Raw genomic sequence first — 288,358 nt, 5'->3', positions numbered from 1 at the left:
TCAAGAAAAACATGATTTTCATGCAGGACAATGCTCCATCACACGCGTCCAAGTACTCCACAGTGTGGCTGGCAAGAAAGGGTATAAAAGAAGAAAATCTAATGACATGGCCTCCTTGTTCACCTGATTTGAACCCCATTGAGAACCTGTGGTCCATCATCAAATGTGAGATTTACAAGGAGGGAAAACAGTACACCTCTCTGAACAGTGTCTGGGAGGCTGTGGTTGCTCCTGCACGCAATGTTGATGGTGAACAGATCAAAACACTGACAGAATCCATGGATGGCAGGCTTTTGAGTGTCCTTGCAAAGAAAGGTGGCTATATTGGTCACTGATTTGTTTTTGTTTTGTTTTTGAATGTCAGAAATTTATATTTGTGAATGTTGAGATGTTATATTGGTTTCACTGGTAAAAATAAATAATTGAAATGGGTATATATTTGTTTTTTGTTAAGTTGCCTAATAATTATGCACAGTAATAGTCACCTGCACACACAGATATCCCCCTAAAATAGCTATAACTAAAAACAAACTAAAAACTACTTCCAAAACTATTCAGCTTTGATATTAATTAGTTTTTTGGGTTCATTGAGAACATGGTTGTTGTTCAATAATAAAACTAATCCTCAAAAATACAACTTGCCTAATAATTCTGCACTCCCTGTAGAGACAGCTGAACACAGCTGAGAGCAAATACATTGCCAACGTGTGGTGAGTTCAGTGATGTGTCGGTCTGCGGCAGGGACACCAGTGGACTGAGCTGAAAGAGGGAAGACACAAGGTTGATACCCTGCTGCTGCTTGAAATGGAGAACATCGAAGAGAAGAGTGCCAATGAGTGTTTCTTGCCAGCTCAGATAGTGGTAGCAATTCAGACCAGTTGGTATGGTCAGTGTTGACAAAGGCTCTAAGATAGGCTTCAAGATCCTGGATTGCTCTCTCAGTTAGTCCATTGGTCTGAGGATGGTAGCCAGATGACAAGGAAGCAGTGGTTCCAATCAACTTACAAAAGACTCTCCAGTAGGCAGAGATGAACTGTGGACCTCTGTCGGAAAAAAATTCACAGGAATGCCATGAAGTCACACCACATGCAAGAGAAAAAGGGACAACAATTCCTGAGCAGAAGGCAGTTTGGTTAAGGGTACGAAGTGAGCCAGTCTGGAAAAGCAGTCCACCAGAACCCAGATAACTGTATGGTGTTTGGAAGAAGGAAGGTCCACAATGAAGTCCATTGTTATGTGTGTCCAGGGTCATTTGGGAATGGACAATGGTTGGAGCAAGCCAGGAGGCAAGGATCAGGGAGTCTTGTTGGACGCACAAATTGTGCAGGCTTTCACATAATCCTGAGCGTCAGAATTTATAGTAGGCCACCATACATGTTGGGAAAGATGCTTGAAAGTCTAAGTCGAACCAGGATGAGCTCAGGCTAGCACAGGGATGCGTAGGTTCAGAGGTACAAAGAGGATATCAGAGGCCATGGGGGCTCCAGGAGGTTTACTAGACTGAGCACGTTGCAATCTTTGCAGAAGGGTGGTGTTGAGTTGAGCAACCACACAGGAATGGGGTATGATGTGTTCAATAGGAGTTTCTGAGGAATAATTTGAGTGAGGGAACTGACTGGAAAGGGCGTCTGCCTTCTTGTTCTTGGTCCCAGGAAGATACGAGACCACAAAGTTAAAACAGGAAAAGAATAAGGCCCACCTGGCCTGTTGAGGATTGAGTCGATGAGCAGTCTCTAGGTAAGTCAGATTCTTGTGGTCGGTGAGAATATAAATAGGATTGGCGGTGCCCTCTAACCAGTGACGCCATTCAGTCAAGGCCATCTTAATGGCTAAGAGATCATGATTACCCACATCATAGTTCCTCTCAGCAGGATTAAAGCATTTAGAGAAAAAGGCTACAGGGTGTGACTTGGAAGTCAAAGGGTCCCTCTGGGTTAGAACTGCTCCAGCCCCTATCTCAGAGGCATTAACCTCTAGAGAGGTCAGGATCAGGATGGCAAAGCACAGAAGCTGAACAAAAAGCCTTTTTCAGACAAGAGAAGGCATTTATGGCCTCAGGAGGCCAATGTTTACAGTCTTTGTTCCATTTTGTCAATTCAGTGAGAGGAGCTACTGTTTGAGAAATGTTCTTTATAAACTTGCGGTAATAATTGGAGAATCCCAAGAACCTCTGCAATTCCTTTAAAGAGGTAGGTTGAGCACATTCTAGTACTGCGGTGAGTTTAGCAGGATCCATGGCAAAACCCTCCTTCAAGATGACATAACCAAGGAATTTGATTTGCTCTTGATCAAACTCACACTTTTCTAGCTTGGCTACCAAGGAATTCTCTCTGAGGTGAAGAAGCACCTGTCTCACGTGCCTATGATGCTCCTCTAAAGTGGAAGAGAAAACAAGGATATCATCCAGATAAAAGATGACTGTGCAATGGGGAGGTCACGGAAGACATCATTGACAAATGCCTGGAAGACTGCAGGGGAGGTACTCAGACCAAAGGGCATTACAAGGTATTCATAATGCCCAGATCTTGTGTTAAAGGTGGTCTTCCATTCGTGGCCTGGAAAGATGCGAATCAGATTGCATTCCCCACGTAAGTCCAATTTGGTGAAAAAGCGAGCATCCTGGAGTGAGTCATACAGTTCGGTGATCAATGGTATGGGATAGCGATTCTTGATGGTTATGTTGTTCAAGGCCCTGTAGTTAATGTAGGGTCTGAGCCCACCATCCTTCATACTGAAAAAAAAGAAGCCAGCCCCAGCAGGAGAGGAGAAAGGGCGAATTAACCCTTTAGCTAGGTTCTCTTGGATGTACTCCTCCATGGATTTGGTTTCAGCCTTGGAGAGTGGATAAATCCTCCCTTTAGGAAGTGGGGCTCCGGGAGAGAGGTCGATCTTGCAGTCAAAAGGACGGTGGGGTGGCAGCACGTCGGCTGCTTTTATTCTCGAACACATCCGCAAAATCTGTGTATACTGAAGGAAGGTTTGAAGGAGTCTGTATACTGGCTATGGGAATACGGGGTAGAGGAATGACTTTAGCAAGGCTGGAGTGGAAACAGGAGGTACCCCAGGAGGCCAGTTGTCTCTCAGCCCAGTCGAACTGTGGATTGTGTACCCGAACCCAAGGAAGACCAAGGTTGACAGGTTGTGCTGGGGAATGAATGACCTCAAACTGCAGATGTTCAGAGTGGAAGACTTCCACAGTCCGGGTCAGGGGTGCTGACTCAAAATCGATCACGCCCGAACCAATGGGGGTGCCATCCAGGGTGGTTATTTTGAGACAATGTCTTTTCTGCAGAAGAGGCAAACCAGCTTGAATCATAAAATGGTGATGCAGGAAGTTTTCAGCTGCCCCTGAATCAATGAAGGCTTTAGTGTGGAAAGTATTCTGAAGGAAGGTAAGGGTAACAGGTACCAGGATCTGAGAGGAATGAGGGGATTTAGTTGAGACCATGCTCAGAGGTACCCCAGTGTTATCTCCTAAGCATTGGCTTTTCCCGGCCGAATGTCACAGTCCTTTAGTTGGTGGGTGTTATTTCCACAATAAAAACATAGTCTCAGGAGGACAGGAGGGAAGGACCCTCCTAGTTCTATCTCTCTCGGTTTGCCTTTCCTGAAAGCGAGAGTCCAGATTGATACAAAGCGCTATAAAGTCTTCCAAAGAAGAAGGAATATCATGATAAGTGAGTTCATCTTTGATACGTTCTTGGAGACCCCTCCTAAAGGCTGCCTTGAGAGCACTGCCATCCAAAGTGGTTTCCAGTGCCAAGGTGCGGAACTCGATGGCAAATTATGCCACAGTTTTATTGCCCTGGCGGAGATCCAGGAGAGAATATTTTGCAGCAGAGGTACGTCCAGAAGTCCCAAACACAGAAGACAAAGCAGAAATGAACTCATCAGCATCATGCAGGAGTGTAGCATTATGTTCCAAAAGGGGAGAGACCCAGGCTAGATCTTTGTCCTTTATCAAGGAAATGATAAAGGTGACCTTTGAGTGATGAGACTGGAAGGTGTGAGGATCATTGCGGAAGTACAGCCTGCATTGGTTTAGAAAGCCCCTGCAGTCAGTAGTACCTTCATACTTGTCAGGCAAAGGTATCCGGGGTATACTTCCAGAAGCAGAGGAAGAAGTCACTGCACTAGGAGTAGCGGCTGGTGGTGTAGCAACAGGAGCGGCATCCCTCGCTGCAACTAGTAAGGAGAGTTGAGCGGTAATAGACTCTAGCTTGGAATCCATATTCTGCAACTGTTTGGTATGGGTTCCCAACATCTGTCCCTGAAGATAAACAGCTTGTGCCACCTCATCTGGCTTCATGGCCCAAGTATAATGTAACGCTCGTGGGATGCTCCTCTATCAGACCAAACTCCAGTAGTCTTGTTATCCCGGCGTTGAGTCGGAATAATAGGGAATAACCCAGAGCAGAGAAAGTTAATGAGATGAGGAAGGCGGCACTCACCACAGGCAGGACAGTCCCCAGCGGCAACAGCAGAGCAGTCCATGGATGAACCACTAGAATGGTCAGGCAGGCAGGGTCTGGCAACAGCAAAGCAGTCCTAGGATAAACCACTAGAATGGTCAGGCAGGCAGGGTTTGGCAACAGTAAAGCAGTTCAAGGATAAACCACTAGAATAGTCAGGCAGGCAGGGTTTGGCAACAGTAAAGCAATTCAAGGGCACACCACTAGAATAGTCAGACAGGCAGGGTTTGGCAACAGTAAAGCAATCCAAGGGCATACCACTAGAATGGTCAGGCAGGCAGGGTTAGCAACAGCAATTAATCCAGCAGTTTAAGGGTTAAGGCAGGTAGAGTATTAAGGCAGGCAGGTTCAGCAACAGCAATTAATCCAGCAGTTTAAGGGTTAGGGCAGGTAGAGTAGTCAGACAGGCAGGTTCAGTAACGATATGAGGCACAAGAAAGAACGATCTGTCACACCAAGGAGCACACAAAGTAACATCTATACTTGGGCAGTGACAGATCATTCTTCACGGATTTAAATAGGTGCAGATTCGCTCCACTGAGGTCCGCCCAGCATCCGGAGCATGCAGCGATGACGTCAGCACTGCACGCATCCGGAGCCGACACTGCCCCTGACAACGAGCAGGGAAATAGACGCTGCGACCCTAGCAACGGCTAGAGAGGTGCGGCGTGACAGTAATTTAGTTTATTTAATTTGTAGTTATTTTAATTTTAGTATATTAGTTGTTAGGTTAATTGATAGTTTAAACTTATGTTGTTTTAATTTCACATGTAAGTTTTTATTTATTTTTAGATAGCGATATTGTAATTTAAAGTTAGGGAGTTGTTAGGTTTAGGGGTTAATATTTTAATTTAGTTTTTTGCGATGTGGGGGGCTGGTGCTTTAGGAGTTAATGGGTTTGTTTAGTGGCGGTGATGTGGGAAGCCAGAGGTTTAGGGGTTAATAACTTAATTAGTGGCGGCGATGTCGGGAGCGGCAGATTAGGGGTTAATACGTTTAATTTAGTGTTTGCGATGCGGGAGGGCCTCGGTTTAGGGGTTAATAGGTAGTTTATGGGTGTTAGTATACTTTGTAACACTTTAGTTATCAGTTTTGTGTAACAGTTTTGTTGCGCAAAACTCATAACTACTGGTCTGAGATAGTGGAACGGATCGTGACACAAGCATTTTAGCCTCACCGCACAACTTGTAATACCAGCGCTATGGAAATCCCACGCAAAAACAACATTTTTTTTGAGTGCAGGATTGACGTTGCATTACAGCGATAAAACCGGAATGCAAAACTCGTAACCTAGGTGAAAATGAAGAGTTAATATGATTGCGCTTACATTTCTACAAAACAAAATGTAATGTCATAAAAATAACGTTTTTATTTATAGCATAAGGAAGAATTCATACTTTCCTATTAGCATAAAACAGTTAGTAGTGAAACTGATATTTTAATTATGACAAATGTCAATACTTATTATTTTGCACATTATCTGGATTTTCAGCTTTTTTGACATTAGTAATAGGACAGTGACTTTTTTTCCCTGGAAACGTGCACAAAACTATTTTTTAGTAATCCAATCACAAAGTAGCATGTCATCACAACGTGATATATTTTTAGCACTATGTATGATTAGCTTTGTAATTGGATCAGGTGGGACCACAGTATTCAGCAGCATTTTATGGACTGACACCTTGGGAGACCATATTCTGTCTAGTATTGTTTTTTAAGAGAAATTACTGTCATGTGAGGTCAGCTGCATATCAGCAGGCACACAGGTGAAAGTTCAGTCTACACTTACCAAGGTTGTGTTTAGACTGGAGTGGAAAGGGGGATGGGGGCCTCAATTCTTTCTTGGGCCTGAACCCTTACTTCAATGCTTCAACTGTATAGGTGGCTTATACATTGATATATTAATGTTTACACAACATGTGCTAAGCAACCGGTTGCATGTGAAGTATGGCAACACATAATCCCCTGGGAGTCCCCATTTTCTCATTTTATAGTAGAACAATAAGGCAGGATTAGTGATCCCCCTCATTGCATTTGCTATCAGTGACTGGCAATTTGTAATTATGTCAGAAAATTATATTAAAATGAATAAAAACAATTGACAATGTATATGTTATGTAATGATTTATGCTTTTCCTATGGTATTGAGTAGATAAGTGCATTCAAAAATTTGCCAATTTGCCCATTCGTACACATAATGACTAGACGAATGGACAGGCCCGGGATCGAGATGGGCAAGTAACAACATTTTTCATCTTTGTTACTTACATTTGTTTCCTTTTTCGTTTGGAACTTTTAGTGCCAAAAATGGAGACGGAGAACACAGGAAAGGGGGAAGGAGCTGAGATAATTTGAAAAATAAGCTAATTCGTTTGCAGGGATGTACGGGGGTCTGACCTTTCTTGTGTACAACTTCCCCTGTCCTAACGGAGCAGAGCTTTATTAAATGATTGATGTGAGAGACAGCAAGTCAGGCATTAAATTCCATACAGGCTTGTCCAATCTACTTTTAACCTAGCATAGGGAGGTGGCAGTCTAAGCAAACATCCACCATCTTTGATCACTTTCACATTAGATTTTAGACAGTGCAGTTGTGTTTGCACCTGTTAGATATTTCTTATTGTGTCTGCTTTTTTTTTTAAAAAAATCTCTTTGTGTGCAGAATAAGATCAACTGTACAATATGGCATTTGTTTTCTTTCTATAATTGTTAAGTGTTAAAGAGTTGTAGCATATTGCAGTGGGGGCATTGCTGGGACTGGTAGCACTCCTGCCTTTGCGCTAAATTACGAGTGGTGCACTAACTGTTGCAAGTGAGCAATATCGGGTTTATTGCGGCTGCTTACCCTCATCGGTATCCCTCGTAAGTATCAAGCATATTCCAAGTTGAAAGTAAACATGTTTGTTCGAGTGCAATTGAATTTAACATTTAAAAGTATAGTTGCACTAATAATAGCAGTATCCAATAAAAATTACTAAAAAAATGCATTAAAGGGCTCAAACATATGAGGTATCAATTTAGAAGAATAAAGGACTGCAAAGAACGTAGAAATACATACATAAACATGTCTGCAAATGTACTGTATGTGTATTTTTTTCTTGCAATTAATGCATCATAGTTCAACTGCACCTTACTGCATTTATTTTTTTTTTACTCTGGGGAGCAGGGAATGTTTTCTATAATTGTTTATTGTTAAATAGTTGTAACATTTTATATTGCAGTGGGGGCATTGCTGGGGCTGTTAGGGTGCCATCCTTTGTCAAGGGCAAAACAAAAGGTTAATTTAAACTCTTTTGTGTGCAGAATCAGTTTTTTTCTTGGAGTGAGTGCATCACAGTTCACTTGCACATTACTGCATTTTTATTTATTTTTACTCTAGGGCGCAGGGATTTATAATTTTTCTATAATTGTTTAGTGTTAAAGAGTTGTAGCATTTTATAATGCAGTGGGATAATTGCTGTGATTGATATGGCTCCTGCCTTTTGTGCCAGATTACAAGTGGTGTGCTAATGGTATTTTGGTTTGCACACTAACTGCGCTCAAAGTTAGATTTTAGCACAGCCGGTTCTGTGTGCATATTACAATTTGAAAGTAAAAAGTTAGCGCTAGAGCAAAAAACTCAGTACTAGATCACAACTGTGCTAACTTCTCTTTCCTATAGACTTTAAAAGGGCAGATTTTAAGAAAAAAACTAACCCTTTCGCTCACGCGCTAACCTGATATTGCACTAGACCAATAGCTCTAAAGCCAAAGTGAGTAAAAAATATTTGACATTCCTAGGTTCTTCTCATAGAAGAAAATTTTCTTTTTCTTTTTAAATATTTATTTATATATGTATCTGATTATTTATTTATTTTAATTTATACCTATATATCAAACTTTTCCTTTCAACTTGTAATATGTGCGCAAGTTAAGGTGGTTGTGATATTGCCACTTATGGGCTAGATTATGAGTGGAGCGCAAATTAGCACTACCACTTGAGCGTTAACTCAGCTAGAAGGAGACTTTTGCGCATGTCGGTTTGTGCTCTTATTACAAGTTGAAAGTAAAAAGTTTGCAAGGTTTGTGCACAAATCTAAACCCAGAACGTGCACAAAAATTACTACAACCACGTTAACTTTCTCTCCCATAGCAGTCAATGGAGAGTGAAACCTTTAAAAAAAACTTAACAACCATAGTCACGCTCTAACTCGACCATGTATATTCAAGAGCGCTAAACCGGACATGAAATATTAATATTTCACATTCCAATGTTCTTTACCTAGCAGAATTTGTTCTATTTATTCTTAAATACATGTTTCTATATATATCTGTATAAACCTATACCTATATATCTATTCTTATTGTTATATAGGTATATATATGTATTTTACATGAACTGCATCATATATATACAGTATATATAGAAATATATATATAATAATAAAACGTCTGCAGCAACAAAACAAGGAAAGAGGTGCCACATGTGTGAATCAGTTACACCAACTGATAATAGACGGATTGGAGACACAGGGTACTCACATGGGTGCTCTGACAAAATGCAGAAGGACATTTGGCAGAAGGACATTTGGCAGACGGACATTTGGCCGACGGACATTTGGCTGACAGACAGAAAGCTAAAGAATGTTTCAATTTCGGCCAAGGGCAGATATGTTCCAGAGTGCTCTGTTCTAATCAGAGCCTCGGGCACCGCAACTGCCTCTGGGAACCTTACCATGGGTCCCAGGCCGCATGTCTTGTAATTCTCTGTCTGGGAAATTATCTATCTATCAAATCTATCTATTTATCTATCAAATCTATCTATCTATCTATCGTATCTATCAAATGTATCTATTGCATCTATTGATCTATCTATCTAATCTATGTATCTATCTATCTATCTATCTATCTATCAAATCTATCTATCTCGTGGCCAGACTGTTATCTGACAGCCACTTGTGTTTTGGCCAAATGTCCATCGGCCAAATGTCCGTCGGCCAAATGTCATGTCCGTCGGCCAAATGTCCGTCTGCCAAATGTCCGTCGGCTAAAAGTCCGGCCACGACTCACATGATGTAAAGGCACTCTCTTGTGCCAGTAGGAGCCTGCTGTATTTATACAGTAAACCAGCTAGCTGAACTCAGGCAAATTAGGCAAATCTTGGGATCCCCAGATGGAGGACAACCAAACGAATATATAGAGTTATAACTTAAAAAAGGGTTTATTAAAAAGTATATAAAATGAATCAAAGTTAAAAACAACTCCTACTTATTAGTGTAATCTATAGCATGAGATTGAATACAATAATGCAACGTGTTTCTCGGGATAACCCGTTTTATCAGGCATTATCCCGATAAACGTGTTGCATTATTGTATTCAATCTCATGCGAGAGTCATTTGGTGAAGTTAGAGTGCTGCCCGGCTTACCCTTTCAAGTGGAAGACTTTGAGTTCCTGGATTAAGGACTTGACCTCCTCATCTTATACTCTGTTGGGAGTTATAAGTATCTTACATTTTGTTATATAACCTTTTGTTGTGTATTACATTGTCCATCACATTGTGGGTTGATTTGTTTACATAGCTATATAGCATTTACAGATCTAATTGCTTTTACTGCCTTTAGCACCTCCTATAGAAGATAGATACAGTATATATTTGAGTATCAACACACTTGTGTGTAGATATATATATATATATATATATATATATATATATATATATATATACTCCTAGATTTTGGCTTTTAATAATAAAATGTACATTATTTCAATGTGAAGAACATAGAAATGTAAAACAAATGCATCGGGTTTCGTTATTTAGATTTTAGCAGGGTTGGGCTAGGACTCAGGAAAACAGTATTCTTAAGGTGCATTACTTAAATATTACATGTAAAATATTTTAAAAAATGATATACAAGTCACAACCCCAATTCCGAAAAAGTTTGGACGGTATGGAAAATGCAAAAAAACTAAAACAAAAAAGAGACATTTGAAAATTCAATTCACCCTGTATTTAAAACACCTTATTAACAAATTATTTGATGTTTTACTTTATTAATGTATTTTTGAAAATATACACTCATTTAAAATCTGATGACTGCAACACATTCCAAAAATTTTAGGAAAGGGGCAATTTAGGACTAATAGCAATGTGACAAGTTGAAATAAGAAGGTGATGTGAAACAGGTGAGGTAATTGTGTAATCATAGTTTATAAGGAGACTCAAAAAAGGCCTTGTCCTTCAAGAACAAGAATGGGTCGAGGCTCGCCAATCTGACAACAGATGCATCCGCGAATAATCGACAACTTTAATAACATTCCCCAAAAGACAAATCGGTAGGATTTTGGGCATTTCACCTTCTACAGTGCACAATATAATTAAAGATTTCAAGGAATCTGGTCAAATCTCTGTGCGTAAAGGGCAAGGCCAAAAACCACTTCTGAATGTGTGTGATTGCCTATCCCTCAGACGTCACTGTCTCAAAAACCGTCATAAGTCTGTAATGTATATTCTGACATGGGCTTGGGTATAGTTTGGTAAACCATTGTCAGTCAACACCATTCGCCACTGCATCCACAGATGCATGTTAAGACTTTACTATGCAAAGCAGAAGCCATATATCAACACTGTCCAGAAGTGCCCCCAACTTCTCTGGGCTCGGTCTCATCTGAGATGGACAGAAGCACAGTGGTATCATGTTTTTTGAAAAAAATAGCTCTCATGTTCTCCAAGCCAAAGAGGAAAAGGACCATCAAAGCTGTTATCAGTGTTAGGTCCAAAAGCCAGCGTTACTCTGCTGCCACTTATTTAACTTTGCTGCCTGCTGCCACCGCCTCTCCTACATTTCTTGCTCTGTGCTGGTCATCACCTGTCAATGCCAAAACCTTAGGGAACTGCTGGCCACTGTGTCCAAGGGACTCTAGGCATGTGTGTTTCCTTCTCCTCCCTTGGAGGTGTGTTTGTGAGGTTTATGTACTGTGAGTCCTACCTAGTTCAGAAAATCTGCTGCTGCCACACTTGCTTCTGTCCCTCCTGCTCTGTGGTGCTCATCATCTGCCAATGCCTTATCTTTAGGGAACTGCTGGCTGCTTTGTCCAAGGGACTCTAGGCATGTGTTTGTCCTCCTTCTCCCTTGGAGGTGTATTTTTGAGGTTTATTGTGAGGCCTACCTAATTCAGTCAGTCTGCTGCCTGCTGCTGCCTCTCCTTCTCCTGCCCTTCCTGCTCTGTGGTGGTCATCATCAGTGCTAAACATCTTAGGGAACTGCTGGCCGCTGTGTCCAAAGGACTCTAAGCATGTGTTTGTCCTCCTCCCTAGGAGGTATATTTTTGTGGTTTAAGTACTGGAGGCCTATCGAGTTTAGTAGATCAGCTGCCACCACGCACCTCTCCTGCCCTTCCTGCTCTGTGGTGGTCATCATCAGTTCTAAACATCTTAGTGAACTTCTGGCCACTGTGTCCAAAGGACTCTAAGCATGTGTTTGTCCTCCTCCCTTTGAGGTGTATTTTTGTGGTTTAGGTACTGGAGGCCTATCGAGCTTAGTAGATCAGCTGCCACCACGCATCTCTCCTGCTCCTGCCCTTCCTGCTCTGTGGTGGTCATCATCAATTCTAAAAATCTTAGTGAACCATTGGCCATTGTGTCCAAGGGACTCTAAGAATATGTTTGTCCTTTTCCCTTGAAAGTGTATTTTTGTTTTTTTTTGCACCAGAGCTCTACCTAGTTCAGTAAGTCTGCAGCCTGCTGCTGCCGACTCTCCTGCTCTTGCCCTTCTCTGTATTGAGTTTTCAAGGATAACTATTAAAGGAATACTAAGGTCAAAATAAACTTTTAAGATTCAGATGGAACTTCCTTTATCAAATTATGCAGTTTTTTTATATGCACTCTTTCTGAAACACCAGATCCTACTGAGCATGTGCACAAGCTGATTGGCTGATGTCTATCACATGATACAGGTCGTAAAAATGAGAGAAAAAATAAATTTGCCAGAAAAAAATCTACTGCTTATTTGAAATTCAGATTAAGTTTTATTACATTGTCTTTTTATTATGTACTTGTTAATTATGCAATTTTACTGTAGTTAGGGGTCCTAACTTCTATGAGGCTGATGTGTGAGAAAGTGAGGAATGTGGGTACTTTAGCATGACGGAGCTTAGAAAAAATGAGAGAGATAAAAAAAATAGGATGCTACGGAAAGGTTTTACATGTGCAAAGTGAAAGTTTAGAAGGGGAAAGACAATAGGGTAGAAAAGGATAGGGAATAATCTGTTACTTACTGTAATTAGCACATGATTTTAAATTTGATTTATTGTTTAATTGAAATCCTGTATGTTCACAGAAAGCACTGACTCTTTAAATTTTTGGCATTTCATTAAACTGTAATTTTGTTGTTAAAAATGTATGTTTTGTGGGCTTACCATTGATATTAATGCAATTGAATGGATTTTGTTTTGAACAAAATTCTTATCCTATTATTCGGATCAACCAAATTGACTGAAAAATCTGAATAGAATCTTTTGGATGAACTGAATTTTTGTTGTTTCATTATGACGCTCACAATCCAATCATAATGGAAGTTCACTCACAAAGCCATTATGCTGTGTGATAAATTGATGTGACAACATTGATACTGATGATAATTGGGGTATTTTAAGAATGGTCCAGACAGCAAAACTAAGATCTGAAAATACCAAGGGTATAATCAGTGATGGTTATGTCCATTATATAGGGTAGGTTGCGAAAAATTAACAAGAGATTGCGAGAGCAAAGTGTTAAATATGGAAATCCTAAAATTAGCATATGGTAATACATAGATAGTTAATATAGAAACAACAACAACAAAAATGTTAAGCTTTCATCCTCAGTTAACTAAGTGGCATCTTAGAACTAGTGATGTCGCGAACTGTTCGACGGAGAACAGTTCCCAGCGATCTTAGCTTGTTCGCGTTCGCCGCGGCGAGCGAACATATGCGATGTTCGATCCGCCCACTATTCGTCTGTGCCACCACTTATATCTGGTTAACATTAGTGTAAATTTAAAATAAAAAAAACTTTTACATCATTTTGCTAGTGTAATCTAATTTCATTTTCCATCAGGCCTCTGTGTCAGACCCACAGCATATATTGTGATTAATTGCTCTGTGCCACCACTTATATCTGGTTAACATTAGTGTAAATTAAAAAAAACAAAACTTTTACATAATTTTGCTAGTGTAATTTAATTTCATTTTACATCAGGCCTGTGTGTCAGGCCCACAGCATATACTGTGATTAATTGCTCTGTGCCACCACTTATATCTGGTTAACATTAGTGTAAATTAAAAAAAAAAAAAAATTACATCATTTTGCTAGTGTAATCTAATTTCATTTTACATCAGGCCTGTGTGTCAGGCCCACAGCATATACTGTGATTAATTGCTCTGTGCCACCACTTATATCTGGTTAACATTAGTGTAAATATTTAAAAAAAAAAAAAAAACTTTGTCTGTTAGTGTAATCTAATTGAAGTTGCCTGCCTGCCAGGGTTTGTGCCAGGCCCACTTGCCAAGTTAGTGGCACCACTCATATTTGTTGTAACAGTAGTGTAAATATTTCAAATAAAAACTTTTTTGACTGTGAAACATCAGTCTGCTAGTGCAATTGAATTGCAGTTGCCTGCCTGCCAGCGTGTGTGCCAGGCCCACTTGCCAACTAGTGCCACCAATCATATTTGTTATAACAGTATTGTAAATATTTTTTTAAAAAACTTTTTTGACTGTGAAACATCAGTCAGCTAGTGTAATCTAATTGCAGTTGCCTGTCTGCCAACTTGTGTGCCAGGCCCACTTGTCAACTAGTGCCACCAATCATATTTGTTATAACAGTATTGTAAATATTTAAAAAAAAAAAAAAATTTTGACTGTGAAACATCAGTCAGCTAGTGTAATCTATTTGCAGTTGCCTGCCTGCCAGCGTGTGTACCAGGCTCACTTGCCAACTAGTGCCACCATTCATATTTGTTATAACAGTAGTGTAAATATTTTAAATATGTAATTCATATCTATCAAATGTATATTGCATTTTTTGATCTATGTAATTGGTATCTATCAAATGTATATTGCATCTATTGATCTATGTAATCTATGTATCTATCTATCAAATCTATCGATCTCGTGGTTGTGCAAATGGACTGTTTGCGGTTGTTTGCGGTGCGTTAAACGGGGAGTTTGGTCTGTCACTGTGAAGCGGGCGTAACCCTTACACTACCTGATCGATACAACATCAAACCTGATGTTTTAAAGCACGTTATTCCAAACAATTTAGGAATGTTAGGTGATTTATGCCCTTTATGGCTTAAAACCAGACTCTGCATCAACTATGTATTTTTCCATGGGAGTTTTGCCATGGATCCCCCTCCGGCATGCCACAGTACAGGTGTTAGTCCCCTTGAAACAACTTTTCCATCACTATTCTGGCCAGAAAGAGTCCCTGTGGGTTTTAAAATTCGCCTGCCCATTGTATATTACTTTACACTTCAGATTACATTTTATTGTAAACTATGCACTTTCTATTTTGTATTTGATGTTAGAAACATCAGTGTATTTAGATTGTGGTTATACAAATTCTGATTATGCTTTCACAGTTTATGTATAACTTTAACAAATTAGCATCATACTTTGTATATTCATGTGTATATTTTACAAATCACTTTGCATTTCTTCTAGTTAAAAATAAACTGAAAAACTGACTGCTTTAGATTTCCAGAGAGATCCATTACTTTCTATGGGCCAGATAGTCAAATTTTCTAGTTTGGAGAAAAATTATAGTGAAGACTTCACAAGGGCTGAACTAACTGAATTTTCTAAGAAAAGGGGCAGAACCTTGCATTCCCAGAGAGATGAGAGATTCCTTCCATAAAAAACAATGAATCTCTCTGGGATACAACATTTTACATGGAAGAGAGAAGTTAACTGTGGAACACCTTAGGCTAATATAAAGGCTCAGTTTGCATCAATTGTAAATTAAACTGAAATGTTAACACTATAATGTAACTATTTTTTTCCCTATAATTTAGTATATATTACTTTTCTGTCATTTAAAATGTGTATTTTGACCAAACTTGGCCTGCATACAACTGCTAAAATAATTCAGTGAAACCAGCTTGTTTAAAATGCTTACAGTATTTCACAAGACTTGTGAGAGAGCTAAACCTGTTCAGCCAAGGGAACTTCCTTGTCCCTCAAACTTTCTGAAACTGTCAGTTTTAGTTTACAATGGATCAAATACAAAGGACAATGTAATTTGTAAAATATACACAGAAATATACAAAATATAATCTTAATTTGTTAAATTAACACTTAGGGGTCAATTTATTATAGTGCGAGCGGACATGATACGATGTAGCATATCGTGTCCGCAGCACATCGAAAAATGTGAACTGCTGGTGCAATACCGCCCCCTGCAGATTTGCAGCCAATCGGCTGCTAGCAGGGGGTGTCAATTAACCCGATCATATTCAATCGGGTTGATTTCTGTCCGCCGCCTCACAGCAGGCAGACAGGTTATGGAGCCCTTCCTGCTGGCCGCTGCTTCATAACTCCTGTTTTCGGCGAGCCTGAAGGCTCGCCGTAAACACAGAGCATCAAGCTCCGTATGGAGCTCAATAAATTGACCCCAGGAACTTTAAAAACATAATCAGAATTTGTAAAATCACTGCTGGATCTAAATTTATTAAATTATAAAAGAGAAAGTGCAAAATATTAAATGCAATAATACTAAAAGTACCCAATCTGTGAAGTCTGCACTACAATTTTTCTTCAAGCTGGAGAATCCATTGATCATCAGGTCCTAAGTCTTGCAGGACAATAAGCATTTTTTCTCATGCATAAAAACCTGGTTATAGTAGTCATGAAATGACCCATCACCTTTGAAAATGTTGACTGAGCCATTCCAAAGTCTAAATTTTTCACCTAGTTTCTCCTCACATAGGCCCATCCTCTCTCATGGTTTGATCTTCTCTTACTCTCCCTTGTCTGACAATCATTCTTCTTCTAATTCTCTGACCACCATTCTCACCATCTAGCAAGCACATTTCCATTTAACTTCTTTGGTGTTCTTAGGTAAAGTGTACTTTTTTATAATGCTACATTTTGGAGATTCAGGTGCTGTTCTGTGTGCAAGCAGTTTTCAATCTTAAGGGAAGAAGTAGCTAACCTTAAATCTAACGCCTAGATTTAGAGTTTTGCAGTAGCCATCAAAACCAGCGTTAGAGGCTCCTAACGCTGGTTTTTACCGCCCGCTGGTATTTGGAGTTAGTCATTAAAGGGTCTAACGCTCACTTTGCAGCCGTGACTTTTCCATACCGCAGATCCCCCTACGCCATTTGCGTATCCTATATTTTCAATGGGATCTTTCTAACGCCGATATTTAGAGTCTTGGCTGCAGTGAGCGTTAGAAATCTAACGACAAGACTCCAGCCGCAGAAAAAAACAGGAGTTAAGAGCTTTCTGGGCTAATGCTGGTTCATAAAGCTCTTAACTTCTGTGCTCTACAGTACACAAACACCCATAAACTACATATGTACCCCTAAACCGAGGCCCCCCCACATCGCCGCCACTCGATTAAATTTTTTTAACTCCTAATCTGCCGACCGCACACCGCCGAAACCTACGTTATACTTATGTACCCCTAATCTGCTGCCCCTAACACCGCCGACCCCTATATTATATTTATTAACCCCTAATCTGCCCCCCACAAAGTCTCATGACATTGTCATACCTGAATACAATTTATTTGAAAAGAACAGGGTAAGAAAGAAAGGTGGAGAAGTTGCTCTGTATGTAAAAGAAAATATAAACGTTGCTGAAATTGATAATATAGAAATTATTTGGGTGACTGTGTAGATGTTGTATATTTGGTTGACTTAGTAGGGGTTGTATATAGGCCTCCATTATAGGATGAAAGACTGTATAATCTGTTAATAGAAGAAATAACTAAAGTGAATCATGAAGGGTTAGTTTATAGTAGTGGGGGACTGGAAAATTCCCTTTGTTATGTCAGCTACAAGCAGGTATTTTCTTTAATCCTAGCAATGGAAATCACTTGAACAATTAGTTAAGGAACCAACTTGAAAGAAAGTTATATTAGATTCAATACTTACAAGCAGATGTCATTAGCAGCCACTGTCCACTCAAACTAAAGAAATGTTTTGGACTTTAGTAAGGCTGATTTTTCATACATAGGAGAATCCCTGAATAACTCTTTAAAAGGACAAATTCTTATTATGGGGGCACAAGAACAGTTTCATTTTTGAGGGGTGCCATTTTAGATGCAACCGTACACTGTATTTAGACATGTCTGTAAAAGTACCAGGCAGAGAGGAAGTAGCACATGCTGTAAAGACAAAAAAGATTGCTTTAAAAAATACAGTCAAACATGGTCATATGATGATATGCAACCATGGAAACTCCAACAAAAAAGACTAAACAGTTAATAAGGAAACCTAAAGTTCATGTGGAAGAGAAGATAGCACAGTACATGGGGACAAAATAGTATTTAGATATATCAGCATAAGAAGAAAAACTTAGGTTAGAATAGTAAAATTGAAAACAGTTGATGGTAGAATGGTAAAAGGAAATAAGGAAATGACAGACTGTCTCAATGAGCACTTATATTTTGTCATCACAAACATTTGTGAAGATAGAATGATTACATCAAGGGATGCTACTAAAAGTGTAAATGGGCTTAGCACTAATCTTTTTACAGAGGCATTTACTGTATATTGGCAATAAATGTAAAAGGGTCCTGATAATATTGATCCAAGGGTTTTAAAGAAACTTTTATCTGAGCTGACCTGTTTTATCAGTCACTATTGATGGGAGTTGTTCCATGTTTAGAGAATAGTGAACATAGTGATTCTTCATAAAAAGTGCGGTAGGGAAGACTCTGGTAACTAGGGAAATTAATGGAAAGTCACTTAAAAAAATATGACTTAAATAAAAAAAAACAATTTAGAGGACCAATATCATATCAGACTAATCTAATCGACTTATTTTATTATATAACTAAACTGTTAGACCAGGGTTGATCAGTTGACATAGCATATCTAGATTTTAGCAAAGCATTTTACACCTTCCACACAAGATTTAATTTATAAACTGTATCTCCTTGGTCTAGGCAAACAAATTGTTAACTGGGTAGAATGCTGGCTTAAGGACAGATGAAAGAGGGCTAGATTACAAGTGGAGCAGTATTTAGAGCTCATGCTCACTGAAAGTAAACATGTAACACATGTGGGATATCACACACATTTTAAAAGGAAAGTTAAAAGTTAGCACGCAAGTGAAAGCCAAAGAGTGCTAACGGTAGAACTTCAGATATCGTGACCACATTAACTTCTTCACACCATAGACTTCAATGGGGAGTGCAACTTAAAAAAACACTTATCACTCGCACAATAACCTGACACCACGTAAGACCTACAGTGCTAACCCGAAGTGAGTAATAAATATTTTCCATTCCTTTGTTCTTCACATAAGATAAAATGTTCTTTTTATTTATAATTATATAAAGAACATTTTTCTTCTTAGTGAATAACATTGGAATGTCAATTATTTTCAGTAAAACACAGTGAAAACCATAATTCATATTAATATTCAATCAAAATTATTTTTCTTGTTTTGAGGTAAATAGAGGGGGAGAGAGAGAGAGCAAAAGAGAGGGGGAGGGAGAGAGCACAAGGGGGGGGGTGCTGTACTGCAAAAAATGGCCCGTTTGAACAGGCTTTAGGACTAATATATATATATATATATATATATATATATATATATATATATATATATATATATATATATATATATATATTAGTCCCAAAGCCCGTTCACACGGGCCATTTTTTGCAGTACAGCACCCCTCCTTGTGCTCTCTCCCTCCCCCTCTCTTTTGCTCTCTCTCTCTCCCCCTCTATTTTGAGCTCTCTCCCCCCTCTCTTTTGTGCTCTCTCCCCCTCTCTTTTGCGCTCTCTCTCTCCCCCCTCTCTTTTGTGCTCTCTCTCCCCCTCTCTTTTGCGCTCTCTCTCTCCCCCTCTCTTTTGTGCTCTCTCTCCCCCTCTCTTTTGTGCTCTCTCTCTCCCCCTCTCTTTTGCGCTCTCTCCCCTCTCTTTTGCGCTCTCTCTCTCCCCCTCTCTTTTGCACTCTCTCTCCCCTCTCTTTTGCACTCTCTCTCTCTCCCCCCTCTCTTTTGTGCTCTCTTTCCCCCCTCTCTTTTGCGCTCTCTCTCCCCCTCTCTTTTGCGCTCTCTCTCCCTCCTCTCTTTTGCGCTCTCTCCCCCCTCTCTTTTGCTCTCTCTCTCCCCCTGTTTTGCGCTCTCTCTCCCCTCTCTTTTGCCCTCTCTCTCCCCCCCTTTCTTTTGCACTCTCTCTCCCACCCTTTCTTTTGTGCTCTCTCCCACCCTCTCCTTTGCCCTCTCTCTCCCCCTTTCCTTTGCGCTCTCTCTCCCCCCCTTTCTTTTGCGCTCTCTCTCCCCCCATTTATGTTACGCTCTCTCCCCCCCCCTCTCTTTTGCACTCTCTCTCCCCCCTCTATTTTTTGCTCTCTCTCTCCCCTCTCCTCTCTCTCTTCCCCCTATCTCTCTCTCCCCCTCTCTTTCTATCGACCCACCCCCCCTCCCCCCTCCATTTCCCCCCTCTCCCCCCTCTTCCCCCTCTCTCTTCCCCCTCTCTCTCTCTCTCTCCCACCTCTCTCTCCCCCCTCTCCCCCTCTCTCCCCCCCTTTCTCTCCCCTCTCTCTCCCCCCCCCCTCTCTCTCTCCCTCTCTCTCTCCCTCTCTCCCCCTCTTTCTCTCTCCCCCCATCTCTCTATCCCCCTCTCCCCCCTCTCTCTCTCCCCTCTCTCTCTCCCCCACTCTCTCTCTCTCTCCCCCCTCTCTCTCTCTCCCCCTCTCTCTCCCCCTTCTCTCTCGCCCCTCTCTCTCCCGTCTCTCTCTCTCCCCCCCCCCCCTCTCTCCCCTCCCCCTCTCTTTCCCCTCTTCCCCCTCTCTCTCTCTCTCCCCTCTCTCCCCCTCTCTCTCCCCCTCTCTCTCTCTCTCTCCCCCCTCTCCCCCCTTTATCTCCACCTCAATCTCCCCCTCTCTCTCTCCCCCCTCTTTCTTTCCCCTCTCTCTCTCCCCCTCTCTCTGCCCCTCTCTCTCCCTCTCTCTCTCACCCTTCTCTCTCTCCCCCTCTCTATCTCCCCCTCTCTCTCCCGCTCTCTATCTCCCCCCACTCTCTCTCTCTCCCCTCTCTCTTTCTCCCCCCTCTCTCTCCCCTCTCTCTTTCTCCCCCCCCTCTCTCCCCCCCTCTCTCTTCCCCCCTCTCTCTCTCCCCCCTATCTCTCCCCTCTCTCTCTCTCTCTCTCTCTCCCCTCTCTCTCTCTCCCCCCCTATCTCTCTTTCCCCCTCTCTCTCCCCTCTCTTTCTATCTCCCCTCTCTCTCCCCCTTCTCTCTCTCTCCCTCTCTCTCTACCCCTCTCTCTCTCCCCCTCTCTATCTCCCCCTCTCTCTCCCCCCTCTCTCTCTCCCCCTCTCTCTCCCCCTCTCTCTATCCCCCTCTCTATCTCCCCTCTCTCTCACCCCCTCTCTCTCCCCCTCTCTCTCTCTCCCCCCTCTCTCCCCACCTCTCTCTCCCCCCCTCTTTCCCCCCTCCTCTCTCCCCCCTCTCTCTCTCCCCCCCTCTCTCTCTCCCCCCTCTCTCTCTCCCCCCCCCTCTCTCTCTCTCCCCCCTCTCTCTCTCCCCCCTCTCTCTCTCACCCCCCCTCTCTCTCTCCCCCCTCTCTCTTTCTCTCTCTCCCCCCCTCTCTCTCTCTCTCCCCCCCTCTCTCTCTCACCCCTCTCTCTCTCTCTCTCTCTCTCTCTCTCCCCCTCTCTCTCTCCCCCCTCTCTCTCCCCCCCCTCTCTCCCCCCTCTCTCTCTCCCCCTCTCTCTCTCCCCCTCTCATTCTCCCCCTTTCTATCTCCCCCTCTCTATCTCCCCCTCTCTCTCCCCCTCTATCTACCCCTCTGTCTACCCCTCTCTCTTCATCTCCCCCCTCTCTCTATCTTCCCCCTCTCTGTATCTCCCCCCACTCTCTATCTTCCCCCTCTCTATCTATCTCCCCCCTCTCTATCTATCTTCCCCTTCTCTATCTATCTCCCCCCTCTCTCTTTCTATCTCCCCCTCTCTTTATCTATCTCCCCCCTCTCTCTATCTCCCCCCTCTCTCTCTCCTCCCCCTCTCTTTCTCCTCCCCATCTCTCTCCCACTTTTCTTTTGCTTTCTCCCTTCCCCTCTCTTTTGCTCTCTCTCTTCCCCCTCTTATTTTCTCTCTACCCCTCTATTTTGCTCTCTCTCCCCCCTCTCTTGCTCTTTCCCCTCTCTTATCCTATCTTTAGCTCTTTCCCCCTCTTTCTATCTCTCTCCCCTATCTATCTCTCTCCCCTCTATCTCGTGTGCACGACCGTGCCCGGCCATACCCCCTGCTCACACCGACCACGCCCCCGCTCACGCCCAGCCACACCCACTTCTGCCTGCACCGCAGATCAGGTAGGGACTCTAAGGCCAGGTGTGTTTGTCCTCGTGCTGTCTCTACTGCGCATGACAGCTTCGGACAAACACACTTTTATAGGATATATATATATATATATATATATATATATATATATATATATATATATATTTGTGTTTAGCTCCCAGTAGTGCATTGCTGCTCTAAGAGAATGAAGCAAAATTTATAAAATAATTGAATTAGAAAGTTGTTCCAAATTGTATGCTCTGTCTGAGGCCCTGATGTTCAAAACTTCTCTGCTCATGTGAGAAATTCTGAAATGATCCTCCAGCACTGTGAGAACCCAGTGAAATATTCAAAAGGCAGATTTTGCTTTGCTTCTTCAAGGGGCATTCCCTGCATTTCTATATGTAAAGGAGAGAAAAGCCCAGTGCAATATAGCACTGCATAACATGACAATTCTGCTGCATTTACACTGTGTGCTTTCTATTTTATATAAATTAAAAATTCAGATTACATTGTACTGCATTTAAACTTTGCAATTGAAATTTATTTTTTATTTTGTATACAGCAGTGTATTTTGTGATTTTACCATTTCTGATTATGCCTTCACAGTTTCTGTGTAACTCTGGCAAATTAGGCTTATATACTTTGTATATATAGATGTATCTTTTATTATTATTATTATTATTATTATTATCATTTATTTGTAGAGCGAGAGTATTTGTAGATCTTTTAGAAATTAGATTGGACTTTGCAAATATTTTATTTAAATTAAAACTGAAAAATTACCAGCTTCAGCTTCCCAGAGAGCATCTTTTACAAATTACATTGCACATTGCATTCTATGGGTAAGATAATCCAACATTTTCTAATTTGGAGAGAAAATATAGTGCTGATTTCACAGGGGCAGAAATCACTGAATTTTCTAAGAAAAGGGGAGGAACATGGAAATCCCAGAAAGATTAGAGATGCCTTCCATATAAAGTAATGAAGCCCTCTGGGATATAACATTTCACATGGGAGGTAACTGGAGAACCCCTGAGACTGATATAAAGGTACTGTTTGCTTCAATTCCAAGTTAAACTAAAATGTTTTCACAACAATTTAACTTGCTTTTGTCTGTAGTTTAGAGTAAATTACTTTTCTGGTAGTTAAAATAAGTGTATTGTGAATTGTGAGCAAACGTCACCTGCATACAGCTGGCAAGACAAATTATTGAGACCAGCTTGTTTAAAATCTTACGGGTAGATTACGAGTCTTGTGTTATGAGCTCACTTACCTACAGCGCTGGTATTACGGGTTTTTACAAACCTGGCGTAAAAAGGCAAGAAGTGAGCGTAGACCAAAATTGTGCTCCATACCGCACTTTAATACCAGCGCTGTTTAAGTCAGCGGTGAGCTGCTTGTACGTGCTCGTGCACGATTTCCCCATAGACATCAATGGGGAGAGCCGACTGAGAAAAAGTCTAACACCTGCAAAAAAGCAGCGTAAAACTCAGTAACGCAGCCCCATTGAATCTTATGGGGAAACGAAATGTATGTTTACACCATAACATGAACCCCAAGTCAAAAACACCCCTAATCTTACACTTATTAACCCCTAATTGGCCGCCCCGACATCGCTGACACCTACATTGTACTTAATAACCGCTAATCTGCCGCTCCAGAAATTGCCGCCACCTACATTATATTTATTAACCCCTAATCTGCCGCCCCCAATGTCGCCGCAACCTATCTACATTTATTAACCCCTAATCTGCCGCCCCCAACGTCGTCGCCACTATTCTAAATTTATTAACCCCTAAACCTAAGTCTAACCCTAACCCTAACACCCCCTAACTTAAATATAATTTAAATAAATATAAATGCAATTCCTATCATTAATTAAATAATTTGTATTTAAAACTAAATACTTATCTGTAAAATAAACCCTAAACAAGCTACAATATAACTAATAGTTACATTGTAGCTAGCTTAGGGTTTATTTTTATTTTACAGGCAAGTTTGTATTTATTTTAACTAGGTAGAATAGTTACTAAATAGTTATTAACTATTTAATTACTACCTAGCTAAAATAAATTCAAATTTACCTGTAAAATAAAACCTAACCTAAGTTACACTAACACCTAACACTACACTACAATTAAATAAATTCCCTAAATTAAATACAATTAAATAAATTAAATACAATTAGTTAAATTACATAAAAAACACAAAATTACAGAAAATAAAAAAACAAATTGCAAGATATTTAAACTAATTACACCTAATCTAAGAGCGCTATAAAAATAAAAAAGCCCACCCAAAAAAAAAAAAAAAAACCCTAGCATAAACTAAACTATCAATAGCCCTTAAAAGGGCCTTTTACGGGGTATTGCCCCAAAGATATCAGCTCTTTTACCTGTCAAAAAAAATACAAACAACCCCCCCAACAGTAAAACCCACCACCCACACAACCAACCCCCCAAATAAAAGCCTAACTAAAAAATCCTAATCTCCCCATTGCCCTGAAAAGGGCATTTGGATGGGCATTGCCCTTAAAACTAAGTTTAGGGGTTAATAAGTATAATGTAGGTGGTGGCGTTGTTAGGGGTGGCAGATTAAGGGATAATAATATTTAACTAGTGTTTGCGATGCAGGAGTGCGGTGGTTTAGGGGTTAATATGTTTATTATAGTGACGGCGATGTCCAGAGCGGCAGATTAGGGGTTAAAATTTGTATTTTAGTATTTGCGATGCAGGAGGGCCTCAGTTTAGGGGTTAATAGGTAGTTTATGGGTGATAGTTTACTTTTTAGCACTTTAGTTATGAGTTGTATGCTATGGCGTTGTAGTGTAAAACTCATAACTACTGACTTTAAAATGCTTTAGGAATCTTGTCGGTAGAGACTGTACCGCTCACTTTTTGGCCTCCCAGGACAAACTCGTAATACCAGCGCTATGGAAGTCCCATAGAAAAAGACTTTACGAAATTTACGTAAGTCGGTTTGCGGTAAGGCCAAAAAAGTGTGCGGTACACCTACACCTGCAAGACTCGTAATAGCAGCGGGCGTAAAAAAGCAGCATTAGGACCTGTTAACGCTGCTTTTTCACCTTACCGCAAAACTCGTAATCTAGGCGTTAGAAAGTTTCACAAGACTTGTGAGAGAGCTTCAGACACGCTGGGAATGGAGAAAATACAAAGTGCAATGTAATTTGTAAATGATACAAATATACAAAGTATGATCCTATGTTATTAAAGTAACAGAGATTTTTTCAAAGAATTATAATAATGTGTAAAATCACTGCAAGATCAAAATTTAAATGTTTTGAATACAAATGAGAAAGGGCAAAGCTTAAAGGATTACTAACTTTTGCTTTTTCTGTTCAAAATGGACCACATATTTTAAATAACATCAATCCACACAATCCAACCTACCTTATTTTTCATGAAACGTTGCTCCATATCTTTATAGAATATAGTTTTATTTTACCCGCATGACATCACTTCATCCAGCCCTCAAATATGAGACATACACTGTATACCTCAATTTCCAATCGAATTGCCAGTATTTGCATATAATTATAATGCGATTTTGGCAAGCTACGCATGCACAATTGGATTTATCTTTTCATGCATGCACAGATTGTGGCACAGATGCCGACATTACCCCCAATATATTGACAATAACGCATGCGCATTTACAATAAAAATCGCTTAGATCGGCTTGGTGATGCATTCTATGACGTTTACCTATCTTGCGCATGCGCATCTCGTACAAAAGTCGCCATCTTCCAACTGAAATTGTCCACCCGCATTTGAAAGCGCTATCCAATAGAAAAGCAGTGGGTTTGGAAAACTTGGAAAATTCAGTGATAATTTGCTTACAAACGGTAAATATTTGGAACATGATGTGCATTGAAAATGTATTTATTTAGATGCATATTTTTTTATCTAGGATAATTTACTTTATGACTACAGTGTCTCTTTCAATGCAATAATACTGAAAGGACCCAATCTGAAATGTATAGAAATTTAAAATAAATGCAAAAAGTGTATTGCACTGGGCTTGTCTCTGCTTCACATACATAAATGAGAGATTTCGTTGTGCTGGAGAGTTCTGCCTTTTTCTTTTGAAAATTCACACCTAGATTACGAGTTTTGCGTTAATAGGGGTGCGGTGCTAACGAGCAGCTTTCCCTCACTGCTCACCTACAGACAACTCTGGCATTACAGGTTTTTAGAAACCCGGCGTTAGCCGCAGAAAAGTGAGCAGAGAGCAAAATTTAGCTCCACATCTCACCTTAATACCAGCGCTGCTTACGGTAGCGGTGAGCTGGCAAAACGAGCTTGTGCACGATTTCCCGATAGGAATCAATGGGGGAGAGCCGGCTGAAAAAAAAAACCTAACACCTGCAAAAAAGCAGTGTTCAGCTCTTAACGCAGCCCCATTGACTCCTATGGGGAAACACATTTTATGTCTACACCTAACACCCTAACATGAACCCCGAGTCTAAACACCCCAAATCTTATACTTATTAACCCCTAATCCGCTGCACCGACGTCACCGACAATTGCATAATATTATTAACACCTAATCTGCCTCTCTGGACACCGCCGCCACCTACATGATACTTATTAACCTCTAATCAGCTGCCCCCAACATCGCCAACACCTACATTATATTTATTAACCCCTAATCTGCCACCCCCAATGTCGCCACCACCTACCTACACTTATTAACCCCTAATCTGCCGCCCCCAACGTCGCCACCACTATAATAAAGTTCTTAACCCCTAAACCTAAGTCTAACCCTAACCCTAACACCCCGTAACTTAAATATAATTTAAATAAATCTAAATAAAATAACTACAATTAACTAAATTATTCCTATTAAAACTAAATACTTACCTATAAATAAACCCTATGATAGCTACAATATAACTAATAGTTACATTGTAGCTAGCTTAGGGCTTATTTTTATTTTACAGGCAACTTTGTATTTATTTTAACTAGGTAGAATAGTTATTAAATAGTTATTAACGATTTAATAGCTACCTAGTTAAAATAAAGACAAATTTACCTGTAAAATAAATCCTAACCTAGGTTACAATTACACCTAACACTAAACTATAATTAAATTAATTCCCTAAACTAAATACAATTAAATACAATTTAAAAAAAACTAAATTACAGAAAATAATAAAATAATTACAAGTTTTTTAAACTAATTACACCTAAACTAATCCCCCTAATGAAATTAAAAAGCCCCCCAAAAATAATAAAAAGCCCTACCCTATACTAAATTACAAATAGCCCTTAAAAAGGCCTTTTGTGGGGCATTGCCCCAAAGTAATCAGCTCTTTTACCTGTAAAAAAAGTACAATGCCCCCCCAACATTAAAACCTACCACCCACACACCCAACCCTACTCTAAAACCCATCCAATACCCCCTTAATAAAACCTAACACTAACCCCTTGAAGATCACCCTACCTTGAGAATTCTTCACTAGTGATGTCCCGAATAGTTCGCCGGCGAATAGTTCCCGGCGAACATAGCTTGTTCGCAATCACAACGGCGGGCGGACATATGCGATGTTCAATCCGCCCCCTATTCGTCATCATTGAGTAAACTTTGACCCTGTATCTCACAGTCTGCAGACACATTCCAGCCAATCAGCAGCAGACCCTCCCTCCCAGACCCTCCCAGCTCTTGGACAGCAACCATTTTAGATTCATTCGGAAGCTGCTTTCTTAGTGAGAGGAGGGACAGTGTAGCTGCTGCTGATTTAATAGGGAAATTGATAGCTAGGCTAGTGTATTCAGTGTCCACTACAGTCCTGAAGGACTCATCTGATCTCTGCTGTAGGGACAGCACCACAAAAAGCCCTTTTTAGGGCTGCTTTTTTTTCCCCCTGTGTAATCTAATTGCAGTTGCCTGCCTGCCAGGTGTGTGCCAGGCTCAAAGCGTATACTGTGCCCACTTGCCCGTTGCCACCACTCATATCTGGTGTAACATTAGTGTAAATTTAAAAAAAAAAAAAACTTTTTTGACTGTGAAACATCAGTCTGCTTGTGTAATCTAATTGCAGTTGCCTGCCTGCCAGCGTGTGTGCCAGGCCCACTTGTAATCTAATTGCAGTTGCCTGCCTGCCAGCGTGTGCGCCAGGCCCACTTGCCCACAGTGCCACCACTCATATCTGTTGTAACAGTAGTGTAAATTTAAAAATAAAAACTTTTTTGACTGTTAAACATCAGTCTGCTAGCGTAATCTAATTGCAGTTGCCTGCCTGCCTGCCAGCGTGTGTGCCAGGCCCACTTGCCCACAGTGCCACCACTCATATCTATTGTAGCAGTAGTGTAAATTTAAAAAAAAAAACTTTTTTGACTGTTAAACATCAGTCTGATAGTGTAATCTAATTGCAGTTGCCTGCCTGCCAGCGTGTGTGCCAAGCTCACTTGCCCACAGTGCCACCACTCATATCTGTTGTAAAAGTAGTGTGAATTTTTTAAAAAAAAACGTTTTTGACTGTTAAACATCAGTCTGCTAGTGTAATCTAATTGCAGTTGCCTGCCTGCCAGCGTGTGTGCCAGGCCCACTTGCCCATAGTGCCACCACTCATATCTGTTGTAACAGTAGTGTAAATTTAAAAAAAAAAATAACTTTTTTGACTGTTAAACATCAGTCTGCTAGTGTAATCTAATTGCAGTTGCCTGCCGGCCAGCGTGTGTGCCAGGCCCACTTGCCCACAGTGCCACCACTCATATCTGTTGTAACAGTAATGTAAATTTAAAAAAAAAAAATGTTGACTGTTAAACATCAGTCTGCTAGTGTAATCTAACTGCAGTTGCCTGTCTGCCAGCGTGTGTGCCAAGCCCACTTGCCCACAGTGCCACCACTCATATCTGTTTTAACAGTAGTGTAAATTTAAAAAAAAAAAACTTTTTTGACTGTGAAACATCAGTCTGCTAGTGTAATCTAATTGCAGTTGCCTGTCTGCCAGCGTGTGTGCCAGGCTCACAGCGTATACTGTGCCCACTTGCCCAGTGCCACCACTCATATCTTGTTTAATAGTAGTGTAAGTGTAAATTAAAAAAAAAAAAACTTTTTGGACTGTGAAACATCAGTCTGCTTTTTTGTGTAAGGCTCACAGCATATACTGTGCCCACTTGCCCAGTGGCACCACTCATATCTTGTTTAATAGTATTGTAAGTGTACATTTGAAAAAAAATGACAGGCAGAGGCAGGCCACCCTGCAGGTGCCGTCGTGGTCGCGGTGCTGTGATTCCCTTAGGCCCTAGAATAATGGCCAGTGTTCAGATGCCACGTACCATGAACTCAAAAAGTTCTGAGGAGGACATAGTTGACTTTTTAACACAGGACACCCAATCGTCTATAGCTTCCGCTCTGAACCTTGACGCACCATCCTCCTCCAGCTTATCTACGGGCACCTCTCAAGTTACCACTCGCCCGCCTGCCGCCACCACCAACACTAGCACCACAGCCGCTTTACTTGATATGGCAGAGGAGTTATTTACACATCATTTGGAAGAAATGAGTGATGCGCAACCATCATTTACAGAGGATGTAGATAACAGTGATATGTCTCAGTCAGGCTGCATTACAGACATGGACGTACGGTGTGATGATGATGATGTTGTACCCGCTGCTGCTTCCTTTGTTGATTTGTGAGATACAAGTGAAGCGGTTGATGATGACGATGCATTCGTAGATGTCAGGTGGGTGCCCGCTAGAAGAGAAGAAGAACAGGGGGAAAGTTCAGATGGGGAGACAGAGAGGAGGAGGAGGAGGAGGAGACGAGTTGGAAGCAGGAATCAGCTGCCCCCAACATCGCCAACACCTACATTATATTTATTAACCCCTAATCTGCCACCCCCAATGTCGCCACCACCTACCTACACTTATTAACCCCTAATCTGCCGCCCCCAACGTCGCCACCACTATAATAAAGTTCTTAACCCCTAAACCTAAGTCTAACCCTAACCCTAACACCCCGTAACTTAAATATAATTTAAATAAATCTAAATAAAATAACTACAATTAACTAAATTATTCCTATTAAAACTAAATACTTACCTATAAATAAACCCTATGATAGCTACAATATAACTAATAGTTACATTGTAGCTAGCTTAGGGCTTATTTTTATTTTACAGGCAACTTTGTATTTATTTTAACTAGGTAGAATAGTTATTAAATAGTTATTAACGATTTAATAGCTACCTAGTTAAAATAAAGACAAATTTACCTGTAAAATAAATCCTAACCTAAGTTACAATTACACCTAACACTAAACTATAATTAAATTAATTCCCTAAACTAAATACAATTAAATACAATTTAAAAAAAACTAAATTACAGAAAATAATAAAATAATTACAAGTTTTTTAAACTAATTACACCTAAACTAATCCCCCTAATTAAATTAAAAAGCCCCCCAAAAATAATAAAAAGCCCTACCCTATACTAAATTACAAATAGCCCTTAAAAAGGCCTTTTGTGGGGCATTGCCCCAAAGTAATCAGCTCTTTTACCTGTAAAAAAAGTACAATGCCCCCCCCAACATTAAAACCTACCACCCACACACCCAACCCTACTCTAAAACCCATCCAATACCCCCTTAATAAAACCTAACACTAACCCCTTGAAGATCACCCTACCTTGAGAATTCTTCACTAGTGATGTCCCGAATAGTTCGCCGGCGAATAGTTCCCGGCGAACATAGCTTGTTCGCAATCACAACGGCGGGCGGACATATGCGATGTTCAATCCGCCCCCTATTCGTCATCATTGAGTAAACTTTGACCCTGTATCTCACAGTCTGCAGACACATTCCAGCCAATCAGCAGCAGACCCTCCCTCCCAGACCCTCCCAGCTCTTGGACAGCAACCATTTTAGATTCATTCGGAAGCTGCTTTCTTAGTGAGAGGAGGGACAGTGTAGCTGCTGCTGATTTAATAGGGAAATTGATAGCTAGGCTAGTGTATTCAGTGTCCACTACAGTCCTGAAGGACTCATCTGATCTCTGCTGTAGGGACAGCACCACAAAAAGCCCTTTTTAGGGCTGCTTTTTTTTCCCCCTGTGTAATCTAATTGCAGTTGCCTGCCTGCCAGGTGTGTGCCAGGCTCAAAGCGTATACTGTGCCCACTTGCCCGTTGCCACCACTCATATCTGGTGTAACATTAGTGTAAATTTAAAAAAAAAAAAAACTTTTTTGACTGTGAAACATCAGTCTGCTTGTGTAATCTAATTGCAGTTGCCTGCCTGCCAGCGTGTGTGCCAGGCCCACTTGTAATCTAATTGCAGTTGCCTGCCTGCCAGCGTGTGCGCCAGGCCCACTTGCCCACAGTGCCACCACTCATATCTGTTGTAACAGTAGTGTAAATTTAAAAATAAAAACTTTTTTGACTGTTAAACATCAGTCTGCTAGCGTAATCTAATTGCAGTTGCCTGCCTGCCTGCCAGCGTGTGTGCCAGGCCCACTTGCCCACAGTGCCACCACTCATATCTATTGTAGCAGTAGTGTAAATTTAAAAAAAAAAACTTTTTTGACTGTTAAACATCAGTCTGATAGTGTAATCTAATTGCAGTTGCCTGCCTGCCAGCGTGTGTGCCAAGCTCACTTGCCCACAGTGCCACCACTCATATCTGTTGTAAAAGTAGTGTGAATTTTTAAAAAAAAAACGTTTTTGACTGTTAAACATCAGTCTGCTAGTGTAATCTAATTGCAGTTGCCTGCCTGCCAGCGTGTGTGCCAGGCCCACTTGCCCATAGTGCCACCACTCATATCTGTTGTAACAGTAGTGTAAATTTAAAAAAAAAAATAACTTTTTTGACTGTTAAACATCAGTCTGCTAGTGTAATCTAATTGCAGTTGCCTGCCGGCCAGCGTGTGTGCCAGGCCCACTTGCCCACAGTGCCACCACTCATATCTGTTGTAACAGTAATGTAAATTTAAAAAAAAAAAATGTTGACTGTTAAACATCAGTCTGCTAGTGTAATCTAACTGCAGTTGCCTGTCTGCCAGCGTGTGTGCCAAGCCCACTTGCCCACAGTGCCACCACTCATATCTGTTTTAACAGTAGTGTAAATTTAAAAAAAAAAACTTTTTTGACTGTGAAACATCAGTCTGCTAGTGTAATCTAATTGCAGTTGCCTGTCTGCCAGCGTGTGTGCCAGGCTCACAGCGTATACTGTGCCCACTTGCCCAGTGCCACCACTCATATCTTGTTTAATAGTAGTGTAAGTGTAAATTAAAAAAAAAAAAACTTTTTGGACTGTGAAACATCAGTCTGCTTTTTTGTGTAAGGCTCACAGCATATACTGTGCCCACTTGCCCAGTGGCACCACTCATATCTTGTTTAATAGTATTGTAAGTGTACATTTGAAAAAAAATGACAGGCAGAGGCAGGCCACCCTGCAGGTGCCGTCGTGGTCGCGGTGCTGTGATTCCCTTAGGCCCTAGAATAATGGCCAGTGTTCAGATGCCACGTACCATGAACTCAAAAAGTTCTGAGGAGGACATAGTTGACTTTTTAACACAGGACACCCAATCGTCTATAGCTTCCGCTCTGAACCTTGACGCACCATCCTCCTCCAGCTTATCTACGGGCACCTCTCAAGTTACCACTCGCCCGCCTGCCGCCACCACCAACACTAGCACCACAGCCGCTTTACTTGATATGGCAGAGGAGTTATTTACACATCATTTGGAAGAAATGAGTGATGCGCAACCATCATTTACAGAGGATGTAGATAACAGTGATATGTCTCAGTCAGGCTGCATTACAGACATGGACGTACGGTGTGATGATGATGATGTTGTACCCGCTGCTGCTTCCTTTGTTGATTTGTGAGATACAAGTGAAGCGGTTGATGATGACGATGCATTCGTAGATGTCAGGTGGGTGCCCGCTAGAAGAGAAGAAGAACAGGGGGAAAGTTCAGATGGGGAGACAGAGAGGAGGAGGAGGAGGAGACGAGTTGGAAGCAGGGGGAGTTCATTGCAAGGAGCTAGTGGCACAGTCAGACAGCATGCATCCGCACCCGGGGTCAGCCAGACAGCACGCCAATCAATGCATGCTGTTGCCACCACCAGAATGCCGCCATCGCAGAGCTCAGCAGTGTGGCATTTTTTTTTGTGTGTCTGCCTCTGACAACAGTGTTGCCATTTGCAACCTGTGCCAAAAGAAACTGAGTCGTGGGAAGTCCAACACCCACCTAGGTACAGCTGCTTTGCGAAGGCACATGATCGCACATCACAAACGCCTATGGGATCAACACATGAGTAGAAGCAGCACACAAACTCAAAGCCGCCATCCTCCTCCTGGTCCAGCATCTTCAGCCACGTCAACCACTGCTGTCCTCCTTGCCCCCTCTCAACCATCAGCCACTCCGTCTCTCTTCCGGAGCATTTCCTGCTCATCTGCCCACAGTGAGGTGTCTGTCAAGGACATGTTTGAGCGTAAGAAGCCAATGTCACAAAGTCACCCCCTTGCCCGGCATCTGACAGCTGGCTTGTCTGAACTCTTAGCCCACCAGCTTTTACCATACAAGCTGGGGGAGTCTGAGGCGTTCAAAAAATGTGTAGCTATTGGTACACCGCAGTGGAAGGTTCCCGGACGAAATCTCTTTTCACAAAAGGCAATCCCCAACCTGTACTCGATTGTGCGAAAGGAAGTAATGGCATGTCTGGCACATAGTGTTGGGGCAAGTGTCCATCTAACCACTGATAGCTGGTCTGCAAAGCATGGTCAGGGCAGTTATATCACCTACACTGTGCATTGGGTAAACCTGCTGACGGCTGACAACCATGGAATGCGTGGCTCTGCATAGTTGGTAGAAAAGTCAGTGTTATCCAGCAATCACGCCAATGGTGTAAGCTTCAGGGAGTAACTGTGACACCACCATGACTTGCAGGCAGGCCTGCTGCCACCTCCTCTACTCCACCTACTCCATCCTCTTCCATAACCTCCTCGGCTGAGTCCTCTTCTTCTGCTGCTGCATCTTGCTCCACATCAACGGCACCCCCCCAGCTCCCCAGGTACTATTCCACATCTCGGATACGGCAGTGTCACGCCGTCTTGGGGTTGACTTGCCTGAAAGCAAAGAATCAAACCGGACCAGCACTCCTGTCCGCCTTGAACGCACAGGTGGATCAGTGGCTGACTCCGCACCAACTGGAGATCGGCAAAGTGGTTTCTGACAACGGAAGTAATTTGATGGCGGCATTGAAATTGGACAAGTTGACACATGTGCCGTGCATGGCACATGTGTGTAATCTGATCGTACAACGCTTTGTGCATAAGTACCCAGGCTTACAAGACTTCCTGAAGCAGGCCAGGAAGGTGTGTGGCCATTTCAGGCGTTCCTAGACGGCCATGGCGCACTTTTCTGATATCCAGCGGCGAAACAACATGCCAGTGAGGCGCTTGATTTGCAACAGCCCGACACGTTGGAATTCAACACTCCTAATGTTCGACCGCCTGCTCCAACAAGAAAAAGCTGTTAATGAGTATTTGTATGACCGGGGTGCTAGGACAGCCTCTGGGGAGCTGCGATTTTTTTTTGCCACATTACTGGGCGCTCATGCACAATGCCTGTAGGCTCATGCGTCCTTTTGAGGAGGTGACAAACCTAGTCAGTCACACCGAAGGCACCATCAGCGACATCATACCATTTGTTTTCTTCCTGGAGCGTGCCCTGCGAAGAGTGCTGGATCAGGCCGTAGATGAGCGTGAAGAGGAAGAGGAAGAGTTGTGGTCACCATCACCACCAGAAACAGCATTATCAGCATCGCTTGCTGGACCTGCGGCAATGCTGGAAGAGGATTGTGAGGAAGAGGAGTCAGAGGAGGAATATGGCTTTGAGGAGGAGGAGGAAGACCAACCACAACAGGCATCCCAGGGTGCTCGTTGTCACCTATCTGGTACCCGTTTTGTTGTACGTGGCTGGGGGGAAGAAGATATCTTCAGTGAGATCACTGAGCATGAGGAACGGGACATGAGTAGCTTGGCATCCAACCTTGTGCAAATGGAGTCTTTCATGCTGTCGTGCCTGTTGAGGGACCCTCGTATAAAAAAGCTGAAGGCGAACGACCTGTACTGGGTGTCCATGCTACTAGACCCCCGTTATAAGCATAAAGTGCCTGAAATGTTACCGAATTACCGCAAGTCGGAAAGGATGCAGCAGTTCCAAAATAAATTAAAAAGTATGCTTTACACAGCGTATAAGGGTGATGTCACAGCACAACGGGAATCTAACAGGGGAAGAGATGAAAGTAATCCTCCGACTCCCACGACCACGCCGGCAAGGACAGGACGCTTTACAGACGTGTTGTTGATGGAGGACATGCAGAGCTTTTTAAGTCCTATGCATCGCCACAGCCCTTTGGGGTCCACTCTCAGAGAACGACTCGACCGACAGGTAGCAGACTACCTCGCCTTAACTGCAGATCTTGACACTCTGAGGAGCGATGAACCACTTGACTACTGGGTGTGCAGGCTTGACCTGTGGCCTTAGCTATCCCAATTTGCGATAGAACTTCTGGCCTGCCCCGCTTCAAGTGTCCGGTCAGAAAGGACCTTCAGTGCAGCAGGAGGTATTGTCACTGAGAAGAGAAGTCGCCTAGGTCAAAAAAGTCTAGATTACCTCACCTTTATTAAGATGAATGAGGGATGGATCCCGAAGGGACTGACATTGGGCGATACATTCGACTAAAAAAGGCCTGATGAGATGAGCTGCCTTGGGCTAAAAATGGTCCACACGCTGCTGTATTTTATCTTCGAATGCCGGATGACTTGCGTGACTTATCCGCCACCAACTACAGTTCAAGCCGCAATGTTTTAGGGCACTTTCTGCCTGGGAAACAAACATCAATTTTTCTGGCCGCTGCTACAATACCTAATTTTTACATGCCAAATTTTTCTGGCCTCTGGTGCTGCACTCTGGCTTCAAAAACCACACCACTCATATCTGGTGGCACAGTAGATTGCACGTGCAGTGCCCCAAATTTGAAGTAGGAGGACCGACCAAGCATCTTTTTCCATCTCCCGGTTCCTAAAATCCATGCCATATACACGTCCCCTGATAGGGGGCGTAACAGGTATTAAACTGATCAGAATAGTACTACTGAACACACCACTCATATCTGGTGGCACAGTAGATTGCACGCGCAGTGCCCCAAATTTGAAGTAGGAGGACCGACCAAGAATCTTTTTCCATCTCCCGGTTCCTAAAATCCATGCCATATACACGTCCCCTGGCGCCGCAACTGCCTCTGGGAACCTTACCATGGGTCCCAGACCGCACGTCTTGTAATTCTCTGTCTGGGAAATTATCTATCTATCAAATCTATCTATTTATCTATCAAATCTATCTATCTATCTATCGTATCTATCAAATGTATATTGCATCTATTGATCTATCTATCTAATCTATGTATCTGTCTATCTATCAAATCTATCTCATGGCCGGACTGTTTTGTGACAGCCACTTGTGTTTCGGCCAAATGTCCGTTGGCTAAAAGTCCGGCCACGATTGCACACGCAGTGCCCACAATTTGAAGTAGGAGGACCGACCAAGCATCTTTTTCCATCTCCCGGTTCCTAAAATCCATGCCATATACACGTCCCCTGATAGGGGGAGTAACAGGTATTAAACTGATCAGAATAGTAATACTTAACACACCACTCATATCTGGTGGCACAGTAGATTGCATACGCAGTGCCCCAAATTTGAAGTAGGAGAACCGACCAAGCATCTTTTTCCATCTCCCGGTTCCTAAAATCCATGCCATATACACGTCCCCTGGCGCCGCAACTGCCTCTGGGAACCTTAAAATGGGTCCCAGACCGCATGTCTTGTAATTCTCTGTCTGGGAAATTATCTATCTATCAAATCTATCTATTTATCTATCAAATCTATCTATCTATCTATCTATCTATCTATCTATCTATCTATCTATCGTATCTATCAAATGTATATTGCATCTATTGATCTATCTATCTAATCTATGTATTTATCTATCTATCTATCTATCAAATCTACAGTTGCAAGAAAAAGTATGTGAACCCTTTGGAATGATATGGATTTCTGCACAAATTGGTCATAAAATGTGATCTGATCATCATCTAAGTCACAACAATAGACAATCACAGTCTGCTTAAACTAATAACACACAAAGAATGAAATGTTGCCATGTTTTTATTGAACACACCATGTAAACATTCACAGTGCAGGTGGAAAAAGTATGTGAACCGATATACTAATGACATCTCCAAGAGCTAATTGGAGTGAGATGTCAGCCAACTGGAGTCCAATCAATGAGATAAGATTGGAGGTGTTGGTTACAGCTGCCCTGCCCTATAAAAAAACACACACCAGTTCTGGGTTTGCTTTTCACAAGAAGCATTGCCTGATGTGAATGATGCCTCGCACAAAAGAGCTCTCAGAAGACCTACGATTAAGAATTGTTGACTTGCATAAAGCTGGAAAGGGTTATAAAAGTATCTTCAAAAGCCTTGCTGTTCATCAGTCCATCTTAAGACAAATTGTCTATAAATGGAGAAAGTTCAGCACTGCTGCTACTCTCCCTAGAAGTGGCCGTCCTGTAAAGATGACTGCAAGAGCACAGTGCAGACTGCTCAATGAGGTGAAGAAGAATCCTAGAGTGTCAACTAAAGACTTACAAAAGTCACTGGCAAATGCTAACATCCCTGTTAGCAAATCTACAATACGTAAAACACTAAACAAGAATGGATTTCATGGGAGGATACCACAGAGGAAGCCACTGCTGTCCAAACAAAACATTGCTGCACGTTTACAGTTTGCACAAGAGCACCTGGATATTCCACAGCAGTACTGGCAAAATATTCCGTGGACAGATGAAACCAAAGTTGAGTTGTTTGGAAGAAACACACAACACTATGTGTGGCGAAAAAGAGGCACAGCACACCAACATCAAAACCTCATCCCAACTGTGAAGTATGGTGCTGAGGGCATCATGGTTTGGGGCTGCTTTGCTGCGTCAGGGCCTGGACGGATTGCTATCATCAAAGGAAAAATGAATTCCCAAGTTTATCAAGACATTTTGCAGGAGAACTTAAGGCCATCTGTCTACCAGCTGAAGCTCAACAGAAGATGGGTGTTGCAACAGGACAATGACCCAAAGCATAGAAGTAAATCAACAACAGAATGGCTTAAACAGAAGAAAATATGCCTTCTGAAGTGGCCCAGTCAGAGTCCTGACCTCAACCCGATTGAGATGCTGTGGCATGACCTCAAGAAAGCGATTCACACCAGACATCCCAAGAATATTGCTGAACTGAAACAGTTCTGTAAAGTGGAATGGTCAAGAATTACTCCTGACCATTGTGTAAGTCTGATCTACAACTACAGGAAACATTTGGTTGAAGTTATTGCTGCCAAAGGAGGTTCAACCAGTTATTAAATCCAAGGGTTCACATACTTTTTCCACCTGCACTGTGAATGTTTACATGGTGTGTTCAATAAAAACATGGCAACATTTCATTCTTTGTGTGTTATTAGTTTAAGCAGACTGTGATTGTCTATTGTTGTGACTTAGATGATGATCAGATCACATTTTATGACCAATTTGTGCAGAAATCCATATCATTCCAAAGGGTTCACATACTTTTTCTTGCAACTGTATCTATCTCGTGGCCGGACTGTTTTGCTACAGCCACTTGTGTTTCGGCCAAATGTCCATCGGCCAAATGTCCGTCGGCTAAAAGTCTGGCCACGTTTGCACGCGCATTGCCCCAAATTTGAAGTAAGAGGACCGACCAAGCATCTTTTTCCATCTCCCGGTTCCTAAAATCCATGCCATATACACGTCCCCCGATAGGGGGAGTAACAGGTATTAAACTGATCAGAATAGTACTACTTAACACACCACTCATATCTGGTGGCACAGTAGATTGCACGCGCAGTGCCCCAAATTTGAAGTAGGAGGACCGACCAAGCATCTTTTTCCATCGCCCGGTTCCTAAAATCCATCCCATATACACGTCCCCTGGCGCCGCAACTGCCTCTGGGAACCTTACCATGGGTCACAGACCGCACGTCTTGTAAATCTCTGTCTGGGAAATTATTTATCTATCAAATCTATCTATTTATCTATCAAATCTATCTATCTATCTATCTATCTATCTATCTATCTATCTATCGTATCTATCAAATGTATATTGCATCTATTGATCTATCTATCTAATCTATGTATCTATCTATCTATCTATCTATCTATCAAATCTATCTATCGCGTGGCCGGACTGTTTTGTGGCAGACACTTGTGTTTCGGCCAAATGTCCATCGGCCAAATGTCCGTCGGCTAAAAGTCTGGCCACGATTGCACGCACAGTGTCCCAAATTTGAAGTAGGAGGACCGACCAAGCATCTTTTTCCATCTCCCGGTTCCTAAAATCCATGCCATATACACGTCCCCTGATAGGGGGAGTAACAGGTATTAAACTGAACAGAATAGTACTACATAACACACCACTCATATCTGGTGGCAAAGTAGATTGCATGCGCAGTGCCCCAAATTTGAAGTAGGAGGACTGACCAAGCATCTTTTTCCATCTCCCGGTTCCTAAAATCCATGCCATATACACGTCCCCTGATGCCGCAACTGCCTCTGGGAACCTTACTATGGGTCCCAGACTGCACGTCTTGTAATTCTCTGTCTGGGAAATTATCTATCTATCAAATCTATCTATTTATCTATCAAATCTATCTATCTATCTATCGTATCTATCAAATGAATATTGCATCTATTGATCTATCTATCTAATCTATGTATCTATCTATCAAATCTATCTATCTTGTGGCTGGACTGTTTTGTGACAGCCACTTGTGTTTCGACCAAATGTCCATCGGCCAAATGTCCGTCAGCTAAAAGTCCGGCCACGATTGCACGTGCAGTGCCCCAAATTTGAAGTAGGAGGACCGACCAAGCATCTTTTTCCATCTCCCGGTTCCTAAAATCCATGCCATATACACGTCCCCTGGCGCCGCAACTGCCTCTGGGAACCTTACCATGGGTCTCAGACCGCATGTCTTGTAATTCTCTGTCTGGGAAATTATCTATCTATCAAATCTATCTATTTATCTATCAAATCTATCTATCTATCGTATCTATCAAATGTATATTGCATCTATTGATCTATCTATATATCTAATCTATGTATCTATCTATCTATCTATCTATCAAATCTATCTATCTCGTGGCCGGACTGTTTTGCTACAGCCACTTGTGTTTCGGCCAAATGTCCATCGGCCAAATGTCCATCGGCTAAAAGTCTGGCCACGTTTGCACGCGCATTGCCCCAAATTTGAAGTAGGAGGACCGACCAATCATCTTTTTCCATCTCCCGGTTCCTAAAATCCATGCCATATACACGTCCCCTGGTGCCGCAACTGCCTCTGGGAACCTTTCCATGGGTCCAAGACCGCATGTCTTGTAATTCTCTGTCTGGGAAATTATCTATCTATCAAATCTATCTATTTATCTATCAAATCTATCTATCGTATCTATCAAATGTATATTGCATCTATTGATCTATCTATCTAATCTATGTATCTATCTATCTATCTATCAAATCTATCAATCTCATGGCCGGACTGTTTTGCTACAGCCACTTGTGTTTCGGCCAAATGTCCATTGGCCAAATGTCCGCCGGCTAAAAGTCTGGCCACGTTTGCATGCGCATTGCCCCAAATTTGAAGTAAGAGGACCGACCAAGCATCTTTTTCCATCTCCCGGTTCCTAAAATCCATGCCATATACACGTCCCCCGATAGGGGGAGTAACAGGTATTAAACTGATCAGAATAGTACTACTTAACACACCACTCATATCTGGTGGCACAGTAGATTGCACGCGCAGTGCCCCAAATTTGAAGTAGGAGGACTGACCAAGCATCTTTTTCCATCTCCCGGTTCCTAAAATCCATGCCATATACACGTCCCCTGGCGCCGCAACTGCCTCTGGGAAACCTTACCATGGGTCCCAGACCGCACGTCTTGTAATTCTCTGTCTGGGAAATTATCTATCTATCAAATCTATCTATTTATCTATCAAATCTATCTATCTATCTATCTATCTATCTATCTATCGTATCTATCAAATGAATATTGCATCTATTGATCTATCTATCTAATCTATGTATCTATCTATCAAATCTATCTATCTTGTGGCCGGACTGTTTTGTGACAGCCACTTGTGTTTCGGCCAAATGTCCATCGGCCAAATGTCCGTCAGCTAAAAGTCCGGCCACGATTGCACGTGCAGTGCCCCAAATTTGAAGTAGGAGGACCGACCAAGCATCTTTTTCCATCTCCCGGTTCCTAAAATCCATGCCATATACACGTCCCCCGATAGGGGGAGTAACAGGTATTAAACTGATCAGAATAGTTCTACTTAACACACCACTCATATCTGGTGGCACAGTAGATTGCACGCGCAGTGCCCCAAATTTGAAGTAGGAGGACCGACCGAGCATCTTTTTCCATCTCCCAGTTCCTAAAATCCATGCCATATACACGTCCCCTGGCGCCGCAACTGCCTCTGGGAACCTTACCATGGGTCCCAGACCGCACGTCTTTTAATTCTCTGTCTGTGAAATTATATATCTATCAAATCTATCTATTTATCTATCAAATCTATCTATCGTATCTATCAAATGTATATTGCATCTATTGATCTATCTATCTAATCTATGTATCTATGTATCTATCAAATCTATCTATCTCGTGGTTGTGCAAATGGACTGTTTGCGGTTGTTTGCAGTGCCTTAAACGGGGAGTTTGGTCTGTCACTGTGAAACGGGCGTAACCCTTACACTACCTGATCGATACAACATCATACCTGATGTTTTAAAGCATGTTATTCCAAACAATTTAGGAATGTTAGGTGATTTATGCCCTTTATGGATTAAAACCAGACTCTGGATCAACTATGTAATTTTCCGTGGGAGTTTTGCCATGGATCCCCCTCCGGCATGCCACAGTCCAGGTGTTAGTACCCTTGAAACAACTTTTCCATCACTATTGTGGCCAGAAAGAGTCCCTGTGGGTTTTAAAATTCGCCTGTCTATTGAAGTCAATGGCGGTTTGCCCGGTTCGCGAACAGTTGCGGACGATCGCGTTCGCCGTTCACGAACGGAAAATTTTCAGTTTGCGACATGGCCAAAGTCCTCAACGAAGCCGGGCGAAGTGGTCCTCCAGATGGGCAGAAGTCTTCATCCAAGCCAGGAAGAAGAGGTCCTCCAGACCGACAGAAGCCTTCATCCAGGCGGCATCTTCTAGCTTCATTCATCCGGCGCGGAGCAGCTCCATCTTCAAGACATCCGACGCGGAGCATCCTCTTCAAGCGAAGTCCAACTGAAGAATGAAGGTTCCTTTAAATGACGTCATCCAAGATGGCGTCCCTTGAATTCCGATTGGCTGATAGAATTCTATCAGCCAATTGGAATTAAGGTAGAAAAAAATCCTATTGGCTGATGCAATCAGCCAATAGGATTGAGCTTGCATTCTATTGGCTGTTCCAATCAGCCAATAGAATGTCAGCTCAATCCTATTGGCTGATTAGATCAGCCAATAGGATTGAACTTAAATATGATTCTTTCTACCTTAATTCCGATAGGCTGATAGAATTCTATCAACCAATCGGAATTCAAGGGACGCCATCTTGGATGATGTCATTTAACGGAACCTTCATTCTTCAGTTGGACTTCGTTTGAAGAGGATGCTCCGCGTTGGATGTCTTGAAGATGGAGCTGCTCTGCGCCGAATGGATGAAGATAGAAGATGCCGCCTGGATGAAGACTTCTGCCCATCTGGAGGACCTATTCTTCCCGGCTTGGATGAAGAATTCTGCCCGTCTGGAGGACCACTTCGCCTGGCTTCGTTGAGGACTTCCGCCCGCTTGGGTGAAGACTTCTCAAGGTAGGGTGATCTTTAAGGGGTTAGTGTTAGGTTTTATTAAAGGGGTATTGGGTGGGTTTTAGAGTAGGGTTGGGTGTGTGGGTGGTGGGTTTTAATGTTGGGGGTATTGTCCTTTTTTTTACAGGTAAAAGAGCTGATTACTTTGGGGCAATGCCCCGCAAAAGGCCCTTTTAAGGGCTTTTTGTCATTTAGTATGGGGTAGGGCTTTTCGTTGTTTTGGGGGGCTTTTTATTTTATTAGGAGGATTAGATTAGGTGTAATTAGTTTAAAAAACTTTCAATTATTTTATTATTTTCTGTAATTTAGTGGGGGGGGTTTTCGTACTTTAGATATTTTTTTTAAATTGTAATTAATTGTATTTAATTTAGGTAATTAATTTAATTATAGTGTAGTGTTAGGTGTAATTGTAACTTAGGTTAGGATTTATTTTATAGGTAAATTTGTCTTTATTTTAACTAGGAAGTTATTAAATAGTTAATAACTATTTAATAACTATTGTACCTAGTTAAAATAAATACAAAGTTGCCTGTAAAATAAAAATAAACCCTAAGCTAGCTACAATGTAACTATTAGTTATATTGTAGCTAGTTTATGGTTTATTTTATAGGTAAGTATTTAGATTTAAATAGGAATAATTTAGTGAATTGTAGTAATTTTATTTAGATTTATTTAAATTATATTTAAGTTAGGGGGTGTTAGGGTTAGGGTTAGACTTAGATTTAGGGGTTAATATGTTTAATATAGTTGCGGCGACATTGGGGGCAGCAGATTAGGGGTTAATAAAATTTAACTAGTGTTTGCAATGCGGGAGGGTGGCGGTTTAGGAGTTAATATATTTTTTATAGTGGCGGCGATGTTCGGTTCGGCAGATTTTTTTTTAGTGTTTGCGATGTGGGGGGGCCTCGGTTTAGGGGTTAATAGGTAGTTTATGGGTGTTAGTGTACTTTTTAGCACTTTAGTTAAGAGTTTTATACTACGGCGGTAGTCCATAAAACTCTTAACTACTGACTTTTAAATGCGGTATCAGTCTTGACAGGAGAGGCTGTACCGCTCACTTTTGGTTAGACTCGTAATACTGGCATTATGCAAGTCCCATTGAAAATATAGGATACGCAATTGACGTAAGTGGTTTTGCGCTATTTTAGAGTCTGGCCAAAAAAGTGAGTGGTGAGCCTGTCATTTCAAGACTCGTAATACCAACGGAGGTTAAAAAGCAGTGTTGGGACCTCTCAATGCTGCTTTTTAACCCTAACGCACAACTCATAATCTAGCCATCAGTGAGTTCAGCCTTTGTGAAGTCTAAACTACAATTTATCTCCAACCTGGAGAATCTTTGAAAATCAAGGCCTGAATAATGAAAGAAAATTTCGGGATCTCTTTAAACTGGGCCTTATTTGAAGAATAAAGGGAGTGCCAGGCTGCATTACCAATAGAATAGGAACTGGTTTAAGACCTGAATCTGAAACTGCACTGGACTTGGGGACTGAAACCGTTGAAGTTCTATAAAGTTTGCATACATTTAAAATGAAACTAATACAGAACTATTAGTTAAATATTACAAAAATGTTCATTTGTTGATACATCCTTTCAATGCTCATTGGTTAAAATATTCTTCCTACTAATCGGCTAGATTACGAGTTATGGGTTTTTAGAAACCAGACAAGAAGTGAGCGTTGAGCAAAATTTTGCTCATTACCGCACTCCAATACCAGCGCTGCTTACGTTAGCGGTGAGCTGGTGTAACGTGTTCGTGCACGATTTCCCCATAGGAATCAACGGGGAGAGCTGGCTGAAAAAAAGTCTAACGCCTGCAAAAAAGCAGCAAAAAACTCCTTAAAGCAGCCTCATTGATTCCTATGGGGAAATACATTTTATGTCTACACGTAACACCCTAACATGAACCCCGAGCCTAAACACCCCTAACATTTATTAACCCCTAATCTGCTGCCCCCAACATCGCCAACATCTACACTATATTTATTAACCTCTAATCTGCTGCCCTCAATGTCGCCGCAACCTACCTACACTTTTTAACCCCTAATCTGCTGCCCCAACGTCGCCGCCACTATAATAAACATATTAACCCCTAAACCGCCGCACTCCCGCCTCACAAACATTAGTTAAATATTATTAACCCCTAATCTGCCACCCCAACGTCACCACCACTATATTAAAGTTATTAACCCCTAAACCTAAGTCTAACCCTAAACCTAACACCCCCTAAATTAAATATAATTAAAAGAATTAAAAGAAATCGAAATAAAAATTCCTATCATTAACTAAATTATTCCTATTTAAAACTAAATACTTACCTATAAAATAAACCCTAAGCTTGCTACAATATAACTAATAGTTACATTGTAGCTACCTTAGGGTTTATTTTTATTTTACAGGCAAGTTTGTATTTATTTTAACTAGACACAATAGTTATTAAATAGTTATTAACTATTTAATAACTACCTAGATAAATAAATACAAAAGTACCTGTAAAATAAACCTAACCTAAGTTATAATTACACCTAACACTACACTATAATTAAAGTATTTCCATAAAATACAATTAAATACAATTAAATTAAATTATCTAAAGTACAAAACAAACAAACACTAAATTACAGAAAATAATAAACAAAATTACAAGATTTTTAAACTAATTACACCTAATCTAATCCCCCTAACAAAATAAAAAAAGTCCCCCAAAAAAATAAAAAAAGCCCTACCCTACACTAAATTACAAATAGTCCTTAAATGGGCCTTTTGCTGGGCATTTCCCCAAAGTAATCAGCTTATTTACCTGTAAAAAAAAAAATACAAATCCCCCCCAACATTAAAACCCACCACCAACATAACCAACCCTACTCTAAAACCCACCCAATACCCCCTTAAAAAACCTAACACTAACCCCTTGAAGATCACCTTACCGGGAGAAGTCTTCATCCAACCGGGCCGAAGTCCTCAACGAAGCCAGGAGATGTCTTCATCCAAGCCGGGCAAAGTGGTCCTCCAGACGGGCAGAAGTCTTCATCCAGGCGGCATCTTCTATCTTCATCCATCCGGCGCGGAGCGAATCCATCTTCAAGACATCCGACGCAGAGCATCCTCTTCATCCGACGGCTCTTCAGCCATTAGGAATTAAGGTAGAAAAAATCCTATTGGCTGATGCAATCAGCCAATAGGATTGAGCTTGCATTCTATTGGCTGATTGGAACAGCCAATAGAATGCCAGCTCAATCCTATCGGCTGATTTCATCAGCCAATAGGAGTTTTTCTACCTTAATTCCGATTGGCTGATAGAATTCTATCAGCCAATCGGAATTGAAGTGACGCCATCTTGGATGACGTCATTTAAAGGAACCTTCATTCCAGAAGAGCCATCGGATGAAGAGGATGCTCCGCGTCGGATGTCTTGAAGATGGACCAGCTCCGCGCCGGATGGATGAAGATAGAAGATGCCGTCTGGGTGAAGACTTCTGCCCGTCTGGAGGACCACTTCACCCGGCTTGGATTAAGACTTCTCCCGGCTTCGTTGAGGACTTCGGCCCAGTTGGATGAAGACTTCTCATGGTAAGGTGATCTTCAAGGGGTTAGTGTTAGGTTTTTTAAGGGGGTATTGGGTGGGTTTTAGAGTAGGGTTGGTTGTGTGGGTGGTGGGTTTTAATGTTGGGGGGGGATTTGTAATTTTTTTTTACAGGTAAAAGAGCTGATTACTTTGGGGCAATGCCCCGCAAAAGGCCCTTTTAAGGGCTATTTGTAATTTAGTGTAGGGTAGGGCTTTTTTTTTTTTTTAATTTTGTTAGGGGTATTAGATTAGGTGTAATAAATTTAAAGATATTGTAATTTGTTTATTATTTTCTGTAATTTAGTGTTTTTTTTACTTTAGCTAATTGTATTTAATTGTATTTAATTTAGGTAAGTCATTAATTATAGTGTAGTGTTAGGTGTTATTGTAACTTAGGTTAGGTTTTATTTTACAGGTACTTTTGTATTTATTTTAGCTAGGTATTTATTAAACAGTTAATAACTATTTAATAATTATTCTACCTAGTTAAAATAAATACAAACTTGCCTGTAAAATAAAAATAAACCCTAAGATAGCTACAATGTAACTATTAGTTATATTGTAGCTATCTTAATGTTTATTTTATAGGTAAGTATTTAGTTTTAAATAGGAATAATTTAGTTAATTATAGTAATTTTTATTTTGATTTCTTTTAATTATATTTGTTAGGGGGGTTAGGGTTAGACTTAGATTTAGGGGTTAATAACTTTAGTATAGTGGCAGCGTTGTTGAGGGCGGCAGATTAGGGGTTAATAAATGTAGGTAGGTGTCGACGATGTTAGGGCCGGAAGATTAGGGGTTAATAATATTTAACTAATGTTTGCGAGGCGGGATTCTGGCGGTTTAGGGGTTAATATATTTATTATAGTGGCGGCGATGTCCGGTTTGGCAGATTAGGGGTTAAAATAATTTTTTTTAGTGTTTGCGATGCGGGGGGGGGGGGGGCTCGGTTTAGGGGTTAATAGGTAGTTTATGGGTGTTAGTGTAATTTTTAGCACTTTAGTTAAGAGTTTTATGCTATGGCGTTGTAGTGTAAAACTCTTAACTACTCACTTTAAAATGCGGTACCAGTCTTGACAGGAGAGGGTCTACCGCTCACTTTTTGGCAGACTCATAATACTGGCGCTATGCAAGTCCCATTGAAAAAAGAGGATACGCAATTTACGTAAGTGCATTTGCGGTATTTCCAAGTCTGCCCAAAAAAAGTGAGTGGTGAGCCTGTACATTCAAGACTCGTAATACCAGCAGGCGTTAAAAAGCAGCGTTAGGACCGGCTAACGCTGCTTTTTAAGCCTAACGCACAACTCGTAATCTAGCCGAATGTTTGGTAGTTTATAAGTGCTTCTGTTCTGTCTGACTTTCAGCACTACTTGTGCGCCAAAACCAAGGTTATGGTTTAGCACTAAAAAAGAGAACCAACAAAAAAAGGATAATAATAATAGGGTTTATTGTGCACATATTACAATCATAGTAATCAGCTTATCAAGCGAGGCCGTTATTAACCTTTTGGCTGCTAAGCCATTTCCCACCTGGGTGCTACGCTGGATTTCAGATTTTTTTTAAAACTTTTTTTAAATATATTTTTTTTTTTTCCAGATCCCCAAGACTTATACAGTTGAAAAGGATATGCGATTACCTTTCCAATGATGGGTCTTGGGGGGTCTGTAGCTGCTTAGATGCCTGAGATACAGGTTTCTAAGTAGCATGCCCCCATTTCCCTATATTGTCCATTGTTAATTAAAAATAAAGTTGCACGGTGACGTCATCACGTCGTTGCGCGTGACGTCACCATGCAAATCGTGAAGCCCGGCAATGCCTCTCAATATTCAGGCCAGATCGCCGGGGTGGGAGTAGGTGGGAGCTCCCAGATTGCACTCAAGTTGGGTGAGTGCTAGTGACGGCTCTGAGCCGTCGTCAGCACCTGACTGGGACAATTTGCAATGGCTAAGAGCCGTCATTAGCACTCAAAGGGTTAAACTATATTGCGTTACTTAGCTTCGGAACATTGCAGATGTAAAAGGTATATTTCTCCCTCAGATGTTGTCCTTCCCTCGATCACACCTTGCTTCAATCCCAATCTAGTCCCTTCTGCACTCAGTCTTGTCTTTCAGTCTCGTCTGAAACAATCTACAAGCTAGTCTTCCCCCTGCAATTCTACTAAATAAAATGTTTGTAGCAGGTGCATGCCAATCATTTTGTGTTTAAATGCTTTACTAAACTTAACAAGCTTTCCCAAAATATATGAATTCTCTCACAGAGAGTTCTCACAGAAAGCACCTGCGTTGGAATGTACTCATCCCCCACACTTTCTAGATAAGACACTCTCTGGGAAAGTGTATTGTCTGTGGACCAGATTACAAGTGGAGTGCAAAATATCGCTTTAGCTAAAGCGATATTTGCGCTCCACTTTATAATACCAGCGCACTCTAATGTGTACTGGTATTCCAAATTTACAGCAGTGCGAACGCAAGCTCACGTTCCCATTGCTGGGATGCATTGCGCTCACAAGAGCACGCTTCCATTGGCTCCTATGGGAGCCTCATTATAAGGCCATCACAGACGGCATCAGAACCTCGTATAACAAAGAGCTAATTAGCGCAGCGATGGGCAGTAGTTAGTAAACATTTATGTATTTGACTATATACATATATTTTTTTATGTGTTATGTATATATACACATATTAACACATGCATATATATGTATATAATCATATACATATATTTACATTTCGATCTATGGAAACACCCAGTTCCCATAGACGGCACTTTTCAGTGCCGTTTTTTTTTTCTAACACCTCACTCCCACCAACTTTAAAGCTCCAAAACTTCCTAGTGCAGTTTTATTTTTATAAAAAAAATATAATACTCTCTATTTTAAGGGCATTTGGGGCTCTTTAAGAAAATTAAACACATTTAGTTCAGAATTTAGCAAGTTGAAGTGCATTATCATTTTCATTTCAAAGGTTTTTTTTTTTTCAATGGTGTTTTTGAAGTTGCCTCTGAAGGATGGAGTGGTCAGGTTGGGTGAAATGGAGACCAACAGGGGTGCAGTATTTTGTTTCACAGTGGTTTTTGATTGAGTGTCTGAGTAAGTTAATCCGAGGGAGCAGTTTTCAGCTTGTTTCTCCAATATAATATCCCACTTCACATGCAGGGCAATGTATCATGTATACCACATTTGCAGATATACAGGAATATGCCCTTCATGTATATATGCAAATGTGCTATACATGATACCATGTAAAACCATTTTACTTGTGCTGTGATATCATGAAAATCTAGACTGTTAGTGGTAATTGAGAACAGGAGTTGAGAAATGGTTTCCTTTCAAAATTAAAATAAACACGTTTGCATTTTTTTAAATGTATAATATACACTTACGGCTAGATTTAGAGTTTTGTCGGTAAGGACCCGCGTAGCTAACGCTGGCTTTTTTCTGGCCGCACCTTTAAAATAACTCTGGTATTGAGAGTCCATATAATGTCAGCTTTAGGCTCCAAAAAAGGAGCGTAGAGCATATTTAACGCAACTGCAACTCTCGATACCAGAGTTGCTTACGGACGCGGCCAGCCTCAAAAACGTGCTCGTGCACGATTCCCCCATAGGAAACAATGGGGCTGTTTGAGCTGAAAAAAACCTAACACCTGCAAAAAAGCCGCGTTCAGCTCCTAACGCAGCCCAATTGTTTGCTATGGGGAAACACTTCCTACGTCTGCACCTAACAATCTAACATGTACCCCGAGTCTAAACACCCCTAACCTTACACTTATTAACCCCTATTCTGCCGCCCCAGCTATCGCTGACCCCTGTATATTATTTTTAACCCCTAATCTGCCGCTCCGTAAACCGCCGCTACTTACATTATCCCTATGTACCCCTAATCTGCTGCCCCTAACACCGCCGACCCCTGTATGATATTTATTAACCCCTAACCTGCCCCCCACAACGTCGCCGCCAGCTACCTACAATAATTAACCCCTAATCTGCCGACCGCAAAGAGCCGCCACCTACATTATAGCTATGTACCCCTAATCTGCTGCCCCTAACACCGCCGACCCCTAGATTATATTTATTAACCCCTAATCTGCCCCCCTCAACGTCGCCTCCACCTGCCTACACTTATTAACCCCTAATCTGCCGAGCGGACCTGAGCGCTACTAAAATAAAGTTATTAACCCCTAATCCGCCTCACTAACCCTATAATAAATAGTATTAACCCCTAATCTGCCCTCCCTAACATCGCCGACACCTAACTTCAATTATTAACCCCTAATCTGCTGACTGGAGCTCACCGCTATTCTAATAAATGTATTAACCCCTAAAGCTAAGTCTAACCCTAACACTAACACCCCCCTAAGTTAAATATAATTTAAATCTAACGAAATTAATTAACTCTTCTTAAATAAATTATTCCTATTTAAAGCTAAATACTTACCTGTAAAATAAATCTTAATATAGCTACAATATAAATTAAAATTATATTATAGCTATTTTAGGATTAATATTTATTTTACAGGTAACTTTGTATTTATTTTAACCAGGTACAATAGCTATTAAATAGTTAAGAACTATTTAATAGCTAAAATAGTTAAAATAATTACAAATTTACCTGTAAAATAAATACTAACCTAAGTTACAATTAAATCTAACACTACACTATCAATAAATAAATTAAATACAATTCCTACAAATAACTACAATGAAATAAACTAACTAAAGTACAAAAAATAAAAAAGAACTAAGTTACAAAAAATAAAAATTATTTACAAACATAAGAAAAATATTACAACAATTTTAAACTAATTACACCTACTCTAAGCACCCTAATAAAATAACAAAGCCCCCCAAAATAAAAAAATGCCCTACCCTATTCTAAATTACTAAAGTTCAAAGCTCTTTTACCTTACCAGCCCTGAACAGGGCCCTTTGCGGGGCATGCCCCAAGAAGTTCAGCTCTTTTGCCTGTAAAAAAAACATACAATACCCCCCCCCTCAACATTACAACCCACCACCCACATACCCCTAATCTAACCCAAACCCCCCTTAAATAAACCTAACACTAAGCCCCTGAAGATCTTCCTACCTTATCTTCACCATACCAGGTTCACCGATCCGTCCTGAAGAGCTCCTCCGATGTCCTGATCCAAGCCCAAGCGGGGGGCTGAAGAGGTCCATGATCCGGCTGAAGTCTTTATCCAAGCGGGAGCTGAAGAGGTCCATGATCCGGATGAAGTCTTCATCCAAGCGGGAGCTGAAGAGGTCCATGATCCGGATTAAGTCTTCTATCAACGGCATCTTCAATCTTCTTTCTTCGGGAGCCATCATCTTCCATCCGACACGGAACATCCTCTTCTCCCGACGCCTACTAGCCGAATGACGGTTCCTTTAAATGACGTCATCCAAGATGGCGTCCCTCGAATTCCGATTGGCTGATAGGATTCTATCAGCCAATCGGAATTAATGTAGGAATATTCTGATTGGCTGATGGAATCAGCCAATCAGAATCAAGTTCAATCCGATTGGCTGATCCGATCAGCCAATCAGATTGAGCTCGCATTCTATTGGCTGATCGGAACAGCCAAAAGAATGCAAGCTCAATCTGATTGGCTGATCGAATCAGCCAATCGGATTGAACTTGATTCTGATTGGCTGATTCCATCAGCCAATCAGAATATTCCTACCTTAATTCCGATTGGCTGATAGAATCCTATCAGCCAATCGGAATTCGAGGGACGCCATCTTGGATGACGTCATTTAAAGGAACCGTCATTCGGCTAGTAGGCGTCGGGAGAAGAGGATGTTCCACGTCGGATGGAAGATGATGGCTCCCGAAGAAAGAAGATTGAAGATGCTGTTGATAGAAGACTTCATCCGGATCATGGACCTCTTCAGCTCCCGCTTGGATGAAGACTTCATCCGGATCATGGACCTCTTCAGCTCCCGCTTGGATAAAGACTTCAGCCGGATCATGGACCTCTTCAGCCCCCTGCTTGGGCTTGGATCAGGACATCGGAGGAGCTCTTCAGGACGAATCCGTGAACCTGGTATGGTGAAGATAAGGTAGGAAGATCTTCAGGGGCTTAGTGTTAGGTTTATTTAAGGGGGGTTTGGGTTAGATTAGGGGTATGTGGGTGGTGGGTTGTAATGTTGGGGGGGGGTATTGTATGTTTTTTTTTACAGGCAAAAGAGCTGAACTTCTTGGGGCATGCCCTGCAAAGGGCCCTGTTCAGGGCTGGTAAGGTAAAAGAGCTTTGAACTTTAGTAATTTAGAATAGGGTAGGGCATTTTTTTATTTTGGGGGGCTTTGTTATTTTATTAGGGGGCTTAGAGTAGGTGTAATTAGTTTAAAATTGTTGTAATATTTTTCTTATGTTTTCTAAATATTTTTTTATTTTTTGTAACTTAGTTCTTTTTTATTTTTTGTACTTTAGTTAGTTTATTTCATTGTAGTTATTTGTAGGAATTGTATTTAATTTATTTAATAATAGTGTAGTGTTAGGTTTAATTGTAACTTAGGTTAGGATTTATTTTACAGGTAAATTTGTAATTATTTTAACTATTTTAGCTATTAAATAGTTCTTAACTATTTAATAGCTATTGTACCTGGTTAAAATAAATACAAAGTTACCTGTAAAATAAATATTAATCCTAAAATAGCTATAATATAATTTTAATTTATATTGTAGCTATATTAGGATTTATTTTACAGGTAAGTATTTAGCTTTAAATAGGAAAAATTTATTTAAGAAGAGTTAATTAATTTCGTTAGATTTAAATTATATTTAACTTAGGGGGGTGTTAGTGTTAGGGTTAGACTTAGCTTTAGGGGTTAATACATTTATTAGAATAGCGGTGAGCTCCGGTCGGCAGATTAGGGGTTAATAATTGAAGTTAGGTGTCGGCGATGTTAGGGAGGGCAGATTAGGGGTTAATACTATTTATTATAGGGTTAGTGAGGCGGATTAGGGGTTAATATCTTTATAATAATAGCGGTGCGGTCCGCTCGGCAGATTAGGGGTTAATAAGTGTACATTATAGCTATGTACCCCTAATCTGCTGCCCCTAACACCGCCGACCCCTATATTATATTTATTAACCCCTAACCTGCCGCCCTCAACGTCGCCTCCACCTGCCTAGGTGGAGGCGCTTTGCGGTCGGCAGATTAGGGGTTAATTATTGTAGGTAGCTGGCGGCGACGTTGTGGGGGGCAGGTTAGGGGTTAATAAATATAATACAGGGGTCGGCGGTGTTAGGGGCAGCAGATTAGGGGTACATAAGTATAACGTAGGTGGCGGTCGGCAGATTAGGGGTTAAAAATATTTAATCGAGTGGCCGCGATGTGGGGGGACCTCGGTTTAGGGGTACATAGGTAGTTTATGGGTGTTAGTGTACTTTAGAGTACAGTAGTTAAGAGCTTTATGAACCGGCGTTAGCCCAGAAAGCTCTTAACTACTGACTTTTTTCTGCGGCTGGAGTTTGGTCGTTAGATTTCTAACGCTCACTTCAGACACGACTCTAAATACCGGAGTTAGAAAAATCCCATTGAAAAGATAGGATACACAATTGACGTAAGGGGATCTGCGGTATGGAAAAGTCGCGGCTGAAAAGTGAGCGTTAGACCCTTTTTTGACTGACTCCAAATACCGGAGGTAGCCTAAAACCAGCGTTAGGAGCCTCTAACGCTGGTTTTCACGGCTACCGCCAAACTCCAAATCTAGGCCTTAGAGTTTAATGACATTTTAATTCTACATTTTAAATGGCAAGAACAAAAGTATTTTTGTTAAAAATGTATTTTCTGTTTGCAACAGATGTATTCAATTTAATGGATCTATTCAACTGTGGAAAGAAAATATTTGAGAGAAAAAAAAAGCTTTATTTTTTATTCTAGAAAAAAACTGCATACTTCCAATACTTTTCTTTTTAATTTCATGTAGAAGCTTCAGTCTGTGCAGTCATTAAGATGCAGAACATTCCATAACTTGGTCACTGTGACCTATTATTCACTGAGCTCTGATCTGCATTTTAGACATACTTTAAATAGCTGCAATTATATATATATAGGCAAGTACGAAAAAGGTGCAGTAAGCGGTCTTCCATAAAAATAAAGTCTTTATTAAACAAATGTTGTAAAAACTATGTAATCCATGGGGCCCATCAAGCAGCATCTCAAAAACACTGTATCAGCTAACATGTTTCGGCCCGTGGGCCGTAATCATAGCTATCATACAAAACACCTGTGCACCTTAAAAAGCAACAGGGTCAACCCTGATTGGTTTAAAAACAAGGGAGTGTTAGTGATGCAAATTTCTTACTGCAGAATTTAAAGTGCTGGATATTTCTTATGCCTCAAGTCCTGCAGAAATGGAACAGCACAACAATACAACAAATTGAATAGTAAGCTAAATAATACATAAAGGGATTTCAGTACATATAGATGTCTAAGCCTTATCTTTGAATTAATGTATACCTAAAGCATCATAAAAGGCATATCAATGTAAAGTATAAAAGGGGCATACTAATATAGGGTACAAAAATAATATATATCATTCAACATTCTAAATGCATTTCAACACTATATGGATATCAACATGCCTATATTTACATTAAAACATTATTACAAATAATATAAATCTATGTATGAATTTATAAAGTGTTCACAGCTTTATGTAAATGGGTAAAATTTAAATGGGCAATAATAGAATATAGTTTATAAGTTACTTATGAGAGTACAAGTGTTTAGCTCAAGTCTGAACCCTAAATATCAAATATCAAATCTAGAATTTAAAAACTTTAGGCCATAATTGTAAATGTAAAAGTAAAACAGAAAGATCCATTACATACAATACCCAGAACAAAGCATAAATGTATGAGTGAATCTATGTGTATTCAAAAGTTCTGGGAGTGTTGCTGAGAAGGAGGGAGATGCATTCTACTGCCAATAATTAATGAGATCATACTCAGAATTGAGACCGGTAGGAACCTGAGTCTTAAGTTTAAATATCCAATACATCCCCCTCTTTCTCAGCAACCTGTCCCTGTCTCCTCCTCTTGGTGGACACATAACACGTTGAATAGCTTGCCATCTCAGAGTGTGTATATTTTTTTATGGCATTTTGCAAAATGTTGTACAAGTGCTGTGGTAGCCTGGCCTGCCTGTATGGTAGATAAATGATTTCATATTCTAACTTTTATCTCATTGGTCGTCAGGCCGACATACTGCAAATGACATACGGTACAAGTCAACATGTAAATGACATATGTTGAAGTACATTTGAGGCAAAATTCAATTGGAAATGTTTCATCAGTGCTTTCTGATCTAAAAATGATGGACGGTAAAACATATTCACAAGCCCTACATTTATTTAGGCACTTGAAAATGCCCCTATGTGTTAGCCAAGAACTTTTAGTTCCATCTCGCTTGGGGAGTACTGAGGGGGACAACATATTGCCCAATGTAGCAGTTCTTCTATATGAGCAACGAAGGCCCCTAGAGATACATTCTTCTAGCTTATCGTCTGCAGCCAGAAACCTAAAATGTTGTTTCTCCAACATTGGTGTGTCCGGTCCACGGCGTAATCCATTACTTGTGGGATATTCTCCTCCCCTACAGGGAAAGGCAAGGAGAGCACACAGCAAGAGCTGTCCATATAGCTCCCCCTCTGGCTCCGCCCCCCAGTCATTCTCCTTGCCGCTCTGAACAAGTAGCATCTCCAATAGGGATGGTGAGGAGTTTGTGGTGTTAGTTGTAGTTTTTTATTTCTTCTATCAAGAGTTTGTTATTTTAAAATAGTGCTGGTATGTACTATTTACTCTGAAACTGAAAGAGATGAAGAGTTCTGTTTAAAAGAGGAGTATTATTTTAGCAGCAGTAACTAAAATCGATTGCTGTTCCCACACAGGACTGTTGAGATGAGAGAACTTCAGTTGGGGGGAACAGTTTGCAGACTTTTCTGCTCAAGGTATGACTAGCCATTTTCTAACAAGACTGTGTAATGCTGGAAGGCTGTCATTTTTCCCTCATGGGGATCGGTAAGCCATTTTCTTAGACTTAGAAAGAATAAAGGGCTTATTATGGGCTATTAACTGGTGGACACTCTTAAGGGCTAAATCGATTGTTTATTTAAAGTTTGAAGTGGATTTCACACTTTTATTATTTGGGGAACGTTTTTTATCACCAGGCACTAGTTACGACACCTTCCCAGTCAGGAAGGGCCTTTCACTGTATTAGGCAGAGCTTCATTTTCGCGCCATTATTTCACAGTTTCTTTTAAGTACAGTGCATGCAGATGCATGTGAGAGGGTCTGGTGTCCACTGATAAAGTTCCTAGAAGGCTTGAAATACCCCCCTGGGATAGTTGAAGTCACAACAAAGGCTGTGGCTGGGACTGTAGTGGGGTTAAAATTGCAAACGGCTCCGGTTTCCACATTTTAAGGGTTATCATAGTTTTTCACATATTCAGTAATAAAGTGTGCCCTGTTTAAGATTTAAAGAGACAGTAATGGTTTTGTTTTAAAACGTTTTTTGTACTTTATTAACCAGTTTAAGCCTGTTTAACATGTCTGTACCTTCTGATAGATCATGTTCTGTATGTATGGAAGCCAATGTGGTTCCCCCTTCAAATATATGTGATAATTGTGCCATAGCGTCCAAACACAGTAAGGACAGTATTGTCACAAATAGTAAGGTTGCCCAGGATGATTCCTCAGATGAAGGAAGTAGAGATAGTTCTACATCTTCTCCTTCTGTGTCTATACCAGTTATGCCCGCGCAGGCAACCCCTAGTACTTCTAGCGCGCCAATGCTTGTTACTATGCAAAAATTGACGGCAGTAATGGATAACTCCATAGCTAATATTTTATCCAAAATGCCAGCATTTCAGAGAAAGCGCGATTGCTCTGTTTTAAACACTGTAGAGCAGGAGGGCACTGATGATAATTTTTCTGTCATACCCTCACAAGTGGCAATGAGGGAGGGTTTCTCAGATGGAAAAATTTCTGATACAGGAAGAATTTCTCAGCAGGCAGAACCTGATGTTGTGACATTTAAATTTAAATCAGAGCATCTCCGCGCATTACTTAAGGAGGTGCTATCTACTCTGGATGATTGTGACAATCTGGTCATCCCAGAAAACTTGTTCAAGATGGACAAGTTCCTAGAGGTCCCGGTGCACCCTGATGCCTTTCCGATACCTAAACGGGTGGCGGACATAGTGAATAAGGAGTGGGAGAAGCTAGGCATACCTTTTGTACCTCCTCCTATATTTAAGAAATTGTTCCCTATGGTCGACCCCAGGAAGGACATATGGCAAACAGTCCCTAAGGTCGAGGGGGCAGTTTCTACACTAGCCAAACGCATGACCATTCCCATTGAGGACAATTGTGGATAAAAAATTGGAGGGTTTGCTTAAAAAGATTTTTGTACAGCAAGGTTACCTCCTTCAACCTATTTCGTGCATTATTCCTGTCACTACAGCGGCGTGGTTCTAGTTCGAGGAACTGGAAAAGTCGCTCAGTAGGGAGACTCCTTATGAGGAAGTCATGGACAGAATTCACGCACTTAAGTTAGCTAATTCCTTTATTTTAGACGCCGCTTTGCAGTTAGCGAGTTTAGCTGCGAAAAATTCAGGGTTTGCAATTGTGGCGCGCAGAGCGCTCTGGCTAAAGTCTTGGTCGGCGGATGTATCTTCCAAGACAAAATTGCTTAATATCCCTTTCAAAGGTAAGACCCTTTTTGGGCCAGAATTGAAAGAAATTATTTCAGACATCACTGGGGGAAAGGGCCATGCCCTCCCACAGGATAGGCCTTTCAAGGCTAAGAATAAGTCCAATTTTCGTTCCTTTCGCAATTTCAGGAACGGACCGGCTTCTAACTCGGCAGCCTCTAGACAAGAGGGTAACGCTTCCCAGACTAAACCAGCTTGGAAACCAATGCAAGGCTGGAATAAGGGTAAACAGGCCAAGAAGCCTGCTGCTTGTTCAGGATTCCTGGACACTAGAAATAGTCTCTCAGGGTTATCTTCTAGAATTCAAGGAACTACCCCCAAGGGGAAGGTTCCACATTTCTCACTTATCTTCAAACCAAATAAGTAGACAGGCATTCTTACATTGTGTAGAAGACCTGTTAAAGATGGGAGTGATACACCCAGATACACCCAGTTCCAACTGTGGAACAAGGTCAGGGGTTTTTACTCAAATCTGTTTGTAGTTCCCAAAGAAGAGGGAACTTTCAGACCAATTCTGGATTTAAAAATTCTATGGAAACCATTCGAACAATTTTACCTACAATCCAGGAGGGTCAATATATGACTACCGTGGATTTAAAGGATGCGTATCTACATATTCCTATCCACAAAGATCATCATCAGTTCCTAAGGTTCGCCTTTCTGGACAAACATTATCAGTTCGTGGCTCTCCCATTCGGACTAGCCACTGCTCCCAGAATTTTCACAAAGGTGCTCAGGTCCCTTCTAGCGGTTCTAAGACCAAGGGGCATTGCAGTGGCACTTTATCTGGACGACATTCTAATTCAAGCGTCGTCTCTTTCCAAGGCAAAGGCTCATACAGACATTGTTCTAGCCTTTCTCAGATCTCACGGGTGGAAGGTGAACGTAGAAAAGAGTTCCCTGTCTCCGTCGACAAGAGTTCCCTTTTTGGGAACAATAATAGATTCCTTTGAAATGAAGATCTTCCTGACAGAAGTCAGAAAGTCAAAGCTTCTAAACGCTTGTCAAGTTCTTCTCTCTATTCTGCAGCCTTCCATAGCTCAGTGCATGGAAATAGTAGGGTTGATGGTTGCAGCAATGGACGTAGTTCCTTTTGCTCAAATTCATCTAAGACCATTACAACTGTGCATGCTCCAGTAGACAGGATCACCTGTCTCAGGGAATGAGTTTCTGCAGACCAAAGTGGGTCATTGTCACGACCGACGCCAGTCTATCAGGCTGGGGCGCGGTCTGGGATTCCCTGAAAACTCAGGGTTTATGGTCTCGGGAAGAGTCTCTTCTCCCGATCAACATCCTGGAACTGAGAGCAATATTCAATGCTCTCCGGGCTTGGCCTCATCTAGCGAAGGCCGGATACATAAGATTCCAGTCAGATAACATGACGACTGTAGCTTACATCAACCATCAGGGAGGAACAAGGAGTTCCTTGGTGATGAGAGAGGTATCCAAGATCATCAAATGGGCGGAGGATCACTCCTGCCACCTATCTGCAATCCACATCCCAGGAGTAGACAATTGGGAGGCGGATTATCTGAGTCGTCAGATTTTCTATCCGGGGGAGTGGGAACTCCACCCAGAGGTGTTTGCCCAGTTGACTCAATTATGGGGCATTCCAGACATGGATCTGATGGCGTCTCGTCAGAACTTCAAGGTTCCTTGCTACGGGTCCAGATCCAGGGATCCCAAGGCCACTCTAGTGGATGCATTAGTGGCGCCTTGGTCGTTAAACCTAGCTTATGCGTTTCCACCGTTCCCTCTCCTTCCCAGGCTTGTAGCGAGGATCAAACAGGAGAAGGCCTCGGTGATTCTGATAGCTCCTGCGTGGCCGCGCAGGACTTGGTATGCAGACCTGGTGAATATGTCATCGGCTCCACCATGGAAGCTACCTTTGAGACAGGATCTTCTAGTACAAGGTCCATTCAAACATCCAAATCTAATTTCTCTGCAGCTGACTGCTTGGAAATTGAACGTTTGATTTTATCCAAGCGTGGGTTTTCAGATTCAGTGATAGATCCAGAAAACCTGTGTCTAGAAAGATTTACCATAAAATATGGAAAAGATATATCTGTTGGTGGGAATCCAAGGGATTCTCCTGGAGTAAGATTAAAATTCCTAAGATCCTCTCCTTTCTCCAAGAAGGTTTGGATAAGGGATTGTCAGCGAGTTCTCTAAAAGGACAGATTTCTGCTTTATCTGTCTTGTTATACAAACGACTGGCAGCTGTGCCAGAGGTACAAGCTTTTGTACAGGCTTTGGTCAGAATCAAACCTGTTTACAGACCCTTGACTCCTCCTTGGAGTCTAAATTTAGTTCTTTCAGTTCTTCAGGGGGTTCCGTTTAAACCCTTACATTCCATAGATATCAAGTTGCTATCTTGGAAAGTTCTGTTTTTGGTTGCTATTTCTTCTGCTAGAAGAGTTTCTGAATTATCTGCTTTGCAGTGTGATCCACCCTATCTGGTGCTCCATTCAGATAAGGTTATTTTGCGTACCAAGCCTGGTTTTCTTCCAAAAGTCGTTTCCAACAAGAATATTAACCAGGAAATAGTTGTTCCTTCTCTGTGCCCGAATCCAGTTTCAAAGAAGGAACGTTTGTTACACAATTTAGATGTAGTCCGTGCTTTAAAGTTCTATTTAGAAGCAACAAAGAATTTTAGACAAACCTCATCCTTGTTTGTCGTTTACTCTGGTAAGAGGAGAGGACAAAAAGCTATTGCTACCTCTCTTTCTTTCTGGCTGAAAAGCATTATCCGATTGGCTTATGAGACTGCCGGACGGCAGCCTCCTGAACGAATCACAGCTCACTCCACTAGGGCTGTGGCTTCCACATGGGCCTTCAAGAACGAGGCTTCTGTTAATCAGATATGTAAGGCAGCGACTTGGTCTTCTCTGCACACTTTTGCCAAATTTTACAAATTTAATAATACCCCTCAGAAGTGTGGGTGGATGGCAGCTAGTAGCACTCAATATATGGAATTTCTGTCTGTTGGCTTGTGGTAAAGTGTGCTATTTAAGATCACTCACAATGAAAAAGACATACAGTTCCTAGATCTAAATATCTATATACAGGGACATACTCTGGGTAGCACACTTTACCACAAGCCAATAGACAGAAATTCCATATTGAGTCCTACTAGCTGCCATCCACCCACACTTCTGAGGGGTATTATTAAATCCCAGATGATTCGAGTAATAAGGAATAATTCAAATCACTTTGCAGGGGTCTCCCAGCTACAAGAAATGAAAGACAAATTCCTCCAGAGGGGATATAAGAAACAGATTGTGGATGATATTCTGAATGAAGTCCTACTACTAACACAGGACACTCTCATCCACACAGCATCAAAAGCTAAAGCACAGAATAAATTAATCATGGCTACCACCTTTGCCCCAAACACAACTCAAGCAGGCAAAATATTGAGGACGCACTGGCCCCTGATACAATCGGACACTAGGTTGAAGTTTGCACATAACTTGACACCGATGATAGCGTATCGAAGAGGAACAAATCTGCGTGATATTCTGGTTCACATGGACCCTAAGAAAAGTTACATAGGAACTACCCATGTGAAAATTAAAGGCTCGTATAGATGCTTAGGATGTACTACATGCAACGGCTTGATAGCCACCAAAACATTTCATCATCCCCAAACCAATAAATTGTACACCATTAAACACTCTATTTCTTGTAACACGACACACGTGGTATACCTGCTCTTCTGTCCGTGCTCTCAATTCTATGTCGGAAAGACAAGTGGCACACTCCGAGACAGGATGGCTAATCACAGGCGAGCTATACGACTAGCACTCAGTGAAGGAGACTCGGAACAACCAGTTGCGAGACATTGCGCACTAATGTCTCATCAAGTATCAACCATCAGATACATACTCATCGATCACATCCCCCCACTGGATAGAGGAGGAGATCGGAACAAGACCTTACTGAGGCGAGAAGCTGAGTGGATGTACAGACTGGGCACCATAGCCCCAGGGGGACTTAATTCTCCACCGGGTTATAAAGTGCTCCTATAGATCGGAGACACATTATGAGGCACAGCCAGTGGTATAAACTTGTGTGTTCTGGTGTTGCAGAAGGCTTGTCCCGAGAGGGGGTGAACCGTCTGGCATATACCAAAAGTCTGGGTAGGAGGGAGACACGGAGGTGCCACCCACCACACACGGAAAAAGTGGTCCACTTAGGCGAGTTGTCCTTTGTTTAAAAGAAACACTTCTCCTATATCTAAAATAGTGAGCCAGATAATCGCGGTGACAGTCCCTACAAAAGGATGAAGGTAGAAAAATAACCCTCTCTATGAAGGGATATAGAATGGTGTACACACGGGATATAACAGATCAGAAATATCATAAGAGAGCAATATATATCTAACCTATAAATACCAACAGCACCCTAAACAAAGGGAAACAGCGAGGAATGACCAAAAGGGTTCTACAAGGAAGACTACAGAGGGACAATATACTAATACAGGAACTGTATATATGTATACCCTAATACCTCTCTGGGAAACATACAATTTCATATAAGCTTTGATAGCCAAATCTTACCATTTTTAAAACCTATGGCAAATTCTTATAATAATTGGCACCTTGAAGTAGAGAATAGTAGATTATGCAGCAATGCATAGTAATTAGTAAATATACTAGCATTTATTACAATGTCAGTATGTAACATGTATTGATGTAATGGCCGTATGATTGGTGTAATAATGTTATTAAGTGTGGGTCAATTTAATACCATAGTATGATTGCATACTGTGTAGTGCAAATACATTACACCAGCAGAGGGGCTACAGTGTTTTTTAGAAAACATGTAGGCATATGTTACGGAATGCCATTCATACATATGAGACTAGTAGCAGATCCCCACGCCAAATAGTTCCGGCTGGTTACGGTCACTATGACAACCGGAATAACAAATACAGAAACCGGAACGGATCCTGTAACATATAACTTATACCCAGCACATGGGTAATATAATGAGGATCACAGTAAGTAGGTTAGATTGCTGATGAGGGTTAACATTAAATGTTATGATCGGGCAATTACATACACAAAAAAGGAGGTTTGACAAGCATAAGCACAGGGGATATGAACACCGATAGTGCACTTATAGTAAATAAGAATGGATGGCTTAAACACAAGAGGTATTGTTAACACTTGTACACATGTCATAAAAATTAGCACATTTACTTTAGATAAACACAGATACAAATATATTATTTGACTTTATTCACCGGAAGTGTCATTGATAGATACTTCCAGTCTAGCACAGATGGAACGCAAGCTATGCGTTCCACATAGCAGTTTGCCGCAAATTTTCACTGAGTGAACACAGGTATGAGTTGTTTGTTGATTGCACATATGTATATAAATTTCAATGTTTTTGCCTCACTTTGTTATGCTGATGAAGGGGAAGAAATCCCTGAAAACTTTACATTAAAGAAAGCTTTGTTTTTCACAGAAAGACCTGTGAGTGCATTTGTTTGCAAGGAGTATATATATATATATATATATATATATATATATATATATATATATATATATATATATATATTACAATTATATTAGAGAGATTGTTTGATCAGTCTGACTCCTGATCAAAATGCCAGGGATTTCAGCACTCAAATAGTTTGCAAAAAATGCATTTTGCTATTCCAGTAAGTACCCAGAGAAAAATAAAGCACACATCAAGAAAAATCACTAGAGCCACAAAATATGCAGTGAAAAACAGCAATCAATTTATTGTTACATAAGAAAGATGTAAATAGTTGCCAACAGGAGTATAGCTCAACATATAGCTACACATTAACAAGCGATCCCTTTAAATAGTATAATCTGTTAGGGTAACAAAGAGCACATTATTCTAAATACATTCTAGTATATACAGAATTCAAAAGACTAAATAAATCATGGTTAGAACAGCTCTATATATCATCCCTGCAGGCATGAAGGGGTATTGAAACACAAATACAATCCGAGGTAAGAGTGTCTTCATTTTTATGTGTTAAAGCTTCAAACCTTGTAACACAGTCTTATGTGCAGGCTTTACTAAACAAAATTCAAACCTGCACACCACATCTGATATTAAATGGGTAAGTGTATCAAACATAGAATTGCTGAAGTGTAGGAAAGTCTTTCCTGAATATAAGCAACTTCAGCCTTGAACTAAATTGCTGTATAGGAGATGACCACCACTTATTCTTACCACTGCTAGCTCTTGTTATGTATCCAGAGCCTCATGGCTAATGGTAGCTTCCAAAGTAGTGGAATGATGCCATGAATCGGGATCCTGGCATTCAAACGTAGGCTGTGCAATCCACAGACTTTTCACTTTTCAACTGTCGCCATTTCCCGGTTGCAGACTTCCGTCCACCTTGGCTCACAAGCTGTTTAAAAAAAAAACCTCCATCTGGGATGTAGATTTGTGAAATGCTACGGGTGCTCTGTGAATCATGTTCAAACACAGGAAAAAATGCCTAATGTCCACAGCATTGCACACAGTACACAGCGGTTGTAGTCAGGTCAGAGATTCAAAACAGCAGCCTGCAGTTGACGCGTGTTTTACCCCGTCATGCACTGCGAAACTCAGGGCCTCATCAGGACTGATCATTGGCTCCCAGGCTGTTCAATTTATTTAATTTTTAAAGTCTTTTACACATTTAGCCAAATATTTGAATTCAACATTTCTTTATGGGTTAGGTATGTGGACGAAATTCTGATCCTTTGAAATGGGTCCACAGAAACTCTGCATGACTTTGTCAACGACTTGAACAAAAATGATAAGAACATTGCTTTAACTTTAGTCTATAGTGACAAAGAATTAGCAGTCTTGGATATTCTAGTAAAAAAGGAGGGTACAGTTCTAGCAACAGAAAACTATAGAAAAGCGACAGCAACTAACAGCTTGTTAGAAGCCAGTAGTAGTCGTTCTGAATCACTGAAGAGAGGGATTTCCTATGGACAGTTTCTACGCCTGAAGAGGAACTGTTCATCTCAAAGTAAATTTGAATTCCATGCAAAACTAATTAGTGGGAGATTTCTAAAAAGAGAATACTGTAAGATCTTAATCAAATATACTTTAAACAAAGTAAGGAAGCAGGATAGAGATGCCGTATTATATTCTCCAAAACAACTGAAGGAAGAACAGCAAAGAATTAGTTTTATAACCACCTATAACTGTCAGTGGAATATCATTAGAGTGCTTCTGACAAAAAAACTGGCACTTAATGACACTTGATGTATGGATTAAAGGTAAAGTAGGGGCCCCCCTCTTTGACCGCCAGAAAGTCTAATAGCTTAAAGGATAAGCTAGTCCAGAGTAGGTTTGTTAGGTCACAGTCAGCTAGCAACTGGCTAGCTAGGTGTACACCAACTAGTCAAAGGCAGTTATCCCTGTGGTCATTGTGTCTATTGCCAATATATGAATAAAAGTAAGAAGTGTAGTAAGGATCAAAGTAAGGAATTCTGGATCTGCATTTTTATAAACTGCAATACTATAGGAGTGGTTTACCTTCTTCAATGTTCTTGTCCCTGCTTTTATATAGGGAAAACCAAATAACTTCTGAAAGACCGCATACAAGAACATTGTGACGATTTTTTATATGAGAGGGACACAAGTGTTGCTAGACATTTCCAGCAATGCCACAACAGTAACCCTATGTCTTTAAAATTCACAGGTATAGATAGAGGGCTGGAACATGGTAGAGGAGACAATGATAAATGTTTATTGAGAAAAGAGTCAAAATGGATTTATACACTAAAAACAATGTTTTCACATGGCCTTAATGAAAAAATTGAATATGCTCCATTTTTGGACTAAACACTGTCTTTTTGGAATGAATATAAATCCATTTTCAATCAGTTGGAAGTTAAACATATGGGGGTAAATTTACTATTGTGTGAGCAGACATGATACGATGTAGTGTATCATGTCCGCTGCACATCGATAAATATTGACAGCATACGCGATCGTATCCAATCAGGTTGATTTCTGTCCGCCGCCTCAGAGCAGGCGGACAGGTTATGGAGCAGCGGAAACACAGGGTATCAAGCTCCATATGAAGCTTGATAAATTGACCCCTTAGTATCTATAAATAAAGGTGACACTGTACCTATCCATCATTTTCATTTTGCGAGTCTAAGATAGGATTTTACTAGAAATGGTAAATCCCAATTTGGAAATATAGATGTATCTATGCAAAGATTTCTAATTGATATTGCAGGTATTTTTTGATAAAATTGAGGCATTGTAATGTAATATGTCTATATGAGAATAATTTGATTGCAGGAGAAACCCGGTCGTTTCCAGCCCAATTTGTAGCATTAAATGTATTTTGTTTAAATCAATATGGTAATATATGGTTTAGGCATACAAATGTATAGATGTGTTAATTGATGTGAGAAAATAATGGGTATCAGCCAATAAATTGAACAACCTGGGAGCCAATGATCAGTCCTGATGAGGCTGTGAGTTTTGCTGTGCATGACGGTGCGAAACATGCATCGACTGCAGGCTGCTGTTTTGAATCTCTGACCTGACTACAACCGCTGTTTACTGTGTGCAATGCTGTGGACATTTGTCGTTTTTTCCTGTGTTTGAAGCCTTCAAGCTTGACCGAAAGGGGATACGCCTGTTCCATACTACAGAGCATAATTCACAGAGTGCCCGTAGCACTTCACGAATCTACATCCCAGACGGAGGTGTTTTTTTTTTTTTTAAACAGCTGGTGAGCCAAGGAGGATGGAAGTCTGTAACTGGAAATGGCGACAATTGAGAAGTGAAAAGTCTGTGGATCGCACAGCCTACGTTTGAATGCCAGGATCTAAATTCATGGCATCATTCCACTACTTTGGAAGCTACCATTAGCAATGAGGCTCTGGATACATAATGAGAGCTAGCGGTGGTAAGCATAAGTGGTGGTCATCTCCAATACAGCAATTCAGTTCAAGGCTGAAGTTGCTTAATTCTGTGTTTGATACACTTACCCATTTAATATCGGATGTGGTGTGCAGGTTTGAATTTTGTTTAGTAAAGCCTACACATAAGACTGTGTTACAAGGTTTGAAACTTTAACACATAAAATAGAGGACACTCTCACCTCGGATCGTATGTGTTTCAATACCCCTTCATGCCTGCAAGGTTAATATATAGAGCTGTTCTAACCATGATTTATTTAGTCTTTTGAATTCTGTATATACTAGAATGTGTTTAGAATAATGTGCTCTTTGTTATCCTAACAGATTATACTATTTTAAGGGATCCCTTTGTTAATGTGTAGTGCTATGTTGAGTTATACTCCTGTTGGCAACTATTTACATCTTATGTAACAATACATTGATTGATGTTTTTCACTGCATATTTTGTGGCTCTGGCGATTTTTCTTGATGTGTGCTTTCTTTTTCTCTGTGTACTTACTGTAATAGCAAAATGTATTTTTTACAAAGCTATTTGAGTGCTAAAATCCCTGGCATTTTGATCAGCAGTCAGACTGATCAGAATATCTCTCTAATATAATTGTAATATTTATTTTTTGAGGGTCTGCACCAAAACCCTATTGAATGTTTTTGGCATAACCGCCTAACCTTAAGGGTTTCTAGAGTAAACATAATAAATGAATGCTGGCAGCCCAAGTTTGTTTTAGGGCTTGTTTCTTCTGGCATTTTTTCTCTCCCGCTTTTTTTCATATTTTGTTATATATATATATATATATATATATATATATATATATATATATATATATATATATATATATATATATATATATATATGAACAAAAAAGGGGGATAATCTGCGCTTAGGAATATTGTAGCTGGACTTTCAACAATGTACCAGGACAAAAGATATATACCCAAATAATAAGTGTAGGTACAGCTGTATGTAATTTCAAATACAGAATATCAGTGTATAATTGTCTGTGTGTGCACTGCACAATATATATAATAGTTAATGAACAATTAAACACAGTCCTGAATTACTCACATAGATGGTGTATATATATATGTATACAATAGTATCACTAAGCTACATGCATAGTCCAGCTAGCCGATAGTAATTAGAATTGGCTGTAGATAATATAGTCAGTTATGGACTTATATGTAAACAGTTCCCTTGTGCCATTAAATCTTTGCTGCTTCGTCTGGTGGTGAGGAGTATCCTCTTTGGGCAAGGGGATTCTCCCCGTGGATTTCTGAAAAAGAAGAGGTGAAGAAGCGCACAAGAAGGCACCCCTAGTGAAGCCTGTAGGAACAGATGCTTAGAAAAATAAGATGCAAATAAACCACTCACGTGATTCAACCTCAATTGGTATGAGGTATCAATAGGGCCTGTGTTATAGCTGTTGTCTCCTTGAAAGATCCTTTTCTAGTTGTTGTCTCCTTGGAAATTCCTTCTAGAAAACGAAGAGGATGCAGAGCAGGAAGAATTATACAATCTTGTAGTGTTGCTTACAGTGTCTTCCCAGTCACCGTCAGATAAGGAATCCTAGTTCTATCCCCTATAGTGGGTCAGCATATGTCCAGTAGAGGGTTGATGATGGTAAATATATGCCTTATTACCTCTGGATTGCTGTAGCCTTAGTGCAAAAATGCAGCTGCAGATCCTCTGCACTCACTTCCCCAGGCTCACAGCTCTACTGGACATATGCTGACCCACTATAGGGGATAGAACTAGGATTCCTTATCTGACGGTGACTGGGAAGACACTGTAAGCAACACTACAAGATTGTATAATTCTTCCTGCTCTGCATCCTCTTCGTTTTCTAGAAGGAATTTCCAAGGAGACAACAACTAGAAAAGGATCTTTCAAGGAGACAACAGCTATAACACAGGCCCTATTGATACCTCATACCAATTGAGGTTGAATCACATGAGTGGTTTATTTGCATCTTATTTTTCCAAGCATCTGTTCCTACAGGCTTCACTAGGGGTGCCTTCTTGTGCGCTTCTTCACGTCTTCTTTTTCATATATATATATATATATTTTTTTTTTTTTATATATATATATTTATTCCAAAATATAAGATATACCTTAAATGAGTTGCACAATTGCCTTGTTAAATAAATTATACAACCTGACACTAGTGATCTCGCGAATAGTTCGCCGGCGAATAGTTCCCGGCGAACATAGCATGTTCGCGTTCGCCGCGGCGGGCAAACATATGCGATGTTCGATCTGCCCCCTATTCGTCATCATTGAGTAATACTTTGACCCTGTACCTCACAGTCAGCAGGCACATTCCAGCCAATCAGCAGCAGACCCTCCCTCCCAGACCCTCCTACCTCCTGGACAGCATCCATTTTAGATTAATTCGGAAGCTGCATTCTTAGGGAGAGGAGGGACAGTGTAGCTGCTGCTGATTAATAGGGAAATCGATAGCTATGCTAGTGTATTCAGTGTCCACTACAGTCCTGAAGGACTCATCTGATCTCTGCTGTAATGACAGCACCCCAAAAAGCCCTTTTTAGGGCTGCTTTTTTTTTTTATTCCTGTGTAATCTAATTGCAGTTGCCTGCCTGCCAGCGTGTATGTCAGGCTCACAGCGTATACTGTGCCCACTTACCCAGTGCCACCACTCATATCTGGTGTAAAAGTAGTGTAGATTTAAAAAAAACAACACTTTTTTGACTGTGTTAAATAATAGCAGTCAGTTTCCTTCACACGTGTGCGTTTCAGTGCCTGCCTGCCAGGGCACAGTGTCACCCCAGTGCAACTCATATCTGGTGTAACAGTAGTGTAGATTTAAAAAAAAACAACACTTTTTTGACTGTGTTAAATAATAGCTGTCAGTTTCCTTCACACGTGTGCGTTTCAGTGCCTGCCTGCCAGGGCACAGTGTCACCCCAGTGCAACTCATATCTGGTGTAACAGTAGTGTAGATTTAAAAAAAACAACACTTTTTTGACTGTGTTAAATAATAGCAGTCAGTTTCCTTCACACGTGTGCGATTAAGTGCCTGACTGTCAGGGCACAGTGTCACCCCAGTGCAACTCATATCTGGTGTAACAGTAGTGTACATTTAAAAAAAACAACACTTTTTTGACTGTGTTAAATAATAGCAGTCAGTTTCCTTTACTCGTGTGCGTTTCAGTGCCTGCCTGCCAGGGCACAGTGTCACCCCAGTGCAACTCATATCTGGTGTAACAGTAGTGTAGATTTAAAAAAAACAACACTTTTTTGACTGTGTTAAATAATAGCAGTCAGTTTCCTTCACACATGTGTGTTTCAGTGCCTGCCTGCCAGGGCACAGTGTCACCCCAGTGCAACTCATAGAATAGAATAATGCCCAGTGTTCAGAGGCCACGTACCCAGAACTCGACCATTTCTGAGGACATAGTTGACTGGCTAACACAGGACACCCAATCTTCTACAGCTTCCGCTCGGAACCTTGACACACCATCCTCCTCCAGCTTAGCTTTCGGGCACCTCTCAAGTTACCACTCGCCCGCCTGCCGCCACCACCAACACTAGCACCACAGCCGCTTCACTTGATCTGTCAGAGGAGTTATTTACACATCAGTTGGAAGAAATGAGTGATAGTGATGCGCAACCATTATTGCCAGAGGATGTAGATAACTCCTATCTGGTGGCACATTAGATTGCACGCGCAGTGCCCCAAATTTGAAGTAGGAGGACCGACCAAGCATCTTTTTCCATCTCCCAGTTCCTAAAATCGATGCCATATACACTGTCACGATCTGTCACGATCAAAGACACGATATCTAAAAAGATATGAGGATGTGTCAAATCAGTGATATGGACCACAACTGCTGGGTTAGAATAGGCTTAGATATATATATGTGTTGCAACTCTGTGAAGTCTGGATAAGAGGTGTTTGTTAGGAATGGCAGCTTTACTTAACCAATATATCAGAGAGATGCAGTTGATCTGATGGAGTAGTTACAGTGTGAACCTATTGCTGCCACATGCATTACAAAATGCCAAATCATTGCAGCAGGGACACACAGCAACAAACCAAAATTGAGTGGAAAGAGACAACGTTACAACAGGGAATGAAACCGGATTATAAGAGTGACAGGCTGAGCAGGCAAGGCGTTACTCAATATAACATATCGTGTTTTTCATAGAATTAAGGCATTAAGTTGTAACTTCAGTGTTGGAAATAAAAAAATGTAATAGCCTTGTTCATCCAGCAGTAACATAATTAGAATATGAGCATTGATAGAAACTTTCAATTTAAGTAAGCGCTTTTTCTGAACAAGGACAAAATGTTATGAGAGGCTGTGAACTCTTACCGCCCGGTAGTTTCTGTGGGTGCTGTGGCGTGGGACTGCGAGTGCTCTGAGCAGCGGAGAATGGCGTCTGAGTCAGGTTGCGCAGCTGGCGTGTGACGTCACCGCAATCCTTCCAGTGAGGCTGGAGTGGGTGGTATTATCCAGAACGGCCGGAGCTGTAAGAGAGCTTAATGCAGCAGTATCGGAGGTACTTTAGTTTAGCTGGAAATAGAAGAAATCCTTGGTAACAAGTTTTAGATGATATATATTTACAGTTCAGGAGCGAGTAAGATAAGAAGTTGAATATTTGCTTTGGAGGTCCTATAGATATTAAGGCAGTAGATAACGGCTTGGCAAGTTCTGTGAAGGTGTAGAACTACAATACTAAGCAAGGATAGGCAGGCAAGGTGGAGCTTATAAAGGGTGGAGAACAGGTGTGAATGATGTTAAAGGCACAGTATGTGGCAATAAAACCTGTATGGATTGGTAACCTGACAGGACCCCCCTCTCAAGGAGCAACTCCGGGTGCTCAAGGTCCAGGACGATCAGGATTCTGTTGATGGAAGCGAGTTATCAGACGAGCTGCTGAGATATTACAAGCAGGTTCCCAAGAGTCCTCATCGGAGGAGTACCCTTTCCAGGCAATTAAATATTCCAGGCGTCCACGACGACGACGGGAGTCCAGAATGGAACGAACTTCATACTCCACGTTTGGATCCACAGTAACCTGAGGAATAGGAGGAAGATCAGAAGAGCCTCTGACGTCTCTATAAGGCTTGAGGAGGGAGACGTGGAAGGTTGGATGGATCTTTAGAGATGATGGTAATGTGAGTCGGACAGCATTGGCATTGATGACCCTTTCAATAGGGTAGGGTCCAACAAAGAGAGGTGAAAGTTTTCTGCAAGGCAGTTTCAGGGAGAGATGTCTTGTAGAGAGCCAGACTAAGTCACCAAGTCTATAAACAGGTGGGGGTAAACGATGACGGTCGTAATACCTTTTGTATATTTCTTTTGCTCTGAGGATAGCAGCCTCAATGCTTTTGAAGTTGGAAGTTATGTTCTCAGAGAATTCAGAGATGCTGGGCGAGAGTGTATCGGAAGTAGGGAGCAACTGAAAACGGGGATGAAAGCCATAATTAGCGAAGAAAGGTGTCTGCTTGATAGTGGAATGATGAGTATTGTTATACGAAAATTCAGCATACGGTAAAAATTCGGACCAGAGATGCTGTTGACGAGAACAGAAAGACCTTAGAAACTGCTCAAGCCACTGATTACACCTTTCTGTTTGTCCATTTCCTTGGGGGTGATAAGCGGTGGTGAGTTTCCTGTCAACAGAGAAAGTTTTACAAAATTGATGCCAAAGTTTACTTGAGAATTGGGTTCCCCGGTCGCTAATTATGGAGTCAGGGAGTCCATGATGTTTAATAACATGTTTCATGAGGAGTTGTATGGTTTCCAAGGCGGTAGGCAATTTCGTATAAGGAATGAAATGGCACATTTTTGTAAAGTGATCCACTACAACCATTATAGTATTGTACTTTGCCGATAACGGAAGGTCAACAATAAAATCAAGGGCAATCTGCGACCAAGGGGTTTTTGGAGTGGGTAGTGGAAGTAGGAGGCCATAGGGAGCATGTTTGCTTCTTTTTGAGGTAGTACATACTGAACAGGATAAGATGTAATCACTAATATCCTTAGTCATGCGGGGCCACCAATGGTTTCTGCAGACTAATTCCTGCGTTTTATGAATTCCTGGATGTCCCGCCAAAGAAGAATCATGTACCATATGGAGTAGTGTCTGTCTTAAGGATGGTGGAATGTACAGTCGTGAGTTGTGATAATAGCAGCCATTTGGTTTTAAATGTAATTGGTGAAGAGGTTTGGACAAATCTCTTAATTGTTCATTTAGAACCATGGGTTCTGACTGTAGTGTAAATAATAGGAAGTTTTCTGTTGGGATAATAGATGTTTCTGTTAGTGGGGTAACAGTGTTGGAAGTAATCCTAGAAAGAGCATCTGCTTTGAGGTTTTTTCCAGAGGGACGGTAAGTAATGAGAAAATTAAAACGTGAGAAGAAGATATTCCATCTGACCTGTCTTGCTGAAAGGGTACGGGTGGATTTCAGATATTGCAAGTTTCGGTGGTCAGTATAGATTAATGTGGGGATAGTAACCCCTTCTAGTAAATGACGCCAGTGTTCAAGGGAATATTTTTTTGCCAGTAATTCCTTGTCACCGATTGGGTAGTTTTGTTCTGCGGAATTTAAAGTCTTAGAAAAGAAGGCAACTGGATGTAATGGCTTTAAAAGTTCTTCCCTCTGTGAGAGCACCGCTCCAATGGCGAAGTTAGAGGCATCTACCTCAAGCACATACTGGAGTTTAGGATCGGGAAAACGTAGAATGGGAGCTGAAGTGAATTTGTGTTTGAACAAATCAAAAGCTTCTTGAGCCTGCGCATTCCACTTGAAAGGTTTGTTAACTTTGGTGAGAGTGGTTAGAGGTAAGGCTAATTTAGAAAAGTTCTTAATAAACTTGCGATAGAAATTCGCAAAGCCCATGAAGGATTGTACTTGGCGTCTTGTTTTTGGTACAGGCCAGTTAAGGATAGCATCTACCTTTTTTGTTTCCATGCTAATGCCTGAAGAAGTTATTTCGTACCCCAAAAAGGTAATGGATGGTGAATTAAAGAGACATTTTTCAGCTTTAGCGTACAGATGGTTACCTCTAAGCCTGGACAGCACCTGTCGAACGTGTTGGACATGCTCTTCGTATGTTTTTGAGTAAATCAATATGTCATCAAGATAAATGACAGTGAAGACATCCAAAATATCTCTAAAAATGTCATATATCAAGTGCTGAAAAGTTGCTGGGGCGTTGCACAACCTGAAAGGCATCACAACGTATTCGAACAACCCGTAGCGGGTTCTAAACGCAGTTAGCCACTCGTCGCCAGATCTTATGCGGACGAGGTTGTAAGCACCCCTTAGATCTAACTTGGTAAAGTATTTAGCCCCTTCGAGTCTTTCAATGATTTCCGGAATGAGCGGCAGAGGATAACGATTTTTTATCGTTATTTTATTAAGCTGTCTGTAGTCAACTATAGGTCTAAGGGACCCATCTTTGTTTTTAACAAAGAAGATCCCAGCACTCGCAGGAGAAGTGGAAGGCCGTATAAAACCTTTCTTAAGGTTTTCATCTAAATACGATTTTAAATGTATGAGTTCTGGCTTGGAGAGGGGGAAGATATGCCCAGAGGGGATATCTGAGCCAGGTAATATGTCAATGGGACAATCATACTTTCTATGAGGGGGTAGGTGTTCTGCTTCAGATTTGCTGAAAACATCAGAGAAATCTTGGTATACCTCTGGTATTTCAACTTCTAAGATTTTTTCAGAGGTGTGTAAGATAGGTGATGGGAAACAAGTGTTAAGGCAGAAATTGGAGTTGAAAGTAAGAGATAAATTGGACCAGTTAATAGCAGGATTATGTGTTTTGAGCCAATTTATACCCAATACAAGGGGTGATATGGGAGAGGAGATAACGTCGAATGTTATGTATTCTCTGTGGTGATCAGTAGTGACTAGAAGAATAGGAATAGTTTGGTATTCTACAGGCCCTGTAGCAATGTTTTTCCCATCAATACCTCTTAAGAAAACAGGAGACTTTTTTTTTTACCAGTGGGATTTTATTTAGGGTAGTGAATGCATTATCAATATAAGAAGCCGTGGCTCCTGAGTCAAGTATCGCGGTAGCGTTGACCCGCTGTTGGTCCCACTGTAAAATAAGAGACAAGTGTAAGTATGATGTAGGAGACACCTGAGTAGAACAGCAATAGGCATGATTATCAGTCTTACCCTTAGTTTGCTTCTGCAGGGTTGGACAGTCTCTAACTGTATGATTTTCTGATGCGCAGTATAGGCACAGATTGTTTGTGCGTCTCCTGACCTTTTCCTCGGGGCTAAGGGGTCCGCGTACAAATCCGATGTCCATTGGTTCAGGAGAGGACTTTGAGCTATGAGCTATTTGAGGTTTCTTTGGAATGGGCTCATGGTAGGATCTCTCCTGCTGTCTCTCTCTGAGACGTCTGTCTATTGTTATACAGAGAGTCATAAGTTCCTCCAGTGTAGGAGGTAATTCTGATCTTGAGAGTTCATCTTTAATGCCATCTGATAGGCCTAATCTAAATTGATTTCTCAAAGCAATGTTGTTCCACATTGTATCCTTTGCCCACATTTTAAAGTCGGCAATGTAGTCCTCAACTACTCTCTTTTTTTGCCTTAATGATCTCATAGCATTCTCAGCCGTGATTTGTTTATATGGGTCTTCGTACAGTTGACCCATTGCTGAGAAAAAAATTTCAAGGGAATTTAGTATGTCGTCATTGCTTTCAAAATAAGTGTTGGCCCAGGTACGGGGCTCACCCCTGAGGTATGAAATTACAGTGAGCACTCTTGCTCTATCATTAGGGTATGTATGGGGTCTCAGAGAAAACATTAAGAGGCAGGCATTTTTAAAATCCCTGTACTGGGATCTGTCACCCAGGAATTTTTCTGGGGGACTAACCTGAGGCTCAGAAATAGGAACTCTTTTATCTATCACATCCATAATGTATGTTTTCATGTTGTCATTTTCAACCTTAAGGGTATTAAGGGCCTCAGTTAACATGCCTACCCTGTGAGTAAGGGTCTGCATGTGTGCATTAACTCCAGCTGGGTCCATTTTTTTCAGTAGTGTAGGGCTTAGTATTCTGTCACGATCTGTCACGATCAAAGACACGATATCTAAAAAGATATGAGGATGTGTCAAATCAGTGATATGGACCACAACTGCTGGGTTAGAATAGGCTTAGATATATATATGTGTTGCAACTCTGTGAAGTCTGGATAAGAGGTGTTTGTTAGGAATGGCAGCTTTACTTAACCAATATATCAGAGAGATGCAGTTGATCTGATGGAGTAGTTACAGTGTGAACCTATTGCTGCCACATGCATTGCAAAATGCCAAATCATTGCAGCAGGGACACACAGCAACAAACCAAAATTGAGTGGAAAGAGACAACGTTACAACAGGGAATGAAACCGGATTATAAGAGTGACAGGCTGAGCAGGCAAGGCGTTACTCAATATAACATATCGTGTTTTTCATAGAATTAAGGCATTAAGTTGTAACTTCAGTGTTGGAAATAAAAAAATGTAATAGCCTTGTTTATCCAGCAGTATCATAATTAGAATATGAGCATTGATAGAAACTTTCAATTTAAGTAAGCGCTTTTTCTGAACAAGGACAAAATGTTATGAGAGGCTGTGAACTCTTACCGCCCGGTAGTTTCTGTGGGTGCTGTGGCGTGGGACTGCGAGTGCTCTGAGCAGCGGAGAATGGCGTCTGAGTCAGGTTGCGCAGCTGGCGTGTGACGTCACCGCAATCCTTCCAGTGAGGCTGGAGTGGGTGGTATTATCCAGAACGGCCGGAGCTGTAAGAGAGCTTAATGCAGCAGTATCGGAGGTACTTTAGTTTAGCTGGAAATAGAAGAAATCCTTGGTAACAAGTTTTAGATGATATATATTTACAGTTCAGGAGCGAGTAAGATAAGAAGTTGAATATTTGCTTTGGAGGTCCTGTAGATATTAAGGCAGTAGATAACGGCTTGGCAAGTTCTGTGAAGGTGTAGAACTACAATACTAAGCAAGGATAGGCAGGCAAGGTGGAGCTTATAAAGGGTGGAGAACAGGTGTGAATGATGTTAAAGGCACAGTATGTGGCAATAAAACCTGTATGGATTGGTAACCTGACATACACGTCCCCTGATAGGGGACGTAACAGGGATTAAACTGATAAGAATAGTACTACTTAACACACCACTTCTATCTGGTGGCACATTAGATTGCACGCGCAGTGCCCCAAATTTGAAGTAGGAGGACCGACCAAGAATCTTTTTCCATCTCCCAGTTCCTAAAATCGATGCCATATACACGTCCCCTGATAGGGGACGTAACAGGGATTAAACTGATAGGAATAGTACTACTTAACACACCTTATAATAATGCAGAGAGAGGCAACGCAGAGAGAGGAGTCTGAAGAAGAGGAGTCAGAGGAGGAAGGTGGCTTTGAGGAGGTGGAAGACCAAACACAGCAGGCGTCCCAGGGGGCTTGTTGTCACCTTTCGGGGACCCTTGGTGTTGTGCGTGGCTGGGTGGAGGAAGAGACCTTCAATGACATCAGTGAGGACAAGGAACGGGACATGGCTAGCTTGGTATCCAACCTTGGGCAAATGGGGAGTTTGCGGTTGTGCAAATGGACTGTTTGCGGTTGTTTGCGGTGCGTTAAAGGGACAGTCTAGGCCAAAATAAACTTTCATGATTCAGATAGAGCATGTCATTTTAAACAATTTTCCAATTTACTTTTATCACCAATTTTGCTTTGTTCTCTTGGTATTCTTAGTTGAAAGCTTAACCTAGGAGGTTCATATGCTAATTTCTTAGATCTTGAAGCCCACCTCCTTCAGATTGCATTTTAACAGTTTTTCACCACTAGAGGGTGTTAGTTCACGTATTTCATATAGATAACACTGTGCTTGTGCACGAGAAGTTATCTGGTAGCAGGCACTGATTGGCTAGACTGCAAGTCTGTCAAAAGAACTGAAAAAAGGGGCAGTTTGCAGAGGCTTAGATACAAGATAATCACAGAGGTTAAAAGTATATTATTATAAATGTGTTAGTTATGCAAAACTGGGAAATGGGTAATAAAGGGATTATCTATCTTTTAAAACAATAAAAATTCTGGTGTAGACTGTCCCTTTAAACGGGGAGTTTGGTCTGTCACTGTGAAGCGGGCATAACCCTTACACTACCTGATCGATACAACATCATACCTGATGTTTTAAAGCACGTTATTCCAAACAATTTAGGAATGTTAGGTTATGTATGCCCTTTATGGCTTAAAACCAGACTCTGCATCAACTATGTAATTTTCCATGGGAGTTTTGCCATGGATCCCCCTCCGGCATGCCACAGTCCAGATGTTAGTCCCCTTGAAACAACTTTTCCATCACTATTGTGGCCAGAAAGAGTCCCTGTGGGTTTTAAAGTTTGCCTGCCTATTGAAGTCTATGGCGGTTTTTAGGTTCGCGACATCACTACCTGACACCCATATTTACCTAACACATTATATACATACATGTGTTGCATTTTATTGTAACATTAAATGCTTATTTTACTCACTAACATACCTATTAGAATCATAATCCAGATTAAACCAGGAGGCAATTATCGTCTTAAATGTATTTATTTTATTTTAAAGTACTTTTTATTGAAAATTTTTGCAATATACATACAAAGAAAGAAGTACTTTTATCATTACATTCTCATCCCTTCTGAAATACAGGTATTCGGGACATATCAACAATCCATCTGCCCACATGCATACCTTCCCATAACAGAATACATATTACAGAATGGAGCTATCGCTCCTTAGCATGTTTTCCCTTTAATCTTAACCTATCTTGTACATCCACAAAAATAGACTACATAATTGTGGGATGAGTAATAAACATATCAAACATAATAGAATCAATTAGCAGAGTAAGAACTATAAATAAACCAGCTTCTCCTCCCATTCTCATATAAAACAGTGACTCTCTTTGAGAATAGTACAATACCTGGAGAGTAGAGACACTTCTTCCCACGGCACACCCCCGCCAACCCCTTATCGGCTCATGTGAATTTCAGACTTTAGATGTTTGTTCTTGTCTGCCTATCCAGTAAAGCCATACCTTTTGTACTGTCTCTCTGTTATTTAGGATTCCTGCTGCTTCCTCATACATGGTGTAGGTAAATTGTATTTTATTATATATCTCCGTCCATGTTGGTGCTCCTATCTTCCAGTATCTCGCGATACATATTCTTGTGACTGTACATAGAATTCTAATGAAGGTGTTCAAGTGCCTGTGATAGATTTCTATGGGTTCATGTAGTAGTGCCTGTTGTATGGTAAGAGTCACCTCATCATCTATCAACTGGCCTATAAATGAAGATAACTTTCTCCATATTTCCTGCACAGCCACGCAATCCCACCACATATGTTTGTATGTGCCTCTCTGTCCACACCCCCTATAGCACAAGTTACTCCCCTGGGGCTTAATGTGTGCAGATCTAACTGGGGTTAGATACCACTTAAAGGCTGTTTTCAGTGTGTTCTCCTTTAAATCAACGCTTAGTACGCCCTTATCTCCCGATTGAAATATTAATTCCCACTCCTGTTTATTTTTTACTATTTCCAATTCCATCTCCCATGCTAGCATTACTTGCGTTTTTGGCTCAGATGGAGGGGATTGGATGGTTACATATAGTTTGGATATTGAGTGTTTGGGTCTATGTGGGCTAACACTGGAGGTTTCTAACGTCATGGTCACCCTACTAGGCGCATTTTTGAGGAATTCTCGGAGAGAAGATTGCAGCTGTAAATATATGAACCAGTGTAACTTGAGGGGAGCGATCCTCTCTTGTAGGTGAGAGAAAGGTAGTAGTGCGCCGTTCTCTACTATGTCTGCTACCCTATAAAGACCTTTATTTTCCCATTTCTTTAGATGTTTATGTGTATCCCCCTGTAAGAGGTATCTAATTGGCATCAGCAATGAATTTTTAGGGAAGATGTCTTCTCTCTTCCTAGTCGTTGACCATAACTTAACAGTAAGATCTCTTGTGTGTGTTTCTGAGTGAAAGTTGTCAACCTTGTTCTGCTGTGTGGCCCACAAAATGGAGTCTGGGTAAGTCCTCCCCTCTAATTCCGCCTTTAAGGTAATCCAAACAGCTTCTCCCTCTCTCTTCAGTATCATTGCATCTTGTGCTGTTCTGGCTGCTCTATAATAGTCTATTAAATTAGGTCCCCCGACCCCTCCTAGTGATCTATGTCTATGTACTAAGTGTCTAGAAATCCTCGCCATTTTAGTACCTCTTATGAAAGCTGAGAGATCTGTCTGGGCTTAAATGTATTTAACCCCTTAACGACCAAGGACGTACGCCACACGTCCTCAAAAAAAATACAGTTAATGACCGAGGACGTGTGGCGTACGTCCTTGGTCTGGAAAGCAGCTGGAAGGATCCTGCTCGCTTCCAGCTGCTTTCTGGTTATTTCAGTGATGCCTCGATATCGAGGCATCCCGCAATAACCCCCCTTGGCCATCCGATGCAGAGAAGAGAGAGCCACTCTGTGGCCCTCTCTGCACCGGACATCGGTGGCCGGTATCGTTGGTGGGTGGGAGCAAGTCTGGGAGGTGGGTGGGCGGCCATCGATTTCCCGAATGAAGTGGAGGGGGGCGGGACAGACGGGAGCGCGCACTGGAGCGCACGTGCACGGGGCGGGAGCGGGAGGGAACCGCTACACTGCAGAAAAATAAATGTGAATAAAAGTAAAAAAACAAACATTTTAAAAAACAAATAAATAATCTAAGGGATCTGGAAGGGGTGGGGGGTTGATCTTGGGGGGGGGGAAGCTACACTACAGAAAAGGGCAATTAAATAAAAAAAACAACACTTTTTTTACTAAACTGGGTACTGGCAGACAGCTGCCAGTACCCAAGATGGTGCCCATTAAGGCAGAGGGGGAGGGTTAGAGATCTGTTTGGTGGGGGATCAGTGAGGTTGGGGGCTAAGGGGGATCCTACACAGTAGCATATGTAAATATGCTAAGAAAACCCCCCCAAAAAAAACAAATATAGCTTTTATTTTAGTACTGGCAGAGTTTCTGCCAGTACTTAAGATGGCGGGGACAATTGTGGGGTGGGGGAGGGAAGAGAGCTGTTTGGGAGGGATCAGGGGGTCTGCTGTTTCAGGTGGGAGGCTGAGCTCTACACTAAAGCTAAAATTAACCCTGCAAGCTCCCTACAAGCTACATAATTAACCCCATCACTGCTAGCCATAATACACGTGTGATGCACAGCGGCATTTGGCGGCCTTCTAATTACCAAAAAGCAACGCCAAAGTCATATATGTCTGCTAATTCTGAACAAAGGGGATCCCAGAGAAGCATTTACAACCATTTGTGCCATAATTGCACACGCTGTTTGTAAATGATTTCAGTGAAAATCCTAAAATTGTGAAAAATTTAAAGTTTTTTTTAATTTGATCGCATTTGGCGGTGAAATGGTGGCATGAAATATACCAAAATTGGCCTAGATCAATACTTGGGGTTGTGTACTACACTATTAAAAAAGTGTTTAAGCAGAGCGCTGGTTAATAAACGGGATACCACACAACTTACAAGGAAGAAAAGATCCTTCTATCTTTTCAAAAATGATAATATATCTAAAAAATTCCCTTTCAGCCTAAATCATATATCAAAAATATTTATTTATACACAATCACAATCAAATTGGAACTTAAATTTGATTGTGATTGTGTATAAATAAATATTTTTGATATATGATTTAGGCTGAAAGGGAATTTTTTAGATATATTTAGTTTTTTCACTAAAGTTTTTTCACTAAAGTTTAACGTATTGTTTCTTTTCAACATACACTAACAATTTGCCTGATACTTTTTAGTATTACACCAATATAATTGTCACATATTTTGACTTTATTTTTATTATTTGTACACTATTGATAGAACGCTTAACTATCATCTTCCTTAAGTAAGATATCTAAATACCACTATTATTTCACGGACACTGTTAATTTCCCCCCCACACCCCCTCTCTTTTTTGTCAATAGGACTGCGGAATCATAATACACGCATTACACTTTGCACATTGTTATATATATATTTTTAACGCCTTTATATATTACTGGATACAATTGGATACCTTTAGCTTCCTTGTGTACTACACTACACTAAAGCTAAAATTACCTCTAAAAGCTCCCTACATGCTCCCTAATTAACCCCTTCACTACTGGGCATAATACACGTGTAGTGCGCAGTGGCATTAAGCAGCCTTCTAATTGCTAAAAAGCAATGCCAAAGCCATATATGTCTGCTATTTCTGAACAAAGGGGATCCCAGAGAAGAATTTACAACCATTTAAGCCATAATTGCACAAGCTGTTTGTAAATAATTTCAGTGAGAAACCAAAAGTTTGTGAAAAAAATTAATGAAAAAGTGAACGATTTTTTGTATTTAATCGCATTTGGCGGCGAAATAATGGCATGAAATATACCAAAATGGGCCTAGATCAATACTTTGGGATGTCTACTAAAAAAAAATATATACATGTCAATGGATATTCAGAGATTCCTGAAAGATATTAGTGTTCTAATGTAACTAGCGCTAATTTTGAAAAATAATGGTTTGGAAATAGCAAAGTGCTACTTGTATTTATGGCCCTATAACTTACAAAAAAAGCAAAGAAGATGTAAACATTGGATATTTCTAAACTCAGGACAAAATTTAGAAACTATTTAGCATGGGTGTTTTTTGGTGGTTGTAGATGGGTAACAGATTTTGGGGGTCAAAGTTAGAAAAAGTGTGTTTTTTTCCATTTTTTCCTCATATTTTATAAAAAAAATTTATAGTAAATTATAAGATATGATGAAAATAATTGTATCTTTAGAAAGTTCATTTAATGGCGAGAAAAACGGTATATAATATATGTGGGTACAGTAAATGAGTAAGAGGAAAATTACAGCTAAACACAAACACAGCAGAAATGTAAAAATAGCCTTGGTCCCAAACGGACAGAAAATGGATAAGTGCTGTGGTCATTAAGGGGTTAAAGGGACACTGAACCCAATTTTTTTTCTTTCGTGATTCAGATAGAGCATGCAATTTTTTTTTAAATTTCTTTATTTACAATCAACAATGTATACAATGTTCCAACATAATTTAGAGCCACACAAAGGGCATGATAATGAAATACATAACACATGTGATAAACTAATTCTATTAACACAAAAATTAGATTTCTGTTCAGTTTTAGGTGTACATTGTTGAGCTTTTATATTTAACAATCAAAGAAAAAAGAAGGAAAGAAGAAGACAAAAAACAAAACAAAAACAAACAAACAAAAAAAAAAAGGGATAAAGGGAAAAGGGAGTTAAATTACCATATCCCCAACAACACCAGGTCGGAATCCCGAAAAGGGTATATTAGATATTCAATTTCATTTGGCGGGAGTGCTTTTATAAACATTGACCATTTAAGAAAAAACCTGGTAACTTCATAGTTATTAGCTGTATTAGTATCAATTTGCTCAAGAAGACATTGCTTCTTTAGGCAATTTTTAATTTCTGGTATGCTAGGGACTGTTCGCAATTTCCATTTTTTAAAAATGAGATATCTAGCGGCCAGTATAGTCAAATTAGTAATTTTATTGTTACTTTGCTTACTCTCTGAAAAAAGGAAAACCATATCTACTGCAGATATTGTCAGAGTGGGGTTATTCAGTATTTTGCGAAGCCAAAATTGGACTTTCAGCCAGATGTTTCTAACTTTTGGACAGGTCCATGTCATGTGCAGAAGGTTTGCGGAAGGAAAAGAGCATTTAGGACAACTAGAAAAATTAACATTTCCACATTTAAACCCTTTTTCTGGAGTGAAATATGACATGTGAATTACTTTCAAATGGGACTCCCTCCAGGTTGAGGAAAGAGTTGTTTGCATAACAACTTGAATTGAAGAATATAATAATTTGGGATCTAGTTCTTGCATTAATAGTGCAGCCCAATTAATACACAGCTTATCCAGGTTCAATGTTCCCCGGTCTGAGACTAGAGCATTATACCCTGGAGTAATTGACATGCAATTTTAAGCAACTTTCTAATTTACTCCAATTATCAATTTTTCTTCGTTCTTTTGCTATCTTTATTTGAAAATGAAGCTATTTTGTTTGTTCAGTACCATGGACAGCACTTGTCTATTGGTGGGTGAATTTATCCACCAATCAGCAAGAACAACCCAGGTTGCTCACCAAAAATGGTCCGGCTTCTAAACTTACATTCTTGCATTTCAAATAAATATACCAAGAGAATGAAAAAAGTTTGATAATAGGAGTAAATTAAAAAGTTACTTAAAATTGCATGCTCTATCTGAATCACAAAATAAAAAAGATGATTTTTACTTTACTGTTATTAAAGGGACATTAAACACTTTGAGATGGTAATATAAAATGATCAATTGTATATGTATATATATATATATATATATATATATAGATCTCAGTGACTTGCGGTGAGGTCAGAGGCTGGTGAGGCAGTGTCTATGATATGCTCGAGAAACATACAGACATACATATTATTATATATATGTAGCGTACATAAATATTAATGCACATATTACTGCTCATATTACTGCACAAAACTGTACATATTACTGCACATATTACTGTTCATATTATTAATGCACACATTTATTGTGCATGTATAAAACATTTATGTGCACAGCAACTGCTCATCTTTTGCTCTGCAGCTAATGGGTTAACTTGGGTACATTAATTATGTTTACTAACTTTACTGAGCTTATAATGAAATTATCTGTTACACAGACAAGAAAAAAACGCAACTAAGACGCAGTGTGTTAGGTCTAGGGGCACAATGACATCCTTGGAGAGAGGGAATATCTGTCACCAGAACCTGGGAGGATTAGTGAGGTCATATGGAGCTTATTATTGTTGCACATCCTGCTCTAAAAGTTTTCATTATCTGATCATTAATACAACAGATTGAACAGAAGTATCAAGTGGTAGAGAAGTCTATTCATGGGAAAAGGTGGTGTAAAGGAGAACAGTAGATTATTGATGTTTTTTCCAGCATCATAAGGCTGCCTTGTTGCCACTTTAAAGAAGGATGCTTATGAGAAATACATATGTCAGGGACTCAGGGTTCTTGAAATTGAATATTGTTTCCAACTTTTTCCTTAGGCAGCCCCTGACATGTATTTTTTATAAGTATTCTTCTTTAATATGGCAATAGGGCAATCTTATGATGCTGTTCAATGCTGTTAAAACATTAGTAATCATCTGTTCTCCCTTAACACCACTTTACTTATCCCATTAATAAAATTATTTACCACTTAATATTCTCGGAGACTGAATCAGGATGTGCACATGTAGACTGTTTACACAGAGAAAACCAGTCCCTGGTCTGCCAGACCGGTGTATCAGAATGATGTGCAACTGCATAGGGGGGTAAAATTTAAATAAGTCCTACTCAGCTCACCGTTGGGCTTTCCTGACTTCAGAGTAGTAGACTTAGCTCTGCCTCCCTCTAGCCACCCTCAGCCACACTGCTGCAAACTCCTAGATGCACAGTGACCAGTCTCACTCTCAGTCACTGAGTACAGGATTCAGGAGCCAATGTGAGCACCAATAGGAAGATATTCTTCTGGCTGAGCTGCGCCAATGGCTAGAGACTGAGACATTATCACTGACTGCAGGCAGGTCGGGCAGGTGGGAAAATAAATAAAAAAATTGTGCTAAAAAAAAAACCTCCCCGGTAGTTCCGCCCTTCAATGCCCTAACTGGTATGATGGTATCATAATGCCATCACAATCTTTCTTTAATCTTTTAACACTTTGGCTGCCAGTGATGGATCTGCACTGCAGAATGCAGATCCATCACTGGCAGACAAAGTGTTAAAAGATTAAAGAAAGACCATGATGGCAGATTCTGCAGCCCCCCACACATACACTGCAGTCCACACAAATCACAAACACTTTGCAAATCATGGAAATCAGTCTCCATCAAACCATGATGCCTAGCCCTAGTAGTGATTATATTTGGCAACCTTGGCAGTGGCTGTACCTGCCAGGGTGCCGGGGTGGGGGGAAGCACTGAGCAGAATGCAACAGAGGAACTTACAAAAACCTACTCATCTGTTCCTTTATTCAGTTGCCAACTGATAGATTGCGCATTAAGTATTTTAATAAAACACTTAATGCACAATCTATAAGTTGGCAATTGGAATTAGGAGCTGAAGCAGATGACTAGGTTTTGGAGCTGACACTATGTGAATGAATTTCTCCTATCACTCATATTGCCTCATATTGGTCCGTATTTTGCTGCAGGTAGTTTTAAGGTTGTTTTACAACCAGTGGGTGGCGCTGCTGCTATCGATGAAATGTATACATTGTGACAGAAAGCAAGGCCTGGTTATAAATGGAAGATATTTAAGACCAAGCATTGTACATGCTATTTCTCCTTTCAGTTAAAACCCCAGGGAGAAAGAGTGTGTATTTGATTATGCAGTTGATAAACTGTGTTCTGGGTCCCTGGGGTTTGGGATAATTGGAGAGAGGGTGGGCCATTATCCCAGACAGCTGTGAAGCTGTCCAGCAGCTAATCACAGGTGTGGCTAATTAGAAGTTGTGAGGGTTTAAATAGCAGCCTCACTTAGGCCTTGAGAGAGAGATATACAGCTACAGAAGCTGGTGTGTGTGTTTGTTACACTGTGTAAAAGACTTTTGTTCCTGTGAACTATAAAAGGACATTATTTTTACAAAGCACTTGTGGAATGCTGTGAAGTGCTGGGACACATTTAAAAGCACTTAACTTTGCTGCAGAGGAAGGATTTCCCTCTTTTGGAAATGAACTGCCTGTTTGTTATTGCTGTGAAAAATAAAGCTTTTTAAACTACAGTGGATTGTCCTGTGCTGCATTTGTGCCCTAGAAGACCGTGGTTAAAAGTGTTCCTGTCACACTTGGTGGAGAATCCGGGCAACCACGTTGTATGTCTGTGGGCATAATAATCTGCAAGCAACATGGAGGAAGTCATTAAAGCTTTGATCCATTCTAATGCTATACAGCAGGAGACTAACAGAAAAGCTGCTGAAAATAGTGCAGCACTGCAACAGTTGGTCTTGGCTCAGTCAGAGAGTGCTATGCTGCTGGCTAAATCACAGAAGGAGAACACTGAATTGTTGATTCAACAGATGGCTGCTGTGCAAGCTGAGACATTCAGGAAGACCCGGGAGGAGCAGCAAAGTGCTACACAGACTCTGCAACGAGAGGTTCAAGCCATATCAGAAAGACTGAACTCTGAATATGTTGGTGGCAGCCAAGGTTCCAGAGTAATAAGGGCTAGTCATTATCTTCAAAAAATGACAGCAGCTGATGATGTTGAGGCGTATCTTTTGGCATTTGAACGCACAGCAGAAAGAGAAAAATGGCCGACAGTTGAGTGGGCGAATATACTTGCGCCATTTCTTAGTGGTGAACCTCAGAAGGCCTACTTTGATTTAGAGCCAGCACAAGCCGGTGACTATGAGAAATTGAAAGCAGAAATCCTTGCACGCCTGGGGTGACTTCGGCAGTCCGTGCACAAAGATTCCATTCCTGGATGTTTTCATCTCATAATGCTGCAAGATCCCAGATGTTCGACCTTATACACCTTGCCAGGAAGTGGCTGCAACCAGAGGTTAATTCGGCTACCAAAATAGTGGAACTACTGGTGATGGACCGGTTTCAGCGTGGATTACCTACTTCCCTGCGGCGGTGGGTTAATCAAGGTGATCCTCAAACAGCGGATCAGTTGATTGTATTGGTCGAAAGATTTATAGCTTCAGGAGAAGTTTTGCAACAATCTTCAATGGATCAGCCCCACAATCCCAAGTCCCAGAGCTCTACAAGAACTGGTAAGGCTGTTCAGGGGATAAAGGGGATAAGAGAGCAGCAGGTGTATAGGCAAAACACCAGAGACATTTCCCCAGGAGTTAAGGAAACATTTAAATATAACCAACCTGTAAGATGTTTTAAATGTAATGAGGTTGGGCATATTGCTAGAGACTGTGATAAAGATGAATTTATGGACTGTAATGTTGCACATTCACTATTGTCTAATAGCAACAGCTCTGTTAATAATGATTCCCATTGGTGTACTGTGATGGTTAATGGCAAAGTGTCTAGGGCTTTGCTTGATTCAGGAAGTATGGTCACACTAGTGGCTAAATCGTTAGTACCAGATGCAATATTAGATTATGGGGGAAAAATGGGAATTATCTGTGTTCATGGAGATAAACGGGAATATCCTACAGCTGAGGTGGAGATTGAGACTCAGTGTGGTAAATTAAAATATTGTGTTGGTGTAGTACCAAATTTAGCCCATAAGGTGGTGATAGGGAGAGATTTTCCAAAATTTCTGGAGTTATGGGAATCTCCAGAAATATGTCAAACTTCTGATATTTATGTATTTCCTTTCTCTGAAACTGATTTTGAAGGGGGTTCCATTGAAAAGGAGAAAAATAAGATTTATTGCCCTATGCCTGTATTAGTAGGTGATCAACCTTCTCAGAGTAATGAAGTACCAAGTACTAGCTCGGAAAATATGGATGATTTCATAGATCTGGTTGGTGGCCCTGGTAATTTTAAAAAAGCCCAATGGGAGGATCCAACATTGGTAGAGGCAAGAAATAATATCAGGGTTATAAATGATGTTGTGACACAGCCAGGAAATGTATTACCCTATCCTTATTTTGAAGCAGTTAATGATTTGGTATATCGTGTAGAGAAGAAAGGAACAGACATTGTTAAACAACTTTTGGTGCCCCAGACTTTTAGGAACACTGTTTTAAATCTTGCACATAACCACATTCTAGGGGGGCATTTGGGAGTTGAGAAAACCAAAGAGAGAGTTCTTAGAAGGTTTTATTGGCCAGGGATATTTGTAGCCATCAAGGATTATTGTGCTTCATGCCCTAAGTGTCAACTTACAGCTCCTGCTAAAGATTTTCGTAACCCTTTAGTGCCCTTGCCTATAATTGATGTGCCTTTTGAAAGAATTGCTATGGACTTGGTGGGTCCGTTGGTTAAATCTGCTAGAGGACATCAGTATATACTGGTAATCCTTGATTATGCTACACGCTATCCTGAGGCAGTTCCCCTTCGTAACAGCTCTGCAAAGTCCATAGCAAAAGAACTCATGCTAATGTTTAGCAGGGTCGGGATACCTAAGGAAATTTTGACAGACCAAGGAACTCCATTTATGTCCAGGGTTACAAAAGAATTGTGTAAGTTGTTTGGCATAAAACAACTAAGGACCTCAGTATATCACCCTCAGACTGATGGTTTAGTAGAAAGGTTTAACAAAACTCTCAAAAGTATGCTAAGAAAGGTAATTGACACAGATGGGAGAAATTGGGACCTTCTGTTACCCTATTTAATGTTCTCTATCAGGGAGGTTCCCCAGGCTTCTACAGGTTTTTCCCCATTTGAACTGTTATATGGGCGGCATCCCAGGGGATTACTAGATATAGTTAAAGAGACTTGGGAGCAAGAGACAACACCTTATCGAAGTATTATTGAACATATTTCCCAAATGCAGGATCGTATGGAAGCTGTCATGCCCATTGTAAGGGAACATATGGGAAAAGCACAGGAAGCACAAAAGTACAGCTACAACCGTAATGCTAGAGCCAGGGTGTTTCAACCTAGGGATAGGGTGTTAGTTCTGGTCCCTACAGTTGAAAATAAATTCTTGGCTACTTGGCAGGGCCCATATGAGATAATTGAGAAAGTGGGTGATGTTAATTACAAAGTAAGTCAGCCAGGGAGAAGGAAACCTGAGCAAATATATCATATAAATCTGTTAAAACCTTGGAAAGATAGGGAAGTTTTAGTTGCCTTAAAACCTACAGAACTCCCTGTCACTGAACCAGAGGTAAATATATCAGAAACCCTATCTGTACATCAGAAGCGAGAGGTCAAGGATTTTATTAGAAGAAACAAAGAGGTATTTTCTGTGGTACCGGGAAAAACTAATGTTATTAAGCATGACATAATAACAGAACCAGGGAAGAAGGTCTGCCTTAAACCCTATAGGGTCCCTGAGGCTCGTAGAAAGGCTATTAAACTGGAGGTAGAAAAAATGTTAAAGCTTGGGGTAATTGAGGAATCACAAAGTGAGTGGAACAGTCCAATCGTGCTTGTTCCAAAGCCGGATGGTTCATTAAGGTTCTGTAATGACTTTCGTAAGCTTAATTGTGTTTCCAAATTTGACACCTACCCAATGCCTAGAGTAGATGAGTTAATAGAAAGGCTAGGAAAAGCACGTTATCTCACTACAATTGATTTAACGAAAGGGTATTGGCAGGTGCCTCTCACTAGTCAAGCAAAGGAAAAGACAGCTTTTTCAACCCCAGAGGGCTTATTTCAGTATACGGTGTTGCCATTTGGTTTACATGGGGCCCCGGCAACATTCCAGAGGATGATGGATAGAATTCTGAAACCCCATGTTCGTTATGCGGCAGCATATTTGGATGATGTTATAATTTATAGTACAGATTGGGAATCCCATCTTCCAAAAGTTCAAGCAGTACTTGATGCAATACGGTCTGCTGGGTTAACTGCCAATCCTGCAAAATGTACTGTTGGTTTACAGGAAGCTAAGTACTTGGGTTATACTATTGGTAGAGGATTAGTTAAACCTCAGACAACAAAAATAGAGGCCATACAGAACTGGCCACAGCCTCTAACTAAAAAACAAGTAAGAGCATTTATTGGGATAACTAGTTATTATAGAAGGTTTATCCCGAATTTCGCTACAATTGCGGCACCCTTGACGGATCTCACAAAAGCAAGGGCCCCAATTATGATAAAATGGTCCCCAGAAGCAGAACAAGCTTTTAAGCAGTTGAAAGATGCCCTTTGTGCCCATCCAGTTTTGGTAACCCCCAATTTCGCTAAAGATTTTATTGTACAGACAGATGCCTCTGATGTTGGTTTAGGAGCAGTTCTCTCGCAGGAGTGTCAGGGAGAAGAGCATCCTGTCCTTTTCCTAAGCAGAAAACTTATTTCACAGGAAAAGAACTATTCTATAGTGGATAAAGAATGCCTTGCCATTAAGTGGGCTTTAGAGACCCTTAGGTACTATCTGTTGGGAAGAAAATTTAAATTAATAACAGATCATGCTCCTCTCACATGGATGAGTCAGAATAAGGAAACAAATTCAAGGGTTACTAGGTGGTTTCTTAGCTTGCAACCCTTCAATTTTACTGTTGAGCACAGGGCCGGTCTTTTGCAGGGCAATGCTGATGGTTTGTCTCGGGTACATTCATTGATGTCCATGGTCGCTCAACCCACTGGGTGTGAGCTGGGGGGGAGGATATGTGACAGAAAGCAAGGCCTGGTTATAAATGGAAGATATTTAAGACCAAGCATTGTACATGCTATTTCTCCTTTCAGTTAAAACCCCAGGGAGAAAGAGTGTGTATTTGATTATGCAGTTGATAAACTGTGTTCTGGGTCCCTGGGGTTTGGGATAATTGGAGAGAGGGTGGGCCATTATCCCAGACAGCTGTGAAGCTGTCCAGCAGCTAATCACAGGTGTGGCTAATTAGAAGTTGTGAGGGTTTAAATAGCAGCCTCACTTAGGCCTTGAGAGAGAGATATACAGCTACAGAAGCTGGTGTGTGTGTTTGTTACACTGTGTAAAAGACTTTTGTTCCTGTGAACTATAAAAGGACATTATTTTTACAAAGCACTTGTGGAATGCTGTGAAGTGCTGGGACACATTTAAAAGCACTTAACTTTGCTGCAGAGGAAGGATTTCCCTCTTTTGGAAATGAACTGCCTGTTTGTTATTGCTGTGAAAAATAAAGCTTTTTAAACTACAGTGGATTGTCCTGTGCTGCATTTGTGCCCTAGAAGACCGTGGTTAAAAGTGTTCCTGTCACAACATGTTTCGCTATGGAGAGATGCAGTCCTGTATGATGCCTCTCCATAGCGTTACATGTGTGAAAGAAAAATGGTGATTTTTTTTAACATTTTCTTTTATTAAAATTAATTTAAATAAACTTTGACCACATATGTGACTGTATGTCCATGTGTATATATATATATATATATATATATATATATATATATATATATATATCAATTCTGCAATATACTTTCATTATATATTTTGTCCCCTTTTCCTGTAATTCCATTCTGAAATTGTGTTCTTTTGAGTTCCTTATAAAAATTGAATTGCAGAACTCTGTTATATTCCATACAGTCATTGGCTGCACACTCTAGTTTCCTATTTATAACTGTCCCTAATTGGCCACAGCAGAGAAAGTAACCTAAGTTACAACATGGCAGCTCCCACTATTTTTTTTAATAAGACATGTTATTCTCAGACTAATCTTTTCTTTGAATGCTTCATTCTATCTAGCATTTATTTACACCTAGATTACAAGTTGTGCGTTTGTGTTTTAATGCTAAAAAAATATGGTAATTTCAGCGTTAAAAAGCACCGCAGCCGCAAGCCTTTTAGCCTGTAATGCAGCGTCAGTCCCGCACACGCAAAAATGACGTTTTTTCATGGGACTTCCATAGCGCAGCCATTACAAGTTTTGTGGTAAGGCTAAAAGCTTGCGTTACACCCTATACCGACAAGATCCGTACCGCCATCTGAAAGCAGTAGTTATGAGTTTTATGCAACAAAACTGTTACATAAAACTCATAACTAAACTGTCACAAAGTACACTAACACCCATCAACTACCTATTAAACCGAGGCCACATCGCAAATACTATATTAAAGTTATTAACCCCTAATCTGCCGCTCCCAACATCACTGCCACTAATAAAATTTATTAACCCCTATTCCACCGCTCCCCAACATCGTCACCACTACACTAAAGTTATTAACCCCTAAACCGTCACCCTCCCGCATCGAAAACACTATTTAAATATTATTAACCCCTAATCTGCCGTCCGCCCACATCGCCCCCACTATACTAAAGTTATTAAGTCCTACACAGCCGCCACTATAATAAACCTATTAACCCCTAAACCACAAGCCCCCACAACTAAATAAACTAAATTAAACTATTAACCCCTAAACCGAAAGCCCCCCAAATTGCAATAAACTAATTTAAACTAGTAACCCCTAAACCTAACGCCTCCTTAACTTTATATTAAAATTACAATTTCCGGGGGGCGTGTCTAGCCGGCTGCCATGATAAGTCACACTTCTTGGTAGCTCTGGGAGTGATACAAATCTTTTACCGAACATCATCCTAATCCTGCAGGATCCAACAACCACAGACCTTTCATCGGCCTTCTAACTACTTGCTGAGCAGGTGGATATAAATATTTGTATGATTGTGATCTCCCAGACTAGATTTAAGCATAATTAATACCAGACGATGGCCTACCACGACACACAACACTCCCCCCCCCCAAGAATGGGGGTAAAATAGTTCAGTATGGCTACCTATAATAGGGAGGAATTCTACACAGAGCTGCACACCCTCCTCGGCAAGTTAGAGCAATAAACGAGCCGTAACTTCGAACATCTGATATCACTTGTGCAGCGGGGAAAGATGGATCGCTCGACATTTAAAATTACAGACCCAGAGCCCTCTACACCAGCTGACAACCAATTAAAGGAGACAACGGGTGCGCAGGTCACCCTACCTACAGAATTCTGTCTGAAGGGACACAGAAGCTTAATTGTAGGGAAAGTGATCCCTGAAATACCTGGGTCCATGTCTGTCACACCCTCTTCAGTATGCGATCTCGACAATTTATGTATGGCTACCTCGTTGCTAGAGCTCCAAGAAGACTGGAGTTCTGCTGCACCTAGCTCATGTTTAAACCAACTAATTAAACCTTGTCCAGTTCTCCACTTCTGGACTGGGGATGGAAATTTGGCCTTGGCGTCGCTTTGGGAAGATGCGGCCAACCCCCTGGAGTGTTACCCAGGCCTCTCCTGTCTCCTAGTGGTGATCTTTGACAAATCATGGCACAAAGATGGCGAAACCCAGAAAAGTACTTCGACACTGGTAACATTTTGTCTACCTACCAGTCCAAATATTGAGAGGAAATACATAGCAGCAGAACGGTTACAGTGTCTTTGTTTGCCTCGTCATGGGAACACATTGAATGCTCTACGTCCTGTAAACGGGACTGATTTGATTCAGACATACATGATCACTGCAAACACATCTACTTCAACTGGAGTGGAGTGAAACATTCATTTACGGACAAATAGCGATGAGGGAAATATACACCTGACAAAATAACTAACCTAACTGTTATGTTTGTCCTTTTTCACAGTTAACATGAGTGTTAATTTGATATATCTGTTCATTCTCTCTGACTCAGAGGTCCCCCTTATCATACATTTGTTAATGTATTGTTCATTGTTCTGAAGTTAAAGTAGAAAGTCTTGAAAGTTTGAGTGCTGAGTAATTCCCCAAGCGATTTCTTATTGTTCACTTATTATTTGTTTTTCTATATCTTTCCTTGTACCCACAGTGTGCCTGCTCTATAAATGGTATCTGCTCTAGTAAATGTCTAATGTACACTGCAAATCTGCTTGATTAACCCCCTCTCTCCCAAATCAGGTTTACAGATCATTATGCCAATTTCTATGTTCTACAACAACATGTAACTTTTCTTTGATTTGCTTTAACTAGAGAGATATACCTGTATACACTAAAGAGAGCAATTAATCTTGTGTTAACATATAGTGTGATAGATAGAGAGAGATAAAGCTTTAGAACATCAGAATGAGAAACCGAGATATCTGTAATGATTCGCTATAGCAGGCTTAAATTTTAACTTATATTGTTCTATTACCATTCTCTGAATTATGTATGGGTAATACTGTAGATATTTTCTTTTACCCGTTTGACCTTCATACATGGCACTAACACTTAGGATTGCTCAGATATTAGTCATGTTTCTCAACCCTAGCAGATATGCTTTGAACAGCCAATAGAATTTCAGAACCACTCATCCTATTGGCTGTTTTGAACAGCCAATAGGATTTCAGTAGCTCTCATCCGATTGGCTGATTTGAATTTGCAAAATCAAATCATCCAATAAGAATGCAAGGGATATTTACAACGAAAAATAAAGTTTCCAGCGCCTAGGATAAATATAATATACCTGCTACACTCTGAAGAAGATCCGCTAATAGATCTAGTTAAAAGATACAGTTGGAAATATATAGGAGCGCCAAGGGGAGGCTAAGGTATATCACAGGACTAATACTATTAGTGTAATCAATTTGTATCAGATACATCAACTGAAGGATAAACTTTACAGTCAGTGACTATATAAAATCAATTTATTAAAATTCAGACATACCAACCAGTTACGGTTGTGAAAAATACTAAATAAAATCACAGAATACAATTAGATGACAATGCAATATAAAAACCTTTACACTCGATTCTATATTTTACAAAGGATATGATGGGTGGTACGTTCTAGTCCAAACATTGCCACAGACTACAAGAAGGGACGACTTATGCCTAATGTGTGGTTAATAATGCCTAATTATGCATTAACCTGACCATTAACTTTAAAAAAAGCTCTTACTTCTAAAACACACGACTATAGGTGATTAGTGATCCAGTGGAATCAAATTGATTACCACAGGCTACAAGATGAGACCCCTTATTTCTGATAAGTGGTTTACAATGCTTTAATGTGCGATATTGTAACCTTTCAATTAATCTAATCTACTACAGTGGTCAAATACAATAAATTAAATAGGTGGGTAAACAAGGAAAACCAAATCAAACATTGTGTGATCCAAACTTGTGATAACAAGGCAATGCCCAAACCTATCCTAATTGAACAATACTGGTATGTTCTAATAGAAACTAATTTGAAAAGATGATTTCAACCAAAATGTGTATCAAAATATGTGTATCAAAAAAAATGTGTATCAAAAAATGGATGAATACCGATTAAAAAACGTTGGTGGGTTTTGTGAGCAGCAGTACTAACTAGGAAATGACATTTTGTGTCTATTCACTCTCTAAACAAAGTGTAAAGTGGTTCCTAAATCAACAAAGTGGGTGGTTCCCTCCTCCGCTAGCTCAGCGGTTTGCAATATAGACAAATAACAATCAAATTAAACAGTGGCTGACATAATAATGAACAATAACAAAAAATACATTAATAACCTAAAAACAAGAAATATTTTCAAAAATAAAGTCAATGATAGTTCCGATTTTCAATGTCCCTCGATAGGGTCCAAAGTAGCTAATAATCCTGAGGGTTTGTGATGATCCAATATCCTAATTCGTTAAAAAACCAAACCTGGAGAAAAAAAGAGAAAAGTGCACTAAACAAACGGGATATATCCTGGAAATATGACAAGCCTCACAAATCGTGTGTCGATTGTCCGTCTACGCGTTTCGGCCCTTTAGAGGGCCTTTTTCAAGACATAGTGAGGCTTTGTATTTACTAACCTTATATACTAAAACTTGTAGGGGTTTCTCTAAATTTTGGCGCCAAGACCGACTAGGATGGCAACGGATTGCCCGCCAATTCCACATTGCCTTTTTCGCTGGACCGGATGTCTGTATAGTGCGCACTTCCGGTGTGGGTCATTTCCGGTTCTCTCTGACCCATTTTGGAAAAGGGCAATTGTACTTCTATAAGTTATCTTAAATGTAAGATTAAGCATAGGGATTTAATTACTAAGGAATGATTATGTTATGGCTCCACTTGCGTGGTTATAATAAACATCTTCCTATAACAGATTTGTGAGCCGTTCGGGAACTACATAGATCATTAAGATAATGGGTGAAATTATAAAAGTAAATCTAAAAAGAAATGTTTTATTATTTATTGGCTAAAAACACGTTTCTAAGAACAGAATTAAATCAAAACTGCCATCTGGTTGCCAGTAGTAATGTATTCCTGTTGTCCCTGGCAATAGGTTTTGTATCTGGGATCGTGATCTCATAGGGGTATCTTACTACATCTTCACAGGGGATAAAATTTAAATGATTTTAGGCTTGCATATTCCAGGATTCACAGAATATAAACTTAAAAATATTCATATACACAATGTACAAATAATCAGAGTCCATATATAAACACATATATCTAATTGAACTTCTATAGTATACAAAATGATACAGTAATTTAAGACGTTAAGCTGTTCTCGAATTTATATTTTTATGCTCAATGTTTGTAAGTTCTCAACTTGGATATAGATTATTACTCACAGGTATACATCCTTAATGGTGAAGGAATCTCCTATAGACCCTGTGGTAAACCAAAATAACGTTTATCACACAGTGAAATTACATAAAGAATGGTATTTAAACAGTCTAAATCGATCCTTCTATTATAAAGTAAAGGAATACAATGGAAATCAATTAAGACAAAAGTTATTTTCTTTACTGCCCCTGATAACGGTCAACACATTATAAATGACAAGGATAAGGATATTTTAAACATCTCTATTATAAAGAAGGAGGTGTAATAGGGTATCGTTGAAATATGGTATTATTGAAAATACTGTAGGGTAATGTTTAATATCTAAACTCCTTTTTTATCAATAGCAGTCATTTGGATTATTTTTAGACTCATTTTGATTCCTTCAGAATAGGTGGACTATCTCAAAGTTGGCATTGAGTCCCTTAGGATAAATGCAGTCTAAGTAGAAAATCCATTTGGACTCTGTCTTCAGCATTCTTGCCTCCATATTTCCCCCTCTCCAGTCTTTATTTAATTTACTAATTCCCAGATATCTAAAGCTTTCGTTGTTTCCTCCATGGACCTCTTTAAAATGTTTGTAAAGGAGCAGATCTATTTTCTTCCACTTTATTTGTAGGAGGTGCTCCCGGATCCTATCTCTCAGCTTTCTCGTAGTCTGGCCCACGTATTGTAGGCCACACCCACATTCGATTAGATACACCACATGATGGTCTGTGCATCTAATGGTCTGCTTGATGTTATATGATTCATTAGTGATCTTGGACTTGAAGGCATCGGTCTTTATCCCATGTTTGCAAGCCTTGCAAAAATGACATGGGGAAAAACCCTTTTAGTTTCTTTCCCAGGACCCCCATGGGATTCTTAGATGTTCTGTTCCTCGGGACACTTGGATAGATTTGAGGTTGTTTGCTTTCCTGAAGATGAAGCTTGATTGCTCAGTAAGGTGTTCGCCCAACACATCGTCATCCTTCAAAAGATACCAATGGCATTTGATTATATTCTCGATTATTTTCCTTCTCTCACTGTATTGAGTGATGAATGGTATCTTGAGGTTTTCCGGAGTTGTTATGTTCAGTTTTTTCTTATAAGTCAGAAGGCTTTCTCTCTTAAGATGGCTTACTTCTTCGATCGTTTTATCTATGGAGGATTCATTATATCCCCTTTCGAGAAATCTGTTTTTGAGTGTTGCTGACTGTGTGGCCCACATTTCTTCACTGGAACAATTTTTTCTAATTCTCATTAGTTGTCCCTTCGGGATATTTGAGATCCACTTTTTATGATGACAACTTGTTTGATGGATGAAATTATTCGAATCCACTTCCTTAAAATGGGTCGAGGTTTCCACTTTCCCATTTGACACCCTTATGTCTAGATCTAAAAAGACCACATGTGTTTTGCTGATCGTGCTGGTGAATTTCAGATTCAATTGGTTCATATTCATCACTTCTAACGTATGTTGTAGATCTTCCAGACTCCCCTTCCAGATAAGTAAGAGATCGTCAATGTACCTTTTATATAGGACCATGTCCGCGCCCGCCGTATACACTAAAGAGAGCAATTAATCTTGTGTTAACATATAGTGTGATAGATAGAGAGAGATAAAGCTTTAGAACATCAGAATGAGAAACCGAGATATCTGTAATGATTCGCTATAGAAGGCTTAAATTTTAACTTATATTGTTCTATTACCATTCTCTGAATTATGTATGGGTAATACTGTAGATATTTTCTTTTACCCGTTTGACCTTCATACATGGCACTAACACTTAGGATTGCTCAGATATTAGTCATGTTTCTCAACCCTAGCAGATATGCTTTGAACAGCCAATAGAATTTCAGAACCACTCATCCTATTGGCTGTTTTGAACAGCCAATAGGATTTCAGTAGCTCTTATCCGATTGGCTGATTTGAATTTGCAAAATCAAATCATCCAATAAGAATGCAAGGGATATTTACAACGAAAAATAAAGTTTCCAGCGCCTAGGATAAATATAATATACCTGCTACACTCTGAAGAAGATCCGCTAATAGATCTAGTTAAAAGATACAGTTGGAAATATATAGGAGCGCCAAGGGGAGGCTAAGGTATATCACAGGACTAATACTATTAGTGTAATCAATTTGTATCAGATACATCAACTGAAGGATAAACTTTACAGTCAGTGACTATATAAAATCAATTTATTAAAATTCAGACATACCAACCAGTTACGGTTGTGAAAAATACTAAATAAAATCACAGAATACAATTAGATGACAATGCAATATAAAAACCTTTACACTCGATTCTATATTTTACAAAGGATATGATGGGTGGTACGTTCTAGTCCAAACATTGCCACAGACTACAAGAAGGGACGACTTATGCCTAATGTGTGGTTAATAATGCCTAATTATGCATTAACCTGACCATTAACTTTAAAAAAAGCTCTTACTTCTAAAACACACGACTATAGGTGATTAGTGATCCAGTGGAATCAAATTGATTACCACAGGCTACAAGATGAGACCCCTTATTTCTGATAAGTGGTTTACAATGCTTTAATGTGCGATATTGTAACCTTTCAATTAATCTAATCTACTACAGTGGTCAAATACAATAAATTAAATAGGTGGGTAAACAAGGAAAACCAAATCAAACATTGTGTGATCCAAACTTGTGATAACAAGGCAATGCCCAAACCTATCCTAATTGAACAATACTGGTATGTTCTAATAGAAACTAATTTGAAAAGATGATTTCAACCAAAATGTGTATCAAAATATGTGTATCAAAAAAAATGTGTATCAAAAAATGGATGAATACCGATTAAAAAACGTTGGTGGGTTTTGTGAGCAGCAGTACTAACTAGGAAATGACATTTTGTGTCTATTCACTCTCTAAACAAAGTGTAAAGTGGTTCCTAAATCAACAAAGTGGGTGGTTCCCTCCTCCGCTAGCTCAGCGGTTTGCAATATAGACAAATAACAATCAAATTAAACAGTGGCTGACATAATAATGAACAATAACAAAAAATACATTAATAACCTAAAAACAAGAAATATTTTCAAAAATAAAGTCAATGATAGTTCCGATTTTCAATGTCCCTCGATAGGGTCCAAAGTAGCTAATAATCCTGAGGGTTTGTGATGATCCAATATCCTAATTCGTTAAAAAACCAAACCTGGAGAAAAAAAGAGAAAAGTGCACTAAACAAACGGGATATATCCTGGAAATATGACAAGCCTCACAAATCGTGTGTCGATTGTCCGTCTACGCGTTTCGGCCCTTTAGAGGGCCTTTTTCAAGACATAGTGAGGCTTTGTATTTACTAACCTTATATACTAAAACTTGTAGGGGTTTCTCTAAATTTTGGGGCCAAGACCGACTAGGATGGCAACGGATTGCCCGCCAATTCCACATTGCCTTTTTTGCTGGACCGGATGTCTGTATAGTGCGCACTTCCGGTGTGGGTCATTTCCGGTTCTCTCTGACCCATTTTGGAAAAGGGCAATTGTACTTCTATAAGTTATCTTAAATGTAAGATTAAGCATAGGGATTTAATTACTAAGGAATGATTATGTTATGGCTCCACTTGCGTGGTTATAATAAACATCTTCCTATAACAGATTTGTGAGCCGTTCGGGAACTACATAGATCATTAAGATAATGGGTGAAATTATAAAAGTAAATCTAAAAAGAAATGTTTTATTATTTATTGGCTAAAAACACGTTTCTAAGAACAGAATTAAATCAAAACTGCCATCTGGTTGCCAGTAGTAATGTATTCCTGTTGTCCCTGGCAATAGGTTTTGTATCTGGGATCGTGATCTCATAGGGGTATCTTACTACATCTTCACAGGGGATAAAATTTAAATGATTTTAGGCTTGCATATTCCAGGATTCACAGAATATAAACTTAAAAATATTCATATACACAATGTACAAATAATCAGAGTCCATATATAAACACATATATCTAATTGAACTTCTATAGTATACAAAATGATACAGTAATTTAAGACGTTAAGCTGTTCTCGAATTTATATTTTTATGCTCAATGTTTGTAAGTTCTCAACTTGGATATAGATTATTACTCACAGGTATACATCCTTAATGGTGAAGGAATCTCCTATAGACCCTGTGGTAAACCAAAATAACGTTTATCACACAGTGAAATTACATAAAGAATGGTATTTAAACAGTCTAAATCGATCCTTCTATTATAAAGTAAAGGAATACAATGGAAATCAATTAAGACAAAAGTTATTTTCTTTACTGCCCCTGATAACGGTCAACACATTATAAATGACAAGGATAAGGATATTTTAAACATCTCTATTATAAAGAAGGAGGTGTAATAGGGTATCGTTGAAATATGGTATTATTGAAAATACTGTAGGGTAATGTTTAATATCTAAACTCCTTTTTTATCAATAGCAGTCATTTGGATTATTTTTAGACTCATTTTGATTCCTTCAGAATAGGTGGACTATCTCAAAGTTGGCATTGAGTCCCTTAGGATAAATGCAGTCTAAGTAGAAAATCCATTTGGACTCTGTCTTCAGCATTCTTGCCTCCATATTTCCCCCTCTCCAGTCTTTATTTAATTTACTAATTCCCAGATATCTAAAGCTTTCGTTGTTTCCTCCATGGACCTCTTTAAAATGTTTGTAAAGGAGCAGATCTATTTTCTTCCACTTTATTTGTAGGAGGTGCTCCCGGATCCTATCTCTCAGCTTTCTCGTAGTCTGGCCCACGTATTGTAGGCCACACCCACATTCGATTAGATACACCACATGATGGTCTGTGCATCTAATGGTCTGCTTGATGTTATATGATTCATTAGTGATCTTGGACTTGAAGGCATCAGTCTTTATCCCATGTTTGCAAGCCTTGCAAAAATGACATGGGGAAAAACCCTTTTAGTTTCTTTCCCAGGACCCCCATGGGATTCTTAGATGTTCTGTTCCTCGGGACACTTGGATAGATTTGAGGTTGTTTGCTTTCCTGAAGATGAAGCTTGATTGCTCAGTAAGGTGTTCGCCCAACACATCGTCATCCTTCAAAAGATACCAATGGCATTTGATTATATTCTCGATTATTTTCCTTCTCTCACTGTATTGAGTGATGAATGGTATCTTGAGGTTTTCCGGAGTTGTTATGTTCAGTTTTTTCTTATAAGTCAGAAGGCTTTCTCTCTTAAGATGGCTTACTTCTTCGATCGTTTTATCTATGGAGGATTCATTATATCCCCTTTCGAGAAATCTGTTTTTGAGTGTTGCTGACTGTGTGGCCCACATTTCTTCACTGGAACAATTTTTTCTAATTCTCATTAGTTGTCCCTTCGGGATATTTGAGATCCACTTTTTATGATGACAACTTGTTTGATGGATGAAATTATTCGAATCCACTTCCTTAAAATGGGTCGAGGTTTCCACTTTCCCATTTGACACCCTTATGTCTAGATCTAAAAAGACCACATGTGTTTTGCTGATCGTGCTGGTGAATTTCAGATTCAATTGGTTCATATTCATCACTTCTAACGTATGTTGTAGATCTTCCAGACTCCCCTTCCAGATAAGTAAGAGATCGTCAATGTACCTTTTATATAGGACCATGTCCGCGCCCGCCGTATACACTAAAGAGAGCAATTAATCTTGTGTTAACATATAGTGTGATAGATAGAGAGAGATAAAGCTTTAGAACATCAGAATGAGAAACCGAGATATCTGTAATGATTCGCTATAGAAGGCTTAAATTTTAACTTATATTGTTCTATTACCATTCTCTGAATTATGTATGGGTAATACTGTAGATATTTTCTTTTACCCGTTTGACCTTCATACATGGCACTAACACTTAGGATTGCTCAGATATTAGTCATGTTTCTCAACCCTAGCAGATATGCTTTGAACAGCCAATAGAATTTCAGAACCACTCATCCTATTGGCTGTTATGAACAGCCAATAGGATTTCAGTAGCTCTTATCCGATTGGCTGATTTGAATTTGCAAAATCAAATCATCCAATAAGAATGCAAGGGATATTTACAACGAAAAATAAAGTTTCCAGCGCCTAGGATAAATATAATATACCTGCTACACTCTGAAGAAGATCCGCTAATAGATCTAGTTAAAAGATACAGTTGGAAATATATAGGAGCGCCAAGGGGAGGCTAAGGTATATCACAGGACTAATACTATTAGTGTAATCAATTTGTATCAGATACATCAACTGAAGGATAAACTTTACAGTCAGTGACTATATAAAATCAATTTATTAAAATTCAGACATACCAACCAGTTACGGTTGTGAAAAATACTAAATAAAATCACAGAATACAATTAGATGACAATGCAATATAAAAACCTTTACACTCGATTCTATATTTTACAAAGGATATGATGGGTGGTACGTTCTAGTCCAAACATTGCCACAGACTACAAGAAGGGACGACTTATGCCTAATGTGTGGTTAATAATGCCTAATTATGCATTAACCTGACCATTAACTTTAAAAAAAGCTCTTACTTCTAAAACACACGACTATAGGTGATTAGTGATCCAGTGGAATCAAATTGATTACCACAGGCTACAAGATGAGACCCCTTATTTCTGATAAGTGGTTTACAATGCTTTAATGTGCGATATTGTAACCTTTCAATTAATCTAATCTACTACAGTGGTCAAATACAATAAATTAAATAGGTGGGTAAACAAGGAAAACCAAATCAAACATTGTGTGATCCAAACTTGTGATAACAAGGCAATGCCCAAACCTATCCTAATTGAACAATACTGGTATGTTCTAATAGAAACTAATTTGAAAAGATGATTTCAACCAAAATGTGTATCAAAATATGTGTATCAAAAAAAATGTGTATCAAAAAATGGATGAATACCGATTAAAAAACGTTGGTGGGTTTTGTGAGCAGCAGTACTAACTAGGAAATGACATTTTGTGTCTATTCACTCTCTAAACAAAGTGTAAAGTGGTTCCTAAATCAACAAAGTGGGTGGTTCCCTCCTCCGCTAGCTCAGCGGTTTGCAATATAGACAAATAACAATCAAATTAAACAGTGGCTGACATAATAATGAACAATAACAAAAAATACATTAATAACCTAAAAACAAGAAATATTTTCAAAAATAAAGTCAATGATAGTTCCGATTTTCAATGTCCCTCGATAGGGTCCAAAGTAGCTAATAATCCTGAGGGTTTGTGATGATCCAATATCCTAATTCGTTAAAAAACCAAACCTGGAGAAAAAAAGAGAAAAGTGCACTAAACAAACGGGATATATCCTGGAAATATGACAAGCCTCACAAATCGTGTGTCGATTGTCCGTCTACGCGTTTCGGCCCTTTAGAGGGCCTTTTTCAAGACATAGTGAGGCTTTGTATTTACTAACCTTATATACTAAAACTTGTAGGGGTTTCTCTAAATTTTGGCGCCAAGACCGACTAGGATGGCAACGGATTGCCCGCCAATTCCACATTGCCTTTTTCGCTGGACCGGATGTCTGTATAGTGCGCACTTCCGGTGTGGGTCATTTCCGGTTCTCTCTGACCCATTTTGGAAAAGGGCAATTGTACTTCTATAAGTTATCTTAAATGTAAGATTAAGCATAGGGATTTAATTACTAAGGAATGATTATGTTATGGCTCCACTTGCGTGGTTATAATAAACATCTTCCTATAACAGATTTGTGAGCCGTTCGGGAACTACATAGATCATTAAGATAATGGGTGAAATTATAAAAGTAAATCTAAAAAGAAATGTTTTATTATTTATTGGCTAAAAACACGTTTCTAAGAACAGAATTAAATCAAAACTGCCATCTGGTTGCCAGTAGTAATGTATTCCTGTTGTCCCTGGCAATAGGTTTTGTATCTGGGATCGTGATCTCATAGGGGTATCTTACTACATCTTCACAGGGGATAAAATTTAAATGATTTTAGGCTTGCATATTCCAGGATTCACAGAATATAAACTTAAAAATATTCATATACACAATGTACAAATAATCAGAGTCCATATATAAACACATATATCTAATTGAACTTCTATAGTATACAAAATGATACAGTAATTTAAGACGTTAAGCTGTTCTCGAATTTATATTTTTATGCTCAATGTTTGTAAGTTCTCAACTTGGATATAGATTATTACTCACAGGTATACATCCTTAATGGTGAAGGAATCTCCTATAGACCCTGTGGTAAACCAAAATAACGTTTATCACACAGTGAAATTACATAAAGAATGGTATTTAAACAGTCTAAATCGATCCTTCTATTATAAAGTAAAGGAATACAATGGAAATCAATTAAGACAAAAGTTATTTTCTTTACTGCCCCTGATAACGGTCAACACATTATAAATGACAAGGATAAGGATATTTTAAACATCTCTATTATAAAGAAGGAGGTGTAATAGGGTATCGTTGAAATATGGTATTATTGAAAATACTGTAGGGTAATGTTTAATATCTAAACTCCTTTTTTATCAATAGCAGTCATTTGGATTATTTTTAGACTCATTTTGATTCCTTCAGAATAGGTGGACTATCTCAAAGTTGGCATTGAGTCCCTTAGGATAAATGCAGTCTAAGTAGAAAATCCATTTGGACTCTGTCTTCAGCATTCTTGCCTCCATATTTCCCCCTCTCCAGTCTTTATTTAATTTACTAATTCCCAGATATCTAAAGCTTTCGTTGTTTCCTCCATGGACCTCTTTAAAATGTTTGTAAAGGAGCAGATCTATTTTCTTCCACTTTATTTGTAGGAGGTGCTCCCGGATCCTATCTCTCAGCTTTCTCGTAGTCTGGCCCACGTATTGTAGGCCACACCCACATTCGATTAGATACACCACATGATGGTCTGTGCATCTAATGGTCTGCTTGATGTTATATGATTCATTAGTGATCTTGGACTTGAAGGCATCGGTCTTTATCCCATGTTTGCAAGCCTTGCAAAAATGACATGGGGAAAAACCCTTTTAGTTTCTTTCCCAGGACCCCCATGGGATTCTTAGATGTTCTGTTCCTCGGGACACTTGGATAGATTTGAGGTTGTTTGCTTTCCTGAAGATGAAGCTTGATTGCTCAGTAAGGTGTTCGCCCAACACATCGTCATCCTTCAAAAGATACCAATGGCATTTGATTATATTCTCGATTATTTTCCTTCTCTCACTGTATTGAGTGATGAATGGTATCTTGAGGTTTTCCGGAGTTGTTATGTTCAGTTTTTTCTTATAAGTCAGAAGGCTTTCTCTCTTAAGATGGCTTACTTCTTCGATCGTTTTATCTATGGAGGATTCATTATATCCCCTTTCGAGAAATCTGTTTTTGAGTGTTGCTGACTGTGTGGCCCACATTTCTTCACTGGAACAATTTTTTCTAATTCTCATTAGTTGTCCCTTCGGGATATTTGAGATCCACTTTTTATGATGACAACTTGTTTGATGGATGAAATTATTCGAATCCACTTCCTTAAAATGGGTCGAGGTTTCCACTTTCCCATTTGACACCCTTATGTCTAGATCTAAAAAGACCACATGTGTTTTGCTGATCGTGCTGGTGAATTTCAGATTCAATTGGTTCATATTCATCACTTCTAACGTATGTTGTAGATCTTCCAGACTCCCCTTCCAGATAAGTAAGAGATCGTCAATGTACCTTTTATATAGGACCATGTCCGCGCCCGCCGGGCAGGATTCCCAAAAAATGGTCTCCCATATCTGTAATGATTCGCTATAGCAGGCTTAAATTTTAACTCATATTGTTCTATTACCATTCTCTGAATTATGTATGGGTAATACTGTAGATATTTTCTTTTACCCGTTTGACCTTCATACATGGCACTAACACATAGGATTGCTCAGATATTAGTCATGTTTCTCAACCCTAGCAGATATGCTTTGAACAGCCAATAGAATTTCAGAAGCACTCATCCTATTGGCTGTTTTGAACAGCCAATAGGATTTCAGTAGCTCTCATCCGATTGGCTGATTTGAATTTGCAAAATCAAATCATCCAATAAGAATGCAAGGGATACCTTTTTGAATCTCGTACCTTGCATTGAAGATTCAGTATACAATGGCGACCGTAGGAAGAGGATGCTCCGCACTGGATGTCTTCAGGATGGACCCGCTCCGCGACGCTGGGATGAAGATAGAAGATGCCGCTGGGATGAAGATAGAAGATGCCATCTGGATGAAGATGGAGCCGTCTTCCGCATGGATGAAGATGGAGTTTAGGGTTTGGGCTTTTTGTAAAAGAGCTAAATGCCCTTTTAAGGGCAATTCAAAAGAGCTAAATGCCCCTTTAAGAGCAATGCTGAGCTAAATGGCTTTTAAGGGCAATGCCTATACAATTGCCATTTTCAGGGCAATGGGTAGCTTAGGTTTTTTAGATAGTTTTTTATTTTGTGGGTTTGGGGTGGTGGGGGTTTGTAATGTTAGTGGGTCTTTGTATATTTTTTTTTCAGGTAAAAGAGCTGTTTAACTTAGGGTAATGCCCTTCAAAAGGCCCTTTTAAGGGCTATTGGTAGCTTATTATAGATTAGTTTTTTAATTTTGGGGTGGGTATTTTTTTTTTAAATGGGTATTAGAATAGGAATAGTTTTTATTATTTTTTATAATTTGTTTGTTATTTTGTGTAATGTATTTTTTTCGTTTTGGGATGGGTATCTATTGTTAGATTAGAGCTTGGGCATTTCATAAAAGAGCTGAATGCCCTTTTAATGGCAGGAAAAAGAGCTAAATGCCATTTTAAGGGTGTTTTTTTTTAAATGGTATTAGAATAGGAATAATTTTTATTGTTTAGATAATTTTGTTTGTTATTTTTTGTAATGGTAGGTTTTTTTTGTTTTTTTGTAATTTTAGTGTTTTTTATTTTTGTAATGTTAGGTTTTAGTGTAAGGTAGCTTAGGTTTTATTTCCCAGGTGTGTATTTATTTTAACTAGGTAGTTAGTAAATAGTTAATAACTATTTTACTAACTAGTCTACCTAGTTAAAATAAATACAAATTTACCTGTGAAATAAAAATAAAACCTAAGCTAGCTACAATATAACTATTAGTTATATTGTAGATAGCTTAGGTTTTATTTCACAGGTAAGTTTGTATTTAGTTTTAAATAGGTATTATTTAGTGAATAATTGTAATTTTAATTTAGCCTATTTTAATTATGTTAAAGTTATGGGGTGTTAGGGTTAGGGTTATGTTTAATTTAGGTTGTTGCGATGTGGGGGGCTGGCGGTTTAGGGGTTAATAACTTTATTTAGTGGCTGCGATGTCGGGGAGCGGCAGAATAAGGGTTAATAGATCTATTATATAGTGGGCGATGTTGGGGTGCGAGGGAATAGGGGTTAATAACTTAAGTATAGTGGTGGCAATATTGGGAGCGGCAGATTAGGGGTTAATAGCTTTATTTACGTAGCGGCGATATTGGGAGCAGCAGATTAGGGGTTAATAACATGATGTAGGTGTCGGCGATGTCAGAGGCAGAAGATTAGGGGTGTTAAGACTCAGGGTTTATGTTAGGGTGTTACGTTTAAACGTTGTTATTTTTTTTCCCCATAGACATCAATAGGGCTGCGTTACAAAGCTTTTCTTTCCGCAATTGCAGGTGTTAGACTTTTTTCTGACCCGCTCTCCCCATTGATGTCTATGGGGGAAGCGTGCACAATCTTGTCAAAACCGCGTTTTTATTGTGTGCGGTATGGAGCTCAACGCAACCATATCGCATGCACAAGCTGGCTATTAGAAAACGTGCTATAGAGGGTTAAATAACACAACTTTTGTTGTGTTTGTTAATTTCCCTATAGCGCGCATAACTAATAATCTAGGTGTTAGTGTTTAATGTCCCTTTTTACAACTTTGAAAATCATATCTGTAAGTTTAAAAGACTTTTAGTACAAATTGTCAAGGAAAACAATAAGATAATGTTTATCTTATATGACTTTTATTAGCACTAAAAAAAAAGCTTGATACTTTTTTAAATTGTAATAAAGTGGTCACTAGGGCTGGATTTAGAGCTTCTAGAATGATTATACACATAAAGTCATATAATGGATTTAAGGTTTTAAAACAATATCAGAGTCTATTTAATCTTACAGACTGATGAAACTCATCCTAAATCCTTTGAATACATGTGATCATCTATGATTGGTAAGGATTTGCTTATGAATATTACATAAAGATATTCTTGCCTTTCTGGAAATGACATGATAAGTACACTGTGTCTGAGTTACTTATTTTTTTTCTGGGTAGGAAGCTACTTGTAAAATATTCTGCTTTATCTTTTATAGACTTTTTTACTCTTCCATTTTGTTCTGCTTGTAACATTGCTACTTTGTGAGATAAGGAAAGAATATAATCTCTAGACATTAAAATAACTATATTGGAGTAGGACTTGGTGTGTATTTTAATGTACAGTAATTAACACTGATTTTTTTTTCTCTCACAAAAGGTAAGTAGGATAATTGCAGACTGAATGTTTAATAAGAATGGCTTAAACCATTCAATGAATGAAGAGGCGGCAAAACGCTATATAAAACAGTAATGAAAATGACTGCCTTTAATCACACTTGTTTTATTAAGCAAATTTTCTACACACCCACAATTAAAAATATATATATATCTTTTTATAAATCACGTCTTATTCCATGTGCTTGCCTTTTAATTTATTAAATATTTAAAATAGTGGCATTGCTTTTCAAATGGTTTATGCTCAACTATAATATGGAGTTTTCTAACGGCTAGATTTAGAGTTTTGTCGGTAAGGACCCGCGTAGCTAACGCTGGCTTTTTTCTGGCCGCACCTTTAAAATAACTCTGGTATTGAGAGTCCATATAATGTCAGCGTTAGGCTCCAAAAATGGAGCGTAGAGCATATTTAACGCAACTGCAACTCTCGATACCAGAGTTGCTTACGGACGCAGCCAGCCTCAAAAACGTGCTCGTGCACGATTCCCCCATAGGAAACAATGGGGCTGTTTGAGCTGAAAAAAAACCTAACACCTGCAAAAAAGCCGCGTTCAGCTCCTAACGCAGCCCCATTGTTTGCTATGGGGAAACATTTCCTACGTCTGCACCTAACACTCTAACATGTAACCCGAGTCTAAACACCCCTAACCTTACACTTATTAACCCCTATTCTGCCGCCCCCGCTATCGCTGACCCCTGTATATTATTTTTAACCCCTAATCTGCCGCTCCGTAAACCGCCGCTACTTACATTATCCCTATGTACCCCTAATCTGCTGCCCCTAACACTGCCGACCCCTATATTATATTTATTAACCCCTAACCTGCCCCCCACAACGTCGCCGCCTACCTACAATAATTAGCCCCTAATCTGCCGACCGCAAAGAGCCGCCACCTACATTATAGCTATGTACCCCTAATCTGCTGCCCCTAACACCGCCAACCCCTATATTATATTTATTAACCCCTAATCTGCCCCCCTCAACGTCGCTTCAACCTGCCTACACTTATTAACCCCTAATCTGCTGAGCGGACCTAGCGCTACTATAATAAAGTTATTAACCCCTAATCCGCCTCACTAACCCTATAATAAATAGTATTAACCCCTAATCTGCCCTCCCTAACATCTCCGACACCTAACTTCAATTATTAACCCCTAATCTGCTGACCGGAGCTCACCGCTATTCTAATAAATGTATTAACCCCTAAAGCTAAGTCTAACCCTAAGACCCCCCTAAATTAAATATAATTTAAATCTAACGAAATTAATTAACTCTTCTTAAATAAATTATTCCTATTTAAAGCTAAATACTTACCTGTAAAATAAATCCTAATATAGCTACAATATAAATTAAAATTATATTATAGCTATTTTAGGATTAATATTTATTTTACAGGTAACTTTGTATTTATTTTAACCAGGTACAATAGCTATTAAATAGTTAAGAACTATTTAATAGCTAAAATAGTTAAAATAATTACAAATTTACCTGTAAAATAAATCCTAACCTAAGTTACAATTAAACCTAATACTACACTATCAATAAATAAATTAAATACAATTCCTACAAATAACTACAATGAAATAAACTAACTAAAGTACAAAAAAATAAAAAAGAACTAAGTTACAAAAAATAAAAAAATATTTACAAACATAAGAAAAATATTACAACAATTTTAAACTAATTACACCTACTCTAAGCCCCCTAATAAAATAACAAAGCCCCCCAAAATAAAAAAATGCCCTACCCTATTCTAAATTACTAAAGTTCAAAGCTCTTTTACCTTACCAGCCCTGAACAGGGCCCTTTGCGGGGCATGCCCCAAGAAGTTCAGCTCTTTTGCCTGTAAAAAAAAACATACAATACCCCCCCCCAACATTACAACCCACCACCCACATACCCCTAATCTAACCCAAACCCCCTTAAATAAACCTAACACTAAGCCCCTGAAGATCTTCCTACCTTATCTTCACCATACCAGGTTCACCGATCCGTCCTGAAGAGCTCCTCCGATGTCCTGATCCAAGCACAAGCGGGGGGTTGAAGAGGTCCATGATCCGGCTGAAGTCTTTATCCAAGCGGGAGCTGAAGAGGTCCATGATCCGGATGAAGTCTTCATCCAAGCGGGAGCTGAAGAGGTCCATGATCCGGATGAAGTTTTCTATCAACGGCATCTTCAATCTTCTTTCTTCGGGAGCCATCTTCAGGGGCTTAGTGTTAGGTTTATTTAAGGGGGGTTTGGGTTAGATTAGGGGTATGTGGGTGGTGGGTTGTAATGTTGGGGGGGGTATTATATGGTTTTTTTTACAGGCAAAAGAGCTGAACTTCTTGGGGCATGCCCCGCAAAGGGCCCTGTTCAGGGCTGGTAAGGTAAAAGAGCTTTGAACTTTAGTAATGTAGAATAGGGTAGGGCATTTTATTATTTTGGGGGGCTTTGTTATTTTATTAGGGGGCTTAGAGTAGGTGTAATTAGTTTAAAATTGTTGTAATATTTTTCTTATGTTTGTAAATATTTTTTTATTTTTTGTAACTTAGTTTTTTTTTATTTTTTGTACTTTAGTTTATTTCATTGTAGTTATTTGTAGGAATTGTATTTAATTTATTTATTGATAGTGTAGTATTAGGTTTAATTGTAACTTAGGTTAGGATTTATTTTACATTTAAAATTGTAATTATTTTAACTATTTTAGCTATTAAATAGTTCTTAACTATTTAATAGCTATTGTACCTGGTTAAAATAAATACAAAGTTACCTGTAAAATAAATATTAATCCTAAAATAGCTATAATATAATTTTAATTTATATTGTAGCTATATTAGGATTTATTTTACAGGTAAGTATTTAGCTTTAAATAGGAATAATTTATTTAAGAAGAGTTAATTAATTTCGTTAGATTTAAATTATATTTAACTTAGGGGGGTGTTAGTGTTAGGGTTAGACTTAGCTTTAGGGGTTAATACATTTGTTAGAATAGCGGTGAGCTCCGGTCGGCAGATTAGGGGTTAATAATTGAAGTTAGGTGTCGGCGATGTTAGGGAGGGCAGATTAGGGGTTAATACTATTTATTATAGGGTTAGTGAGGCAGATTAGGGGTTAATAACTTTATAATAATAGCGGTGCGGTCCGCTCGGCAGATTAGGGGTTAAGAAGTGTAGGCAGGTGGAGGCGACGTTGAGGGGGGCAGATTAGGGGTTAATAAATATAATATAGGGGTTGGCGGTGTTAGGGGCAGCAGATTAGGAGTACATAGCTATAATGTAGGTGGCGGCGCTTTGCGGTCGGCAGATTAGGGGTTAATTATTGTAGGTAGCTGGCGGCGACGTTGTGGGGGGCAGGTTAGGGGTTAATAAATATAATACAGGGGTCGGCGGTGTTAGGGGCAGCAGATTAGGGGTACATAAGTATAACGTAGGTGGTGGTCGGCAGATTAGGGGTTAAAAATATTTAATCGAGTGGCGGCGATGTGGGGGGACCTCGGTTTAGGGGTACATAGGTAGTTTATGGGTGTTAGTGTACTTTAGAGTACAGTAGTTAAGAGCTTTATGAACCGGCGTTAGCCCAGAAAGCTCTTAACTACTGTCTTTTTTCTGCGGCTGGAGTTTGGTCGTTAGAATTCTAACGCTCACTTCAGACACGACTCTAAATACCGGAGTTAGAAAAATCCCATTGAAAAGATAGGATACGCAATTGACGTAAGGGGATCTGCGGTATGGAAAAGTCGCGGCTGAAAAGTGAGCGTTAGACCCTTTTTTGACTGACTCCAAATACCGGAGGTAGCCTAAAACCAGCGTTAGGAGCCTCTAACGCTGGTTTTTACGGCTACCCCCAAACTCCAAATCTAGGCCTAAGGATTTTAAATAAGGGGTATCACACTAAACACATTTTAAAAGTCCTATTAATAAAGTAAATCAAGTATTTTACAGGACAAGTACCACAAACACGGCTAATCACAAAAACGCAATACTATATAGTTGAATCTGCCTTTAGAAAAAAATTAAGAAACCAATTACAGAAAAAAAATAGTAATTGAACACTTAAACAGATATTATACAGTTTGTTTAATTGTTGTAATAAGAAAAACATTAAGCAGTGGGTTATACTTAATTTAAATCATTGCAACATGTATTATTTGTAATTTTAAAATGATTTTACCATTTTTTCTTATTTTTAAATTAACTTGTTCAGGGTTTATTACTTCCTGTCACAGGCTCTCAACAGGAAAGCAAAGGAGTTAGGGTGGCTTTTCCTTTAATGTGGTTGCTAGGGGACACTTTCTCTAGCTGCAGTCAGTTTATTTCTGATGCTCACTAGAGGGCTTTTGTTACAGATATCATGTGACAATAGAACTTAAAGGGACATGAAAACTAACATTTGTCAGATATAGCAGACAATTTTAAACAACATTCCAATTTACTTCTATTATGAAATAAGCTTTATTGTCTTGGTATTTGTTGAAGAAGCTGCAGTGCAAGAGGCATATATGTGCTGCAACCAATAAACAGCTAGCTCCTAGTAGTGCATTGCTGCTCCTGAACCTACCTGGATATGCTTTTCAACAAAGGATACCAAAAGAACAAAGCACACTAAATAATAGAAGTCCATAGGAAAGTTGTTTTAAAACATCATTCTCTAAATCATGAAAGATTAATTTTGACTTTATTGTCCCTTTAAGTTACTATTATTATATGTATTAGTGTTTATTTCTAAAGCGCCAGCATATTATGCAGCACTGAAACATTAAGGGCGAGATTACAAGTGGAACGCTAATTTATCGCACGCCCGCAAACTGGCAAATTTGCCCATTTGCAGGCACAATATAAATAACAAGCCATTACAAGTGGCTGGTTTTTGCTACTGCAAACTTGTGGAGGCAATTAGTGCTTATAAACTTAACAAGAGATCAGATCTTTTATAAATGGCCACCAAAAGCCCTCCATAATAAAATATAATATTCTTTATTAAAAAATAAATGGCCAGATTTTTGCGTTATGAGTGGCTCGGTAATAACTTGCAAGTTATTTCCACCGCTCACCTTTAATAGCGCTGCTATTACAGGTTTGCAAAAACCCGGCGTTAGTGGGCAATATGGCAGCATTGAGCTCCATACCGCACACAAATACCAGTGCTGTTTTGAGCTGGTTTTACGTGCGCGTGCACGATTTCCCCATAGCCATCAATAGGGAGAGCCAGCTAAAAAAAAGCCTAACACCTGCAATAAAGGAGCGTAAAGCTCCGTAACGCAGCCCCATTGATTCCTATGGGGAAAGAAAATTTATGTTTACACCTAACACCCTAACATAAACCCCGAGTCTAAACACCCCTAATCTTCTGCCCCCGACATCGCCGACACTACATTACACTTATTAACCCTTAATCTGCCGACATCACAGCCACCTACCTACACTTATTAACCCCTAATCTGCCGCCCCCAATGTCGCCACCACCTATATAAATGTATTATCACCTAATCTGCCGCCCCCAACGTCGCCACTATACTAAAGATATTAACCCCTAAACCTCTGGCCCCCCACATCACTAACACTAAATAAATATATTAACCACTAAACCTAAGCCTAACCCTAACACCGCTAACTTTAATATAATTAAAATAAATATAAATAAAAATGACTATCATTAACTAAATAATTCCTATTTAAAACTAAATACTTACCTATAAAATAAACCCTAAGCTTGCTACAATATAACTAATAGTTACATTGTAGCTATCTTAGGTTTTATTTTTATTTCACAGCTAAGTTTGTATTTATTTTAACTAGGTAGACTAGTTAGTAAATAGTTATTAACTATTTACTAGCTACCTAGTTAAAATAAATACAAATTTACCTGTAAAATAAAACCTAATCTGCCTCACACTAAGACCTAACATTACACTAAAATTAAATAAATTACATTAATTAAATACAATTAACTAAATTACAAAAAAATAAACACTAAATTACAAAAAATAAAAAAGAAATTATCAAATATTTAAACTACACCTAATCTAATAGCCCTTTTAAAATAAAAAAGCCCCCCAAAATAAAAAAAACCCTAGCCTAAACTAAACTGCCAATAGCCCTTAAAAAGGGCCTTTTACGGGGCATTGCCCCAAATAAATCAGCTCTTTTACCTGTAAAAAAAAATACAAAGAACCCCCCCAACAGTAAAACCCACCACCCACACAACCAAACCCCCCAAATAAAATCCTATCTAAAAAACCTAAGCGCCCCATTGCCCTGAAAAGGGCATTTGGATGGGCACTGCCCTTAAAAGGGCATTTAACTCTTTTTCTGTGCCCAAACCCTAATCTAAAAGTAAAACCCACCCAATAAACACTTAATAAAACCTAAAACTAACCCCCGAAGATCCACTTACAGTTTTTGAAGACCGGACATCCATCCTTATCTAGCCGGGAGAAGTCTTCATCCAAGCGGCAAAAAGTTGTCCTCCAGGCAGGCAGAAGTCTTCATCCAGACGGCATCTTCTATCTTCATCCTTCCAACGCCGAGCGGCTCCATCATCAAGACATCCGGTGCGGAGCATTCTCTTCTTTTGATTCCTCTTGAAGAATGAAGGTTCCTTTAAATGACGTCACCCAAGATGGCGTCCCTTGAATTCTTATTTGCTGATAGAATTCTATCAGCCAATCGGAATGAAAGGGTAAAAAATCATATTGGCTAATGCAATCAGCCAATAGGATTGAGCTTGCATTCTATTGGCTGTTCCAATCAGCCAATAGAATGTGAGCTGAATCCTATTGGCTGATTGGATCAGCCAATAGGATTTAAGCTGAATCCTATTGGCTGATTGCATCAGCCAATAGGATTTTTTACCCTTTAATTTTGATTGGCTGATAGAATTCTATCAGCCAATCGGAATTCAAGGGATGCCATCTTGGATGACGTCATTTAAAGGAACCCTCATTCTTCAAGAGGAATAAAAAGTAGAGGATGCACCACGCCAGATGTCTTGAAGATGGAGCCGCTCCGCGTTGGAAGGATGAAGATAGAAGATGCCATCTGGATGAAGACTTCTGCCCTACTGGAGGACGAATTTTTGCCGCTTGGATGAAGACTTCTCCCGGCTTCGTTGAGGACTTCTTGCTGCTTGGATGAAGACTTCTCCTGGCTTCGTTGAGGATGGATATCCGGTCTTCAAAATCTGTAAGTGGATCTTCAGGGGTTAGTGTTAGGTTTTATTAAGGGTTTATTGGGTGGGTTTTATTTTTAGCTTAGGTTTTTGGGCAATGTAAAAGAGCTAAATGCCCTTTTAAGGGCCATGCCCATCCGAAAGCCCTTTTCAGGGCAATGGGGAGCTTAGGTTTAATTAGATAGGATTTTATTTGGGGGGGTGGTTTTATGGGTGGTGGGTTTTACTGTTGGGGGGTTGTTTGTATTTTTTTTTTACAGGTAAAGAGATGATTTCTTTGGGGCAATGCCCGCAAAAGGCACTTTTAAGGGCTATTGGCAGTTTAGTGTAGGCTAGGGTTTTTTTTATTTTGGGGGGGCTTTTTTATTTTGATAGGGCTATTAGATTAGGTGTAATTAGTTTAAATATTTGATCATTTCCTTTTTATTTTGTGTAATTTAGTGGGGGTTTTTTTTAATTTAGTTAACTGTATTTAATTAATGTAATTTATTTAATTTTAGTGTAATGTTAAGTGTTAGTGTAACTTAGGTTAGGTTTTATTTTACAGGTAAATTTGTATTTATTTTAACTAGGAGCTAAACGCTGCCCGTAATACCAGCGCTGTCTGTAAGTGAGCGGTGAGCATAAACTGCTCGTTAGCACCGCATAGCTTTTAACGCAAAACTAGTAATCTAGCCGTAAGATAGCTACAATGTAACTATTATTTATATTGTAGCTAGCTTAGGGGTTTATTTTACAGGTAAGTATTTAGTCTTAAATAGGTATTATTTAGGTAATAATAGTAGGTTTTATTTAGATTTATTTTAATTATATTAAAGTTAGGGGTGTTAGGGTTAGGGTTAGATTTAGGATTAGGTTTAGGGGTTAATATATTAATTTAGTGTTAGTGATGTGGGAGGCCAGAGGTTTAGAGGTTAATAACTTAAGTATAGTGGCGGCAACATTGGGGGCAGCAGATTAGGGGTTAATAATAATTAACTAGTGTTAACGATGCTGGAGTGCGGCGGTTTAGAGGCTAATATGTTTATTATAGTGGTTTCGATGTTCGGAGCAGCAGATTAGGGGTTAATAAATGTATTTTATTGTTTGCCATGCGGAAGGGCCTCGGTTTGGGGTTTAATAGGTAGTTTATGGGTGTTAGTGTACTTTGTGACACTTTAGTTATGAGTTTTATGCTACAGCTTTGTAGCGTAAAACCCATAACTACTGACTTTCAGTTTACGGTACGGATCTTGTAGTTATGGGCTGTACCGCTCACTTTTTGGCCAGACAGGCAAACTCATAATACCGGCACTGTTGAAATCCCAGGGAAAAAGAACTTTTTAAAAAGTGCGGTAGTTATGTTGCGTGACGGCCAAAAAAGTGTGCGGTACAGCTGTACCTACAAGACTCGTAATAGCAGCGGTAGTGAAAAAGAGCCATAAAGCTGCTTTTTCACTCATAACGCAAAGCTCGTAATCCAGCCGAAAGATAGTAGAATCTTTATTTTTTAATAAAATAACTGCAATAAGCAGTTATGAGGGGATAAAGTCGGTGGGTGTGGGGTGTTAGGAAAAAAACGGCACTAAATAGTGCCTTTACATTGCAGTTTATGGGAACTGTGTGTTTCCTGTAAATATATATGTACAGTCATGGACAAAAATATTGGCACCCCTGCATTTCTGTCAGATAATGCACCACTTCGCCCAGAAAATTGTTGCAATTACAAATGTTTAGGCATTCTCATGTTTATTTATTTTGCTTGTATTGGTATGACACAAAAAAGTGGATAAAAAAAAGCCAAATCTGTGAAGCAGTTTTGAGTGCTTCTCCAGCTCTACTGACTTCACAGAACTAAATCATATTTCTTAGGTGCCATCTGACTGTGCCATCTACATATTACAATTTAACAAAGGATTCTCTATCAGAAAACCCATTATTACTTGGATTGCTGCCAACACCAAAGCTCCGGACCTATTTCTGAGGTTGCGGCCGCCCACCAACCCCCCGAAAGAGTACCTCTGGGACTCTGTCGTATATCAACGTCTGGAGTGCGTTGATTATAAACTGCATTTTAATATTGATGCACAAGCATTGTATTCCATCTTTAAAGACTTGATGCAAGATTTGGAGAAGAAAGTATGCAAAAGGTTTGATGGCCTTGACCGGTTGCTTCAAGCAGAGGATATGATGGATGATGGCGATACGATGGAGAAAGTGGCAGTGCAAAATTGGCAGGACTCTATACCACCAACATCTCCTCAAATATGCTCCTCTCTGCAACCATCCATGGGCACGAATCTTGGGGCTGAGACTCTCCAGAGAGGTAATATGGGCCAGCCGTGCAAACCAATTCCAGAGCCTTTGAAGCCTAATACTGTCTCTGATGTGATCTGTTTTCTCACTACCCCTAAAGCTTACCTCACCCAGATGACAACAACAAGGGGATACAAGAAACCACACAGATTTACTTACCTTTACTGTTTGGTGGCTCTGAGGGGGTGGCTGATATCACAGAGACTTACACCCCGTGTTATAGACTTACTCCTCTCTGCCTCAGATGCCCTCCGGTCCGGTATTGGATGAGGTGGTGATATTCTGCATGCATACCCGGGGATACATCTGTGGCTCTGGTGACACTAATAACTGTTCTTATGTTGCAGATATTTTTACTACTTGAGATTTATGTTGTTGCACTGTTCTACAGAACATTTTTGGCCAGACAGGCAAACTCATAATACCGTTACTGTGGAAATCCCAGGGAAAAAGGACTTTTTAAAAAGTGCGGTAGTTATGTTGCATGACGGCCAAAAAAGTGTGCGGTACAGCTGTACCTACAAGACTCGTAATAGCAGCGGTAGTGAAAAAGAGCCATAAAGCTGCTTTTTCACTCATAACGCAAAACTCGTAATCCAGCCGAAAGATAGTAGAATCTTTATTTTTTAATAAAATAACTGCAATAAGCAGTTATGAGGGGATAAAGTCGGTGGGTGTGGGGTGTTAGGAAAAAAACGGCACTAAATAGTGCCTTTACATTGCAGTTTATGGGAACTGTGTGTTTCCTGTAAATATATATGTACAGTCATGGACAAAAATATTGGCACCCCTGCATTTCTGTCAGCTAATGCACCACTTCGCCCAGAAAATTGTTGCAATTACAAATGTTTAGGCATTCTCATGTTTATTTATTTTGCTTGTATTGGTATGACACAAAAAAGTGGAGAAAAAAAGCCAAAGTGATATGTGACTATAAAGGGCTGAAGATTATCTCTCATTATTGCACAGTTGGATGGTTATAACTCCTAGCTTTACAACATCTTTTAAGCTATGTACCAATCACTGTCAATGGAATTAATGTGTCATTGTTGTGTATTGATGTTTGTTTCATTCTTTTTGTACTGTTTGGTGAACCTTAATAAAAAAAAATTAAAAAAAAAAAAAAAAAAGCCAAATCTGTGAAGCAGTTTTGAGTGCTTCTCCAGCTCTACTGACTTCACAGAACTAAATCATATTTCTTAGGTGCCATCTGACTGTGCCATCTACATATTACAATTTAACAAAGGATTCTCTATCAGAAAACCCATTATTTCTTGGATTTCTGCCAACACCAAAGCTCCGGACCTATTTCTGAGGTTGCGGCCGCCCACCAACCCCCCGACAGAGTACCTCTGGGACTCTGTCGTATATCAACGTGCGTTGATTATAAACTGCATTTTAATATGGATGCACAAGCATTGTATTCCATCTTTAAAGACTTGATGCAAGATTTGGAGAAGAAAGTATGCAAAAGGTTTGATGGCCTTGACCGGTTGCTTCAAGCAGAGGATATGATGGATGATGGCAATACAATGGAGAAAGTGGCAGTGCAAAATTGGCAGGACTCTATACCACCAACATCTCCTCAAATATGCTCCTCTCTGCAACCATCCATGGGCACGAATCTTGGGGCTGAGACTCTCCAGAGAGGTAATATGGGCCAGCCGTGCAAACCAATTCCAGAGCCTTTGGAGCCTAATACTGTCTCTGATGTGATCTGTTTTCTCACTACCCCTGAAGTTTACCTCACCCAGATGACAACAACAAGGGGATACGAGAAACCACACAGATTTACTTACCTTTACTGTTTGGTGGCTCTGAGGGGGTGGCTGATATCACAGAGACTTACACCCCGTGTTATAGACTTACTCCTCTCTGCCTCAGATGCCCTCCGGTCCGGTATTGGATGAGGTGGTGATATTCTGCATGCATACCCGGGGATACATTTGTGGCTCCGGTGACACTGATAACTGTTCTTATGTTGCAGATATTTTTACTACTTAAGATTTATGTTGTTGCTTTGTTCTACAGAACATTTTTCCCTACTAAAGTGGAAGTCCAGACTCAAGTAGCCAAGCTAATCTTCAGAGCTATGCTTTTTGTCCCTAAAATATATTACACAGTTAAAGAAGGACAATAATATAATTGTTTGACGCTTTTCCAAGTTTAACTGTCATAGACAATACGTTGCGGCATGTGAAGGCTCTAAGAGAGACTTGTTCTATCCTTTTTTTGGTCATCTGCTTAGCAGCTTCACTCTGCTAGGACTTAGACATGAGTCACTGACTAATGTGAGACATTTGCAAAACTTCTGGTTGCATTTTTCTTCCTTTTATGATTTCAGCAATAAGTAATCTCTTATCAATGTCATGTTAATTACCTGCTTTATCAATATGTGTAACTCTGATTGCCTGTATTATACTGTATATGGGACTAAGTGATTTACTGTATTTATTTGTACCTTGATTATAGACAGGCTGAGCTATTTCAGTATGGATTACTTTTGCTTTAGATGCTGCTAATTGGTGGTCCAGGGGGATAGGTATGTAGTATATGCCAGTAGAAATTGTATATTTTTATTCCACAAGGGCGAGCTGCTTTATTAGTTGTACAATGATTAGAGCCCCAGCTCGACTTATAATTTAATGGTATTCTTGGAACTCATTATGGTACTTATAACGCTAGTAAGGGTCATAGTTTACTTTCAATTTACTCTGTCAGACCCGTAATATGTAATATGTTCAGACCCGTTCCTTACTCTTTCCTTGTGGTATGGATAATTGCATCCAGACTATATTCTATTTACATGGCAATACTAGATATCGCCCTATGAGTAGTGCTAGATTATAGGTGACCATAAAAATTAATGTGAAATTACATCATGTTGCTGAGTTATCCCCCAGTATGGTTTCTAGCAAACTAAGTCCAAGTGTGCATTCATTTACTCTCAATAGTAGGGTCAGATGTACCTATGGGTGTTGCGAGAGTATCCCCTCCCATATGTTTCACTTGTGTTTACATATAGCTACAAGCTTCAGGCATCTTGTATTTTATGCTTGGTTTTGATAGTTGACTTATTGATGGTTATATAAATGTATCTCCCTCTATTCAATCTCTATTGAGATACTTTAGTTAATGAGTGGCCTCTGATATCAAAGGGAAAACCCTAGTTACAATATATAAGACAGGAGGCAATTTACTGAGTTATATCTATAGTAACAGTCTTTATGCTATCTATCTTAGACTACAATATGTCTTTTATATATCTCTTATTAGTTTATCGTATTGGCAAGTTATTATATCTCTATGTCCCAATGTCACAATAAATAATATCATAGTTTACTATAATATAAAAATCTGAAGTTTTTGATATGAGATCCACAAGAGGTATCTTCTATTCCAGGGTACCCTCTCTTGAAATATTTGATCCTTAAATACTTGAGGTCCAAGAGTGGCCTCCTGACTTGCAGAGAGGGTTTAAAATTTGGACTGGCATAACTTACATGCATTGTTTTACCAAAAGTATTTCCAATGTTCTCTGTACCATGACGGCAGCTAAACTATTCTGTTTGTTATTTAACGGCTTCTTGTAAGGTATATTTTGCTTACAAACAATTGTACTGTATTCATGTCCTGCTGCAATTTATTGTCTGTATGCCTATAATTAAACCTCAATAAAAAAAAATAAAAATAAAAAGAAGCCAAAAACTCAAAAAATGGACTGGACAAAATTATTGGCACTGTCAATTCAATATTTGGTAGCACACCCCTTGGAAAATATAACTGAAAATATAACTGAAATCATTTTCTTCCTTTAACCATCAATGAGTTTCTTACATCTCTCTATTGGAATTTTGGACCACTCTTCTTTCATAAACTGCTGCAGGTTTCTCAGATTGGAAGGGTTCCTTTTCCCAACTACTGATTTGAGCTAACTCCACAGGTGCTCTATGGGATTGAGATCTGGACTCATTGCTGGCCAGTTCAGTAATCTCCAGCACTTTGTCTTAAACCATTTCTGGGTGCTTTTTGACGTGTGCTTTGGGTCGTTATCCTGCTGTAAGACCCATGACCTCTGACAGAGACCCAACTTTCTGACACTGGGCCCTAAATTGCGCCGCAGAATTCTTTGGTTGTCTTCAGATTTCACTGACTGCAGAGACTGTATTCTATTCTTTAAAAGCCTAATTTCTTTTTCTGAAAACAGTAGAATGATGGTCTTTACCAAAAAGCTGTAATTTTGTTTCGTCTGTCCACAGCACATTCTCACAAAAGGATTTTGGCTTCCTCAGGTAGGTTTCTGCTAACTCCAGTCTGGCTTATTTATGTTTCTGTGTCAGCAGTGGGGTCCTCCTGGGTCTCCTAACATAGCGTCCCTTTTCATTCAGGTGGCAACATATAGTGAAAGCTAACACATTTGTTACCCTGTGCCTGAAGGTCAGCTTGAATTTGTCTGGAAGTTGATTCAAACAATCCTTCGTTGCGCACAGTGGACACGGGAACATTAAAATCTCTGGAGATGGCCTTGTAAACTTGAGCTTGTCCATGCTTTTCCACAATTTTGTTCTCAAATCCTCAGACAATTCTTTGCTGCTCTTTCTCTTCCCCATGCTCAATGTGGCACACAGAGACACACAACAGAAAGGATGAGTCAATTTTTCGCCATTTTAGCTGGTTTCTGGTGTGATTTCCAAATTATCAGCACCTGTTATTTGATACAGGTGAGTTTAATACAAATTACAGGAGCATCACAAACTTGGAATGCAATTATTTCTTACAATTTGAGAAGGTGCCAATAATTCTGTCCAGTCCATTTTTGGTGTTTTGCGTGGAATGTGTCAGATTTGGCTTTTTTTCTCCACTTTTATGCGTCATTCCAATACAAACAAAAGAAATAAACATGAGAATGCCCAAACATTTGTAATTGCAATAATTTTCTGGGTGAAGTGGTGCATTATCTGACAGAAAGCAGGGGTTCCAATATTTTTGGCCATGACTGTATATAATTATATACATATATATTCATGTGTTAATATGTTTATATACACATATTAACCATAAATATATATGTATTTAGTCATATACATATATATTTAAAATTTGCTTCTATCACTGCGTGACTTACCCCCTTGAACGAGGCTCCAATAGGAGCCTATGTAAGTGTTTCACAGGACAGGTAGGCTCATGAGCTTACATTGTAAAGTTCTGTTTTGCCAGGTATTTTATTAAAGGCAATGATATTTTTAAGTGCTCATTTAGCAAGTTGTTTGATGTTTTTAACACAACCTGTTTCTTTTTATGTTTTATTTGACTTTTTTTTTCTACTGAAGGTCTTTTTTATATCTCTTTAACTTTACCTTATTTTACAGAGCAAAAACTATTTATGAAATTGATGTGTTCCGAGTCATTAGTTAGACTGTAGGACGTATATATGTTTTCTACTTATGTGTAAACAACATTACCCATAAAACAGGTGTATGATGATGTAAAATACATTAATGTCTATTATTTCTCCTGCTGCGATTCAGATAGAATACAATTATTTATGGATTGTATTTTATGTCCATATTGATGCTGAATTTCTTTATCACTTGTTACAATTATAGTTGACTGGCAGAACACAGCCTGAATCTGTTTACTTATTTCTTTTGGGGCACGCTGTTAAACATATTGGTGCCTCCAAACTTAATATTATTAGGGTCTAAGAAAACCTATTTTATTCTTCCAAAAATATTATAAGCAAGATTACTAGTGGCACGCTAATGATAATGCGGGACATGATAAGCAATATTGCTAGACTGCAATAACATTAGCGCAAATTGATATTAAAAGTTCATGGTAAGACTTCTGGTTTGGCAGGCAGCAGAACTTGCAGCAGAAGAAGAAGAGCGTTCCATGATCCTCCTTTGTTAACTCACACAGCTCAGCCTCAAGACAGCTCCCCTTGGTAATTCTACCGTACCTGGGGATTCCCAGACATCGGAAATAGCTGTGTGGGGTCCGTTTGGATACCTCACCACCGTGAAGAACCTACACAGACAGCAGATAAACTTGCGGGACGTCAGGCACCATCTTTACTTATTGGCCGACTAGCCCTACACCTGGGGTTCACATAGGAATAACACGTCTATAGCTCGCAGAGGAACAGTTTCAACGCCGCTGCCTAAAGCGGCTCACTAGAAACCTTGCAGATATGTGACTGGTAACAGGGAGCTATGGAAGTATCTTTTTTTTTCTACATTTGTGTACTATTAACATATGTCAATCTGGATTATGTCATGATTTTCTTTATGGGGTCAATGTGTATACTCTTACAGCCCTATTACAGTTTCTTTATCTTTGTCACTTTGTTACACAGTAATTACAATAAAAGTGTTCAGATATAAAACATAAAACATGAAAACACATATGAATAAAACAAATTTCACTATATGTATTTTAGGCGAATGGTGTTAATGCAATAATGTCTATATTCAACTTTAATTATTTATGTTTATTAAGTGTTTCTCTTTTTTCACAGTAATGTATACGATTTACAGATATGAATTTGTCAGTTTTATGTACTTTTTGTACTAATGTTTTTAATTTAAAGTTTAATTAATTGATTTCGCTGTCCCTTTAAATAGGGGATTAGTACATGCAAATGTATCCTATGATTAAGTGCTCCTGTGAGCACGAAACTAGTCAGAATGTTTGCCTGCCACGTACCTTATTTTAAGCTGTTTCAATACATTTTTGGTTTTATTTATTTATTCTCCCTGGTGCCTTTTTAGTGCGGCTGTTATTTTCTTTTTGTTGCATTATTTACGGTCCTCCTGGACAGTTACACCGCCTAGCACCCCTGTAGCCAAGCCTGGATGGACTATTCCAGTCATTGCTCTTTTTTCATTATACAGCCTCTTTCTGGATCTAGAACAGCGGATAGTGTGTTTGGAAGCTTCTGTGTGTGCTGACCGGCTCGATCCTTTGAAGTGAAGACGGATAGGCTCCAAAATCGTAAGAAACACTTCATTTTCTCTCTGAACTGCTATTTACTGCATTGGTTGCTATTTTTTAAGGTGTATAACTTTATTATAAGCATTTGTGAAATCACTATGCAAATGACATGCTTATGAGAGCTCAAGGTGAATCGTAATTGAACAGACAGTGTTTTCCGGTCTTTTTGAAAGGCTTGGTGTTTAAATCCGTTTGTGCTGTATATTTGTTATGCTGAACTGAAACTAATTGGAACGGATAGCGATTCATTGTGATATTTTGAAGTGTATAGTTCCTCAGTCCATCTATAACAGCATCTGTATAAGATATATTCTGATGTGTGTATGAAGACATTGGGACTTTTGGAATAAATTAAATTAATTTCATGGGAGCTATTTTTTGAGCAACAATCTTTAACTTTATCAAATGGAAGTTTTACCTTTACCACTCTCTTCGTTACAGCTCACACCTACAGCAATATCTCTGAAATTCCCTCTGCAATTTTCAAGCTCACACTTACAGCAATATCTCTGAAATTTCCTCTGCAATTTTCAATCTCACACCTACAGCAATATCTCTGAAATTTCCTCTGCAATTTTCAAGCTCACACCTACAGCAATATCTCTGAAATTTCCTCTGCAATTTTCAAGATCACGCATACAGCAATATCTCTGAAATTTCCTCTGCAATTTTCAAGCTCACACCTACAGCAATATCTCTGAAATTTCCTCTGCAATTTTCAAGCTCACACCTACAGCAATATCTCTGAAATTTCCTCTGCAATTTTCAAGCTCACACTTACAGCAATATCTCTGAAATTTCCTCTGCAATTTTCAAGCTCACACCTACAGCAATATCTCTGAAATTTCCTCTGCAATTTTCAAGATCACGCATACAGCAATATCTCTGAAATTTCCTCTGCAATTTTCAAGCTCACACCTACAGCAATATCTCTAAAATTTCCTCTGCAATTTTCAAGCTCACACTTACAGAAATATCTCTGAAATTTCCTCTGCAATTTTCAAGCTCACACCTACAGCAATATCTCTGAAATTTCCTCTGCAATTTTCAAGCTCACACTTACAGCAATATCTCTAAAATTTCCTCTGCAGTTTTCAAGCTCACACTTACAGCAATATATCGGAAATTTCCTCTGCAATTTTCAAGCTCACACCTACAGCAATATCTCTGAAATTTCCTCTGCGATTTTCAAGCTCACACCTACAGCAATATCTCTGAAATTTCCTCTGCAATTTTGAAGCTCACACCTACAGCAATATCTCTGAAATTTCCTCTGCAATTTTCAAGCTCACACCTACAGCAATATCTCTGAAATATCCTCTGCAATTTTCAAGCTCACACCTACAGCAATATCTCTGAAATTTCCTCTGAAATATTCAAGCTAACACTTACAGCAATATCTCTGAAATTTCCTCTGCAATTTTCAAGGTAAATCAGACTGATATCTCCAATCAAGACACTGAGTGTTTTGTTTTTCCTTATATCTGTTGGGCTAATATGGAATTGATTTTAACCTTTATTATTGTACATTCCAATCTTCCCCCCCCCCCCCTCTACTCTTTTCCAAGACACACCTCCCCCAATTCCTTCACTTTATCAAATGGAAGTTTTACCTTTACCACTCTCTTTGTTACAGCTCACACCTTCAGCAATATCTCTGAAATTTCTTCTGCAATTTTCAAGCTCACACTTACAGCAATATCTCTTAATTTCCTCTGCAATTTAAAGCTCACACCTACAGCAATATCTCTGAAATTTCCTCTGCAATTTTCAAGCTTACACTTACAGCAATATCTCTGAAATTTCCTCTGCAATTTTCAAGCTCACACTTACAGCAATATCTCTGAAATTTCCTCTGCAATTTCAAGCTCACACTTACAGCAATATCTCTGACATTTCCTCTGCAATTTTCAAGCTCACACTTACAGCAATATCTTTTAAATTTCCTCTGCAATTTTCAAGCTCACACCTACAGCAATATCTCTGAAATTTCCTAAGCATTTTTCAAGCTCACACCTACAACAATATCTCTGAAATTTCCTCTGATATATTCAAGCTCACACTTACAGCAATATCTCTGAACTTTCCTCTGCAATTTTCAAGCTCACACCTACAGCAATATCTCTGAAATTTCCTCTGCAATTTTCAAGCTCACACCTACAGCAATATCTCTGAAATTTCCTCTGCAATTTTCAAGCTCACACCTACAGCAATATCTCTGAAATTTCCTCTGCAATTTTCAAGCTCACACCTACAGCAATATCTCTGAAATTTCCTCTGCAATTTTCAAGCTCACATCTACAGCAATATCTCTGAAATTTACTCTGCAATTTTAAAGCTCACACCTACAGCAATATCTCTGAAATTTCATCTGCAATTTTCAAGCTCACACCTACAGCAATATCTCTGAAATTTCCTCTGCAATTTTCAAGCTCACACCTACAGCAATATCTCTAAAATTTCCTCTTCAATTTTCAAGGTAAATCAGAATGATATCTCCAATCAAGACACTGAGTGTTTTTGTTTTTCCTTATATCTGTTGGGCTAATATGGAATTGGTTTTAACCTTTATTATTGTACATTTCAATCTCCCCCCCCCCTCTACTCTTTTCCAAGGCAAACCTCCACCTATTCCTTCACTTTATCAAATGGAAGTTTTACCTTTACCAATCTCTTTGTTACAGCTCACATCTACAGCAATATCTCTGAAATTTCCTCTGCAATTTTCAAGCTCACACAAAGCAATATCTCTGAAATTCCCTCTGCAATTTTCAAGCTCACACTTACAGCAATATCTCTGAAATTTCCTCTGCAATTTTCAAGCTCACACTTACAGCAATATCTCTGAAATTTCCTCTGCAATTTTCAAGCTCACACTTACAGCAATATCTCTGAAATTTCCTCTGCAATTTTCAAGCTCACACTTACAGCAATATCTCTGACATTTACTCTGCAATTTTCAAGCTCACACTTACAGCAATATCTCTGAAATTTCCTCTGCAATTTTCAAGCTCACACCTACAGCAATATCTCTGAAATTTCCTCTGCAATTTTCAAGCTCACACCTACAGCAATATCTCTGAAATTTCCTCTGCAATTTTCAAGCTCACACTTACAGCAATATCTCTGAAATTTCCTCTGCAATTTTCAAGCTCACACCTACAGCAATATCTCTGAAATTTCCTCTGCAATTTTCAAGCTCACACCTACAGCAATATCTCTGAAATTTCCTCTGCAATTTTCAAGCTCACCCTCACAGCAATATCTCTGAAATTTCCTCTGCAATTTTCAAGCTCACACCTACAGAAATATCTCTGAAATTTCCTCTGAAATATTCAAGCTAACACAGCAATATCTCTGAAATTTCCTCTGCAATTTTCAAGGTAAATCAGACTGATATCTCCAATCAAGACACTGAGTGTTTTTGTTTTTCCTTATATCTGTTGGGCTAATATGGAATTGGTTTTAACCTTTATTATTGTACATTCCAATCTCAACCCCCCCCTCCACTCTTTTCAAAGGCAAACCTCCACCTATTCCTTCACTTTATCAAATGGAAGTTTTACCTTTACCAATCTCTTTGTTACAGCTCACACCTACAGCAATATATCTGAAATTTCCTCTGCAATTTTCAAGCTCACACTTACAGCAATATCTCTGAAATTTCCTCTGCAATTTCAAGCTCACACTTACAGCAATATCTCTGACATTTCCTCTGCAATTTTCAAGCTCACACTTACAGCAATATCTTTTAAATTTCCTCTGCAATTTTCAAGCTCACACCTACAGCAATATCTCTGAAATTTCCTAAGCATTTTTCAAGCTCACACCTACAACAATATCTCTGAAATTTCCTCTGATATATTCAAGCTCACACTTACAGCAATATCTCTGAACTTTCCTCTGCAATTTTCAAGCTCACACCTACAGCAATATCTCTGAAATTTCCTCTGCAATTTTCAAGCTCACACCTACAGCAATATCTCTGAAATTTCCTCTGCAATTTTCAAGCTCACACCTACAGCAATATCTCTGAAATTTCCTCTGCAATTTTCAAGCTCACACCTACAGCAATATCTCTGAAATTTCCTCTGCAATTTTCAAGCTCACATCTACAGCAATATCTCTGAAATTTACTCTGCAATTTTAAAGCTCACACCTACAGCAATATCTCTGAAATTTCATCTGCAATTTTCAAGCTCACACCTACAGCAATATCTCTGAAATTTCCTCTGCAATTTTCAAGCTCACACCTACAGCAATATCTCTAAAATTTCCTCTTCAATTTTCAAGGTAAATCAGAATGATATCTCCAATCAAGACACTGAGTGTTTTTGTTTTTCCTTATATCTGTTGGGCTAATATGGAATTGGTTTTAACCTTTATTATTGTACATTTCAATCTCCCCCCCCCCCCTCTACTCTTTTCCAAGGCAAACCTCCACCTATTCCTTCACTTTATCAAATGGAAGTTTTACCTTTACCAATCTCTTTGTTACAGCTCACATCTACAGCAATATCTCTGAAATTTCCTCTGCAATTTTCAAGCTCACACAAAGCAATATCTCTGAAATTCCCTCTGCAATTTTCAAGCTCACACTTACAGCAATATCTCTGAAATTTCCTCTGCAATTTTCAAGCTCACACTTACAGCAATATCTCTGAAATTTCCTCTGCAATTTTCAAGCTCACACTTACAGCAATATCTCTGAAATTTCCTCTGCAATTTTCAAGCTCACACTTACAGCAATATCTCTGACATTTACTCTGCAATTTTCAAGCTCACACTTACAGCAATATCTCTGAAATTTCCTCTGCAATTTTCAAGCTCACACCTACAGCAATATCTCTGAAATTTCCTCTGCAATTTTCAAGCTCACACCTACAGCAATATCTCTGAAATTTCCTCTGCAATTTTCAAGCTCACACTTACAGCAATATCTCTGAAATTTCCTCTGCAATTTTCAAGCTCACACCTACAGCAATATCTCTGAAATTTCCTCTGCAATTTTCAAGCTCACACCTACAGCAATATCTCTGAAATTTCCTCTGCAATTTTCAAGCTCACCCTCACAGCAATATCTCTGAAATTTCCTCTGCAATTTTCAAGCTCACACCTACAGAAATATCTCTGAAATTTCCTCTGAAATATTCAAGCTAACACAGCAATATCTCTGAAATTTCCTCTGCAATTTTCAAGGTAAATCAGACTGATATCTCCAATCAAGACACTGAGTGTTTTTGTTTTTCCTTATATCTGTTGGGCTAATATGGAATTGGTTTTAACCTTTATTATTGTACATTCCAATCTCAACCCCCCCCCCTCCACTCTTTTCAAAGGCAAACCTCCACCTATTCCTTCACTTTATCAAATGGAAGTTTTACCTTTACCAATCTCTTTGTTACAGCTCACACCTACAGCAATATCTCTGAAATTTCCTCTGCAATTTTCAAGCTCACACTTAAAGCAATATCTCTGAAATTCCCTCTGCAATTTTCAAGCTCACACTTACAGCAATATCTCTGAAATTTCCTCTGCAATTTTCAAGCTCACACTTACAGCAATATCTCTGAAATTTCCTCTGCAATTTTCAAGCTCACACTTACAGCAATATCTCTGAAATTTCCTCTGCAATTTTCAAGCTCACACTTACAGCAATATCTCTGACATTTACTCTGCAATTTTCAAGCTCACACTTACAGCAATATCTCTGAAATTTCCTCTGCAATTTTCAAGCTCACACCTACAGTAATATCTCTGAAATTTCCTCTGCAATTTTCAAGCTCACACCTACAGCAATATCTCTGAAATTTCCTCTGCAATTTTCAAGCTCACACTTACAGCAATATCTCTGAAATTTCCTCTGCAATTTTCAAGCTCACACCTACAGCAATATCTCTGAAATTTCCTCTGCAATTTTCAAGCTCACACCTACAGAAATATCTCTGAAATTTCCTCTGCAATTTTCAAGCTCACCCTCACAGCAATATCTCTGAAATTTCCTCTGCAATTTTCAAGCTCACACCTACAGCAATATCTCTGAAATTTCCTCTGCAATTTTCAAGCTCTCACTTACAGCAATATCTCTGACATTTCCTCTGCAATTTTCAAGCTCACACATACAGCAATATCTCTGAAATTTCCTCTGCAATTTTCAAGCTCACACTTACAGCAATATCTCTGACATTTCCTCTGCAATTTTCAAGCTCACAACTACAGCAATATCTCTGACATTTCCTCTGCAATTTTCAAGCTCACACCTACAGCAATATCTCTGAAATTTCCTATGAAATATTCAAGCTCACACTTACAGCAATATCTCTGAAATTTCCTCTGCAATTTTCAAGGTAAATCAGACTGATATCTCCAATCAAGATACTGAGTGTTTTTGTTTTTCCTTATATCTGTTGGGCTAATATGGAATTGGTTTTAACCTTTATTATTGTACATTCCAATCTTCCCTCCCCCCTCTACTCTTTTCCAAGACACACCTCCCCCAATTCCTTCACTTTATCAAATGGAAGTTTTACCTTTACCAATCTCTTAGTTAAAGCTCACACCTACAGCAATATCTCTGAAATTTCGTCTGCAATTTTCAAGCTCACACTTACAGCAATATCTCTGAAATTTCTTCTGCAATTTTAAAGCTCACACCTACAGCAATATCTCTGAAATTTCCTCTGCAATTTTCAAGCTCACACTTACAGCAATATCTTTTAAATTTCCTCTGCAATTTTCAAGCTCACACTTACAGCAATATCTCTGAAATTTCCTCTGCAATTTTCAAGCTCACACCTACAGCAATATCTCTGAAATTTCCTCTGAAATATTCAAGCTCACACTTACAGCAATATCTCTGAAATTTCCTCTGCAATTTTCAAGCTCACACCTACAGCAATATCTCTGAAATTTCCTCTGCAATTTTCAAGCTCACACCTACAGCAATATCTCTGAAATTTCCTCTGCAATTTTCAAGCTCACACCTACAGCAATATCTCTGAAATTTCCTCTAAAAAATTTCAAGCTCAAATCTACAGCAATATACCTGAAATTTCCTCTGCAATTTTCAAGCTCACACCTACAGCAATATCTCTGAAATTTCCTCTGCAATTTTCAAACTCACACTTACAGCAATATCTCTGAAATATCCTCTGCAATTTTCAAGCTCACACCTACAGCAATATCTCTAAAATTTCCTCTGCAATTTTCAAGCTCAAATCTACAGCAATATCTCTGAAATTTACTCTGCAATTTTCAAGCTCACACCTACAGCAATATCTCTGAAATTTCCTCTGCAATTTTCAAGCTCACACCTACAGCAATATCTCTGAAATTTCCTCTGCAATTTTCAAACTCACACTTACAGCAATATCTCTGAAATTTCCTCTGCAATTTTCAAGCTCACACCTACAGCAATATCTCTGAAATTTCCTCTGCAATTTTTAAGCTCACACCTACAGCAATATCTCTGAAATTTCCTCTGCAATTTTCAAGCTTACACCAACAGCAATATCTCTGAAATTTACTCTGCAATTTTCAAGCTCACACTTACAGCAATATCTCTGAAATTCCCTCTGCAATTTTCAAGCTCACACCTACAGCAATATCTCTGAAATTTCCTCTGCAATTTTCAAGGTAAATGAGACTGATATCTCCGATCAAGACACTGAGTGTTTTTGTTTTTCCTTATATCTGTTGGGCTAATATGGAATTGATTTTAACCTTTATTATTGTACATTCCAATCTTCCCTCCCGCCCCTCTACTCTTTTCCAAGACACACCTCCCCCTATTCCTTCATTTTTTCAAATGGAAGTTTTACCTTTACCACTCTCTCTGTTACAGCTCACACCTACAGCAATATCTCTGAAATTTCCTCTGCAATTTTCAAGCTCACACTTACAGCAATATCTCTGAAATTTCCTCTGCAATTTTCAAGCGCACACTTACAGCAATATCTCTGAAATTTCCTCTGCAATTTTCAAGCTCACACTTACAGCAATATCTCTGAAATTTCCTCTGCAATTTTCAAGCTCACACACAGCAATATCTCTGAAATTTCCTCTGCATATTTCAAGCTCACACTTACAGCAATATCTCTGAAATTTCCTCTGCAATTTTCAAGCTCACACCTACAGCAATATCTCTGATATTTCCTCTGCAATTTTCAAGCTCACACTTACAGCAATATCTCTGAAATTTCCTCTGCAATTTTCAAGCTCACACCTACAGCAATATCTCTGAAATTTCCTCTGCAATTTTCAAGCTCACACTTACAGCAATATCTCTGAAATTTCCTCTGCAATTTTCAAGGTAAATCAGACTGATATCTCCAATCAAGATACTGAGTGTTTTTGTTTTTCCTTATATCTGTTGGGCTAATATGGAATTGGTTTTAACCTTTATTATTGTACATTCCAATCTTCCCTCCCCCCTCTACTCTTTTCCAAGACACACCTCCCCCAATTCCTTCACTTTATCAAATGGAAGTTTTACCTTTACCAATCTCTTAGTTAAAGCTCACACCTACAGCAATATCTCTGAAATTTCGTCTGCAATTTTCAAGCTCACACTTACAGCAATATCTCTGAAATTTCTTCTGCAATTTTAAAGCTCACACCTACAGCAATATCTCTGAAATTTCCTCTGCAATTTTCAAGCTCACACTTACAGCAATATCTTTTAAATTTCCTCTGCAATTTTCAAGCTCACACTTACAGCAATATCTCTGAAATTTCCTCTGCAATTTTCAAGCTCACACCTACAGCAATATCTCTGAAATTTCCTCTGAAATATTCAAGCTCACACTTACAGCAATATCTCTGAAATTTCCTCTGCAATTTTCAAGCTCACACCTACAGCAATATCTCTGAAATTTCCTCTGCAATTTTCAAGCTCACACCTACAGCAATATCTCTGAAATTTCCTCTGCAATTTTCAAGCTCACACCTACAGCAATATCTCTGAAATTTCCTCTAAAAAATTTCAAGCTCACATCTACAGCAATATCTCTGAAATTTCCTCTGCAATTTTCAAGCTCACACCTACAGCAATATCTCTGAAATTTCCTCTGCAATTTTCAAACTCACACCTACAGCAATATCTCTGAAATATCCTCTGCAATTTTCAAGCTCACACCTACAGCAATATCTCTAAATTTCCTCTGCAATTTTCAAGCTCAAACCTACAGCAATATCTCTGAAATTTACTCTGCAATTTTCAAGCTCACACCTACAGCAATATCTCTGAAATTTCCTCTGCAATTTTCAAGCTCACACCTACAGCAATATCTCTGAAATTTCCTCTGCAATTTTCAAACTCACACCTACAGCAATATCTCTGAAATTTCCTCTGCAATTTTCAAGCTCACACCTACAGCAATATCTCTGAAATTTCCTCTGCAATTTTCAAGCTCACACCTACAGCAATATCTCTGAAATTTCCTCTGCAATTTTCAAGCTTACACCAACAGCAATATCTCTGAAATTTACTCTGCAATTTTCAAGCTCACACTTACAGCAATATCTCTGAAATTCCCTCTGCAATTTTCAAGCTCACACCTACAGCAATATCTCTGAAATTTCCTCTGCAATTTTCAAGGTAAATGAGAACTGATATCTCCGATCAAGACACTGAGTGTTTTTGTTTTTCCTTATATCTGTTGGGCTAATATGGAATTGATTTTAACCTTTATTATTGTACATTCCAATCTTCCCTCCCGCCCCTCTACTCTTTTCCAAGACACACCTCCCCCTATTCCTTCATTTTTTCAAATGGAAGTTTTACCTTTACCACTCTCTCTGTTACAGCTCACACCTACAGCAATATCTCTGAAATTTCCTCTGCAATTTTCAAGCTCACACTTACAGCAATATCTCTGAAATTTCCTCTGCAATTTTCAAGCTCACACTTACAGCAATATCTCTGAAATTTCCTCTGCAATTTTCAAGCTCACACTTACAGCAATATCTCTGAAATTTCCTCTGCAATTTTCAAGCTCACACCTACAGCAATATCTCTGAAATTTCCTCTGCATATTTCAAGCTCACACTTACAGCAATATCTCTGAAATTTCCTCTGCAATTTTCAAGCTCACACCTACAGCAATATCTCTGATATTTCCTCTGCAATTTTCAAGCTCACACCTACAGCAATATCTCTGAAATTTCCTCTGCAATTTTCAAGCTCACACCTACAGCAATATCTCTGAAATTTCCTCTGCAATTTTCAAGCTCACACCTACAGCAATATCTCTGAAATTTCCTCTGCAATTTTCAAGCTCACACCTACAGCAATATCTCTGAAATTTCCTCTGCAATTTTCAAGCTCACACCTACAGCAATATCTCTGAAATTTCCTCTGCAATTTTCAAGCTCACACTTACAGCAATATGTCTTAAATTTCCTCTAAAAATTTTCAAGCTCACACCTACAGCAATATCTCTTAAATTTTGTATCCAATTTTCAAGCTCACACCTACAGCAATATCTCTTAAATTTCCTCTGCAATTTTCAAGCTCACACCTACAGCAATATCTCTGAAATTTCCTCTGCAATTTTCAAGCTCACACTTACAGCAATATCTCTGAAATTTCCTCTGCAATTTTCAAGCTCACACCTACAGCAATATCTCTGAAATTTCCTCTGCAATTTTCAAGCTCACACTTACAGCAATATCTCTGAAATTTCCTCTGCAATTTTCAAGCTCACACTTACAGCAATATCTCTGAAATTTCCTCTGCAATTTTCAAGCTCACACTTACAGCAATATCTCTGAAATTTCCTCTGCATATTTCAAGCTCACACTTACAGCAATATCTCTGAAATTTCCTCTGCAATTTTTAAGCTCACACTTACAGCAATATCTCTGAAATTTCCTCTGCAATTTTAAAGCTCACACTTACAGCAATATCACTGAAATTTCCTCAGCAATTTTCAAGCTCACACTTACAGCAATATCTCTGAAATTTCCTCTAAAAATTTTCAAGCTCACACCTACAGCAATATCTCTGAAATTTCGTATCCAATTTTCAAGCTCACACCTACAGCAATATCTCTTAAATTTCCTCTGCAATTTTCAAGCTCACACCTACAGCAATATCTCTGAAATTTCCTCTGCAATTTTCAAGCTCACACCTACAGCAATATCTCTGAAATTTCCTCTGCAATTTTCAAGCTCACACATACAGCAATATCTCTGAAATTTCCTCTGCAATTTTCAAGCTCACACCTACAGCAATATCTCTGAAATTTCCTCTGCAATTTTCAAGCTCACACCTACAGCAATATCTCTGAATTTTTCTCTGCATATTTCAAGCTCACACTTACAGCAATATCTCTGAAATTTCCTCTGCAATTTTCAAGCTCACACTTACAGCAATATGTCTTAAATTTCCTCTAAAAATTTTCAAGCTCACACCTACAGCAATATCTCTTAAATTTTCTCTGCAATTTTCAAGCTCACACCTACAGCAATATCTCTTAAATTTCCTCTGCAATTTTCAAGCTCACACCTACAGCAATATCTCTGAAATTTCCTCTGCAATTTTCAAGCTCACACCTACAGCAATATCTCTGAAATTTCCTCTGCAATTTTCAAGCTCACACCTACAGCAATATCTCTGAAATTTCCTCTGCAATTTTCAAGCTCACACCTACAGCAATATCTCTGAAATTTCCTCTGCAATTTTCAAGCTCACACCTACAGCAATATCTCTGAAATTTCCTCTGCAATTTTCAAGCTCACACCTACAGCAATATCTCTGAAATTTCCTCTGCATATTTCAAGCTCACACCTACAGCAATATCTCTGAAATTTCCTCTGCAATTTTCAAGCTCACACCTACAGCAATATCTCTGAAATTTCCTCTGCAATTTTAAAGCTCACACCTTACAGCAATATCACTGAAATTTCCTCTGCAATTTTCAAGCTCACACCTACAGCAATATCTCTGAAATTTCCTCTGCAATTTTCAAGCTCACACCTACAGCAATATCTCTGAAATTTCGTCTGCAATTTTCAAGCTCACACCTACAGCAATATCTCTTAAATTTCCTCTGCAATTTTCAAGCTCACACCTACAGCAATATCTCTGAAATTTCCTCTGCAATTTTCAAGCTCACACCTACAGCAATATCTCTGAAATTTCCTCTGCAATTTTCAAGCTCACACCTACAGCAATATCTCTGAATTTTCTCTGCATATTTCAAGCTCACACCTACAGCAATATCTCTGAAATTTCCTCTGCAATTTTCAAGCTCACACCTACAGCAATATGTCTTGAAATTTCCTCTGCAAATTTTCAAGCTCACACCTACAGCAATATCTCTTAAATTTTCTCTGCAATTTTCAAGCTCACACCTACAGCAATATCTCTGAAATTTCCTCTGCAATTTTCAAGCTCACACCTACAGCAATATCTCTGAAATTTCCTCTGCAATTTTCAAGCTCACACCTACAGCAATATCTCTGAAATTTCCTCTGCAATTTTCAAGCTCACACCTACAGCAATATCTCTGAAATTTCCTCTGCAATTTTCAAGCTCACACCCTACAGCAATATCTCTGAAATTTCCTCTGCAATTTTCAAGCTCACACTACAGCAATATCTCTGAAATTTCCTCTGCAATTTTCAAGCTCACACCTACAGCAATATCTCTGAAATTTCCTCTGCAATTTTCAAGCTCACACCTACAGCAATATCTCTGAAATTTCCTCTGCAATTTTCAAGCTCACACCTACAGCAATATCTCTGAAATTTCCTCTGCAATTTTCAAGCTCACACCTACAGCAATATCTCTTGAAATTTCTCCTGCAATTTTCAAGCTCACACCTACAGCAATATCTCTGAAATTTCCTCTGCAATTTTCAAGCTCACACCTACAGCAATATCTCTGAAATTTCCTCTGCAATTTTCAAGCTCACACCTACAGCAATATCTTTGAAATTTCCTCTGCAATTTTCAAGCTCACACCTACAGCAATATCTCTGAAATTTCCTCTGCAATTTTCAAGCTCACACTTACAGCAATATCTCTGAAATTTCCTCTGCAATTTTCAAGCTCACACTACAGCAATATCTCTGAAATTTCCTCTGCAATTTTCAAGCTCACACCTACAGCAATATCTCTGAAATTTCCTCTGCAATTTTCAAGCTCACACCTACAGCAATATCTCTGAAATTTCCTCTGCAATTTTCAAACTCACACCTACAGCAATATCTCTGAAATTTCCTCTGCAATTTTCAAACTCACACCTACAGCAATATCTCTGAAATTTCCTCTGCAATTTTCAAACTCACACCTACAGCAATATTTCTCTGCAATTTTCAAGCTCACACCTACAGCAATATCTCTGAAATTTCCTCTGCAATTTTCAAGCTCACACCTACAGCAATATCTCTGAAATTTCCTCTGCAATTTTCAAGCTCACACCTACAGCAATATCTTTTAAATTTTGTATCAATTTTCAAGCTCACACCTACAGCAATATCTCTGAAATTTCCTCTGCAATTTTCAAGCTCACACCTACAGCAATATCTTTGAAATTTCTCCTGCAATTTTCAAGCTCACACCTACAGCAATATCTTTGAAATTTCTCCTGCAATTTTCAAGCTCACACCTACAGCAATATCTTTGAAATTTCTCCTGCAATTTTCAAGCTCACACCTACAGCAATATCTTTGAAATTTCTCCTGCAATTTTCAAGCTCACACCTACAGCAATATCTTTGAAATTTCTCCTGCAATTTTCAAGCTCACACCTACAGCAATATCTTTGAAATTTCTCCTGCAATTTTCAAGCTCACACCTACAGCAATATCTTTGAAATTTCTCCTGCAATTTTCAAGCTCACACCTACAGCAATATCTTTGAAATTTCTCCTGCAATTTTCAAGCTCACACCTACAGCAATATCTTTGAAATTTCTCCTGCAATTTTCAAGCTCACACCTACAGCAATATCTTTGAAATTTCTCCTGCAATTTTCAAGCTCACACCTACAGCAATATCTTGAAATTTCCTCCTGCAATTTTCAAGCTCACACCTACAGCAATATCTTTGAAATTTCCTCTGCAATTTTCAAGCTCACACCTACAGCAATATCTTTGAAATTTCTCCTGCAATTTTCAAGCTCACACCTACAGCAATATCTCTGAAATTTCTCCTGCAATTTTCAAGCTCACACCTACAGCAATATCTTTGAAATTTCTCCTGCAATTTTCAAGCTCACACCTACAGCAATATCTTTGAAATTTCTCCTGCAATTTTCAAGCTCACACCTACAGCAATATCTTTGAAATTTCTCCTGCAATTTTCAAGCTCACACCTACAGCAATATCTTTGAAATTTCTCCTGCAATTTTCAAGCTCACACCTACAGCAATATCTTTGAAATTTCCTCCTGCAATTTTCAAGCTCACACCTACAGCAATATCTTTGAAATTTCTCCTGCAATTTTCAAGCTCACACCTACAGCAATATCTTTGAAATTTCTCCTGCAATTTTCAAGCTCACACCTACAGCAATATCTTTGAAATTTCTCCTGCAATTTTCAAGCTCACACCTACAGCAATATCTTTGAAATTTCTCCTGCAATTTTCAAGCTCACACCTACAGCAATATCTTTGAAATTTCTCCTGCAATTTTCAAGCTCACACCTACAGCAATATCTTTGAAATTTCTCCTGCAATTTTCAAGCTCACACCTACAGCAATATCTTTGAAATTTCTCCTGCAATTTTCAAGCTCACACCTACAGCAATATCTTTGAAATTTCTCCTGCAATTTTCAAGCTCACACCTACAGCAATATCTTTGAAATTTCTCCTGCAATTTTCAAGCTCACACCTACAGCAATATCTTTGAAATTTCTCCTGCAATTTTCAAGCTCACACCTACAGCAATATCTTTGAAATTTCTCCTGCAATTTTCAAGCTCACACCTACAGCAATATCTTTGAAATTTCTCCTGCAATTTTCAAGCTCACACCTACAGCAATATCTTTGAAATTTCTCCTGCAATTTTCAAGCTCACACCTACAGCAATATCTTTGAAATTTCTCCTGCAATTTTCAAGCTCACACCTACAGCAATATCTTTGAAATTTCTCCTGCAATTTTCAAGCTCACACCTACAGCAATATCTTTGAAATTTCTCCTGCAATTTTCAAGCTCACACCTACAGCAATATCTTTGAAATTTCTCCTGCAATTTTCAAGCTCACACCTACAGCAATATCTTTGAAATTTCTCCTGCAATTTTCAAGCTCACACCTACAGCAATATCTTTGAAATTTCTCCTGCAATTTTCAAGCTCACACCTACAGCAATATCTTTGAAATTTCTCCTGCAATTTTCAAGCTCACACCTACAGCAATATCTTTTAAATTTCTCCTGCAATTTTCAAGCTCACACCTACAGCAATATCTTTTAAATTTCTCCTGCAATTTTCAAGCTCACACCTACAGCAATATCTTTGAAATTTCCTCTGCAATTTTCAAGCTCACACCTACAGCAATATCTTTGAAATTTCCTCCTGCAATTTTCAAGCTCACACCTACAGCAATATCTTTGAAATTTCCTCCTGCAATTTTCAAGCTCACACCTACAGCAATATCTTTGAAATTTCTCCTGCAATTTTCAAGCTCACACCTACAGCAATATCTTTGAAATTTCTCCTGCAATTTTCAAGCTCACACCTACAGCAATTTTCTTGAAATTTCTCCTGCAATTTTCAAGCTCACACCTACAGCAATATCTTTGAAATTTCTCCTGCAATTTTCAAGCTCACACCTACAGCAATATCTTTGAAATTTCCTCTGCAATTTTCAAGCTCACACCTACAGCAATATCTCTGAAATTTCTCCTGCAATTTTCAAGCTCACACCTACAGCAATATCTTTGAAATTTCTCCTGCAATTTTCAAGCTCACACCTACAGCAATATCTTTGAAATTTCTCCTGCAATTTTCAAGCTCACACCTACAGCAATATCTTTGAAATTTCTCCTGCAATTTTCAAGCTCACACCTACAGCAATATCTTTGAAATTTCTCCTGCAATTTTCAAGCTCACACCTACAGCAATATCTTTGAAATTTCTCCTGCAATTTTCAAGCTCACACCTACAGCAATATCTTTGAAATTTCTCCTGCAATTTTCAAGCTCACACCTACAGCAATATCTTTGAAATTTCTCCTGCAATTTTCAAGCTCACACCTACAGCAATATCTTTGAAATTTCTCCTGCAATTTTCAAGCTCACACCTACAGCAATATCTTTGAAATTTCTCCTGCAATTTTCAAGCTCACACCTACAGCAATATCTTTGAAATTTCTCCTGCAATTTTCAAGCTCACACCTACAGCAATATCTTTGAAATTTCTCCTGCAATTTTCAAGCTCACACCTACAGCAATATCTTTGAAATTTCTCCTGCAATTTTCAAGCTCACACCTACAGCAATATCTTTGAAATTTCTCCTGCAATTTTCAAGCTCACACCTACAGCAATATCTTTGAAATTTCTCCTGCAATTTTCAAGCTCACACCTACAGCAATATCTTTGAAATTTCTCCTGCAATTTTCAAGCTCACACCTACAGCAATATCTTTGAAATTTCTCCTGCAATTTTCAAGCTCACACCTACAGCAATATCTTTGAAATTTCTCCTGCAATTTTCAAGCTCACACCTACAGCAATATCTTTGAAATTTCTCCTGCAATTTTCAAGCTCACACCTACAGCAATATCTTTGAAATTTCTCCTGCAATTTTCAAGCTCACACCTACAGCAATATCTTTGAAATTTCTCCTGCAATTTTCAAGCTCACACCTACAGCAATATCTTTGAAATTTCTCCTGCAATTTTCAAGCTCACACCTACAGCAATATCTTTGAAATTTCTCCTGCAATTTTCAAGCTCACACCTACAGCAATATCTTTGAAATTTCTCCTGCAATTTTCAAGCTCACACCTACAGCAATATCTTTGAAATTTCTCCTGCAATTTTCAAGCTCACACCTACAGCAATATCTTTGAAATTTCTCCTGCAATTTTCAAGCTCACACCTACAGCAATATCTTTGAAATTTCTCCTGCAATTTTCAAGCTCACACCTACAGCAATATCTTTGAAATTTCTCCTGCAATTTTCAAGCTCACACCTACAGCAATATCTTTGAAATTTCTCCTGCAATTTTCAAGCTCACACCTACAGCAATATCTTTGAAATTTCTCCTGCAATTTTCAAGCTCACACCTACAGCAATATCTTTGAAATTTCTCCTGCAATTTTCAAGCTCACACCTACAGCAATATCTTTGAAATTTCTCCTGCAATTTTCAAGCTCACACCTACAGCAATATCTCTGAAATTTCTCCTGCAATTTTCAAGCTCACACCTACAGCAATATCTTTGAAATTTCTCCTGCAATTTTCAAGCTCACACCTACAGCAATATCTTTGAAATTTCTCCTGCAATTTTCAAGCTCACACCTACAGCAATATCTTTGAAATTTCTCCTGCAATTTTCAAGCTCACACCTACAGCAATATCTTTGAAATTTCTCCTGCAATTTTCAAGCTCACACCTACAGCAATATCTTTGAAATTTCTCCTGCAATTTTCAAGCTCACACCTACAGCAATATCTTTGAAATTTCTCCTGCAATTTTCAAGCTCACACCTACAGCAATATCTTTGAAATTTCTCCTGCAATTTTCAAGCTCACACCTACAGCAATATCTTTGAAATTTCTCCTGCAATTTTCAAGCTCACACCTACAGCAATATCTTTGAAATTTCTCCTGCAATTTTCAAGCTCACACCTACAGCAATATCTTTGAAATTTCTCCTGCAATTTTCAAGCTCACACCTACAGCAATATCTTTGAAATTTCTCCTGCAATTTTCAAGCTCACACCTACAGCAATATCTTTGAAATTTCTCCTGCAATTTTCAAGCTCACACCTACAGCAATATCTTTGAAATTTCTCCTGCAATTTTCAAGCTCACACCTACAGCAATATCTTTGAAATTTCTCCTGCAATTTTCAAGCTCACACCTACAGCAATATCTTTGAAATTTCTCCTGCAATTTTCAAGCTCACACCTACAGCAATATCTTTGAAATTTCTCCTGCAATTTTCAAGCTCACACCTACAGCAATATCTTTGAAATTTCTCCTGCAATTTTCAAGCTCACACCTACAGCAATATCTTTGAAATTTCTCCTGCAATTTTCAAGCTCACACCTACAGCAATATCTTTGAAATTTCTCCTGCAATTTTCAAGCTCACACCTACAGCAATATCTTTGAAATTTCTCCTGCAATTTTCAAGCTCACACCTACAGCAATATCTTTGAAATTTCTCCTGCAATTTTCAAGCTCACACCTACAGCAATATCTTTGAAATTTCTCCTGCAATTTTCAAGCTCACACCTACAGCAATATCTCTGAAATTTCCTCTGCAATTTTCAAGCTCACACCTACAGCAATATCTCTGAAATTTCCTCTGCAATTTTCAAGCTCACACTACAGCAATATCTCTAAAATTTCCTCTGCAGTTTTCAAGCTCACACTTACAGCAATATATCGGAAATTTCCTCTGCAATTTTCAAGCTCACACCTACAGCAATATCTCTGAAATTTCCTCTGAGATTTTCAAGCTCACACCTACAGCAATATCTCTGAAATTTCCTCTGCAATTTTGAAGCTCACACCTACAGCAATATCTCTGAAATTTCCTCTGCAATTTTCAAGCTCACACCTACAGCAATATCACTGAAATTTCCTCTGCAATTTTCACGCTCACACCTACAGCAATATCTCTGAAATTTCCTCTGAAATATTCAAGCTAACACTTACAGCAATATCTCTGAAATTTCCTCTGCAATTTTCAAGGTAAATCAGACTGATATCTCCAATCAAGACACTGAGTGTTTTGTTTTTCCTTATATCTGTTGGGCTAATATGGAATTGATTTTAACCTTTATTATTGTACATTCCAATCTTCCTCCCCCCCCTCTACTCTTTTCCAAGACACACCTCCCCCAATTCCTTCACTTTATCAAATGGAAGTTTTACCTTTACCACTCTCTTTGTTACAGCTCACACCTTCAGCAATATCTCTGAAATTTCCTCTGCAATTTTCAAGCTCACACTTACAGCAATATCTCTGAAATTTCCTCTGCAATTTAAAGCTCACACCTACAGCAATATCTCTGAAATTTCCTCTGCAATTTTCAAGCTTACACTTACAGCAATATCTCTGAAATTTCCTCTGCAATTTTCAAGCTCACACTTACAGCAATATCTCTGAAATTTCCTCTGCAATTTCAAGCTCACACTTACAGCAATATCTCTGACATTTCCTCTGCAATTTTCAAGCTCACACTTACAGCAATATCTTTTAAATTTCCTCTGCAATTTTCAAGCTCACACCTACAGCAATATCTCTGAAATTTCGTCTGCAATTTTCAAGCTCACACCTACAGCAATATCTTTGAAATTTCTCCTGCAATTTTCAAGCTCACACCTACAGCAATATCTTTGAAATTTCTCCTGCAATTTTCAAGCTCACACCTACAGCAATATCTTTGAAATTTCTCCTGCAATTTTCAAGCTCACACCTACAGCAATATCTTTGAAATTTCTCCTGCAATTTTCAAGCTCACACCTACAGCAATATCTTTGAAATTTCTCCTGCAATTTTCAAGCTCACACCTACAGCAATATCTTTGAAATTTCTCCTGCAATTTTCAAGCTCACACCTACAGCAATATCTTTGAAATTTCTCCTGCAATTTTCAAGCTCACACCTACAGCAATATCTTTGAAATTTCTCCTGCAATTTTCAAGCTCACACCTACAGCAATATCTTTGAAATTTCTCCTGCAATTTTCAAGCTCACACCTACAGCAATATCTTTGAAATTTCTCCTGCAATTTTCAAGGTAAATCAGAATGATATCTCCAATCAAGACACTGAGTGTTTTTGTTTTTCCTTATATCTGTTGGGCTAATATGGAATTGGTTTTAATCTTTATTATTGTACATTTCAATCTCCCCCCCCCCTCTACTCTTTTCCAAGGCAAACCTCCACCTATTCCTTCACTTTATCAAATGGAAGTTTTACCTTTACCAATCTCTTTGTTACAGCTCACATCTACAGCAATATCTCTGAAATTTCCTCTGCAATTTTCAAGCTCACACAAAGCAATATCTCTGAAATTCCCTCTGCAATTTTCAAGCTCACACTTACAGCAATATCTCTGAAATTTCCTCTGCAATTTTCAAGCTCACACTTACAGCAATATCTCTGAAATTTCCTCTGCAATTTTCAAGCTCACACTTACAGCAATATCTCTGAAATTTCCTCTGCAATTTTCAAGCTCACACTTACAGCAATATCTCTTAAATTTCGTCTCCAATTTTCAAGCTCACACCTACAGCAATATCTCTGAAATTTCTCCTGCAATTTTCAAGCTCACACCTACAGCAATATCTCTGAAATTTCTCTGCAATTTTCAAGCTCACACCTACAGCAATATCTCTGAAATTTCCTCTGCAATTTTCAAGCTCACACCTACAGCAATATCTCTGAAATTTCCTCTGCAATTTTCAAGCTCACACCTACAGCAATATCTCTGAAATTTCCTCTGCAATTTTCAAGCTCACACCTACAGCAATATCTTGAAATTTCCTCCTGCAATTTTCAAGCTCACACCTACAGCAATATCTCTTGAAATTTCCTCTGCAATTTTCAAGCTCACACCTACAGCAATATCTTTGAAATTTCCTCTGCAATTTTCAAACTCACACCTACAGCAATATCTCTGAAATTTCCTCTGCAATTTTCAAGCTCACACCTACAGCAATATCTTTGAAATTTCTCCTGCAATTTTCCAAGCTCACACCTACAGCAATATCTTTTGAAATTTCTCCTGCAATTTTCAAGCTCACACCTACAGCAATATCTTTGAAATTTCTCCTGCAATTTTCAAGCTCACACCTACAGCAATATCTTTGAAATTTCTCCTGCAATTTTCAAGCTCACACCTACAGCAATATCTTTGAAATTTCTCCTGCAATTTTCAAGCTCACACCTACAGCAATATCTTTGAAATTTCTCCTGCAATTTTCAAGCTCACACCTACAGCAATATCTTTGAAATTTCTCCTGCAATTTTCAAGCTCACACCTACAGCAATATCTTTGAAATTTCTCCTGCAATTTTCAAGCTCACACCTACAGCAATATCTTTGAAATTTCTCCTGCAATTTTCAAGCTCACACCTACAGCAATATCTTTGAAATTTCTCCTGCAATTTTCAAGCTCACACCTACAGCAATATCTTTGAAATTTCTCCTGCAATTTTCAAGCTCACACCTACAGCAATATCTTTGAAATTTCTCCTGCAATTTTCAAGCTCACACCTACAGCAATATCTTTGAAATTTCTCCTGCAATTTTCAAGCTCACACCTACAGCAATATCTTTGAAATTTCTCCTGCAATTTTCAAGCTCACACCTACAGCAATATCTTGAAATTTCTCCTGCAATTTTCAAGCTCACACCTACAGCAATATCTTGAAATTTCTCCTGCAATTTTCAAGCTCACACCTACAGCAATATCTCTGAAATTTCCTCTGCAATTTTCAAGCTCACACCTACAGCAATATCTCTGAAATTTCTCCTGCAATTTTCAAGCTCACACCTACAGCAATATCTCTGAAATTTCTCCTGCAATTTTCAAGCTCACACCTACAGCAATATCTTTGAAATTTCCTCCTGCAATTTTCAAGCTCACACCTACAGCAATATCTCTGAAATTTCTCCTGCAATTTTCAAGCTCACACCTACAGCAATATCTCTTGAAATTTCTCCTGCAATTTTCAAGCTCACACCTACAGCAATATCTTTGAAATTTCTCCTGCAATTTTCAAGCTCACACCTACAGCAATATCTTTGAAATTTCTCCTGCAATTTTCAAGCTCACACCTACAGCAATATCTCTGAAATTTCTCCTGCAATTTTCAAGCTCACACCTACAGCAATATCTTTGAAATTTCCTCTGCAATTTTCAAGCTCACACCTACAGCAATATCTTTGAAATTTCTCCTGCAATTTTCAAGCTCACACCTACAGCAATATCTTTGAAATTTCCTCTGCAATTTTCAAGCTCACACCTACAGCAATATCTTTGAAATTTCTCCTGCAATTTTCAAGCTCACACCTACAGCAATATCTTTGAAATTTCTCCTGCAATTTTCAAGCTCACACCTACAGCAATATCTTGAAATTTCTCCTGCAATTTTCAAGCTCACACCTACAGCAATATCTTTGAAATTTCTCCTGCAATTTTCAAGCTCACACCTACAGCAATATCTCTGAAATTTCTCCTGCAATTTTCAAGCTCACACCTACAGCAATATCTTTGAAATTTCTCCTGCAATTTTCAAGCTCACACCTACAGCAATATCTTTGAAATTTCTCCTGCAATTTTCAAGCTCACACCTACAGCAATATCTTTGAAATTTCTCCTGCAATTTTCAAGCTCACACCTACAGCAATATCTTTGAAATTTCTCCTGCAATTTTCAAGCTCACACCTACAGCAATATCTTTGAAATTTCTCCTGCAATTTTCAAGCTCACACCTACAGCAATATCTTTGAAATTTCTCCTGCAATTTTCAAGCTCACACCTACAGCAATATCTTTGAAATTTCTCCTGCAATTTTCAAGCTCACACCTACAGCAATATCTTTGAAATTTCTCCTGCAATTTTCAAGCTCACACCTACAGCAATATCTTTGAAATTTCTCCTGCAATTTTCAAGCTCACACCTACAGCAATATCTTGAAATTTCTCCTGCAATTTTCAAGCTCACACCTACAGCAATATCTTTGAAATTTCTCCTGCAATTTTCAAACTCACACCTACAGCAATATCTCTGAAATTTCCTCTGCAATTTTCAAGCTCACACCTACAGCAATATCTCTGAAATTTCCTCTGCAATTTTCAAGCTCACACCTACAGCAATATCTCTGAAATTTCCTCTGCAATTTTCAAGCTCACACCTACAGCAATATCTCTGAAATTTCCTCTGCAATTTTCAAGCTCACACCTACAGCAATATCTCTGAAATTTCCTCTGCAATTTTCAAGCTCACACCTACAGCAATATCTCTGAAATTTCCTCTGCAATTTTCAAGCTCACACCTACAGCAATATCTCTGAAATTTCCTCTGCAATTTTCAAGCTCACACCTACAGCAATATCTCTGAAATTTCCTCTGCAATTTTCAAGCTCACACCTACAGCAATATCTCTGAAATTTCCTCTGCAATTTTCAAGCTCACACCTACAGCAATATCTCTGAAATTTCCTCTGCAGATTTTCAAGCTCACACCTACAGCAATATCTCTGAAATTTCTCCTGCAATTTTGAAGCTCACACCTACAGCAATATCTCTGAAATTTCTCCTGCAATTTTCAGCTCACACCTACAGCAATATCTTGAAATTTCCTCTGCAATTTTCAAGCTCACACCTACAGCAATATCTCTGAAATTTCTCCTTGCAATTTTCAAGCTCACACTTACAGCAATATCTCTGAAATTTCCTCTGCAATTTTCAAGCTCATCAACATACAGCAAATATTTTTTTAATTTCTTCCTGCATATTTTGCAAGCTCACACCTACAGAATATACTTTTAAATTTTATCTGCAATTTCCAACTCACACCTACACTATCTTTAAATTTCTCCTCAATTCCTTCACTTAACAACTAAGCTTATCTTTAACCATCTGCAATTTTCAGCTCACACCTACAGCAATATCTCTGAAATTTCCTCTGCAATTTTCGAGCTCACACCTACAGCAATATCTTTAAATTTCTCCTGCAATTTTCAAGCTCACACCTACAGCAATATCTTTGAAATTTCTCCTGCAATTTTCAAGCTCACACCTACAGCAATATCTTTGAAATTTCTCCTGCAATTTTCAAGCTCACACCTACAGCAATATCTTTGAAATTTCTCCTGCAATTTTCAAGCTCACACCTACAGCAATATCTTTGAAATTTCTCCTGCAATTTTCAAGCTCACACCTACAGCAATATCTTTGAAATTTCTCCTGCAATTTTCAAGCTCACACCTACAGCAATATCTTTGAAATTTCTCCTGCAATTTTCAAGCTCACACCTACAGCAATATCTTTGAAATTTCTCCTGCAATTTTCAAGCTCACACCTACAGCAATATCTTTGAAATTTCTCCTGCAATTTTCAAGCTCACACCTACAGCAATATCTTTGAAATTTCTCCTGCAATTTTCAAGCTCACACCTACAGCAATATCTTTGAAATTTCTCCTGCAATTTTCAAGCTCACACCTACAGCAATATCTCTGAAATTTCCTCTGCAATTTTCAAGCTCACACCTACAGCAATATCTCTGAAATTTCCTCTGCAATTTTCAAGCTCACATCTACAGCAATATCTCTGAAATTTACTCTGCAATTTTAAAGCTCACACCTACAGCAATATCTCTGAAATTTCATCTGCAATTTTCAAGCTCACACCTACAGCAAAATCTCTGAAATTTCCTCTGCAATTTTCAAGCTCACACCTACAGCAATATCTCTAAAATTTCCTCTTCAATTTTCAAGGTAAATCAGAATGATATCTCCAATCAAGACACTGAGTGTTTTTGTTTTTCCTTATATCTGTTGGGCTAATATGGAATTGGTTTTAACCTTTATTATTGTACATTTCAATCTCCCCCCCCCTCTACTCTTTTCCAAGGCAAACCTCCACCTATTCCTTCACTTTATCAAATGGAAGTTTTACCTTTACCAATCTCTTTGTTACAGCTCACATCTACAGCAATATCTCTGAAATTTCTCCTGCAATTTTCAAGCTCACACCTACAGCAATATCTTTGAAATTTCCTCTGCAATTTTCAAGCTCACACCTACAGCAATATCTTTGAAATTTCTCCTGCAATTTTCAAGCTCACACCTACAGCAATATCTTTGAAATTTCTCCTGCAATTTTCAAGCTCACACCTACAGCAATATCTTTTAAATTTCTCCTGCAATTTTCAAGCTCACACCTACAGCAATATCTTTTAAATTTCTCCTGCAATTTTCAAGCTCACACCTACAGCAATATCTTTGAAATTTCGTCCTGCAATTTTCAAGCTCACACCTACAGCAATATCTTTGAAATTTCCTCTGCAATTTTCAAGCTCACACCTACAGCAATATCTTGAAATTTCTCTGCAATTTTCAAGCTCACACCTACAGCAATATCTTTGAAATTTCTCCTGCAATTTTCAAGCTCACACCTACAGCAATATCTTTGAAATTTCTCCTGCAATTTTCAAGCTCACACCTACAGCAATATCTTTGAAATTTCCACTGCAATTTTCAAGCTCACACCTACAGCAATATCTTTGAAATTTCTCCTGCAATTTTCAAGCTCACACCTACAGCAATATCTTTGAAATTTCTCCTGCAATTTTCAAGCTCACACCTACAGCAATATCTTTGAAATTTCTCCTGCAATTTTCAAGCTCACACCTACAGCAATATCTTTGAAATTTCTCCTGCAATTTTCAAGCTCACACCTACAGCAATATCTTTGAAATTTCTCCTGCAATTTTCAAGCTCACACTACAGCAATATCTTTGAAATTTCTCCTGCAATTTTCAAGCTCACACCTACAGCAATATCTTTGAAATTTCTCTGCAATTTTCAAGCTCACACCTACAGCAATATCTTTGAAATTTCTCCTGCAATTTTCAAGCTCACACTACAGCAATATCTTTGAAATTTCTCCTGCAATTTTCAAGCTCACACCTACAGCAATATCTTTGAAATTTCTCTCCAATTTTCAAGCTCACACCTACAGCAATATCTCTTAAATTTCCTCTGCAATTTTCAAGCTCACACCTACAGCAATATCTCTGAAATTTCCTCTGCAATTTTCAAGCTCACACCTACAGCAATATCTCTGAAATTTCCTCTGCAATTTTCAAGCTCACACCTACAGCAATATCTCTGAAATTTCCTCTGCAATTTTCAAGCTCACACCTACAGCAATATCTCTGAAATTTCCTCTGCAATTTTCAAGCTCACACCTACAGCAATATCTCTGAAATTTCCTCTAAAAATTTTCAAGCTCACACCTACAGCAATATCTCTGAAATTTCGTCTCCAATTTTCAAGCTCACACCTACAGCAATATCTCTGAAATTTCCTCTGCAATTTTCAAGCTCACACCTACAGCAATATCTCTGAAATTTCCTCTGCAATTTTCAAGCTCACACCTACAGCAATATCTCTGAAATTTCCTCTGCAATTTTCAAGCTCACACCTACAGCAATATCTCTGAAATTTCCTCTGCAATTTTCAAGCTCACACCTACAGCAATATCTCTGAAATTTCTCCTGCAATTTTCAAGCTCACACCTACAGCAATATCTCTGAAATTTCCTCCTGCAATTTTCAAGCTCACACCTACAGCAATATCTCTGAAATTTCCTCCTGCAATTTTCAAGCTCACACCTACAGCAATATCTCTGAAATTTCCTCTGCAATTTTCAAGCTCACACCTACAGCAATATCTCTTAAATTTCCTCCTGCAGTTTTCAAGCTCACACCTACAGCAATATCTTGAAATTTCCTCTGCAATTTTCAAGCTCACACCTACAGCAATATCTCTGAAATTTCTCCTGCAGATTTTCAAGCTCACACCTACAGCAATATCTTTGAAATTTCCTCCTGCAATTTTCAAGCTCACACCTACAGCAATATCTCTGAAATTTCTCCTGCAATTTTCAAGCTCACACCTACAGCAATATCACTGAAATTTCCTCTGCAATTTTCAAGCTCACACCTACAGCAATATCTCTGAAATTTCCTCTGAAATATTCAAGCTAACACTTACAGCAATATCTCTGAAATTTCCTCTGCAATTTTCAAGGTAAATCAGACTGATATCTCCAATCAAGACACTGAGTGTTTTGTTTTTCCTTATATCTGTTGGGCTAATATGGAATTGATTTTAACCTTTATTATTGTACATTCCAATCTTCCCCCCCCCCCTCTACTCTTTTCCAAGACACACCTCCCCCAATTCCTTCACTTTATCAAATGGAAGTTTTACCTTTACCACTCTTTTTGTTACAGCTCACACCTTCAGCAATATCTCTGAAATTTCCTCTGCAATTTTCAAGCTCACACTTACAGCAATATCTCTGAAATTTCCTCTGCAATTTAAAGCTCACACCTACAGCAATATCTCTGAAATTTCCTCTGCAATTTTCAAGCTTACACTTACAGCAATATCTCTGAAATTTCCTCTGCAATTTTCAAGCTCACACTTACAGCAATATCTCTGAAATTTCTCCTGCAATTTCAAGCTCACACCTTACAGCAATATCTTTGAAATTTCCTCTGCAATTTTCAAGCTCACACCTACAGCAATATCTTTTAAATTTCCTCTGCAATTTTCAAGCTCACACCTACAGCAATATCTCTGAAATTTCCTAGCAATTTTCAAGCTCACACCTACAAGCAATATCTCTGAAATTTCTCCTGCAATATTCAAGCTCACACTTACAGCAATATCTCTGAACTTTCCTCTGCAATTTTCAAGCTCACACCTACAGCAATATCTCTGAAATTTCTCCTGCAATTTTCAAGCTCACACCTACAGCAATATCTCTGAAATTTCCTCTGCAATTTTCAAGCTCACACCTACAGCAATATCTCTGAAATTTCCTCTGCAATTTTCAAGCTCACACCTACAGCAATATCTCTGAAATTTCCTCTGCAATTTTCAAGCTCACATCTACAGCAATATCTCTGAAATTTACTCTGCAATTTTAAAGCTCACACCTACAGCAATATCTCTGAAATTTCATCTGCAATTTTCAAGCTCACACCTACAGCAATATCTCTGAAATTTCCTCTGCAATTTTCAAGCTCACACCTACAGCAATATCTCTAAAATTTCCTCTTCAATTTTCAAGGTAAATCAGAATGATATCTCCAATCAAGACACTGAGTGTTTTTGTTTTTCCTTATATCTGTTGGGCTAATATGGAATTGGTTTTAACCTTTATTATTGTACATTTCAATCTCCCCCCCCCCCCCCTCTACTCTTTTCCAAGGCAAACCTCCACCTATTCCTTCACTTTATCAAATGGAAGTTTTACCTTTACCAATCTCTTTGTTACAGCTCACATCTACAGCAATATCTCTGAAATTTCCTCTGCAATTTTCAAGCTCACACAAAGCAATATCTCTGAAATTCCCTCTGCAATTTTCAAGCTCACACTTACAGCAATATCTCTGAAATTTCCTCTGCAATTTTCAAGCTCACACTTACAGCAATATCTCTGAAATTTCCTCTGCAATTTTCAAGCTCACACCTACAGCAATATCTCTGAAATTTCCTCCTGCAATTTTCAAGCTCACACTTACAGCAATATCTCTGAAATTTACTCCTGCAATTTTCAAGCTCACACCTACAGCAATATCTCTGAAATTTCCTCCTGCAATTTTCAAGCTCACACCTACAGCAATATCTCTGAAATTTCTCCTGCAATTTTCAAGCTCACACCTACAGCAATATCTCTGAAATTTCCTCCTGCAATTTTCAAGCTCACACTTACAGCAATATCTCTGAAATTTCCTCTGCAATTTTCAAGCTCACACCTACAGCAATATCTCTGAAATTTCTCCTGCAATTTTCAAGCTCACACCTACAGCAATATCTCTGAAATTTCCTCTGCAATTTTCAAGCTCACACCTCACAGCAATATCTCTGAAATTTCCTCTGCAATTTTCAAGCTCACACCTACAGAAATATCTCTGAAATTTCCTCTGAAATATTCAAGCTAACACTTACAGAAATATCTCTGAAATTTCCTCTGCAATTTTCAAGGTAAATCAGACTGATATCTCCAATCAAGACACTGAGTGTTTTTGTTTTTCCTTATATCTGTTGGGCTAATATGGAATTGGTTTTAACCTTTATTATTGTACATTCCAATCTCCCCCCCCCCCCTCCACTCTTTTCCAAGGCAAACCTCCACCTATTCCTTCACTTTATCAAATGGAAGTTTTACCTTTACCAATCTCTTTGTTACAGCTCACACCTACAGCAATATCTCTGAAATTTCCTCTGCAATTTTCAAGCTCACACTTAAAGCAATATCTCTGAAATTCCCTCTGCAATTTTCAAGCTCACACTTACAGCAATATCTCTGAAATTTCCTCTGCAATTTTCAAGCTCACACTTACAGCAATATCTCTGAAATTTCCTCTGCAATTTTCAAGCTCACACTTACAGCAATATCTCTGAAATTTCCTCTGCAATTTTCAAGCTCACGCTTACAGCAATATCTCTGAAATTTCCTCTGCAATTTTCAAGCTCACACTTACAGCAATATCTCTGACATTTACTCTGCAATTTTCAAGCTCACACTTACAGCAATATCTCTGAAATTTCCTCTGCAATTTTCAAGCTCACACCTACAGCAATATCTCTGAAATTTCCTCTGCAATTTTCAAGCTCACACCTACAGCAATATCTCTGAAATTTCCTCTGCAATTTTCAAGCTCACACTTACAGCAATATCTCTGAAATTTCCTCTGCAATTTTCAAGCTCACACCTACAGCAATATCTCTGAAATTTCCTCTGCAATTTTCAAGCTCACACCTACAGCAATATCTCTGAAATTTCCTCTGCAATTTTCAAGCTCACCCTCACAGCAATATCTCTGAAATTTCCTCTGCAATTTTCAAGCTCACACCTACAGAAATATCTCTGAAATTTCCTCTGAAATATTCAAGCTAACACTTACAGAAATATCTCTGAAATTTCCTCTGCAATTTTCAAGGTAAATCAGACTGATATCTCCAATCAAGACACTGAGTGTTTTTGTTTTTCCTTATATCTGTTGGGCTAATATGGAATTGGTTTTAATCTTTATTATTGTACATTCCAATCTCCCCCCCCCCCCCTCCACTCTTTTCCAAGGCAAACCTCCACCTATTCCTTCACTTTATCAAATGGAAGTTTTACCTTTACCAATCTCTTTGTTACAGCTCACACCTACAGCAATATCTCTGAAATTTCCTCTGCAATTTTCAAGCTCACACTTAAAGCAATATCTCTGAAATTCCCTCTGCAATTTTCAAGCTCACACTTACAGCAATATCTCTGAAATTTCCTCTGCAATTTTCAAGCTCACACTTACAGCAATATCTCTGAAATTTCCTCTGCAATTTTCAAGCTCACACTTACAGCAATATCTCTGAAATTTCCTCTGCAATTTTCAAGCTCACACTTACAGCAATATCTCTGACATTTACTCTGCAATTTTCAAGCTCACACTTACAGCAATATCTCTGAAATTTCCTCTGCAATTTTCAAGCTCACACCTACAGCAATATCTCTGAAATTTCCTCTGCAATTTTCAAGCTCACCCTCACAGCAATATCTCTGAAATTTCCTCTGCAATTTTCAAGCTCACACCTACAGCAATATCTCTGAAATTGCCTCTGCAATTTTCAAGCTCTCACTTACAGCAATATCTCTGAAATTTCCTCTGCAATTTTCAAGCTCACACATACAGCAATATCTCTGAAATTTCCTCTGCAATTTTCAAGCTCACACTTACAGCAATATCTCTGACATTTCCTCTGCAATTTTCAAGCTCACAACTACAGCAATATCTCTGACATTTCCTCTGCAATTTTCAAGCTCACACCTACAGCAATATCTCTGAAATTTCCTATGAAATATTCAAGCTCACACTTACAGCAATATCTCTGAAATTTCCTCTGCAATTTTCACGCTCACATTTACAGCAATATCTCTGACATTTCCTCTAAAAATTTTCAAGCTCACACCTATAGCAATATCTCTGAAATTTCGTCTCCAATTTTCAAGCTCACACCTACAGCAATATCTCTGAAATTTCCTCTGCAATTTTCAAGCTCACACTTACAGCAATATCTCTGAAATTTCCTCTGCAATTTTCAAGCTCACACTTACAGCAATATCTCTGAAATTTCCTCTGCAATTTTCAAGCTCACACCTACAGCAATATCTCTGAAATTTCCTCTGCAATTTTCAAGCTCACACTTACAGCAATATCTCTGAAATTTCCTCTGCAATTTTCAAGCTCACACTTACAGCAATATCTCTGAAATTTCCTCTGCAATTTTCAAGCTCACACTTACAGCAATATCTCTGAAATTTCCTCTGCAATTTTCAAGCTCACACTTACAGCAATATCTCTGAAATTTCCTCTGCATATTTCAAGCTCACACTTACAGCAATATCTCTGAAATTTCCTCTGCAATTTTCAAGCTCACACTTACAGCAATATCTCTGAAATTTCCTCTAAAAATTTTCAAGCTCACACCTACAGCAATATCTCTTAAATTTTGTATCCAATTTTCAAGCTCACACCTACAGCAATATCTCTTAAATTTCCTCTGCAATTTTCAAGCTCACACCTACAGCAATATCTCTGAAATTTCCTCTGCAATTTTCAAGCTCACACCTACAGCAATATCTCTGAAATTTCCTCTGCAATTTTCAAGCTCACACTTACAGCAATATCTCTGAAATTTCCTCTGCAATTTTCAAGCTCACACTTACAGCAATATCTCTGAAATTTCCTCTGCAATTTTTATGCTCACACTTACAGCAATATCTCTGAAATTTCCTCTAAAAATTTTCAAGCTCAAACCTACAGCAATATCTCTGAAATTTCGTCTCCAATTTTCAAGCTCACACCTACAGCAATATGTCTTAAATTTCCTCTGCAATTTTCAAGCTCACACTTACAGCAATATATCTGAAATTTCCTCTGCAATTTTTAAGCTCACACTTACAGCAATATCTCTGAAATTTCCTCTGCAATTTTCAAGCTCACACTTACAGCAATATCTCTGAAATTTCCTCTGCAATTTTCAAGCTCACACTAACAGCAATATCTCTGAAATTTCCTCTGCATATTTCAAGCTCACACTTACAGCAATATCTCTGAAATTTCCTCAGCAATTTTCAAGCTCACACTTACAGCAATATCTCTGAAATTTCCTCTAAAATTTTCAAGCTCACACCTACAGCAATATCTCTGAAATTTCCTCTGCAATTTTCAAGCTCACACCTACAGCAATATCTCTTAAATTTCCTCTGCAATTTTCAAGCTCACACCTACAGCAATATCTCTGAAATTTCCTCTGCAATTTTCAAGCTCACACTTACAGCAATATCTCTGAAATTTCCTCTGCAATTTTCAAGCTCACACCTACAGCAATATCTCTGAAATTTCCTCTGCAATTTTCAAGCTCACACCTACAGCAATATCTCTGAAATTTCCTCTGCAATTTTCAAGCTCACCCTCACAGCAATATCTCTGAAATTTCCTCTGCAATTTTCAAGCTCACACCTACAGAAATATCTCTGAAATTTCCTCTGAAATATTCAAGCTAACACTTACAGAAATATCTCTGAAATTTCCTCTGCAATTTTCAAGGTAAATCAGATTGATATCTCCAATCAAGACACTGAGTGTTTTTGTTTTTCCTTATATCTGTTGGGCTAATATGGAATTGGTTTTAATCTTTATTATTGTACATTCCAATCTCCCCCCCCCCCTCCACTCTTTTCCAAGGCAAACCTCCACCTATTCCTTCACTTTATCAAATGGAAGTTTTACCTTTACCAATCTCTTTGTTACAGCTCACACCTACAGCAATATCTCTGAAATTTCCTCTGCAATTTTCAAGCTCACACTTAAAGCAATATCTCTGAAATTCCCTCTGCAATTTTCAAGCTCACACTTACAGCAATATCTCTGAAATTTCCTCTGCAATTTTCAAGCTCACACTTACAGCAATATCTCTGAAATTTCCTCTGCAATTTTCAAGCTCACACTTACAGCAATATCTCTGAAATTTCCTCTGCAATTTTCAAGCTCACACTTACAGCAATATCTCTGACATTTACTCTGCAATTTTCAAGCTCACACTTACAGCAATATCTCTGAAATTTCCTCTGCAATTTTCAAGCTCACACCTACAGCAATATCTCTGAAATTTCCTCTGCAATTTTCAAGCTCACCCTCACAGCAATATCTCTGAAATTTCCTCTGCAATTTTCAAGCTCACACCTACAGCAATATCTCTGAAATTGCCTCTGCAATTTTCAAGCTCTCACTTACAGCAATATCTCTGAAATTTCCTCTGCAATTTTCAAGCTCACACATACAGCAATATCTCTGAAATTTCCTCTGCAATTTTCAAGCTCACACTTACAGCAATATCTCTGACATTTCCTCTGCAATTTTCAAGCTCACAACTACAGCAATATCTCTGACATTTCCTCTGCAATTTTCAAGCTCACACCTACAGCAATATCTCTGAAATTTCCTATGAAATATTCAAGCTCACACTTACAGCAATATCTCTGAAATTTCCTCTGCAATTTTCACGCTCACACTTACAGCAATATCTCTGACATTTCCTCTAAAAATTTTCAAGCTCACACCTATAGCAATATCTCTGAAATTTCGTCTCCAATTTTCAAGCTCACACCTACAGCAATATCTCTGAAATTTCCTCTGCAATTTTCAAGCTCACACTTACAGCAATATCTCTGAAATTTCCTCTGCAATTTTCAAGCTCACACTTACAGCAATATCTCTGAAATTTCCTCTGCAATTTTCAAGCTCACACCTACAGCAATATCTCTGAAATTTCCTCTGCAATTTTCAAGCTCACACTTACAGCAATATCTCTGAAATTTCCTCTGCAATTTTCAAGCTCACACTTACAGCAATATCTCTGAAATTTCCTCTGCAATTTTCAAGCTCACACTTACAGCAATATCTCTGAAATTTCCTCTGCAATTTTCAAGCTCACACTTACAGCAATATCTCTGAAATTTCCTCTGCATATTTCAAGCTCACACTTACAGCAATATCTCTGAAATTTAATCTGCAATTTTGAAGCTCACACTTACAGCAATATCTCTGAAATTTCCTCTAAAAATGTTCAAGCTCACACCTACAGCAATATCTCTTAAATTTTGTATCCAATTTTCAAGCTCACAGCTACAGCAATATCTCTTAAATTTCCTCTGCAATTTTCAAGCTCACACCTACAGCAATATCTCTGAAATTTCCTCTGCAATTTTCAAGCTCACACCTACAGCAATATCTCTGAAATTTCCTCTGCAATTTTCAAGCTCACACTTACAGCAATATCTCTGAAATTTCCTCTGCAATTTTCAAGCTCACACTTACAGCAATATCTCTGAAATTTCCTCTGCAATTTTTATGCTCACACTTACAGCAATATCTCTGAAATTTCCTCTAAAAAGTTTCAAGCTCAAACCTACAGCAATATCTCTGAAATTTCGTCTCCAATTTTAAAGCTCACACCTACAGCAATATGTCTTAAATTTCCTCTGCAATTTTCAAGCTCACACTTACAGCAATATATCTGAAATTTCCTCTGCAATTTTTAAGCTCACACTTACAGCAATATCTCTGAAATTTCCTCTGCAATTTTCAAGCTCACACTTACTGCAATATCTCTGAAATTTCCTCTGCAATTTTCAAGCTCACACTAACAGCAATATCTCTGAAATTTCCTCTGCATTTTTAAGCTCACACTTACAGCAATATCTCTGAAATTTCCTCAGCAATTTTCAAGCTCACACTTACAGCAATATCTCTGAAATTTCCTCTAAAAATTTTCAAGCTCACACCTACAGCAATATCTCTGAAATTTCGTATCCAATTTTCAAGCTCACACCTACAGCAATATCTCTTAAATTTCCTCTGCAATTTTCAAGCTCACACCTACAGCAATATCTCTGAAATTTCCTCTGCAATTTTCAAGCTCACACCTACAGCAATATCTCTGAAATTTCCTCTGCAATTTTCAAGCTCACACTTACAGCAATATCTCTGAAATTTCCTCTGCAATTTTCAAGCTCACACTTACAGCAATATCTCTGAAATTTCCTCTGCAATTTTCACGCTCACACTTACAGCAATATCTCTGAAATTTCCTCTAAAAATTTTCAAGCTCACACCTACAGCAATATCTCTGAAATTTCGTCTCCAATTTTCAAGCTCACACCTACAGCAATATGTCCTAAATTTCCTCTGCAATTTTCAAGCTCACACTTACAGCAATATATCTTAAATTTCCTCTGCAATTTTCAAGCACACACTTACAGCAATATCTCTGAAATTTCTTCTGCAATTTTCAAGCTCACACTTACAGCAATAACTCTGAAATTTCCTCTGCAATTTTCAAGCTCACACTTACAGCAATATCTCTGAAATTTCCTCTGCAATTTTCAAGCTCACACTTACAGCAATATCTCTGAAATTTCCTCTGCATATTTCAAGCTCACACTTACAGCAATATCTCTGAAATTTCCTCTGCAATTTTCAAGCTCACACCTACAGCAATATCTCTGAAATTTCCTCTGCAATTTTCAAGCTCACACTTACAGCAATATCTCTGAAATTTCCTCTGCAATTTTCAAGCTCACACCTACAGCAATATCTCTGAAATTTCCTCTGCAATTTTCAAGCTCACACTTACAGCAATATCTCTGAAATTTCCTCTGCAATTTTCAAACTCACACTTACAGCAATATCTCTGAAATTTCCTCTGCAATTTTCAAGCTCACACTTACAGCAATATCTCTGAAATTTCCTCTGCATATTTCAAGCTCACACTTACAGCAATATCTCTGAAATTTCCTCTGCAATTTTCAAGCTCACACTTACAGCAATATCTCTGAAATTTCCTCTAAAAATTTTCAAGCTCACACCTACAGCAATATCTCTTAAATTTCCTCTGCAATTTTCAAGCTCACACCTACAGCAATATCTCTGAAATTTCCTCTGCAATTTTCAAGCTCACACCTACAGCAATATCTCTGAAATTTCCTCTGCAATTTTCAAGCTTACACCAACAGCAATATCTCTGAAATTTCCTCTGCAATTTTCAAGCTCACACTTACAGCAATATCTCTAAAATTTCCTCTAAAAATTTTCAAGCTCACACCTACAGCAATATCTCTGAAATTTCGTCTCCAATTTTCAAGCTCACACCTACAGCAATATCTCTGAAATTTCGTCTCCAATTTTCAAGCTCACACCTACAGCAATATCTCTGAAATTTCCTCTGCAATTTTCAAGCTCACACCTACAGCAATATCTCTGAAATTTCCTCTGCAATTTTCAAGCTCACACCTACAGCAATATCTCTGAAATTTCATCTGCAATTTTCAAGCTCACTCTTACAGCAATATCTCTGAAATTTCCTCTGCAATTTTCAAGCTCACACCTACAGCAATATCTCTGAAATTTCCTCTGCAATGTTCAAGGTAAATCAGAGTGTTTTTGTTTTTCCTTATATCTGTTGGGCTAATATGGAATTGGTTTTAACCTTTATTATTGTACATTCCAATCTTCCCTCCCCCCCCCCCCTCTACTCTTTTCCAAGACACACCTACAGCAATATCTCTGAAATTTCCTCTGCAACTTTCAAGCTCACACCTACGGCAATATCTCTGAAATTTCCTCTGCAATTTTCAAGCTCACACCTACAGCAATATCTCTGAAATTTCCTCTGCAATTTTCAAGGTAAATCAGACTGATATCTCCAATCAAGACACTGAGTGTTTTTGTTTTTCCTTATATCTGTTGGGCTAATATTGAATTGGTTTTAACCTTTATTATTGTACATTCCAATCTTCCCTCCCCCCCCCCTCTACTCTTTTCCAAGACACACCTCCCCCTATTCCTTCACTTTATCAAATGGAAGTTTTACCTTTACCACTCTCTTTGTTACAGCTCACACCTACAGCAATATCTCTGAAATTTCCTCTGCAATTTTCAAGCTCACACTTAAAGCAATATGTCTGAAATTTGTGAGGGGTGTATTTATAGACATTTTGAGGTTTGGGAAACTTTGCCCCTCCTGGTAGGATTGTATATTTCATACGTCACTAGCTCATGGATTCTTGCCAATATGAAAAGAAATGAATTTATCAGGTAAATTGTTACATAAATTATGTTTTTTTTACAAGCACATGCCTGACATTAAATATAATACAGTTGACATTTTAAGTAACAAATGCAAATATCAACACAGCTCAAGCAGATAAAGAGTGTTAAAATCTTGTATCTTAGAAAAGCGAAGGTGGAGTTAGATACAGCCATCTAATTTTTGGTTGTGTGATTTAAGGATGTACAAATCCTAAAATGTTAATGACGAGGCTATGCAGTATAAAGTCTACCTAACAACTTTGGTCATTTCACTTTTAAGAAATGTGTAGGGTGAACTTGTTAGATTAAAGTGACAGTGTAGTTTAATTTGTTTTATATATATATATATATATATATACATATATATATATATATATATATATATATAAAGAAGCAAAGTGAAGCACTCACTGGATTTTCATCAAAAAGTGACCAAAACTTTAATGTAGATTGTGACGTTTCGGGACAGCAACAGTCCCTTCCTCTGACAAACAAACACTGAACAAAAGCAGCCTTAAATAGGCTCCCAAATACACTCCCCTCAGGATCAGCCAATCCAGGCTGAATAATAAACACACCCATAAAGTGACCAATAAGAAAACATGATACAAAATTGTGTATGTGACTGTTATAACATAATCGACAAAAATGCTTTAAAAACAAATCCCCTTTGGGTCCCAATGCTGGTGGTCAAACCCCCTATCTAAAAGAAACATCCTATATAATTGTCAATCGACTGAATTAATGAAATAAGTCATAAAATCAACTATTGTAATATAACCAATCAAATATTGGATTGTAATATAACCAATCAAATATTGGATTGCAAACTTGTTTTGCGATAGGCTCCAATACGTCATTACTGCTGTTACTAATCCGCCCCTTGTTGTCAGGGACGCAATCACCGGCACATCTATAACCAAAGAAAGGAACCCCGCTACTGGTCCGTCCCTTCTTCCTAGGGCCGCGAACACAAGCTTAACTATAACCCACCAAAAAAAAAACAAACAAAAAAAACACTCATCACAATACACAGTAGCGCATATCCTGCTACATTAATTTTTACCTGCGCTCATATAGACAATATGTAGCCGATCGCCCTATAAGAGAGCAAAAAAATGTCAACAAAAATTATCCAATGGTAGAATGCCATGTCAGTAATTGGGCGTATACGCCTCAGAGTTAGGTGTGCAGTGATCTAATACATCGTGAACAGACCCACAATGAAAAACAAAACCAAAAATTGCAATCACCATGTTGTGAAATACATCAATATCAGAGCGCACTGCTCGAATCGCTCCACACGTCACGCCGCAGCAATCACACCATGCGATCACCATGAGTGAACCATCGGAGCATACACAAATCAAAAAAATAAAAAACATCGTGCCCGCGAGTGTATTTACCTAAACATATAAGCATGCAACATGATTTTACTTATAAGGCAACTCTTTAATGGCATCAGCAATCATTTTATATATGCTTTACCATCTATAAAGAAGTGAGACAGAATTGGCCAATGGCTATGTGTCTAGCCCAAATGGGCGTGTGTTTAAAATATAATACCTGAAAGAGCCTATTGCTCAGACCCTTATATGGATTGCCACTTATATTCCATAATGCAAACCCCGTGTATGAAAAATGATCACCGTGTGTGAAAATTAAAGAAAGACTGTAAGTAATTTGGCATGTGTTTAAAGAAAGTGAAGTAATCACCTAAAAGTGCATAAACATACACAACATACAAAACATAAAAACCTATTAACCCCAACATGTCTCTGTCCCCATCCCGGGTATCTAGCAGCACCCCAAAGGGAAAGAAGGGGGGGGGGGGAAAGGTTATCATGTGGAACAAAAATGCAATTTTTGGTTTTGTTTTTCATTGTGGGTCTGTTCACGATGTATTAGATCACTGCACACCTAACTCTGAGGCGTATACGCCCAATTACTGACATGGCATTCTACCATTGGATAATTTTTGTTGACATTTTTTTGCTCTCTTATAGGGCGATCGGCTACATATTGTCTATATGAGCGCAGGTAAAAATTAATGTAGCAGGATATGCGGCCCTAGGAAGAAGGGACGGACCAGTAGCGGGGTTCCTTTCTTTGGTTATATTACAATAGTTGATTTTATGACTTATTTCATTAATTCAGTCGATTGACAATTATATAGGATGTTTCTTTTAGATAGGGGGTTTGACCACCAGCATTGGGACCCAAAGGGGATTTGTTTTTAAAGCATTTTTGTCGATTATGTTATAACAGTCACATACACAATTTTGTATCATGTTTTCTTATTGGTCACTTTATGGGTGTGTTTATTATTCAGCCTGGATTGGCTGATCCTGAGGGGAGTGTATTTGGGAGCCTATTTAAGGCTGCTTTTGTTCAGTGTTTGTTTGTCAGAGGAAGGGACTGTTGCTGTCCCGAAACGTCACAATCTACATTAAAGTTTTGGTCACTTTTTGATGAAAATCCAGTGAGTGCTTCACTTTGCTTCTTTATCATTTACCGTATAGCACCCTGGTAGCTGTTGGACGTTGGTGGGAGTGCACATACACCAATCTTTGCCTATATATATATATATATATATATATATATATATATATATATATACAGGGAGTGCAGAATTATTAGGCAAATTAGTATTTTGACCATATCATCCTCTTTATGCATGTTGTCTTACTCCAAGCTGTATAGGCTCGAAAGCCTACTACCAATTAAGCATATTAGGTGATGTGCATCTCTGTAATGAGAAGGGGTGTGGTCTAATGACATCAACACCCTATATCAGGAGTGCATAATTATTAGGCAACTTCCTTTCCTTTGGCAAAATGGGTCAAAAGAAGGACTTGACAGGCTCAGAAAAGTCAAAAATAGTGAGATATCTTGCAGAGGGATGCAGCACTCTTAAAATTGCAAAGCTTCTGAAGCGTGATCATCGAACAATCAAGCGTTTCATTCAAAATAGTCAACAGGGTCGCAAGAAGCGTGTGGAAAAACCAAGGCGCAAAATAACTGCCCATGAACTGAGAAAAGTCAAGCGTGCAGCTGCCAAGATGCCACATGCCACCAGTTTGGCCATATTTCAGAGCTGCAACATCACTGGAGTGCCCAAAAGCACAAGGTGTGCAATACTCAGAGACATGGCCAAGGTAAGAAAGGCTGAAAGACGACCACCACTGAACAAGACACACAAGCTGAAACGTCAAGACTGGGCCAAGAAATATCTCAAGACTGATTTTTCTAAGGTTTTATGGACTGATGAAATGAGAGTGAGTCTTGATGGGCCAGATGGATGGGCCCGTGGCTGGATTGGTAAAGGGCAGAGAGCTCAAGTCCGACTCAGACGCCAGCAAGTTGGAGGTGGAGTACTGGTTTGGGCTGGTATCATCAAAGATGAGCTTGTGGGGCCTTTTCCGGTTGAGGATGGAGTCAAGCTCAACTCCCAGTCCTACTGCCAGTTTCTGGAAGACACCTTCTTCAAGCAGTGGTACAGGAAGAAGTCTGCATCCTTCAAGAAAAACATGATTTTCATGCAGGGCAATGCTCCATCACACGCGTCCAAGTACTCCACAGCGTGGCTGGCAAGAAAGGGTATAAAAGAAGAAAATCTAATAACATGGCCTCCTTGTTCACCTGATCTGAACCCCATTGAGAACCTGTGGTCCATCATCAAATGTGAGATTTACAAGGAGGGAAAACAGTACACCTCTCTGAACAGTGTCTGGGAGGCTGTGGTTGCTGCTGAACGCAATGTTGATGGTGAACAGATCAAAACACTGACAGAATCCATGGATGGCAGGCTTTTGAGTGTCCTTGCAAAGAATGGTGGCTATATTGGACACTGATTTGTTTTTGTTTTGTTTTTGAATGTCAGAAATGTATATTTGTGAATGTTGAGATGTTATATTGGTTTCACTGGTAAAAATAAATAATTGAAATGGGTATATATTTGTTTTTTGTTAAGTTGCCTAATAATTATGCACAGTAATAGTCACCTGCACACACAGATATCCCCCTAAAATAGCTAAAACTAAAAACAAACTAAAAACTACTTCCAAAAATATTCAGCTTTGATATTAATTAGTTTTTTGGTTCATTGAGAACATGGTTGTTGTTCAATAATAAAATTAATCCTCAAAAATACAACTTGCCTAATAATTCTGCAGTCCCTGTATATATATATAAAACAAAAAATAACAAGAGTATTTCATTGAGAAATTATACTTTTGTATTGGACTAACTATACATTTATAAGTTGACAAGCTTTCGGAAGAGTTCCTTCCTTTATCAACTCTGAAACAATACTGACCAATTCAATGGAATTTACAGATTATATCTTAAAACACAGAATAGCTGGGGCGGAGCTAGCTGGCTCCAGAGATGGAAGCACGCTGGTAGAGCTCTGGTGTGAGGCCGGTTTTAAATAACTATTTCATGGCGGAGGAATGTGCCACACAAAGTTGGTATCAGTGGCAGAGCATATACTGATGTCCCCGATCATCAAACTATGGACATAAACAGCCGCAGGTCTTGGGGAGGACCCGTATCAGATACTCAGCGCGGCCAACCACGAGGTCTGTCTCAAACACCCGGAGACATTTTACCTCCCCAGACTTGCGCCACCAGACCACAGACGAATGCTGGCACCCCCCGAGGACACTAGAAATTACCCAGATTGCTGATGACAGCGGCCCCCACCACCACAGTGAGTAACATTAAAAAGGGCCCTTCCACTTTAAGCCTCTGCACCGCTAGCTGTGGAAAAATGACATAGTTACCTGAAACGGCTATCAAAATATATAGGGAACTGACAAATATATTAGGTGATTACACTACAAAGTACAGCAGTAATCTGAGATGAAATAATACCCTGGACACTTAGCACTATCATAGTCACGCCACGTGGGCTCACCTCACATTACCTCAGCAAAGCAGAGGCCTTCCTTGTTATCACCCTCACTATAGGGCTGCGGACTTTAATCTTTAAGGGACCTAGCCTCCCATAGGGCGCAACAGCTCACTTTTTTTTTTTTTTTGTCTGATAATTGACTGAGTCTAAGAATTGTATCTGCACTTTGCTAAGCGATGCCTTTTCATGGCTTCTAGGAAAGGGCCCAGAGCTGAAAGATCACTGAAAGGAGCAGTGGCAGTCACACCTAAAGTACATTCTTTCTTCAAAAACATGGAGAACTCCACTGTAAATACACCTCCCTCTCCTTCAAAATCACCTCCTGCGCAAGAAGCAGCATTAGAAGAAGACAATACCCTTACTAAAGCGGACATTATATCCCTTCCCTCTAAAGAGGATTTTTCTAACTTTATTTCACAAGTGAGCACCATGATCAAATCAAGTCTCACAGAGGTGAAGAAAGAAATCAGCGAAATAGGCAATAGAATTGCAAATCTGAAAGAAAGCCTGGAAAGTACTGACAGGCTCCTAGACCAACAAATACAACACTCTACCTGCAACTCTAATATTATTCAGCAATTACAAGACCAGGTTGAAGACCTGGATAATAGAGGCAGGCGCCACAATATCAGGATCCATGGAGTCCCTGAATCTGTCAAAGCTGCGGACTTACTGCCTTTTCTCCAGAAATTGTTTAATGAGCTCATGGGAGGCGAAAATCAAAACGGCAAGGGTAAAGAATATCAACTAGACCGTTTCCATCGTGCATTAAGACCCCTGCCTAAAGACCCAGCACCGCCATGAGATATCATACTGAAATTCACAAACTTTAAAGACAAAGAAGATATCCTTTCTGCAGCCAGGAAACATGCACCTATCACATTTGAGGGCCATGCTTTACAATTTTTTGCAGACCTAAGTCAAATGACTCTATCCAAGAGGAGAGAGGCTAGGCCCTTGACACTACTCCTCAGAGAACTCAAGATACCATACCGCTGGGGCTTCCCCTTTTGTCTCAGAGTGGTAAAGGATAACGTCTCTGCAATCTACAAAAATCCTGAAGACTTAGAGTCATTTTGCTCCCAATTGGGCATTCGGCCCCCTATACTGCCCTCTACATCAGACACTCCTCAACCACCTCAAGATCAAAGAACACGACGCCAAGAGTGGACCCAAGTCTCACGCCACAAACGGAATAAAGCTCAGGCCAAGGATCCACCTTCAACCCACGACAGTCTCACATGAAAGATCTCACGCTGTCATCTTGAGAGATGGGGTTTGCTTTCTACACTTATAAACTGTTTAAAATGTGACTAGAATAACCATTAGGGCCTTAGCCACCTAGATTGCTAACAGAGAAGTTAGGATCTTAGTTTTGTGGTAACTCTAACCAGTTCTTATGTTTGGTTTATATGTTTGTCAACTGTGCTAGCTCTTAAAATTTAATGCTAGGTTCAGAATAGATATGACCCACAACATTCCCTGACCACTTCTCTGGGCGATATACCAGAAAACACATTCCTATAAAATGATCTCACTCATAAGCCGGCCTGCTACCAAAAGTAGTAGCAGCCACCTTTCCCCCCCCCCCTTTTCTACCCACGACTACTCCTCGTGGTTACACATGTATTGTTCGTGTAGTTATTTGAGTTCAAATGTCAATGTTTTGTTTGTCACTGGTATGTTAACTACTGTGTTCTGCTCTTTCAGATTTATACCTGTCTTCTGTTTTCTCCATTTTACTTCTACACTTCCCCCCCTTGTTTGGTCCGAGTGGGATAGCATGCCTTATGGAGAGTTGCAACCTAAGGTAAGAATTAACTTAAACACTCACAGCTATACACACGCTGTAATCCATATGCACCTACCTGAGCTACATACCATAGCTCACAGAAAAACCATGACAGTATGGCACCCCCACTAGTTTCTATAGTTACACAGAACGCTAAGGGGCTGAACTCTCCCACAAAACGCGCCGTAGCCCTGGCATGGTTTAAGAAACTAAAAGCAGACATAGTGTTCGTGCAGGAGACCCACTTCCCTAGAAACTCCCCCCCCCCCCTATTCTCTGACAAAGAGTATCCAGTTGGATATTTTTCCCATAACACCAGAAAAGCGGGAGGAGTTGGGATTTTATTTCACAGACATCTACCATTCCAACTACTGGAAACCATAACCGACCCGGGAGGCAGATGGATAATAGTGACTGGCCTTCTATATAATAGACCTCTGACGTTGACCAATATTTATGTCCCTAATACAAAACAGATCAAATTCCTGAAAACATTAAAACGACAAATACTGACTCATCAGAAAGGGCCTCTGGTCTTAGCAGGGGACTTTAACCTTGCACTTGGCCCCACATTAGATTGCTCGACCGGTCGTAGCAGTGTCCCCTCTAAAACGCTGCTTGATACGGTGTCTCTTATTCAAAGTCTGGCATTGCTGGACACGTGGAGACTGAAACACCCCTCTCAGCATAGTTATACTTTCTACTCAAATCCGCATAAAAGCTACTCCCGAATAGATTATGTTTTCATGGATCAGTTAATATATAATCATATCAAGAATGCAGAAATCACCCCAACTAGCTGGTCAGACCATGCAATGGTGTCTATAAATCTTGATTGGCCAGATGTCCCTCTAACCCCCTTCGTCTGGAAACTAGACGAATCCTTATTAAATAATAAAATACTCTCCAAGCAATTAGCTGAATCTATCGAGGAGTACTTTAAGATTAATAATACAGCAGATATTTCCCCACACTCACTATGGGAAGCACATAAATCGGTTCTTCGTGGAGAATTTATCAAACATAAAGCCTCACGGGTGAAACTTTTCAGAACACAATATACGACTACCCTACATTCCATATGCACTCTTGAGAAACAACATCAAGAGACTCCCTCAGACCTCTCCCTGTCTAACCTGCTAAGACAACACAGAAATGACCTAAATAGGCTGCTCTATACGGAAGCCCAGACTAAGGCGCTATACCTTAAAAAAGCATACCTAGCACGGTCTAATAAAATCGGCCCCTCCCTAGCTAGAACCCTTAAGGAACGCAAGCTCAACACCCATATCCACAAAATAGTGACAGGCACGGGGTGCAACCTGGTAAGCAGCCCCTCAATAGTTGAGGAGTTTAAAAATTTCTATAGCAGTCTCTATAACCTTCAGACTCCCCAAGCAGCAACAAATCCCTCGGCTACTGAACAATATATCTCGGACGCCTCTCTTCCTAGCATACCTAAAGAATTAACTGAATCCTTAGACAGCCCTATCACACCTCAGGAAGTAGCGGCGGCCATAAACTCACTCCCCCTACACAAATGCCCAGGCCCGGATGGGTTCTCAAATATATACTATAAACAATTTAAAAATCTGCTCATCCCTCATTTAACAACATTATTGCAGTCCATAGACAACGGATCAACATGGTCCGAGAGCTCCCTTGAGGCATATATATCAGTTATCCCTAAACCAGACAAGGACTCCACTTGCGTAGGCAACTATAGGCCGATCTCTTTGCTTAATACAGATCTTAAACTGTACTCAAAAATTTTAGCAACCAGAATGAATAAAATACTGCCCCAGATTATTCATGCCGATCAGTCCGGCTTTATACCAAAAAGGGAGGCACGGGATAATACCACAAGGGTCTTGCACTTGATTGAACAGTCCGGCCGGTCAAAAACACCTACCATTCTGATTTCAACTGATGCTGAAAAAGCGTTTGACCGGCTGGACTGGGCTTTCTTGAGGCACTGCCTGACTGCTATTGGGATCGGGCCTAAGATGCTTCAGAGGATCTTTAGCCTTTATTCTCAACCGACTGCCAGGGTTCGGGCGAATGGTACGCTCTCTGATAGCTTTAAAATTCGAAACGGCATGAGACAGAGTTTCAATGATCAATCGAGATCCTGGAGGCCCACATACGGAATAACACTAACATAACCAGTCTGCAGCTAGGACCCAACACATATAAACTTACCCTCCGACGACGTTCTCACCTTACTTACATATCCACATAACTCACTGCCACATTTACTGACAGAATTTGAGAGATTTAGTAACCACTCTAACTTCTTGATTAATGCCAGGAAATCTGAAATCCTTAATATTAATCTCCCAATGGAAAGTTTCAAGAATCTTAAGACCCTATGCCCGTACAAATTGGTCCAAGACAAAATCAAATATCTCGGAGTTTACATTGCCCCCTCTATCAATAAGCTATTTAAATACAATTATACACCGCTCTTACACAAACTTAGGAAAGATTTTGACTCTTGGCAAAATAAACCCCTGTCCTGGTGGGGAAGGATCCAGTCAGTGAAGATGACCACCCTACCTCAAATCCTATACCTCCTTCAAGCTGCCCCGATACAATTACCTTTGACATACCTGACAAAACTACAATCTATAATAAATTCATTTATATGGGGAAATGTAAAACCTCGTATCAGCAAAAGGATCTTGACGAAACCCTTGGGAAGGGGGGGTATGGGAGTTCCCTTCATATCTCAATACTATAAAGCTGTAGTGCTTCAAAAAGTCCTAGAATGGCATGACCACACACATACAAAAGCTTGGACCTCCATAGACTCCTTTCTGTTGGGCTCCCCAACGATTGGACCACTATGCTGGATTAAACAGGCATGCAGGCCCACCCTGTCCAAGACCTCCCCATTATACGCTCACTACTTTCGTACTTGGGACACTATGCGGCTCAAGACCAAAGGTCTCACGACATTCATCTCGCCTATGATACCAATCCCGATAAATGCGGAATTCCATAAGGGACTCATCCCTCTAGACTCAAGCCCAACAATCCCGTTTACTTGCCTGACAGAGGGGGGGAAACTGAAACCGAGATCACAACTTACAGACTTGGCCGGTGGAGCTTTCTCCCGATGGCTAAAATACGCCCAGCTAACACATTTACCAGGTTCTTCACCCCACAGACAAGACCTATTGAGGGAATAAACGAAATTTGAACGACTCTGCCTTGGAGGGGTAGCACCCAGAGGGTCCCTATCTATAACAAAAAGATTACTAGATGACACCCTCACATTACCTACACCCTCATACGATTCCCACTGGCAAACTGACTTGGGAATCTCCATACCTAAAGAACAGTGGGACAACATATGTTATAATTCTTCCAAGTCCTCCTCCTCCCCTAGGTTACTGGAGCTTAATCATAATATCCTGTTCAGATGGTACCTCACCCCTGACAGGCTTAAACGTATATATCCTAATTCTAATGCATCATGCTGGAGGGGTTGTGGGTCTCCGGGCACAATGGCCCATATCTGGTGGCATTGTCCGAAATTACTCCCATTTTGGGAAAAAATCACTTACAGTTTGAAAACTATTATGGGAGACCAATTCGAATTACCCCCAACCACAGCCCTTTTAAACTACAAACCAAAGAAAATATGTAAAATCAAATGGAAACTTCTGCAATACTGTCTGAATGGTGCCAAATTACTCATCGCACGCAAATGGAAATCTGCCCATATTCCAACCCGGCAAGAATGGCTGCGTAACACTTCAGAGTTATTAGAGATAGAAGAATATGCACATTTTAAGAACGGCAGCCTTGCCCTTTACCATAACATACAATTTTATTGGCAAACCCTCCTACATTCACCGCTAGACTAATAGTATCTAAAACACTGACATAGAGGATCCCACTCGGATCGGACCTTCAGATTAAACAACCTTCCCTTTCTCCTTTCCTTCTCTGCCTTTTCCCCTCTCTTTATACCCCCCTTATCTCTTTTCCCCTCTTTTTGTTCTTGCCTGAACAGGCATATGTTTTGAATTGATGTGGTTTAAATGTTATCAATGAATGTAAGGAATACACCATTTTTGTAAATACACCTGTCGGAGTCCAAAATGCTGTACTGAACAGTGGAATGGTCATACAGAAGGCGGTACGTACGTTTATTAACATTCACGAACTACCTCTACCGAACATTGTACCTAACCATCATATTTGATTTTGTAGGAAACATTCCGGATAATAGTCTTACAGAGGCTCCCGGTAATGGACACTTCTCCACTGATCTATTGCCTAGTACTGTTAAAACTTAAGAGACATTTGAATACCTATATGTACTGGGCCATTGCCGTATTTTATTTTCATTGTATGTGTTTCCTTTTCTTCTACAATAAAAATTGTTTTAAAAAAAAAAAAACACAGAATAGCTGAGAAGACAGAAAGTGCAGGGAGAGGAGGAGGTGTCGTAAAAATCATGAGGGGGGCTTAGGTAACAGCCAGACAGTGTCCAGTGTAGGATAACAGACAGGGGAAATATATAGCTTTACATAGAGCATATACTGACATAAAGTTATATATCAACATTGAATCAATATCTATAAAGATGTGAAATTGTATATACAGGGGGAATACAAAAGTTAAAAAAAGACAAAAGTGTGGACATAGGCTTACCTGTGTACCTATGTATAAAGAATGTGGAATATACAATGTAATTGACTAAATTAAAGTACATTACAGAAAATTTTGATAATGTGTTAAGAATCCAGAGTCCGCATTTAGTCCAGAATTAAACAAGTTGAAGTGCATTATCATTTTCATTTCAAAGGTTTTTCTTTCCATGGTATTTTTGAAGTTGCCTCTGAGAATTTTGATTTTGAGGTTTTGGATGGAGTGGTCAGGTTGGGTGAAATGGTGACCAACAGGGGTGCAGTATTTTGTTTCACAGTGGTTTTTGATTTAGTATCTGAGTAAGTTCATTCGAAGGTGCAGTTTTTGGCTTGTTTCTCCAATATAGCATCCCACTTCACATGCAGTGCAATGTATCATGTATACCACATTTGCAGATATACATTTTACCCCTTTAATGTTATAGAATTTATTATTGTGATTTGCTGTGCTGCTTTAACAAACGTGTTGACACAGTTTGCAGAGAGCTTTATACCAGCACTTGGTTCCATTCTGAGTGTTCTTTTTCTCAAGGGGTAGCTTCCTATGTACCAGTTTCTGCTTTAGGTTAGGTGGTTGTCTGTATGCGAGGATTGGGGGTTTTGGAAAGATTTTTTAGAGTGTGGGATCCTCTAAGAGTAGTGGCTGTAAGTCTTTTATGATTTTTCGTATCCCTTCCACAGCAGGGTTGTATTCGACTACTAGTGGGATACATGATATGTTTTTCTTCTCCCTGTATTGTAGTAAATGTTCACGTGGAGTATTGAGGGCAGAGTTAATTTTTTTATTTATAATTCTTGTTTTGTAACCTTTTTCTCTGAATGATTGGGACAGTGTGATGAGGTGTTTGTCATGGTCCTTGGTATCTGAGCAAATTATGTGGTATCTTGTAGCCTGACTGTAGATTATTTATATAGACTGTAGATTATATAAGAAGTATGTGTATTTAAATGATGGGATAAAGTTAGGAGATCAGATTATATCTACATGCTAACAAAATGTTATTTTGTTGTGGCTTCCAAACAATAATTCATAGACAAACAGGAAAAATTAGATTTCATAAATTATATACTCTGCTGCTAAAAAAATAATAAGGAATTGTAAACCCATTAAGTGATCCAAATATTAGAGTATACTGTCTCTTTAAGAGTCTGCACTGAACCAATCAAAAGCTCCATCAAAGGAGGGAGATAAGTGGACACTTTACATACAACGTCCTCACACAGGTCAAATGTATATTCATAAAACATACTCTATAAAAGTAATGTCAGATAGATACCATTCTATTCTTAATATTTTATATGAACTGTAGTATCTACCATGTATAGATTCTGAATAGTAATTGATTGAACCATCAATCTTAAAATAATTCTATTTAAGATTACAAAGGCAATCATCTTAATCTATATGTTAATCAGTGATTACCTTGTTTCAAATGCTATGTGGAGTGGCCATTTAGATTTGATCATATTACACACTCCCATATTATCCAATTGGTGGAGTCTCCAAAGTCAATCCACGGGCATGTGTCTAAAATAACTCTATGGCATTTCAATCTCAAATGCATACATGCGTACTGATATATTATCAAAAAGAGAAATATCATATTATAAAATCATAAAGATTAGCACATAATGTTGACTTTAAAAAATATATTTTTTGATGTATTGATCAAATGTTTCATGAAAATTACCATTGAACAATCAGAGTTTCAATGATCAATTAAATTTTTTTTTTAATTAGACTTGATTCCAATCAATCAATACCTTTAAACATAGTCATTATTATGACTTTGTATAAATAGTTTATGAGAACAAGAATACAGATTTTAAATGATGGTGAATATTGAATTCTCTCAATAATAATAATATATTTTAATATAATATATGTATTTATAAAATTGTATTATAGATTTCAGATGGAGCTTCCACTTCTGGGCATCAGCATCCTGGCCCTTCCCATCCTGACCCCTCTCCCGGCCCTTCCCGTCCGGACCCCTCTCTCGGTCCTTCCCTTTCTGACCCCTCTCCCGGCCCTTCCCCCTGCTTCTACCCCACCTGCACAGCCACCAAATGCCCCAGCCCATGACTCCCCAGCTGTGCAGGCTCCACCGGAGCAGGAACCCAATCCCTCACCTCGCCCCATCCCTCCCCCTTGCCACATCCCTCCCCTCGCCCCATCCCTCCCCAACAACACCTTTACCCTAATCCCCACCTTTATTGTCCTGGGTGTCGGATTGTATCATTACAAATCAACATTAGAACATACATTCTTAAAGGGACATTATACTGATCTAATTATACATAAATTAATTTCGAATAGAAAATGGTTTTTTTATTTATTATTGTGCCTGTTGCACTTATTTCACCTTGTCAGATTTATCCTAAGGGGCCATGATGGCCTTTGTTTTCCCTTGTCATCTCCCTCCAAGGACTGTGATGCACTATGTCACCTTGTCAGATGGCTCCAAAGGGGCCATGTTGGCCTTTGTTTGCCCTTGTCAACTCCCTCCAAGGACTGTGATGCACTATGTCACCTTGTCAGATGGCTCCAAAAGGGCTGTGTTGGCCTTTGTTTGTTCTTGTCAACTCCCTCCAAGGACTGTGATGCACTATGTCACCTTGTCAGGTGGCTCCAAAGGGGCTGTGTTGGCCTTTGTTTGCCCTTGTCAACTCCCTCCAAGGACTGTGATGCACTATGTCACCTTGTCAGATGGCTCCAAAGGGGCCATGTTGGCCTTTGTTTGCCCTTGCCAACTCCCTGAAAGGACTGTGATGCACTATGTCACCTTGTCAGATTGTTTCAAAGGGGCCATGTTGGCCTTTGTTTGCCCTTGTCAACTCCCTCCAAGGACTGTTATGCACTATGTCACCTTGTCAGATGACTCCAAAAGGGCTGTGTTGGCCTTTGTTTGCTGTTGTCAACTCCCTGAAAGGACTGTGATGCACTATGTCACCTTGTCAGATGGCTCCAAAAGGGCTGTGTTGGCCTTTGTTTGCTCTTGTCAACTCCCTCCAAGGACTGTGATGCACTATGTCACCTTGTCAGGTGGCTCCAAAGGGGCTGTGTTGGCCTTTGTTTGCCCTTGTCAACTCCCTCCAAGGACTGTGATGCACTATGTCACCTTGTCAGATGGCTCCAAAGGGGCCATGTTGGCCTTTGTTTGCCCTTGCCAACTCCCTGAAAGGACTGTGATGCACTATGTCACCTTGTCAGATTGTTTCAAAGGGGCCATGTTGGCCTTTGTTTGCCCTTGTCAACTCCCTCCAAGGACTGTTATGCACTATGTCACCTTGTCAGATGACTCCAAAAGGGCTGTGTTGGCCTCTGTTTGCTGTTGTCAACTCCCTGAAAGGACTGTGATGCACTATGTCACCTTGTCAGATGGCTCCAAAGGGGCTGTGTTGGCCTTTGTTTGCCCTTGTCAACTCCCTCCAAGGACTGTGATGCACTATGTCACCTTGTCAGATAGCTCCAAAGGGGCTGTGTTGGCCTTTGTTTGCCCTTGTCAACTCCCTCCAAGGACTGTGATGCACTATGTCACCTTATCAGATGGCTCCATAGGGGCTGTGTTGGCCTTTGCTTGCCCTTGTCAACTCCCTGAAAGGACTGTGATGCACTATGTCACTTTGTCAGATGGCTCCAAAGGGGCTGTGTTGGCCTTTGTTTTGCCTTGTAAACTCCCTCCAAGGACTGTGATGCCCTATGTCACCTTGTCAGATGGTTTCAAAGGGGCCGTGTTGGCCTTTGTTTGCCCTTGTCAACTCCCTCCAAGGACTGTGATGCACTATATCACCTTGTCAGATAGCTCCAAAGGGGCTGTGTTAGCCTTTGTTTGCCCTTGTCAACTCCATCCATGGACTGTGATGCACTATGTCACCTTGTCAGATGGCTCCAAAGGGGCTGTTTTCTCATTCTGACTTGGTTTTCAAATTATCTTATTTCTTTATGTTTTATGATATTCATAAATTATATTTATCATAATAAAAATAATGTCATTAAACTGTTTTGTTTCTTCTTTATTTATTAATGTCATTTCTAATGAAAGATCTTTTATGTTGATAATCCTTAAAAGATGCTGACCACAATTCTTAATTTATGAATATGCAATCATAATGTACATTTTATTATTTCTTTTGACATCAACATACACATGTAATATCTTTAAAACAGACTTATCTGAATGTTGGCAACACATATATATTCCAATTTTCCTTACATCTTATTGTAGTAGTATAACCAAAGAAATAACTGTGTGTAATGCACACATTTTAGATGATTAATCTCTTTCTATTATTTGTGATTATATTTAATTATACAGCAATATATTGCTACATAGGTAACATATAATGTATAAACAATCCACATTTTCGTAATGTAAATAGTAGCATTATTTTTGTTAAACCCTGCTGCTTCCAAAATATTTCCTAATCTTCCTATTGTAATCAAATATATAGTTATTACCAATAATGGATTATATTTCATATATCAGAATATTATGTTATCTTATGTGAAGCTGTGCATTATATAAAACAAACACCCTTCAAAGATAACAATATAGCACATACTATATTTTTTAAAATATAAATATGATTGTTATTGACATGTAAATGTGTTAAATCCGTCCTTTAATTGGATGATGTTTTTACGCAATCTCGGATGCGCCATGTTGCTTAAACCATCTCCTGCAAAGGTGTTAAATCCGTCCTTTGATTGGATGATGTTTTTACATGATCTCAGATGTGCCATGTTGCATAAGACGTCACATGCAAAGGTGTTAAATCTGTTCTTTGATTGGATGACGTTGTCCCGCATTATTGGATTTGCCACGTTTGCTAATGAGAACACAAGTTTGAAACCATGATTTTCTTGGATTATGTATTGTGTCAATCATGTACATTGTTGAAACATAGATAATAAAGAGCAAATAAATATATATTGCTGACTGTCTCATGGAAGAAATGAATGAAGGCAGTGTGTTTTTGATCACGAATATATTTTGAGACAAGTGTTAATCCATGAATGTTCAACGATGAATATACTCCATCTTGTTTAATATGTTTGTCAACAATATTTTAACTTTACCAAATAATTATTGTGTGCATATATAATTCCTAAACATGCACTTTTGTATTTTAATTATTTAATATGGATTGACCTTTATCATCTGATAAATATATATGAGATGTCTACTTATTCTATATGTTATGTCCTGATATTTCTTCTTAATGTAAATGCTCAATATTGTGTCATGTATCGATTCCACATTGTTTATCTCCAAATATAGTACTGTGAGCATATCTTTCAAAGGTAACTCTTAAAGGGACATGAAACCCTAAATGTATCTTTCATTAGTTATGTTAAACATACAATTATAACCAGGTTTCCAATTCTCTTCTATTCTCAAAATGTGCTTCAGACTCTTGGTATAATGTGTTGAAGGAGCATCAATACACTACTGGTTTTTAAGTTAACACATGGGTGAGGCAATAACAATTGGTAGATATATGCATCCACCAATCAGCAGATGTAAGCTTAGTTCTTGACTGCTCCTGAGCTTTCCTAGATAAACCTTTCTGCAAAGGTTAACAAGATAACTTGTCTGAATATGTGTAAACGTGAATGTTGTTTAAAATGTTATGCTCTGTCAAAATCATGTAAGCGAATGTTCTGCTTTCATACACCTTTTAAATGAAATAGATTTCATAAATGAATCAAACACTATAATGTAGCTTGAAAAATATACACTTTATTTAACACATCGAGAGAAATATGGCATACAGGCTTATTATCAAATAGTAATGGTCAATATTTTGTATTAGGAGAACATTTTGGACATCACAACGCAAAAACCAATAAATCTAATCAACAAGGACAGCATGTGATGATTACTGATGCTGGGCACCTAAAAATTTCAGTTCGCAAACAGCGGACTCGCAACTGTTCGCGAACCGGGCGAACCGCCATTGACTTCAATAGGCAGGCGAACTTTAAAACCAACAGGGACTCTTTCTGGCCACAATAGTGATGGAAAAGTTGTTTCAAGTGGACTAACACCTGGACTGTGGCATGCCGGAGGGGGATCCATGGCAAAACTCTCAAGGAAAATTACATAGTTGATGCAGAGTCTGGTTTTAAGCCATAAAGGGCATAAATCACCTAACATTCCTAAATTGTTTGGAATAACGTGCTTTAAAACATCAGGTATGATGTTGTATCGATCAGGTAGTGTAAGGTTTACGCCCGCTTCACAGTGACAGACCAAACTCCCCGTGTAACGCACCGCAAACAACCGCAAACAGTCCATTTGCACAACCATGAGATAGATTTGATAGATAGATACATAGATTACATAGATCAATAGATGCAATATACATTTGATAGATACGAATTACATAGATCAATAGATGCAATATACATTTGATAGATACGAATTACATAGATCAATAGATGCAATATAAATTTGATAGACACGAATTACATAGATCAATAGATGCAATATACATTTGATAGACACAAATTACATAGATTAATAGATGCAATATACATTTGATAGATACGAATTACATAGATCAATAGATGCAATATACATTTGATAGATACGATTGATAGTTAGATAGATTTGATAGATAAATAGATAGATTTGATAGATATATAATTTCCCAGACAGAGAATTTCAAGACGTGCAGTCTGGGACCCATGGTAAGGTTCCCAGAGGCAGTTGCGGCGCCAGGGGACGTGTATATGGCATGGATTTTAGGAACCGGGAGATGGAAAAAGATGCTTGGTCGGTCCTCCTGCTTCAAATTTGGGGCACTGCGCGTGCAATCTATTGTGCCACCAGATATGAGTGGTGTGTTAAGTAGTACTATTCTGATCAGTTTAATACCTGTTACTCCCCCTATCGGGGGAGGTGTATATGGCATGGATTTTAGGAGCCGGGAGATGGAAAAAGATGCTTGGTCGGTCCTCCTACTTCAAATTTGGGCGAAACACAAGTGGCTTTCACAAAACAGTCCAGCCACGAGATAGATTTGATAGATAGATACATAGATTACATAAATCAATAGATGCAATATACATTTGATAGATACAAATTACATAGATCAATAGATGCAATATACATTTGATAGATACGAATTACATAGATCAATAGATGCAATATACATTTGATAGATATGAATTACATAGATCAATCGATGCAATATACATTTGATAGATACTAATTACATAGATCAATAGATGGAATATACATTTGATAGATACGAATTACATAGATCAATAGATGCAATATACATTTGATAGATACGAATTACATAGATCAATAGATGGAATATACATTTGATAGATACGAATTACATAAATCAATAGATGCAATATACATTTGATAGATACGAATTACATAGATCAATAGATGCAATATACATTTGATAGATACGAATTACATAGATCAATAGATGCAATATACATTTGATAGATACGAATTACATAAATCAATAGATGCAATATAAATTTGATAGATACGAATTACATAGATCAATATATGCAATATACATTTGATAGATACGAATTACATAGATCAATAGATGCAATATACATTTGATAGATACGATTGATTGATAGTTAGATAGATTTGATAGATATATAATTTCCCAGACAGAGAATTACAAGACGTGCGGTCTGGGACCCATGGTAAGGTTACTTCCTTTTGCACAATCGAGTACAGGTTGGGGTCTGGGATTGCCTTTTGTGCAAAGAAATTGTGGCCGGGTACCTTCCACTGCGGTGTCCCCTATCAGGGGACGTGTATATGGCATGGATTTTAGGAACCGGGAGATGGAAAAAGATGCTTGGACACCCAGTACAGGTCGTTCTCCTTCAGCCTTTTTATACGAGGGTCCCCGACCCATAACAGGCACGACAGCATGAAAGACCCCATATGCCATGACTTCCTTTTGCACAATCGAGTACAGGTATGGCATCGAATTTAGGAACCCGGAGATAATTTTTATGAACCGGGAGATGGAAAAAGATGCTTGGACACCCAGTACAGGTTGTTCTCCTTCAGCCTTTTTATACGTGGGTCCCCGACACTCAACAGGCACGACAGCATGAAAGACCCCATATGCCATGACTTCCTTTTGCACAATCAAGTACAGGTATGGCATTGATTTTAGGAACCCGGAGATAATTTTTAGGAACCGGGAGATGGAAAAAGATGCTTGGACACCCAGTACAGGTCGTTCTCCTTCAGCCTTTTTATACGAGGGTCCCCGACCCTCAACAGGCACGACAGCATGAAAGACCCCATATGCCATGACTTCCTTTTGCACAATCGAGTACAGGTATGGCATCGATTTTAGGAGCCCGGAGATAATTTTTAGGAACCGGGAGATGGAAAAAGATGCTTGGACACCCAGTACAGGTCGTTCTCCTTCAGTCTTTTTATACGAGGGTCTCCGACCCTCAACAGGCCAGACAGTTTGAAAGACCCCATATGCCATGACTTCCTTTTGCACAATCGAGTACAGGTATGGCATCGATTTTAGGAACCCGGAGATGATTTTAGGAACCGGGAGATGGAAAAAGATGCTTGGTCGGTCCTCCTACTTCAAACTTGGGGCACTGCGCGTGTCACCAGATATGAGTGGTGTGTTAAGTCGTACTATTCTTAGCAGTTTAATCCCTGTTATGTGCCTTTTTTTTTGGTTTGGGTTTTGAAGCCACAGTACAGCACCAGAGGCCAGAAAAACTAGGCATGTACACATGCCTGAAAAATTAGGTATTGTTGCAGCCGCTGCTGTAGCCAGAAAAATTGATGTTTGTTTAACAATTAGAAAGTGCCCTAAAACATTGCGGCTTGAACCCTAGTTGTTGGCGGATAAGTCACGCAAGTCATCCGGCATTCGAAGATAAAATACAGCAGCGTGTTGACCATTTTTAGCCCAAGGCAGCTCATCTCATCAGGCCTTTTTTTACTCAAATGTATCGCCCAATGTCAGTCCCTTCGGGATCCATCCCTCATTCATTTTAATAAAGGTGAGGTAATCAAGACTTTTTTTACTTAGGCAACTTCTCTTCTCAGTGGCAATACCTCCTGCTGCACTGAAGGTCCTTTCTGACAGGACACTAGAAGCGGGGCAGGCCAGAAGTTTGATTGCAAAATGGGATAGCTCAGGCCACAGGTCAAGCCTGCACACCCAGTAGTCAAGGGGTTCATCGCTCCTCAGAGTGTCGAGATCTGCAGTTAAGGCGAGGTAGTCTGCTACCTGTCGGTTGAGTCGTTCTCTGAGGCTGGATTCCGAAGGGCTGTGGCGATGCATAGGAGTTAAAAAGGTCCACATGTCCTCCATCCACAACACGTCTGGAAAGAGCCCTGTCCTTGCCGGCGTGGTCGTAGGAGGATTACTTTCATCTCTTCCTCTGTTAGATTCCCGTTGTGCTGTGACATCACCCTTATACGCTGTGTAAAGCATACTTTTTAATTTATTTTTGAACTGCTCCATCCTTTCCGACTTGCGGGAATTCGGTAACATTTCAGTCACTTTATGCTTATACCGGGGGTCTAGTTGCATGGACACCCAGTACAGTTCGTTCTCCTTCAACTTTTTTATACGAGTGTCCCTCAACAGGCACGACAGCATGAAAGACCCCATTTGCACAAGGTTGGATGCCGAGCTACTCATGTCCTGTTCCTCATCCTCACTGATCTCACTGAAGGTATCTTCTTCCCCCCCAGCAACGTACAACACCACGGGTACCAGATAGGTGACAACGAGCACCCTGGGATGCCTGTTGTGCTTGGTCTTCCTCCTCCTCCTCCTCAAAGCTACATTCCTCCTCTGACTCCTCTTCCTCACAATCCTCTTCCTGCGTTGCCGCTGGTCCAGCAAGCAATGCTGATAAGGCTGTTTCTGGTGGTGATGGTGACCACAACTCTTCCTCTTCCTCTTCACGCTCATCTACGGCCTGATCCAGCACTCTTCGCAGGGCACGCTCCAGGAAGAAAACAAATGGTATGATGTCGCTGATGGTGCCTTCGGTGCGACTGACTAGGTTTGTCACCTCCTCAAAAGGACGCATGAGCCTCCAGGCATTGCGCATGAGCGTCCAGTAACGTGGCAAAAAAATTCCCAGCTCCCCAGAGGCTGTCCTAGCACCCCGGTCATACAAATACTCGTTAACGGCTTTTTCTTGTTGGAGCAGGTGGTCGAACATTAGGAGTGTTGAATTCCAACGTGTCGGGCTGTCGCAAATCAAGCGCCTCACTGGCAGGTTGTTTCGCCGCTGGATATCTGACAAGTGCGCCATGGCCGTGTAGGAACACCTGAAATGGCCACACACCTTCCTGGCCTGCTTCAGGACGTCCTGTAAGCCTGGGTACTTATGCACAAAGCGTTGTAACGATTACACACATGTGCCATTGCCTAATTTCAATGCCGCCACCAAATTACTTCCATTGTCAGAAACCACTTTGCCGATCTCCAGTTGGAGCGGAGTCAGCCACTGATCCACCTGTGCGTTCAGGGCAGACAGGAGTGATGCTGCGGTGTGATTCTCTGCTTTCAGGCAAGTCAACTCCAAGACGGCGTGACATTGCCGTATCCGGGATGTTGAATAGTACCTGGGGAGCTGGGGGGGTGCGGTTGATGTGGAGCAAGACGCAGCAGCAGAAGAGGATTCAGCTGAGGAAGAGGTTATGGAAGAGGATGGAGTAGGAGGAGTAGAGGAGGTAGCAGCAGGCCTGCCTGCAAGTCGTTGCGGTGTCACCAACTCCTCTGCAGAGCCACGCATTCCATGCTTGTCAGCCATCAGCAGGTTTACCCAATGTGCAGTGTAGGTGATATACCCGCCCTGACCTTGCTTTGCAGACCAGCTATCAGTGGTCAGATGGACCCTTGCCCCAACACTGTGTGCCAGACATGCCATTACTTCCTTTCGCACAATCGAGTACAGGTTGGGGATTGCCTTTTGTGAAAAGAAATTTCAGCCGGGTACCTTCCACTGCGGTGTCCCAATAGATACAAATTTTTTGAACGCCTCAGACTCCACCAGCTTGTATGGTAAAAGCTGGCGGGCTCAGAGTTCAGACAAGCCAGCTGTCAGACGCCGGGCAAGGGGGTGACTTTGGGACATTGGCTTCTTACGCTCAAACATGTCCTTGACAGACACCTGACTGTGGGCAGATGAGCAGGAACTGCTACGGAAGAGATACTGAGTGGCGGATGGTTGAGAGGGGGCAAGGAGTACATCAGTGGTTGACGTGGTTGAAGATGCTGGACCAGGAGGAGGATGGGGGCTTTGAGTTTGTGTTCTGCTTCTACTCATGTGTTCATCCCATCGGCATGTGTGATATGAGATCATGTGCCTTCGCAAAGCACTTGTACCTAGGTGGGTGTTGGACTTCCCACGACTCAGTTTAGTTTGACGCATGTTGCAAATGGCATCGCTGTTGTCAGAGGCAGACACACAAAAAAATGCCATACTGCTGAGCTCTGCGATGACGGCATTCTGGTGGTGGCAACAGCATGCGTTGATTGGCATGCTGTCTGGCTGACCCCGGGTGCCGATGCATGCATGCTGTCTGACTGTGCCACTAGCTCCTTGTGACGACCTCCTTCTGCTTCCAACTCATCTCCTCCTCCTCTCTGTCTCTCCATCTGAACTTTCCCCCTCTTCTTCTTCTCTTCTAGCGGGCACCCACGTGACATCCACGGACGCATCATCATCAACCGCTTCACTTGTATCTGACAAATCAACAAAGGAAGCAGCAGCGGGTACAACATCATCATCATCATCATCATCACACCGTACGTCCATGTCTGTAATGCTGCCTGACTGAGACATATCACTGTTATCTACATCCTCTGTTAATGATGGTTGCGCATCACTCATTTCTTCCAACTGATGTGTCAATAACTCATCTGACAGATCAAGTGAAGCGGCTGTGGTGCTAGTGTTGGTGGTGGCGGCAGGTGGGCGAGTGGCACTGGTCACTTGAGAGGTGCCGAAGCTAAGCTGGAGGTGGATGGTGCGTCAAGGTTCCGAGCGGAAGCTGTAGAAGATTGGGTGTCCTGTGTTAGCCAATCAACTAGGTCCTCCTCAGAACTTTCCGTGTTCATGGTACGTGGCCTCTGAACACTGGGCATTATTGTAGGGTCAAAGGGAATCACAGCACCACAACCACGACGGCACCTGCAGGGTGGCATGCCTCTGCCTGACAATTTTTTTTTTAAAATGTAGACTTACACTACTATTAAACAAAATATGAGTGGTGGCACTGGGCAAGTGGGCACAGTATATGCTGTGAGCCTGACACAAAAAAGCAGACTGATGTTTCACAGTCAAAAATGTTTATTTTTTAAATATTTACACTACTGTTACAACAAATATGAGTGGTGCCACTAACTTGGCAAGTGGGCCTGGCAGACACGCTGGCAGGCAGGCAACTGCAATAAGATTACGCTAGCAGACTGATGTTTCACAGTCAAAAAAAGTTTTTTTTTTAAATATTTACACTACTGTTACAACAAATATGAGTGGTGGCACTAACTTGGCAAGTGGGCCTGGCACACACGCTGGCAGGCAGGAAGGCAACTGCAATTAGATTACACTAGCAGACTGATGTTTCACAGTCAAAAAAGTTTTTTTTACAAAATTTACACTACTGTTACAACAGATATGAGTGGTGGCACTTAGCAAGTGGGTCTGGCACACACGCTGGCAGGCAGGCAACTGCAATTAGATTACACTAGCAGACTGATGTTTCACAGTCAAAAAAGTTTTTTTTTTAAATATTTACACTACTGTTACAACAAATATGAGTGGTGCCACTAACTTGGCAAGTTGGCCTGGCACACACGCTGGCAGACACGCAGGCAACTGCAATAAGCTTACACTAGCAGACTGATGTTTTACAGTCAAAAAAGTTTTTTTAAAAAATATTTACACTACTGTAATAACAAATATGATTGGTGGCACTAGTTGGCAAGTGGGCCTGGCACACACGCTGGCAGGCAGGCTGACAACTGCAATTAGATTACACTAGCAGACTGATGTTTCACAGTCAAAAAAATTTTTTTTAAAATATTTACACTACTGTTACAACAAATATGAGTGGTGCCACTAACTTGGCAAGTGGGCCTGGCACACACGCTGGCAGGCAGGCAACTGCAATAAGATTACACTAGCAGACTGATGTTTCACAATCAAAAAAGTTTTTTTTTAAAATATTTACACTACTGTTACAAATATGAGTGGTGGCACTAACTTGGCAAGTGGGCCTGGCACACACACTGGCAGGCAGGCAACTGCAATAAGATTACACTAGCAGACTGATGTTTCACAGTCAAAAACGTTTTTTTTAAAATATTTACACTACTGTTATAACAAATATGAGTGGTGGCACTAACTTGGCAAGTGGGCCTGGCACACACGCTGGCAGGCAGGCAGGCGACTGCAATTAGATTACACTAGCAGACTGATGTTTCACAGTCAAAAAGTTTTTTTTTAAATATTTACACTACTGTTATAACAAATATGATTGGTGGCACTAGTTGGCAAGTGGGCCTGGCACACATGCTGGCAGGCAGGCAACTGCAATTAGATTACACTAGCAGACTGATGTTTCACAGTCAAAAAAGTTTGTTTTTTTAAAATATTTACACTACTGTTATAACAAATATGATTGGTGGCACTAGTTGGCAAGTGGGCCTGGCACACACGCTGGCAGGCAGGCAACTGCAATTAGATTACACTAGCAGACTGATGTTTCACAGTCAAAAAAGTTTTTTTTTAAAATATTTACACTACTGTTATAACAAATATGATTGGTAGCACTAGTTGGCAAGTGGACCTGGGACACACGCAGGCAGGCAGGCAACTGCAATTAGATTACACTAGCAGACTGATGTTTCACAGTCCAAAAAGTTTTTTTTTTTTTTTTTTTAATATTTACACTACTGTTATAACAAATATGATTGGTGGCACTAGTTGGCAAGTGGGCCTGGCACACACGCTGGCAGGCAGGCAACTGCAATTAGATTACACTAGCAGACTGATGTTTCACAGTCAAAAAAGTTTTTTTTTAAATATTTACACTACTGTTATAACAAATATGATTGGTGGCACTAGTTGGCAAGTGGGCCTGGCACACACGCTGGCAGGCAGGCAACTGCAATTAGATTACACTAGCAGACTGATATTTCACAGTCAAAAAAGTTTTTTTTTAAATATATACTACTGTTATAACAAATATGATTGGTGGCACTAGTTGGCAAGTGGGCCTGGCACACATGCTGGCAGGCAGGCAGGCAGGCAGGCAACTGCAATTAGATTACACTAGCAGACTGATGTTTCACAGTCAAAAAAGTTTTTTTAAAAAAATATTTACACTACTGTTACAACAAATATGAGTGGTGCCACTAACTTGGCAAGTGGGCCTAGCACACACGCTGGCAGGCAGGCAACTGCAATTTGATTACACTAGCAGTTACACTAGCAGACTGATGTTTCACAGTCAAAAAAGTTTTTTTTTACAAAATTTACAATACTGTTACAACAGATATGAGTGGTGGCAATAGTTGGCAAGTGGGCCTGGCACACGCTGGCAGACAGGCAACTGCTATTAGATTACACTAGCAGACTGATGTTTCACAGTCAAAATTACACAGGTAAAAAAAAAAAATACATGTTCTAGCCCTAAAAAGGGCTTTTTGGGATGCTGTCCTTACAGCAGAGATCAGATGAGTCCTTCAGGACTGTAGTGGACACTGAATACACTAGCCTAGCTATCAATTTCCCTATAAAATCAGCAGCAGCAGCACTATCCCTCCTCTCACTAAGAATGCAGGATCAGAATGAATCTAAAATGGTTGCTGCCCAGGAGCTGGGAGGGTCTGGGAGGGAGTGTCTGCTGCTGATTGGCTGAAATGTGTCTGCAGATTGTGAGATACAGGGTCAAAGTTTACTCAATGATGACGAATAGGGGGTGGATCGAACATCGCATATGTTCGCCCGCCGCAGCGAACGCGAACAAGCTATGTTCGCCGGGAACTATTTGCCGGCGAACTATTCGCAACATCACTAGTGATGATGTTGTCTCCACACACTTGTAAAATACACTCTGCAAACAATATGCCTCCATGGACCCGGTCCCATAGAAGCCTTTAAAATACAGAGTGTGCTCCACAAGTGTAAGAAGACAACATCATCACATACCTATTCTTTATACATTAAATTAAAAATATATATCTAGATACATTATTACTTCCTCCTCCTTCCCTTCTTCCCATGAGACGGAGGCTCTGGGGAGGAAAACTGCCCCCTCCGACAAGTTCTCCTTGGAGATGGTTGTGGAAGAAGGGGAGGAGAAGTACTATGAGTGGTTAAGGGATCACCAGGCTAAGGAGGAGATTGAGGCAGAGGAGAAGATGGAGGCCCAGGAGAAGATGGTCCAGGAGCAGACGCTCTTTCTCCCGTTCCACTTGACACCTCCTGGAGGACCTGCAACATATTATTTAGAGTATTGAAGATATTATTGTGTCCTTCAAGCAGTTGGTTCATTACTCCTGTCATGAACACCCTGTATTCCGCCTGTTAATCCGGGAGGAACGCATCTCTTCGAGGAAGTTTCTAATGAGCTACAGCTCTTGTACCTCTGGGGGGGATGTTCTCCTCAGGAGGAGGTTGTGCATGGCGGGGCTGCTGGTGCACGGCGGGAAAGGAGTGTCACAGAGGCGGGAAAGAGGAAGACCAGTGAGTAAGTTACTGCAGTAGTCAAGTCGGGAAATAACAAGGGAGTGGATTATTTGCTTTGTGGTGTTAGCGCTCAGAAAAGGGTGAATCTTTGAAATATTGGGTAGATGGTTGCGGCAGGATGTAGAAAGTGATTGGATATGGGGGAGGAAGGATAGATTTGAGTCAAGTGTAACTCCGAGGCAGTGGACTTGGGGCGATGGGGAAATGGTGATGCCGTCAACAGGGATAGAGAAGTCAGAAGTCAGCATAGAGCTAGAGGGGGGGATAAGAAGGAGCTCAGTCTTAGACATGTTAATCTTTTGGTGGTGAGAGGCCATCCAGGAAGAAATACCAGATAAGCAGTCGCTGACATGAGAAAGGACAGAGGGAGAGAGAGCAAGGGTAGAGAGTTAGATCTGGGTGTCATCAGCATAGAGGTTGCTATTCAAAGCCATAACTGTTGATAAGTTTACCCAGCTAAGAAGAATAGATGGAGAAGAGTACTCCAACAGACAGAGGCATAGGAGAGGAGGAGTCACCGGCAAATGACACAGAAAAAGATAAAAAATAGGAGTGTCACAGAGGCCAAAAGAGCTAAGGGTCTGTAGGAGGAGGGGGTGGTCAACTGTGTCAAAGGCAGCTGAGAGGTCAAGTAAGATGAGTATAGAGTAGTGGCCAATAATTTTAGCAGAGAGAAGATCGTTAGTAACCTTGGTAAGGGCAGTTTCAGTTGAGTGTTTGGGGTGGAATCCTGATTGCAGGGGGTCAAGCAAAGAGTTGGTGGACAGGAAGTGGGTTAGCGATTGTAAATTAGTTTTTCAAGGAGATTTTTTGTTAGTGGAAGCAATGATATGGGATGGTACTTTCAGGAGAATTAGGGTCGAGGAAGGGTTTTTTGAGTATGGGAGTGACTTTGCATGTTTGAAAGAAGATGGGAATGAGCCAGTAGAGAGAGATAGGTGAAGATGTGAGTAAGAGCAGGAGTGAGGATGGAAGACAGGGAGGGTATTAGATGGGAAGGGATAGGGTCGAGCGTGCAGGGAGTGAGGCATGAGGAAGATAGTAAGGAAGAAACTTCATTCTCAGTGACTGGATGGAAGATGCAGAGGGTGCCAGAGGGAGTAACTGGGCCTGTTGTTGGAATATTGCAGGTTAGTGTTGGAATGTTGCTTTGGATAGTACGTGTTTTGTTTAAAAAGTAGTCTACCAGGTCTTGAGCACTAAAGACAGATGGGGGGTGGAGCAGGTGGGTAGAGGAGAGAGTTAAAGGTGGAAAAGAGTAATTTAGGGTTTGAGGAAAGAGCAATTCTGTTTTCATGTTGTTTTGTTCCGTGTTGCAGATCGCAATGTATTTTCCTATCCCTTGTTTTAGTGTAAATGTTGTGTAGTATTAGTTGTTTCCGATAATGAATGTTGAATGCATATGTGTTATGTTGCGTGAGCGATTGTTGTTTGTACATTTGAGCTGTTTTTCTTGTCCATGTACGTAATATGACAGAGCAGTATGTATTTCTCGCAAGATCGAGTGTTAGAAGAAAAATCAGTGTATTCTTCATTTTGCATTGATCTCTATGGGAGAATTCATTACGCGCCTGTGATTACGCTTGGGAAATAAACGCGGTACTCGAGCTACCACAACACGTTACGAGGTTCTTTTCAAAATCGTAATACCTACGTTATAAAAGATGTGCAATGAAAATAACGTACACGAAATTAGCGAGCAGACATAACGCCACAACTTGTAATCTAGCTGATTGTTATCTATATGGTTTACATGAACTAGCTCTCCCCTGTTGTGAAAAGCAAATAAAAAAGCATGTGACAAGAGGCGGCCTTCAAGAGCTTTATATGAGCCTTCCTATGTTTAGCTTTCAACTAAGAATACCAAGAGAACATAGCAAAATTGGTTATGATAAGTAAATTGGAAGTTGTTTAAAATGGCATGCCCTATTTGAAACATGAAAGTTTTTTTGGAATTGACTGTCCCTTTAAAAGAGGTTTGATTTTGAATATGTATGCCTCCTGTATATAAACAGATATGCCTATGTACAAGAGAGTTGTATCTTAAATTTAATGTATATTATGAAGCTGTCTATTGTTGAAACTCTTTATTATTATGCTGTTTAAGCTTAAAACTGCTATATTACAAGTCAAATCTCTAATGTTTGAGATGTACGTTATTGATAGTTATAATGCCAGCAAAAACTTCTCTTCATGGCTACAGTGTAACTTTGCCTCTGTTTGTATGTCTTATAACCTCAATAAAAATATCACTAAAAAAAAAGCACCCATTGCAAATAGAATCATAATTGTCATTATCCATGTCCCCAAAGTGTCCAGGCATTGATAATTACATTAAATCATCTCCAATCTCTCTTCCTTAGATTTGCCTCAGAGGTCAAACTTACTGCATTCTTGGTTATCCATTAAAACCATTTCCCTAGGTTCTCATTAAGTTTTTGTCTAATATAGGATAGAGAGCAATAACATTGTCAAATATGTACTACATTGCTGTACCAACTAAAATGTAGTACCATGTACCTATTGATAAAATGGTCCCCACATAGCCATTCCAGCAAAATAATCATTTTAAGAAAATTACAGTCAGTGCAATCTTCTAAGAGTTTATAAAAACTGTATCACAAATATCCCTGTCAAATTAAAATACTTTCTCTAAAGAACACATTTTATCTCTTTTCGATTAAATGTTAATTATGAATTTGCTGATCAGTTTCCCTATCTAACTTGTTGATTCAATGCCTGAAACATGTAAGGAATTTGTAAGTACAAGATGTACTTCCTTCAATATGTTGCATATATATATATATATATATATACACAGGGAGGGCAGAATTATTAGGCAAATGAGTATTTTGACCACATCATCCTCTTTATGCATGTTGTCTTACTCCAAGCTGTATAGACTTGAAAGCCTACTACCAATTAAGCATATTAGGTGATGTGCATCTCTGTAATGAGAAGGGGTGTGGTTTAATGACATCAACACCCTATATCAGGTGTGCATAATTAATAGGCAACTTCCTTTCCTTTGGCAAAATGGGTCAAAAGAAGGACTTGACAGGCTCAGAAAAGTAAAAAATAGTGAGATATCTTGCAGAGGGATGCAGCACTCTTAAAATTGCAAAGCTTCTGAAGCGTGATCATCGAACAATCAAGCGTTTCATTCAAAATAGTCAACAGGGTCGCAAGAAGTGTGTGGAAAAACCAAGGCGCAAAATAACTGCCCATGAACTGAGAAAAGTCAAGCGTGCAGCTGCCAAGATGCCACTTGCCACCAGTTTGGCCATATTTCAGAGCTTCAACATCACTGGAGTGCCCAAAAGCACAAGGTGTGCAATACTCAGAGACATGGCCAAGGTAAGAAAGGCTGAAAGACGACCACCACTGAACAAGACACACAAGCTGAAACGTCAAGACTAGGCCAAGAAATATCTCAAGACTGATTTTTCTAAGGTTTTATGGACTGATGAAATGAGAGTGAGTCTTGATGGGCCAGATGGATGGGCCCGTGGCTGGATTGGTAAAGGGCAGAGAGCTCCAGTCCGACTCAGACGCCAGCAAGGTGGAGGTGGAGTACTGGTTTGGGCTGGTATCATCAAAGATGAGCTTGTGGGGCCTTTTCGGGTTGAGGATGGAGTCAAGCTCAACTCCCAGTCCTACTGCCAGTTTCTGGAAGACACCTTCTTCAAGCAATGGTACAGGAAGAAGTCTGCATCCTTCAAGAAAAACATGATTTTCATGCAGGACAATGCTCCATCACACGCGTCCAAGTACTCCACAGCGTGGCTGGCAAGAAAGGGTATAAAAGAAGAAAATCTAATGACATGGCCTCCTTGTTCACCTGATCTGAACCCCATTGAGAACCTGTGGTCCATCATCAAATGTGAGATTTACAAGGAGGGAAAACAGTACACCTCTCTGAACAGTGATTGGGAGGCTGTGGTTGCTGCTGCACGCAATGTTGATGGTGAACAGATCAAAACACTGACAGAATCCATGGATGGCAGGCTTTTGAGTGTCCTTGCAAAGAAAGGTGGCTATATTGGTCACTGATTTGTTTTTGTTTTGTTTTTGAATGTCAGAAATGTATATTTGTGAATGTTGAGATGTTATATTGGTTTCACTGGTAAAAATAAATAATTGAAATGGGTATATATTTGTTTTTTTGTTAAGTTGCCTAATAATTATGCACAGTAATAGTCACCTGCACACACAGATACCCCCCTAAAATAGCTATAACTAAAAACAAACTAAAAACTACTTCCAAAACTATTCAGCTTTGATATTAATGAGTTTTTTTGGGTTCATTGAGAACATGGTTGTTGTTCAATAATAAAATTAATCCTCAAAAATACAACTTGCCTAATAATTCTGCACTCCCTGTATATATATATATATATATATATATATATATATATATATATATACAGTGGCGTCACTAGGGGGGGTGCGGGCCGCACCCGGGTGACACCCTCCAGGGGGTGACACCACCAAAACATTTTATTGAAATTCAAAGAAATACAATGTAGAGATGCATAGATATTTTTATTAGAGGGGCCAGCATTTGTGAACATTAGTGGGACTGGGGAAGTTGTAGATACTTATTTTTTTTGCCCCTTGAGCCAGCGCTGCAAATTTGACAATTAGTTTTCCCGGCTGCTTTTGCTTGTTTGTACTTTGCTCCTCCCCTGTCCAGTTTCACTATATGAATGTTGTGGGTGTGTCGTGGGGCTTGCGAAGTTGCGCTGCTAGCCTAAACCTGCCTGCCTATCTGTGCTCACTGCTCAGTGACGTGTGGAGCAGTGGAGTCACTCACTGCTGTGCTGTCTCTCTAAACGGGAACTGGGAAATCATGAGGGGGATGCCTGACACCTGACCGCATGACTGTCTGACACTGTCTCTAAAGTGAAGGAGCCACGTATGATGCTCACCAGACCGGTACGGTTACGGTACACTAAGTGCACACTGAAGAGATAGGAGGGGAGGGTGGGCGGAGGTCTGGGGGTGGGCAGAGAGCAGACGTGCTTGGCCATAAGAAGTGGCAGGCACGCAGCCCGGGGCTGTGCACTGACAGATTTGGAACAGAGTCAGAGAGCAGAATTTTCATAGTTTGCGCGCCTAAACCTTTTCTTTAATGATTTATTTTTAGAGTGCTCTGTTTATCTTTCATTTGATGCTCTGCTGAGCCAGGGAGCAGCTCTAGGCATGACCTTTATAATGAATGCAGTGCAGTTTAAATATTTTGTATGTGTGTGTGTCTGAGTTTTTTGTGTGTGTGTTTTTGTGTGTTTGTCTGAGTGTTTTTGTGTGTGTCTAAGTGTTTGTGTGTGTGCCGGAGTGTTTTTGTGTGTGTCAGTGTTTTTGTGTGTGTGCTTTTGTGTGTGTCTGAGTGTGTTTCTGAGTGTTTGTATGTGCATCTGAGTGAGTTTTTAAGTGTGCCTCAGTGTGTCTGAGTGTTTGTATGTGTGTGTGCCTGTGTTTTTGTGTTTGTCTGCTTTTTTGGGGGGTTGACACCATAACTTACCGCACCGGGTGACACCAACCCTAGTGACGCAACTGTATACATAAATATATAAATATATATATATATATATATATATAGTTATTATTATTTTGTGTCTGCTTTATAACCCCAGAGGGTCCTCTAGTAAAAAAAAAAAGTATTCTTTCTTATTTTATATCAATATTATATCAATTTTAGAGCAGAGCTCTTATAGTCTGCAGCTGTGCTAGTATTCCTGATTATCCCCTTTGTAACAAAGACATTTCACACATTGTAATCACCATTAAATGCATGCTCTAAAATTATGTGTCAATTAGCAATTGGGTTTTGTATTGTGATGTGTATATTTACAATATGTAATATGGCTTAAGCTGTAATCAGTGAAATCGTTTAAAGCACTACAAAGATCTGGAAAATATTGGTCAGCATTCAAAATAAGTGTAATAAAATCTCATAATAGAAAATTATGGCTATAGTCAAAATAAAGGTTTTTTTAATGGAAAGATGTAATAAACACAGGGAATATTGCCAGTCAAATTCTTTGGATCAATATCAGCTGGCCATCTTCTAAATGTAGTAAAAGGAAATTTTCTATTTACATCTTTAAAGTACAAAAGTCCAATTAAATTTCAGTTGATGTGTGGAATACCATTTCCGCCCTTGTTAAATCATAAGAAATTAAATTCATATTGCTGCAGGATCCTCACACTACACTAATCGAAATAACCTAGAATACAATCATAGCAATTATAAGCTTTTTTTTAATATTACAGGCAATAATTGGTTTAAAAAGATACAAGAAAGAATTTCATAAGTCTGTGATTTTCGTAATTATTATTAAATCTATCAGCATGGGAGGTTATAAGAAATATATAAATGATCTGAACACATTTAAAAGGACAGTCTATTAAAAAATGTTTATTGTTTAAAAAGATAGATAATCCCTTTATTACCCATTCCCCAGTTTGGCATAACCAACACAGTTATATTCATATACTTTTTACCTCTAAGATGACCTTATATCTAAGCCTCTGCAGACTGCCCCTTATCTCAGTTCTTTTGACAGACTTGCATTTTACCCAATCAGTTTTAACTCATAAACAACTTCACATAATGAGCACTATGTCATTGATATTGCACATATGAACTAGCGCTGTTTAGCTGTGAGAAACAGTCAAAATGAAGTGGCCTTCGAGGGCTTAAAAATTAGCTTATGAGGCCAACTTAGTTTTAGCTTTCGACAATACCAAGAGAACAAAGTAAAATTGATGATAAAAGTAAATTGGAAAGTTGTTTAAAATTGCATGCCCTATCTGAATAATGAAAGTTTAATTTTGATTAGACTGTCCCTTTAATTATTTTTTTGAATAATTGATTCAAAACACCAACCAATTATGATTCAAAGAAAACAAAAAAAAAATCAGGAAGTACAAATGCAATTTAAAAAAAAAAAAAAAAACACACAACATAATTTTTGAGCTGTGAATGTTGGTGATGGGTAAGACTTAGAGGAATGCAGCTGATCGGGGTGTCATTGCTTTTATAATGTGTAAAAGATATTTGGATAATTCTTAAATAATTATTTTTGGTTACAAAATTATATAGTCTATAACAGGTAGATATGTGCATGATCGAAAAATTAGTTTCGGTTTGGTTCGGATCGATTCAGAGTTTTTAAAATTTCGTTTCGAATCGATTCAAATTCGGAAAACTTCGAATTAATTTGTTTTGCATTCGTTTCTAATTCATTCGGATTCGAAAAAATTCGGCTGGATTCGGTTCGATTCAGTTCGGAAATTCGGAATTTCGGTATGTGTGCTATATATTAGACTAGTATTATGTACTGTATATTAGGTGTAACCCATAGCAGAGTGATATAACCTAATATACTGTACAATACTAGTGTAATCCATGGCCATCCGAATTTACCGAATAAATACAAACTAATTCGGATTTATTCAGTAAATTCGGCAGTATTTTAATTCGGAAATTCGGATTGATCCGAATCTCCGAATTTTCCGAATTTCCGAATCGATCCGAAACGAATTGCAAATGTCTAATAACAGGAATATCTCAAGATACTTCTGAAACTCCTAGGATTTCTGTTAACTTTTGCCATTATATTTGCTTCTTACAGAATTTAGCAGTGATTTAGGAATAAATGATAATAAATTATACCAATATTATTATTATTTCATATTTTTATATATGGTCCAACTGTATAGTGGGAAATGTATATTTAGTGAATTAAGAATATTGTTTCTAAAGTTGTAACACCATAGAATTGTGTAGATCTTTAGAGTTTGCAGAAGGTTAAATTATACAAGTACATTTAATTTATTTTCTACACAATTAATCCAACATTTATATTCAGTGATTTTTTTTCTACTAATGAAAAATGAACATCTGGATAAGGAAACCATCGATGAAGTATCTTATGCATCAATAATCAGTTCTTCATCGTCATCTAGAAAAAAAAAAAAAGTTTTGGGATCTCAGTGGGTTAAAGGGCCACTAAATTCAACATGAAAGTTTCCTGATTTAGAAAGGGCATGCAATTAAAAAAACAACTTTCCAATTTACTTCCATTATTTAAATGTGCACATTATTTTAATATGTACACTTTCTGAGGCTCAAACTCCTACTAAGCATGTGCAAAAGTACACATTATTTATATATATATATATATCTATAGGGTTTGATGAAGGGGACCGTTTGATCCCCAAAATGTCACAATAAACCACGTTTGTTATTTAAAAGTCCAGTCCAGTGAGTGTGGATTTATTTCTCTACTATTGACACTTCTGTTCCTGACACCCTGGCTATTTCTGAGGAAGTGAAAGTGCTTATCCCACAACTATTTGCGATATATCTATCTATCTATCTATCTATCTATCTATCTATCTATCTATCTATCTATCTATCTATCTATCTATATATATATATATATATATATATATATATATATATATATATATATATATATATTAGTGTATTACTGCTCCTATTAGTTCCCAAAGGAAAAGTTGTTTAAAATTGCATGCTCTGTCTGAATCATGCATGAGAAAGTTGTAGTTTATGACCTTTTAAATACATTTGCGGAGTTTAGATTTTTGGTAAGTTCCCTTTCAGAGAGGGTGCAAGGAATGTAGACACCCCTTTTATATCAGGCCATAAATTAGTTCTCTGGCTGAAATTATAAGTCACATATACTGTATACACAGTACCCATACACATGTGACTAATCACGTTGTGGAATCATGGGGATTATTATGATAAAAGAAATGACATATCTATCATTTGTGGTCACATAGTAATATGAAAATGATGAAAAAATATCCTGAGATATAATAGTGCGTCTGGAATCATGTTAGGCATGTGTAATTGTCCATTGGCCACAACATGCGTCTGAGAGTCTTACAATGAACTCAGTTCAGTAAAAGAAAATAAATTGCCTCTGATCAATAAACGTAACTGAAGCTTCATTTTAGATATTCGCCAGCCTTTACTGAAGGAATGCATGTCCACTTCAGGAATTCAAAGGAATTCAGTTTTAACACAAAAATATCAAAACAAACAAAAAAAATAAAAACAAGAAAATATTTTAACTCCTAAATGACGTTAAGACGTTCCATGCCATCCTGAAAACACTGTGCCTTAATGACATTAGGACAACATGGAACATAATAAATGTGTGATGTCCGCCCTTCACTTACGTGACCAATAGTGCAAGAGAAAGGACTGACAATCAACGAGAGCAAGCGGGCTCTTTGTGTTTTCTCTTCACAATCTCAGAGGTGGTGAAGTGTGCAAAGAGCAGTGGTCTAATGACCGCTGCTTCTTACTTTGTGGGAAGCAGGCTTGCATGTGCAAACCTGTCCCGCAAGGGCTCCGGAGCGGCTTATGCTGCTTAGTACATGGAGCCCCAAGTATAGTTTTACTATGTCTACCATAAAATTGCTTTGAACTGAATGTCACAGAAAAGCCTAAGCATTTATTTTCTTTTGTGGGATGACAATTGTTCCTATTTATCAGCCTGGAGGCAGGGCTGATATCATTAGTGAAAACTAATACTGCCCTATGCGAAGAAAGAAGATTTACTGCATTATTTATATATAATCATAATATTGCAAAATTATAATGAAAACTGTATATGCTCAATTAGTTATAAATAGAAAATGTGACTCAAAAACTGTATGGAATGAACTTGCTTATTGTAGGCAACCTGCAATTGACTGTGGCTTCATTATGAATGGTTCAACTAAAGGCCATTTTATGTTTTTATTTCACTTTAATATGTCACTAGTCTACAAACCATAAAACATTGAAGTAAATCAGTTCAGGAGTTTTTGAAATGTAAAAGAAAAAAGTTTTGTATAGTAGTTCTATGCACTTTGTTCTACAAAGCAGAATAATTATAAATAATGCATGAACTTTTGTTTTTAATAGTGCATGTAATTTTAAAGAAAATATATCTATATCTATCTATATATCTATCTATATGTATGTGTGTGTGTGCTCATAATTGTATAGCAGTTATAAGCACATTGTGCAACAAAGCAGAATCATTATAAATAGTGCATGTACTTTAATTATTTTTTTTTTGTTTAATTAAATCAGAAAGTCAAGAGCAGAGGCGGGGTGACACTGCACAAGGAAATACTTGTGCAATGGTAACTTATAGAGTCTGCTGCTCTTTGTCACAAAGAAGAGAGGACAGATTCCCTAGGAACCCTGTCTGTCTGTCTGTATTTTACTACATGTGAGCCATTTGCCTTTACAATTATTCAATGTAAGGCTGGTTGGCTGAAATCTATAAGAATAAAGAAGGACTTTCTCAACAGAGATTTTATTATCTAGAGGGCAGATAATTATGTGAACTTTAATAAGCACTATTAATTTATTAAGTATATTGAAATAGAGTGAGATTTACTATGGCTTATTATTTTTTTGTTGTTTGATTCTGAGAATGTAAGCCTGATCACAACTATATTAAATATGTAATACTTTTACCTATAATTAAACTGGTTTTGTGAATGAGCTGGCATAATTAGTAATACCTTATGACACTATTACTTCCCAGTGTAGTAATAGGGGATGTGTTTGTTTGTTCCCAGCTTGTTTGATTGAGAGCTTGGATTGTGTTGTTGTTTAGGTACCCAGGTGTTGGGAGAGACCTTGACGTGGTACCTGGGCTTGTCCTATGATTTGGGCAGATGCAGTAACTAACTCTTCCATTTTTGCTTTTAATCTTAGCTAAGTGCTTATGAGTGCTGGACTTCTTCTGTGTGCTATATTAGTTTGTTTTGTAATTTTCCCTATGGGTCTTGCACACAGACCTGTCTGGGGTTAACTGTCTGGGACTTTGGGGACAGTGCAGCTTCATGAGAGTGCTATTAAGCACCCAGGGCTGTGCATGTAGCAGGGTCATGGAATGTGTGCCCAGTCCAGTCTGAGAGTGCAGTCCCCTTCCATGTTTTCTATATGTCTAGGGTGATTACATAAGTCTGTACACCCTTCACTTGTTCTCAGTTTGTTTGATTGAGAGCTTGCATTGTGTGGCTATTTAGGGACCCAGGTTTTGGGAGAGACCTTGACGTGGTACCTGGGCTTGTCCCATTTGGCCAGATGCGGTAACTAACTCTTCCATTTTTGCTTTTAATCTTAACTGAGTGATTGTAAGTGGTAAGTGAGGGCTGGACTTCCTCTGTGTGCTATATAGTTCAAAAAGAAAAATACCGGCACCTTCCAGAGCAGTTAAACACTTCTTGTTTATTGGTCACATAAAATAACAAAAGGTTACAACAGTCAGAGCATGCCTGACATGTTTCAGCTTGGTAGTCTTTATCATAGACGTGCCGTAATGGAGAAGACATCTGTTATTTAAAAACAAAACTGTGAACCTATTGGTTAATTGTAGTGTACATGTGACCTGTGTTCATTTAATCATGGTTAACAATCATCTACTTAACCCTGTATGTGCTTGATAACCCTAGTACCTTCGGGTTCTTAACATATGTACCTTACTTACAACAGCATTTACTCGTAATGTATATGCATGCATTACCTACGCAGCATTTGGTAATATATTCTGTTTTAAATCAAGGATTAAACAAAGTCTGATTTCAGTGAATCTACTGTTAAATGTTCTAATACAAACATGCTAATAGTCACTAAGCAATTTCTAATACATATTTCCCAAAATCTCATCTATGGCTAGTAATTTACACAATAAAATTGGTATATCAATGTAAAAAATACAAAAATAGCATTAAGTGTACCCCTGACTTCCTCTTTATATATACAAATATTAAGTTCATAGTAATAGATTAAGCATATACATGAAGATATATATATTTATATATATCACATAGTCCTATATATAGAATACTTGAATTGCCTTCATAGAGCTACAAGATGCATGAAACACGACAAAAAGAGGATGAGTAGTATTATATTCAAATAATCGTGAAAATATAACTATGTGTATATACACTAGCATGGTTATATGTTGATATTATTGCATCCACCTTAATGTTCATATCAATAACAATGTGTCGTATATGAGCCCTATACGGTTAGCTCTCCACTAAACGATGGCAAACAATAATAATCACACAGCACACTCACAAACTAAAGAGAAACCAATACTGTATTTAATGTATTGCATTTTCAAATGTGTAATGTAAAAAATTATTATTATTATTATTATTATCAGGAATTTGTAGAGCGCCAACAGATTCCGCAGCGCTGTAAACATAGTCGGTATACAGGATAGCTTTTGTAGGGATCAAGTGGGGAGAGGGTCCTGCCGAGAGTTTCACTGTTGTAGTCAGCTCTTATGAAGGCGATCTGCAAACAGCTGGGCTCATAGGCTTACATTCTAAGGGGTTCAAGGGGAAAGCAATGTTGTTAGGAAAGGTTAGTGTTGGTTGTATGCATCCCTGAATAGCAGAGTTTTTAGGGAGCGATGGAAGCTGTTAAAACTAGGGGAGAGTCTTGTGGAGCAAGGCAGGGAGTTCCACAAGATGGGGGCCAGTCTGGAGAAGTCCTGTAAACGGGAATGTGAGGAAGTAACAAGAGAGGAGGAGAGGAGGAGATCCTGAGATGATCGAAGGGAGAGTATCTGGAGACAAGTTCTGAAATGTAGGGGGGAGCAGTGCAGTTGAGAGCTTTGTATGTCAGAGTAAGGATTTTGTGTTTAATCCTAGAAGCAAGAGGATGCCAGTGAAGGGATTGGCAGAGAGGTGCAGCAGATGAAGAGCGATGAGTAAGGAAGATGAGCCTGGCAGATGCATTCATTATGGACTGTAAAGGAGCTATGCGGCAGCTAGGTAGACCAGAGAGGACGGAGTTGCAGTAGTCAAAGCGGGAAAGGATGAGAGAGTGGATTAAAATCTTAGTTGTATCTTGTGTAAGGAAATGTCTAATTTTAAAGATGTTTTTAAGGTGGAAGCGGCAGGCTTTACTGATTGTGAGGAGTGAAGGAAAGATCTGAGTCAAGTGTGACCCCAAGACTTCGGGCATGCGGGATAGGGGTAATGATGGAATTATCAACAGCTATAGAAATAAAATGGGACATTGAAACCCTTACTATAGGAAAACGTAACGCAAAAGACACCATTGCATCCTCAATTTGTATATAGAGATATAATCTGTACAGTATTAATATGTACAGTATTAATTTACATGCCTCAAAGCCCTTATTAGGGAGTCACATTTACTATATTTGATATATTGAGTTATAAACAGCGGACCCCAGAGGCATGTGGACAAAGAAATGGCTCGCTGAAGTATAATAAGAGGATCGGTGTGGAGCTGGTCTACCGGTTGGTAAGCTGAGCCAAACAAAGTTTTGTGAGATGTCTGTAAGTGCCGAGTACTGGGGAGTCCGGGAATATAGCGCTCTCTATTGAATGTGGTTCACCAAGTCCGGTCTGTTTGCTGTGGTTTCACTGACGTTTTTTTTACACTGTGCTCTAAATGTTTACTATTAGCTGAGATGGGCTTTTTGAATGAGCACATTTGAGAATTGAGTGTGGTTGGGCTTGAGCAGAGATCACCAGTGTTTGCCATTTTTCATTGTCCTATATATATATATATATATATATATATATATATATATATATATATATATATATATATATATATACATACAAAATGTAATAAAATATTTATAGTTTTAATAAGAATTGTAGTATTTTTAAGCACAATCTTAAATAATATTAAATAGAATGTTTAAAACTACCTTTTCCCTTCTTTTGCTCATATTTTAAATAATAGAGTTTGAGCATGAAGGAGATAGGAACGGCTACAAATGAGTATGATGTCACTTTCCAGTTACTATGGAGGAGCACAGGAGACATGGGTCCCCATTTATGAAGCCCTCATCTTATTTGCTTCCCTAAAAAGTTTTTTTTTTTTCAATAACACAAAGATTTTTAAAAAGTTCAAAACATTATTCAAACATTCAAACATTATTGCATCAGATTTGATACAAAGGCCCGAGAATTACTGATAACTTAGTTTTGACTGGTGCAAATATTAAATTTACTATACACTTGACCTAATGTTAAGCAAATACACAACCTGAAACATGCATGATTCAGATAAAGCATGTCATTTTAAAATACTATTAAATTTACTTCTGTTTTCAAATGTGCTTTGTTCTATATGTATCCGTTGTTGAAAAAGAATATGCACATATCCTACACTAGTGGGCGCTAGCTGCTGAATGGTGCCTGCACACATGTGTCTCTTGTAATTGGCCAACTAGATGTGTTCATCTAGCTGCCAATAGTTCAATGGTGTTCCTTCAGAAAGGGATAACAAGAGAATGAAGCAAATTTGATAGTAGAAGTAAATTGAATTGTTTTTTTTAAATTGTATTTTCTATCCAAATGAAATACATCCCTTTAATGACTTTTATTTATTTATTTTAAGAACTGAAAAAAAGTGCATCAAAATTAAAGTTGGCTGAGTGCAGCTAAGACGATGGATAGTGGCTGGGATAACTTGGTAGAAAAAGTGTAGATCTATTAGCAGTTTTAATATACCTGGTATGGCTTGTGAGCATGATGTCAGTAGCTCCAGATCTTTGTTCACCTCATTGTGCATCATCAATATCAATTCCTGGTTGAAACAGCACCTGAAGTTCTTTCTGTCTGTAAGGGTTTTGAGTCTACACTTGGGGAGAAATACTTCCAAAACTTTCCTATGTCTTCTTAGACGATTGCCTGATCTTTATTTTCAACCCTTCTCCTGTGTCTTTGTAGAAGCTAAGAACAACTTTGTCATGAGTTATTGAGCTCCGCACAAAGGGCCAGATTACAAGTAGCAAGCTGATTTTGTATTGCTTATGAATGAAAAACTGTGCTCAAGGTATAAAATGAATGCTGTCGGGATAGTGCTGGCATTACAAGATGATAGGAAAAAGTTAGCGTGCAAAAGACTCGGGCATGCTAACTCAAGAATCTGTATATCACCACCCCATATCGTGAGTCCCTCCCCCTATAAACTTCTATGGAGGGGGCTAAAGAAAATCTTTCCTTTTATTGCTCACACGCCCGAAACTGCTCAAGATCAACTTCAACTCGCAAAATGCAATGGTGCATTAAGAATACTTGCTATGTTCTTCACATAGAAGGACATTTTATTTTATTTGTAAATATATAGCTCTAGATATTTTTATAATATATATATATGTACCTATATATCTATATGAATATGTACAGTTAAATATAACTGTATATACTGTATATGTTGCGGGTAAAGTCAGAAATTGGGTAATCCTAGTATTAACCGGGTAATCCTAGGATTATGTATATATGTTGGATAAATGTATTTGTCATTGAAATGTGCTATAAAGCAGATACATTTTTTTTAAATCAAATATATAGAAGATGTGAAAATTACAGTGCATTGTATATATGTGTGATGCAGTGAGTCCATGCACTCTGAGTAGATTTATGATGTTACTTCTAGCTTTACCCAGAGCTGTTTAGGTAATCCTAGGATTACCCGGGTAATTTTAGGATTACCCAGATTTCTGACTTTACACGTAACATATATAAGTGAAAAATCATTAAAACTTTTTAAATTGTTTATAAATTATATAGCATATTTCAAGATATTTGACTGGGAAGGTCTCAAAAGCATATATATATATACAGGTGGCCCTCGTTTTACAACGGTTTAATTTACACCATTTCAGAATAACAACCTTTTTTCCAGTCATGTGACTGCTATTGAAAAGCATTGAGAAGCAGTGCATTGATTGAAATAGCCAGTAGGTGGAGCTGTCCGCTTGTGTTGCAGCAAAGCCAAGCAAGCTGAAATTAATTAGTTTAACTAGACCTGAGCTATTGAGCAGATTTCAAAGGAACAAGATCTTCCTGTCTATAAATCAGTCCAAATTGGAATGCATAGAAAGAACTGTTTGCAGAAAAATGCAAGTGAAGTCTGTGTTGTGTGATTATTTTATTAGGTTTATAATGCTGTTTAGCAAATGTTTTTGTTCATTTAACTTAGTTTAATTATATATTCTGTGTTGGGTGATTCTTTTATTAGGTTTATAATGCTGTTTAGCATTTAAAGTCTTCATTTCAAAGCTTTAAAAATAATGTATTAGGTGTTACTTATGACAATTTTGAGAGGGGCCTGGAACCTATCTCCCTCACTTCCCATTGACTTATATTATAAACTGGGTTTCAATTTACAACGGTTTCGATTTACAACCATTCCTTCTGGAACCTAACCCCGGCGTAAACTGAGGGCTATCTGTATATAAATACTATGTATAAATGTATATAAATGTATATATATATATATATATATATATATATATATATATATATATATATATATATATATATATATATATAGTAAAGCAAAGTGCACTCCAGATCTTGGGAAACAGTAGCTTTGGGTGCTAGTCAAAACATTAACATAGAGCAAAACATGAAGCACTCCAGAAGTCTTTCATATGGTCACCTTTAATTAGTGAACGTTTTCGGGCAATAAACTGCCCGTCCTCAAACTTACAAGGTTTAAGGTGTAAACCTTGTAAGTTTGAGGACGGGCAGTTTATTGCCCGAAAACGTTCACTAATTAAAGGTGATTCATATGAAAGACTTCTGGAGTGCTTCATGTTTTGCGCTATATATATATATTTTTTTTTTATTTTTTTATTTTTTTTGTGACAGAGCTAAGGGATTGCGTACAATGGATTATATGCTTAGCCACAAATTCTACAATGTTCTTGATGGGATTGAAAATTTACTTGTGTATCATGGGCATATAATCCTCTCCACAGTTTGGGTGTGGCAGATAACTGCAGGTGAGGAATCCAGTTAAAGTTTCCCTATAAGATAAGGTTTTCTCACATGCAGCTAATTAAGGTCAATTAACTCCACTTAAAGGGACAGTCAAGTCCAAAAAAAACGTTCATGATTTAAATAGGGCATGCAATTTAAACAACTTCCCAATTTACTTTTATCACCAATTTTGCTTTGTTCTCTTGCTATTCTTAGTTGAAAGCTAAAACTAGGAGGTTCATATGATAATTTCTTAGACCTTGAAGGCTGCCTCTAATCTGAATGCATTTTGACCACTAGAGGGCATTAGTTCACATGTTTCATATAGATAACATTGAGCTCATGCACGTAAAGTGACCTAGGACTGAGCACTAATTGGCTAAACTGCATGTCTGTCAAAAGAACTGAAATAAGGGGGCAGTCAGCAGAAGCTTAGATACAAGATAATTACAGAGGTAAAAAGTATATTAATATAACTGTGTTGGTTGTGCAAAACTGGGGAACGAGTAATAAAGGGATTATGTTTCTTTTTATACAACAAAAATTCTGGTGTTGACTGTCCCTTTAAATAGTGTGTGCTGAGGCTGCTAGAGGAAACCTGTATGTGAAAGACAGAGGATATGGAGTTGTGCTGCTGTCTAGAAGGTCTAGGCATGCAAGGTTTGAAATCTGTTGGTAATTTTGCAGTTGTGTGGAAAAGCCAAACAACTCTAATCAGAGATACTTTATTCTGTATAGTGAGCGCCATTGTGCAAGGATTTATTTTGTTCTTTTGTTTTTGTTAAAACTGTATTCCTGCAAATTGTCCGTGAACAAACAGGCCATGGGGCCTATCTATCAAGCTCCGAATGGAGCTTGATGCCCGGTGTTTCTGGCGAGCCTGCAGGCTCGCCAGAAACAGCAGTTATGAAGCAGCGGTCACAAAGACCGCTGCTCCATAACCTGTCCGCCTGCTCTGAGCACGATCGGGTTGATTGACACCTCCCTGCTGGTGGCCGATTGGCCGCAAGTCTACAGGGGGCGGCGTTGCACCAGCAGCTCTTGTGAGCTGCTGGTGCAATGCTGATTACGGAGAGCGTATTGCTCTCCATATTCAGCGAGGTCTGGCAGACCTGATCCGCACTGTCGGATCAGGTCCGCCAGACTTTGTTAAACAGAGGCACAAGGCTTTTACAGCTAATCCAGTGTATTTGAAGTGTTTCTCTGCTATGAAGACAGTGTGTCAAAGCTGTTCCTAGGACAAAATATCCAAGGAGAGGGTTATCTTTGTTGCAATATATATATATATGTAATGAGATAGGCAAGAAAGGAACTCCTGGATTGTAATCCGGGATAAAAGACAGGGGATTCAGCACTCTTTTATAAGAAAGTTTATTAGCTCACAAATAGCAATGTATCCTTAGCCTGCTTAGACCGCAAAAAAGGAAAGCGGTCATTAACACACTGTGTGTATAGTAACCCAAGTACAGATAATAGTATATACAGGAATAAAAAGTATAGGAGCGTGTAAATATTTTTTACAGCGTTTAAAAATTAACATTCAAACCTGACCAGTCAGGGATCTGTGTGAGTACTAAGTCAAAATTTACTTAAGCAGGAAAAAGACAATTATATGAGAGGTTTAACTAGACCTTCTACATCCCGCTGCTCTCAGCACTTCATGAGAAAATCCTCAAACGCAGCAGGGTGTTGTAGTCTGGGTGGCGCTCCTCCTGTATATATTCTATCTATATGTACACAATTCATATACTTGCTAATGATCATTTGATAACTTGATGCTGTGTTTGAGGTTTGCTACTCACTTCTTAGAACCCATATATAATTTGCCTGCCTAGCAATGACCTTGAAACTTTGAGGATTTTCTCATGAAGTGCTGAGAGCAGCGGGATGTAGAAGGTCTAGTTAAAACTCTCATATAATTGTCTTTTTCCTGCTATACGCATTAATTACATTTTGACTTAGTACTCACACAGATCCCTGACCGGTCAGGTTTGAATGTTAATTTTTAAGCGCTGTAAAAAATATTTACACGCTCCTATACTTTTTATTCCTGTATATACTATTATCTGTACTTGGGTTACTATACACACAGTGTGTTAATGACTGCTTTCCTTTTTTGCGGTCTAAGCAGGCTAAGGATACATTGCTATTTGTGAGCTAATAAACTTTCTTATAAAAGAGTGCTGAATCCCCTGTCTTTTATCCCGGATTACAATCCAGGATTTCCTTTCTGGCCTAACTCATTACTAATTATTAAAGGTTCTGCACCACATTTAATTCATAGATTATTCATATATAGAGTGCAATCTATATATATACTTTTTCTATTTAGCTCCCAGCAGTTGATTCCCCTCCGTATATTTCTTGATAAATATATAAATATACATCTTCCAGCTTAACCCACCAAATGCCGACAGCCTGGGTGCAAAGATATGGCAAAATACAGGAACAGACGTTTGCACTCACAGGTCTTTTTTCAAACTTTTAATGTGGAACGTTTTTGGGGTATTATAACCCCATCATCAGCATACAACAGTGATAGTAATAAAGCATTTTATAGTGTTTTACAAACAAAGTGTACCAATCACAAACCTCACATCTCCCCCAATTTTCGCGGTGAAATTATCAGCAGTGGAACGCATATTGCGTTCCAACGTCATGGCTAATACCGGAAGTTTGTAACGTCACTTCCGGTTTATGTCCAATTGCGGATTTTGTATACTCAAACAACAAATGTCAGAAAAAACCTGATTAGCTTCCAGGTTATGCACACATTGTGCTGGTGTAAAGCGATCAGTGCCTAAACAAGTAGTATTATTAACACACTCGATTTCTCGTGTCAAACTGTGTGAGTGTACGTGTACATTATTATGACAACCGTTGCCATGGAGACAATAATAAACAACGGCTCAAGTGCATACATACATTTAAAGTAAATAGCACAAACCATATAGATAAATGACATATATACTTAGAGATTTTTAAAACGTAATACGATAAATATATTATCGCTAAGGTTAAACATATAAAAAAAAAAAAATTAAATTAAAATCAAAATCAAATTGGGTTACACTGTTGTGCCACTAATAACACATCCCCAATACTTATACTGGATTAATCCAAGCTTCATTACAGAATTACATGTGATAAATAAGAATTGGGATAGGGCTGAACCAACTACAAACACTAAGATAAATGGGAGAACTAGTGGACCAGTATAGCTGATCTGAACATATACGTACAGTTCACATCTCTGTCTGCCTTGAGACCAAATGTGATACTGCCGTCCGTCCATTATATCAATAGATAAATACATAGTATCCGAAGATAAATACTTTGTAAGATAGAAAATAGATACAGTATCAATAGATACATATATTCATAGACTCAACGATAGATAAGCCACCTAAGAAACCTGTTAAACAGGTTATATCGATCAGTAAATATATTAGTTAGATCGAAGATAGAAATATTACCTCTGCAATACATCTAATGGGTGTTGGGTAGCTACCTTACAGATATACACTGTGGGGTTCATTGAAGGACATATGTTAACAACACATCAGGATCACATTCCTATGACAGATTGTGTTAATCGCACTTAATACTTGATATCAACTGATAAATATTTTACAAACACAAAGATAGATTGTGAATTTAAGATAAGGACTTCATGTGACAGTTATTGTCATATATTCACACAGAGTTCCATATTGCCTAGACTGCTAAGACTTAGGTGCAGATCTGAGTAACTAACCCAGGTAGGCCAGGCTTCCACATAATGCATTGGAACCTAAAATGATCCCAACCCACAGTGCTGAGAGAATGATGCAGGGAACCCCCTACTAAAAGAGGGGACACCGCAAAGTGCAACTCAGAGCCACCATGCCGCCCTGGCAGTACCCCAAGTAAGTAGCACACTACAGTAGATTTTTAAAGTCTGGCATGGTATTCAGGCCACCAGGTATGATAGTCCCTAGGCGGAACATCCACTGTGCTTCACATTTCAGAAGCTGCTTGTTGCGGTCTCCGCCTTGTTCCAATGGAGGTATATGATCTATCAATATATAGCGTATTGAGGAGACCGAATGTCCCTCATTTGCGCAATGTCGCGCCACTGGCTGCTCAGAAGTTCCTTCCTTAATGGCCGTCCTTATGGCATGTCGATGATTAGCCATCCTTTCACGTAATGTTCCTGACGTCTTGCCAACATAGAACCTCGAGCACGGGCAAAACAGAAGGTACACTACGTGCGTCGTAGTGCATGTTATAGAGTGTCTAATCTTGAAAGACCGGTTCGTATGTGGATGGTGAAAAACCTTTGTGCCAATTAGGCCATTACATGTAGTGCAACCTAAACATTGGTATGATCCCCTGATGTTTCTTTTAGTGCCTGTGTTGTAACTTGCCTTAGGGTCTGTTCTCATTAATAGATCTTTGAGGTTAGTGCCTCTCCTGAAACCCACCATGGGACTTAAATTATTGGTGAACGTGAGCTTTGGGTCGGAAGCCATAATAGGCCAATGTTGGCGTAGAATCCGGCCAGTGCCCTTCGGTACAGGAGTAAAGGTGGTGGACATAATCAATTTATCTGCCGTGTCCCGTTTAGGTTTTGGTTGTATCAGTTCCGCTTGTGTCAAAGTGGATACAGCTTCCACAGATTCTTGAATCACAGATGTCTTGTACCCTCTCGAGCGGAACCTCTCACCCACTCCAATCAGTTGGGAGACCCCTGTTGCAGTATTCAAATTATTTCTCATAGTTCTTATACATTGTGATTTGACAATACTCTGTTGAAGGGTCTATTTTCTATCTTACAAAGTATTTATCTTCGGATACTATGTATTTATCTATTGATATAATGGACGGATGGCAGTATCACATTTGGTCTCAAGGCAGACAGAGATGTGAACTGTACGTATATGTTCAGATCAGCTATACTGGTCCACTAGTTCTCCCATTTATCTTAGTGTTTGTAGTTGGTTCAGCCCTATCCCAATTCTTATTTATCACATGTAATTCTGTAATGAAGCTTGGATTAATCCAGTATAAGTATTGGGGATGTTTTATTAGTGGCACAACAGTGAAACCCAATTTGATTTTGATTTTAATTTAATTAATTTTTTTTGATATGTTTAACCTTAGCAATAATATATTTATCGTATTACGTTTTAAAAATCTCTAAGTATATATAAGTCATTTATCTATATGGTTTGTGTTATTCACTTTAAATGTATGTATGCACTTGAGCCGTTGTTTATTATTGTCTCCATGGCAACGGTTGTCATAATAATGTACACTTACACTCACACAGTTTGACACGAGAAATCGAGTGTGTTAATAATACTATTTGTTTAGGCACTGATCACTTTACACCAACACAATGTGTGCATAACCTGGAAGCTAATCAGGTTTTTTCTGACATGTGTTGTTTGAGTATACAAAATCCGCAATTGGACATAAACCGGAAGTGACGTTACAAACTTCCGGTATTAGCCATGACGTTGGAACGCAATATGTGTTCCACTGCCGATAATTTCACCGTGAAAATTGGGGGAGATGTGAGGTTTGTGATTGGTACACTTTGTTTGTAAAACACTATAAAATGCTTTATTATTATCACTGTTGTATGCTGATGATGGGGTTATAATACCCCGAAAACATTCCACATTAAAAGTTTGAAAAAAGACCTGTGAGTGCAAACGTTATATTTATGCGTGTGTCTTCTCCACCGTAAAGTAGAATATTGCTGTCCCAAAATATAGCAAGTTGGAATCAATTGCTGAGAGGCTCAACTTACCACAAACCCTTACTATGATACTGCAACTTAAACACAGTAACCAAGCAGGAGTTAGGTCTAAGAGAGCAATGAGACTAAACTTGGTTGCTGAACTAGTACTTTAATCAGCACCTACAAGCAAAAGAACAATTAAGTACTAGAATTTAACTACAAATTATTTAATATAAATTTAAAAGGAAAACATGCCTTTGTAAAAAGTTTTGTCTCGATATTCAAATGAAGGCAAACTCACATAGGGGACTTTAATTAGTGGTGGTAGTCAGCAGGTTCTCACAATGTCTTAAGAATATTTTCCTAAAATTTAGAAAGTGTAAAGGTTTTGTGTTATAGAGAAGTTAGAGAACCTGTTGCTAAAATTTCAGAATCTCACCAGAACCTCTTGCTTAAGTTTTGGAATCTCACCACTGACTTTAATGCAGATCTATTGAGAGCAGAGACATCCAAGGTAAATAAGCTCTGGAGATCCAGGTAACAGCAGCAATTGTATAAGGAGCATAGTAAAATACAAAAAACTAACTGAAAGTCAGACAGTCTGGGTCAAAGTCTCAAAGGGAAAAGCAGCACAAAATAATTTAACAAATGCAAAGTCCAAAAAGAAGCTAAAGTCTCTCTCAGTACCTGTTAAGACAATGAGGCCTATTTATCAAAGTGTCAACTATGTTGCATTCGCGGGCGTCAATACGCTCGCCAAACCAACATCGCCAAACATCGCGGCTGTAGATCTGAATACGATCTCCTTATTTCTAAAAAGAAAACGTAAAAAACACACGCGTCAAGTATGATACGAAGAGCATCGGACTGATGTTAACTAACAGTCATCAATGTAGCGGCTATTCTGGCTTTTCCCAAATTTATTTATATCATTTCAATACTGTCCACGAACAAGCACATTTCTCGTTAGCACATTATTGTATATAGTGTAAATGTATTCTTTTTATGAGCAGGACTAATTACGAATATAACAAGTAGCAACATATTTGGTGTAAAGTGGAGAGTGAATTATTAAAATTCTTTTTAAGATTGGACATACATATTTTAGTATGTATATATATATATATATATATATATATATATATATATACACACACACACACATATATATATATATATATATATATATATATATATATATATATATATATATATATATACAGTATATGTGTGTGTGTGTTATGTCAGAAATCTTTTGCAAACATATTTACATGTCCCGAAGTACCTTTTTTTGTTCTAATCAATGTTGTCTGTCATATCTCTGTGTTTATTTATACCACTATATGTATATATTGTAAATGTATTATTATTCTGAGCAGGAATAATTTCGAATATAACATGTAATCAGAGTATCATATGCATTTATTTGCAATCTATGGCTATTTTAAAGGGATAGGAAAGGGAAAACTTAAGTTGCACTAGTGGGAGCTAGCTGCTGTTATAAAATGGGCTGGCATATAAGATGACATTTCTTACTGAAAAAGAAATTCAAGAGAAGGAAGAAATACACTGAACATATCATGACAGTAAAGAGGTGAATTTAATTTTTGGTGTATCTGAATCATGACAGTTTAAAGTTAGGTGGGCTATCCCTCTGAGCTATCAGCTTAAAGGGACAGTCTACACCAGAATTTTTATTGTTTTAAAAGATAGATAATCCCTTTATTACCCATTCCCCAGTTTTGCATAACCAACACAGTTATATTAATATAGAAACATAGAAACATAGAAACATAGATATAGAAACATAGAAACATAGAAACATAGATATTGACGGCAGATAAGAGCCATAGGCCCAGCAAGTCTGCCCGACCTTACCTAACAGTATAAACTTATCTAGTTCGTAGGATAGCCCTATGCTTGTCCCATGCATTTTTAAAGTCCCCCACAGTGTTTGTTGCTACTACCTCTTGAGGAAGTTTATTCCATAAATCAATCACTCTTTCTGTAAAGAAGTGCTTCCTCAAATTACTCCTGAATCTACTACCCTTTAGCTTGAGCTCATGACCCCTTGTTCTTGAATTTTCCATTTTATGTAAAATACCCACAGCCTCAGTTTTACTAAACCCTTTAATGTACTTGAAAGTTGCTATCATATCACCTCTTTCCCTTCTCTCCTCTAAGCTATATACATAATATACTTTTAACCACTGTGATTATCTTGTATCTAAGCCTCTGCAAACTGCCCCTTTATTTCAGTTCTTTTGACAGACTTGCAGTTTAGCCAATCAGTGCCTGCTCCCAGATAACTTCACGTGCATGAGCATAGTGTTATCTATATGAAATACATGAACTAACACTCTCTAGTGGTGAAAAACTGTTAAAATGCATTCTCAAAAGAGGTGGCCTTCAAGGTCTAAGAAATTAGCATATGAACCTCCTAGGTTAAGCTTTCAACTAAGAATACCAAGAGAACAAAGCAAAATTGGTGATAAAAGTAAATTGGAAAATTGTTTAAAATGACATGCTCTATCTGAATCATGAAAGTTTATTTTGGCCTAGACTGTCCCTTTAAGATTTTATTGAAACAAACATCATTTCGAATTTTTAAATCCTTGTCTAAAATATTACACTGTGTGTCCTAATGTCAGCATCAATGTTTATCTTTAATACTAATTTCACATATACATACTTTCAAAGTATAATACACAATGTAACAAATATCACTTACAAGTTCTGATGAGTGATCAATAACAGAAGTATCAAGCAATTTGATTTGTTAGTGATAGTTTATAATGTATATTTGAATCAGATTGGCTGATGTCATAAATCATGTGATTATGCATATTCCAATCAAAAGTGGTGGGAAAACTCACTAGTGTGTGGGTTATTTAGGAGTTTGTGTCATAATTGGTGCAAAAAGTATGGCGCGAAGTGGAGAGTGGGACTTGTATTACATGGCTTAAACATGGTGCACATAGATTTTTTTTTTTTAAAAATAGGAAGTTAGCTATATTATGTTGTGTATTTATTTCATTTTTATCTCTATATCTATTAGTGAGACAAGTTTGGGGCAAAACTTTGCACCAAATATCTAGAAATAATATTGTCCCCTTGATTTGTAATGAGAGACAAAGTTGTAGCATAATCCATCAGTAGTAATGTATTTTTCATTGTTATCCCTTTATCTACTACACCAAATATGGCGCAATAATATTGTTTGATTTTTGAAGGGTATACATATTTAATAGTTTGTAATTGGCTTTTATTAGGTGATATGCTTCATTGTCTTGCAGCATCGAACATAAGATTTCAGTGTTTTCCGACTCCCATTGAGTTCTATGGCATCCGCGACCTCAAGGGTGGCGGATTGAAAACTAGGTACGCTGCGTTAGAAAAGACGCGAGCATAACTGCTGAATTTTTGATAACTTCGTAAGAGCTTCAAATAGTGTCGAATAGGAAGGCGAATGAACACAATTTCTCTTGAATTCCACGGGTTTTCAACTCGCATCGATCTGCGTCGGATTGAGATTGTGGGATCGTATGTTACGTCACAAATTTCAACATTTGACGATCTGGATGCTTTGATAATTACGGCGGATCAATCTCGCGACAATTACAACGCGGAATTCCAGCGTATTTTCAGTTGACGCTTTGATATATAGGCCTCAATATGTATGTGTGCATATACAAATGTACACATACAGTATAAACACATACATACACATGTATACACATATATACAGATATATGACATTTATACATACACACATACATATATATGTGTATGTATATATATATATATATATATATATATATATACATTGTAGTCCTTCCCTGTCAAGCACCTTACCATATCCCTTTTTAATCCTTTTAAGCCCCTTCACTATCACTCCATTTAAACAGAAATAAAGCCTTGTTTTTTTTTTTTACCTATGAAACACATATATATATATATATATATATATTATTATTATTTTTTTTATTTTTTTCCCGGCACTGGATAACAGTTTCAGCTAGCTATTTATTCACAGAATTATGAAATTATTGAAAATTTACCCCAAAAAAGTATAGCAAATACTAATTATCACAGGCCCGAAAAACCTGTAGCTTTCTAACTGTTGAAGAGAAATATTCTCAAAACGTGTTTATTGGCATCCTCTGATATAGATGAGATCGCACATGTATATATTTTGCATTATTTTTAATTATTTTCTGTGACCAGTTTGCACTCAGATTATATTAAAAAAATCATTAACTTTCTCTCAAACTTTTGATTTCTCACTGAAATTATTTACACATAATATGTGCAGTCATAAGACAAATACTTGTAAAAGCATCTGTTGGAGCCCCTATGTTCAGAATTAGCAGACATGTATGGGTTTACCATTGATTTTGGCCACTAATTGCACCTGCGCCCAGCACAAGAATTTTAGACATGTTATAGCAAAGGGTGCAGGGCCCATTTGGAATAACATACAGCTTAAATTATTAAAATGACCCCCAAATATATATATATTCATAAAGAAGACCACCCAAGATATTGATCTAGGCTCATTTTGTTACATTTCAAGTGACTATTGTGCAGTCAGATGTGTACCAAATGCGAACATATAAAACAAAAATCATTGACTTTTTCACAAACTTTGTGTTTCTCTCTGAAATTATTTACACATAAGATGTGCAGTCATAAGACAAATGCTTGTAAAAGTATCTCTATGATCCCCTGTTTTCAAAATTAGCAGACATGTATGGGTTTACCATTGCTTTTGGTAATTAGGCCAGTAATTGCACCTCCGCACAGTACTTCTGAAAGAGGATTTTTAGACGTTATAGCAAAGGATGCCGGGCCAATTTGGAATAATACAACAGCTCAAATTCTCAAAATTAACCCCAAAAACTATATATATTTATAAAGTAGACATCCCAAAGTATTGATCTAGTCCCATTTTGACATATTTCATGTGACTAGTTTGCAGTCAGATGTATACCAAATGTGAATGTATAATAAAAATCATTAAATTTCTCACAAACTTTTGGATTCTCACTGAAATTATGTATATATAATTTGTGCAGCCAAAAGCTTAATGGTTGTAAAAGAGATTCTAGAATACCCTTTGTTTAAAAATAGTAGATATGTATGGATTTGTTATTTTTTTTATCATAAGAAAATCACATCACAGCGTAATAATTAGATAATAGACAATAATGCATAACATTAGGCTATTTCCCCACATACAGTACAGCATCATTGTCCTGACAGATATATACAAAGGAACAACAAGAATAAGAAAAATAAAAAAAACAATACAATATACAAATTATGATGTTAGATAAGGTTTTCTTAAATCAGCCAATGACATTATTCAAATTCTTTACATTCCAAACATGAAAAACAACAAACGAAATAAAAGTGCCTCATATTCAACACAATTTCTTACTTCGAAAAAAAAAAGAAAATAGATATTCTAGGTCCTATTGCTACAAAACACTAGTGTGATGTGATCTTAAGAACAAATTACAAACAGAGAAGAAAAAGATAAAATAAATATAAGAAAAGAAGCCAAACTAAAAAAAAAAAGGGGGGTAACCTAAATAGAAATTAGCTCGCCCACACTAACACCCCCAACCACCCTCACGATCTATAATATAATTAGCTTATTTGATAAGCTAATTATATTATAGATCTCCTCTAAGTAGAGCCTCTTGAAAGTAAACTGTTTAAAAATGGGAGGGTTAATTTTTTTTGTGTATCTGTTGTCTGCTTGTTGCCTAGGGGGGAGTCAGCTCCTCTGCGTGCGGTGGTGACATCATCGCTGCATGCTTCCTCCTGCAGAAGTCAGTCTGGATCTCCTGTGGCGCGAATCCTGCACCTATGTAAGTAACGTCAGTCCTACCTTTCACTACCCAAGTATAGGTGATACTTACTGTTCTCCTGGGTATTATTGACTTGTATGCTGTAATGTTATTTTGTTGCTGACCCCTGCTTTTCTGACCACTCTGCCTCTTTAACCCTTAACTGCTGGATTGATACTGCTGCTGAACTTTGCTTGTCTGACCACTCTGCCTCTTTAACCCTTAACTGCTGGATTGATACTGCTGTTGAACTCTGCTTGTCTGACCACTCTACCTGTTAACCCCTATCTGCCCTGGATTGCCTCACTGTTACCAAATCCTGCCTGCCTGACCATCCTAGTGGTTTACCCCTGGACTACCTTACTGTTGCCAAACCTTGCCTGCCTGACCATCCTAGTGGTTTACCCCTGGACTGCCTTACTGTTGCCGAAGCCTGCCTGCCTGACCACCCTAGTGGTTTGTCTCTGGTTTCCTGTCTGTTGCCGCCAAGGACTGTCCTGCCTGTGGTGAGTGCCATTTATTTCATCTTGCAAACCTACTCTGCTCTGGGATATTCCCTATCATTTTGGCTCGACACCGGGATAAGAAGACTACTGGCCAAGTTCGGTCTGATAGAGGAGTATCCCACGAACATTACAGTATCTAGGGAATGTGATCTTATATAATCTCCTCATTTTTTAAACAAACTCGGAACCATAGTCTCAATATTGTATCGTGCACCAAATTGTTCTATTTTATTTTTATTTTTAACTAATTCTACACAATTTGGGAAACTGGGGGATCTCTAAGATTTTCAACTCATTTTGCATTGATGGAGTCTTTCTCATTTCTTTTTAGGAAGATGATATCTACTATGTTGATCTCAATTCTAGAGTTCAATATTTTAGAGATCCAGTGTGTGATCATAACCCAGAATTTTTAAACTTTTGGACATGATCCTAGATAGTGTATAATGTTAGCATTCAGAAAGCTACATCTTAGCATGCCACTGTTCTGGCTTGATTCCATTCTGTGAGCTTTTCTGGAGTGTTATAGGCCAAATGTATCAATTTAAAATGAGACTCACGCCAAGAAAATAATAGCTTGGCTTTATATGCTCTTTCAATGCTTTTGCTAATTAAATAATCTCCCACTGATGGAATCTCTTTTCTCCATTTTGCAGTTAGTTTAGTGCTATTATTCTTACCTTCTTTTTTTAGCATTAGTCTGTACCAGTATGAAATTGAAGAAATACCTTTTTTTAAAAAGATTTATCCCAGCCTCAATATCTTTCCAACGTTCTGGTGCCGACAAAGGATTTAACCGTACTCCAATTAGTCTGAAATAATTGGACAATGTACTCCAAGCCTTGTCGTTTCCATTGGTTAAAAGTGTTTGAGCTTATCCCCTTGGTAAAATCGGGGTTGCCAGTAAATGGTAAAAATTTATAGAAGTTTGGAAGGCCATTTAATGATTTACAAATCTTTTGCCATAATATCATTGGATTTTTAAAAACTATAATTTATTTTTATCCTATCTGATAATTGTTTCACATGCATATGCATTAATGCCTTTCCTGAGAATGGAGCTAACATATTCTCTTCAGTGCTTTTGAGAACAAAATGATCCTTCTCTAATATCCAGTCTATTATTATCTTTGCCATACATACCCAATTATATTTTTGTAATGAGGGTAAGCTGAACGCAGCCATGTATTGTGCTTGATTTAAACGATGTATAGAAATTTTAGGCTTACCTCCCCCCCATAAAAACCTACGAAACCCTTTGTGTAAGATTTGTTTATGTTTATACATTAGAAATAATGGGAGATTTTTTAATAGATATAGGAGCTTGGGAAAAGCCACCATTTTAATCAAATTTATTTTAGCCATAAGAGATAGTGGTAGCGATGCCCATCTCTTTAAATCGGCACAGATTTTATTAATAATTTCCTGAAAATTAAGTGCGCACCACCCTTTCGGGGATCTGAAAATATTAATGCCTATATACTTTATATGAGAGTTGGCGTCTTTAAACGTAGAACTGGAATCTGAACTTTTATTTATCCATAGAACCTCTGATTTTTCAATATTTACTCCGTATCTTGTAAAGGAGTCGAAGTCCTGATGTAAATATTCTCCAACTTTTGTAAAACTTCCATAGTATCTTGTACGTAAGATGGTAATTCATGTACAAAGGATCGTAACGGTAATCAACATATTGGCTGGCTCTTTCTGTCAAGCATCCCATTCCAGATAGTATTGGTCTTCCTGGTGGGTTCAATTGGTTCTTATGAATTTTAGGTATGAGGTAGAGGGTTGCCAATTTTGGATTAAGTACTGTTAAAAATGTTTTCTCTTTTGTTGTGATTATTGAATTTCTTTGTGCTTTGTCAATCATATTGTTATATATATCTGTTGATATCCATTTACTGGATTAAAGAGTAGTCTTGTATAACAGTTTTTATCATTCAATTGTTTGTTTATTTCTCTCAGATACATTTCTAGGGGCCAGATCACAATATTCCCTCCTTTTGTCCGAATTTCTGATTATTATTTCTTCCCACATTTGTATTTCCTTCAAGGCTTTCCGTTCCTTGCGTGTCAAATTCTTTATTTTCGGTTGAAATTTCAAATCTGTGATTTCTTAACATACTAAGAGCTTGCATCCATTGAGTTGTTAAAAATGGAACCGTAAGCTACCGAAGCGGACGACAGCTAAAAGTAATTTACGGCTCCATTTTAGTATCAGGTTTCCATTGAAAAGATTAGCGTGTTGCGTGCAGTCACTCTTTACGGCCGTACGTAAGTTTGCACTGCCAAACAATGTCGGATTCGCCGAAAAGCGCACCATAACAAGTGCATTGCCATGGTAACCCGACCTCTGTCTATAAGTATAATGGTTTGCGTCTGTGATCGCCTCTAGAGAGGAAGACACGGGAGCTAGGTGCATTGGTAGGAGTTTTGGGTTTTTGAGAGTTAGTGGAGAGTTTGATATTTTATTTTCATATATTCTTATTGTAGGCCTCATATAATATTAGGAACACACACACACATCCATACATTAGTTAATTAACACACATTAGTTTATACACACACCCTTTTATTTGATACAAACACATTCACATCTTTTTTTATTTCATTAACCCCCCATGTCCCCATCTTCCTTTATTACTCCTTTCATTAACACCCTTATCCCACATCCCATCCCCCCTTTGACTACCCTTCCCCACTATATAACTTTTTTTTTTTTCATTTATACATTTTGCCCATCCTTTTTTTTTACATCCCATATTTTTTTTTCATTTGACTATATAGCCCATCCCTTTCTTCATTTGCATCCCTTATTATTTTTCTCTAATTTTGTTATAATCCTTTCTTTTATATTTTTTCATTTACATCCCTTTGTTTATTTTCACCCCCACATTTTTTATTTATTTGGAGGGATATAGAATAGAGATAGTTAGGGTCTAGATAGGTTAGGTAGTTAGTTTTGGGGATATTTAATTTAGGGTTTAGTTAGGTGAATTAGTGTAGTTAGGTAAGCTAGGGACTTTAGTGTTAGGTTAGAGTTAGGGAGGAAGGAGAAAGGGATGGCTAGGCCTAGTGGAGTTGGGAAGGGGGGGCTAGGGGGAGGGCAGTGGAGAGGGTGGATAGAGGGAGGGGGGAAGTAGGGAGTAGTATGGGCAGGACTAGGGGCCGAGGTTTGGGTGGAGGATTTGTCCTTCCTCAAACAATGGCAGAGGAGGGAAGGAGAGAGGGTGGAAGAGGAGTGGAGGTGGGAGGAGTGAGGAGGAGTCAGCCTCAACTAGGCACCCAAAGAAAAGGGATAGTGGGGCAGACTGTGGCAAGTGGGGGGTGGGGCTGGTGGTAGTCTGTCACAGCCTGCAGGGACAGAGGAGGTAGAGAGGGCTGGTCCCCAGTCACAGGAGGGAGAGTCTGTGTCTGCTGGCCCTTCAGGTGTGAAGGGCAGGCTTAGAGGAGGAGAAGGAGGCTCTTGTTAAGGCCTACTTGGAGAGGGCACCTCAGCTGGAGAACCCTAACCTGAGGGCAGGTGTCCGGAATAAGCTGTAGGAGGAGATTTAAGTGGCAGTCAGCTGCTTAGGACGTAATCGTTCTACTGCCAGCATAAAACATCGTTATAATGACTACAGGAGGGAAACAAAAGCGAAGATGGCACAGCAGGCCAAATACGCACGTGGGATAGGTGGTGGTCCTAGCAAGAGAATTCACCTAAAGTCATGGGAGGAGATGCTGTCCAATGTCATCTCGGGTGAAGCTGTCCTAGGCTGTAAGGGGACAATGGACACATCAGTGCCAGCTGAAGAGTTCCATGAAGGTGAATATTAAATATCGTATGTAATAAATGTTTTATTTCCAACAAATATATGTTAACATCAGAAATATATATCGGCTTTGTTTTTAAAAATATCAATGTAATCATACACATGTGTAATACAGAATATAGAATGTTCATATTTTATATATGTTTAGTAATCAATTGTGTTCAAGCATCAGTGGAAAACATACCTAGGTAGGATGAGTACAAGCAATGTTTTACATGGTTCAAAGTCTGATTTGCACATTAACTTAAAGTGATAGTAAATGTTTTTATTTCATTATTCATATAGAGCAGCAATTTTAAGCAACTTTCTAATGTACTATTATCAATATCTCTTTATTCTCTTGGTATCTTTGTTTGAAAAAGTAGGAATGTAAGCTAAGGAGACTTTGCATTTTTGGGTCAGCACCCTGGCTAGCGCTCGTGATTGGTGGCTACATTTAGCCACCCAATAAGCAACTGCAACCCAGGTTCTGAAACAAAAATTGGCTGGCTCTTAAGCTTTACATTCTTGCTTCTCAAATAAAGATACCAAGAGAAGGAAGAAAATATGATAATAGGAGTAAAATATAAAGTTGCCTAAATATGCATGCTCTGTCTGAATCATGAAAGTTTAATTTTTACTTTACTGCCCCTTTAAGTGCATCTTAACATAGTTGTAGTGGATATATTCCTCCTGATTTCTGGAGTGGCTATCTGCTCAAACAAGCAAGGGTAAAGATTTTAATTCTTTCTATCTATATCATATATATGGACTATGTGTAATACAAAGAGTCGCTTGGAGGCCCAATCTTTAAATATACACCTCTGGTTAAAAATATGTTTAAGTTTATACAGAAATAATATATATATATATATATATATATATATATATATATATATATATATATATATATATATATATATATATATCTCAAAATAACAAGAGTATTGCATTGTATATATATATATATATATATATATATCTCAAAATAACAAGAGTATTGCATTGAGCAATGATACCTGCCACAAGTCCCCCCCCCATGGAATCCAATATCCCCGCACAGTCCCAGCAGGATGCTCTACTGAGGCTCATTCACAGGGAGCTTAGGCTTACTAGGCTCCAGCAGCAGCATGATTTCAGGAGGCTACAGAGCCAGATGGACATACATAATGCCTCACTCGTCCGCCTGGCAGAGGCAGTGGAGAGGCTTGCAGATAGGCCGCAAACTCCCTCCTCACTCGCATCCTCCGTTATCTCCCTGCAGGACCCTGAATCGCATGCCTCCCAGTCAGCTGGTGTGCGTCGCACAAGACGCCACACTACCATCCCAAGTACCTCTCCTGCAAAGGCCAAATCCTGCCGCAGGCATTAATAAATATTTATCTTTTTAAATTATTATATAATATCTAATTTTTTTGTATGAAGCACTTTTTAAGTGCAAATTCCATCTCATAAATATGCATATATTTTTCTAATCAAAATTAGAAAATATATTTCCAAATTGTTTTAATAGCTATTTATTTTAAAAACTTTAACAGCTTTATTCATTTTTATTTCACATGATGTCAATTAATATTCAGGTGTACATTCTTAATAAATGTTTGTGTACTTCTATCGAGAATGTTATGCCATTTAAGAATACTTGAGGATAAGTGTCTGAAATCAATACAGTATATGCTATCTAACATTAGTCAACATTGCATGTGTAAATGTTATGATTAATATTCCACAAGAATATGTTGTTTGCTCCTTCAGATGAAGCTAATAAGGGTCATCCAGTTGTAGAAGAGTTGTAAAGTAAATACTCCTTCCTGTTGATATGGCCCAATACCTTGCATTCATGCTTATAGTCATGTGTGGAATGTAATATCTGAAACCTATACCTATCATTGACTAATGCACTCCTTTTTGGCAAGAATATTATTAAATATTTAGACTGATTAAAGAAATGTATCTCTATGATATTTAAGCACTGATGTATGCACAACATTTATGTGATTGTCATGATATAGAGGTGATTAATACATTTTAATTGACATCATATGAACAGACACAGATGTTAAAGACAATACTTCATATCTCTTGAAGTATGTAATATTTAGCACTTAGGTATTTTGGTTAATAGTCTAAATATTGTAAATGTATTCTCTGCTTTAGCAGACATGATATTACATATATTCTATAAATATTAGTACTATGCCACATTATACTTTAATGTGTCATCATTTTGTATTGAATAAATATGTTCAATGATTTCACATTGAAAATTACATTTGAATGAGGGTAAATCTGTAATAATTAAACTCATCTTCATGATAAACAACTTATTTCCTTTGACTTATTTTTCTATATTATTTTCTATCAGGTAACCATGCCATTCAAGTGTGCAATCTCAGGGGATTGTATGTATTGATAATGTATCTTTATTTTAAGGATTATATTATATCTCTATATACATGTAGGGGAAGATTATTACTAGATATAATTATATTTCTATATACAGGGAGTGCAGAATTATTAGGCAAGTTGTATTTTTGAGGATTAATTTTATTATTGAACAACAACCATGTTCTCAATGAACCCAAAAAACTCATTAATATCAAACTGAATAGTTTTGGAAGTAGTTTTTAGTTTGTTTTTAGTTATAGCTATTTTAGGGGGATATCTGTGTGTGCAGGTGACTATTACTGTGCATAATTATTAGGCAACTTAACAAAAAACAAATATATACCCATTTCAATTATTTATTTTTAACAGTGAAACCAATATAACATCTTAACATTCACAAATATACATTTCTGACATTCAAAAACAAAACAAAAACAAATCAGTGACCAATATAGCCACCTTTCTTTGCAAGGACACTCAAAAGCCTGCCATCCATGGATTCTGTCAGTGTTTTGATCTGTTCACCATCAACATTGCGTGCAGCAGCAACCACAGCCTCCCAGACACTGTTCAGAGAGGTGTACCGTTTTCCCTCCTTGTAAATCTCACATTTGATGATGGACCACAGGTTCTCAATGGGGTTCAGATCAGGTGAACAAGGAGGCCATGTCATTAGATTTTCTTCTTTTATACCCTTTCTTGCCAGCCATGCTGTGGAGTACTTGGACGCGTGTGATGGAGCATTGTCCTGCATGAAAATCATGTTTTTCTTGAAGGATGCAGACTTCTTCCTGTACCACTGCTTGAAGAAGGTGTCTTCCAGAAACTGGCAGTAGGACTGGGAGTTGAGCTTGACTCCATCCTCAACCCGAAAAGGCCCCACAAGCTCATCTTTGATGATACCAGCCCAAACCAGTACTCCACCTCCACCTTGCTGGCGTCTGAGTCGGACTGGAGCTCTCTGCACTTTACCAATCCAGCCACAGGCCCATCCATCTGGCCCATCAAGACTCCCTCTCATTTCATCAGTCCATAAAACCTTAGAAAAATCAGTCTTGAGATATTTCTTGGCCCAGTCTTGACGTTTCAGCTTGTGTGTCTTGTTCAGTGGTGGTCGTCTTTCAGCCTTTCTTACCTTGGCCATGTCTCTGAGTATTGCACACCTTTTGCTTTTGGGCACTCCAGTGATGTTGCAGCTCTGAAATATGGCCAAACTGGTGGCAAGTGGCATCTTGGCAGCTGCACGCTTGACTTTTCTCAGTTCATGGGCAGTTATTTTGCGCCTTGGTTTTTCCACACGCTTCTTGCGACCCTGTTGACTATTTTGAATGAAACGCTTGATTGTTCGATGATCACGCTTCAGAAGCTTTGCAATTTTAAGAGTGCTGCATCCCTCTGCAAGATATCTCACTATTTTTGACTTTTCTGAGCCTGTCAAGTCCTTCTTTTGACCCATTTTGCCAAAGGAAAGGAAGTTGCCTAATAATTATGCACACCTGATATAGAGTGTTGATGTCATTAGACCACACCCCTTCTCATTACAGAGATGCACATCACCTAATATGCTTAATTGGTAGTAGGCTTTCGAGTCTATACAGCTTGGAGTAAGACAACATGCATAAAGAGGATGATGTGGTCAAAATACTCATTTGCCTAATAATTCTGCACTCCCTGTATATTGAGAATATATATAGACTCCCTGTGCAAAGGTTGCATTTTGAATAGGTGATATATGCTTGCATATATTTTTCTATGTACATACATATTGATATTTCTATGAAAACATGGGTGCAAATATTGCTATACATAGGAACAATAAATGTAGCATATATGATGTTATTTCTACATTGAAACACTCATAAATGTTGTTGTGATTTGCAATTTCAATAAGAAACAGGCCTCAAAAAGCTCTTTTTTCCTCCTTTACACCTAGTAGAGCTGGGTGTAATATTTCTCAATGTATCGACAGCCTCCGACAGTGTATTAACGGTTAGCGCTTTCATTGGAAACCTGGTATGATTTATCGATTAACGGCTTCTATTACTTTCTATGGGACGCAAAGATCTTTTTGGCAGCCGAAGTCCGGCTGCCGATATTGAGGTATAACGCGACATTGGAAACAGTCGATAAATTATATTGCTTTGGACAGCATATTTAACGGTTTGCAAGTGCACGCAAACCGAATTACAACTCAATAGAAGCGAGCTCCAAGTTGTTAAAAACATCTATTTGAGATGCATATACACTCTTGGGTACAATGGTGGACTTATTGGCGATTTTATTTCGCCATTTGTTTTGGCCAAACTCTTCATTTTCACTAAGTAGTTATTTTAAGTCTTTAAAGATGTTCATTTCTTCTTCGCTCCACCCTAATCCTGGAGGTTCATTATAAAAGTGTTTCTCTTGCAAGGTGTATCCAGTCCACGGCTTCATCCTTGTGGGATATTCTCATTCCCTACAGTAAGTGGCAAAGAGAGCACACAGCAGAGCTGTCCATATAGCTCCCCCTCTAGCTCCACCCCCCAGTCATTCTCTTTGCCGGCTCTGAGCACTAGGGTCTCTCTACGGGAGGGTAAAGTGAATGTGGTGTTAGAATTGTAGTTTTATATCTTCAATCAAGAGTTTGTTATTTTTAAATGGTACCGGTTTGTACTATTTACTCTCTAGCAGAAAAGTGATGATGAATTCTGCTGAGAGGAAAAGGATTTTAGCATGTTGTAACTAAAATCCACTGCTGTTCCCACACAGGACTGAGGAGTACCAGAAAACTTCAGTTGGGGGGAACAGTTTGCAGGCTTGACTGCAATGAGGTATGTTCAGTCATTTATTTCTAGACAAGACTGAGATAATGCTAGAAGACTGACAAGATCCCCATGTGGGGAGGGTAAGCTATGTTCTGAGACTTAGTATAGAATTGAATGCTTACATAACAGGGCTAAATAGGCTGGTTGACACTAATACAGGGCAATCGATTATTTATTTTAAGAAATACTCGTTGGAGACACTTTTTTAAGCACTTTTGAGTGTTTTCTGGGGTTATTATCCACATGGCAAAAAATGTAGTCACTTAGAAGTGATTTTTGTAGGCCTCACAACTCCGGAGTGGAGTGGGAGGGGCCTAATTTCGCGCCTCAGATGCGCAGTTAGAATTGAAAGACAGTTCATGCTGCTTCACATGGAGGGTCCAGCTGCTGATTGAGGGCCTAAAAGAAGCTTTATTCCCCCAAAACTGATCCCTAAGGGCAGGTAGGGCCACAGCAGTAAGCTGTGGCAAGGTACTGTAGTTAATTAACCGGTTGTTGGCTTTAGGCTGCTCCGGTTTGGGCATTAAGGGGTTAATCGTTCTGAAACTTGTGGTGCAATCATATTAAAGCCTTAGGTACATACTGTGAAATTTTCAAAAGGATTGGTGCATTTTTCACTGTTTTGTAAAATTGTGTGCTCTTTTTATTTCTTAAAGGCACAGTAACGTTTTTTTTCAAATTGTGTTTTTTATTTGATTAAAGTGTTTTCCAAGCCTGCTTGTGTATGCTACTAGTCTGTTAAACATGTCTGACACTAAGGAAAATCCTTGTTCAATGTGTTTAGAAGCCATGGTGGAACCCCTCTCAGAATGTGTCCCAATTGCACTAATTTGTCTATACACTTTAAAGATCATATTGTTGCACTTAAAAGTGTGGCCCTAGATGATTCTCAGACTGAAGGTAATGAGGATAGTCCGTCTACCTCTCCCCATGTGTCACAACCAGTTACGCCCGCTCAAGTGATGCCTAGTACCTCTAGTGCGTCTGCCCCTATTACATTGCAACAACTAGCGACAGTCATGGATAATTCCCTTGCGGCCTTTCTATCCAAACTGCCAGTTTTTCCTGCAAAGCGCGATAGCTCTGTTTTAAGAACAGATTATGAGCAGTCTGAAGCTTTGGTAGCCTTATCTGATGTACCCTCACAACACTCTGATGTGGGGGTGAGGGATTTGATGTCTGAGGGAGAAATTTCCGACTCAGGAAAGGTTTCTCATCAGGCAGAGTCAGATTCATTAGCGTTTAAATTTAAATTGGAACACCTCCGCGTATTGCTCAGGGAGGTATTAGCCACTCTGGATGATTGTGCCCTATGGTGGTCCCAGAGAAATTGTGTAAAATGGACAAGTACCTAGAGGTCCCTGTATACATTGATGCGTTTCCGATCCCTAAAATGGTTGCGGATATTGTTACTAGGGAGTGGGATAGACCAGGTGTCCCTTTTGTTCCCCCCCCCCTATTTTTAAGAAAATGTTCCCCATAACTGACCCCAGGCGGGACTCGTGGCAGACGGTCCTTAAGGTAGAGGGGGCTGTTTCTTCACTTGCTAAGCGCACAACCATACCAATTGAAGACAGGTGTGCTTTTAAAGATCCTATGGATAAAAAGTTAGAAGGTTTACTTAAGAAAATTTTTGTTCAACAAGGTTTCCTTCTCCAACCTTTTGCCTGCATTATTTCTGTAACTACTGCAGCGGCTTTCTGGTTTGAGGCTCTGGAGGAGTCGCTCCAGACGGAGACCTCATATGACGAAATTATGGATAGAATTAAGGCTCTAAAGCTGGCAAATTCTTTTATCACAGATGCCGCTTTGCAATTAGCTAAGTTAGCGGCAAAAAATTCAGGTTTCGCCATTATGGCGCGCAGAGCGCTTTGGCTCAAGTCATGGTCGGCCAATGTGTCGTCAAAATCCAAATGATTAAATATCCCTTTCAAAGGAAAGACGCTTTTCGGGCCAGAATTGAAAGAGATTATTTCAGAAATCACCAGGGAAAAAGGGCCATGCTCTCCCTCAGGACAAGCCCTTTAAGGCTAAAAACAAAGCTAATTTTCGTTCCTTTCATAACTTCAGGAGCGGTCCCGCTTCAGCCTCTACAGCTGCAAAGCAAGAGGGTAATGCTCCACAGCCCAAGGCAACCTGGAAGCCTTACCAGGGCTGGAACAAGGGTAAACAGGCTAAAAAGCCTGCAGCTGCTACTAAGACAGCATGAAGGGGATGCCCCCGATCGGGACTGGATCTAGTAGGGGCAGACTCTCTCTCTTCGCTCAGGCCTGGGCAAGAGATGTTCACAATCCCTGGACATTAGAGATTGTTACCCAGGGATATCTTCTAGAATTCAAGGACTCCCCTCCAAGGGGAAGGTTCCACATTTCTCGTCTGTCTATAGACCAGACAAAGAAAGAGGCGTTCTTACGCTGTGTAGAAGATCTACATACGATGGGAGTGATATATCCAGTTCCAATTGCAGAACAAGGTCTGGGTTTTTACTCAAACCTGTTTGTGGTTCCCAAAAAAGAAGGAACTTTCAGACCAATCCTGGATCTAAAAATTCTAAACAGATTCCTCAGAGTCCCATCATTCAAGATGGAGATCATTCGGACAATCTTACCTATGATCCAGGAAGGTCAATATATGACTACCGTGGATCTAAAGGATGCGTACCTGCATATCCCTATCCACAAAGATCATCATCAGTTCCTCAGGTTCGCTTTCCCAGACAAGCATTACCAGTTCGTGGCTCTTCCATTCGGTTTAGCCACTTCTCCCAGAATTGGCTAAAAAGGTGCTAGGTTCCCTTCTGGCAGTTCTAAGACCGCGGGGCATAGCAGTGGCGCCTTATTTGGACGACATCTTAATTTAGGCGCCGTCTTTTCACAGATCCAAGGCTCACACGGAGATTGTATTGGCCTTTCTGAGGTCTCACGGGTGGAAGGTGAACATCAAAAAGAGTTCTCTGTCCCCACTCACAAGGGTTCCCTTTCTAGGAACACTAATAGATTCAGTAGAAATGAAAATATTCCTGACGGAGGTCAGAAAGTTGAAACTTTTAACTACTTGCCGAGTTCTTCATTCCATTCCTCAGCCATCTGTAGCTCAGTGCATGGAGGCAATTGGATTAATGGTAGCGGCAATGGACATAGTCCCTTTCGCTCGGATACATCTCAGACCACTGCAACTATGCATGCTCAATCAGTGGAATGGGGATTATGCAGATTTGTCTCCTCAAATACAGTTGGACCAGGAAACCAGAGTTTCTCTTCTCTGGTGGTTGTCTCAGGATCACCTGTCTCAGGGAATATGTTTCCGCAGACCAGAGTGGATCATTGTAACGACCGACGCCAGTCTGTTAGGCTGGGGTGCAGTCTGGGACTCCCTGAAAGCTCAAGGCTTATGGTCTCGGGAAGAATCTCTTCTACCGATAAACATTCTGGAACTGAGGGCAATATTCAACGCACTTCAGGCATGGCCTCAACTAGCTGCGGCCAAATTCATCAGATTTCAGTCGGACAACATCACGACTGTAGCTTACATCGATCATCAGGGTGGAACAAAGAGTTCCCTAGCGATGAAGGAAGTAACCAAAATAATCAGGTGGGTGGTGGACCACTCCTGCCACCTCTCAGCAATTCACATCCCAGGAGTAGACAACTGGGAGGCGGATTTTTTGAGTCGTCAGACTTTTCACCCGGGGGAGTGGGAACTCCACCCGGAGGTATTTGCCCAGTTAACTCAGCTATGGGGCATTCCAGAGTTGGATCTGATGGCGTCCCGTCAGAACACCAAGCTTCCTCTCTACGGATCCAGGTCCCGGGACCCCAAGGCGGCATTGATAGATGCTCTAGCAGCGCCTTGGTCCTTCAATCTGGCTTATGTTTTCCCACCGTTTCCTCTTCTCCCTCGTCTGATCGCCAGAATCAAGCAGGAGAAGGCTTAGGTGATTTTGATAGCGCCTGCGTGGCCACGCAGGACTTGGTATGCAGACCTGGTGGACATGTCATCTGTCCCACCATGGACACTGCCAATGAGGCAGGACCTTCTAATTCAGGGTCCGTTCCAGCATCCAAATCTAGTTTCTCTACGTCTGACTGCTTGGAGATTGAACGCTTAATTCTATCAAAGCGTGGTTTCTCTGAGTCGGTTATAGATACTCTGATTCAGGCTAGAAAGCCTGTCACCAGGAAAATCTACCATAAGATATGGCGGAAATATCTTTGTTGGTGTGAATCCAAGGGTTACTCATGGAGTAAAATTAGGATTCCCAGGATATTGTCCTTTCTCCAAGACGGATTGGAGAAAGGTTTGTCGGCTAGTTCTTTAAAGGGACAGATATCTGCTCTGTCTATCCTTTTACACAAGCGTCTGGCAGAGGTACCAGACGTTCAAGCGTTTGCACAGGCTTTAGTCAGAATCAAGCCTGTCTATAAACCTGTGGCTCCACCATGGAGTCTAAATCTAGTTCTTTCAGTTCTTCAAGGGGTTCCGTTTGAACCTTTACTTTCCATAGATATTAAGTTGTTATCTTGGAAAGTTTTGTTTTTGGTAGCTATCTCTTCGGCTCGAAGGGTCTCAGAATTATCTGCTTTACAGTGTGATTCACCTTACCTGGTGTTCCATGCAGATAAGGTAGTTTTGCATACTAAACCTGGTTTTCTTCCTAAAGTGGTTTCTACCAAGAATATTAACCAGGAAATTGTTGTTCCTTCTCTGTGTCCCAATCCATTTTCGAAGAAGGAACGTCTGTTGCACAATCTTGATGTAGTTCGTGCTCTAAAGTTCTATTTGCAAGCAACTAAGGATTTCAGACAAACATCTTCCTTGTTTGTTATCTATTCTGGTAAGAGGAGAGGTCAGAAAGTGACTGCTACCTCTCTTTCCTTTTGGCTGAAAAGCATAATCCATTTGGCCTATGAGACTGCTGGCCAGCAGCCTCCTGAAAGAATTACTGCTCATTCTACCAGAGCAGTGGCTTCCACATGGGCTTTCAAGAATGAGGCTTCTGTTGAACAGATTTGTAAGGCAGCGACTTGGTCTTCACTGCATACTTTTGCCAAATTTTACAAATTCGATACTTTTGCTTCTTCGGAGGCTATTTTTGGGAGAAAGGTTTTGCAAGCAGTGGTGCCTTCCGTTTAAGGTACCTGTCTTGTTCCCTCCCTTCATCCGTGTCCTAAAGCTTTGGTATTGGTATCCCACAAGTAAAGGATGAAGCCGTGGACTGGATACACCTTGCAAGAGAAAACAGAATTTATGCTTACCTGATAAATTACTTTCTCTTGCGGTGTATCCAGTCCACGGCCTGCCCTGGCAATTAAGTCAGGTAAATTTTTTTTTGTTTAAACTACAGTCACCACTGCACCCTATGTTTTCTCCTTTTTCTTCCTAACCTTTGGTCGAATGACTGGGGGGTGGTGCTAGAGGGGGAGCTATATGGACAGCTCTGCTGTGTGCTCTCTTTGCCACTTCCTGTAGGGAATGAGAATATCCCACAAGTAAAGGATGAAGCCGTGGACTGGATACACCGCAAGAGAAAGTAATTTATCAGGTAAGCATAAATTCTGTTTTTTTCAACGCAATTTTTCTCAAATAAAGTTTTGTCTTTTATTATTTCAAATGTATTTATGTCTTGGGATGGACAAAAGGACAAGCCTTTAGAATGGTAAAAACTATGATATAAATAAAAAGTATCAATTATTAGCTAGCAAACTAGCAATCCTAATAAATGATATTGAACTAAAAGTGTGCAACAATAAATCTAACAACAACACATGTGACAAAATGTACGTGTATTTACCCACAATTTACTGAATAATATTTGATATAAATAGAAGCTATATAAATTCTGCTAATTTATATCACTTTTGATGGAAACAGGAGCTATGAAATTTTGCTAATTCATACTACATATGTAAGTCCATGTTAGTGGCCGGTACATTTATAAAATAATTGCAACACATGTTGCCAAGAATTTTGAAGGTACAATGAATATTAATTCCTCAAATTCCAGTCTAGAACAAGAATAAGATTAGGACCTACAATCACAAAAATTATTAAGTGGGGATCTGAATTTAAAAATTATAGTGTCTCATAGACATAATAATTAAAATGCGGCAATTAAATGTAATCAAGAGACACTTTTCTAATAACAGTGGAATTTCTGATAGAGATTTTAAATTGTTTGTTGTGGCCTATCTTTTAAAGTAAACAATAAAGGTTATATTTTATTTAGTCCAGTTCCTACTCCTATAATAGTCTGAGCAAAGAGTGCTAAGACAGCATTCCTTTTGTGGGACCTAGTTCCAAAGTCTTTTTTGTATGTTGAATTCTATCTATCTATCTATCTATCTATCTATCTATCAATCTATCTATCTATCTATCTATCTAGTACTTATAGAGTGCAAACTAATCACCCATGAGGGTCTCAAGGCGCTAAGGGACAGGGGATGGGGGGAGGGGGGGGGGAGGGGATGGACATTCAGTCAAGAGACAGGTTTTGAGGTCCTTTCTGAACTTTGTAAGGGAGGTGGATTGTCCATCCCAAGAATTAATGCTAGCACCACTCCTCCATAAATAAGAAAACAGTAGAGAGGGGAATCACAATACCCCAGTCAATTCAAAGATAAGAGGAGCTTGCCTATATAGTGCCCTTGTCCAATTTTTGTGTATCGATACAATTTTGCACTGGCCTTTACTGCCTCTTGTGTAGTAGATTGAGTTAAATAAATGTATCTTTCTTTCTTTACCTGAGTTATTTTTCTCAATTATTTTTTATAGGATTTACTAAATATGTATTATATGTATTACGTAATTGATTTGCTAATTGAATATTTCTTAAGTTAGCCTTTTTCATCCATTTACTTAAATATGCTTTTATTTCTCCCCTTACTACTTTTTTTGATGCTTCCCAATACGTTTCCAAGTTTGATACTGAATTCTCATTAAAAGTTTTGTATTGTTGCAACGTGTTACGTAGCCAGTTAGTGAATTTGATGTTCATAAATAAGTGTTTAGGGAAAAAGAAGGAATTGGGTTGAGATGATACCGATCTTAATGGGATAGTCAGGGATATTGGTGCATAGTCTGATATAATTATTGGATTAATTGTGGCTTTTAGGTCTTGATCAAGCATTTTCTCATTTATTAAGAACATGTCGATCCTAGAAAAGGTTCTATATGTTTTTTATTCACATGTGTATTCTCTCTGATTTGGGTTTTGAATCATCCAGATATCTGTTAAATTAAGACTCAGCCTAAATTTCTTAAGGATTTTAATTCCTCTATAATGTATTCCCAGTGACTTTTTACACTTGCCTATTCTATCTATTGTGAGCTGCAAGATTACATTGAAATCTCCTCCTACTATTAATTTACTATGCATATGTTCTGCAATTTTTTTGTAGTTTTGTCCCAAAATGATTGATCTGGGGTATTAGGACACAATGTTAACCTCTGACTTCCTATTTGTAATTGTACCACAAGGTATCTACCATCTGGGTCTATATCTTTGCTAATTATTTTGTAGTTAAGCCCTTTGTGCAATAAAATAGCTACCCCTCTTTTCCTGTTTTGTCCTGATGTGGCAATGACTTCCCCAACCCAACTTGTTTTTAATTTCATTATCTCTTTAGAGCAAAGGTATGTTTCTTGTAAGAATACTATCTGGGGTTTTACATTTCTTAAATGTTTCAAAATAAATTACCTCTTAATTGGAGTTACAATATCTCTGATAATCCAAGATATAAAATTTAAAGAAGTCATATTCTATCTATACATGTGGGATCTAACCATAGTGGGGAGCCCTGTAGTTATTTGACAGAGGGCGGGTTTGTGAGGGAGCAAAGAGAGGGAAAAAAATTATGTAGAAAAAGAAAATAATATCATAATAACAGAACTTATCATCAGTAAGTCAGTAACAATCCAATCCAACATGTCTAGCTTTTTATAGACTTGTAAGGAAGATTTTTGCTTCAACAACTAAATTAAATGTCAATGTCTCTCCTTCTTTTTTAACCTTTAATATAGCTGGGTATATTATAAATGCTACTAGACTGGTTTTTATTATACTAGACCAAATACCTGCCATTTCTTTTCTACTTAAAGGAACACTCAGGTTTTATTAAATTTTCATGATTCAGACACAGCCTGTAATTTTAAACAACTTTACAATTTACTTCCATTAAAAAAATGTGCACAGTCTTTTATATTTACACTTTTTTTGAGTCACCAGCTCCTACTGAGCATGTGCAAGAACTCAGACTATACGTATATGCATTTGTGATTGGCTGATTGCTATCACATGGTACAGGGGGAGTGGAAATATACATAACTTTAAAATGTGTTAGAAAAGAATCTACTACTCATTTGAAATTCAGAGTAAATGCTATTGTATTGTCTTGTTATTTTGCATTTGTTGATTATGCAAATCTGCTGTGTTTACTGGTCCTTTAAGTAAGTATCGAAAGAGAAGTCTTGAAAAATAAGTATGCAATTTTCTCCCAATTTGACTTCTTTTTTTTTTTTAAATAGAGGAGCAAAATGTCAAGCTTATCCTAGTAACAAAGCAATTTCACAATTACTGGCCTTGCCCCATAGTTTGCAGTAGAATCTTTACGTCGGTTATCCTTAACTATCCTTACGTTAGTTGGCCAATTTTGTGGGCTCTTTCCACAATTATTGTGGTCTGAGTTTTTGGCATATCCAAAAGTAATGGAAGTTGCTTAGCTATGAAATTGTTGAGATTTGAAGGACCGATAATCCGTAGTATCTTCTAGATTGGTCCTCAAGTTCAACAATCTTATTTTGTAGTTTCAGTAACATAGAATCATGCTGTAAATTTATTTTTTCTCAAATGTTGTTTTTATATTCTAGCTCTGATATTTGTGATTCAGACTCATTTATTCTTTATTGAATTGCTGTACATCACCTGATTATTATCAGATATTTCCTTTGCTAAATTTTGGGAGCCAAGCTCCGCCATAGAGATATCGGAAAGATCCACAGAACTGTCCTGCTGTATACTGATATTGCTTTTAAGTTTTCTATCTTTGTCTTTATTATCTTTGGCTTTTGGTGGCATGTTTGGGGATATTGGTTTGGATGTAATCACAAACCTCTCCATTAAAAAATGGGACTGGAGATAAGGGAGGTGGCTGTGTGGTGTGAGGAACCAGATATGTAATAAAGGGTGTCGAGGTGGTGAAGAAGTGAGGGGGCTCAGTGCTCAAGGCCACTAAAGGAAGCAATGCCAGGGTGCCAGAGAAGGGCAAAAATAATCACACCTTTATTAATAACAAAAAATAATAAAAAAGTCTACAAGTCAAATAACAAGCCAGGAGTCAAAGCCAGAGCTGGTAGTCAGACGAGCCGAGTCAGGAGCCAAAGCGAATAGTCAGACGAGCTGAGTCAGGAGCCAAAGCGAGTAGTCAGACGAGCCAGAATCAGGAACAAGGAGAACAGCAGAGTCAGGAACAAGCCAGGGATCAAGAACCAGGAGGGACATTAGACAGCCAGGTAAAACACAGGAACTGGAACTCACAAACAGGTCTGAGACAATGCAAAGGCAAAGCATACAGAACAGAAGCCCTTTAAATAATAAGTGATGACATCACAATTCTTAGACTGCAACCTGTCTCACATGGTTGATGTACACCAGTCTGGCCATAAGAGGGCGTGCAGGAAATGAGCAGCATCACACACTCTGTACCAGATTCAGTAAGAGGTGAGTAAAATAACTGCCAGCAGCACATGGCAAACAAAGCAGGAAGGGCAAGAGCGTAGGCCACAGGATTGACCCGTCAGAGTATTCAAAAAGGACCAACATAACGGGAAGCCAGTTTATTGGAAGGCTAACAAAGGTTTAAGTTGCGCAAGGACAGCCAAACACTCTCACAAACCTGGTAGGAAGTTGCAGGCAGACGCCTAGGATCAGCCTGGAACATTTGGCTCTGCATAGAACGATGAAGGCAATCCTGAATCTGCACCCACGTGAAACGGAATTACGGTAGATGCTCCTTTAAATCTGCAACAAGGATGGTTGAAACCCATAATTTGCTATGAAAGGGGATAACTGGGAGGAAGCATTAATAGCACAATTATGAGTGAACTCTGCCAAAGGTAACAGTTCAGACCAATTATTGTGGTGGTCTTAGACATAGCAATGGAGGAACTGTTCCAAAGCTTGATTAGACCGTTCTGCAGCCCCATTGGATTGAGGGTGATATGCCGAGGAGAAGGAAAGCTGCATCCCCATTTGAGTACAAAAGGAACGCCAAAATCTGGAGACAAACTGGCTCCCCTGGTCTGACACTATCTCCTAGGGTAACCCATGTAAACGGAAGACCTCCCGGGCAAAAATTGAAGCAAGCTCCTGTGCGGTAGGCAGCTTCTTCAAGGGAATACAATGTGACAGTTTAGAAAAACGGTCAACCACCATTAAGATAACAGTATTGCCATTGGAAACAGGGATGGAGCTTGATAATGAATTCCATGGAAAGATGTGTCCAAGGACGCTCACCATTAGCAATAGGTTGAAGAAGAACCACAGGTAGATGTCAAGGAGTCTTATTCTGTGCACAAACTGAGCAGGAGGCAACATAGGCAGCAACATCAGAACAAAGACCTGGCCACCAGAATTGTCGAGTGACAGACCTAATCATTTGGCACTTGCCCGGGTGACCTGCAGCCTAAGGATAGTGGTAAGTGTGCAAAAGTTTATTTAGAAGATTCTCAGGAACAAAGCACTTACCACTAGGTTTCTCAGGAGGTGCATTGGCTTGTGCAGCTAGGATCTCCTCCCCAAAGGGAGAAGTCAAATTAGTACGTATGGTAGCCAAAATATGGTCAGGAGGTATAACTGGAGTAGGTACAGATTCCTCCTTGGACAGAGGCAAAAATTGTCGAGAGAGAGCATCAGCCCTAACATTCTTACTAGCAGGCAGGTAGGAGAACACATAATAAAACCGAGACAAAAATAGGGCCCATCTGGCCTGTCAGGGCGACAAATGTTTTGCTTCAGATGGATAAGTTAAATTATTTTGGTCAGTAAGAATGAGCACTGGTACGCTAGTACCCTCAAGAAGATGCCTCCATTCCTTGAGTGCCTGTCAGGGTTTTTTTCCCTGCTTTGTTGTTGTGTGCTGCTGGCAGCCATTTTGCTTACCTTTTCTTGCTGAATCTGGTGCAGAGTGTGTGATGCTGCTAATTTCCTGCATGCCCTTTTATGGCCAGACTGTTGTACATCATCCGTGTGAGACAGGTTGCAGTATCATAATTGTGATGTCATCACTTATTATTTAAAGGGCCTCTGTTCAGTATGCTTTGCCCTTGCATTGTTTCAGACCTGTTTTTGAGTTCCTGTGTATTACCTGGCTTTTCCGATGTCCCTCCTGGTTCCTGACTAGGCTTGTCTGACTACTCGCTCTGGTTCCTGACTCGGCTCATCTGACTACTCGCTTTGGCTCCTGACTCGGCTCGCCTGACTACCAGCTCTGGCTTTGACCCCTCGCTTGTTATTTGACTTGTGGACTTTTTATTATTTCTTTGTTATTAATAAAGGTGTGATTATTTTTGCACTTCTTGTCTCAGTCTAATTCCTGGCACACTGACAGTGCAAAAATTATAGCCAATAATTCCCTGTCACCAATTTCATAATTGCACTCCACTGGAGACAATTTCTTAAAGAAGAAACCGCACAGATGCAAGGAACCATCAGGTGTAGGATGTTGAGACAAGAGGGCAGCTACTCCAGTCTCAAACGCATCGAACTCAAGAACGAAGGCAGGACAGGGTTAGGATGAGCCAGAACTGGAGTGGCAGCAAAGGCAGTCTTAAGACTATCAAAGGCTTTAATGGCAGTAGGTGACCAATGGAGTGGATCATTCTCTTTACGGGTCATGTCTGTGATAGGTTTGACTAAGGAAGAAAAGTTTTTAATAAACTTTCTATAGTAATTAGCGAAGCCCAAAAAAGTTGAATAGACCGAAAACCAACTGGGCGAGGCCACTGTAGAACTGCAGACAACTTGTCAGGATCCATGGAGAGCCCTGCAATGGAGATTACATAACCTAGGAAGGTTACTTGAGTCTGATGGAACTCACATTTCTCGAGTTTACAAAACAGGCCATTCTCACGTAGTCTCTGAAGTACCCGTGTGACAGCAGAACGATGAACCTCAAGTGTGGGTGAGTGTATGAGGATGTCGTCTAAGTACACCACAACACACTATTGCAACATATATTATAGGACATCATTAATAAATTCCTGAAAAACAGTAGAAGCTTTACATAGGCCAAAGGACATTACAAGATATTCATATTGCCCACTTCTGGTGTTAAATGCTGTTTTCCATTCATGGCCCTCCTTGATCCTAACGAGATTGTATGCTCCTCTCAAATCAAGTTTAGAAAAGACCGTAGCTCCCTTGAGGTCTTCAAAGAGTTCCATAATGAGCGGAATAGGGTAAGCATTCTTAATGGTAAGATGATTAAGACCCTTATAATCTATGCATGGTCTTAACTCGCCACCCTTTTTCTTTACAAAGAAGAAGCCAGCCCCTACAGGAGAGCAGGATTTGCAGATGATGCCCTGCAACAGAGCATCGGCAACATACTCTTCCATAGAATAATTCTCCGCAACAGACAGAGAGTAAACCCGGACCCGAGGAGGAATGGCTCTGGGTTGCAGGTCTATGGTACAATCGGAAGACCGGTGAGGAGGCAACATACCGGCACGCACCTTGTAAAAAATGTCTAAGAACTGTCTGTACTCCTCTGACAATTGAGATACCAAAGAAGTGCACAAGACTTTAACTGGTTTCCGAAGACAAGTGGAAATACATTGCGGAGACCATGACAAAATTTCGAACCTGCGCCAGTCGAAAATGGGATTGTGCTTTTGGAGCCAGGAATAACCCAGAACAACCGGAAAATGCAGAGATTGTATCACCTGGAACTGGAGGGTTTCAAAATGGATAGTCCCAACAGCCATGGGTAACGGAGCAGTTTTGTGAGTAACAAGTGCGGGCTGAAGAGGCCTGCCATCAATGGCCTGAATAGCAAGAGGAACGGATTGAGGCAATACAGAAATAGAGTGCTTTGATAAAAATGCACTGTCAATGAAATAGCCCACAGCACTGGAGTCAACAAGAGCCTGGGTGACTATGGAGAAGTCCATTCAGGAAAGGACAACCGTGACCAAAGGTTTCTCCTTTAGCGGTTCCGGGGACGAGGATAAACCACCCAAGGTCTGCCCCTGACAGGACCTTAGGTGCGAGCGATTCCCGGCCGTGTAGGAAAAGACTTTAAAAGTGGCCCTGTAACCCAGAATAGAGGCAGAGCCCCTCCCTCCTCCTAAAGGCCCTCTCTACCACGGAGAGACGCGTGAATCCCAACTGCATCGGCTTAGCAGTACCTGGTGATTTGGGGACCAGGAGACATGGGAGGAGAGGGAGGCATGGGTGGGAACGAAGACGTAGGAGAAAACGGAACAGGATGCTTACACAAGCGCTCCTTGAAAGAGAACCTCTCTCTGAGTCAATTAGGATCAAAAAAGACACCAGTGCCTCGAGATCCTCTGGTAAATCTCTGACAGAAACTTCATCTTTAATCGCATCAGAGAGCCCATGAAAGAAGGTGGCAACAAGGGATTCAACCTACCTCTGCGGCAAGCATACAGAACTCAATGGCATACTGAGCAACAGATCTTGTACCTTGCTGAATGGACATGAGTCATTTAGCAGCAGAGGAGGAGTGAGTCGGAACATCAAATACCCTTCGAAAGGAGGCCACAATTTCAGGGTAATTAAAAATCACAGATTTATTAGTCTCCCACAAGGGATTAGCCCAGGCAAGAGCTGTGTCAGAGAGTAACGAGAGGAGAAATCCCACCTTAGCTCTGTCAGAGGAAAAAGCCTGAGGTAACATCTCAAAGTAAATCCCAACCTGGTTCGAAAACCCTCTGCACTGAATATGATCACCTCCATATCGGTGAGGTAGAGGTGCAGATCCGGACATGCTCCTTGTAGGACCGGGTCCAGCAGCGGAAACAGGAGCAGCCATAACTTTTGAGTCACTCTGATCCAAATGTGCAGTGCAAGTCAGCAGGGTTTGCAGGGCTAGTGCAAATTGATCCAAGTAGTGTTCCTGTTCATCCATCCTGGAAATGATGGTAGGTAATGGTGAATTATTAGCACCATCAGGATTCATGGCCCTTGTGTAATGTCAGGGTGCCAAAAGTCCACAAGTCAAATAACAAGCCAGGAGTCAAAGCCAGAGCTGGTAGTCAGACGAGCCGAGTCAGGAGCCAAAGAGAATAGTCAGACGAGCCGAGTCAGGAGCCAAACCAAGTAGTCAGATGAGCTGGAATCAGGAACAAGGAGAACAGTGGAGTCAGGAACAAGACAGGGATCAAGAACCAATAGGGACATCAGACAGCCAGGTAATACACAGGAACTGGAACTCACAAACAGATCTGAGACAACGCAAGGGAAAAGCATACAGAACCAAGGCCCTTTAAATAATAAGTGATGACATCACAATTCTGAGACTGCAACCAGTCTCACACGGATGATGTACACCAGTCTGGCCATAAGAGGGCATGCAGGAAATGAGCAGCATCACACACTCTGTACCAGATTCAGTAAGAGGTGAGTAAAATGGCTGCCAGCAGCACATGGCAAACAAAGCAGGGAAAATACCCTGACAAGCAAGAAGCGACACTAATGTGTTGTGTACTAGTGGACAAGAAATTAGTGCAAGAATTGTGTCTGTGGGAGACGGGCACAAACTCCCCCCCAAAAAAGAGGGACGGGAGATACAAGCCCAAAAACTTATTTTTAGTTAAAAACTTTACCCCAAATGTATCTGAGCTTTTACACACAAAACTGTTGTGGGGTACAGACTTGACTTAAATAGCAGAGTTCAAGTATTTTTCTAGTATACTATCCTTTTAGTTACGTAGACTATACCAAAATGTGTTTATCGAATAGTGTAAATATAGTTATCGTAGTGTGAGCGTCCCCATTCTGAGGGGAGAGAGCAAAATAAATAGCTAATATACTTCTATTTTCTATCATTACCTTTCGCAGACCTAGATTTCCCTTTATGCCTGGTATTATTCAGTACCCTTTTAATTTACAAGTAGTTATACTTTCACTGACTTCTCCCTTCACTTTGAATGGCAAACATTTATTATTAAGAAAGAGCATATGTACTCTTAGTTATAATAATGTTCAAGTGTTTTCTAAAATACTTTCCTTTTAGTTACAGAGATTATTACCAGATATTTTTATGCGATAGAGTAACTATAACTATGAATGCCTTAACTTAGTCATCCTTATTAAGAAGGGAGGGAAAGAGCATAGATAAATAACTGCTATACTTCTCCGGTTATGCTACAGGTCTATTTCCCCTTCACTTTTAACCAGCAACTTCCAGTTAAAATGACAACGTATGCTCTGAATTATGCACTTCTATTATACCTCAAAATACAGTGTAGCAAAGTAAAGTAACAATTATGTACTATTATTTTTTCACTAGCTTATATGTTTATAACAATTCAAATTTAGACAACTTTTCAATACCTCTTTTCCTATAAACCAGGTAATCTAGCAGACTATATATAGTAGCTGATGTCCTTATCATTTTTTGCTAGTTCTGAGAGTCCCAAAACTGAGAACTGCGTAACTCAGACGTTACTCAGATGTAATAAAACCCAACAGCACTTATATAATCACTAAGTGGGATGCTTCACTGGTACATGGGCCCGTGTAAGTTTTCTAGGTGGAACTACCTCCAGATACAGGGTAGAGAAGTAAAACAACAATAATATGCAGTTATAATTTCAATGGCTTAGATGTTTATATCAATTCCTAGTTTAGCAACCTTTTCAATACCCTTTTGATTTCTTTAGACCAGATAATCTAGCTGATTATATATAGCAGATGGTATACATATAACTTTTTACTAGTTCTGAAAGTCACAGATGTGTTATACAAGCGTCTCTTAAATGTAATTAGAGCAGGCAATATCCATGTAGTCACTAAGAGAAGTGCTTCACTGACATTTAACCCTGTGAAAGTTTTCTAAGTAAAGATATTTTAAAAAAGTTGTCTTCACTGAATTCATACAGGAGTAGAGGGGGTCATTTATGCATAGATAATCCAGTGGAAGGAGAGAAAACAAATGCCAGTCACTAGCAGCAGACTATATAACATTTTGCCTTTTATAATACTTTAGGCTAGGAAAAAAATATTCTTAGGCTTAATTCTGCCACAAGATTGACCATATTGGTGTTGCTTCCTGAATACCAACGCCTAGATTTAGAGTTTTGTCGGTAACGACCCGCGTAGCTAACGCATGCTTTTTTTTCCCCGCACCTTTTAAATACCGCTGGTATTTAGAGTTCACATAATGGCAGGGTTTTCAGTGCGTTAGGCTCCAAAAAGGGAGCGTAGAGCATAATTTAACGCCACTGCAACTCTAGATACCAGCGGTGCTTACGGACGCGGCCAGCTTCAAAAACGTGCTCGTGCACGATTCCCCCATAGGAAACAATGGGGATGTTTGAGCTGAAAAAAAACCTAACACCTGCAAAAAAGCCGCGTTCAGCTCTTAAAGGGCCACTAAACCCAAAATCTTTCTTTCATGATTCAGATAGAACATACAAATTTAAACAACATTACAATTTACTTCTATTATTTATTTTGCCTCATTTTTTAGATATCCTTATTTGAAGAAAAAGCAATGCACATGGGTGAGCCAATCACATGAGGCTTCTATGTGCAGCAACCAATCAGCAGCTGCTGAGCATATCTAGATATGCTTTTCAGCAAAGAATATCATGAGAATAAAACAAATTAGATAATAGAAGTAAATTAGAAAGATGTTTAAAAATGCATTATCTTTCTAAATCATAAAAGAAAAAATGTGGGTATCATGGTCCTTTAACGCAGCCCCATTATTTCCTATGGGGAAACACTTCCTACGTCTGCACCTAACACTCTAACATGTACCCCGAGTCTAAACACCCCTAACCTTACACTTATTAACCCCTAATCTGCCGCCCCCGCTATCGCTGACACCTGCATATTTTTTTTAACCCCTAATCTGCCGCTCCGTAAACCGCCGCTACCTACATTATCCCTGTGTACCCCTAATCTGCTGCCCCTAACACCGCCGACCCCTATATTATATTTATTAACCCCTAATCTGCCCCCCACAACGTCGCCTCCACCTGCCTACACTTATTAACCCCTAATCTGCCGAGCGGACCGCACCGCTAGTATAATAAAGTTTTTAACCCCTAATCCGCCTCACTCCCGCCTCAATAACCCTATAATAAATAGTATTAACCCCTAATCTGCCCTCCCTAACATCGCCAACACCTAACTTCAAGTATTAACCCCTAATCTGCTGATCAGAGCTCACCGCTACTCTAATAAATTTTTTAACCCCTAAAGCTAAGTCTAACCCTAACACTAACACCCCCTAAGTTAAATATAATTTAAATCTAACGAAATAAATTAACTCTTATTAAATAAATTATTCCTATTTAAAGCTAAATACATACCTGTAAAATAAACCCTAATATAGCTACAATATAAATTATAATTATATTATAGCTATTTTAGGATTAATATTTATTTTAGAGGCAACTTTGTATTTATTTTAACCAGGTACAATAGCTATTAAATAGTTAAGAACTATTTAATAGCTACAGAGTTGAAATAATTACAAAATGACCTGTAAAATAAATCCTAACCTAAGTTACAACTAAAACTAACACTACACTAGCAATAAATTAATTAAATACAATACCTACAAATAACTACAATTAAATAAACTAACTAAAGTACAAAAAATAAAAAAGAACTAAGTTACAAAAAATAAAAAAATATTTACAAACATTAGAAAAATATTACAACAATTTTAAACTAATTACACCTACTCTAAGCCCCCTAATAAAATAACAAAGACCCCCAAAATAAAAAAATGCCCTACCCTATTCTAAAATAAAAAAGTACAAAGCTCTTTTACCTTACCAGCCCTGAAAAGGGCCCTTTGCGGGGCATGCCCCAAAGAATTCAGCTCTTTTGCCTGCAAAAAAAAACATACAATACCCCCCCCCAACATTACAACCCACCACCCACATACCCCTAATCTAACCCAAACCCCCCTTAAATAAACCTAACACTAAGCCCCTGAAGATCTTCCTACCTTGTCTTCACCTCACCGGGTCCCGATCTGTCCAGAAGAGGGTCCGAAGTCTTGATCCAAGGCCAAGCGAGGGGCTGAAGAGTGACGTCCATCCTCAGGCTGAAGTCTGGATCCAAGCGGCGGCTGAAGAACTCCATCATCGAGCTGAAGTCGGAAGTCCATCATCGGGATGAAGTCTTCTATCAAGCCGCATCTTCAATCTTCTTTCTTCTGGAGCGGAGCCATCTTCTTTCCAACCGATGCGGATCCAACCTCTTCAACCGACGCCTACTTGCTGAATGACGGTTCCTTTAAATGACGTCATCCAAGATGGCGTCCCTCGAATTCCGATTGGCTGATAGGATTCTATCAGCCAATCGGAATTAAGGTAGGAATATTCTGATTGGCTGATGGAATCAGCCAATCAGAATCAAGTTCAATCCGATTGGCTGATCCAATCAGCCAATCAGATTGAGCTCGCATTCTATTGGCTGTTCCGATCAGCCAATAGAATGCAAGCTCAATCTGATTGGCTGATTGGATCAGCCAATCGGATTGAACTTGATTCTGATTGGCTGATTCCTTCAGCCAATCAGAATTTTCCTACCTTAATTCCGATTGGCTGATAGAATCCTATCAGCCAATCGGAATTCGAGGGACGCCATCTTGGATGACGTCCCTTAAAGGAACCGTCATTCGTCGGGAAGTCGTCGGAAGAAGAAGATGGGTCCGCGGTGGAGGTCTTCAAGATGGAGCCGGTCGTCATCGGATGAAGATAGAAGATGCCGCTTGGATCAAGATGGTTGCCGGTCCGGATCGCCTCTTCTTCCCGGATAGGATGAAGACTTCGGAGCCTCTTCTGGACCTCTTCAGCCGCCGGATTATGGATCGCCAGCCCCTGCTTGGGCTTGGATGAAGATTTTGGAGCCTGGAACGATCGGTGATACCTGGTATGGTGAAGATAAGGTAGGAAGATCTTCAGGGGCTTAGTGTTAGGTTTATTTAAGGGGGTTTGGGTTAGATTAGGGGTATGTGGGTGGTGGGTTGTAATGTTGGGGGGGGTATTGTATGTTTTTTTTTACAGGCAAAAGAGCTGAATTCTTTGGGGCATGCCCCGCAAAGGGCCCTTTTAAGGGCTGGTAAGGTAAAAGAGCTTTGAACTTTTGTAATTTAGAATAGGGTAGGGCATTTTTTTATTTTGGGGGTCTTTGTTATTTTATTAGGGGGCTTAGAGTAGGTGTAATTAGTTTAAAATTGTTGTAATATTTTTCTAATGTTTGTAAATATTTTTTTATTTTTTGTAACTTAGTTCTTTTTTATTTTTTGTACTTTAGTTAGTTTATTTAATTGTATTTATTTGTAGATATTGTATTTAATTAATTTATTGATAGTGTAGTGTTAGGTTTAATTGTAGATAATTGTAGGTATTTTATTTAATTATTTTATTGATAGTGTAGTGTTAGGTTTAATTGTAACTTAGGTTAGGATTTATTTTACAGGTAATTTTGTAATTATTTTAACTATTTTAGCTATTAAATAGTTCTTAACTATTTAATAGCTATTGTACCTGGTTAAAATAAATACAAAGTTACCTGTAAAATAAATATAAATCCTAAAATAGCTATAATATAATTATAATTTATATTGTAGCTATATTAGGGTTTATTTTACAGGTAAGTATTTAGCTTTAAATTGGAATAATTTATTTAATAAGAGTTAATTTAGTTCGTTAGATTTAAATTATATTTAATTTAGGGGGGGTGTTAGGGTTAGGGTTAGACTTAGCTTTAGGGGTTAATACATTTATTACAGTAGCGACGAGATTCGGTCCACAGATTCATCCATACTTGTGGGATATTCTCCTTCCTAACAGGAAGTGGCAAAGAGAGCACCCACAGCAGAGCTGTCTATATAGCTCCTCCCTTAGCTCCAACCCCCAGTCATTCTCTTTGCCTGCTTAACTGCTAGGAAGGGTAAAGTGTAAAGGGTAGAGTATGGTGACAAAAATGTTAGTTTTTATTTCAATTTAGCTTTAAATTGGAATAATTTATTTAATAAGAGTTAATTTAGTTCGTTAGATTTAAATTATATTTAATTTAGGGGGGGTGTTAGGGTTAGGGTTAGACTTAGCTTTAGGGGTTAATACATTTATTACAGTAGCGACGAGATTCGGTCGGCAGATTAGGGGTTAATAATTGAAGTTAGGTGTTGGCGATGTTAGGGAGGGCAGATTAGGGATTAATACTATTTATTATAGGGTTATTGAGGCGGGAGTGAGGCGGATTAGGGGTTAATAACTTTATTATAGTAGCGGTGTGGTCTGCTCGGCAGATTAGGGGTTAATAAGTGTAGGCAGGTGGAGGCGACGTTGTGGGGGGCAGATTAGGGGTTAATAAATATAATATAGGGGTCGGCGGTGTTAGGGGAAGCAGATTAGGGGTACATAAGGATAACGTAAATGGCGGCGCTTTGCGGTCAGCAGATTAGGGGTTAATTATTGTAGGTAGCTGGCGGCGACATTGTGGGGGGCAGGTTAGGGGTTAATAAATATAATATAGGGGTTGGCGGTGTTAGGGACAGCAGATTAGGGGTACATAAGTATAACGTAGGTGGCGGTCGGCAGATTAGGGGTTAAAAAAATTTAATCGAGTGGCGGCGATGTGGGGGGACCTCGGTTTAGGGGTACATAGGTAGTTTATGGGTGTTAGTGTACTTTAGAGCACAGTAGTTAAGAGCTTTATAAACCGGCGTTAGCCCAGAAAGCTCTTAACTACTGACTTTTTTTCTGCGGCTGGAGTTTTGTCATTAGATTTCTAACGCTCACTTCAGACACGACTCTAAATACCAGCGTTAGAAAGATCCCATTGAAAAGATAGGATACGCAAATGACGTAAGGGGATCTGCGGTATGGAAATGTCGCGGCTGGAAAGTGAGCGTTAGACCCTTTAATGACTGACTCTAAATACCGGCGGTAGCCCAAAACCAGCGTTAGGAGCCTCTAACGCTGGTTTTGACGGCTACCACCCAACTCTAAATCTAGGCCCAAATAATTTATTATACTCACAGTTTGAGATTATGAACCTCTTACCCCCAGCTTCCTAATGATTTAGACTGGGTTAACTCTCTTTGGAAATGCTTGGGCCCCAATACTTGCGCAGCATCTTGTGTATGTTTCCAGAGAAAGAGAAGAGAAATAATACCAACGAGCAGGAACACAAAAGTAACAACAACAAAAAAAGAAATGTAAAAAAAAAAAAAAAACGTATAGATCCTGTGGCCAGTCAGGCTGTATAGGCCACGGTTGGGCTTCCCATTTGGATGCAGGTTTTCCCTCTAATACCAGAGGCTCTTCCACTCAAGCCGAGTTTCCAGACAATGGCATCTAAAAGCAGTGCCACTACGAAGGGGTCTGGGTAGACTCCCAATTCTGTGACTCGGTGGAATTGGTGGTATAACCGACTCAGCAGGTTACTCCTGCCATCATTCTACATAAGGCGGCTTTTCAGAAACTCGGAAGTTTAACAAAAATAATAAACACTGAAATCATGAAAAATAAAAAACACTAAGATTACAAAAAAATAAATGAAATTATCAAAAATAAAAACAATTACACATAATCCAATAGCCCTATAAAAAATAAAAAAGCCCCCAAAATAAAAACACCCCCTAGCCTACAATAAACTTTCAATAGCCCTTAAAAGTGCCTTTTGTAGGACATTGCCCTATAGAAATCAGCTCTTTTACCTGTAAAAAAATACAAGGTCCCCCCCAACAGTAAAACCCACCAACCAACCCCCCAAAATTAAAATCCTAACTCTAAAAAAACCTAAGCACCCATTGCCCCTAAAGGGGTATTTGTATGGGCATTTAGCTCTTTTGCATTGCCCTTAAAAGGGCATTCAGCTCTTTTAAAAAAGCCTAAACCCTAATCTAAAAAAAAAAAAAAACAACAACAAAAAAAACAAACACAACACTAACCACAGAAAATCTACTCATGGTATCTGAAGTGCCCTACAAAAGGCCGTTTTAAGGGCTATTGATAGTTTATTGTAGGCTAGGGGGTGTTTTTATTTTGGGGGGGCTTTTTTATTTTTATAGGGCAATTAGATTAGGTGTAATTGTTTTTATTTTCGATAATTTCATTTATTTCTCTTGTGAGATGTATCGAGTCCACAGATTCATCCATACTTGTGGGATATTCTCCTTCCTAACAGGAAGTGGCAAAGAGAGCACCCACAGCAGAGCTGTCTATATAGCTCCTCCCTTAGCTCCAACCCCCAGTCATTCTCTTTGCCTGCTTAACTGCTAGGAAGGGTAAAGTGCAAAGGGTAGAGTATGGTGACAAAAATGTTAGTTTTTATTTTCTCAAGCAAAAGTTTGTTATTTTAAATGGTACCGGTGTGTACTATTTACTCTCTGGCAGAAAAGGGATGAAGATTTCTGCAAGGAGGATGAAGATCTTAGCACTTTGTAACTAAGATCCACTGCTGTTCTCACAAGGGCTGAAGTATACAGGAAAACTTCAGTTGGGGGAACGGTTTGCATGCTAAGCAGCATTGAGGTATGTTCAGTCTATTTTTTTCTAGACAGACTGTGATAATTCTAGAAAAGGATGACAATATCCACATGAGGGAAGGGTAAGCTGTATTCAGACACTTAGTAGGAATCCCAGCTTGCATAAAGGGCTCATTGGTTACTGGTGACACTGTTAGGAAAAAACTTTTTTTCATTGCAAACATAACGTTTTTTGAGGGACTTTAAGGGGTCATTGTGGATTATTTAATGGTTATTAACCCACATGGATGTGTGTTTCTGGTGTGTTTCTTTTAGGCCCCATAACATTGAGTGAGGTGGGAGGCGCCTATTTTCGCGCCTCAGTTGCACAGTTTCTTTTACTCAGAGACATCCAGCTGCTTCTCCAGAGGGTCCTGCTGTGTTTGAGGGCTTAAAAGAAGTTTTTTCCCCACAAATCTTTCCTAAAGGGCAGGTAGGCGCCACAGCAGAGCTGTGGCAAGGTGCTGAACCTTTTTTACCGGTTTTTGACGTTTTGTCAATCCGGTTTTTACATTAAGGGGTTAATCGTTTATTTGTCTAGCTGTGCAATCTTACTAAGGCTTTATGATGCTACTGTAAACATTTCGTAAAGTTTACTGCTTTTTTACACTGTTTTGCAGAGTTTGTGCATCTTTTTTCTCTTAAAGGCACAGTGCCGTTTTCTTCTAAGTATTATTTGCTTTGATTAAAGTGTTTTCCAAGCTTGCTTGTTTCATTACTAGCCTGTTTAACATGTCTGACATCAAGGGAAATCATGGTTCAATGTGTTTAGAAGCCATTGTGGAACCCCGTCTTAGAATGTGTCCCACTTGCACTGATATGTCTATAAATTATAAAGATCATATTTTAGCACTTAAAAATATAGCAATAGATGATTCTCAGACAGAAGTAAATGAGTGTTTGACATCTAGCTCTCCCCAAGTGTCACAACCAGTAACGCCTGCACAAGTGATGCCAAATACCTCTAGTGCGTCAAATTAATTTACTTTACAAGACATGGCCACAGTTATGAATAAAACCCTCACAGAGGTTTTCTCTAAACTGCCTGGTTTACAAGGAAAGCGTGACAGCTCTGGGTTAAGAACAAATGCTGAGCCGTCTGATGCTTTAGTAGCCGTATCCGATATACCCTCACAATGTTCTGAAGTAGGGGTAAGGGATTTGTTATCTGAGGGAGAAATTTCTGATTCAGGAAAGATGCTCCTTCAGACAGATTCTGATATGAAGGCCTTTAAATTTAAGTTTGAACACCTCCACTTATTGCTCAGGGAGGTATTAGCGACTCTAGATGATTGTGACCCTATAGTGGTTCCAGAGAAATTGTGTAAAATGGACAAATACTTAGAGGTTCCTGTTTACACTGATGTTTTTCCAGTCCCTAAGAGGATTGTGAATATTGTTACTAAGGAGTGGGATAAACCAGGTATTCCATTTGCTCCCCCTCCTGTTTTTAAGAAAATGTTTCCCATATCTGACACCATGCGGGACTCTTTCAGACGGTTCCTAAGGTGGAGGGAGCTATTTCTACTCTTGCTAAGCGTACAACTATACCTATCGAAGACAGTTGTGCTTTCAAAGATCCTATGGATAAAAAATTAGAGGGTCTCCTGAAGAAAATTTTTGTTCATCAAGGTTTTCTTCTCCAACCTATTGCGTGCATTGTTCCTGTAACTACTGCAGCTGCTTTCTGGTTCGAGGCTCTAGAAGAGGCTCTTCAGATGGAGACTCCATTAGAGGATATTATGGATAGAATTAAGGCCCTTAAGTTGGCTAATTCTTTCATTACAGATGCTGCTTTCCAACTGGCTAAATTAGCGGCAAAGAATTAAGGTTTTACCATTTTAGCAGGGCGTTATGGCTTAAGTCCTGGTCTGCTGATGTATCATCAAAATCTAAACTTTTGAACATCCCTTTCAAAGGAAAGACCCTATTCGGGCCTGAACTGAAAAAGATTATTTCAGACTTCACTGGAGGGAAAGGCCATGCCCTCCCTCAGGATAAAACAATTAAAATGAGGGCCAAACAAAATAATTTTCGTTCCTTTCGGAACTTCAAGGGTGGTCCCGCTTCAGCTTCCCCTGCTGCAAATTTTGCCCAATCCAAGTCAGTCTGGAGACCTAACCAGGCTTGGAACAAGGGCAAACAGGCCAAGAAGCCTGCAGCTGCCTCTAAGACAGCATGAAGGAGTAGCCCCCGATCCAGGACCGGATCTAGTAGGGGGCAAACTCTCTCTCTCTTTGCTCAGGCTTGGGCAAGAGATGTCCACAATTCCTGGGCTATAGAAATTGTGTCCCAGCGATATCTTCTGGACTTCAAAGACTCCCCCCCCCCCCAAGGGGGAGATTTCACATTTCTCAATTGTCTGCAAACCAGAAAAAGAGACAGAGGTGTTCTTACGCTGTGTAGAAGACCTACATACCATGGGAGTGATCCGCCCAGTTCCAAAAGCGGAACAAGGGTTTTACTCAAACCTGTTTGTGGTTCCCAAAAAAGAGGGAACTTTCAGACCAATCTTGGATCTCAAAATTCTAAACAAGTTCCTCAGAGTACCATCATTCAAGATGGAGACTATTCGGACTATTCTACCTCTGATCCAGGAGGGTCAATATAGGACTACCGTGGACTTAAAGGATGCATATCTACACATCCCTATTCACAGAGATCATCATCAATTCCTCAGGTTCACCTTTCTGGACAGGCATTACCAGTTTGTGGCCCTTCCCTTCGGGTTGGCCACGGCTCCCAGAATTTTCACAAAGGTGCTAGGGTCCCTTTTGGCAGTTCTAAGACCGCGGGACATAGCAGTGGCGCCTTATCTAGATGACATCTTAATTCAGGCGTCGACTTTCCAGCTAGCCAAGTCTCACATGGACATCGTGTTGGCTTTTCTGAGATCTCACGGGTGGAAGGTGAACATAAAAAAGAGTTCTCTCTTCCCTCTCACAAGAGTTTCCTTCCTAGGGACTATGATAGATTCGGTAGAAATGAAAATATTTCTGACGGAGGTCAGAAAATCAAAACTCCCACTTGCCGAGCTCTTCATTCCATTCCTTGGCCATCAGTGGCTCAATGTATGGAGGTAATCGGACTCATGGTAGCGGCAATGGACATAGTTCCTTTTGCCTGCCTACACCTCAGACCACTGCAACTATGCATGCTCAAACAGTGGAATGGGGATTATGCAGATTTATCTCCTCAACTGCATCTGGACCAGGAGACCAGAGACTCTCTTGTGGTTGTCTCAGGACCACCTGTCTCAGGGAATGTGTTTCTGTAGGCCAGAGTGGCTCATAGTAACGACAGATGCCAGCCTGCTAGGCTGGAGTGCAGTCTGGAACTCCCTGAAAGCACAGGGCTTACGGTCTCGGGAGGAAACTCTCCTCCCGATAAACATTCTAGAACTGAGAGTGATATTCAATGCGCTTCAGGCGTGGCCTCAGCTAGCTGCGGCCAAATTCATCAGATTTCAGTCGGACAACATCACGACTGTAGCTTATATCAATCATCAAGGAGGAATACGGAGTTCTCTAGCGATGATGGAGGTAACCAAAATAATCTGATGGGCGGAGGATCACTCTTGCCATCTCTCAGCAATCCATATCCCAGGGGTAGAGAACTGGGAGGCGGATTTCCTAAGTCGTCAGACTTTTCATCCGGGGGAGTGGGAGCTCCATCCGGAGGTATTTGCCCAGCTGACTCAGCTTTGGGGCACACCAGACTTGGATCTGATGGCGTCCCGGCAGAATGCCAAACTTCCTCATTACGAGTCCAGGTCCCGGGATCCCCAGGCGGTACTGATAAATGCTCTAGCAGTGCCCTTGTCCTTCAATCTGGCCTATGTATTTCCACCGTTTTCTCTCCTCCCACGTCTGGTTGCCAGAATCAAGCAGGAGAGAGCGTCAGTGATTCTGATAGCACCTGCAAGGCCACATAGGACTTGGTATGCAGACCTAGTGGACATGTCATCGGTTCCACCTTGGACTCTGCCAATGAGGCAGGACCTTCTAATCCAAGGTCCTTTCAAGCATCCAAATCTAATTTCTTTGCGTCTGACTGCTTGGAGATTGAACGCCTGATTTTATCAAAGCGTGGTTTCTCTGAGTCGGACATTGATACCCTGATTCAAGCTCCCTGTATCAAGCAAGAAAGCTTGTCACCAAGATCATAAGATTTGGCGCAAATATTTTTATTGGTGTGAATCCAAGGGTTACTCATGGAGTAAGATTAGGATTCCTAGAATATTGTCTTTTCTCCAAGAAGGATTGGAGAAGGGATTATCAGCTAGCTCCTTAAAAGGACAGATTTCTGCATTGTCTATTCTTTTACACAAGCATCTGGCAGATGTCCCAGACGTTCAAGCGTTTAGTCAGGCTTTAGTCAGAATCAAGCCTGTATTCAAACCTGTTGCTCCGCCATGGAGCCTAAACTTAGTTCTTAAAGTTCTTCAAGGGGTTCCATTTGAACCTTTGCATTCCATAGATATTAAGCTTCTATCTTGGAAAGTTCTGTTTTTAGTAGCTATCTCTTCGGCTCGAAGAGTTTCTGAGTTATCTGCTTTACAGTGTGACTCACCTTATCTTGTTTTCCATGCAGATAAGGTGGTTTTATGTACCAAACCTGGATTCCTTTCTAAGGTTGTTTCTAATAGGAATATCAATCAGGAAATTGTTGTTCCTTCGCTGTGTCCTAATCCTTCTTCAAAGAAGGAACGTCTGTTGCACAATCTTGATGTGGTTCGTGCTTTAACGTTCTACTTACAAGCAACCAAAGATTTCCGTCAAACATCTTCCTTGTTTGTTGTCTATTCTGGTAAGCAGAGAGTTCAAAAGGCTACGGCTACCTCTCTTTCTTTTTGGCTGAAAAGCATCATCCGTTTGGCTTATGAGACTGCTGGGCAGCAGCCTCCTGAAAGAATTACTGCTCATTCCACTAGAGCAGTGGCATCCACATGGGCTTTTAAAAATGAGGCTTCTGTTGAACAGATTTGTAAGGCGGCGTCTTGGTCTTCGCTTCATACTTTTTCCAAATTTTACAAATTCGATACTTTTGATTCTTCGGAGGCTATTTTTGGGAGAAAGGTTCTACAAGCAGTGGTGCCTTTCGTTTAAGGTACCTGTCTTGTCCCTCCCTTCATCCGTGTCCTAAAGCTTTGTATTACAAGAGAAAACAGAATTTATGCTTACCTGATACATTTCTTTCTCTTGTGATGTATCGAGTCCACGGCCCGCCCTGTCTATTTAAGACAGGTAGTATAGTTTTAATGAAAAACTTCAGTCACCTCTGCACCCTATAGTTTCTCCTTTTTCTTCCTAGCCTTCGGTCGAATGACTGGGGGGTGGGGCTAAGGGAGGAGCTTTATAGACAGCTCTGCTGTGGGTGCTCTATTTGCCACTTCCTGTTAGGAAGGAGAATATCCCACAAGTATGGATGAATCCGGGGACTCGATACATCACAAGAGAAAGACATTTATCAGGTAAGCATAAATTCAGTTTTTTTGTAATCTTAGTCACCTAGATTACGAGTCTTGCGTTAGCCTTAAAAAGCAGCGTTGAGAGGTCCCAACGCTGCTTTTTTCCTAACGCTGGTATTACGAGTCTTGAAGATACATGTGTACGGCTTACTTTTTTGGTCAGACTCGAAAATACAGCAAATCCACTTACGTCAATTGCGTATCCTATATTTTCAATGGGACTTGCATAACGCCGGTATTACGAGTCTTCCAAAAAGTGAGTGGTAGACCCTCTCCTGTCAAGACTGATACCGCATTTAAAAGTCAGTAGTTAAGAGTTGTATGGGCTAACGCCGTAGCATAAAACTATTAACTACAGTGCTACAAAGTACACTAACACCCATAAACTACGCCCCCCCCCCACATCGCAAACAATAATAAAACATTTTTAATACGTAATCTGCCGAACCGGACATCGCCGCCACTATAAAAAATATATTAACCCCTAAACCACAGCCCTCCCGCATCGCAAACACTAGTTACATTTTATTAACCCATAATCTGCCATCCCTAACATCATCAACACCTACCTACATTTATTAACCCCTAATCTGCCGCCCCCAACGTCGCCCCAACTATATTAAATGTATTAACCCCTAAATCTAAGTCTAACCCTAACACCCCTCTAACTTAAATATATTTTAGATAAATCTAAATAAAATAACTATCATTAACTAAATTATTCCTATTTAAAACTAAATACTTACCTATAAAATAAACCCTAAGCTAGCTACAATATAACTAATAGTTACATTTTAGCTATTTTAGGATTTATTTTTATTTTACAGGCAACTTTGTATTTATTTAAACTATTAACTATTTAATAGCTGCCTAGTTAAAATAAATTCAAATTTACCTGTAAGATAAAACCTAACCTATGTTACAATTACACCTAACACTACACTATAATTAAATAATTCCCTAAACTAAATACAATTAAATACAATTTTAAAAATTATCTAAAGTACGAAAAAAAAACCCACTAAATTACAGAAAATAATAAAGTAATTACAAGTTTTTTAAACTAATTACACCTAATCTAATCCCCCTATAAAATAAAAAAGCCCCCCAAAATAATAAAAATCCCTACCCTATACTAAATTACAAATAACCCTTAAAAGGGCCTTTTGCGGGGCATTGCCCCAAAGTAATCAGCTCTTTTACCTGTAAAAAAAGTATAATACCCCCCCAACATTAAAACCCACCACCCACACACCCAACCCTACTCTAAAACCCACCCAATACCAGTGTTAATTTTGACAGCAAATTTAAATTTAGTCTTAGTTTTAGTCTTTTGACTAAAATGCCATTTTAGTTTTAGTCATATTTTAGTCATCTGAATTGTTTTAGTTTTAGTCTAGTTTTAGTCGACTAACTCTTCAGTTGCTATTAGTCGACTAAATCTCCAGTAGATTTTAGTTGACTAAAATCTAAGGGGTTTAGTTAAAGTGTAATGTATTATTTAAGCATTTTTTTTCTATAATTTTCAAACTCATTATATACTCCAGGAGTAAACATAACACCTATTATTATTAATTGTATTACGGTTTAAACATGCAGTATAGGCACAGATTTAGAAACTGTTAATTTTGACAGCAAATTTTGATTTAGATTTAGTCATAGTCTTTTGACTAAAATGCCATTTTGATTTAGATTTAGTCATAGTCTTTTGACTAAAATGCCATTTTAGTTTTAGTCGTATTTTAGTCATCAGAATTTCTTTAGTTTTATGCTCATTTTATTCAAGTTTTAATCGACGAAATTAACACTGCCCAATACCCCCTTAATAAAACCTAACACTAACCCCTTGAAGATCACCATATCTTGAGAAGTCTTCACCCAGCCGGGCCAAAGTTCTCAATGAAGCCGGGCGAAGTTGTCCTCCAGATGGGCAGAAGTCTTCATCAAGGCGGCATATTCTATCTTCATCCATCCGGCGCAGAGCGGGTCCATCTTCAAGACATCCGACGCGAAGCATCCTCTTCAAACGAAGTCCAACTGAAGAATGAAGGTTCCTTTAAATGACGTCATCTAAGATGGCGTCCCTTGAATTTCGATTGGCTGATAGAATTCTATTAGCCAATCAGAATTCAGTGGAAGCCATCTTGGATGACGTCATTTAAAGGAACCTTCATTCTTCAGTTGGACTTCGTTTGAAGAGGATGCTTCGCGTCGGATGTCTTGAAGATGGACCCGCTCTGCGCCGGATGGATGAAGATAGAAGATTCCGCCTGGATGAAGATTTCTGCCCGTCTGGGGGACCCCTTCGCCCGGCTTCGTTGAGGACTTCGGCCCGGCTGGGTGAAGACTTCTCAAGGTAGGGTGATCTTCAAGGGGTTAGTGTTAGGTTTTATTAAGGGGGTATTGGGTGGGTTTTAGAGTAGGGTTGGGTGTGTGGGTGGTGGATTTTAATGTTGGGGCGGGTATTGTACTTTTTGGTAAAAGAGCTGATTACTTTGGGGCAATGCCTTGCAAAAGGCCCTTTTAAGGGCTATTTGTAATTTAGTATAGGGTAGGGATTTTTATTATTTTGGGGGGGCTTTTTTATTTTATTAGGGGGATTAGATTAGGTGTAATTAGTTTAAAAAAACGTGTAATTATTTTATTATTTTCTGTAATTTAGTGTTTGTTTTTTTCGTACTTTAGATATTTTTTTTAAATTGTATTAAATTGTATTTAGTTTAGGTAATTAATTTAATTATAGTGTAGTGTTAGGTGTAATTGTAACATAGGTTAGGTTTTTTTTACAGGTAAATTTGAATTTATTTTAACTAGGTAGCTATTAAATAGTTAATAACTATTTAATAACTATTCTACCTAGTTAAAATAAATACACAGTTGCCTGTAAAATAAAAATAAATCCTAAGCTAGCTACAATGTAACTATTAGTTATATTGTAGCTAGCTTAGGGTTTATTTTATAGGTAAGTATTTAGTTTTAAATAGGAATAATTTAGTTAATGATAGTTATTTTATTTAGATTTATTTAAATTATATTTAAGTTGGGGGGGGTGTTAGGGTTAGGGTTAGACTTAGATTTAGGGGTTAATAACTTTAATATAGTGGCGGCGACGTTGGGGGCAGATTAGGGGTTCATAAGTATAATGTAGGTGGCGGCGGTGTCCGGAGCGGCAGATTAGGGGTTAATAATATACTGTAGGTGTCGGCGATGTCCGGGGTGGGGGATTAGGGGTTAATAAGTGTAATATTAGGGGTGTTTAGACTTGGGGTTCCTGTTAGGGTGTTAGGTGTAGACATAAAATGTGTTTCCCCATAGGAATCAATGGGGCTGCGTTAGGAGCTTTACGCTGCTTTTTTGCAGGTGTTAGTTTTTTTTTCAGCCGGCTCTCCCCCATTGATTACTATGGGGAAATCGTGCACGAGCACTTTTTGCCAGCTCACCGCTACCGTAAGCAGCGCTGGTATTGAGGTGAGATGTGGAGCTAAATTTTGCTCTACGCTCACCTTTTTGCTTCTAACGCTGGGTTTGTAAAAACCAGTAATACCAGCGTTGTCTGTAGGTGAGCGGTGAGGGAAAACTGCTCGTTAGCACCTCACAGCATTACCGACAAAACTCGTAATCTAGGCGAGTGTTTTTTGTTTTTCGTGATTTTAGTGTTTATTATTTTTTGTAAACTTAGATTTTTTTAATTTTTTGTAGGATTTGTTTTTTTCAGTTGTAATTTAGATTTTTTTCGTTGTGCTAGTTTTTTTTAAAATAGTAATTTAGTATTTTTAATTAGTAGTTTTTTTTATTTTATTAGAATAGTAAGGTTAGGTTAATTTATAGTTTAATGTTAGGGTTATTTTTATTTCACAGGTAAGTTTTTATTTATTTAAATATAGTTATAATTTAAAGTTAGGGGGTGTTAGGTTTAGCGGGTTAATAGTTTGAGTGTTTTGCGATGCGGGGGGCAGGCGGTTTAGGGGTTAATAGGTTTATTTAGTGATGGAGATGTGGGAGGCCAGAGATTTAGGGGTTAATAAAAAAAATTGTGGTGGCGATGTCGGGGAGCGGCAGTTTAGGGGTTAATATATTTAAATAGTGTTGGCTATGGTGGGCAGCAGATTAGGGGTTAATAGGTTTATTTAATAGCTGAGATGTGGGTGTGCGGCAGATTAGGGGTTAATAAATGTAATATAGTGTTTGCAATGCGGGAGGGGGATGGTTTAAGGGTTAACATTACACAAAATCCATAACTACTGGTTTCAGATGGTGGTATGGATCGTGTCGGTATAGGCTGTAACGCAAGCATTTTAGCCTCACCATACAACCTGTAATACCAGCGCTATTGAAATCCCACACAAAAAAACATCATTTTTTTGAGTGCGGGATTGACGTTGCGTTACAGGCTACAATGCTTATGGTATTGCTATACCGACATGACCCCCAATAGTGCGTTCCTGCTTTTTCGCTGAAATTGACATTTTTTCAGCGTTAAAAGCCGGAACGCAAAACTAGGAATCTAGGTGTATGTAAGGGTTTGTCATTAGTTTTGATGATTCAAAAGCTTCTAATTGCAGCTGTGAATCACCACTCTGAAAGATGATTTTTAGATATGTTCAGACAATGGGTTAATGGTTTATTTGCTACTGCATAACTGCCCAAATAAACTTTATATATTTTAAGAATAGCCAACCCAAGGTATTGATTTTAGCCTATTTTAGTATATTTCATTGTAACAGCTGGTAGTCAGATAAATGCCAAATGGAATAATTTAAAAAATAAAAAAAATGAATGAATTAAATTAAAAATAAATTATTTTCACAAACATTGGGGTTCACATCTTTTTTTGGCAAAGAGTCATATAAGGTCACAAATTGAAGCAGTGCATCACAGTTCTGGAAGGGGATTTTTAGATATGTTTGGCAATGGGTCATAGAAGGCAGCTAATTGCAGTTGTGCACCACAGTTCTGAAAGGGGTTTTGGGTAAATCTCTTGTTTACTCTGGCATAACTGCCTGTATTAAATTATAGAATTTTCATGCAACCAGCCGTCCGTATTTATGGCAAACGTAATCATTTTTTTTTTCTTTTTTAAAAATACACAGACTTTGGGATTGGCAATTTATTTATAACCAGCATTTTTACAAGTATATTTCAACTGTGTGATAAATTTCAAAGCAATTTCTGATGCATAAACCAGGTTTTGAGGGGTATATCATTCAGTGAAAATGTGAGTCTTTCCTTACTACCTTTTTGTGCAAACTCTGCAGCATTTTTGGGAACAGGCCTTCTTTGTTGTAGTGGGGATATAACTGGGGAAATGTCTGCCAGTTAGTCTTGCAATATTTTCACACTGAATATTTAGGGGTGTTTCACTATTTTCAAATAAAAGGCTTGCAATCACCTTAATTTGGTAATTTAGGTAGGGAATCTTTTTGTCAGATGCAGAGGTTTTGTACAAAATATGCAAATTAAAAAGTGCCATCTGAATCATATACTGTAGATAGCAAAATTTTTTAGATCAGATTTTGTTCTTTCTTGCTGCAAGATAATGTAATGCTGATGGAATATTCCACTATGAGACCTAACTCGGCCAGTAGTCTTCTTATCCCGGGGTCGAGACGGAATGATAGGGAATATCCCAAAGCAGTGAAAGTTCACAAGATGAGGTAAGCGGCACTCACCACAGGCAACAGGCAGGGAATCAGAGAAAGGCAGTTCAAAGGTAAACCACTAGAATGGTCCGGCAGGCAAGGTTTGGCAACGGTAAAGCAGTCTAGAGGAGAACCACTAGGATGGTCAGGAAGGCAGGGTTTGGCAACAGAGAGGCAATCCAGAGCAATAGGGGTGAATCAAGCAGAGTAGTAAGACAGGCAGGGTTCAGCAAAAGAATATCAATCCAGCAGTTTAGGGGTTAACAGGCAGAGTGGTCAGACAAGCAGAGTTCAGCAGCATTATAACAGTCAAGCATACAGCAATAATAACACCCAGGAGAACACTAAGAAACACCCATACTTGGGCAGAGAATGTAAGTGAAGCAAGTACTTACATAGCTGCCGATTCACACCAAGAACTCAAGGACTCGGTTTCAGAGAGGAGGAGACGTGAAGGGATGACGTCATCGCCGCACACTCAGAGGAACCGCCGGATCCCTGGCAACCACTAGAGCGTCCAAGGCAAAGAGCAGAGAGGAAGTGTTGCATTCCTGTCAACAGCCAGGTGCCATGACAGATAAGGCATCATAGGCCCCTATTTAAGAAAGGTCTTGCGGACCTGATCTGACACTGCGGATCAGGTCCGCAAGACCTCACTGAATGCGGAGAGCAATACGCTCTCCGTATTCAGTATTGCACCAGCAGCTCACAAGACTATAAATCTTATTGGTTGATGCAATCAGCCAATGAATCCTATTGGCTGATTGGATCAGCCAATAGGATTGAACTTCAATCCTATTGGCTGATTGCATCAACCAATAGGATTTTTCCTACCTTAATTCCGATTGACTGATAGAATTCTATCAGCCAATCAGAATTGAAGGGACACCATCTTGGATGACGTCACTTAAAGGAACCTTCATTGTTGAAGAATACTCCGGATGAAGAGGATGCTCTGCGTCGGATGTCTTGAAGATGGACCCGCTCTGCGCCGGATGGATGAAAATAGAAGATGCCGTCTGGATGAAGACTTCTGCCCGTCTGGAGGACCACTTCGCCCGGCTTCGTTGAGGACTTCGGCCGGTTGGGTGAAGACGTCTCAAGGTTGGGTGATCTTCAAGGGGTTAGTGTTAGGTTTTTTTAGGGGGGATTGGGTGGGTTTTAGAGTAGGGTTGGTTGGGTGGGTGGTGGGTTTTAATGTTTGGAGGGATTGTAATTTTTTTTTACAGGTAAAAGAGCTGATTACTTTGGGGAAATGCCCCGCAAAAGGCCCTTTTAAGGGCTATTTGTAATTTAGTGTAGGGTAGGGCTATTTTTATTTTGTGGGGCTTTTTTATTTTGTTAGGGGGATTAGATTAGGTGTAATTAGTTTAAAAATCTTGTAATTATTTTATTATTTTCTGTAATTTAGTGTTTGTTTTTTTGTACTTTAGATTTTTTTCTTTAATTTTATTTAATTGTAGTTAATTTAGGGAATTAAAATTTAAATATAGTGGTAGTGTTAGGTGTAATTGTAACTAAGGTTAGGTTTTATTTTACAGGTATATTTGTATTTATTTTAACTAGGTAGGTATTAAATAGTTAATAACTATTTAATAACTATTGTACCTAGTTAAAATAAATACAAACTTGCCTGTAAAATAAAAAATAAACCCTAAGATAGCTACAATGTAACTATTAGTTATATTGTAGCTATCTTAGGGTTTATTTTATAGGTAGGTATTTAGTTTTAATAGTGCAAAGGTATGTGTACAGCAAAAAGTCAGGTGTTAACAAACAAAATGCCTAACACAATGAGCTAAAAACAATACTCTCCTTATGAAGAAACGACCGCTGCCCTCTTTCAGCCTCTCCCCAGGGACTGTATAGACAATGGAAAATGGAAATAGATGGCGCTGGTCTTGGTAAGAAATTACTTTCTCTAATAATAGACAGAAAAGGACTTGATATACGTATTAAAATCCAGTGAATAATGTGCAGTATACTCACTCCTTAAGTAACATGAGTTCAGCTTGTGAGAAGTGTCTCTCTCTGTAATGATGGTAATGTGATTCCAAAGAAAGTATCAGCTGGGTTATTGGATATAGTAAGTCCGGCTCATCACAGCAGAAAGAAAAAGGAAGGAAATCTCCTGTTGTATAAAAACATATATTTATTTCAGCTCTACGTGTTTCAACGCACAAGCGTCTTTTTCAAGAGCAATAATAAATGCAGGTAAAAGTTTTGATAATGCTGTGACTCCTGGAGCCGGATTTTATACAGGTGTGTTGGTGTTCCAATTTCCTGTGTTAAACAGGAAATTGGACTCACATAAAGTAAATACAGACAACATATAATAATGTTTATGCCCAACAAACTGATCCTTGCATTGCAAAAATGATATTATGCCATTTGTTTAGAAATTAATCAAACTTTGGTATATCGTTGGGCATAAACATGAAAAAGGAATACAATAACCAATGAGCGAATCCCCTTGAAATTATGTCCAATCCGTGCAAAGTGTTTATTTAAGTCTTCATTCAAGTACTGACTTTCTTCAAGTTCCCTTTTCAGGTCCGTTATGTTATCACATGATATCTTCAGCCAATCAAGTCTTTTTAAGTATCCATGGTGAATGTGTTTACATTGGGTAAGACTTGTCCGGTCACATGTTCCTCCTGGCCAATCATAGGACGGATGACTATCGTTATGGAGTTCCTTTTCAAGTCCGCTTCTAGGTTTAAAAAGTGATGATATGAGTCCCTATATATAAGCCGCTGGTTACAATCTCTATGAACAAAGAAACAAAGAGAGGCAGTATCTTATCCAATTTGATTATATCTCTACATGATAAATAACAGGTATTAAACCACATTATCAGGTTTCACAGGATTTATATATAGCGAACCTTAACAATATCATTAAAAATGATGAATACAATATATAATATGTAATGAAATAAAATGATATAAGAAATAAAATAACATGGAATAAAATGTTTAAACGGAATTGTGGAAAAAACTTTTTGTTTATTAATTAAATAATAAGTGATGTTGAAAAACATGATATTAAAGTGCCTGTGTGAAATTGTTAATATCGTATATTTATTCAATGACTATGATAATAAAATTTAGTAAATATCATATATTTAAAGTGACAATGTCTAAAAATTTTTTGTCTGTAACCCATATAAATGGGAAAAATAATAATAAAATACCTTATTAGTTAAACCTGATAAGGTCTAGAAAAATATATATTATATAAAAATGTGTGTATATACCTCATGTGTAAACTATGAAGTGATGAGCTACCTCGATATGTGGTGGACTGATATTATTAATGATCTGAATAAAGTGCATCAATATTGGAATGTGATATATTTTTTAAAAAACTGTGTGATTTGAAATTGTCCGGGTATTGAATATGGTGTTATCTGAAGAATCTGTGTATTAAAGTGACATTGAATTTAAAGTGACAGTGTCTCAGATTATGTACGTATCCCATATGAATAGACAATATTCAAATAAAGTGATTTAAGGATTGCCTTCATGCTAAATCTAAATTTTAAGTGACAGTGTCTGAAAATACCTCTGTTGTATGGGTAGGGTATCAATGACTAACTATGGCTATCTTTATAAAATGTGGGAATATATCCTATTAATGTCAAATAAAGGCTGCTATTCATGCTAGATCTAAAGTGACAGTGTCTAAAAATATCTCTATTGTGTGGGTAAGGTGTCAATGGCTAACTATGGTTATCTTTATAAAATGTGGGAATGTATATCCTATTAATGTCAAATAAAATAAAAATAAGGTATTTAGTTTTAAATAGGAATAATTTATTTAATGATAGGAATATTTATTTAGATTTATTTCAATGATATTTAAGTTAGGGGGGTGTTAGGGTTAGGGTTAGACTTAGGTTTAGGGGTTAATAATTTTATTACAGTGGTGGCGGTATAGGGGGGACAGGATAGGGGTTAATTAATTTATTATAGGTGGCGACGTGTGTAGGGGGGCAGATTAGGGGTTAATAAGTTTAATGTAGGTGGCGGCGGTGTTGGGGGGGCAGATTAGGGGTTAATATGTATAATGTAGGTGGCGGTGGGCTCCGGGAGCAGCGGTTTAGGGGTTAAACACTTTATTTAGTTGTGACGGTTTAGGGGTTAATAAGTATAATGTAGGTGGCGGCGGTGTAGGGGGCGGCAGATTAGGGGTGTTTAGACTCAGGGTACATGTTAGGGTGTTAGGTGTAAACGTTCCCATAGGAATTAATGGGATATCGGGCAGCAGCGAACATAAGCTTTCGCTGCTTTCAGACTCTCATTGACTCCTATGGCATCCGCCGCCTCCAGGGCGGCGGATTGAAAACCAGGTACGCTGGGCCGGAATAGTGCCAAGCGTACCTGGTAGACTTTTGATAACTAGCAAAAGTAGTCAGATAGTGCCGAACTTGCATTCGGAACATCTGAAATGACGTAAGCATCGATCTCTGTCGGAGTGAATCCGGCAGATCGTATGTTACGTCACTAAATTCTACTTTTGCCAGTCTGTAGGGTTTGATAACTAAGGCGAATCAGGCTCGCCACAAATACGCTGCGGAATTCCAGTGTATTTGCGGTTGACAGCTTGATAAATAGATGCCAATTTGTGGACTGATAGAGATATATTCTCTGAGCTATATCGGTATAAGTTCTTTACTAAAGGAAGCTTCCTCAAAGCTACCAGAGAATATGTTCAGGGAAAGCTCTAGTAAAAAGAGCGTTGGGGAGCCAATACCGGAAATGGGGAGACCAATTTATTAAAGGGATATGAAACACAATTTTTTTCTTTCATGATTCAGATAGAGCATGCAATTTTAAGCAACTTTCTAATTTACTCCTATTAACTATTTTTCTTTGTTCTCTTGGTATGCTTTATTAAATGAGCAGCAATGCACTACAGGTTTCTGACTGAACACATGTGTGAGCCAATGACAATTGGTATATATATATATATGTATCCACCAATCAGCATCTAGGACCCCGGTTCATTTCTGCACCTGAGCTTTCATAGATAACCCTTTCAGTAAAGAATAACAAGAAAAGGAAGCAAATTAAATAATAAAAGTAAATTGGAAAGTTGTTTAAAATTGTATTCTCTATCAGAACCATAAATTAAAATTTTGGGGTTTCATGTCCCTTTAAGGCTTTAGCAAGTACTACTGGAATGTCCTAAATAGTCTTAGGTGGTATGGGCTTAGACTGTATTTTAACCTGTATTTTCCTAGGACATATATAAATATAAATGCATAAAAATGGATGTCAGACAATGTCAAATTGGAGTAAGAGTACAAAAGTGTGAATTATATATATATATATATATATATATATATATATATATATATATATATATATATATATATATATATATACTGTATATATATACATAAAAAAATATAAGGGGCAGAGCTAGCCGCTGAAAGGAGAGGATGCAGACATTAGGAGCTCCGTAAAAAGTAGCCTCTATTTTTACCAATTTGAGGTCTCAAGCCCTCATCAAAGTTCATATTTGTGATAGTTATCCCTAATAAGGTATTACCTAGAGACTGGCCTGATTTGTGAGGCATATCGTGACTCTTGCTGGGCTCTTACACTAACCGAGGCGAACCTTGCTGCATTCACCTGGTGCAGCAGCGGGACTTACTGTCCTCCGGGGGGGTCGGGCTTGGCTCCGGAGGTCAGTTTACCTGAAGACCGTGTCCCTACTGAGTCTACCCCTTCTCTATATTGCACAGGATTACCGAGGTCCTGGCTGTACATACCGTGGCCGAGAGAGATTGATCTGTAGCATCTGATCACTGGCTGCCGCTTCACCACTTAAGTGCCTACATTCTGCTACTGCCCCGGAGGGTCGGGGCTCCGCTCTGGAGTAGCTTAGGCACCACCTGTAAAGCTTTGGTCCTGGGTGAGAGACGGTTGGAAACCAGGGTTGATACCTGTAGCCATGTGGTCCTGGGTCCACATAAATGCCCGGCTATTAGCCGCTGGGGGCGACCTGCATCGAGCTGCTGAGGATTTGTGTCGTGCTGCCTTCCGGGCTAGGTGCTGTGTGCTGGGGCCCTGACAGCTTCACATTGGGGCTGAGCCATAGGGGGTGATAGACTCCTTAAAGGCGTGAAAGTCAGCCATCTTGAGTTCCCACTACACAGACCTTGCTGCTCTCAGCCTCTTTGAGCAAAGGACTACACACACTGCAGTGTCAGCGGAGGATAAACCTGCAGAGCCGAATTTGGGTGAGACTTTTCTATGCTTGACTTTTTTCAAAAAGCACCTCACAATACCTAGCCTAGGGGCCTAAATTAACCCATTGCACAAATACTGGGCACACTTCTCAAGACTTTCACTCCAGCCTTACTACGCCTGCTTGGCTTAGCTGCCTGATCCTACTACTGACCTTTGAGCCCCTCTTTTTATACTCTGAGGCTTCAACACTGCAGGCTACATCTCTGGTCTTTTTCGTTACTGCCTGGGTTCATTTAACATTCCTATAGGGGAGAATACCTCTCAGCATAGAGGCAGCATAGAGGCAGGAAGGCACATTACCAGACCTTGCCAACACCATTAACTGTACGTTGTCCAGGGTTTATCCAAGATTCTATATTGCTCTATTGGGCATCACTTATGCAGGTTTGGCTTGGCTACAGCTGCGGCGTCAGTTGGGTCATTTTTGAGCCTTTATTCTAGAGTGTGTTCTGGCTGCTGCATCAGCTCAATTGTATTTTGGGTACTATCCCATTTGTAGTGTCATTTTTGTTGCCTAACCTGAAGTTTTTTTTTCTTTTCTTTTTCACAAAGACCTTATTGACAACAAGAGCTACTACAATATTTGTTACAGGGCTTGCCTGCATGGAGGTTTTCCACTGATGATTACCCCTCTTGTCCCTTTCCTTTTCCTTTATTATTTTAAGTGTATACTGCTTGCCTTGTCACACTTATAACACCTAGACTGTATGATTTGCCCACTCTATATGGTCCTGACCCAAGCTATCTGCCGCACACTCCTATAGGCAGGGATACTAATATTTCCTTCTCATCAAGCCCCCAGACAACATAACTATCATATAACCCCCCTCACACAACACATAGTGATTGGTAGGCCTGTGGGGCCCTTTATCACTTCTCTACACTGCTCCCTGGGAGTATACCGCTCTAAAGAGCATCTTACAAGAACAGGCTAACCCAGTTACCACTGCAAGCAGCACTCTAGACTATATCACTGACTCACACTCCCCCCCCCACATTAGATTAAAGTGCTGCTTAGCCCCGCTCTAACCATGTAATAGGTTGAACTAAAACTGTGTGTATACATGTGCTATTAACATTCCTTTCTCTTTCAAACAGTGGTATATACTATTTGAGCTTTACTGTGGTCTTTTGCTCCCCTAATTCATGAATTGTTTAACAACCTACAAAATGCCCCATTCTGTGAGGAAGCACCTAAAGTCAAATCCTAAACCCAAGAAAACAGTATTTGATCATTTTGTGCACACTACCAAGGAGACCCCACCTCACCCGAGTGCTGAAATGAGCAAACCAGATTCTCAAGATGAGGAGTCTCACTCCAGCTCGCAATCTATAGCTGCCTCGCAGCACTTCATCACTTCATCTCTCAAGAAACTCTTGGCTTCCCAGACAAGGGCTATTACCCAAGAAATCCAGGGAAGCTCAGCAGAGCTAAAGAAGTTGGAGACAGAGTTGACGCGTTAGAGCAAAAGCAGGATGATCTCTCCGTGGACCAATCTAATCTTTTGGCTTACTCTGAAAACCTTGCTGAACAGATTTCACAATTGGAATCTAAACTAGCTGATGTGGAGAACAGATGGAGGCACAATAATATAAGATTCCGAGGTGTCCCAGAATCTGTTTCCCCACCAGAAATACAAGGATACCTTCAGACTCTCTTTCAGGAACTGATATGCTCCCCAGATGGTCTAACCAGCACTATGGAAAGAGCCCACAGAGCCCTCCGTCCTAGGACAGTGAACTCGGACAAACCGAGGGACATTATAGCATGTTTCCATAGTTTCCTGTATAAGGATTGTCTGCTGCAAGCTGCTTTTAAAAGGCCAAACCTAAGTGGCAGATTTGAAGGCGTCCAGCTTCTGCCAGACTTGTCTGCTCACACTCTCCAACAGCGACGGCATTTTCAGCCTGTCACTTCTGCGCTTCACAAAGCTAGAATCAGAAAGAGATGGGGGTTCCCCACCAGGCTACTAATAACCAAAGACAAACAGACCGTGGTGGTTACTACGCCCTCCCAGGGTCTGACGCTCCTCACCTCTTGGGGTCTAATGTTGGAGCCCCTGGATGCACGGGCTCAATTTCAACCCAGCTTGAGAGCCTCAGCGCCGGAGTGGTCAGCCAAAGACCAGAGAGCAAAGCATCTCAAGACGCAATAATCACGGGAGCCTCAATAACACTCTGAGACCACCTCTTAAACTCTGTAACGGGCCTCCTGGCCCTACATACCTAAATATTAGATATAGTGAATCAGCCGAGTACACATTTTTTCCAATCTACGCTTTGTGTTAGATGTAGTTACTAAGCTGTGTAGAAAATCTTTAAAATTTATGTTTGTTCCATAAACTGCTTGTTGCATTTTCTTATTATGTTACCTGATGTTACTTTGAAATCTAAGTTTTAGCAGCTAATGTTAAGTTATTATTGGTTTTAGAGCGGGGCTGGCGTTGTGATCCTATCGCGCTAGCTCCTGAGCCTTAGGCTCCCCCCCACATTGAGGCCCACGTTAGGGCTCTTTTGAGGTGGACTATTTCCACCACACTAGAGACACTGTTTAGTGCCTCTTACTATTTTCCCTTCCCTACCCCCGCCTTATCCCCCACTTTGTACCCCAGACTGAGATATTTTGACTCTGTATATCTGATATCTAGACAACCCAATTTATGGCCAGCTTCTCTTTAAGATTTCTCACTCACAATGTCAGAGGTTTTAATTCCCCATTCAAACTAAGCCTTTTATTATGCTCATTGAAACACCACAAGCCCAATGTTGCATTTCTCCAGGAGATGCATTGGCTGACAGATGAGCCACTCAGGCTCTTCTCTAGGACATATACACACATAGAATATGCCCCCTTCACTGAAAAGGCCAGAGGTACTGCTATTCTCCTGCACAGGCGGCTTGCCTTTGAGCCCATCCGGACCATATGTCATCCTGATTTGTAAGCTTAACCATGTTTTATACACCTTAGTTTCCGTATACCTGCCAAACACGCACCAACCTAAGTATTTGAAACACATTCTCCATGTGATAGATCAGTTAAGACAAGGTAGAGTTATTATCTCAGGAGACTTTAATATGGTCTGGGACCCGAAAGAAGACAAAAAATCCTCTGACTCGCACAAGACGCACTAAGCTGCGGAGCAACTTGCCATCAAATTCCATAATCTTATGTCTGGCTTGGGTTATTATGACATTTGGAGGGCTACACATTCTAGAGATCGTGACTACACACATTACTCACAGCCGCACCGACAATACTCCAGACTGGACTATATCTTTTCCACGGCAGACTCGCTTGACCTCATTACTAATGCTTCTATATCTCTTTGTCCCTGGTCTGACCATGACTGTGTCACTACTGATCTTATTTCTACTAACTCTACGCGTATTAGAGCCTCTTGGCGTATGCCCCATAGCCTTTTACATGACATCCCTTTTAGAGAAAGTCTGCGCACAGAAATTAAGCATTTCATACACGCTAACGATAATGCTCAAGTTGGGGATGACACCCTATGGGGTGCCGCAAAAGCGACCATTAGAGGGGTCATGATATCTTAGCAGGCTAACCTCAGATGGCAAGCGGGACTAACATTATCACAGGCTCACATTAAGCTGAGGACTTTAGAATCCCAAAACAGAGTTCTACCCCTACCCTCTCTAGCAGTACTAATATCTAACACTAAGAATCATATCTCACAAATCGAACTTAGGAGATCCCAAGACAACCTAACCAAATTAAAACAATTGTTTTATTATAAGAGCAATAAGGCAGACACCCTTCTGGCAAATTAACTCAGAAACAGAACCTGTGCCTCCCGAATACATAGCATTTCCACCACAGATTCCCTTCTCAAAATCCCATCGCAGATCGGGGAGGCGTTTGCTGAATACTATTCTAATTTATATTATATAGATAAATCCGAAAGTCCCCACTCGGCCCCTCTCGATAAAGTACATGAATACTTGAAGTCCTTGAACCTACTATCCCTCTCATCTGACCAAAGAGATTCCCTGACCGCCCCGTTCTCTATTAGGGAAGTGCAACAAGTAATTAAGAACTCAAAGTCCTTCAAATCTCCAGGCCCTGATGGTTTTCCCGTTCACTTCTATAAAATTTACACCCAAGAACGCTCCCCTTTACTCCTCAGACTTTATAACCTAGCATGGAAAGAGGGTGTGTTTAAGAAAGAATTCCTTGAAGCCACCATCATAACAATCCTAAAACCCAACAAGGACCCTACCCTCTGCGCCAGTTATAGGCCAATTTCATTAATCAACACAGACATAAAATTTTACTCTAAACTCCTGGTCAATCGCATTGCTAACTTACTTCTTCACTTGATCAACCCAGATCAAGTGGGGTTTATCCCGAAAAGAGAGGGACCCGATAACACCTAGAGACTGGCCTGATTTGTGAGGCATATCGTGACTCTTGCTGGGCTCTTACACTAACCGAGGCGAGCCTTGCTGCATTCCCCGGGTGCATTCACCGGGTGCAGCTGCGGGACTTACTGTCCTCCAGGGGGTCGGGGCTCGGCTCCGGAGGTCAGTTTACCTGAAGACCGTGTCCCTACTGAGTCTACCCCTTCTCTACATCGCACAGGATTACCAAGGTCCCGGCTGTACATACCTTGGTCGAGAGAGATTGATCTGTAGCATCTGATCACTGGCTGCCGCTTCACCACTTAAGTGCCTACGTCGCGCTACTGCCCCGGAGGGTCGGGGCTCCGCTCTGGGGTAGCTTAGGTACCACCTGTAAAGCTTTGGTCCTGGGTGAGAGACGGTTGGAAACCAGGGTTGATACCTGTAGCCACGTGGCCCTGGGTCCACATAGACGCCTGGCTGTTAGCCGCTGGGGGCTTAGGGGCGACCTGCATCGAACTGCTGAGAATTTGTGTCGTGCTGCCTTCCGGGCTAGGTGCTGTGTGCTGGGGCCCTGACAGCTTCACATTGGGGCCTGAGCCATAGGGGGTGATAGACTCCTTAAAGGCGCGAAAGTCAGCCATCTTGAGTTCCCACTACACAGACCTTGCTGCTCTCAGCCTCTTTGAGCAAAGGACTACACACACTGCAGTATCAGTGGAGGATATACCTGCAGAGCCGGATTTGGGTGAGACTTTTCTATGCTTGACTTTTTTCATAAAACACCCCACACTACCTAGCCTAGGGGCCTAAATTAACCCATTGCACACATACTGGGCACACTTCTCAAGACTTTCACTCCAGCCTTACTACGCCTGCTGGGCTTAGCTGCCTGATCCTACTACTGACCTTTGAGCCCCTCTTTTTATACTCTGAGGCTTCAACACTGCAGGCTACATCTCTGGTGTTTTTCGTTACTGCCTGGGCTCATTTAACATTCCTATAGGGGAGAATACCCCTCAGCATAGAGGCAGCATAGAGGCAGGAAGACACATTACCAGACCTTGCCAACACCATTAACTGTACGTTGTCCAGGGTTTATCCAAGACTCTATATTGCTCCATTGGGCAGCACTTATGCAGGTTTGGCTTGGCTACAGCTGCGGCGTCAGTTGGGTCATTTTGGAGCCTTTATTCTAGAGTGTGTTCTGTCTGCTGCGTCAGCTCAATTGTATTTTGGGTACTATCCCACTTGTAGTGTCATTTTTGTTGCCTAACCTGAATTTTTTTTTCTTTTCTTTTTCCCAAAAACCTTACTGACAACAAGAGCTTCTACAATATTTGTTACAATCCTTGCCTGCATGGAGGTTTTCCACTGATGATTACCCCTCTTGTCCCTTTCCTTTTCCTTTATTATTTTAAGTGTATACTGCTCGCCTTGTCACACTTATAACACGTAGACTGTATGATTTGCATACTCTATATGGTCCTGACCCAAGCTATCTGCCGCACACTCCTATAGGCAGGGATACTAATATTTCCTTCTCATCAAGCCCCCAGACCACATTACTATCATATAACCCCCCTCACACAACACATAGTGATTGATAGGCCTGTGGGGCCCTTTATCACTTCTCTACACTGCTCCCTGGGAGTATACTGCTCTAAAGAGCATCTTACAAGAACAGGCTAACCCAGTTACCACTGCAAGCAGCACTCTAGACTATATCACTGACTCACACTCCCCCCCCCCCCCCCACATTAGATATAGTCTACATACAGGTTAATATCAATCTTCCTGCCTCATTCTTTCCTTTTCCTGTCGCCTTTATTTAGATAGCCCTACCTACACAAATCAGACCCAGCACATACCCTTTACTTCACACCCACACAATCAAACTAACTCACGCTCCACCTCAAACAACACTTTAGATTGGTTATATTATGTTCTGTACCTCGCATTTACACAAACTGACTGTGAGCCTACAAATATAACATTTGTGTGATTGCCCCTCACCTTCCCGCTCCCGCCCAGCTTGTCTGGGTGGGTGTCATGATCCAGCCTAGAATTGAACATGGAACCAGTCTCTATTTCTGCTGCTGTTCTTGCCAGCCTGTTGTTTTACCACTTTGCCACCAGTTGGCTTGATCACAGGCTAAGAATATTGGGTTTTTCTGTTTGCTGCAACTTTGGCTCTCTGGCTCCACCTGCTTTCCAGCTGAAACAAATCATATAATCAGCAGCCTGCTATATCTGGGAGGTTTGTTTTCAGTTCTGGGCCTTGACATTGAGTGTTATACACTGAAAGACCCTCTGGTCCTGTTTCCTGAGTGAAATACAGATTTGTTGGATTTCCTGGTTCCTGATTTCTGCTTCATTTCCTGACTACTCTTCTGGATATTCCTTTGGCACTGTGTTCCATTTCTGGACTGATATTCTGGCAATTGATCTTGGCTAATCCGTTTATATTTCCTAAGGACTGACTCAGGTATTTTTGCTTGCTTGTGTCTGTTATTACACAGTTCCAGTCTACAGCATATGCAAGTATTCTGCCTGTTATACAAAGCCCTGCATTCCTGCCTGTTATTACACAGTTCCACTCTACAGCATATGCAAGTATCCTGCCTGTTACACAAAGCCCTGCATTCCTGCCTGTTATTACACAGTTCCAGTCTACAGCATATGCAAGTATCCTGTCTGTTATTACAAAGCCCTGCATTCCTGCCTGTTATAACACAGTTCCCGTCTACAGCCTATGCAAGTATCCTGCCTGTTATACAAAGCGCTGCATTCCTGCCTGTTATTACACAGTTCCAGTCTACAGCATATGCAAGTATCCTGCCTGTTATACAAAGCTCTGCATTCCTGCCTAATACTACAGCCTATAGACATTGTCTTATCTAATTGCATATCTCTGCATTGTTAATTATCCTATAAATAAAACCATCACCTTTTATTTCCTAAAACCTTGTACCTGTTTAGTTATGCCAAAAGGAAAGACACACGCAGACAAAACACAACTTTAACCCCAGAACCTGACACCTCTGCACAATAGCTCCCAACTCCTGAACCTGCTCCCTTGCAGAGTATTACAGTGGGTTACTTCCAACTCCTCTCTCCATTCCTTTGGGTCGTATCCCCAGGTTCCCTAAGGTGAGGGGCTAGTTCTGGTGTGCCAGCACGTTTGAAAGTGCCCTGTCTTAATTCTATAATGTAGCCCTCGCTATAAAGTGCTGCTCAGCCCCGCTCTAACCATGTAATAGGTTGAACTAAAACTGTATGTATACATGTGCTATTAACATCCCTTTCTCTTTCAAACAGTGATATATACTATTTGAGCTTTACTGTGGTCTTTTGCTCCCCTAATTCATGAATTGTTTAACAACCTACAAAATGCCCCATTCTGTGAGGAAGCACCTAAAGTCAAATCCTAAACCCAAGAAAACAGTATTTGATCATTTTGTGCACACTACCAAGGAGACCCCACCTCACCCGAGTGCTGAAATGAGCAAACCAGATTCTCAAGATGAGGAGTCTTACTCCACCTCGCAATCTATAGCTGCCTCGCAGCACTTCATCACTGAGTCATCTCTCAAGAAACTCTTGGCTTCCCAGACAAGGTCTATTACCCAAGAAATCCAGCGAAGCTCAGCAGAGCTAAAGAAGTTGGAGACAGAGTTGACGCGTTAGAGCGTAAGCAGGATGATCTCTCCGTGGACCAATCTAATCTTTTGGCTTACTCTGAAAACCTTGCTGAACAGATATCACAATTGGAATCTAAACTAGTTGATGTGGAGAACAGATGGAGGCACAATAATATAAGATTTTGTCCCCACCAGACATACAAGGATACCTTCAGGCTCTCTTTCAGGAACTGATAGGCTCCCCAGATGGTCTAACCAGCACTATGGAAAGAACCCACAGAGCCCTCCTTCCTAGGACAGTGAACTTGGACAAACCGAGGGACATTATAGCATGTTTCCATAGTTTCCTGTATAAGGATTGTCTGCTGCAAGCTGCTTTTTAAAGGCCAAACCTAAGTTGCAGATTTGAAGGCATCCAGCTTCTGCCAGACTTGTCTGCTCACACTCTCCAACAGCGACGGCATTTTTAGCCTGTCACTTCTGCGCTTCGCAAAGCTAGAATCAGATACAGATGGGGGTTCCCCATCAGGCTACTAATAACCAAAGACAACCAGACAACCAGTGGTTACTACGCCCTCCCAGGGTCTGACGCTCCTCACCTCTTGAGGTCTAATGTTGGAGCCCCTGGACAATCACAGGAGCCTCAATAACACTCTGAGACCACCTCTTAAACTCTGTAATGGGCCTCCTGGCCCTACATACCTAAATATTAGATATAGTGAATCAGCCGAGTAAATATTTTTTCCAATCTACGTTTTGTGTTAGAGGTAGTTACTAAGCTGTATAGAAAATCTTTAAAATGTATGTTTGTTCCATAAACTGCTTGTTGCATTTTCTTATTATGTTATCTAATGTTACTTTGACATTTAAGTTTTAGCACCTAATGTTAAGTTATTATTGGTTTTAGAGCGGGGCTGGCGTTGTGATCTTATCGCGCTAGCTCCTGGGCCTTAGGCTCCCCCCCCCCCACATTGAGGCCCACGTTAGGGCTCTTTTGAGGTGGACGATTTCCACCACACTAGAGACACTGTTTAGTGCCTCTTACTATTTACCTTCCCTACCCCCGCCTTATCCCCCACTTTGTACCCCAGACTGAGATATTTTGACTCTGTACATCTGATATCTAGACAACCCAATTTATGGCCAGCTCCTCTTTAAGATTTCTCACTCACAATGTCAGAGGTCTTAATTCCCCATTCAAACTAAGCCTTTTATTATGCTCATTGAAACACCACAACCCCAATGTTGCATTTCTCGAGGAGACACATTGGCTGACAGATGAGCCACTCAGGCTCTTCTCTAGGACATATACACACATAGAATATGCCCCCTTCACTAAAAAGGCCAGAGGTACTGCTATTCTCCTGCACAGGCGGCTTGCCTTTGAGCCCGTCCTGACCATCAAGGACCCACAGGCCAGATATGTCATCCTGATTTGTAAGCTTAATCATGTTTTATACACCTTAGTTTCCGTATACCTGCCCAACACGCACCAACCTAAGTATTTGAAACACATTCTCCATGTGATAGATCAGTTCAGACAAGGTAGAGTTATTATCTCCAGTATACACAATGGTTAGTACAGCAACTCAGGAGTGCAGTGCAAGTGATGACAGGGTCCTGCCAAGTCCCCCCAATTCCAATGATAGATATATATATGTCCACAGCACTGTATCTTTCAAAATACTTTATTCTCTGTACATAACAGGTACACAAACAGCAACGTTTCGAATGTTGCCACTCTTACTCATGCTAGTTACAAACTATCAAATACAGCAATTTAAAACCCTCAGCTTGGCGCCAACCACTCCATTAGGTGGATCTGCTGCCCTCTTCTGTCCATTTGTAATAATACATTAAAAACAATTCTACTTACATGATAATATGTAACTAAAATTTAATACAATGTTAGCTTACACATTGGATATTTCTTTCATGTCTTTTGTTTTTACTTTTCACGTTTTTATAGGATCATATTTCAATTTATATACAAAGCATTTTTTCACAAATTTCTTACAGGATTTTTTAAGCAGTAATCTCCCAAGGTTATCCTTTAAACAGTAAAATATTATACTAAATAGTAAAGAATTGCACTATAATAAGTGAAGAATTGCACTATACAAAGTGAGGAATTATAATATAGACAATAGAGACTTTTATATTCTCATTGGTAAGAGATGTAATTTTTACAGAAAAACAGACCAATCAAAGTCTCTATTAAGCCCATATGGCTCCATACTTCCCATTTCAAAGATCCAAAACATTTCCTTTTGTTTTAATATCTTTTCTCTATCACCTCCATTTCTCTGTGGACCCACACTATCGATCACTTGCCACCTTAATTCGCTTATCTGGTGGCCACATTTTAGGAAATGGTGGGACACAGGGGCTTCAGTATTCTTGCACCTAATGTTTGAGCGATGCTGGCATATCCTGTCTCTGATCATACGGGTAGTCTCCCCTATGTAGATCAGAGAACAGGAACATTTTATGAGATAGATTACATACTTGGACTCACATGTATAGTAATCTCTTATCTCATATCTTTTCCCATTTCTTGGGTGATAGAAATATTTACCTTTTATAATAGAGTGACAGCTCATACAGCCTAGGCATGGGAAAGAACCCCTACTTTTATTCCCAATAAATGCCTGCCTCTCACTCTTATTACAAATGGACAGAAGAGGGCAGCAGATCCACCTAATGGAGTGGTTGGCGCCAAACTGAGGGTTTTAAATAGCTGTATTTGATAGTTTGTAACTAGCATGAGTAAAAGTGGCAACACTCGAAACGTCGCTGTTTGTGTACCTGTTATGTACAGAGAATAAAGTATTTTGAAAGATACAGTGCTGTAGACATATATATATCTATCATTAGAGTTATTATCTCAGGAGACTTTAATATGGTCTGGGACCCGAAAGAAGACAAAAAATCCTCTGACTCGCACAAGACGCACTAAGCTGCGGAGCGACTTGCCATCAAATTCCATAATCTTATGGCTCAGGTTATTATGACATATGGAGGGCTACACATTCTAGAGATCGTGACTACACACATTACTCACAGCCGCACCGACAATACTCCAGACTGGACTATATCTTTTCCACGGCACACTTGCTTGACCTCATTACTAATGCTTCTATATCTCTTTGTCCCTGGTCTAACCATGACTGTGTCACTACTGATCTTATTTCTACTAACTCTACGCATATTAGAGCCTCTTGGCGTATGCCCCATAGCCTTTTACATGACATCCCTTTTAGAGAAAGTCTGCGCACAGAAATTAAGCATTTCATACACGCTAACGATAATGCTCAAGTTGGGGATGACACCCTATGGGGTGCCGCAAAATTGACCATTAGAGGGGTCATGATATCTAAGCAGGCTAACCTCAGATGGCAAGCGGGACTTTTATGTCAGTGCTGATTAATAAAATTGGCCTATAACTGGTGCAGAGGGTAGGGTCCTTGTTGGGTTTTAGGTTTGTTATGATGGTGGCTTCTAGGAATTCTTTCTTAAACACACCCTCTTTCCATGCTAGGTTATAAAGTCTGAGGAGTAAAGGGGAGAGTTCTTGGGTGCAAATTTTATAGAAGTGAACGGGAAAACCATCAGGGCCTGGAGATTTGAAGGACTTCGAGTTCTTAATTACTTGTTGCACTTCCCTAATAGAGAACGGGGCGGTCAGGGAATCTCTTTGGTCAGATGAGAGGGACAGGAGGTTCAAGGACTTCAAGTATTCATGTACTTTATCGAGAGGGGCCGAGTGGGGACTTTCGGATTTATCTATATTATATAGATTAGAATAGTATTCAGCAAACGCCTCCTGCGATGGGATTTTGAGAAGGGAATCTGAGGTGGAAATGCTATGTATTCGGGAGGCACAGGTTCTGTTTCTGAGTTTATTTGCCAGAAGGGTGTCTGCCTTATTGCTCTTATAATAAAACAATTGTTTTAATTTGGTTAGGTTGTCTTGGGATCTCCTAAGTTCGATTTGTGAGATATGATTCTAAGTGTCAGATATTAGTACTGCTAGAGAGGGTAGGGGTTGAACTCTGTTTTGGGATTCTAAAGTCCTCAGCTTAATGTGAGCCTGCGATAATGTTAGTCCCGCTTGCCATCTGAGGTTAGCCTGCTTAGATATCATGACCCCTCTAATATGTTACAAGAAACAATGCGTGCCTCAGTTTGTAGAAGCCGTTTATTCCTGTCACCATCTCTAGGTAGTGGCGGGACATGATCTATCAACCAAAACCTGAGGTCCTTGATCGTATGTAGTTTATAAGCAAAGTGTCTCAGCACTGGTTGATCAATGTCTCCTTTTTCTATAGCTGCACGGATGGCACTCCAGTGATTCGCCATTCTCTTCTTTATGTCATCTGAGGTCTAGCCCACATAGAAGAGCTCTAAATGCAACTCAGCATATATATGACATATGGAGTAGTGCATTAACGTGTGTGTGCACCCCCTAACTTTCAACTTGTTATATCAGTGCTATTTAGTGCAGTCACAATATCCAATAAAGTAGTGGGTGCACTAGAGCAGAGTTGGCCATGCTAAAACATCTCTGGTAAATCTGATTTACCATGGACTTGTAATATCAAGTTGCATGCTAATGTTAGCGCTGTCCAGCAATACTGCTTATCGCTTCCAAATGTCATCATTAGAGCTCCATTTGTAATCTGGCCAAAAAGGTTGTTTTAAATACCTTATATATGTTTTTGTAAACAATTCTGATGATGGTAGACAATGACAACTGTCATATCAATATGCTGACTGAGAAGACTAATTTAAAAATTCCATATCATGCTTGAAAAAGAATATTTGTATTAATAGTATTTTAATTCAGCATAAATCCATTGCTAGTGGATTATCAAAAAAAAACAACAATATTTCTATTTCTCAAAGTCATTTCGTAATGTTATATGAAGTGGTATCTTCAACTGATTTGAAAATCTTGTATATGTTTAATGGATGTTATTTACTCTTTCAATAGCTATCAGTCTGTGTACTGAGGGTATAAATATCTATTAATATAACTTGAGATCCTCAAAGTTATTCATCACCTTTGTCCTTTAATAAATCTCATGTTTAAGTATTATTTTACTAAAACATTATTTTTTTGGATATGTTGTGATGTTTTATCATTTCATATACTTGGCAATGAAAAGTAATTTTGCATTTTCCCAAGAAAATTAATGCCATTTTCCTTTACAATTTTAGATATGAGTGTCTCTGGCCTGGAACCAGTAAAGGGACATATTCGTAGTATTGCAGTTTGTTTAAATAACTATCTCCATTCAAATCCATTGGTTTCCTTTGTGACAACCATTACTGATGACTACCTTATGTATTTGAAACCTTATATTTGAATTTATACAATTATAAATTCATGATGTGACCAATTAACTTTCTCATAATTTTGTGTTTATTTGTACGTTTCCCAATCACGTAATTGCAATGATTATTAAGCATTCAGATAATTATTATTTCAAAATATAAAAGACATCTATGGTCCCCGTTCCTAAAGTCAGAAAAATTACTGAATATTGTAAAGCAGTTCTTGTGTTACAATTGAAACTGGCAAATCTTTTGAAGAAGCACCCATGAACCAATGTTCTATTTATATATGTAACATATATAATACTGAAATTAATCTGTGCATATACCATGTACATAAAGGACTGTTAAATGTAATAGAATAGCATAATCATCAAGTGCATAATAAAAGGCAACTTCAATAGTACTTACTATACTGTAAGATACAGATAATACTGTAGATATCTTTGGGACAAATTTCAAAATATATTTCAATATGCTGGCGCCCTGTGTCATGTGACGCCTATCAGCCAATGACATACTCACATACGTATACATTGAACTTTTGCACATGCTTAATAGTAGCTGTTGCCTCAGAAAGTGTATATAAAAAGACGTTGCACAATTTGATAATAGAAGTAAACTCGAAAGTCTATTAAAATGTAATACTCTATGTAAATCATGAAAGTAAAATTTTGGGTTTAGTGTCTTTTTAAATAAACGAATGTGCTAAGTGACCTGGGTAATTATTCTGTCATGTCCAATAAATCTATTTTTATTTATTATTCCATAGGTTTTTTCTGAAAAACCAGTCAGAGACCATACAGCCTGCCCCAATAGACTGTAAGCAAACAGTCTTTCTTCAAGAATATACAATTATTTGCAGCTTGAAACTAAGCTTGCTTATAGTCTGCGCCAGGGAGCACAATATGATTCTGACTGCATGTAATGATGGTAAAACCATATGCTTGATTGAGTGAAATAGGTTATGGTTCTCATAAAGAAATGTATTTACCTGAGGTGCCATGAGTGCTGCATGAATCTAATCTATGGCTCCAAAAATATTGGTCATTCTTCCCCATGCAGAAAAGCCCCTCCTCAATCAGAAGAGAAAATAAAATAAATCTTTGATGGTGCAGCCTCAGAGCCGTTTGGAAATGTCCATACTGATTGAGAAAGTAGACTGTGCCATTATTTCCACCAATTGGAAACTGTCCAAAGCTGGGAAAAGGATAGGATACCTTTGCTAACGTGATGTATTGGCTCCAAGTCATATTTAAGTAGGTAGTGCAAGGATACTATATCCTTTCACAATTTCCACATTTTTCAGTGTCTCAAGCAGAATTTGATACAGTATTCAGGTGGTTCTAACCCATATGAGCATAATGCTTTGCTGTTTAAATTCCAGGGTGGATGCCCCATATATTTTTGTTCACCCCTCTCACTTACATTCACTGGACCTACCCTATCACACCTGTCTTGTTCTACAGATCAGCCTCCGACACTGTTGGGTTCCAACCCAGCATACTTTTTACAGACAAATGGGTCGATTTATCAATGTCTGGCAGACATAATCCGCTATAGGAGATCATGTCCGCCAGACATCGCTGAATGCCAAGAGCATACACTGTCGGCATTTAACATTGTACAAGCAGTTCTGGTAAACTGCTTGTGCAATGCCACCTCCTGCAGATTTGCGACCAATCGGCTGCTAGCAGGGAGTGTCAATCAACCCGATAGTATCCTAAGTAAAGCATTGCTAATAGGTGTAAAAAAGTTCATTTAATACCTACATTATAAGCATTTATTAAATACAATGTTTTAAATAATTTAAAGTAATATATTTTTTATCATTTATTGTGGTATTTGCCATTGACTCTTATTTACAGTGTGTCAGTTGTGTTTTAATGTTTTTTAATGTGTTTTTGTCAACCAGGATGTATTATAACCTATTTCCAATAAAAAGCATGTGCTAACTTTCTTTTTTTCCATCCATAATTTTTTAACTAATGCCCGAAAACATCACTATCTGTTTCCAGAAATAAAAGCATGATTGGTGATTTCTATTGATTATTGAATTAACTATATATTTTAAAAATATTTCCTTATAAGTTGCAAATAGAAGCAATAAATAAATTAAAAAGTGAATTTTCAAAAGGTGCAGAGCAATGATTTTGAAATTTTAAAAAAATATTGACAAACCGCCAATTACATTTTTTGGATTGATTGGAAAAGTTTGTCATGCTAGGTGTCAGGATTGTTTACATGGCTCAAATACATTATGGAATGTGTTTAAGTTTGAAAACACTACTATAACCCATTTAATATACCTTGCATGGAAGTCCTATGCATGGCATTCCATTTCTTGATATTCAACAGATGCCCTGTAAATATAACTGCAAGGCGTGTATACAATTAGGGGATCCATTAAACCATTACTAAAACATGTATGCACCCTATAAAATAAATTGCCCGGCATACACATAATTACCTTTGATCCATTTGATTTAAAAGTTTTGCGGCAATTTAAAGTAAAATGAATATTTTTTTTAGTTAATAAGTCTTGAAAAAAAGGTAAATTTCTCTAAATTTTACCATAGAAATATTTATTTTTCTCAACCTGATTACATTAAAAACATCATCAAACTTTTTTGAAATTTAGCACGAAGAGAGATTTTATTTTCCAGTAAGTACTTTGTTTGTGTTTGATGAATAATTAGTGTGAAAAAGTCTGGAAGACAGTGAGTACTTACAGTGGTGTCCTGTAACCTTTACATTGTATGGGTTAGGTGGAAGTAATATCACACAAACACATTGCACATATATTATACACACACACAGTAACCACAAACACTATACATATACACAGTACACACATTCTGCACATGCATATAAATGTTTTACAATAATAGAGTTATTATGGAATCCATTTATCAAATACTAGACAAAGGATACTGATTGTGAAAGCAAACTATTGAAATATTTACCTCAACTTAAGAATGTTTTTGGATTTCAGTGGATGGAAACATGGTTTTAATGATGGTGATTAAGGTGGTTGTTGCATGTGTTTTAACATGAGAGTTCATTCAGTGTTTTCCATGTCTAATATTCACAGTGTAACATAATTTTATTTTTCATTTCTGGTATTTGTATTAGTGGTTTTCTTGGGCTAATGTGTCAAGAATACGTTGAATGCAGTTTCACAGTTTTCCCTTTTTCTGTCATGACAGAATTAAATGTATTATCTCATTCAAGGACCGATGTTCAAAATCTCACCTGCATGTTGAGAAATCATGCAACATATTGGGCCTTTTTTTCACCTTGTGTTGCGATTGTAGGCATCTCTCCTTCACACCCAGAGACTTGCAAAGCAGGATAAACATCTATCAAGCTAAAATGTTCATTTGTAAAATTCTTGAGGGACCTCGTCGTACTGACAAGCCTTCTTTGATCATCTCATCTGAGCTGAGAGCTTTAGATCATTGGGCCGCTAATGAGGAGGACTTACCGTTTAAGCCTACAGTGCTTTAAATTCCAAATGTAATAACTGGTCTTCATGTTGGGCAAAGTCTAACCTAGTCTCTTCTAATATTACTTTGATGCAGCAAATAAAGGGACATGGATAATGCATGGAGATAATAGCTAGCTAGAAAAGACCAGTTGAGAGATAGGAAAGTGAAGGTGTAAGTAAGAACATGATTAGGTAGTAAGATGGAAACAGAGAGGAAATAGAGAGATAGAGGGGTTGCAAATCAGCAAGAAAATAGAATGAGTTAAATGGGTGAAACAGAGAGCATGTAAAGGTAAGATGTAAGAAGAGGAAAACTCATATGCAACTACATTTGTACAGGTTTAAAATAGTGTGCAAGTATGAAGTAACCAAGGAAGGTTGATATAGCATTGTCTTGGAGTAGTCTCAGGGTTGTCATTGACAAATTTACCTTATATTCATTTATTAAAAGGTATATTCATTTATTCATTACGGACTAAATGCATTCATAGTTTTTCTGAAGAAATCTTGTCCTCACCAAAGACTCTGAAACTTTAGATCAGTTGTTTTTATTCAGGGCATAATGAGATAGAGGGTCTATGTTGGTTGTGGTTCATAAATGTATATTTTGCTAGTCAGTATTTTGTAGATATGTGCGATTCGGTTCGGTTCGATTCGGAAATTCGGAAAATTCGGAAAATTCGGCGATTCGGATTGAACCGAATTTCCGAATTAAAATTCTGCCGAATTTTCCGAATCAAACCGAATTAGTTTGAATGGATTCGTAAATTCGGGATGGCCATTGGATTACACTAGTATTGTACAGTATGTTAGGTTAACACCTAATATACAGTATAATACTAGTCTAATCCCACCTAACACTTACCGAAATGCCGAATTTCTGAACCGAATCGAACCGAATCCAGCCAAATTTATTCGTATCCGAATGAATCCGAAATGAATCCGAAATAAATCGATTCAGAATTTTCCGAATTCGAATCGATCCGAACCGAACTTCGAAAAATTCCGAATCGAACCGAACCGAATTTTTTCGCCATACACATGTCTAGTATTTTGTTCTTCTGCCCAAATACCCTAGATAAAGAAGCCTAGATGTTATGTTTTGTTCTGGACATGAAGAAGGAGTGACCCGCATTTGGAATTGGAATTGTATCCCTTAGGCAAGGAAAAAGGCTTATTAAAACAGTAGGACAAACATGCAGTTTTAGAATATGTATTGGTTTTAAGAAAATGATTATGTGTTATTATTATTCATAACATTATAATTAGTAGATAAAAATAAAGCAAATTATTATGGGTTAGATACTTGACATTTGACAAACAAGTGATGTTTAAATTTAGGGTATCAATAAATTGGTGAGAGGTACCAAGAGAAAGGAAAACAAAGAGAAGATGTGGATCTGAATAAACCTTTATTAAGTATAAATATTACACCTCCTAATATGCACCTCCTAACTAAAACTGTTGGGATGAAAGAATATTTTATATTAATGTCATTATTTGACTTTGTAATAGGGAGGAATTGAGCCAGGAATTTAACAAGCAACATGGAATTAGACATATATATCTGCAACCCAATTTTAAAAACAGGTAATAAATATGGGGAACAAAGATTTATTTTGACCCAATTTATTACATAAGCTGAACAAATAAGGTTTGTTCTCGGAAACATTGTCCACCTACTATTGCGGCTAGTGGGGAACATCTGCTGCCTGCATTTAACATTGCACAAGCAATTGCTTGTGCAGCCACTTCCCTTGCTCAGCACAACCAATTGTGCTAGAGAAGAACTTGAAGAAGAGAAGATCATCCTAATACGATTAAACTCCAAAAGCTTTGAGGTGGCAGAGAGGCTAAGTAGCTGTGGGCTTAAGGACTGCTCTTCTGCACGTTTGTGGGCTCAAATCAAATTCAATTTAAAAGAGTTTGGTCTACTAAGAGGGATAAGATATATATTTATTCCTAATTGTCGGGAAACAAATACTATTATACATTATGGGGTTGATCACAATCCTTTAGAAAAGTTTACCAAATGATTTATTAACAAAAAAAACCATAGACTAATAGTGACTTTGTAGAAAAATCATTGGCTAAGCCTTTCTAAAGGATTATGATTGACACCTGTGTCTTTCATTTGAGATCATTACTGCTAGCACTACTGTGGTCTAGATTACAAGTGGTGCTCTAATTAGCTCTCCAGCTTCAGCGTAAACAATGCTATAAGTAATTGTTATGCACATAAGGGTTACCAAACGCACGCTAACTTCAGGACCTTGGATATCGCGATCGCGTTTAACTTTTTGTTCACATAGACTTTAATGGAGAGAGCAGAAGAAAAACACTTATCGCTCCCATGCTAACCCGACAGAAGTTATTAATATTTCTCATTCAAATGATATATAGGTATAGATATATATTTTTACATTAACCCCTTAATGACCACAGCACTTTTCCATTTTCTGTCCGTTTGGGACCAAGGCTATTTTTACATTTCTGCGGTGTTTGTGTTTAGCTGTAATTTTCCTCTTACTCATTTACTGTACCCACATATATTATATACCGTTTTTCTCGCCATTAAATGGACTTTCTAAAGATACCATTATTTTCATCATATCTTATCATTTACTATAAAAAAAATTATAAAATATGAGGAAAAAATGAAAAAAAAACACACACTTTTTCTAACTTTAACCCCCAAAATCTGTTACACATCTACAACCACCAGAAAACACCCATGCTAAATAGTTTCTACATTTTGTCCTGAGTTTAGAAATACCCAATGTTTACATCTTCTTTGCTTTCTTTGTAAGTTATAGGGCCATAAATACAAGTAGCTCTTTGCTATTTCCAAACCATTATTTTTCAAAATTAGCGCTTGTTACATTAGAACACTAATATCTTTCAGGAATCTCTGAATATCCATTGACATGTATATATTTTTTTTTAGTAGACATCCCAAAGTATTGATCTAGGCCCATTTTGGTATATTTCATGCCATCATTTCGCCGCCAAATGCGATTAATTACAAAAAATCGTTCACTTTTTCACTAATTTTTTCACAAACT

The sequence above is a fragment of the Bombina bombina genome, chromosome 6, assembly GCF_027579735.1.
Source record: "Bombina bombina isolate aBomBom1 chromosome 6, aBomBom1.pri, whole genome shotgun sequence".
NCBI classification, from domain to species: domain Eukaryota; kingdom Metazoa; phylum Chordata; class Amphibia; order Anura; family Bombinatoridae; genus Bombina; species Bombina bombina.
The sequence above is the reverse complement of the archived record's forward strand: the minus strand, read 5'-3'. Positions refer to the sequence as shown.